Genomic DNA, 241,439 nt, shown 5'->3' on the forward strand with positions numbered 1-241,439 from the left:
TGTGGAAGAGCTGCTTCCCTTGTTCTTCAGCTGATTCTGCATTTTCTTCAGGGCATGCCCACTCCCCGCCCAATTCCCCTCCCACTCTCACACAATTGGAGGCTATCTGGGACTAGCCTGGCCCTTATTAGTGCCTAGCCCCGCCCATCATATAGCTAACCCCACCTCTCATGTGGCTAGCCCTACCCACATACATGGTTGCCCACTTGCACAGCTGCTACCTCAGGTAGAGGTAGAGCATCGGGTAGCTTGACCTGGCAAGTTCCAAGCATGGTCATAGTCATCATGTAGCAATATTTTGTAATAAAGGTAATTTACAAGGAGAACTATTAATTTTTTTTAATCATTTAGCGAGAACATTCATTTTAAAAAAACAAACTGATCATTATTCAACTCAAAATCACTATAAAATAATATTTTATTACTCAAAAGATGCAATTTTGACGGAAAGGTCTCACTATTACAAAATAGCTTTTATTGAATATAACTTTAAAATCTAACTTTTATTGAATGTATTAAAAAAATGGGTAATAAAAGTTGAAAATATTAATCAAGCATGCCCTGTGCGAAAACTCATGAGTGTAATTACCTTGCACACAGAGCATGCTTGATTAATATTTTCAATTTTTATTACCCATTTTTTACATATATTCAATAAAAGTTAGATTTTAAAGTTATATTTAATAAGTTAGTTTTTTTTTTATTTTGCAATAACGAGACCTTTCCTGCCAGTTACAGGATGGGATCCTCCATGACCCGCAGAGCAAATCAATTAAAGACGAACTCATATATAATGTCATTTATCATAATTAAAAGTAAACATTAATAAAGTAAACATATTTTTTTATATAAAATAACAGATTATGTGGGTTTTTATGGTGAGAAAACTGTTGATTTGTCATCTACTGTTTGATTTACTTCATTTTTTGCTTACGATGCACATTAGATGCATATATGTGTATATTAACATATGTAGCACTGTCTGGGCTACAAAAACCCCCTAAAAGTAATAAACCCTAACGGTAAAAAAGCCTTTCTCGGTGAACTAAATTACATTAGAGTGCAAGCTTCATTGGCAAATTGGATTATTAATTGGCAAGCTATGGGTGGATGTGGTTTTGGTGGGGTGGAGGGGACATTATTTCATCCTTGGACCCAGGCGGCACAAAGTCTTGGGCTGGCCCAGAGCGGGCTGACAACTGGTATTACGAACATTCTTAGACCACAGGCACATCTAGTTTGGGGACGACTTACAAGATGTCCCATGATGTCATGCAAGGTCTCGTGATCATGCGCAATATGCAGTCCAGCCCCAAATTCAGTCTATAGGAGCCAAAGTGAGTCGAAAGTTTTTTGTTTGCTTTTGTTTTTTTTTTGGTTTTTTTTTTAACTTGTTTGCAAAGTCATTTAATCTTTACAAATTTGCTTAACACATGATATGTTTTAGTTGAACATTTCAAGCATCCTGTAGCATCGAGTTATGAAATTCAGGATATGTGCAACACGCTGTAAAGTTATCAAACATCTGAAATGTAAAATACAGGGGGAGGGAGATTACTGAGAAAATATTGCACAAATATTATTTCTCTGCAGCTACTTGTAAGGCATAGAGATATAACGTGCCAGGCGTCTCTGAATGATTTCAATCCTTATTGGATTTGCCCCAGAGGCTCTGTATTTCGTAGTTGCTTCCTGGGCATATAGAAGACGACCACCATCAAAAACTTTTAGGTCCTTCTAGAGACATAGAATTTGACAGCAGTTAAGAAGCATTTGGCCCATCTACCCTGCCCATAGGGCCCATATTGTATATATGAGTTATGACCCCTGTGCCTCTAATTCCAACTTGCCTTCATGGCATAACTGGGAACTCTCGGGGTCAGGTTCTTCTTACTCTGAGCAGGACAGCGGCGTTTGTCCATGTCCACCTTTCACCTACGCCCAACCCTCTTCCCACCCCATCCCTACATGCAGCTATCCCTGCCCTTTCACAAAGCTACTTGCCCACAAGAGGGTAGTTCCCAGATATGCTTTACAGACTCCCCATGCTCAATCTCACGGTTCGAGCTGCGGCAAAGGGTGGAAGCCCCAGGAGATGATGTCATTCAACATATCCAAAAAACCTGTGCAGGCATTGATGTTATTGTCAAAGTGTGAGATGTGTTTAATGCTGTAGATTTTTTCTATGCATAAATACACAAATAGAAACAAACATTTTTCCACCCGGAAAGCGGAAAAGGGCGAAAGTATCCCTTTCTGGTTTTCACAGGAAATTCCTCCAAAAAACTGGCACTTTCTTCTCTATCTTTCCTCTGTGGACACATGCCAGATATGCATGCAAGTTACCACAACACTAGTGAGTTATTATACTTTTCTTTTTAGCACAAAAAAAATAAATAGACAACAAATAATAAACAACAAATAATGTACTGAAATTCACGACTAGTTATAGTAAGCCTACCCAACCTCTTATGCGGCAGAGAGCAGAATATTAGAGTATTACATCACAGCAGAGAGGACAATGGCTGCCGAGGTTGTTTGGAGTGCTGGGGGTACTGCTCTTGGTCAGACCTAGGCCAATGCCCAGACAAATTACACCACTGGTGGGGGTACAATGCAGTAATCTTAACCCCAGTATGTGACGAGAGAGATAAAGGAAACACACGGATCCTGTGACGTTGGACCCTCTTCTCACATTCCAACTTTGTACCAGCCTTCCGTTCTTTCTTAACCTCGCATCTGTTAGATTACACCACCCAATGCCCCCAGAACTCCACAAATGGATCTATTGTGTCAATAAAATGGGCAATAAGGTCATGCATCTGTATATAATGAATTTTAGTAATGATCTAGCAGGGGTCGGCAAGGTGTCTGTACATGGACAAAGCTCTCCTACATCGCCATTTGTGGTGTCCACCACCCTCCTGACTCCAGAGGTTGACTGAACTCTGGTGAGAATAATCTTCTTTTAATTGGCCCAAAATGACAGGAGCGCGTGGACGGGACCTCAGTTTCCATGCTCCCTTTCACTGAGCATCGACTATATGGGAGAGAGACACAAAGGGAAGTGAGAGAATGTGTTCTGACATTGTGTGAAGGAATGTTTGTATGTGTAAGGGTACGTAAGCGTGTGTCTGTAAGGGCTAGTGTATGTTAGGATGTTTGTGTGTTTGTTCTGGGAGGTGGCATGGCTTACATTATTCCCTGAACTTTCACCTCCGTGCAGAATGTTTGGTTCTGTCCTACGCTGATAATGCTTTTCATGGCCGCAAGTGATTATTTCTGAGGTGTAATCCTTACTAAGGGAGTTTCCTCCTTATTGAAGGGAGGGGAACCTGGCTTGGCTCGAAGCCAAGTAAAAGAAAACAGTTTTAAAGGGACATTATAATTACTCTACTTACCTTTAAGCTTTTATGTTTTTTTAAAATACTTTGTGCGTAAAATTTCTTGCCTAAGGATTCCATACAGCCGAAGCGATGCCTAGAGCTATTCATTCTTTAACGCTAAGAAAATTGTAACTTACTAGATTTCTATTCCTTTATGAACTCATCCTTAATGAGCTGATGGATATTCTCCAACAACCATCTGTTGGCTGAAGCTTTACTTATCCAGCAACCAAGCGAGGATTCATGGATTCGGCAGACCAGAAGAAGACTTTAATTTAATGCTTATCGGAAATAGTACTTTTTTCACAAGCATCCTGGTAACCATGTTGTCGCCATAACATTAGTATCTGATTGATATACTGATTGATATCAGATTCGGCCATCCATACATTTTCTACATTGGTAACAGTTGCTAAAGTAAAAAGATTACAGGACATAGATTATCATCATGAGCCAAAATCAAAGATTAGTTATTTCTGATTAACTAAGGAACTGGGGTTGTTTTAAGCCATCTTCTTATATGCGTACATTACTGGGAACTTTTTAAAATACCCTCCATGGTCTCCAGGGCGGCGCTATTTTCTCCAAGCTAGCGGAAAGAGGTGAGATGATTCACCAGCTCTCCATGCTTATCCGCCGAGTCTCTGCATGTATGGTGGTCGTAAAAAATAGACAATCTAAATACTTCATTAAGTAGCTGACTTGCAGAAGCCACTGGTTATTTATTCATTATTATTATCATTATTACAATGAAATAATCAATAATTCATTATGTTCACTAGGTATTTATTCCCTGGTGACCACATTCCATTTCTTAGATTCCATCTCAATGCTGTTTCAGATTCCACAGATTACAGCAATGTTCCGGAACATGTAAATACAAAACACAGCTCAATTCTATCACCTTTGGCACAAAATACCAGTTCCCAGTAGAACAGCTGCTTACCCAGCTGCGCCCCATCACTCTTATCTATAAGAAGGGCAAAAACGTTAAAAAACCCCAATAGCCGTAACAGTTGAACTTCACACAGTATCTCTGCTTAAAAAGAACATTGACTAGAATAGATCTAGCGCACACAAGATCAAAGCCGTCCTATAAATTGTCTACACTAAACTAAATGTAAAAAAGTTAAAAACAATTTACTGAGAAATAACGCGCAGGTGGATATAGAAACAAATAACATTTCGCTCTTATCTCCTCTTTTCAAAGGCTGTCTTTCTGTTTGCATCATCGCTGATAGTAGATTATCTCTCATCGACAATTAAACTCGGCTTCCAGTAAACCCAGGGTTTTTGCGGGTCAGTCCTTAAGGGTCCCTAATTCTGCCAGACTTCTACAATTTGGTTTAATGGAAAAAAAATAATAAATGAATATTAATACAATTGGGCAACGAGCTATGTGTTAATCTGAAATCCCTAAATATTCACAGTCGGATTGGACTGGAGCTTGAGAAAATCAATGATTATCTAATTTTTTTTGCAGGGCCACATTGTATAGTTCAAACACACCAATAATGACTTAAATTTAGTAGAAAATCTTAACTTTCTAAGTTTCCACCCTACTCCAATTGTATTTTCCATTTTATGCTGTTTTATCAGACATAAGGGGGCTTATTTACTAAACGAAGCTTCTTCTGCAGGAAAAAGCTTGTCTGGCCCTGTATAATGTATAGTTACAACGTATAGGATTTTTTCCCCAGTTTCCTCACACATTAAAATATACGCTATACAGGGCCAGCTCAGCCCTTCTTGCAAGAAGAAGCTTGCTAGTGTTGGCCCTTCATAATGTATAATGAACTGATGGAGGTTGAATCCATAACCACCATGGATAGAACATTTATAAATTGGTACAAACAGGAAAAGTATATACTGAGTATATATTTAATTTTTAAAAATCCATTTATATTTGTTTAATGAGATATAATTTAATTTACATTTAATTATAATCTTAGGTAATATGAACACTATTTTCTTTTTATTCATCAGTAGCATTGATTGAATAAATATTAATTTTATACACAGTTTCACACATCTTAAATTAATCTACATTTTAAACGCAAGCTACACTTCAAACTATTATATATATATATATATATATATAATATATATTGATATATATATATATATATATTATATATTATATATATATTTTATATATAACATATATAATATATAATATATATATATATCAATATATCTTATATATATATTATATATAATATATATTGATATATTGATTATATATATATATATATATATATATATATATTTATATATATATATATATATATTTATATATATATATATAAATAGACTGATATATATTGGACCAAAGATGGAAGCCAAATTAATGAGAACATGAGAATTTATTTTTCACAAGGTTTAACTCTTTCAGGGAATGGCGAACTGGCGTATTGAGTTTCAGCTTCTTGACAACCCCCCCTTTTGGCTGAAAAAAAGTGTAAAACAGCAGACAATACTGAATTGGTTTGGCAGCTGGAAATGGTAGACATACTTAAAAGGCTGGGATTTTGCGTGCAAAAAACACAGAGATTACTTAAACATCAGCCATGGTCACTAAACAAAAAGATTGATTGTATGAAAGGGTTGAATGCCATTTTTTCAAGATTCCTTACCAATAAGACAATTCCACCTCCACCTAATGAGGTGTCACTCAGAGATCTTCTTAAGCATTCTTTGAATAACCCCTAAATCATCGAAGAGCAGTAGTGGTCTTCCCCTTGAGAGCAGGACGCTGCATTTAAAACTACATATAGGTTGAGAAAGATTAAGTGTGGTCATTCCCATGAATGGTTTAATGAATGTGTGTGGGGGGTATTTCCACCGTCAGATGTATTTGTGCTGAAACAAAGGTCCAGTCTCTTGGCAGAAAACTTTTCAGATGGGACCTAATCACTGGGATTCTATATATTTAAAAGCGAATGATAATAGTGTTAGTAACAAAGCCGGCCAATTTCTTCTATAGCTCCATGAACATTGTTATTCGTTTTTTTTTGCCTTTTTTTCTACAGTATAACATATCACAGATCTTAGAGATTCTTTTAAACATTGTTTTATTGTTTTTAAATTTACTTCGAACTGGCACGTTTGTACACATCTATCACACTAGTAGCAAATCTTTTACTGCAATGTAATGTTCCCCTAATAACTAACATATACGCACTAGCACACATATTTACACACACTCTCACACAAACTTACACTCTCACACACACATTCACATACTCACACTAACAGCTATACACATACGGACTCCTGCTAACACATACTTACATACACACACTTCCTTACCTACCTACTCTTACTGCCTCCCCCCCTCCCTCTTTTACCCCTTTACTCCTCTACCTTGACCAGAGCCCTCTTTCTTGCTACATGCACACTCTGCGAGCAGCCCCACTTTCGGACAGACTACCATTTCCCCCTAATTTGGTTTAGATTAAATGGTCATGTGCATACCTGGGATCTCTCTAGGTTTGAGCCAGAGACTCTAAGGTTTCCAGGTAACTTCTGTCTTTCTCCAGGATATGCAACGCTGTTGAGGACTAGCATTGCCCCAAGGGGCAGAGGGAGAGCGCCAGTTATCCTGCCCTGATACCAGATACGGGTATGCGTTTCGAGCGTCACTTAGGGACTCGATGGAGGCGAAAGGGTCGGGCTAACAGTAACGTCATCCACACCTGATTCTTCATCACGCAACTCTTTTAGTACATGCGGGGTGGCCTCTAAATCTGGCCCTGTCGATCCGTTGTGTTTCACTTTAGATTATTTCTTGGAAATGGGCTGTATAAAAGCCCAGCGCCATTCTTTTTTATTTTGCCCTTTTTAGCGCACACATTAAAAAACAAGAAATAAAACCCCCCCAAAAAGGTTAGATATTTGCATTAAATATAATCTAACTTTTCTTGCGTGTAGTTATGCCATATGAATTATAGTAAATAGGTTTATACAGGAAAGAAGATTAATCAGTTTGCATTGCAAACCAAATATTTAGCCTAAATATACAGTGGGTATGATTTTTTTGACTCCGCACCTGCTAGATGCACTTGGTTGCATTTGTTTACAGCAAGAAATTTAACCCTTCAAAGTGAGATATACAGATCATACCTCTACACAGCTAAGTGTTTAAAGTAAGGCGAGAGTGTACATGCCATCTCTGACCCGATAGATATAGATATATAAATAGATTGTATTTTCCTTGTGAATATAATCTTAGTTTTACATGCCTTTAGATGTATTGTTTCCCTGGGAACGGGAATGGGAACCCTAAAGGATACGTATATTGTCTCCCTGGGGGAAGATATTTCTTGTAGTACCTGTTTTGTTTTTTTACGGTTTTGATGCCAAATAGTAAAAACTAAACTTGAAAAAATATTTTTAAAAAACTTTTATGAATTCTTTAAAAATAACAAGACACACTTATGGGCATTTATAATATACAAAAATATTAACTAATATGCATAAATATAAATATATTATTCATTTATAATATATAAGATATATATAATGTATTTATATTATATATTATAAATATATATAAATATATATTTATAATATATTTATTTTTATGCATATTAGTTAATATTTTTATATATTATAAATGCCCATAAGTGTGTCTTGTTATTTTTAAGAATTCCTAAAACTTTTTCTAAGGACATAGAGGCTATCTGTAGGCAAGACAAAGTCAGCAGAAACCCTAGAATAATGTTCAACTATCCATCCATTTGTTCAGCAAAAAAAAAAATAGCAAAACGGAAATAGGTTTATGTCTTTCCGATAGGATTTCCTCCTTAACTGCAAGTCAAAATTCTTTTCTAAAGTCATCTGTAAATTCATGTCTGTGGATATTGTGTGAAACTGCATGGAAAGATAGGTAAAATTGTGTGTGTCTGCTTCTTGTACAGATAAAGAACAAATGTATTTAAGTTTGCACAGTTAAGTCTTGCGGGTCACATATGTTAAATTCAGTAGTGTTTGCCAGAGAATTCTTGCATTCTCTTCTGTAGAAGTCATATGCAGGCTGTATCGGAAACCCGTAAGTGCCTGACAAGCTCTTAACAGACATCCCATTCAAGTCTCCGCTGATAAAGAACGTGAAGGCCTACAAAGAATTTGTTCACAAATTTTGCTTTGCTTCCATGCAGACATACATGATCTGTACGAACCGTCTCTTCTGCATCTCTGCTGTGAAACAAGCTACAGAATATAGATAAGAAGGAATTCTGTAAGATGTCCATATACTCTGAAATTGCCCCACTATCCTACTGGACCATCGGCCAGTCAAGGAGATCCTAATCTCCCCTGAATGGCACTGAAATGTCGGTCTGTGCCACATAGACAGGCAGTGCAGCTCCCATGTGGCTCTTGAGGTAAGGTGGAGGGTTGGAGGTTTTTTAGTCTCTCCCACTCCCTTCTTTAGCAACAACTCCATCGCTGATGTCCCGATTTTGGATGCCTAAAATGTTAGGGGTTTAATATTACCATGTGTAGCAGTTTGGGCAGTGTCTTTGCCTCTGATGCTCCTCTGAAGATGCTCTTATTTTAGGGACTTTTTTTTGCTAGTAAAAGTTGGTGTTCTTTTTAATTTAACTTTAATAATTTTAAAAACTAGATGTTCCGTTTTATAGGGTATCTGTGTTTGCACTTCACATCTGGCTCTGCCCACGCTACATGGTTGAGGTATCACATCTTCAGTTACATAAGTAGTTATCACAAAGTCATAAAAAGTCTTAGTAAAGCTCTTTCCCCTAGAAAAAAATATCACTTTTGCCATCAGAACCTTTAACTTCCCATCTTACGGTGCGTCCTGTACTGTACGTAGACATCAGACCCATCATTTTCGGTTGTGTTGCTTGGTTCCATGCATTTCTGGATTTATACTTTAGACTTAAACTCCTAATCTCCATTGACTGAGATAATATCCATGTTACCTTTGGTCCCTTCACCTTGGCCTACTACTTGGGCTTTGGACACCCTTAAACTATTGGTCTGTTCTGCATAGTCCAACATAGTATAGTCCAGTATAGTACAACTTTTGGTATTCAATACACACCCTCACATACTTTTTTATTACCCCGTTCCAGTTTTAACCAATCGTTTCTTCTGCCAGATTAAGGCAATGATTGTATAGATGTTCAACTTGTGATGTTGTATACGTGATGTCAACATGATATCAAATGAAAGAATGAATAATAAAAAAGGTTTCCTACCTCTTCAATATTATATATAAAATGAAAAATATAGTAAATCAGCAATCAAGATGTTGTTAGGTGTAATATAGGCATATATACCTGTGGGCTTTAGCTACCTGGCGTCTACCCTTGCTGGACACGGCCAGGACTGCCCACTGACGTTGCCGGGCGGTCCAACGGATGTCAATGGGCCTTCCCACTGGTGTCAGTGGGCATTCCCACTGACATCATGGGAAACGGCCCCATTTAAAGGGGAAATGGGCAGGTGGTGGGGCTCCCGCGACCCGGAGGATTCAGGTACTGACCTAGAGAACTGGAGCAGTCAAACTGGGAGAGTTCCCAGGTATGGACATACCTAGGAGATTTTCAGAGTATGATAACAAAAAACAAAAACTGTCTGCGCTTCTTACCCTAATAAAGTTGGCAACAAATACATAAACATAATATAAATGAGAGGTTTTGGTTATATGAATTGGCCAAAGCATAATTAAGCTCACCCGCCACGTCAAGGCACACTCTCAATAGGGTGAGATCCTACTCTCACCTCCTACATAGTGGGCACACAAAGCAGTTTATACTGCTACCAAAACCTTATTAATGTGTTGGGGGAGGTGCAATTAAACCTCCTCCCTATTAACCCCTGGACAGCAAGCTGCAACCAGACTGATGAGGAGCCAACAACCTCAAATATGTGCAAACAGGGAAAAGAAGAAATGTCGGTGCGCTAAGCTAGTCACAGGCTCAAATAATACAAATGTATAATACGAGGCCTACCAAACAGGTAGGCCTCGTATTATACATTTGTATTATTTGAGCCTGTGACTAGCTTAGCGCAGCAACATTTCTTCTTTTCAGAGTATGATACCCGAAGCTCTCCCTCTTTTGATGGAGTGAGTCTGTGGGACTAGCCACAAGGAGCCTTCAGTGGGAGGGAAGTAGGCAGGGGAAAAGTGGGTGCAGAGTGGGCATGGCATTCAGGGAACGTGGGATTGGGATGAAGTGCTTCGTCCAGAAACTCCAGGTCAAACTAGGAGAGATCTCAGGTATGGATATAAAATCAACCATATCTTATTCTTCTGAATAACCGGAGAACACTTTGCTGTGGTCTACAATTCAAACATATGTTCTTCATTACACTTTATGTCACAATCACAGAAATCAGGATATGTATGTTATGTTTTTTATAGAATTATAAGTACAGTGCCAAATCTGAATTGTGTAACAACATATTGTGGAGCATAGGGAAAACGGTTGAACAGCGTTAAAGGAATACTATCATAAAAACATTCATTAACTTGCTTTCACGTTTTGTTAAGTATTTTTATATCGACAGAAATGTCACTTTGCATATATTTTACAATTTCACAATTAATCGAATTTTACTTCCTGTTGTCGTATGTCTTAAAGCTCAGAACAGTTTACTTTGTCTGGTCATCCCTTGAACATCTTGCTTAATTGGCCTTGAGTAAAAGACAATTTTTAATTAATAAATATGTATTTACAACTGTTATACTGTTACAATTGTATTGGGGTCTTAAGGACACATCATGGCAACCCACCTAGAATTATTATTATTTTTTTTTAATTAATTTGCATGACTTGGTAAGCCGATCAAAGTCAGCGCTGATGGCTTAAAGCAACTAGAAATATGCAGATTCCACCTATAATAAAAAATAATAATATCATATTAAAATTATTGGATGATCTGAAATATAAGAAAAATAGAGGAAATCAAGAATGGGCAAATGCTTGTTTCACAGCACTGTATCATAAATAATGATTTCATGATTTTCTATTTTTCATTTATTTCCATTGTTTACTTATATTGCTTCAGGTTAGTTGGTCATTTTCAGCCAATTAGGCAAATATGACAAAATGATCTAGTAATATATCGAGCAATATTTGGCTCCCACAGACCACAGCGAGCTCAGTCCATTGGGGGGTCCCAGCACCCCATCGCACCCTAAAACCAAAGGGTAATGGTCGAGATTCTGCCAGGTCACCGATGCTGCCACCTGCTGGTCGTGGTTCAAATTCTTATAACTTGAGGTACACAGAAGGCAGCTGTCCACTTGTCCTCCTTGACACCCCGCATTTCTCTTGTATTTGTATTTTAGCATCCATACCATTTCCTCTGATTTTTATTCCTTATGCTAGTCTGGAAACAACGACTCTCAGGGCCAACCAGAACAATTATAACAAGGAACTTTAAGTTATATCCAAGAACCATGAAGTGCGTTGGTACATCCCAGAAGCTTACGGAGGCTTTCAACAAAAAGAGAGAGGTTGTCCACACATTGAGTGGACATTTGGCCTCCAAAAGGTACCAGGAACAGGATGCATCAAAAAAGGCATAGCCGATATACAACAACAAGAAGAATGTTCAGAAAGGCAAATGTACGCTACAACGTAGCAGATACAAATAAAAACATCACTTTAAACCAATAATACAGAGCAAACCCACTTTTCATCTATTTTATGATTTGTTTTATATATATATATATATATATATATATACGTAAAAAATCAGCAACTTAAACATAAAGCATGAAGCATTTTTTAGCATAAAAATAGAACAATTCAACAAAGTTCCATTCTAATAACCAACTGGGCTTCATCATGTTAACATAAATAGACATGTTCTTAATATAAACAGGCAGTTAAACACACATGACTACGGTATTTTTTTAAAGCATTTAAAATGCAAGATAACATAAAATAAATGCGTGGCTGCAAATAGCCGGAAAAAAATGTAAAGAAAAGTAAATTCTAAAGGTCAAAAATGGCCCCAGTAACCGAAATAGTTTCACATGCAGTCCACAAATCACACATTGCATTGACAAGGCATTATATATCGAGCCTGGAAGCCAGAAAAAAAAATTGCTGTAACAAATCAACCTTAAATATTAAAAGAATCCAAAGTGGTGATGTAATGTTATATACACAAAATTTACTGAAACTCCAAGAATGCCGTACAAAATGGAATCTTTCAACAAAGCCAACATCCATAGAAAGGGAATATCCTTATGTGTGTAGCCTAGGGTGCCTACTTGGAGGGGGCGCCGGCAGCCGCGCAGCCTGCAGCCGCGAACCGCCGGCCGTGGTCATTCATTAGAAGCGCGGCGACGGCCATTCACGGCTCACGGACACTATGGGGAGGAGTGGGAGTGAGTCAGCCAGTTGGGAGTGGATGGGTGTGGCAAAAGGGGAGATGCTTGTGGGGGTGGAGCCGGGGGCGGCAAAATTATGTTTTGCCTAGGGTGGCAAAAATCCTTGCACCAGCCCTGAGTGTAGCTTGGCTCATGCATGGAACTTAGACTGAGGTCCATCTACCCCACCACCAGTGGGAAAGTTCTCAGTTTTGCCAATGTTGTGTATAACACATAAAACACCACATCTTTGACAGCTAAATCAATACAGTTCCAGTAGTGTTAATATTCCGGACCAGCGTAAAAGGTTCACAATTAATTTTCACTTACCTTTGACAAGATTTTAGCACCAAGCAGATTTTTTTGTGGAATATGGGTCTCAACAAGTTTTCTTCTCAACAGAAAAATCAAATAATAGGAATAACTTCACGTAAATCGTCACAGCCCTATTATCACGCCTCTTTCTCTTCTTTATCTGTGGGATTAGACAAGGAGAATAGATTCAATACAAAATGATGGCTTGTGAGCAGGGCTTGTCCCCAACCAAACAAGCCTCTCTTAAATGCCACCATTGGCATAGACTTCTTGCGTGCGTTCCCTCTGCAGAGTATTTTGGTGCACCTCTGATAGATGCCAGACCGGCTTCAACAAATCATGGACATTTTATGCCTGAATCATCTGGTGCTAAGACAGGTTCCTTTACAAGAACCTAACAACAAGATGGATGATAATTTAACCTTTCACTGCACATATTTTCTATACACAAGAACCATTAGGGCCTATCAATGTGTCTACGGGTTTTAACTAAAATCTCCAGGTGCCCAAGAGAATGTGCAGGTTCCAGAATCATAGACCTTCAGCTAACGTGCATATTCTTCTACTTCTTTAAACAGACACGTGAATGATATCTTAACATTCTGATAAGTTAAGGTCTCTATAATGATTCTACATCAGACCTATAGGAACTTCACAATGGACTATTACAAAAGTATTTTCACTATAGAATTATGTGTTCCGTTACCAACAAATGTTGATTATATGCTATTATATTTTTATAGTAAATACAAACCATTACATACACATCTATGTGTTGTACAGAGCTGCAGTATCTGTGAGAGCTTCACAATCGTACAATAGTTCTCTCAAATCCTGGAGAGCCATAATGACTATCATCCTATTTTTAAAATCCAGATGGAGCTAAGGAAGGATATCTATTTTCAGCATATTTTATCATTATGGGAAAAGCGTAAGCTCAGAAATATTCTGGATTTCCTGTGAAGTAATTAAGAAACGGACTAGATCACTTTCTGGGTGCATGTTATAGGAATGCCAACACTGGCCTGTTCTATGGCTCGATGTTAGCTTCGTCTAAGACTGGGTGCTGCGGCGTGTGGTCAGAGGCTGGATGTGCTTGGGTTCATGCTACATAAGCATAAAAAGTCTACTCGATATCATTTTCTATGTTGTCCCAATAAAAGTTATAACTTGAGACTAAAGACTTCATCCCTCCTAAGGAGAGGCACTATAGAGGACCATAGCAGGCATCTATAGGAGTTCTCACGATCTCTGTGATGGACCTTCAGTGTCCTCTGGATTTTCATACATAGTCTTTGTCATGGACACCGTTGTCCATGTGTGACCACACTGCCCGTTTTTTTATGTTCCATCCAGCTTTGGATCCTAGATACTAGACTAGCCAGTCATAGAATAACTTTATTTTTTAATGAAGAGAGTTCGTAATATCTTGCTTATTATAAACTCCATGCAGTGACAGCTGTAACAGCAGCTGGAAGTCACCGGCACATGTCTTCATATTTTACTGAATGGAAGCATACTCAAAGGCTACATCATCTTAACTACGCAAAACCAGGCGCTTCAAGTTGCGATCTTACTTAAGTAAGCCTGCTTTCTTCAGTAGAAGCAGAAAGAGAAGTGGTTAAATTAAACTTAAGTCTCATTTTCTAACCCCCCCCCCCCAAAAAAAAGAAAGCATTTCTGTATTTAAATGCTAGAAAAGTGTTCCTTTGCATGATTAGATGAGGCATATACACTGTGCTGCCTTTCGCTCGGACACATTGGTAGTCCTATTTGAAAGCAGACATATCAATTGTACGTCACCAAAAATATAAAGTATAAAATAAAAAGTCTTGCTTATTTTATTCCCAGAAATTTATAACACAAACCATAATAAAAAGAAATGAGTGCTACTCAGTGTTATAGTATTTCGGTAAGTACCACACCACAAGTATACTTTTTTCCCCTTTCGTCTACAAATAGTCTCTTGCCAAGCCCAAGATATTATTTATTTAGTTTGGTGCAGTCGGTAAAGTCTTAGGAATCTTTTATAAGCCTCAGACTAAGAGTGAGTTGTTCTTCCCTACGAATCCATGTGTCATAGAACTGATAAATACTTAGCTAGTACACCGGACCACGAATTACCTTATTATATCGCCTTAATATATTTTGGTCTGCTTTGTGGTTATGTATCAGAGGAATTGTTAAAAAAAATTGGTAAGGTCAGAAAATATGTTTGGGAATTACAAAATGGAATACGTTTACAAAAGGGTGAATTGTTGGACAGTGAGGTTTACGTTGCTCATACCTACTCATTTTTTGCAGAAAAAAAGAGGTTTTCACTCCCATGGAAGTTTCTTTTTAAAGCAGGCTACATACTAGCTTAGAGACCCACCATGTTGGAAGGGCAAATGGGCGGGGCCTAAATATAGCCACTCCCACCCATAATCCTCAAGCAGATTTTAGACATGCTCCGTCCATCCCTTCTCATCTACCGCCAAGTGCTGACAGAATGGTAAAACCACTTTACCACCAATTAGACCAAAAGGAAAAATAGAGAGAGTGGACACCTGACTTAACTGATATGTTAACTCAACTTCTAATTTGAGTTGGCAGAGATCCCAGAACTATGCTGAAAGTCCAATTATTAAGGGATCTCTGGGATCTCTCAATAATTGGACCCTCCTAAGTGCTCTATAATCGCTAGTATTCTGGGATTTCAGCCAATTTAATAATTGGGCTCATCTCCATATTCTGGGATCTTAGCCAACTCAATAATTGTGCTGTCTTCAGTATTCTAGTATCTCAACCAACTCAATAATTGGGCTCACCTCCATATTTTGGCATCTTAGCCACCTCAAATTAGAAACCGGTCGCTTATCATTAACATTGATTGAAGTCTACTATTCAGAGAACTTTAAACAGTTACTGTGTCAGCATTTAGAGGGTTCAATGTCCTTGGTAGGCTTTATTTTTGCTTGACTGCCCTTGTGCTGTTGGATTATTTGGTTCTTGTACGGTGTCTACGTTTAGTTTAGTTAGGTCTGGTGGATGTTAGACGAAAGATTTTATGGTCTGCGCATAAAAATTGAATCTCGATTGAATGCGCATCTCATTGAATAGCTTTCAGGGAAGGGTTTTCAATGGTTTCAGTCAGGCCATTGAATCGCATACTGTGTTATTTTTTACACCATTGCGGCCAATTAAGGTTTAATCGGGTCATTGAATCGGTTTTCTTTGCCCAAAGACAACTGCGACTCCTTATGTCTTCATGAATGTTTTTGAATATTTACCATACAGTGTATCAGGGACAACAGACGGACTGCTGTTACATGGTAATGCTTATTAAACTGAAAATAAAGTCTACAGAACCTAATATCAAAGAAGGTTCATGAAACTATTCGACGACTACCAAGACGATGCATCTGAAGAACAAATAGTTTGCGTTGTCTATATTACACGTTGTATGTGGAATTAAAATTCCTGTCCAATGCTGTAATCTTTCTGTGCATTGTAGATAACAGAGTGACCTAGTGTGTCAGTAGACCTCTTGGGTGATAAATTAACGCTAAGTATGGTGAGCTTAATGTTTTAAATTTATACAATAATTATGATGCCTCCCCCCCCCAAAAAAGACTGCACCAGCTATTTAAAGCAAAAAGTGATACTTTTATAAACAACGTGTATGGTGGAATGGCAATGGATCATAGATAATCATACATTTATCTTCCAACGGAATCTTTGCTTGTACTTATAAAGGAGACATTAACAGTTGATGACAGTGGGCTGGTAGCATTCATGCAAGATGGTTGTAATCTCTCTTTCCAGGTCAACTTAAAAACAACTAATCATTATGATGGACTCCCACTGAGACGAGTCCTTCCAGTACAAAGAATGTTCGCTTTTACCTTTTATCTATGCATGTGGCTTTTAACTATTTTGCCAGCTTTACAACCCATGGAGCCAAGAACAAGATAACGGCCACTTGCCCCCTATTCTTCTGCAATTCCACTGTTTGAAGCAAAACACCAGGCATCTGATGTCTTTATTACGGAAGGTGCTGGCGCTCTGAAAATAAAATGTAATATATTGTTAGATATTCATTGGCTGGGTGTCTGAGTTTGCTCCTTGGTTGCATTAGCCTTGGCTGAATATCCCTGGTTATGTGTACCCGTACTTTTAAATTTGAGACATATTTCATCCAGTTTAATCAATTTTTATAATTTTAGATACTGGGTCGCCAGTCCAGCTGCATTTTAATATCAGGTACCCCTATGAAAGGCACCCATTCTTCACTGGGGGAGATAACTTGACGATGAGGAAACATTATGCAGATCCTAATGCTCATACCTGGGAACTCTCTGGGTTTTCTTTATAGTCTCCGGGTGAATCTTCGCTTCCCTGTTTCTCTGGCTCAGTTTGCTCTGTTTATAGGTTGTGGGAATGTCATTTGGACACGCCCACTCCCCAGCCTGTCCCCCTCCTATTTCCCTAGCCACACCCTTATTGATGGCGAGCCCCACCCCTCGCTTAGTGACCCTCATTAAAAGGGAGGGCTCACAGTGGCCTGAGACGAGAAGTTCCCAGGTATGCTAATGTTATATGCTCTGATTATATCGCTGTCTGATGTGAAATGTTTGTTTGTATTAAGGCACACTCAATGGAGTGATCCAAATTCTTCAAGGACAGCTAAAGCCAGAAGTATGACCGTTGGCTATGCCACCCATGGCATTGGGAACCAGAGGGGAACTTGCCTGTACTTGCCCCCACTCGGGCCAAAAGTTGCAAGCCCTCTCCTCTGGTGGAGTATTGGAAAGCAGATGTTGTATACTGCATTCTGAGCTTAAATTGTGGCCTTTATGGTATAAACTTTGGGGATTCCGTCACTCTACGTGGCCATATATTGCTTAGCCGCCACTATATGTCATTTGGTTTCTTGACTGTTGGTCTTACCGTGCCATACCTTGTGAATGTGGACTATACACTTTTAGCTGGGGCCCCACGTGTTTTTCATGAAGGACATTAATTACAGTTAAGGGTTATACTTTTTTTTTTCTTTGTTATTATTTGATTATATGTAGTTAAACGATTTAATTCCTCCTTTCCCTTCAACACTAGCATAGAAAATCAATAGCTTTAATAGAATCCTCTGCATCATCCACCACCTCTTACTTACATATAATGCAACACTAGTACTGGAAAACCAAATGGACTGTAATTTGTCATTGTGTAACATCATCTTGTTCCTATAGAAAGCGGAACTTCAGATGTAATGTATTTTTAACCCTTTGAACGCCAAAAGGAAGTAACATGTGGCTGTGTTGTGCTCATTAGCAAATAAATGTAGAAGTTATTTAAGAAAATTGTATTTACATATATATTCTTATATTTTCTGTATGGAATATATATGGTTATTTAACTACAATTGCTTCGAGTGTACATTTGCTCTTGTATAAAAACATTGCGACCTAATTTTAGTATACAGAGAAAATTCTGTATCTCTCTCCAGAAAAGGGAAGGGAGATTTAAACACATAAATAAAAAAGCAAATAAAAATGGATGTTAAAAATATTTATAGCATAAATTATGAATGAATGGGAGCAGAATCTTTTTTTTTTTTACAAATAAATGGCAGCGATGTGTGGAATGTCGGCACAAGGACACGTCTGTGATAACCCTTATGGTGATGACCCTGACTACAGCCATAACATTACACTTTGTTGTATATACACAGCTACACACAACCCCTTTAATCGTGAAAACAAAAAGTGTATTGTAGCACATTTATTTGATAGCACTGATTATCACAAGGCTCGAAGCTGTCTAATTCCCAACGTTGTGTAAAAATAATTTTTAAATGGGTCCAAGAAATAGCCATAATATGAACACTGCAGGAATGTAAACACACAAGTTATTAGAAGTCAATGGAAATGGACGTATTACGGAATCTTAAGGACATACAGAGCAAAGCAATTACAAGACAGGCATAAGCGACTCCATTGTCCATAACTGGGTTTGTGTTAAAGGGACAGTTAAATCTCATAATATAACCTACAATGTGTTATAATCAGGGCCGTACAGGCACTACATTTAGCCAATGTATTTAAAAATACATCACCCCTGGGTAGCTTTTGGATCCCAGAATGTAGTCCATAAGTTGATTCGAGAAGGTCCTGAGTTGGTGGAAGCATAGGACCTTGTTTTCCTCATTCAGAGATACCACCTCTTAAGGAGCCCTCAAGGGTCTTTTAGTTTCGCACATAAACAGGCAAACCAACAGTGTGTTTTAACAAATTCACTAAACTCCAAAAGTGGAATCTCAAAGACACTTGTGACTATTGAGAGGGGAAATAGTCTTCTGGGCCAAACTATGGCCGAATGAGTGGCCCTGGCATTTTAAGACCGCATTATCCCACCCCGCCACCCCCAAATTTCAGGTGTCCACTCACTGTCCACCCGAATAACTTTCCCTTCTGCCTTAAAGACAGCCCTGCTTGGGAAGTATTCACAAAGACATGTGGCTTGGTACAGTGAATCTCTTGTTCCCCCTACTTTGCCCTGAATTCTACCCGCTCCCCCCCAGATGCCCCACTGCTTTAAGGCTTATCTCATTCATAAGCAAGACAGTATGCAGTCCACGTGCTGACCATGAGTGGTTAGCGTGGGGAGGACAACGTCTCTTGTTTACTAAAAAAAAAAGGATGCGGAGATGAACTTTTTAGATTTTGAGCAAAAGAGGAAGGATTGTAGCATTTAGGAGAATGTATACCTAAAAAAACGCAGATGAAACAAAAGAAGGATATGGTGGCTTTCCAGTGACAAAACAGAATATGTTCAACAGCTGCTAACCAAAAATAGGAGGTTAGTGATGAGAAATCGGTTCAAGTGAAAAAATAACATGGAACTAATGTAGAAATAACAGATATATCAAAACTTTAGTGTTGTAGATATAAAGACAACAACATCCCATCGCCGTATTCAATTATTTCGGTAAATTCTCGTTACGCAGGTGGCAACAGCCTATGAAACATCTTCTTTCATTAACTCAGACTACACTAAATCATCTCGGTAGGTTTTAAACAGATTTCTACAATGCATCATTCCACATTCTAAATTGCTAACCTGACATAAGTATTTATGTGGTTTGTGAATCAGGACAACGATTTATTCATCAATTACAGCTCCGGTACATCAAATATACATGTAATTAGAAATGAAAGAAAAAAAAATCCCCCCTGCTGCTGCTGTTTCATTGTCAGAATCTATTTTGAGTGTTTTTTGGGCAGATTTTAATATATATATATTTTTTATACATGCAAAACCCAACTTCCAGTAAGACCCAAAACCAAGTAGCTCTGTTTTCTGCAAATAAAATAGCGTAATCTTTAATTCAGTAATTCTTTCCTCATGTTCCTCTTCTGACCCCATCTTCCTGGTTTCCTATCGCTGTTCCTGTTTCCTCCCTCTGCATTTTTAAAAGAAATCTGTCGGTGGGGAAACGAGAAGCTTGTGATTTAAGTAGGAGTGATCTGAAGCCGTACAGTTTACATATTATATTAGGATGTAAGAAAACTGAACTTTGTTTCCTAAAGCACTGATCAAGCCTGACAACAGAGACACGCTGTGTTTAATAGTTTTGGCCCCGGAATAATGTATTGTTTTTGTACATCTGGAAAACTTAAATATAGTTGACTTGTAGACACCACCCAGTAGACTATCTTTGGTAAACTAATCTCCCAACCGTTCCTGGCCATACCTTGTCACATTATATAACATGCGTTATATCGATCATCTCTTTGGATGATGTAAGATTACAAGTATAGCACGTTTGGTGATGCAACATGTCAAGATCACCTAAAAGAATAAATAAATATGGTTCAGAACCTCCAGACGTTCTTATCATCTATGGGGAACTTCTTTATGGGTAATAGGGTAGTCAAGATTTAAAAAGTGAAAACAGGTAGGCCACATTTTGGAACAAAATATTGGTTCTTCTTCCGTCTTCTGGAAAAGACGGCGTTTAAGAGATGGAGGGTAACATTTTTGGGGGTTGTGTGAAGGCTACAGCTTTTAGTCCAACACAAACTCTAAGGTCACCGGCTCCTTTTGCTATTATATACATGGAATATTTGTAATTATTAAGAATGTCTTTAATAATTAAAAAAATATATATTTTAGAATACTGCATTCCTAATGTGAAAATAAAATATGGGGAAAAAAATTCTAAAATAAAACTTTTACATAATACAATAAAGGCCATTTTGATATTAATAAATTAATAAAATATAGATATTTTGTTAGTATTCATTATTTACTTATAATAATTTTATAATGTTTTAAATATAGCATTTGTAAAAATTATTAAACCTCCAGTGCTTCAAAGAAAAGAATGTGTAACAGTAACAAGTATTTGTGTTTGGGAAATGCCCCTAGAATCTATTGAGTCTGGAATCAATCACTCAACCTTTAAGAGTGGTGCTTTTGAGAAATAACGAAAACATGGCTTACTTAACTGTGCAGCAAAAAATACCACATTATATTAATTAGTAAGGAGTGCTGAAAAGGGGGCAGTGACCATCACTGGGATAAAATAATCCCGAATACCGAAAATTAGGGTATCAATGGTTCAGGTTTATTGGTCTCCATTGTGCTTCTGGATTAAAATATGTGTATTTACGTATTTCTGTGTACGACATTTACTTTTTTGCGGTCTTTGAACTTGTGCTCTCTGACCTCGCTTTGCCCACTATTCTAGAGTCTTTGTGTACTGTCTCCCAAAGTCGATCTAACAAATATTCCTAGTTCTGCTTGTGTGGTTGGTAAGACGAAACATCAAAAGGTCCACTGCAAGAACTTGTAATTTGAAATACATAAGAAAATAGGTTTTGTTGGATTGAAAGATTATGCGTTTATGACACAGCAAACCCATATCTTCATCTCCCGTGTGTGTGTGTGTGTGTGTGTGTGTGTGTGTGTGTCAAAAGTGCTTACTGGAGAAAAGCTAAAGATAAAGGCAACATAAGACAGACAAAATGGAGCTGAAGTATATATTATCTATTGTATGGCGCTACGGAATATGATGGCACTATACAAAACAATAAATAACAATATAACACAGGTAGAATGTTAGCATTATGGAAGAGCAGGTAAACCTAAAGAGGGATCCAAGAAACATAAATAAAAATCAGGAAGGGGGCAATATGTAGATGAGAGGAAGGAAAGTAGGCGCAGCATGTAAAGAGAGTGAAGGGAAAAGAAAAAAAGTGAGGGAGAGAGGAAGAGAAAATTGCTGAAAAAAGAGAGAAAGGTACGTGGAAGGATTAGCAGGAACGACGCACAGGATACCATATTCTTTTCTCCTATAAGGCAAAAGGAAGAAGTAGATAAAGACTGGTAATAAGGTCAGGTGGCAACAGATTGAGGTAACTAAGTTCTGAGTAAATTGTTGGCAGAATATAAATAAAAGATGAGAATAATAACAAAAACGATATGGAGTATGGGAATGGAGGAGTGGAATGAAGGAGGAATACCTAAGATGTAACTGTGTCCCGACAGGACCAGTTCCAACCCGTAGCTAAGGACAGTACTTCAACACCTGTCTACTCTTTTTACCGGACACCCCGGACCAGAGAGGCGAGAGGTTCTGAAAAGGATGGATAATCCCAATCAAAAAAGTGGCCAATATATTTAGTAATTACACCACATTTACTAGAAATTGAAGGTCAATTAACATTTCTTTACTCGTGTTAAATTGTGTGTTAGAAGGAAATGGCTTCTACTCGAGGGAGCTCAGAACTTCTGCATCATTTCTTCTTTGTGGAAGGAGCGGATTTTTCCTTCTGAATCTATCCTTTACGATTGTATCGGTCTGTCTAGCGAGCTCTGTAAGGCATATGTATTTATGTGACACGGTGACTTCACAATCAAACATTCCCATATTTTAAAATGAAGTCTAGCCAGTTTCATTTCCTATACCGTCTGGGAGTCTTTTCATAGAAAACTTTTCTTTTTTTTTTTTCTAGTTCTTTAAAGACAATATATATATTTCATTTCTGTGCTTTACCCTCTACGAACAAGAGGGCATAAAAGGAGAAACCTGGCTTAAGTCATGAGCAGGGCACTCCGAAGGTCAGATTCTTTCTAAATGAGATCATATCCTTTCGCTATGAGGAACTCCTTTTCATCAGACACTGAACTACATAAATATATACAAGCATATTAAAGCTTAGACTTCATTATGAAGACATACTGTAATTATACTACAAAGGGCTGAGTGACAGGGTATCATCTGCCAGCTACCAAGGGTCTGGCTGTATCAGAGGGTTTCCCACATCGACTGCCTTCTTTTTCTGGATGAAAGCTGTCTCCAGAGAGAGTGAAAAAAAAAGTCTTTACCCCGACTCGCCTTTCTCGCTGAATGTGGTCGGAATACTACACTCTGCGTCAGTCTGAAGTTATGACAAGTCAAGCTGGGAGATGACTGTCGGAGAGAGACAGGGCGAACGGCAAGTATGAATACGAGTCGCTGGCATTCACCTTGGCTCAATAGATGTTTTTTTTCATTTAATAAGGTTTTTTATTTAATCATAATGGGGATTCTTGAACAGAAGAGAGAATCCGAGAGCAGTAGGCTTTTAAGAACATTATTTTGAGAAGTTTTAAGGGAAATTCATGCCTATTTATGCTTCTTAATATCAGTAAATCGGTAAACCGAGCAGAGATTCAGTGACAGAAAAGGGAGGCATCAACATCTGGCTCAGCTCATCAGGACAATAGAGATGCGAGCCAAGTCAGCTTTAATGTCACGTCCCCTTCAGCCACGTGTGGCTTGGTGAGTGGGGCTTCGACTCGGCTGGCTCACCCGTGTTTAGTGTCAAGCTTTGTTGAGTTAGCATTGACAGGTTCGGGAAATTAGCCCAGTCCATCAGGAGTATCTACTCATGGATGTATGCAATCACTTGGAGTACACTTAAATGTGCTTCTAAGTCTTTTCTCCCATGGGTCTGGTATCTGAGATGGAGCCAGTGGCACTGCTGGGTCAAAAAGACTTGGGAGTCATTGTAACTCAGGTACCATATGGAAGCATGATAGGTGCGCAGGGAAAGTAGGTAGAACTTGTCTAAGCTAAGAGGAGCACCTGCTCTGGTTGTATTCATTATATTACTATGTTTATTTTTGTTTTACCAGTATTGGATTAAAAATACATACAAAACCCACATTGTGTTGAGTTTGTTTTTTAAACAGTTCTAGTTGTTGCATAATATGTTTTCAGACACTTGGACATTAGTTGTGTATTCAGTACTACTGGACAATCCCTGATTCGTAATCATACTGCCTCTTAGTACAGAATATAATGGTTCTGCCTTAATCACACAGCCAGACCCTTTAATGAAAGTCTAAGGAGAAGCAGACTTTTTTAGGGTTACCATAAAGAATCAGCTCAGTGTGGGGTTTGAGGAGGGAATGTCTCGCAAAATATCACATGACCGACAACAATGGCCGCCTCCAGCTCTGCAGACTAGCAGAGCAATATAAGCTAAAACCAGTTTTTCCTCAATGTTATCCTCAATTGCTGTATACGGTACTGGATATTATGCTCAAGCAGAACATATTTTTTTCCCCTTTTAATATAATAAGCTATTAAAATGTAAATTATGGTTGAATAAATTGGTTTAAACTAGCACTGTGACCACAATTTAAACAAGCTATCAACTGCGGATTTCCATATACACTTCCCATCTAACCTAAATAACGTAAATTACAGCTGTGAGTTGCTTTGGAACAGGGAGATAAGCGTCTCCCCCAGTAGCGATCTCTTTTACTCTGTCTTTTACTCAAGTCCCCAAGTTTTATACAGGTAATAAAAAGAATAATTACTTACACACTGACAAACTCAATCTTTATGACCACAAATGTAATTTTTTGCAAAAACAATAAATTACAGTAGGAATATTTTAAGGAATCTTTTAGCTTTCTATAAGTATCTTCCAATTAACCTGTAATGGACTTCTTTGACCAATGGTGGCCATAAGTAGCTGCTTAATCTGGTATGGTAGTACCACATTTGTGGATGCATAGTGAAACAGGGAGCTGCAGGTCATGATGTCATAACCCAGTGCTTCATCATTTTCTATTAACATGCTGACTATCTGGAACAAGTAAAAAACAAGATGTGCCTCCAAATAAAATCTAGAAACCAAACTTGTAAGGATTTACTAATGCAATTAATCATGTTCATATGAGTCACCGCTATCTAAACATGGATTTTAGGTCAGAAGGACTGAAGTTGAAAGACTCAGACCAGATATGTATGGAATAAAAGGTTCAGCTCCAGATTGTGTGACCTTGAGAACACAGATTCCCCAAAATTGCTGTAAAACCCCTAAAACTCTACAGTGTTTTCTGGATGTTTCCCAATATATTGAATAGCCAATGATATACTATATATTTACCAAAAATGGATCACAAGGAGTGTTAAAAAAATATTTATGATTAATTTATATAGTCCTGAAGTCTCATTAAACACTCTTTAAGGATTCTAAAACAAATATGTTTTATTCTGTAAGATTCAACAGCCCAACTGGATGTCTCATTTAAGATGATTTACGTCCTCTCTAAAAAGTCCCTGAAGAAGGTCACGCAAATGTTTCCTATCAAGAAAAATAAGAAGGAGCCAATCCACAGACTTTCACAACACATGATACGGTACACATTTTGTTGTGTCTTTAATCACATAAAGTTATTTCAAAAGAATACTGGCTGTGAATACCACGGGTTCTCTGTATACGCCAAGAAAAAAAGGCTTTATAAGCTTTTCCAATATGATAAATCATTTTGTAATTTGTGTAATACATTCACAAGTATTTCCAGGTATGGGAATATATATAGAATTATATTTTGCATATTTCCAGCTGCCTGGGGGAAGCAATTTCCCATCGCAATCTTGACTTCCTGTATGCCCTACAATGGCCTGCTACTGTTAGCTATTGTTGAGCTAAAACAGCCATCAGAGTATTTGGCCCAAGTGGAAACACATTTCCCATTATAAATTATGCATTTGAATGAAGTGTAACTATAAAGTAACCCTTCTCAAGTTGCATATATATTGAAGAAAGCGGCTGCTATGATGGTCAATTGCTCAGGAGGTCCATGCACTCCTCAGCTGGTAGGCCCTATCTTCCTCATTCCATAAGGCTTTTGACTTCTTGAAGGCCCTTTCCAACTGTGTGAACCCTAGTTCAATGTGTCGTGAGATGAGTGGCCTTCCAACGCAAGCTTCATGTTTAAGGTTTCATTGGCTTTGAGCTTCCTCAGGATGGTGTCTCACATTAAGCCAACCATCTTGTCATGATTTTTGGACGCAGGGAAAGCATATAGCTCAGACCATTATATATCAGCTCATCAAAAGAAAATGTCCTACATCAATGGGAAGTGCTACATATTATTTTCAACATATTTCAACACGGTTGGCTTCATTTAAAAGTGTAATTACATAATAACCACATGGCTTGTGAAATCCTTTGGTAGTTATTGTGAACACGTTTTGCATAATTCTTTTAAAGAATTGCTTGTTACTAAACGCAACATTTCACTATGCCAAAGGTTAACTTTGCACATTGTAAAACAAGCTCTTGTACTTTCTTGTTCTTGCATATAGGAACCACTGCTCTAGAACACAGAACTGTGGCCAATGATATAATGGACACTCTTCTATCAAGGAATTCACTCATATAAGGCAAAATATGTGACAGTTATTACTCTGCCTCTGCTTGTCTAACTCCTACGGTGGCTTTTATTTGAACTGTATGGCTTATTCTTGTTAAATATTTTATTTAAAGAAACATGGAGAGCCAGTTAAAAAACAAAACATATTAAAACATTTTTACATGTTGCCAACCAGCCCAGATAAAGTACTGCCCTGCAGTATGAGGGGTATATAGACTTATGGAAGGGAACCAATTAGTTAGCTATACATTCCCCATACTGCAGGGCAGCTCTTTATCTGGGCTGGTCGGCAACATGTAAAAATTATGTGTATCCTGGAAAACATGGCCAAGGTGGTCACCCTACCCTGGAAGAGTCCCCTGGACACATATTAAACACTTATAGGTCTATTTCCCCAAAATCCACGTTAAAGTTCAGTATAATAAATACATGAATGTAATGGAATAAAATAATCAATATACATGTATTAGAAATCCACCTTATATCCAAAACATTTTTTTTTTCATGATCAGTATGATTATTCATCCTCCTTTCTGTCCTCTGTCGTTAGGTTTCTGATTAATGTTGATTGGCTTAAGCCAACGTCAGGGTGCCAAATTGATAAGAAGATGCTAGTTGTGCTACCAGCTTCCCTAAGGTAAAATAACCAATTCATTTTATACTAATACATTCAAAGCAATGAAACTGACAAATGTGTCAATCTCCCTTCAAACCTAAAGGTAAAGAGCTTTACTTGATGATCTGCAGTATACACCTACTATTTGCTGCAAGAAAAATAAATGTATGGCAAAAGACGTAGAGATCCCTGATAAAGAAGAAGTAGAGATTCACGATAAAGAAGAAGTAAAGAACCTCGATAAAGAAGAAGAAGAAGTAGAGATCTCAAATAAAGAAGAAGTAGAGAACCCCAATAAAGAAGAAGTAGAGATCCCCGATTAAGAAGAAGAAAGAGTAGAGATCCCTGTTAAAGAAGAAGTAGAGATCCCTAATAGAGAAGAAGTAGAGATCTCCAATAAAGAAGTAGAGATCTCCGATAAAGAAGTACAGATCCCTGATAAAGAAGAAGTAGAGATTCACGATAAAGAAGAAGTAAAGAACCTCAATAAAGAAGAAGAAGTAGAGATCTCAAATAAAGAAGAAGTAGAGAACCCCAATAAAGAAGAAGTAGAGATCTCCGATAAAGAAGAAGAAAGAGTAGAGATCTCCGATTAAGAAGAAGTAGAGATCTCCGATAAAGAAGACAAAGAAGTAGTAGAGATCCCTGGTAAAGAAGAAGAAGTAGAGATCTCCGATAAAACTGGAGCATGGAGCCAATCAGTGGTCAAGGGCTCATAGTGAACTGTGATACTGGGACAACCCCACCTCATCATCCTTAAAATCATTTCACATGAACGATGCTTAATTAAATGCCGACTACATCTTAGCACCCAAGATAGCTCCATAGTTTATCTGTTGTGTTTACCTGGACAGAAAAAACCTAGGAAGAGCACAAAAAAACTTTTTATCTGCATAACCATAGCAGCAAGATCAGAAAAGGTAAGTGTGCATCAATCGTGTAGCCATTCTAGTTCTGAAATATGTTTTTCTTAGTTACAGTTGGTATATATATGTAGACTTTACAGCAATGTACGTCTATTTATTTTACAGTCTTTCCCTAACCCTCTCTTGTACCTGCTTTCTATTATTTCAACCCACCTTAATAAATCCTAGTCTATCCTTAATGAAGAAAATATCCTTAAACTCTAGCCTCCTACAGAGTATCCCCAGAGCGAACACTCTCAAATGATTTACGGTTAGTTTCCAGTTAAACAGGTGAGCAGGAGCTTAAACACAAATTCTCATATATAAAACGGGCAAGTGAAGATATTTCCCACACACAAACTGTAGTAATATGTTTTTCTTTGCTTTTTTATTTGAATCTCGCCATAAAGAGCTCACATCAATTTTACTAGCCCGAAAAATGGAACACTTAATGCAAGGAAAGTCAAAACAGCATATGGTCTTTAAAATGGGCCCTGTCTGAAATGTTCTCGAAAAATGTAAGCAGTAAAGCAAAACAAAGCAAAAAAAAAAAGAGTAAAAGTGAGCCCCATTATATACACCTGCTAAGGCCTAACACCTCTACGTCTGCGTTTGCAAAAGACATTAAAATTGTAGCCAACCTTTTAAATTTATTGTATTTGAAAAACCGAAGGGTAGAACCCTCACTTAAACCTAACATCTGAAGAGAAAATATTTATACTGTAGCTCACAATTACCATGTTGCCATTAAAAACATATTTTTATGGACAAGTAAAATGTTTTAGGTTGATTTTGTGCCAGTGTACATTAAGAAAAGGTTGATTCGATCTTAGGAGGCTTAGGCTTGGTGTAAAAACAAAGATGGCGCCCTCCAGCACCGGTCTCGGTTTCTACGTAATAAGAGGCCTGTTATCTTCATGTATCCTCTGAAATGTATGGCACCAAATTGTATCTTTTAAACAATGGACGCACCAGACTTCCGGGGTTCCTGCTAACCTTCAGCTGTGAGGAATAGTTCTAATCATTTCTTCCATGGCATCACCCACACTCAATTATTTCCACAGCATTCCCTGTCCAGAAGCAGCTAGCCACGTGGTGGCCTTTAGGGCTAGCCATGCCTTCCTGGTAGAGCGCTATGCCTGGATATCTGAAAGCATTGCTAGCAATAAAGCTAGGCTTCACATTTCAGAAGATAAAAGGAGCGCTGTCTAGTTTCCTTTCCATTAAACAGGCAGACGTTCCGTTCTTTTCTAAGGTCACTTTGTCTGTGACGTGGAATGAATAAGGTAGGCTTATGGCTCACTGGGTTATTCACTTCTGTACATTAAAGGAATCTCCCTTAAAATGTTGTGGTGACATCACCAGTTGTCCCCCATAGAAACCTAATTTTTAAGTTTTTTGTTCTTTTTTATATATATATATACATTTTTTGACAAACCTTTTTTGTTGAGGTCTTACATGGTGAGTGCAGCGATCCACATATTATTAGACAACGAGTCAAGGTTTTATATTGCGTATATACCCAAATTAGACCCGCTATTTTTAATCATCAAAGACCTGCCATGGTAGCCCGTCTTGTGGAATCAGTAACATTGAACTGTTTGTAGGTAATAGCAAATGAAAGAACAAATAATAAAACCTATATTTTGAAAATGGAGTAACCCCATCTCTTCTCGCTCTGATCCTCCTGCCTACAGATCAAATAACTAAAAAGTCTCCCCACATGATACAATCTTATAATGAATAAAGACCCCCACCCAAACCATTATATATATGAAAGGATTCAACCCACCACACACACACACACATACGAGTGCCTCCTGCCTTTGTGATCACTGGTAGAAGGACCATCTAGGACTCTAGTGGTGTCTGTACAGACCCCGTAAGACTTCTCGTAGATCGAGGGGTCCATTCGGCAGTCTCACTGATAATACGACAGGAAATGAATGCCCCAACTTCTAAATCCTTTGAAATTGAACAGGAAGAGCTATTACCCTTATTATGATTATAAGTTGCTTTAGCGCTATGGGACCGGGTACAATGCCCTGTTAGAACCTGTTAATGGCCAGAGCTCTCCTCATCTAACATACTGTATGTTCACACTGCTTTATTCAAGGTACTGAGATTATAAACAAAGCCTGTGATGCTGTGAAATATAAACACTTCCAAACCTTTACGGAACTTAAGAACTTATAAAGGGGTGAGTATAGAACTATCAGGAAAGTTTTAGATGGACATAAAACCTGACTTCTTCCTGTCTCTTTCATATATGTTGCCAGGATGTACTGTTTCCTGTTAAAATGATCTTTCCATAATGTGATATATCTCACTAAGTAAATGGAAGTGGTCATTAATGTCCAGGAAATTACACGGCATTGTTGCACGTCTCCTACTCCTTTTCCTTCGGGAAAAATATCTTTCAGTAGAGTCTTGTCTGCAAGGAGTCTATGATTTGCAGCGATGATTGCTCTTTTCCTGATGCAACAGTTACAAACACATTGACATTACACATACAAGAACACAACATTTATAATTGGTTTACAACTTTTTGTGCCATGATCATTACCCCTCAGTTCACATACCATGGTAAACATGGACATGAACAACGGTCCATCAGAGGGTTTCTACTTGATAACAATTTAATAGAAGGTGATTCCTCTCTTCTGCGTCTTCATCTACTTGCATGTGGTCTTGCTTGACATCGAATCTAAGAATTGTTCCAGTTACCCACCGACATTATGTACCTGTTATAGGTTGGAGACCCTTAGAATCTTTTTGGCACAAAGTCCTGCCAAAGGTTATTTCTCTTTCAGAACTGTCCTGTTACAGCCAGGTGGTGTTCAGGAAGATTAAAGAAATATGGCGTTAACCAAATAGGTAGACACAGGCACATGTATCAAATTTGTTATCATATATGTTTTTTATTATACGTAAAAGTACAGATTAGGTAGGTGGGATCTCAGGACTTCTACCCATATGTTAAAGACCACAGAAAGTGCATTCAAATACGTAACATACTTAAGTGAGACACATAAGTGAGACATACTTAGAATATTAAGTGTCCTTCAAAAATATGTGCATAGAGTTTATATACTATTTAAATTCCCCTTACATTCCTTACATTATGTGTAGATATTTTGTTAAGTAAACCTGTGTGGCATTTTATAGCTTAATGTCAAACTTTTTCATTTCTCGTGGTTTAATGAGTTCCCAACCTAAATATGAGAGTACAGACAGGCCACATTCAGCATCCACCAACGTGCCATGATTGTTTAGTGAAATAAACCTGTTTGGAGAGTGATGAACAGAGAGGGTGGTCTTTTTATTTAGGATTAAAGGTCAGTGGTGGGGCAACGTGGCTGCTGACACCATGTTTGACACCAGAATAAATAGTCTTCTTCATTTGAGGCCACATAGCCCTTTAATCTTCGTGAATGAACATTACAACTAAGATTAAGCGGCAAGTCGATTTGTCATGAACGGAGATTTTCGGGTTTTCTTAAGAAACTGTGCCGAAGCGCATATTCAGGTTAATGTGTGTTCAGGAGAAAAAGAGAGTGCATTGGCTAAAAATAAACCGTGGCCCTACATCCCTGCATCTGTTTCCTGAAAGCTATTATCTGTTTCAACGTTTAAAGTCCAGATGGGGAATATTTAAGCTTCAGTTCACCTTCAACAAAAACACCCCCTTCCCCAATTAGGAGTTTCGCTACTCCAGTGGTGGATCTCTTAATGAATATTATCAGGTGGGTATTCCCCACAGAATGTTTTTCTATCGACAAATTACCGCGTCCTTTGTGTTGCACATTGCTAAGCGTTAACAATGGAAAAACCTGTAGATGGTTATGTCTTACGCTGAAGCCTACTCAATGAGTCAACTCTATCTTTTCATATTGCATGCCGTCCCACACTTGAATTTTTACCATACTATGCCTATTCAGTAAATTGGTTCTTTGGTATGGGAGGAAACAGTACTTTTATACATTTGGAAAAAAAAAAATCATTTGGTGTAATTAAAAGGTATTTACCAAGGAGTGTCTACTGGACTCCACTAACATAGCTTGGTTCAATTTGTAATTATAGCAAACAGAAAAAATGGCAGATTGTTACACTACAATGATTTACTTGTGTAAAGAGTTGTGATCCACAAATTATAATTAAATCTAGTGTTAAAAACATCTATAGCTGGGCAAGCCACCACTGCTTCAAGCCCAATGTCTAGATGGCCCAGTTCACAAGCTGTCTCAAACCATCCAAGTTTCCTTCTGTTGCCAACAAGTTCAGCTTGACTCCCTTGCAGCTCTATAACCACTTTGCAGTTGCTACTTTTTATACAAAGATGTAACTGGGAGGGCATTTGCATATTTTCCATAAGGCACTTATCCGAAGCACCACAATTTTGAAGGTGCTACAAGAAGACAACCAGATATGACCTAGTCCTCGCACTTTTACCCACCCACTTTCCCACCAATAAGTCTATTGGGTTTATGTATAAACAGAACCATCCCATTACTTGGATAAATGCTCCTTTCTGTACATTACTTGTATAATATAGATATTGTGGTAAACAATAGAATGTCTCAGTCTTAATCGCCCATACTAATGAAAGTCTCTGAGGGATGAAACACCATACACAACAGTTTTGACAGTAACTCAATGAGGATAGACAGCTGCTTAATCGCCTGTCCAATGGTGCTTCCCTGCCCAGGAGCATCTCAAGTTTTAGTTCTCTTGAGCCATTACAGAGAAAAATCTCAATCCACATCTCAGTTGGATCTTGCCACAAGGGCAATCCCTCACGTGGGAACTAACAACCCCATACGTATGCCTAGTCAGTGGGGTCCAGTTGGTATCCCTATAGTTAAACTTATAACTATTTTGTATGATATTTCATCCTTTGGGGGAACTCTTGGATCACCCCAAGTGAAAAGGTGAGTGCAAACATGGACCACCTTGATCTCTTGTACCTATGGGGATATCAACCAGTCCCCGGTGATGAGATCTATGAAGGCTGAAATGTATGTCTGGGGTTGTTGGTTCCCTCATGTAAGTAAATGTGCCTTGCCTTGAGTTTCAGCTGTGGACTGTCCTTGTGGCAGGATGAGACTGGTATGTCACTGGAGAGTTTTCCTCTATAGTGGCACAAGAGAGCTATAATTCGAAAAGCTCCCGAGGACGTTCTATTACGCGGCTGTTTGTCTTCATTGAAATAATCTCAGATATGTTTGGTATGGCATTTCACCTTCAGGGATCACTTGGGACCCATCAAGTGAAAAGGTGAGTCAAGATGTCTATCTCCTAGTGGGATCTGGGGTTGTTGGTTATCTCTGGAGGAAAGGATTTATCGGATAAGCAGCCAAGTGTGGCATTTGAAAAAGAAAAGTCACCAAAATCTTGTAAAACCCTAACTTGTCAATATTACGTATATTTTTCTCACTCTTACTAATACAAAAGAGAAAAACACATTTTCTGGAAAGCTAAATTGTAATCTGCATTAGAAAATTGCTATAAATGACACCGTGCAACATTATTTCTTTTCTCCTTCTTATCCAAAACCTTTACAATTATTCTCAAACTGAAATTGATACTAACTAAAAAGTTTTCAAAAGTAAATATTTTACAACATTTTAAATAATAGTAATAATAATAATAATAAGTCATCACGTAGCGTTGGGCAACCAAGGCGTATGTTAAAAAACAATGGTAAAAATCACAAATGCTGTTAAAATAATGAGTCATTTTTCCAGAAAAGACACCTGTTATTCTGGTAGAAATATGACATAATGTTCAGCATTTCTTAGGCCCGCGCTAAATACCAGTTGGTCTAAGTACTACTTCAGAAAAAAAAAGATTTTATTCATAGCTTTGCAGAAATTTGAAATGTTTGGCACGTGTTCCGTATTGGCCCCATGTGGCATTTATAACAGGGAGCTTTTGGAATAATCTTGAAACAAATGCTATGTAAACTTATATAACCATTTGTAATAGAGCTTAAATGGAAACTATTATGAATTTACTTTTTTTTTTTACATTTAAGTGTGTACTTCATTGTTTTGTATCAAAGCCCTCATATTTTTTCCACTGCGATAGGAAATATGTTATCTAGTCCTGTCCAACATGCAATCATCATAAAGAAACTGCAAATAAAGCTTATATTGAACACAGAAAAGGATCCAGTAAGGTTGAAATGTTAGCTAGACGGAGCTCTCCTTCTTCTGGGGAATGGGTTCCATTCAGTTAGCGTGAAGTGAGTGAGAAGTGGTTGGCAATGGGAGAGGGGTAAGCAGAACCTGAGCAGGTGACCAAACAGCACTCCTTTACTCTGAGGGACCGATGACCCAAGTAATGGAGCCCATTATTAAGACACCCAAACTGTACAAAATACTTCCAATCAGTGGCAGGTGAGGTCCAGCCTATGACTGTTGAGGAGTCCCACTATGCCCAGGCTTAGGGTGCCGGGTCCAGTAGGGTGTCTGTCCCCTTGGTACAAACTTGGGGGGGGTGTCACATTGCTTTCTTGGGCATTCAAGCCCCTGGTGTCCTACAGCACAACGGGGCAGTTACAAGGGAAATCTCAGGACAGCCTTGATAGGCTTTATTCAAAAGTGCTGCATGGGATATGATCATACCTGGGAACTCTCCGGGTTTTACCCGAGGATCTCTGGGTGAATCCTCCGGGTCGCGGAAGCAGGGTCTTGACACGCCCCACTCCCTCATTACATGGGAGTGTTTCCTGCTGACATCAGCGGGATCACCGATGTCACGGGACCGACCGCTGAGCAGTCCTGGTCACGTCCCGCAAGGGAAGGCTCCAGGTAGCCGGAGTGAAGAAGTTCCCAGGTATGGATATGATGTCATATCCTGGCGCTCTGACGACAGAAGAGATGTTGGGGGTGCTGCTCTAGGTCAGGCCTAGGGTGACCCCAAAAGGTAAATACACTTATGCCGCTGAGCCATTGCTGGGACTGACTGGCAGATGATGTGTGTGGCCAAATTATCTCCTGCATGGGGGTGCATCTCCATACCAAGGGGTGGGGAAAATGGAGGGACACCAAGTAAATTTAAAGGGACCGCTCAGCTATCATAAGCATTAAAGTTCATATGATGGCTGGAATGCTCCTTTAAGTTCTCAGTCTGGATCCATTCTGGGTCTAGTTTCTATCTATAGGTTAAAGAGCAAATGTATTCATTAAAGTATGGACTTTAGTGCCACCAAGAGTAATATCCGGGCCCTATCAGCTGATTCCAGGAGCTTTAACAATATGATATTTTGAAAGGATTTCCCACCACAACCCAAAGCCGCATTGGAAGGCAGGAACGGTTCTAACTTTAATCCTAATATAACTGAAACGTTACAAAAGAAACAATTATCTAACAATGCATCATTATCAACTTTTCCGGGAAATATGAGCGTATAAATAGCTTGCATTCCCTAAGTCCCTTTCATCATGCCACGTCATAGCAGAGGTTAAAAATCCTGAGTAATTTTCGGTATTTCCCAGCATAATGTAAACTGATAAAGAACATGTTATCAACCGCATTCACTGAATTCAACCGTGGATGGGAAAACTCTGTTATATGTTAAAGTAACATACCAGAAATAGCACCTTCTGAAGGGCACAGAAATTATAACCGAATCGTAACATTAATTCAAAACAGATTATGATAAATGACCCCTATTATGGCAGGAGATACGGTAACGTCTGTTAAGTAAATGTTATTTATTTAAATGTATTTATACGTTAATAATATAATATTTTCAGATTCTATTTTTTCAGTTGACATACAGTTAACAAATTTGTGAAATAAATATTCTTGCCACCATTCATTTTTTATTTTAGGGGGGTGCCCTACACAGGGTCCCCCAGGTGCCAAATACTCTAGTCTAGGTACGCCTCTGGTGGGGGTCGGATCCATACACACTGCTTATTTTAATATGCAAACAACAATACAATGAGTTAGATTACATGATAGTAGACGTTAAGATCTGGAAAAAAGATACAAATTCACTTTAAATCATTTATTAAACTAAAAAGGACACTTTTACTGTTGTGCCTTATCTCCAAGCCCCGTGTACCTTTCGGTTTCATTTCTTCAAAACTTCTGGAAAACTGGCTATTATCCATTAAAAAATAAATCAGCCATGCCTTTTTGCATAACACTTTCACTTTTACTTAAGATGAATCAATCTATTTTTGCACATTGACCTCATGTACAATTAAACTTTGCCCTGTTTTAAAAAATGTTGATATCCTGCATTCTTCAGACTATTCCTGTACTTATAATAGGTTAATATAACAACGAAAGAAAACAAGGAACATATATACACACACACACATATCTATATCTATATATATATATACTGTATATAAATCATTTTGTGTTCAAATTCTGCATTTTGTTTTGCCATAAGGTATTATATGCAAAGGGTTAAAGGTTAGAAATCTTTAACTACACCAAGGATTTCTCAATCTATCGTTCAAAATATTGCTGTTTTTTGGTAGATTGATCCATTGCTAAATGCCGCTTGGTGAAATCAGTCCAGAGTGCGGGCCGCAATTGGCCCTCGGGCCGGACTTCAGACATGCCTGATATACAATATTTCAGAGGGTGAAAACTATCCATAAATCGTCTGGTGTTCAATGTAAGTACTTGTTACTTTATTCATGGTGGGGTCATGGCCGTGCCCGCTACCCGCTAACTTCCTTCGCACTCCCCTCTCTACGGGGTAGACCTTTACTCTCGCAAAAAAAAAAAAGCCTCTCCCCCAGAAGAAGAAGAACTTCTTTAGTGGTATCGACAATACTATATGTAAAATAACTTCATTGCATTGCTTCATTCGCGTATCGGGGGGCCAGGAAACCGGTAGTTTTGGACAAGAACTGGTGGATCTCTGCAAGAGGTCTATGAGTCTATGAGAAGAGTAACACAAGTAATGAAGAGTGGTGGGGCTGTGACTCGTAGGCATTTAGAAGAAGAAACTTTATTTCATTCACACAATTTAATTTATTAACCCATGTCTTGCTGTTTCTATACACATTATTGTGGCTTTTATGGCTGTAGAACTCTCATACCCAGCAAACGTTCTGTGCTTCGAAAAAAAGAGCGACATCGGGGGTATAAAAGGAGGACAGGGGGGATTTGGGTCACAAAGAGGGGCTGTCCCCTCTTAAAGTGGGGCATTTGGGAGGTAGACACGACATTGAATGACTCGCTAACCATTTGCTGGTTAGTTATTTTTCTGGGGTGGATAAATGTCAGGTCTCTAACTATTGGCAGGATGCAGACATTTACAATTTCATCAAACAGAAACTAAGAAGGGCTGGAATGAGTCTAGTTGTGTATGCACATGTAGTGTCGTTTACACAGAAATAGTCACCAGTATTTTGTGGGTCATTACCTCTTTCAAAATTCCCCGTGCCCTCATTCATTTCCTTTTTCATTAAAAATGCAGGCTCTCAGACCTTCCTGCTAGATTTTCGTTGGGAGGCCCCGGACCCCTTATTTTGCAAATCCGAAAGTGAACTTGATGGATGTTAATGCATGTGCTATTCATATCAGTTTACCAGTGAAACCTTTGATCTGTCAGCAGCCTTTATATCAATGCTTAATACATAAAAAAAAGAAAAAAAAAGAATATAACGAAAGCAACACCAGAAGTGCCCTGTAATGAATAGAACTCTTGATTATCCGGATTTTATTGTTATTGTCGGTGCTATCGGTTTGCTATGCAGTAAAAGTAATACAAGGAAGGAAGAACTTAAGAATCTATAAAAAGGAACTTTGAATGCAAGAAATAGCGTTATGATTCAGAAAAGGCAAAGGACAGCTGGAAAGAGCTGATTGGCCGGAGACCAACGAATCTTAGGCTTCCTGTGACCAGCTGCTGGGCTAAGGAATAAATGACAAGTGTAATAATTGATTACCAACTGTCAGCTCAATAGGAAGAAAGAATAAAATACAAAAAAAAGATGAGGTCGTTTACATCTTGCTGACAACGATACCAAAGAAATAAATAAATATATTTCTTTATTAAATAATACTTTTTATTTAAGGAATTTATTATGCAATAAGAATAAAATCCTCAATTAAAAAATAATTAGACCGTTTCTCTGGAGCGGGCATGTAGCCACTCAATAACCGTTTGTTTACATGAGCGTTACAGTAGAGAAAGCAGGACCCCTATCATTATGCTTTACATTTCTAAGACCTTGAAAAATCAATTAAAATTATTTCACCATAGCAACAATTTGCGTAGCATTTCAATTCATTTAAAAAAAAAAAAAAGAAAAAAAAAGAAAAAAAAAAACACAACTATATTCTAAGTTGATTAGCGCTTGGTGGAAATGTGTAGCAAATTACTTGGCTGATTGAGATAATTCACACTTTGACTGTCTAGGAACCAAAGTATTGTGCGGGGCTCTTTATGGGTGTTTATGAGAACAGTGGATCTAATGCATTGTTGGGAAAACCAATGAAACCTTTTATTTAGGGGTGTGTGGGCGGAGCTTTGGCCAAATTAAGCCTGAACCTTAACGAAAGATGGATTCATTTACATTGTAACTAATCTGGGTTAATTAGTATTTAATTAAAGGTTCGTAGTGCCGTTCGTTCGCATATCTCCTTGGGAAGAAAAATCAGTCTTTGATATGGAATGTGATAATGTTAATACGTTACCTATAAACAATGATCGGTATAAATTTAATTAATTGGTAGGTACATATTTTGCATTCCTTCAACTCCCATGCATTTTTTTATACTCCTTGTACAAGACATCCATGAGAATTGGAAGCATACTCTGCTTTCAAAATAAAATGAATTATCATAAAATATCACCAATTTAACAAAAATGTTGGACCTGTCATAGGAATTGGATTTAGTAACACATTATATACGTTTTATAAAAATTACACGTTGTAATCTGTCTTACATGGACTCTAATGCAACTTGCAGTAACAAATCGGGGTAAGAACATCAGATATAAGTCTCATTTAAGACCTCATATGGTTGCCTCTACTGAAACCATGATTCACCAGTATGTAGCACTCCCACTGAAGTCACTGGAGCAGCAGCCAATCACACGTACCCTAGCAAAACATCCCATAGTTCTACTGAACACACGCAGGAAGCATACGACAGTATGCTGCTCCGTCCAGTAGGGCTGGTTGGGGAGGAGTCAAATGAGACAGAAGTCTCTTTCTTCTATATTAAATAAATAAAGAATAAACTACATTAAAGGTACTCCAGTATGAATTTAACATGAATATATAGCTGGGATGCTTTTTTTAAATAGAGAGAGCCATAGTTATTATAGTTATTTAGTATCACAGAATTTTCATAGGTGAAATGTGGTAATTTTACCAATGAGCAAGTCTGGTTCTTCTAGTGTTCCAGGAGAAGCAAAAGTCTGGTGGCTTTTCCAACTTTTGAATGACCAAAAAACACATCTTTGTGACTTGGAGAGGGCTTTACCAATAATTTATTAAATGGGATTTTGGCACCTAATGATAGTTTTTGTGCTAGTCAGAGGTTTCATGCTTCCAGTCTTCATAAGGCCCAGTGGATCACCCCTAATTCTCCTAATCAGTGGCTGCACCCCACCATATGCATTTGCCATCCCTTCTTTCCCTTCAAATTCTGATGGCTGAAAGGAGGATGGCAAACCACTTAAGTATTAAATGATAGGTGGTGTCCAAAAGGCCAGCATCATGCCTCGTCTTCTGTTTCAAACACTTCCGATCCTTGTGCCGCCTTCTTTCTTTGCTTCCACACGTTCCACTTTTCTTCGATTAATTTGGGGTCCCCCCCGCACCACGCATTAAATTCAATAAGCTGATCCTTCCTAAATCTAGGGGTGACCTTGCTCTGCCTTGCCCGCGGATGTATTACAGGGCTTGTCACCTGTTGCATGTCGTGGAATGGTTTCAAGCCTCTCAACACAAGCAATGGGTTGGAGTGGAAGGTGATGTCGTTGATATCCCGATTTGTTTCCTTCCCATGGCTTGTGGTAGACACGGCGAGGCGTATGGCTTCTCCTCATCCTTTTATACGAGCTACATTGCGAGTTTGGCACTCCTGGACTCGTAGCACCCAGATCTCTTCCATTCCGTCTCCGCTCACCCCAATCAGGGACAATCCTGATTTCCCTCCCGGGATGATTTATTCCCTGTCGCTTCGTCAGGGGAGGGCTTGAGGATCCGCTGCTGGCTGCAGCTTACTCTGAGCTCTGTTTGAAGGAATTATCTCCTGATTAGTTGAGACTTCCTTCATTCCCATTCCAGTCTAATGCATTGTCCGGGATTGAGGCCCATTGTAGGAGGGTCCGGGACATGTGGTCACCCTAATAGCGTGTGTATGTGAAAGGTTTAGGAGTGAATAAGCAGATGACTCAATTAAGTGTATCTTTGGAGCAGCGCATATTTTTGCATCGGTGATATGACCCCATTTCAAAATTCGCATTACTATCACTTTTTATATGTAAACATCAAAGGCATATTATTATGTGATATGTAAAATTTTGCTAGTTATTTTGAGGCACTTTAAGCAAAACTGATTCTATTGTGTTTCTACGAACACTGCTCTGGAAATAAAAAACAGCACTTTACTAAATAGTTTAGAAATGTGCTTGACTAATTCAAACCTTGTGCTGATTCTTGTTTTTTTTATTATTGTTTTAGCATTAAAAAAAAAAAGAAACAATCACCCAATATGGTAGCATTCCTTTTTGCTTGTAGACAGAAAAAATGAGTTAATCAAATTCTCTCTCTCAGAATTACTGAAAGGGACCACCCCTAGAATTTAAGATAATTTACAGTAAATTCAGTAACCCCATAAAACTTCCAAATAGTCAAACATGTAACTCACATTGCTGCCCACTCACCTATTGTGAGAACATGAATAGAAACATACTGACCATAGTGAAATTTAAAGGGACGCTCCAGCCATGGTATGCACTTCAATGAATATGATAGCTGAGTGGTCACTTCAAATTGTCATGCATATCCCCCTTGCAAATGCAAAGAGGCTGTTCCGGTGGTCCGGTAATCAGCTGTCGCAGAGCTCCCAGGTATGGCAATAACTGTGCTGTGATATTTAGCTGCAACCGGACCCCAGGTTCCAAAGGTTGTTCTACAGGAGCATTCTTTTTGAGGGTCTTGTGGGTTTACAATGAGATCTGTTCCTCTGACCACACAGACGTCTCATCTACTGTGTTCTTCCTTGCCGGTGTATGGAGATACCCAAGAGGTCAGGATATGACTTCAATAGCAGCTCTTTTGCTGCTGTGATTTCACCGGTCAACAGGAGATGCTGGCAGATGTTCTGTGTAAGGGTGCAGGCAACGTTCTCCTGGATGAGGAACCTGACTGGTTTTCAGCATTAGTGGTCCATAGGAGAACCTAAACCTACACAGCTAGTTTGGTTTTGGCAGCTCAACCATGGAGAGACGGGATTATGGACCCTTTCTTCTCCAACTGATGTGATGACTGGTTTTGTCATCACATCAGTTGTCCTATAATTTGGACCATTCCATTGCTTTATACCTTCACCATTTCAAATGTCAAAAGAGGAACACTTTTATTTTAAGCGGTATAGTTAGAGGCTTTACCCAGAAATATTATGGGGCACTAGTGATACCTATTTACAAAATATGTATGGAATATAGAAGAACAATGATTTAACACTAATTCACTTATAAACACACCTCTTGCTTTCTATACACATTTGTTTCCATTCACTAGAAAATAAAGTCAGAATTAATTCTGAGGTCAGGCACAGATCTCTCAGCTCTAAAGCTTTACATATTTTGCAAGTGGTCTAGAAATATTTTCTGTATCTGATACTGTAAAGGTTTGGAACAGGGAACAGTTTATTTGATGTTTATCTTGGATCAGGTAATATAAATAAAAGCATTTGGTGAGCTGTGAAGGTAGCCATATGTCCGCAAGTAACAGACATAATAGCTAAATCAAACCTACTTTTTCTGGGACTATGTGAGAACTGAGTATATTTTTCAGAGCCTGGAATTTTTCCTTTTCCCTGCATTTTTATCAACATTCTGGATACTTGCAGGAGGCCATCCAACAGTGCATGATGTCACTCAGTGATGTAATTTGGCCCAGTCAAGTCCCCACGCCACAAAACCAGGGGGCAGTTCTCCTTCTTGGGTGACGGGGCCACCAGGTGGCGATCTGCTCAATGGGCTGGTTACAAGGAAGAGCTTTTATCTCCCCAAATGACCCACTGTATTGGCAAGGCACAGCTTTAAAACAAGCTTTGTGACTTTAAGTCATGGAGCGCCAGGATATGACATCATATCCCAGCTAGCTACTGAGAAGACAATGGCCATGCAGGGAGTGACCACCGGCGCTGCCCTGGGTCAGACCTAGGGCAGTGTCCAAGGTAAATATGTCACTTATTATGCATGGATAGAAATGGCTGTGATGTCATAGTATGGATGGCCTATATTAAATAGGCTGTGGTTTGATGTCTTAATATATTTCACACCACATCCCTCGGAACTTCGGAGCCTTCCTTTGCGGGACACATCCAGGACTGCCCACTGACGTTGGTGGGTGGTCTTGTTGATGTCGGGGGGATTCCTGCTGATGTTAGAGGGAAACACCCCCATTTAAAGGAAAAATGGGCGGGGAGCGGGGCGTGTCAAGACCCCACTCCCACGACCCAGAGAACCAGAAAAGCAATGCTTCACCTGGAGATCTCCAGGTCAAACCTGGAGAGTTCGTAGGTATGTATATAACTCTTATCCCAGTAGGAGGTCCCTGACATGCAGATTCATATTCATCCAGTGGTCTCCTACCACTAAAACCATATAAATGAATAATAAAAATGAATTAAAACATGATAAAATAAAAGTTTTGGCAGATACCGTGTAACTCTTATGGGGCACGGAATCAAAATACTATTTTTTTTGTGATATCCCTATATTTTTATTAATAGGAATAATCGTGTTGGGATGAACATTGTACACAAAGCTCAAGAGAAATTCCCTGGCAAAGGACATTTAAGACCAAGCTGTCTGTGAAGTGTAATGTGGTTTGCGGTTGCAATGATGCACACTAGCCCGTGTTTATTAGATATTTAGAAAAGAAAGTCACACATGGAGCTGTTGCAGGAATGAAATTGGCACCGTGCTACTGTATACCACATCGCAGATTAAAGAAACAAGCCGTGCGCAATTTATCCAAAATGCTAATGGCCCATGTTTATGAGAGTGGGGGATGGGCAAAAAAGGCAAAGGTAGATAAACCACATTCCATTGGAGGTGGTCGCAACGAGACGGTAAAACAGGGGAAATAAATGGGGAGCGGTGTGATATTTTTATTTAATCACTGCCATTTTATCTCTATCAGCAAGATACAACTAATAAGTCGTTTATATATTCCATGAGCGAAACAACAGATCCAAGTCAGACTCTCACGTACCCCAGCTGCACACGTTTTCAGTTCTCATACAGCTTTGCTTCAAATACTTTTTTTGCTTGAAAAGCCAAAAAGTTGTTTTGCATCCAACCAGGATGTGTTTTGCTCATGTTCCCTGTAACCAAACCTGGGAACTCTCTGGGGCCACCTCCCCGCCTTACACTAATAGCCACATTTTGACATTATTGTCCCGAGGAGGCAAAGTGTGCACTGCAATGGAAGCCTCTGCTGCTCTCCCTCGGGCGGTCAAGGGAGATCAGGGGATCTCCCCAAACGACCAATGCTCCCCACTGCTTGGAAAAGCAGGACACTGGGGAAACTACCTGGCCTTAAACTTTCAGGGCCACCTCGCCACCCTCATTACAGCCCATCCAGAGCATATTTGGCAACTGTCCAGTTTTTTTTCCACATGTCCCAGGAAATTGGCAGTTGCCATGTGTCAACAGGGCCTCACTACAGTAGGTGCAAGGTGTACACTGCCCCCAGGCACCACAAAGGCAGGTCTCAGTACCCGGAGACCCAGGCACTGGAGTGCCCTAACTAGGAGGGTGCCTGCTGTCCGAAGAGCATGGATCTCTGAAAGCCTCACCCAACTTCACATATAGCTTTTGCTGTTCTATGTGCCAGCCACATACTATGTTGAGTGTCCATTTATAATCTACTTAGAATATAGTTTATGTTATAATCTCGAAAGCATGCATAATGAAATGCGTGCTTCCAATTTCAGCCCGGCTCTGTGTAGTTGAAGTCAGGCCCAGAGTGGTAATTTAGTTCCCCGGGCTGGTTGCCTGTAGGGCTGTACACTTACCTACACTAGTAAGTCCTGCAGTGTGTGGCTGCTGGCCTGATACTTGCGGCCGCATGCTGCATGAGTATAAAAGTGTAATGCATGGCCGCAGTTATACAGTCAGCAACCACACATACATCATTTGGCAGCATCTAGACCTAAAGTGCCTGGGCCAGCGGAGGACGGAGATGAGAAGAAGGGGATAGAGATGGCACTGCTGTAAGGAGCTAATATTTCTGTCCTCTGTCCTGCTAAATAGTGTAGTGAAAGGAATGGTTCCGCCTGCGACATCAAAGTGTGATGTCATATCCCAGCAATGGTCGTTTGACATGCAATTTAAATTTGATATGCAATAAGGCTGTAACTTTGGCGACTGTCTTAGGGGCAACATTGTGTTTCCACATCCTCTTACGACTGCAGTATTCAAGACAGTAAAACAGGTGCTTCCTTTATGCGGGTGCTGATCATAAGGGAAATCAAATTTACTTAACCTGAGAAAAACATTAAAAAATGAATGCCGTAATCAGAGCCGGCCTTAGGTGTTCCGGCGCCCTGTGCGAACTACTCCTCTGGCGCCCCCCCTCACTACCCCCCCTCTGCCCCATCAAACTACCCCCCCTGTGCCTTCAAACTACCCCCCCTGCCCCTTCAAACTACCCCCCCCTCTGCCCCTTCAAACTACCCCCCCCTCTGCCCCTTCAAACTACCCCCCCCTCTGCCCCTTCAAACTACCCCCCCCTCTGCCCCTTCAAACTACCCCCCCCCTCTGCCCCTTCAAACTACCCCCCCTCTGCCCCTTCAAACTACCCCCCCTGCCCCTTCAAACTACCCCCCCTCTGCCCCTTCAAACTACCCCCCCTCTGCCCCTTCAAACTACCCCCCCCCTCTGCCCCTTCAAACTACCCCCCCCCTCTGCCCCTTCAAACTACCCCCCCCTCTGCCCCTTCAAACTACCCCCCCCCTCTGCCCCTTCAAACTACCCCCCCTGCCCCTTCAAACTACCCCCCCTCTGCCCCTTCAAACTACCCCCCCCTCTGCCCCTTCAAACTACCCCCCCTCTGCCCCTTCAAACCGCACAGGGCGCCACACTCCAGGGGGCGCCGCCGCCGGGTCCTCCACCGCCGCCGCTGCTGCCGCCGCCGCCGCCACGGGGTCCTCCGCCGCCGTGGGGTCCTCCGCTGCCACCGCCGCCGCGGGGTCCTCCTCCGCTGCCGCCGCCGCGGGGTCCTCCTCCTCCGCCGCCCCCGCTGCACCTAAATGAAAACGTTGGTTTTTTTGTTGTTGGTTTTTTTAACTTTATTTAACATCCTCCATGTTAAATAAAGTTAAAAAAAACTTTATTTAACATGGAGGTTATTAAATAAAGTTAAAAAAACCAACAACAAAAAAAACAACGTTTTCATTTAGGTGCAGAGGGGGCGGCAGCGGAGGAGGACCCCGCGGCGGCGGCAGCGGCAGCGGAGGAGGACCCCGCGGCGGCGGCGGAGGACCCCGTGGCGGCGGCGGAGGACCCCGTGGCGGCGGCGGAGGACCCCGTGGCGGCGGCGGAGGACCCCGCGGCGGCGGCGGGGGAGGACCCGGCGGCGGCGGCGGCGCCCCCTGGAGTGTGGCGCCCTGTGCGGTCGCACAGGTCGCACACCCCAAAGGCCGGCCCTGGCCGTAATGAGCCCAAACTAAAGATATCTCTCTATGTTTAGAAACAAGAACTATTGGGGCTAAGTAATAATTAGTATAATATACTAATAAATGGCTGTAGATGCTCTCCCTGGACGTGAGTTTCCGTAAGATGACCGACATCAGCACATTTGGCACTTTTTTAGAATCCACCTATAAAATTCCCGGTTTTAGTCTAACAGGATACTTACTTATCCACTTTAAAGCAGAGTGGGGCAATATCATGTGGGCTCTAACTATACTCAGTCCCCAATAATTGGCACAACCTGGCTGACAAGGATGGCAGGAGTGAGTCAAGCCAGCGAACACGCTTCCTCCCCTTCTCTTGTGTGTATTTAGGGAAGCGCATGAGAAGTTTCCAAATCTGGAGGGTGATTATGGCTCCACTCAACAGGCCCTGACTCACCTCCTGCTCACTCACCTCTGCTTATTAATCTAGCTTTTACAAGTATGACATTCTGTCTATCTATCTATCTATCTATCTATCTATCTATCTATCTATCTATCTATCTAATTACAGTATCTATCTATCTATCTATCTATCTATCTATCTATCTATCTATCTATCTATTCATCCATTACCTATCTATTCATTATCTATCTATCCATCCATTCATCCATTATCTATCTATTCACCTATCTATCCACCCATTATCTATCTATTCATCCATCTATCCACCCATCTAGCGATCCACCATTATCTATCTATCTATCCACCCATTATCTGTCTATCTATCCATCTATATATCTATCCACCCATTATCTATCTATCTATCTATCTATCTATCTATCTATCCATCTATATATCTATCCACCCATTATCTATCTATCTATCTATCTATCTATCTATCCATCTATCCATCTATTTATCTATCCACCCATTATCTATCTATTTATCTATCCATCCATAATCTATCTATTCATCCATCTATCCACCCATTATCTTTGTATCTATCTATGGTTCTTTAATCACCATGGATCCATTTCATTATGAAATGGGGTTATAAGTGGACACCAAATTCAATAGCTACATTCAAGCAGCAAGTTATTGGTAAGGATTTCAGCATACCTTATCTATTGAACTCATGTACACTAAATTGACCCGTGTAACCGGATCTCATCCCCCCCCCCCCTTGTTTGAACTTTTTCACAACAGACTTCTATTTTTTGGCTTGGCAGGAACAGAGGGCTGGCTTTGGAGTCTGAGCAGAAAAGACCTCTGGCAATGTCTTGTTTTTCATGAATGGAGAAAGCTGCTTAACCGACTTGCGTGTTTTCCTTCCTTCTTATTCATTAACTCAAGTCCCACCTTCGTGCCTTAAAAGGCAGCCGGTATCCTGGCAGCCAGACAAGTATCTGTTTGATGTTAGCACCCTTTTATTTGTTAAAAAGCAGCTCATTTTTGTGAATGCTTTACCCGGCAAGTGGCTCGGAACACAGCCTGGATCTCTTTTATTGACAATGTAGAACAAAAAACCTTTTTTCACTGATAATAACTAATCAATGATGCTTCGCTATATAGTGCAGAATGGATGCAAACGTCATCTGCTTACAACTAGCATTAGATTTGAAATCAGAATTATTATTTTTTTTAGTGTTTAGTTGGAAAGTATATTTTTTTCTACAAAAAAAGCCCATAAAACAACAATAATGGAATGGATGTATTTCTTGCTTTCGAGACTTAAAGAGACAGTCCAGCTATCATATGCACTTTAATACACAAATGTTCTAGTCTGTTTTGCAAATGCCATCTTGTAGAAACCCCCCCAAAAAAGCATTTACCCCCTTCCTCACCCCGAGCGAAATGCCCTGCAGCGATGTACTCGTGTACAGTCTTCCCTTAGATTTCAATGGTAGCACTTTCCTGCCACTGATTGGCTGCTGAAGCTGTCAATCAGTGATAGGACACACTTGCATTCATCTAATTGGAAGCACTGCCACTGATTGACAGCTTCAATAGTAGATGTAGAACTTGAATAGCAAATGCTTATAATTAATGTGGAAATTACAAAGGCTTCAAGAACCAATCAATGATAATCAGCAACTTTACACCAGGGGAGAGAGAACTTGATGGGGAGGAATACAGCAAATGAAGATGGCTACTACCATGGTATACACATACTGTGACTTTCTAATAAATGTATACTGTACACACTTTTCTATAGGTTTCAAGTGCTAAAGTGTAAGAATCGGTAAAGACAACACATCATTTTGCCTTCCGATGCTGCAAATTCCTGCTATGGCAGTAGTCATGAGTTAGGAGCGTCCAAAATGTTTCATGTCACAATTTTCGCATTCTTCACGAAACATTAAAAAGCAGCTGATGTCCACATGCGCGGCACTTCTGGTTACTGAATGACAAAGAAATACTTAAAAACCCCGAACACACGTGCTGTAAGGCAGCGACTCCCGCCTCGGCGTCCTCGCTAGACATAGCCACATAGAAGGGCTTTTTTATGACAGATAGCATGATTTTTTTAAAGTAGGCTGCTGGATTCTAATCTGATTTGAGCTTTTTTTAAATAATGGAGTCTTAAGAGCTTGATATGTCTGGATACAATATGAGAGGACATGGCATACCATTTCATATATCCCAAATGTCCCTGTTTAGAAGGAACAGTCCCTGTCTGGGCACCCTCCTTCCCAGGGTATAATCAAAGGCCACTCTTTGGCCATTTCAAATGTTGGGTGGTACCAATTGGCGCCATTGTTCCTCAAAATGTTTCCGGTGGCACCAAATGACTTAGAAGCCAATGAAGAAAAAGCTTTCATGTCATCTGGCTCCTATATGCCACACAAATTTGCCAATGTCTGAACATTATCGTCTCTAAACCCTAAAAGCTGTTTCTTTTGTCCACTCAAGAAAAGAAAATCAGTCGTAGTACTTGGTATTGGAGATCCCGACCTTGTATTTTACTGAATGAAGCTGAATTATGGTAATTATGGTGATCTGGTATAATTTCTGGTAGATTACAGATAGAAGGAAGCTTTAGTCTAATGGCCAGTACAAGACTGATCTCATAAGAGTCTGGTGTTCCTTTGATCATACTACCCCCCCCCCTACCCCAGCCACATGCTGATTACATTTTCATTGTATATTTAAAACATCTAAAGAAATACAGGCTAATAGTAGGGTTGTTGGTCAAACCCAAATTAGAAACAGTACATATTGATTTGAAAAACTTGAGAAGCTTACTATGCAATGAGGCAGAAGATCTTTTTTTTCCATTCAAAATGAATCAAATTGCCATTCAATATGAATCAATATTGCCAGGGCACTATATGGTGTCCGGTGTTTGCATATGTGGCTGCAATCAGGTAGATAGAGGTCCCAAAGGGGGGAAGAGGGCTTGTGCCAGCTTTGTGTTCCACCTAGGATCTTGGTCTTGATAACCTCTCCTGAAATGAACTGCCACATATTGCCATAGATAACATCCGTAGGCTAAATTAATGTATGTTGGTCAGTTCTGATAAATTCCACATTTTTATGCAAAAACGCATCACACATGAACTACAGTGACCACATGAAACATTTCTATATCCAATTGTTTATTTATGTTTTTTATGAGATGTCTCTCATTAACCACCTGTTCACTCACTGCTTGATATCTCCTGAGAGATTTACAGAATCATTGCATGCGAATTGACGTGTGAAAAAAGTTGCAAGTTAAATTATGAGTTTAGTATAATTCATTCTCTGTGTCACCACCTGTCTGCTAACATCTTGTATCATTTTTTTTCTCCTCCCTCTCCATTTCAAAATTCAAGCCTTGGGTTCTTTTTTTTTCTCTTTGTGTTTACTGAGCTAAACTGAATTCTTAACAACCATGAGAAACGCTGAACAAATGGCACAGAAGAATCCTACAATTGTGAAGATTCTCATGATATAATAGTAAATACATGGGAAGTATTAGGTCATTACTAAAAAGAACAAAGACACAATTTCACACTTTTAAACACATTTAATGGGACACTGTAGCACTTTAGGTATGTGACATCATTCATGGTTCCACCAGTACATAAGCGACATGCCCGGATGTTGAAACTTTCTAGGAAAATAATGGACAGTATATATATATATATATATATATATATATATATATATATATATATATATATATATATATATAACACATATACAATTTGTCAGGATCTCTACTTGCGTATGGGCTTCCATTGCTAACCTTTATATCTTTAATAGGAAATAATAATGAGGTCATAGCTTAAATGTTGGGAATGTCATATTTGTGAGAGTTAGACGGGGTAAAGGCAGCAGATAGGGAGAAGGGAGTGAGAAGGTGTAGCTAGGGAGAAGGGAGTGAGAAGGAGTAGATAGGGAGTGAGAAGGGGTAGATAGAGAGTGAGAAGGGGTAGATAGGGAGTGAGAAGGGGTAGATAGGGAGTGAGAAGGGGTAGATAGGGAGAAGGGAGGGAGAAGGGGTAGATAGGGTCAAAGAGAGGGAAAAGGGGTAGATAGGGCAGAAGGGAAGGGGTAGATAGGGCGGAAGGGAGGGAGAAGGGGTATATATAACACATACACAATATGTCAGGATCTCTACTTGCGTATGAGCATCTATTTCTAATCATTATATCTTTAATGGGAAATAATAATGAGGTAATAGGTTAAATGTTGGGAATGTCATTTTTGGCTGGAACTATTACAGTCTCATAGGGTGTAGCTGAAACGGTGCTTGGGTGATGCTTATGGCGAGGTCGGGGAACAATCAACCAAACTAGGTGGGACAAATGATTCTTATGTGCTGTCGATGACCAGTCAAGAGGCAAAAGTCTGGACGAATATAGGAGAACTGTCACCTTCAAGGCTTTTAGCATAATTCAATAGATTTCCTCAAACTACCTACAGCTTGCAGCAACAGACAGGCTGGAATCTATTGTTAACATTAAAATTGCTAATGTTGTTAACACAACATTTATGTAGTTATTTTTTTTCACATGACCCCTTTATAAATTTCAATAGCCTAAATGCAGACAAAGCAGTGGGTCTGGCCGTATATTTATTATTATGACTTTGTGGAACACACTTTCTTCATAGGTTGCATGCTAAAAATGGTAATTTGTGACATTATCATTCTCAAGCCACTTGGATGGAAACACCATATGGTCTCTTCATGTCTTTGTATTGTCTTTAGGGGTCACATTCTTAAGTCCAACCCTGACAAGACGTCTTATGACTTGTGATTAGTCAAGGGTATAGATAGTGCTCTCTCATAATACAGAAACATCATTATATTAAGTGTGACAATGAAGGCTGGAACACAATACTGTGGGTGCACATGCAACCACTGTAGCACATCCTTTAAGGAGTAGTTGTGTTTTTTAGGAGATTCCTCTTTCTGAAATTTCCTTAGAATGCAGAATGCTCTCTCATGAATCATCAAAGAACCATGACATTTGATACTGAACTAGGACTTATTGCCAACATGCTTATTACAAGAACGGTGTTATACAAAATGATCAGCCATAACATTATGACCACCTGCCTAATATTGTGTAGGTCCCCCTTTTGCGCCAAAACAGCCCTGACCCGTCGAGGCATGGACTCCACCAGACCTCTGAAGCTGTGCTGTGGCATTTGGCACCAAGACGTCAGCAGCAGATCCTTTAAGTTCTGTAAGTTGCGAGGTGGGACCTCCATTGATGCATCCTGGTGCCATGTGTTCTCCAAGTAAGCGACGCACCCGGCCATCCACGTGATGTAAAAGAAAACGTGATTCATCAGACCAACAAACTGCGATGTGCTGTGTGTTCTGACACCTTTCTATCAGAACCAGCATTAACTTTTTCAGCTACAGTAACTCATCTGTTGGATTTGACCACACAGGCCAGCCTTCGCCCCCATGTGCATCAATGAGCCTTGGCCGCCCATGACCCTGTTGCCGGGTTTCCTTCCTTGGAGCACTTTTGATGGGTACCGACCACTGCAGACCGGGAGCACCCCACAAGAACTGCAGTTTTGGGGATGCTCTGACCCAGTCGTCTCGCCATCGCAAATTGGCCCTTTTCAAAGTTGCTCGGATTCTTACACTAGTCCATTTTTCCAGCTTCTAACACCAACTTTGAGGACAAAATGTTCACTTGCTTCCTAATATGTCCCACCCACTGACAGGCACCATGATAACAAGTGTTCTTCACTTCACCTGTCAGTCATCATAATGCTATGGCTGATCGGAAATCCAAAATTGTAGAAGTTATTCACAATGCACAATTGCCATTATAACTTATACAATTTAACATAACATGTGCAACAGACGGATGCCCAATGAGCCGTCACGGGGCAAACCTATAAGGATGCAGTTACCATGGAAACCTTTGGAGTGTACTTGTCACCTGCTACACCCTAAGCACTTTGCCCCAGAATTGCTCATTATGAATATGGCTTAACGTGGCACGTCAGAAAAATAACAGAACAGTCCAAAAATTCTACAATCCATTTTACCGACTCACCTCCTGAATATAACTCAAACACTGTAACGTGAGTCATGTTTGTTAACATTTTTTTAATTCCTTTCGTGTTACTGGAATTCCCCTAAATATTCATCCTGCCACATTAAGTATGATATACAAGTTCATACTAGGGAACCACTGTGCATTAACTGGTTCCCATAATAAACAGCTTTATTTCATTATTATTATCTCGTTATACTTCAACTGATATAACAATTATATTTAAGAAGTACAAGATGATTTCGATTTGCTATAAAACAGGGCATATGCTTATTTATGCAAAGCTGTCAATACTTTTTTTTATCACTAGGTAAACACCGCTGTTCCTCTAGACAGCATGTTAAAGCAGATCTGTCACTTATCCCAAATCCTTTGTTATACATGTTTACACACTAAGTAAACTTTTGTAACTGTGTTTACAGATTGAAATAAGCACTATATATATTAGAAACCTACCTTATGTGTATAGCATGGGAGCAGCCTTCTTAACGTCCTTTTCTCAGGATCGACATGATTATCCCTCTCCATTGTTATCTCTCCGTTGTTGTTAAGTTACTGATTGCTGTTGATTGGTCCAGCAGCCTTTTTAAACTTTTGAGGGGAAGGAGAACGAAGAGAAGATCAGGATTTAAACTTTTCAATGAAATATCTCCATTATAATACACAAAATAGGACTTTTAAGGCTGTAGAACACTGTGATAAACTCATACTTAGCATTTTATGAGAACAGGGGCATGGAGATTATAGTCTAAAAGACAGAAAATCTCAGTAGGTTAAAGTCTTAATTATGCACACCCAAGATGCTCCTGAGGACGTGACATCCTTAGCAATTAGCAAATTCTTTGGAGGATAACAGCCAGTTGTATTTGGCCAAATTGGAATGGACCCATTAGTTTACCTGCAATGCCATAGGTCTATAAATGGAAATGTTATCAGTATTCATATCTACCCACAATCTCAAATTCGTTTTGATAGTACCAACATCCGTCTTATATCTCAGATGTTGGCTACACCACATACATCCTGTTTATTGGGACTGACATGCACGGTACCTCAATCGGCATTAGGTGATCAGAATGGAACCGTGGCTTGTTTTGTGGTCCAACCATTTGAATTCAGCACCGAGGTTGTTTTATTTATCCACTCCCTACTAGTGTACTAGTGGCTCACCATCATACCTCCAAAATCTACTGGTTTGTCTTTGATTCTTAGACTTTTCACATCCATCTCAGGACCATAAAAGCTGAATCCTTCATACGTTACTCTATGTTGATGATATCTGAGCACCCCCAACTGGTGCTTTTCTAACAGTTGGAATCCCTGCTTGAATACAGGTGACTAAATTGAGAATATCTTTATGTCCTGCCAAGTTATGGCTTCCGTAAGGATCGCTGTGTGTTGTTACAAAAGGAGAGTCCCAGGCTGGGTTCGTGTAGAACGTTCTCAGGTGCGCTGCTGAGCTGAGCTTTGTCTTCTGTATAAGACCACACAGTGAATGCACAGTTGGGTCGTAGAATTTGTAAATTTACATAAATTATATCTATGTATTTAGATAAGGACGTCAATGCAGATCATTGGGAATTTCTAATACTACGGCCAGAAAATAAACAATTGTCGACTGTATAATACCAAGTGTATATAGAAATGTAAACACACAATCAGAAAACAGAGGTGCTTTTTCAAGGGAAATGATTTGCAATTAGTAGGAGTCGTGAGAAGCTGAAACATCCGATGTCAGCATCTGCGAAACATCAGAATATTGGTATTTCCCTTCTCTTACTTAAAAATGAAATCAAAGATCCTCTTTCTGTGTCTATCAGAACGCTAGCTTTATTCTAATTTTACAAATCAATTTGGTTAAGAAAAAAAAAATGAAAGAACACAATGAGTAACTAAAAGGACAATTGGAGTTTTTCCAAATTCTAAAGGTACAGAACACGTTAAAGAACATGAGCTGCTATTTCAAGGAGGATTGTTACTGGGTTCATGCTGGGGAATCGTATGCTTTAAGCACATAAGCCCAAGACTCCAGTGAATATTGCTGCAAATCTTGTGAAAATGTACATTCCTCTTAATAATTTAATCATAATTAAATTCATTCACTTAAACATACCCATACCCAAGGAATTATCAAGCTTTCACCCTGAGTCTCATAGTTTTCGATCTAATTTTAGGGTGAAGGGGCAGATTCTCAGGGTCAAACAGTCTGGAGTTGCCTTCTTTCTATTCTACCCTGTTATGATAAGACATTTGGTGCTTTTTCTACCATTATGTTATGGTGCATATGCCTGCTTGAATGCAGGTGACTTAATTTAGTGTATCTTTAAATAATGGCAAGGTTTCCATGACGACTGGTACTAGAGCCATTTGGGTAACACATTTGGTGACACACCACATACAATCTTCATGATTAAAGGGTTAATATTTAAAGAGTCTCAGGATCGGCTCATTTAGAAAGTTCCCAGGTATGCATTTAGCAGGTATTGGTTGTATAATCAGTGTAAATGGTTCGCAGATTTGGTTTAACCTTTTCAGTGCCAGGGGTTCTGGCACATTTGCCCTCAAAGGAAGCCAGGCCAGTTTTTGTGGTTCTGCGATATTTGTATAAAGGTGAGATAAACTGGTTAAAAACCCTAAAAACATGATTGTTGACCATTATGTCTCCATTAATTGCACAGCAAATAGGAAAAGTCATGGAAACGGTATTTTACGAATGCCACATCCCTTAGTGAATGTATCTAATAGAAGTGGTATAATATATTCATATTATGACAGATTAAGGGTTTATTATGTATACCAATTATGTAAGTCACATGCTGATTGGACAATTCCTGCATGGATAATTACTATGGTAACAAGACCACCAGAAACACCTTTTAGATATAACCTTCAATTACACAAAAAAAGTAAAATAAAATACTCTATATGATAATACTATTGTTATTAAGCTCTCTTAAAAAAAAACATTAATTTTCAGTTATGTTATTGCACTTTTTCTTAAATTGATGAAAATAGCCATAGAATTACTTTCCCTGGTTTAAATCTGAGCTTGATTTATTACTTTTATTAGAAGAAAAAGTAGAATGTTGGCAGACACATGTTACACAATCCCCATATTATGACAATAAAAAATGTATATCAGTTGCAAGTGCTGTTTTGGGGGAAGCTATTTTTCTTTACACGCATCACTTCCTGACATATCTCTAACAGCTTTCTGCACAGGATGTGCTCAGGAAGTGAGGCGTGCAAAAGAAAACATCTTCCCCCTGCCAACTGAAAGTCAGCACATGCAATATCACATATATTAATGTAGCCTGAAGTCTCAGAATGTTTCCTTGGATATCTGTTAATGTTGCAGAATGCCCTTTTGTTACTGGAACAAAAATCTGTATTTTGGTAATTTTCTATAAATTTAGATAAAACTCATCAATCATTTTAACTGAAAACTCTATTTCCATGTGAGTAACCCAATACTCTGATCTCATTTACTATTACTTCATTATATGTCTTTAAAAAGACTAGATCTGAAAGACAAAAACATACTTTATTCTGAACTCATGCAAAAGCTCCAAGATCAAATTTGTTTCTAAAGAGGATCTCCCGAAGGCATCATTCACTGCAACATTATGACAAAAAAAAAACTTCAGAAACTGACCTTCCCCTAACCTCTACATTCCTTACTAATTCAAGCCAACTCCTTGTGTGTATTGTACAGACCACACTCATTTCAAGGAAAAGGGTTCTAACTACAAATTCTAATTTCTGATCAAAGGGATGTTGAAAATCGCATATGAATGCTATAGGTGATCATATTCTCCTTTATTTATGCAGACTTGGCATGCGATGCTCAATCAGTAATGTTTTCATTGTTTGTGTTTAAAAAAAAAGAAATACACTGATCATATTGTTTAGAGAAAGTACATTGTAATGTAATTACATCTTAAGACTGCATCATGCACGTACACACAAACGCCTATGAATGCCTATGAATCATTGTTTTAAGCCAAAAAATATGGCATGGTCCCCCCAAAAAAATTATCATTTTTTTAAAAACAAAATATAAAAATTGATGTTTTTTCCTAATATTTTTTTTAATTGTTTATTTAATCATTTTAAGAAAAACTAGAAACACTTTACTTTTACTCTCTACTGTTATTGCTGTTGTATTTATAAATATTTTTACATGTAGTTTTGAAAAAAAAAATAAAAAAAAATGCCTAAAAGGACACAAAAAATCTATGAAAATGATGCAAAATTTTGACAAACTACTTTAAAAAATAAAACTTTTAAAAATAGAACTTCATTGACAACCCTTCTTATCACAGCATTGGCTATTAATACATGTGTTATTGCTAATCAATATAAACATTTACTGGAAAGTTGTATTTCTACCAAAAAAAAGGCAACATTTATCATCTGAAGAGAAGATGTAGCTACTCGGCACTACAAACTTATTAATATAGAAAATAAATGGGATATTTTTAATTCCTTTCAATTAAGTAAACTTTGGCCATTTTCTTGTAAGTTATTATCAATTTAATACATAAAAATGTAGTTAAAAAGCTTAACGCAATGAACAATTTTAAAGAAAACCTCATATAAACCAAACAATAATTCTACAGGGGTATTAAGCAGACATTGGGCTACTAAAACTGTTAAAGCATATGCTTATCAAGTTATAAGTTTATATCAAGTTCTAACAAGTTATATCCTAACTATTGATTTTTTTATAATTTTTTTATATTGTTTATAATTATTTTGAATGATGTGCCAGTGGCAGAGTGTGTTAATAATAGTCAATGGGATTACTTTGGGTAAGTACAAGAACTAGAAATGTAAGCTGCCACAAAAGTAATTTAAGGAAATAGAAATAAATACATTTTAATATTTAATATTCCTATAGTTCTGTATAAAAACAAATTATTATTTTTTATTTTATTATTATTTATAATTATTTATAATTATAAATAATTATTTTATTATTATTTATAATTATTTATAATTATTATTTTTTATTTTATTATTTCGTATTGAAGAAAAATACCGGAGATCAAGAACATAAGAACAGAATTATTTCTATGCGAAAATCAGATACAAATTTATGAAAGGTGTTTAACAAACTTACAAACTGATTTGATTCAAATGCTTAAAATAACTTAATCCTGTCACTAAAAAAGCTAGTAGAAAGATGACAAAAATGAGTAATTTCCCAGGAATCTTAAAGAGCAATTAGGATTATCAGTGGCTCGATTTGAGAATCGAATTACAATCCTCAACATCTGCCCCAAAACGTCTCAGCAAAGCTAGAAGTGAACAAATGGTACAACTACAAAATTAATAAATATTAATAATAATAAAGGACTCTTTTTGGAAGGCTTCTTGGAAAAAAAAAAAAAAGATATATTTTTTTCTTTTCCTGTTTTAGCACAAAGGGAACAAAGTAACAAAAAGTGATCTCTTATGAATCTGTGTGACAGCTTTTGTAATGACTAAGGAGGCACGGCAAAAAAATGTATACGAGTAAACGGATTGTCAGACCTTTGATCTCTTTAAAGCTATTCAACCCTCAATGCCTCTGAGCATCTCGCGTTGAACAATGTCAAGCTAGAACGTACATAAACAAAAAAAACCCCCAGAAGTATGATATTCCTTTAAAGGCTCTCAATAACATTTAAATACACAATACAAGCAGGTGGACGAGAGGGTAAAATATAGTAAACGCTTTGATGTTGGATACACCAGTAGTGAGGTGACATACTATTAATCTCATTAAAGTTCTTGATTTCTGAAGCAGACTCTATGTGAAAGGTGAGAACGTTGTATATCGTGTATGAAGTTAAGGTTTATTTTTCCTTCAATACTTTTGTTTCCTTGTACAATACAATAATTTGCTAATGTAATTGCGTGGGCATAAACCTTAACTGAAGCAGGGAAGGAACGGGCTGAAACTGTGGTTTCTTTATGGGGTAAAAGGATAGGGAGAGACAATGAACGTGATATCCGAAGTGCTGGGGGTTTTGAAGGTGTGGTCTGCTGTTTCATGTCATTGATTTCATTTTACTTTATGAAGTGTCCACACCAGTGAGCTTCTGTTCCAAGAAAATCTTGGATGGCCCTGTATGCAGTATATTTAAATCAGTTAAATTTGTTGAAAGTCACCTTACTGATTGATACATACATTAGGCAGGGCCAGCTTAGCCATTCTCAGAGATAAATTTGCCCGGAATTACCATTTATAATGTATGGTGAATTCAGGAAGTTGAAGCTTCAACTCTGCAGCTAAATCTATCTTTAGTGAATACACAGATCAGCCAAAACATTATGACCACCTCCCTAACATTGTGTGGGTCCCCTTTTGCCACCAAAGCAGCCCTGACCCGTTGAGGCATGGACTCCACTAGACCTCTGAAGGTGTGCTGTGGTATCTGACACCAAGACATTAGCAGGAGATCCTTTAAGTCCTGCGAGGTGCGTCCTCCATGGACCAGACTTGTTTGTCCAGCACATCCCACAGATGCTAAATTAGATTGAGATCTGCGGAATGTGGAACTTGTTGTTCCTCAAACCATTCCTGAACCATTTTTGCTTTGTGGCGGGGCGCATTATCATGCTGAAATGGGTCAATGGTATCAGCGAATTCTGTGTCCATGAAAGGGTGTACAAGGTCTGCCACAATGCTTAGGTAGGTGGTTCAAGTCAAAGTAACCTTGAATGGCAGGACCCAAGGTTTCCCGGCAGAACATTGCCCAAAGCATCACACTGCCTCTGCCGGTTGGGCTTCTTCCCATGGATACATCATGGTGCCATGTGTTCTCCAGGTAAGTGACGCACCCGGCCATCCGCATGATTTATCAGACCAGGCAGCCTTCTTTCATTGCTCCGTGGTCTCGTTCTTATGCTCACGTGCCCATTGTAGGAGCTTTCGGCAGTGGACAGGAGTCAGCATGGGCACCCTGACTGGTTTGCGGCTACGCAGTCTGTTGAATTTGACATATAGGGCCGGCCTTCGCCAACAATGTGCATCAATGAGCCTTGGCAGTCCATGAACCTGTCGCTGTGTTCACCGCTTTTCCTTCCTTGGACCACTTGTGATAGGTACTGACCACTGCAGACCGGGAACACCCCTCAAGAGCTACAGTTTTGGAGATGCTCTGACCCAGTCGTCTTGCCATCACAACTCTTGTTAAAGTCGCTCAGATCCTTATGCTTGCTCATTTTTCCTGCTTCTATCGCATTAACTTTGAGGACGAAATGTTGAATTGCTGCCTAATATTTCCCACCCACTGACAAGATTATCAGCGTCTTTCACTTCACCTGTCAGTGGTCATAATGTTACGGCTGATTGGTGTAAACTCTATTGTTTCAAGGCCCAACGTGCTACATCTTCGCAGCTCTACATCATGGGTATCTAAACTTATCCTCAACGGCCCAAACAAGTTTCTCAGATAATACACAGCAAATTTTTAACATTCTACAAGACATGTTTCTTCTGAGGACACATTTGAATTTCTTTGTTATTCACTAACAAGATGGAACCTGAACCCTATCTCTTTTGGTGCTTTTGCAACTAGAACTACTAGAATGTAGATGATTCTGCAATGAAACTTTCTGAATTTAGTTACTGATGGCACTCATTATTAAGCCACCATTGATGATTTTAGCCACATCTTGTTTAGGAGTCATATTTTCTATTAGGCATTTTAGTTTTCGGTCCTCGTTATCATATTGCTAAAAATGAGTTGTTTGTCCATCAAATAGAAGTGATACTGTCACATTAATGCAAAATAGAGGACAACATTTCTTTTCTGCTTAATTTAAAGTTCATATCCATCATTAGACCTTCAAGACCTCAGAGATCTCTTCTTTAGATGAAAGAAATTCACAAAGGTGGGGAATTAATGATATTTTGCATACAAAATTACATTAAAAAAGTGAGTTTTATTATTGTTAGGGAAATAAGAAATATGTCACAACTATAAATTCTTCAGGTGATTATGTCAGAATCAAATAGCATTCTATTTTGTAAAAGGTCTGTACAATCCTTTGTAATTGTTACATAATTGTACTGCCTTTAGTGACACGTCTCAGCTTGTATCCTGGTATTTTAATACTTTAATTGAATATCAGATTTTATTAAACGCAGCATTTTACTTTTCTAACTACAAAAATCACAATAATGAATTATGCGCTTTCAGTCTTTTTTTACGTTTTTATGTATATAGCGTTTTTGTAATATCTATATAGTGTATTTTAAATAGTGTTTTTCCTTTCAGATAAGCGGCTTTAAGATACAATAGGAAAATGAGGGTAACATTTCCCTGCTTTCACCATATGGGTGAAGAATAAGAATTATATGGATCTGGAAGAACATAGAAACAATTAAGAGAAAAATATAGAAGGCATAAGAGGGTAGACATCCCAGGAACCCTATGGTCAAAATGTTTTGGCGCTTATCATCAAAATTTAAGCACTGGAAGAAAAGAGGATAGCAAGGAGTGGCTGTTCCTGGTTGTCTAAAGCTGGATCTAGATATACCTGTGCTAGAGTACCGGGGAATGATTCCTGTCTTCAGACTGGCAGGAGAAGACCAGATAACGGTCATTAGAGGAAGAGGCTGCTGAGCCCCATCATTGGACAAACAGAAAATGGAGTCCCTGGGCTGGACTCACAGCTGCTTTGTAAGTGAAGTCTGGTTGCCATTGAATTCTACTTATGTTTAGGTTACTTAGGCGGAATATAGAAACACAACCTTATAGAAAGATCCAATCTATTGACGGCCACAGATTTTAAAAAAAACGATACTAGTCTAATGTGGCCATCACGTTAGGGCTCGTTCTCCCATTAAGGTGAACAGGCTCAGTGAAAAACACATTTGGCCTAAAACAAGATAAACCCTGGAAGAAACCGACCCTTACGCCATTGTCCACTTCACTTGTTGCGCATGGCAACACATGCTTCTAATCTAGCTACACAACTGTCATTCAACATGTTCTACTAGGTTTTTTATAGCATTTAGGAGATAGATCATTCCAAGTTTGCCCTTGGTCTTGATTGCTTCTAAAAGCCATCAGAAGGCTTGAGTTCCTACTGGCTGCGTTTGGCATCCCAATAGCCAATAGGAGACCGAGCCCACCAGCTGTACAATTCTATACATAAAATAAATAGGGGGAAAAATACTTGGGTTCTAAAACATGTTTTTTTTTAAGTTATAAGTGATTAAAAACATCAATTCTGTTAGGCATGCTAAGGTTAAAATATAATTTGCCTGTCTTCAGTCGTCACGTCTGTAGGCTGCAGAATTGGTCTTTTCTTTGACATTTTGTGGGAATGTAGGTTCTGAACTCTGTACTATGAAGACACCTCTGGGATTTTGTGGGAATGTAAATTCTGGCCATGTTTTTATGGAAGGCTCATTGCTGAGCGATGTGCAGTGGATGGCTTTCAGTTATTTTTTCTGCCCACCACAAATTATTTGTGCAGTGGCCTGAATCCACCTCATCGCGATAAAATCCAGTAATGTTGAAATAAGTAACACTGAGTAGGTCCGCAATCTCTGGTACACTTAATAGAGCAATGTCCAAATCAATGCTTAGTCTATGATTATCCTTGGCCCCGTGTGCACTTTCATACTCCTCTGGCTCCCGAGACATAAGAGCTCTGGCCCCGGGCTGAGCCTGACCCTAAGCATATCTCAAAAAGCCATACACAAGCCAATAACAAAATACTGAAGAAGGGAGATGTTTGAGCCAACTCTGTTCTGAGTCGTCTAACAAAACCATTAGCCGGATCTATTAATTATGTGTGTTGCCTTTGTGTGCTGTCTATTGTGTACTGTTTCTTGTACAGTTCAATCCTGACATCTAACCTACCACCTGTTGGTGGGTAATTCCTACATATTATCAAAGTCTTCGTAACAAAATGTAACATACTTTCCCCAGGCATTTAATAGACCATGGTCACCATCTTTAACCATGTCTATCCATCCCAGTAGGAGGCAGGTAATGTCTGGGTAGATGTATGAATAGATGGTACTATATTGAGATGAGTAAAAAAAAAGCCAAACAAAAACCCCAATATTATTTAACAAATGAAATGGATGTGAATCAAAAAGGTTAGTCTAGACACGGAGGTATGACTATGGATTCACAAACTAAAATATCTGGGCTGAAGATGGAATCTATCATCATTCATTCTGGACCTTAATCCATTTTTTTTTTATTTTTATTGATAAAACTGAAAAAAAAAAATATTATTTCTCAACACAATACCAAGAGCTTACTGTGAATTTCCAATGGTTATCCAATTACTTAGACACCTGAGCAAATAACAAATAAAACACCCTAAAACAAGCATGTGCGCATACCTATCTTTCAAAATACCTCTCAAGGGAACAGCGCGACCAGGATATAATCCTTGTCAAGTTCTGTTTTAACTCTTCAGTATCAGATGGGTGTGATGGGGGTGTGTGTGGTTGAATCTCCAGCAATAAAAGGGTTAAAGAGTTTGACGTTCCTTAAAGGGATGAAGGAATGTTCTATTAATTTCACTTTGATGACATCATCTCGGGCTCTACATGATTATTCCTCCTCTACTTTTTCCTTAGCTGAAAAAGAAAATCGTATGCCACGGAATCCACCTTCCCTAAAATAAGGTAGTTGCTACTTTTAAAGCGACATTAAACATTATTATTAACCATTAAGAAAACGATTCAGCAAACCTTATTTATATGAAAAGTAAGGTTCGTGCAATTGTTACCTTAAGTGTTTGAATAAGAAAAATGGCTTAGCTCACTAGCTAGCATGTCGGTATTTTGTGTAATTTGTGTGCCATCTTGGAATGGCTTACAAACATAACGAGCCTAAAGCCCAACGAGTCAAACATTTTAAACCACTTGGTAGAATTCCTAGTACTGCTGATTGTCCAAGCCCTTCCCATGAATGATTCTTTGATCATTTAATTTTTTTCAGGGAATTTCTTACTGTCATGTGATACAAAAGCAGCCGCTGACATGTTATTGCCATAGAAACCAAAAAGGCCCTTCAGAGAATAGACGATAAGTGACGGTAGATCTGTTTAACACACAACAGAGCTCAGTTAAAGTTTTATCAAGTTAAAAGCATCTTTAAGTATCTTTCCACTGGCCATTCTTTTAGGGTTTTTGTGTGTCAACTGCTGAAAGGGCAGAACCAATACCTAAAGACATATTGTTCTGTTGTCACTCTCTCAAACTACACCAACTCTGTATTTTTATTATCTATATGTCCATATTTTTTCACCAATACCAAACCCTTAGTGTGCTGAAAGTCACATTGTAGGGGTCCCATAGCTACATTTATTTCTCCCCTATGGTATTTGTGCCTGGGGTCAACTGGGATGTAAGCCCATACCTCCAAACATTGCCAGCAGCCAAGTAGCTCCAGCATTTTAAACCACCTCTAGATGCGTCGTATGTTGGCATTCCCCTTCCATAGGTTGCTGAGTAGCATCATGGAAGCTTTGGTTTAGGTCTGTGGGGTAAAAAGGAGATACCTGAATCATTTCTACAGCTCAGTGAGGGGAAAATGTCTGACGTCTTCCTATCAGCACCAGTGTCTGCAAAAGTGGCGAGCTTTAGCGAGACAGTGAACTTTCCTATGAAAAGTGGATGGTCAGGAGAAATGCCATCCATGTCCTTCTCCAGGTGGCAAGGAGGTCTGAGAGTTCCATCGCTTTCCTCCAAGTTTAGGCTCTGAAAACCTTGCAGATAATTCAGGGGACATCATTCTGCAAATTCCCAAAATCAAGAATGACAGGTACAGTATGTGATTCATTCACACACATATACAAACAATACCTGGGAACTCTACGGGTGAAGCTCGGCTTCCCCGGGTCTCCGAGCCGCTCTGTCTCTGGGTCCTGGCAGCCGTGTTTAACCACTGCCCTCCCATGAAAATGTATTATATCTAATCTCGCCCATGTATGCATGGCCCCAGAAGGTCCCAGTTTTGAGGATTTCTCTTCATTGATGCCATTTTGATAATCATTCTGATAACCATTTGCAAAAATTTAAGAAAGTGATGCTCCACTGAACTGCTGAATTTCCCTATTGGTGTTTTTAATACTGACAAATGCCCAAAACTCATCTCAGAAACAGTTGTTTTTATCATCTAGACTTTTGCCTTATTCATATTTTTTTTCAAGGAATGACTGTCATGTTTTTTTCCACAGAGACTGAAAGAAGGTTCTTAAAGGTTTCTGTGTTGTTTTTATAAGATTAAACCTTTAGCGGAAACAATTAAATGACAGAACTGCTATGGGTCATTAGCTTAACATACCAGGCAGCTCAATAACCATGTGTCTAAAAAAGTGAAATTATTCCTATTATGGTCCCTCTACAATTCAAACTATATAACATATATATATATATATATATATATATATATATATATATATATATATTTATATATATAATCTCCCACCTTTACCTCCTTATCCCGGCGCTGTCTACAAAAAAACGATACCATTCTGATCTAATTTCAAACATTATATTCATGCCTTTTAAGTGCAAATTAAACAAATTTATTGGGGAGGATGATTGGGAAGTCATGATTGAAGTTTCAGGCAAAATGAACTTAAAAACACGCCAACACATTGAAAAATAATACAAACACCAAAGGGAATCAGGGATGTTTTAGATCTGGCGCTGAGGCTGAGTGGCACCCCTTGCAATAGTCTCTTGTATGTAGACGGATAAACTGATGTGGACAGTCAATTCTAAAATAACAAAAAAATAAAAAATTAAATAAAAGATTATAAGAAATAGGGCAGAAAAAAGCAGACTTAATGCAAAAATCCTATTTTTCTTGTAAATATATTAAAAAAGATAAAACCATACTAAACTAAAAAATAAAATATATATATATGTATATATACCCGAGGTAAGTTAACCATTTTCTTTTTGTTTTCTTTGTTTTTTTACCTACTTATTTCAGCTTTCTCTGTAGCAGCCTGAATGTATTCGCCGACACACTAGTGCAGTGTATATTACACTAATTTCTAGCCTTTCTTCTCTCCCCTTTTTATCCTTCAAAGTTCCCTTAATTTGCTTTTTTTCCCCCCGTTTCTTCCACTACTTGTGTATCCTTCACGCTTTAACGTTGTCTCCTTTTCACTTTCTTCATTTTTGTTTTTTTAATTGGAGCCCTTTTATTCTACTTCTGATAAAAAAAAAAGCCTCACTTTTTTTGTATTCTTTTCAACTGCTTTCTTGTATTACCACCGCACCAAGGCTGCTTCCCCTAAGTTTCGTTAAATCCTGACTGCAGAGTCACAGCAGCTGGGATACAGAAATGCAGATGAATGGGAAATGCTAATAAGTCCTCCCCCTTTCTTTTTTTTGTTGTAGAAAGTGGTAAAAAAAAAAAAAAAAAAAAGCTCTGATTAAAAAAAATGTCCCCATTACCCAAAATCCCAACAATGGCCCAAGAATCTGTGTGTCCTTGAGAATTTTCTATTCACTTATATAGTCCTCTGAGCAGAATCTTGAAGTTCATGCGCAGGCATAAAAATTCAGGTAATGCCAGATATACAGCTGGTAAAATAATGAGTTTCGTCTGCTTTTATGGTGCCCACCCAAAGGGGGAAAGGGGATGGAGGTCATTTGATCGAGAGGCCTTGCGTTTCGTACCAACATAAATTCCGTCTAGGAGGATAAAGTACTGTGGTTTTTAAGTAGCGTCGGGCTTTTATTGTCTACTTCATAGCGCCGCTAGCGTCTGTAAAGTGTCTCTCGGAAATTGTCACTGTTGTAATACACGAAGATTTCTATGGAAAGAGAGTCTATTCATTAAAGTTTTTAAATTGTGCAAGATACTCCTACACATACCTGGGAACTCTCAGGGTTCGGCTCTGAGTCTCAGGGTTTTTGCCACAATCTCAGGGTCTCGGGGTGAAGGGGCAGATTCTCGGGGTCGCACAGTCTGGAGCCGATTCCTTCCTATTCTACGCTGATGTGATCATATCTAAGACTCCAAATTGGTGTTGTTGCTACCAGTATGTTAAAGTTGATTTCCCTGCTTGAATTAGGGTGACCACATTTTATTTCTGCCATTCAGGGACACATTATGAAGCGGATAAGATATACATACCCGATACACACTGGTTCACATATACACACGGTCACATACATTTACATTTTAGATTTGATAATATATTCATATTATAATGTACATGCAATTATTACCAGACATGAACAGTTTCAGATAATTAACCCCTCTATTACCAGACATGGGCAGATTCAGAGAATGAACCCCTCTATTACAAGACATTACACACACAGTCACACAAACAAAGTCACACAAACAGACAAACACAGTCACACAAACAGACAAACACAGTCACGTACCTGGTGCTGGCTGCAGCTTGCACTGAGCTCGGTGTGAAGGAGGGACTCAGCCTATCAGAAGAGGCTTCTGAACTCTCAGTCAATCAGGAGAGTTGAGAGATCTCTCCTGATTGGCTGAGACCTCCTTCACTCATAGGATGTGATGTCTGAATATCATTAAATCAGTTAAATATGAAAGAGTTGGTCCAGAAATATGTGACCCTGGGAATCTGCCCATTCATCCTGAGCCTGGTATTAGTTTCAGGGGCAAACCCCCGAGAGCTCCTAGATACCCCCTATGAAAAAAACATGTTTCACTGTGCATGCAAAAAGCTTTTGATAGTAGCGGACACCGCCATATCTTCTGTGGCCACCGGACCTTGTCCTGTTTGGAATGTAGATACGAAAGACTCAAGGCGCATCTCCAATCATTTGTAATGGCCAAAAGTGGGCACTTTTGTGTGGTTAGAAAAATGGGTAATGAGAGGGACAAGTTTTTTTATTGGACATATGATAGCTGTGACATATACTAGACCCAGGGGCAGTAGTCGCTCTGCTGAAAAATTGAGGGCACACTACCCTACTGGGTGAAGGGGCTTCCCAGTGCACCACTTTTCATTGGGACCAGTTGGGAACATATGATATCTCTTTTAACTGACCCACTTACACTACTGAGGTATGTGCCTCCATAATACCTCGTACCCAGCACCGTGTGTCCTTCTGAAGTGAAGTCCTAAGGGTCAGCTGGCGACACTGACCCCGGGTCAGACCTTGAGTAACACCCAACCCAAATATATCAGTAATCTGATGTTTTTATACTTTGTGACTTCGAGGTGTCATTAACTCATACCCAGCAAACATCCTGAGTGCCTAGAAAAGAGGGCAAATATTCCCAAGCCATCGCAAATCAAGATATATTTTCCATGAAGTAACGGAGGCATACAGAGGGTATAGCCCATCTGCTGTCCACTACATTGCACATATATATTGTTTATATTATATTCCGTTTAACGTTAAATATGACTATTTTAGGAAACATCATGAAAACAACATCATTAGCCCGCGTAAAATAAGTATCACCTGCCATCTGTTCTGACCTGAATGCTCCATACAGTTAACACATGATCACTCAGAGGCACCAGTAACTGTAATTGTCAGTCATATTTAATGCTGTGGTTTATAGATGTTTGCAGACACCTGGGTGATGCAGCAGTCGTAGCCCAGAGGAAGAAAGCCGTTTGGTTATTAAGTAAAAAAAAAATATGACATTTGCTATTTTAGGGACGTGACCCAGTATGTCAGGTTGCAGAAAACAACCAGCAGAGTTTAGACGAGAGAAGCATTTTGACAAATATCTTACATTTCTGTTTAACATATGGATCAGCAAACTGTATGCAAAGTGCACCTGTCAGGAGAAAAAAAAATGTACATTGATGACCAACGTGCAAGCAAGGCTTATGTACAATCTTGGTCTGGGTCCCAAGGTTGAATTAAAGCGGTAGTCTGATAAATAAGTACTCATTTTAATAACTAATAAATTGATTTTAAAGTTGTTTGTAAACACGTAAATACTTTTTTTTAATGGCAGTGTGTGTTACTGTGTGGCATTAGTGTGGGTGTCAGCATATGGTGTTAAAGTGTGTGGGTTGGTGTAAGCATGTGTGTGTGTCTGGTGCTGTTGGAGTCAGAGTGTGTGTTGGTGTATGGTGTAAGAGCATGTATGATAGTATTGGATGTTAGCATGTGTGTGGGGGTGGGTGTCAGCCTATAGTGTTGGTGTATGTGTCAGCTTATTGTGTTGCAGTGTCAGAAGTGAGCCTAAGAGTAGTGGCTCCTGGGAGAGGAAAAGAAGGAGCAGGAGAAACAATGTGTGTGTGTGTGTGTGTGTGTGTGAGGGAGTTAGAGAGAGTTCGCATGTTGGTATGTGTCCGTGTTAGTTACAGGGTGAGGGCACCGATACTACACCCAGGTGCCACTAACCTGCTGCCTTTCCTGGGGTGATTGCATATTATAATGGTCTGCGTACTGACAGCAAAAGTCTTATAAAGTGGTATGTTAGTTACAGGGGGGGGGCACCAATACTGCACCCAGGTGCCACTAACTGGCCCCTGTTTTCACGGCTGTCTTTCCTGGTGTTTGTTTTTTAAAGCGTGTATAATCTGCAACTATTTGCATACCTTTGTTATAATGAGTTTTTTTAGATATATATACATTGTTACACAATGTCACTGATTTTTAAACCAATGGTCTACAGTATGAAAGACATTACAGATTCAAAAATAATGAAAAATAGTGCATTTGGATAAACTGACCAAGTTTTCAGAACCCAGCGACCATTTGGTCACTCCAGCACATGAGATGAAACGTGTCGGTGCACCTAAAATATCCACAGTGACTGGTACGTCCAAAGCTACTGGAACTCCCCAAAAATGGGGCACTAGCTGGGTCACCATTGGTTGGTGGGATTGATTAGGCAAATTCGGTATTGTTGGCAGCTATGTCTGGGTTTGTGCTCACAGCCACTTACTAGAAGTGAGAAGAAAAAACTAAACTACATACATTTATTACCATTTTGTCTAAAACATAGATCAAAACTAAGTTTATAGAGACATATCCAATGATTGTTACTTAGCTTCATCAAAGGGTTCAAAAAGAATTACGCAGGGTTTAATAATCTGAAAACCATTAATATTTTCGCCCATAGGTCTCTTCTACAGAGGAAATTATCTACATTAACAACGAAACCCAGTGTGAGTCAGAACATTTTATGTACGTTAAAGGTGCTGTTCCACTTGCACACTTAATAAAAAGGAGTGTGTGTTAATTGCATTGTGGACAACATTCTCAAAGCGTATTTAAATGGCTCTACAGAATCATATCTGGAAAACTATCTAAATGTGCTGTATATTAACTCTTTAATCACCCATCATGATTACCTGGCATATAGCCAACTGTGGCCAGGCAGAATCATTCTAATAATCTGCATTCAAGACTGTATGTCGCCTGGAATATTATATCACGTTTCACCCACCCAAGAAGTTACCATCATCAGCCATCCAGCACATGCCACTATAGAACAATAATATTCTAGTCCCACTGGATCCAGGACACTTGGTATGAATTTATGTTTAAAGAAACAGAAGGTACAGGAAGGCACAAAATTAAACAATTCCCTAACAAGAAAATGGACATAGGCATATTGATGCAAGAGCAGTCTTTACCCCATGGTGATAGTACAGCGCTACGGAATCTGATGGCGCTATATAAAACAATAAATAATAATAATAATAATAGAAAAAGTTGAAGAGTCAGATTAGCTTTCAGGACCTCAGAGGTCTCTACCTTTTTCTTCATCCACCCAATAAAATGTATAAAAAAACATTAAAATAATAAAATAAGTACATATATATATATATATATATATATATATATATATATATGTATTATCGTAAACTATTATACTGTTAATAAAATAATACAAATAACTGAAGTTAAATTATATTAGACAAAAATCCCCTTTAGATATTAGAAAATGGAAATCTCCCGTCTTGCTTGTAATTTTTGGCAGTGGTTTCTTTAAGTTGGACTGCATTATTTGTGAACTATTAAAAAAAGAAAGCACACATTCTACATACAGTAAATACACAAGTTATTTCTGTTCGTTGTGCTTCAGAACTAGATGGGAAAATTGTGATACACTTGGCATCGTTCATGAGAGATCCCTGTACAATATAGCATTTTATCATTACTTAAATATTTTTCTTCTGGAGTGCGACTAGCCTAGAAAAAACAAAATAATAGTAAAAAAATGATTTAATGACGCTAAACCTCAAATTGCATGAAATTAGCGTGAGCTTTTAACAATAAGAATCATATGTTACACACATGCGGCTTTTAAAAACAATATATTTCTTTTTGTGATAAGCCTTCACCGAATCTTATAATTTTAGTAACATTTTTTCCTGTATTATCTATCAGATTCTAAAATTACTTAAAGTCTTTCAGTTTTCCCATGGCAAATTATAGCATAATCCCACTGGAAATCCAATATTAGATTCGCCATTACTTAATTCTCACAATTTGTATTGAACGTGGAAGAAACTTCTACTTGTCCTTTTCTCAGGACACCCACATCAATGTCGCGAAAAGATTCTGGCGGTCAAGTGCTAAATAACCACTGTGGGAAAATAAATTACAAAAATCTCAAATATATATATATATATATATATATATATACACAACTATACATCCCTGTTTCAAGGGATGAGGTTAGAGGTTTGACCTATAGATATGTATTTAATTTATACAGTTTATAATAACTTTTCCCCGGTTTTTACACACATATATTTGTATATATATATATATATATATATATATATATATTAGACATGTGCAAATGGGCCAAAAATGATTTGGACACATTTTTCAGTTTGTTTTTGGCCTATCTCTTTTCAGATTTTCGTTTCGGACCAAAATTTTGGGGTATTTTTAATTTGGGAACGAAATGAGTTGCCCGGTGCCCACATTCACCCTCACTCTCTCACATTCTCACTTAGTCCCTCACACTCTCGTTCTCTCTCTAATGATCTCTTCTCTGCCGACCACTTCCACTGATGGTAATATGGTAACTGATGGTAATATAGCGGTGCTTGTCGTGCCGACATCTCGCCGATCATCCAAACAGGGGGGAGGACGTCACCACAAGCGCTGTCATTTTGCCCTCGCGTGAACTGAGGAAAATAGATGCGGTCAGAGAAAAGAGAAGAGAAGATAGAATACAGAAGATGAAGAAGAAGATGTGGAAGAAGATGCAGAAGCGGAAGTGGTCAGCAGAGAAGGTAGGTAAACGTTTAGAGAGCGTGAGAGAGTGAATGAGATAGTGAACGAGAGTGTGAGTGAGAGTATGTGAGTGAATGTTGACCCACAAACTTCGGACAAAAAAAATCTGTGCTTTTTGTTTTGTTTGGGGAATGGGGAGAGCTTCGGGTAGTGTGCCCTGGTATGTTCCCAACTAAATTCCCTCCCCAGTCTGGACAGTATGCAGTTATACCCAGAAAAAAGTCTAAATCTTATAAAATACACCAAGGGAGAAAAAAATAGGCATATCGGTTGAAAAGAAAGACTGGCCATTCTAAAGAGGGATACTTGAATGTTTTTAGAAGCACACTGGCCATATAATGATTTTTTTTATTCCAAATGAATAGCTGAATTTTTTGTATTGAGTAGAATGTTTAATTACATATTAGTTATTTTGCATGGCTACAGTGTGAGTCAGCTATATAGAGATATAATAAGCATATCTCTATATGAATATTTTATCAATGCTTTTTTCCCTCCTCATGGGAGACATTTTTAATGAAATCATCTTTGCCCATTGGAGTGAAAGTGTCTATACAGAACCGCTTTCTTATGCTGCTAATAGAACAGATGGCATGGAATGGTGTGATCTTAACTCTGCCTCTTGCTAAAATAATTGAGCCACTGAACAGAAAATAATTGTGAACACCTTATGGTTGCTATTTAGTATACTGCATAAATACAAAAACATTTACTACTGTATACGCCACAATCCCACAGTGGTGCTCCAAGCCATAATTTAGTGTGAAACAGGATTTTTAAAAGTTTTGCTTCTTAATTTTGATTGTGTTCATAGTTGGGTTACTTGTAACGGAATTGCAAGCCCCAATTTCCTTCAAAATCATAGATATTCGCTCTCGTAACTATCTATAACACTAAGCTATGTCAGAATTAGCAGGTTGGTCACACATGCACAAGCCTGCTAAACCTGTTGGATTTTTGTATCTGTAACCACGGCGCGGATTAATTCTTAAAACAATATTGGACAGCTTCAACTTTTTTGGATACAACATACAACACCAAGTCTCACTCGGAGATATTGCAACTCAGGCCCAAATGTATAAAGTTGCCTCCCTCAATATGATCCCAAATTTCTTATCACTATGGATTACAGTACCCTGTGACATATTAACCATAGAGAGGGGACTCTAGATCTTATCCAGAAGATCTTGATATCACAACTCATAACAGATAATTTGGGGAACCTTTTGATGTGTGACAATAAGCTCCTTCCACACTTTCCCCGGTTTTATTTTTTGCGACTTCCGCTCCCAATGGTGGACAGCTCAGTCCAGCCAGTCCTGCCCTCTCCAGACTAGGTGAAGCTTCTCTTACCCATCATATTGCAGCTCAGACCATGCACAGCACAACAGTGTATTTACCCTGGGTGCTGCCCTAGGTCTGACCAAGCACAGCACCTCAATTCGCCCCTCCATTCCTGCAGTCCTGCGTAATGTTGGGGTGTGACATCATCCTCCATAGTGCAAATGGGCCAGTTGGGGAAGCCAGAGATCTCTCTTGTATCTGGCCCATTAAGCAGTGGCACATCTGTCTCCTTGTTTTGCAGCAGGTGGACTTGCTGCCCCAGGTCTAAGTCTAGTTGGCCTAGGATAGAATACATCACTGGCACAGTGACCCAAAGGTTCTAACAACTCTACCCACTAACCCTCTTTTCATAGGAAGCGTGGAGATCACTACACCTAACACCAAAGCCCCACTGCTCCAGTTCATTGACCTATCTGTTTTAGTACAGACTATGGGTACCAAGACATGACATAACATCCGGGTGCTCTTAGCATCTTACTAGTGTGCAAACCTGACACTGGATCAGGCAAAGAAAGAGTCGTGCCATGAGAACCCCAGATCTCTCTGCTATTCTGTTAGAGCACCAGGAATTCCAGAACAGGAATACCCCAGCCCTTCTGCATCATGAACAGGAGACCAAACTGGTATGCCTGTGTGCTTTTAAAAATGATGTCCTTAATTCTGACAAATATTAACTATATTCAAAAAGACAGTTGTTTGAGTATGTCCATGTGAAAAAAAATGCAGATATTCTTCATACACTTTCACCTACAGTGACTGCCCGTACAGAGAGAACATTTGGCCAAAACCTTTATCCCACATAGGCCTCCTTAAATTGTTGGCTTTTTTTTCTGGGTCTTCTTCCTCCAAATTGACTGTATTTTAGATAGTTTGAGTTGTGTAATATAATTCATCCCAGCCTTTGACGTTTACATGTACTGTGCAGTGACCAGATGGGCTCTTTAACTAAGGGTTCTTGTAAACGAAATGCATTGTGCAGCAGGGATTTTAAAGCAGCCCCGCAGAATATAATTTCAGGCTAAGGGGGTCATCTGGTCATTCCAATACAGGACCTTTATCACTTAAAAGAATTGGAAAGAACAACGCAATCATAAAGGCACGTCCTTTAATATTTTTTTTAGGTATCGCTATAAACTCACTGAAATTGTGTACATCGGTCCAATCTGGGCAAAATGCTGTATATTTTCATGTATATTTTTTTCCAGATGTTGTTTTTTTTTTTTGGCTTGAAAAAAACATTTATTTCTTACTGCGTTATACCAAACTATTGAATTCAGGAGTAGTAAAGCCATAGAACCAGGTTAAGCAGCTGTTTAGGGCCCAGTTTGGTCAAAGCCCTATATCAGTGGGCTTGGGTTAGTATCCCTCTAGACAAAGGAGAGAAAGGAGGTCCATGTCTGAACAGACCATTCCAATTGTAGTAGGTCCCAGAAGGGCACAATCCCATACAGGAAAAACTCCCCATACTAACTGGACCCCACTGACGAGGTCCATAAAAGGGGTTGTTGGTTCCCTACTGCCCTTGTGATGTGTCGATGGAGATATTTCCTTTCTAATGACACAAGAGAGCTATTTGAGATGCTCCCAAGCTAGTATGCACCATAGGACAGGCTATAGGACATGGCTATTCACCATCCACGAGTTAATCTTGTATTGTATTTTGCCCTACGGGGATCTCTTGGATCACTCCAAGTGAAAAGGTCCAGACATGAACCTCCTTGCTCGCTATGCCTAGTGTGATACCAACCTGACAAGACCACTGAGGTCCATGAAGGCTGAAATGTCTGTCTGAGGTTGTTGGTTCCCTTGTGCAGAGGCAATTTGCCTCACATTTCAGTTCTGGACTGCCCTTGTGGCAGAATAAGACTGAAGGACACAAGAGCTAAACTTGAGCTGCTCCCAAGTGGTGATGCATCATAGGACAGGATGACTGCCCTCAGTGAGTTAATCTCAAACATGTTTTGTATTATTATTGATAAATAGCCTTAGGTCTAAATATCTCAGGATGTTCATCTGTATATAGACCAATGGCGGTATAGCCTCTGTTGATCCGTACTTAGCAGACTTATTAAGCCTTTGTGAAAACAAGCAGTATTGATTTGGGGAGAGGGAACGTCACACAAAAGTCACATGATAGGACATCTGGAATCCTGGACATGTAGATAGGCTGGAAACGTGTCTGTAGTTGCGCATAAAGACCAAGAAAACCATCATTAGGGCAGTGAATAGACGTGTGGCAAAAGTGACTTTCCCCACCCTGAGACCACAGGCTGCCCAGAAGCCCATTAATCAGCTGTGCTGTTTGGAAATTTCTGGGCAAATCTCCAGGTTCCAAGGTGTGATGATAGGCTCAATGTTAGCAGATAAAAATTAAGTATAATATAACTATTTGCTATCATTATGCTATAATGCTTTATTGAGGGCTGAGGCGTATTTACCTTTGGTGCTGCCCCAGGTCTGACCCCAGCCATCAAGTACATTATAAAGCATATAATGGCTTGAGTGTCCCTTTAATCTTTCCTACCAACTGGTGCAATTTAACGTGAAATGCTTTAGAAATGATCACTTGTGCTACCAATAAGTATTTTTTGTCTCAAAAACAAATTGCTTGTTACTTGTGATACACCTTTCTTATCGGCTGTCTGGATCCGACGCTCAGAATGTTTTATCCAGCAATGGTGACCGGCCAAGTGTTAAAGCAATATTGATCTGTATTTTTTGATTTGGACATTATATTTTTTTTATTTCATATGACAAAGTAGTTTTTTCAAGCCTTCACAAATCTTCAGGAGACATCTGGTAAATGATTTCCAATCTGGAGCGTAAGCCTTTTAATTATAGACAGAAACAGATCCCTTTTTCCTGTCCAGCCCTTGTTGTCTGGGGGACATCAGCTGGTCGCAGACCATTGTGATCTTCAAAATGACTGAAGAAAAGAAAGTTTGAAAAAGAAGATGTATCTCATTACTTAAATTTAATTTCGGCTATTACAAGCCTGTTTATTTTTTCTTTATGGCTACTAGGTGTGAGAGGGGTTCGTTGGGATCAGACATTTTTTTTCGCTTGAGACAAGGCTTGAGTTCTCCTGAAGCTATGCAAGATATCATAACACTCAGTTCCATCACAATTAATTAGCATTCTAACTCGGCTTCTCTGTCCCGGGTGCCCTGTTTAGCACTACAATGGCCTCTAGAGAAGGCTTAATTATGTACAGGAGCTGTCAAATAAATTCCAGACTCCACAACGAAGCAAGGGCCCATGACGAGACATAACATCACTGGTGGTAGGTAGGAAGTATTAGCTCCCTCTTTCTGAAACAAAAAGCAACATGCTTGTAAAAAACATTTTACAGGCAAAGGTTTCCTTAGTAATAAGTGGCTTGTGTAATAGAATACGCAGACTTATTTTGTTTTAACTATATTGTTAGATTATATTTGGTTTTACATCCTATACTTTAAAGGAACCTAATGGCATCTAGACGTCTATCATGTGTCAAATCAGAACCAAATGGCTGGCTGCATGTTTTAGTGGAATTCACTAGAACAGCTTTAACATTTTTTATTGGCTACAATAATATCAACAATGTTTCACGTAGACTATACTCGCGGCATTTTGTTTTTCTGTTTGCTGGTTGTGCGGATAAATCCCTTTCTGTAGAATTTGTCTAACTTGCTTCATTTTTCACCCAGACATACAGCACAATATTATAATACATAGCCCCTATGTGGTACCCCCAACTACACAAAGAACATTTGTTACATTGGCTACATAACGGACCATATCATACGGAAGTCTCCAGTCTTATTGTCTCAAAGCTGAATTAAAAGTTAGCTCCTAATAGAATGAATTGTAATCCTAATGTGTTTCCAGACACCTTATAAGTGAACGCTCACCAAATGTTTTGTTTCTGGTATTCTATTCTGGTATTGTATTCTTTTATTTCATAGTTGTCATTTTTGCATCATATAATGTTTTCAAGCAGCTGCATATTAGTCATTTTAATTTTAATAACAAAATTTTCCTATTTTGTCAATTTGTCAGAATGTCCAAAAAAGAGGAGCGACCCCAACGAAACACCCTCTCTCATGAGTGTGTGGGCGCAGAGGTTTTGCCCCTTTGCGGAAGTCCCCCGGGAGGCCTAAAGACAAAGAAAGATGACAGGGGGAGATTCAAATAAAGAAAGAAGACAGAAGAACAAGAAGAGACCAGAGAAGAAACGGAGCAGCAGGGCCAGGAGACAGGGATGTAGTCGGTGGAAAAGTTATGAAGACACTGAGAGAGAGCGTGAATGAGAGTGTGAGAGAGCATGAGAAAGTAAATAAGGGAGAGTGATGTATGCAACATGTTCTCTGAATTTTGTCCGAACCGAAAGGGCAGGAAACAAAAATTCAAAACAAATAGACCGAAAACGAAACGTTTGTCTGGATAATTTTGTGGTCCTTATGATACTGCCTGTGGGAAACAATAAAATAGTTCAGTCTTTATAACCCAGCCAAGTCAATAATGGAATGGACTTCATTAAAACTTCCACAAAGAATCAGCCCAGTAAGCAGGATCACCCAAAATATCACATGACTGCCAACAATGGCCACCTCCAAGTCCCCAGGTAAAGGAAATTTATTGGAACAAATTAAATTAATACCAGTTGTTGTCAAAGCTACCTCATTGATATTAAACATCCTAAATAAAATCATGGAAATTATAAGTGAAGAAGCAAGGTAATAGAAGATCATATACCTGAATGCAATGTGGCTATAAGTGCGGGCCTTAACTGGCCATTGGGCAAACGACCGGTTGGCTGGTGCCCTATGGACCCTCCCACGTACCAAATGCAGCAGATCACATCTTTCACTCTGTGCCCTCCAGCTGGATACATGTAGCAACACGGTGTGCGGCCACGAGTATCCAGCAGGCGGCCGCATGAACCTCATTTATCGGCCACTGGCTTTAAAGTTCCCGGGCTGTTTTCAATCCCCAGTCTGTCTTTAGTCTAGTGAAAATGAATAGAGATATATTTGCCTTTAACATCCTGGCTCCAGGGTTGAGGGCACAGGATATTATGTCTGGCACCAGTGTCCTTTGCCAGTATGATTTCAAACCAGCAAGAAAGCAGAAGAGAAGACCTGGACCACAACCAAATGGGGTGTGGAGCGACATAACCCTTTTATTATTAGGGCTTGGTTGCAACTCCACCCTATGTAACTTCAATAGTAACCCAAGCTGTACTTTGCATAGTTCCAATAATTCTACCCAGCAACTATACTATATACTATATTACATATATACTATATTACATATAACTATATATATACTATATTACATATATACTATATTACATATAACTATATATATACTATATTACATATATACTATATTACATATAACTATATATATACTATATTACATATATACTATATTACATATAACTATATATACTATATTACATATATACTATATTACACATAACTATATTATATACTATATTACATATATACTATATTGCATATAACTATCTATTTATACTATATTACATTTATGCTATATTACATATAACTATATATATATATATACTATATTACATATAACTATATATATATATATATACTATATTACATATATGCTATATTACATATAACTATACTATAAACTATATTACATATATACTATATTACATCTAACTATATATATATACACTATATTACATATATACTATAGTACATATATACTATATTACATATAACTATACTATATACTACATTACATATATACTATATTACATATAACTATATATATATACTATTTTACATATAACTATATATATAAATATATATATATATACTACATTAGATATATACTATATTACATATAACTATATACATATATATATACATATATAAATACATATACTATATTACATATGTTGTACGTGTGTAACAAAACTTTACGTGATAAACCTCAAATACCATCAAGTGTGGAAAAAGTACACAGTTCAAGTAATTCAAGGTCTAAATTGCATTTTTTTTATTACAATTCTTTATAAAAATATTTCTAGTAGGTCATTGTTTTATCAGCATGGAACTGCATGTGCGCTGTCTTACAAGAATTCTGAATGAGTCTTTTATATCATGCCATATGGGAGAGATATCCAGCTTTCTTATCTGGCAAAGATAACAGAATGTGTTTGAACCTGTACCTGTGCTGTTATCTCAGAAAATAATTAGGTTCACTTCCGTTGACACCCCTTGCTTACTTTTATAAGGGCTGTAGAGATTGTTTGTGGTTAAGGGCTGGTCTGCCATATTTATCTAGCTCTAGGAAGTTATTACGGACATAAAACAAACTTCTACATATACTTTCACTTTGACATGTTAACACAATGCCATTTTATGTCAAACACAATTTCATTCGGATTTCGCCTTCTTCTCGATGGGGACTGCAGTTGGTGTAATAAACGCTAATTCTTTGGAACGGAGGGCTTGAAAAACACAGCTGAATAGTACATATTGTTAAATATTTGCACTATAAAATTGCACTGACTATTAAACAGCAGGGTGCACTTTAATTTGAGATTTACCTTTTATGGGGATTTGGTTAAGCGTTACTTTTCCTTTTGATTAAGAGTAATATGACCAGATGTCCCTGATTTACCATCAAAAATTCTGAAAGGAAAAGTAACAGTCACCCAACGGGTCAAATTAGATCCAGACCTTTCCAGTTTCCCTCTGTTAACAGGCTATGGCACCCAGCCATATCGGATAAATGTTCTGTGTGTTCATATTTACAAAGCCTTACCTTGAATAACTTTAGAATATAGCACTAAACATGTACACGCAAGTCATATTAATGTTTACTAACTTATCTTACGCTTTTTTGGCTTCCTCCTACAAAAAAATCCAGATTTGTTTATTTTCAGTACTAAAATTCAATTTTTTTTTTTAACTTCAATTAAGTAGCTTACATCCCCCTATTCTCAGACTGTCCGAGTAGAATATGTAGGAGTGAGAGCTTGGACTTTATGACCCCCAGTATCTGGCCATTTGCACTGAGCTTGGGCACGGCTGGACTGGCGATGGCCCTGGCACTTTTAAGTCTGGCAGCCGCTTGGTGGCGGCTCGAGATGATGTCGGCCAGCAGGCCACTGGACATTTGCCTCATGTGTCAGATGGCCAGTCTGGGCCTGAGATCGGTATAGAAACCCTGAAAGTCCAGGGTCAGACTTAAAAGCGCTCCCAGGTATGATCGCTACTGCTTAAAATGAGAGAAAGGATCGAGACTTGTGGCGGTTCTTCTGTAATTACTAATATACTTAAATGTATCATTGTGAAATACTTGTTTTACATTATAATTCTTTTATTTCCTTTCTAAACACTTTGTACTCCCACGTAGGAAAATTTCATTCTCAAAGCAAAAAGCTTCACCGTATAGTCGTACAATCATATCTTTTAAGCATAAAAGATAAATATGAAAGGGATCTGTCGCCATTGCAGTGTTCAGACCAATTAAATACCTTCATTAAAACTATTTATTGTTCATTCTTTTTGTTTGACAATCAATGTGATTGTTTATTCTAAACCTTCACCTCTTGGAACCTGAGATCGATGTCTCAATGCAGCAAAACTAGTATTATCTGATAAATGTCCTGCCCTGGAGATCTCTTGCTTCCCTTTCCTCATCTTTACAAAAGGACACATGAACCAAACACCAAACAACAATAATCAGCTACTTAACAACAGGGGGGAGATAACGGTGTGACATAATAATGCAGATCCTGAGAACATTGCGATAAGATACCTTTTCCCACCAAGAGTTAGCTTAACAGTCAGGTACATGGACTTGTTAAGACAGGTCTACATCACACTCCTTTTGGGGACTTCTTCTTAGGTTTTTTTGTCCTGAATTGTAGTGTTTTTCTTGGATTTCCACCTACCTTCCAGCTACTTACCTGTATGACATCAATGACCACTACACTTCAGATCTGATTTACTTCAAGTTAGGCTGGTCTAAAACTTCTTGGCCATTTAAACAAAAGTTGTCCAGCCTGACTGTTCCTCCTCCCAGCACCCAGGGATTCCAATACAGATATCATCCATGCTTTAGTTAAGGTGTTCTTAGCGTCATCATTACAGAAACTAGACTTTGTGGGTGATGACACACTTGGACTCCAGAAACCCATCATTAGATAAAAAAAAATGGAAAAAAAGGAGATTCTGTTTTCAGTTTTTAAAAAATCAAGAAAAAAAAACAACATAAACAAGTTCTAAATATTTAGCATACTTGACATAGAAATGTGGATCTACAAAAAGCTAATGCATTTTTATTTAGCAAACTAAGATACTGGTGGCATGCCACCTTCCATCTGAATTTTATTGATAGCTCATACAGGGAATATGATTTCAAAATACATTTAACTTGTTTTTATTTGCAAGGGGGAAATGTCCCTTTAAATGTCCCTTGAAAAACCGAATAAACTAGTAAAACATCTTTGGCTTAGTGGAACGTGTTTATTTTTTGCTAATTCTCCATTGCAAATGATAACTGGGCAGATTACCAAATGGAAACAGCAAAGATTTCTTTTTGGGAGAACATGGTGGGCTTCACATCAAACAAACAGAAACATTATTAGGTCTTTTTTTTATATCATCTAGTCACTCAAAGGCTCTTTGTTCAACGCATCCCCCTGGCAGCAACTCTGTTACTTATACAGGGTCTTTCCCAAATGAGGTATCTCGAGCCAGACAGCAACAACATTCTATGCCAGACACCACAGCATATGAAAGTCTACAAAAAAAAAAACAAGATGTATGCAACCTACTGTACTTGGAGATTCTGCTTCAAGAAACCCCAGAAAGTCTAGAGCTCAGAACATTCCATGGAATTCCAAATAAGTATATAGGACAATGTGATTGGTAGGTAAATATTTATCGGTGTTCCATGTTCTGTATTTTTGCAAAAGGTCTTACTCTTTAGGATAGTATTTGTACATCTTTTATGTATAGGGGCCACCTTAGAAACACATTCGATTTCAAGGACCACATTCATTCACATTCATTCACATTCATTCAGAAAATAAGCATACACACAGGGGCGTTGCCATACTCGTTGGGGCCGCAAGCTTCCAAAAATTTAAACGACTTAACCGAAATGTACCATACTTGTAGCCATAATGTGTCCTGATTTGAGACCTGAGCACTAACATTCCATTTCATCTACCAGGATTCCTAAGTATTTAGAATTCTGCAGAAAAGAGAGTAAAAGACTGGCACAGCATATGTTTGAGAAATAATACACAGCTAGCTAACACCCCAGGAGAGCAGGCCACATAACACTGAACAAGCCAGTGTGGACAAGATCCCCATGCCTTGCTTGGCTTGGGTTGGCATGAGACATATTGAGAACTTGGATTTTGCCATGGTAGGCCCCCAGGAGCTCTCCCTCTTGGGATGGGAGGGGAAGTGGGGGAGGGTGTGATTAAAGCTACTTCTCTGCCTAGAAAAAAAAGAAAAAGACCTGGAGACCCAGGGAAGCAAACGGTTCACCTGAAGACTCTAGGTCAAACTGGAGAGATCTCAGGTATGTATATACCTCCAAAAGGTGAGCCAACTTGGGTCGTTCCCAGCTTAGAAGGCACTATATTGCATTGTATGGACATGCCCTAAAAATTCCCATAAACAACAGTTTTTTCCTATTTGAACGCTTAACACGTTCTAAGATGTGATCTACTAGAAGATAGGTTTAAAATCCTTGTATCCCTTCCAATGCCCCTTTTTCCAATTACAAATTGTTCTAATTCTGGTTCTTCTTGCTCCTCCTTTCTGTCCTTTATGCATTCACATGTTGTATAAAGACGTGTGTTGAACCACCTGAGAACCATTACTGAAGGTCCTGCTGAACGCCAACGGTCTTGAGGGCTTGTTTGGAAGCCACTTACATAATGCATCCATGTTTGGACTGACCTGCACCTTTGCTTCATTTCCTCTCCCGAATTATACTTCTTTCAGCTAATATACGTAGACGGAGTAATTATAGCCTGTTGTGAAAGAGCATACAGTCTGTCTGTAGGTATGTAAATAGGGCTTATGTTACGTGTGCAAACCTTAAAGTACTGGTATTTTTTCCACTTTCCACTACCTAGTAAAAGAGAAACTCTTTACAGGTTAAGTGAAGCTTGGTGGGAATATACAAGACGGCCAAAATTTCGGTTTCACAATTCAGAATCTTTATATTGTAATGACAGCTTGACAGCATGCATGGCAATAATTGATAGGTTCCAAATGCACTTCCAATATACTCTGGTTAATATACGCTTTGTATTGAAGTGTTTTCTGCCAACACTGCTAATATGATTTAGTTTTATAAAGAACAGGCCTGGAATTATGTACTAATAACATAAGGGCAGCATGGTGGTGCATGGAAAGTTCATTAAATATATATATTATATGGTTAGTATAAAGAATAGCCTAATGAGTATGCTGTAAAAAGTCGGTATCAGTGTACATTAGGATATATCGGATGCTGGGTTCAGGTTACAGAGGCTGGGCTGATGAACTTAGAACAGACCAATAATTAGGGTGGCCCTAATTGATATTAATTAATTTCATGCTAACCTTAATCTGTCAGGGTAGTCTTCTTGACTGTAAGAGAATTCATTAAAATACAGCATAATGGGTTTGGGGTAGGGATGTTTGACCTTTAGATTTTAGATAGTAACCCATGATAGCAATGAAAGGGCTGATTGACTGAGTAAGAAATATCATTACAATACACAAGGCCCAGGGTATAGGGGTATAGGTTAGTGCGGACTGGGCAGGATACTTTAGTGATATAGAAATGGGAGAAGGATGCGAGAAGGGATCATAGGAGGGTATAATAGGAGGGTTTTAATGACTTCAGACCTGTTTGGATGAATCTCCCTCTCTTTTTTTCTTTTGTCTCAAGTCAAGATGATCAGTATTGATGGGGCCCTTGAGGCCTGGCATCATTGCCGAAGGTGTATGAGGTATGCCTAACCCAGGTAGCACTAGCACTAATTAATAATCACATTGATATTGCACCTGTCATAGATATTTCTCATTAACAGTGACATAACTTTGGTTTGATATCTTGGGGGTGCTCCTCCACACCATTTACCTTTATGTATGGGGTGGTGGAAGTGGTCAGTAGCGTGCAATTAATGGTGACCTAGCAGGGGAGCAAAGAATTATCTGGATCCGAAAGCACAGATCTGCTTTCTCCTGTTCCTTGTGCATGGAGACCCAAGACATTGCACTCATACAGGTCTCTAACTAAAATAATTATTACAGAATAGTGGAACATAGGTTGACTTTGGCCAACACATGGCTATAGGGGCTTTCGGGATGTCATTCCACCCACTCTGCTAAATACATACAATGCATTTTTTGTCTAAGTAGACCATCCCATGGTGCAGATACGTGGGTGCAATGGGCGCACCGCAATCAGGGTTCCTGGTAACAAAGACAACAGTCAGGTCATGTGACACATGCAGTAGTGGGAGCTCGCAGAGTGCAAGCTGCTGTGAAGAGTGGGCTGTACGGGAAGGGAGAGCAATGGAGCTGCACTGTGGATTGGAAAGGGGGAAAGGAAGAGACGGGAAAATGGGAAGAGAAGGATAGGGTGAGGACAGAGGGACAAAGAGAGTGAGTGTATATGTATATGCATGTAGAAGTTTATGGTGTTAGGGTGCATGTGTTAGAGGGAGTGTGTGCAATCTTATGGTGTAAGCATGTGAGCGTGTATGGTGTTAACATGTATAAGCACATGGTGTTAGTGTGTGTGAGCATATTGTGTGTCAGGGGTGAAACTAGGGCTAGTGGCCCCTGGGAGAGGCAGTGTGTGTGTATGCACGCGTAAAGGATGTGTTTCAGTTTGCGTGTTAGTGTGTGTTATTTAAGGGGGGGGGTGTCCTAAAAAAATACTGTACCTAGGAAACACTAAGGCTCACCCCTGGACCCGCACTTTTGGGAACTGAATTGTTTTATCTTTCGCCTTGGAATTCCACCGCTGACATCATGCAATGTTCCATAAATTATAAACAACAGATTTCAGAAAGAAACATAATAAAGCCCTTCTTGTTTTGTTTACAACTCATATGGCCTTGTAGAATTTTTGGTCATCGTCCAGACTTATTTTCGTGAGTGTCACTTAATGTATAGACTGTAAGCCCTCGCCACTTTATGTTCCATGGTACCTTAAGTTTTTTTTTGTTTTGTTTTTAACTAGCCCTGTATGAAAATGAAATATAATTACAGTCAGTACACATCAGCTGCATTACAAATCATGACAAGTTAGGCATTCTGTATAAAAGGGAATAGTCAAGAACACATGGAAAAAAGTCACAACACCAAGGCCGTTATGTGCGGTATGACTGCTGACCTAAGTGTCGTGTATTTGGAACAAGTGATGTCATTTAGACCATGAAACCCAAAGCCACAAGGTGTGTGTGTGTGTGTTACATGCCAGCTATTAATGTTATACAAAAATGCATACATGTATGCATACTTTTATAGGCATGTATATAGAGTTACATGACGTCTTTTAATCCAATTACATATGGATGATTAAGGAAGGTTTAAACCTCCCAAGTGTACCTCTTTAAGATTGGACAGTACCTCTTTGGGAGCCAAATACTTCTGTCCCTCTTTCCTCACCTGATGTTCTCCTTTTGTAGAAGCTTAGCATGGTTGCTGGTCACAATAATATGTATAGAACAGCAGAAAAATTGGTTTATAAATAAGATTGTACAAATAAAAAAAATACATTGTTCTTCTATCTGCCTTACTCAGATAGCTATCAACATGGATGCTCTTCAAAGCCCATCCATGGCCACAACACCTAAAACAAAAGTGTCCTCTTTGACCATTTCGGTTGTTTGAGGGAATGTAAACATATCATTTATCAGGCTCTACATCAGAAGACAACTTATGACTTTATTACTGATCAACTATAACAAGAAATACATTTAATAACTACTCTGTGGTAAAGAAAAGGAAGGTTTTATGGTCTGTGGGCACGTGATTTAGACTCAGCACCCCATGAAGCTAAGGGTTATTCTTCTTAACACCCAACAGTCCTCGTTGTAGCACTAAGCCTTTTTCTTTATATGTAATGATATGTGATGGCAGCAGGCAAACATTTTACCCATAATGTATTACGGGTAAATATTTTACCAATAATAATAATAATGTTCTCCAAAAACGATGATATTTTGTGTCCGGTACAGCAGGTTACACTAATATCTACTAAGAGTGAGTCTTGATGTATATCGTTATTTTTATAATAATAATATAACGTAGTATTAAAATTCACACAATGGCAATTTATATGTATAAAGTATAAATATATATATATATACATCTCGGATTTACTCAGCAGTGCGAGTACACTAAGAGCACCTGCTAGAAATTCAGTCTGGCCCTCCACAGCACCAAATGGACACAAAAGACAGAGAGCCTTAGTTACTGTCGCCACGGCAACATTGTGCATTGGAATTCATATGCCTCTAAAAAAGGGCTTATGTATCAAGATGCTTGAATGGAACTAAATGCTTTGTTGAGGAGGCCTGACGACCAATAGCCTTACTGTAAGTTTAAAATTCTGACTGCATATTTTATCTTATGATGTTAGTGTCCAATCATAACACATTGTAGGGGATTTTTAGAAAAAAAAAAAAACATGACATTTGTTGTCATTAACATTAACCCCTTCAGGATCGGCGTTATCGCACTGCGTCTTCCCTTGAATATTTAAATATTCTAATTCTGTGCTCGTGATTCGCTTCAAAGCGATCACATGCACGGAATTGAGGGGGAGTGGCTGCTACGGATCGCTGGGGACACCCAGCAGTCAGCAGCAGCCACCCCTCGGACCCCAGCGTCCATAGCGACGCTGGATCGCGCATCATCGATGACACCCAACCAGGAAGTACCAGGTACATCAACGGTACGGAAGGAGTTAAGCACCTTTGTTGCCCTCATGACAAGGCTGCCTTTAATACGAGGCAAAAGAAGCCTCTCGCGAGGATCCAGGGAACCTTGAACATAACAGGCTATGACTCTCTTTCCTCCACCAATGTCCCCCTTTTCAAGGAGCTCAGAATTTTGACATATCTGGAAACTTCCAGGCTACGGCTACCAGGAGCCATCCATCTTTGGAGCGAGTAGCTCCAAATGATGATGTACGAAGAGGGGATAGCCACGTATGTAGGCAGGCTAGCTGCATATGTGGGTGGGGCTAGGCCCAAACATCTTATATATGTATGGGGGGTGGGACTAAGGCAGGGAGTGGGTGTGGCTAAACATTGTTCCCGCGACCCGGAGATTGAGTGTCATGACCTGAAGAAGCTGAGAAGCGTTGATTCATCCAGAGTCTCCCGGGAAGGCATGGAGAGTTGCCAGGTATGGGTATCGGTGCGTCACACTAATGCTGTCAATCGACATAGACAGGAAGCGAAATTTGTGAAATTCTCTTTTTTATTCCCCAAATTTGAACAGGATCTGGTTAAAATCCTCTCATTTAGTAAGGGGTAAAGTTGAGATAAGACAGGAGCAGCGAGTAACTGCCTGAGATTGGAGCACAGTTGGCAAGCAAACTTAGAAACATAGACTTTGATGGCCCATCTAGTCAGCCATTTTTTCCTGATGTAGAAACTCAGACCCTCAGTTGTTGGTCTTGTCTTAGATTCAGGGTGACTTTATGCCCGTCCCCGTTTCCTCATTGTATTAGCCTCTACTACTTCTGATAGGAGGGTGTTCCACTTATCTCTCAATAAAAAAAAAATTTCCTTACATTACATTTAAACCTCTTACCCTCCAGTTTTAGACTATAGTCCTAAGTGGTGCCTCGAGTTAAAGAGCTGGTAACTTCTAACAAACAAGCTGCTTTCTCTAGATTTCTGGGCATTATAAACGTAACTCTCATTGAAAAGTATAATTAGATGTAAGATTGAAAAAAAAATCCAGCCACCCGGCCATCTAGTCTACTTCAAAAGAAGTTGTTTTTTTTTAGAATTCTTATACTATCTCTATAAAAGGGTGATAAAATCTTCATTTTGCAGGGAACTTTAATTGTTCCTGGGAAAAAAATGATGTTGCATAAGATTTTTTTTATTGTCACAAACTTTTATGTTTACCTGTCTGTCCATAAAATAACATACAGGTGATAAACCTACTTGTGTCACTCACATAAAAGTGAAGATGAGGAGCGGCTGACCAGAGCTTGAATGAAGATAATGGATTTATCACTGTACTAAATGTACTTCGATTACACTACTCCTTGCCCACCCCTTTTACAATATGCCAAGCATCTTTTGTGTCTTCAAACGTTCCCTGGGTTCATATTTTCCAGCTATGGAATTAATTATTATTATTGTTTACTGATTTATATAGCGCCATCGTATTCTGCAGCGAAATCCATCCAATCCCATGCATCAGTTGCATTCCCTACTTATGTCCGTACCTGGGAACTTCCCATGGAAGGCTACCTGGAGTTCTGCCTCTTCTAGCTCTGTGAGGGCTGGAACTAGCCATGCAAGGGGTGTGGTTAGCCATGTGATGGGTGGCACTAGCCCATATAATATTGAATTGTCTAGAAGGAGAATTGGGCATGGCTAAACTCCACTTCCCCTGCTCCAGGGACTACAGATGAAACCCAGAGAGTCCACAAGTATGCTTGTCTCTTGTGTAGCTAAGCCTCGTTGCTCTATTTAGTCTATTGCTTTTGGAAAAGGGATCATTGAGGTCTTCAAAGCATATCTAATGGTACAGCTTACTCTGTGAACAGTGGTCCACTAAAAGGTATCAAAAACAGCACACCTAATTGACTTATGTCATTAGGTGGCCACCTTGTCGCCCCCGGTTTGGTCCTGAAGATGTTTACCGTCAGGTCACCATGGACCATACCAACCAACATTCGTGGATCCAGACGGCCACACACTACAGGGGTATAAGTATATAGCGTGTGCACGAGTCTATCCAGCAGACGTCCACACAAGGCCTTTTTTCGGCCTTAAGGTGCCAGGCCACGTTTTCTCCCCCAGTCCCATCCTGGTTTCCATTAAGTTAAAATAACAAAAATAAAAGCTGTCAGTCTGGTCTGTAGTTACCGCTAGACTCCACATCTCGCATGTAAACATCTGTTTGGGTAACTATTTTAAAATGTAGCAGAACTAAACCCTATTAACTACTTAAGTTCTCCAATGGAATGCCACCTGTCCCTAAGAAGAAGAAAAAAAAAGCCAAATAATTCTCTCCCATTTTCCCTTAACTACACCCGGGGACATGCTTTTAAAAACCATACACAAAACGAGCAAGACATTAACTTTTCCCTGCCTTGCCTTCGGAACAAATTAAGTTTTTGTTTGAGGCTTTAAACTTAATTACCACTCTGTGCCCTTAAGCTGTAGAAATATGAAACTTTTTTTTTTTTTTTAAATGTGATAATAAAATGGAATTCCTATGACATAGCCTTTTATCAAAAAAACTAAATTATTTCCAGTTCATTTTAGGAATTCTGGTTGCCAGTAAAATTTTATTTAGGCAAATTCAAACAAGCTGTTCGAGCCACTCACTCAATGTACCCTTTCCTTGGGTTTTTTTTTTCTTTTGCCCCCACCACACACAGTATAACAGGTAACATCTGTATTAAAGCTCGTATTGTAAAACATGGCATTTCAGATTTTCTTTGTAAAACCTACTTCTGGCGCACCTATTGAAATCTCAAGTTTACCACATGTTCTACCCCCAATCGGATATGACACAGTACATAACCTTGTTTTCCCCCCTCTGATTTTCGCCATAAAACCTGACTATGTTATACACACATAGTTGATACTGGATTATTTGTTCCACCTAATGAATGCAAATAACTTACAGAATCCGTCATAAAAATGACAAAGAGCATATACTGAAAACATTAACGAATTACGCGCCATCCGAACTTCGTATGCATAAAATATTTTGGATAAATAGCAAAGTGAAAAAAATTAACAATTACCCTTTTGTAAAGACGTTGATGGAGGCAAATTCGTATGTATAGCATCGTGTGATTAATATATGTAAATTGTTTCTGGCCTTAAAGTGGAGATATCAAATTTACAGCTTTTGGCTTAAAACTAGCTTTTAGATTGTGCTTCTAGTTGGCCTTTTGTTTTGGGGGGTATTCAGGTGAAAAAGGGGGGGGGAGTGACTTTTGTCATTTGAATTGTAATTTTAAATTATATTTTGTTAAACTATATATGTTTTGGCTTTAAAAAGCTTATTAACACATTTACCACCAGTCTACAGCATGTTATTGAATACCACCATTTTATCATTCTGGATCGGTAACGTAAGTTAATAGTAATGAGGAATTTGACATTCACTTGACTTGAGTTATGACATCATATTTCCATACACTTAAACAAAATCGGACTGTCTTACTTAAAACAGGTCAGAGAGACTCTTTAGCCACTGCTCCTGATGAATGGAAGGAGTTGACAGAAGACCAGTGCCACCATAGGTACAAATCTGTGCAAATGATGTCATCATAAAGTGACAGCCAGGGAGTGTACACTTACCCTCAAAGCCTGTAAAACAGTCATGGGACTAGGAAGACAGAAAAGAGGCACGGGTTCCTAAATGCATCTTTGTATGGGTCAAATGTTTGTCTCCCCAACAATTCAGGCGTCCATATTGAAATACTTAGGGTGTTAGGGTGTGTGATCAGAGGACAACCATACGGTTTAGAAATGGTCACTATTCTTTACTGAGGTTCACAATCTCGTGGGTTTTGGCCAGAATACATTCCTGTGTGCATTATATAAATTTTCCTATTTTAACCAGAAAACATTACACTGTCAAAATGTAATAAAATCACAGAAAAATATTGCCCAATATCAGCCTTCTAGGCTGGCTTTTTCCCTTCTACTTTCTTTGCGATGTGGAGATGCCTGCTAGGAAATCCCATGTATTATAATAATAGAATTTATTGATAGAAACAATTTAATATTTCTGTAATGTAAATGTTTGTATGATAAGAAATCATGCATATTAGGCATGTATTTCTATGTTTTCAGGACAGTCCTAGCACAGAATGCAGCATTTTGCTCGTAGCCATGCCGCATGTATAGGGCATTACATGCATTGATAGGCAAAGGACATTTGCGCCAAGGCTTCTGGAACTGACTGGTGCCTATGAGGAATTTGACGAAAGGTTAGACGGATGCTGACGATGTCCACATGGACAATGCTTGAAGTAACATGTGCATTGAAACATTTTTCATTTCATTTTTTTTATTATTGAATGCATGAGAGCAGGAATTCTCTGAGAACTAATTTATCACTGCCTTAAAGCAAACTCTTGGGTTTCCAAATGCATTTTTCTCTCATAACTAACTTGCGCTAGGTATGTTTGTTAAATGCTTTCTCAGAACGTTGTCCTGAATGAACTTGTCTGCTGAACTTGCTACTATCCCAGGCGAGATCTATTTGGCCACGCAATGCTTTCCAGTACATTTGAACCGCCTTATGGTTTTTGCCCCAGTCTCAGGTTCTCAGGGTGCATGGCGGCACCTTCTTCATATCACACTGGTATATCACACCTTGGATCCCTGCTTGAATAGGGTCAACTTTCAGCACTTCCGAATATCCACAATTAGAGAGTCACTACAATAAACTCTTTGCGGTTAAAGAAAGTTAAATTGTCCAAGGCAGTGAAGATGGTGAAGGTGTCTGTGCTGTTGTAAGACCAAAGAGGACACACTGGGTCTCTAAACTTCTTCTTATGGGAAGCACTGAAGTCTTTATGGGGATGTTGGAGCCTAAAGGTTGACCCTGCGGTTGTCCATGGGGTCCTCTGCAATATATATCTTCATTCATGTCAAACCAAAAATGTGCCACAGGTCCACAAAAACAAAACGTTGCAGTGTACCGGAAAAAATTGCCATTATAATACCAGCCCATGGTTGGTATTTTATAAATGTAATTATCACCAACCAGCCATAGTCTGGGCCAGGGTTGAAAAATGCAAAAAGTGCAGATGAAGGGTCTGAGTGGAACACTTACAGTATGTGTGTTAGATTGTACCGCTCATCCAAAAACAACACAATGATGAGTGCCCAGGTGGACATAACCCGGGGACTCCATGAGAAAAACCTTGGGATTCCATGTGTCCTCATCATTAAGGCGAGAGGACCAAGCGTTCCCCCTCTCACAATAACTCTGTGGATCTTAACCAAAATCTTTAGATGATAGTATAATTAGGAATTATATAGATTATCAGAGAAAAAAAGGAATCTTTTGGGATGGTTGACTAAGATATAGCTACTAGCCTTCAATTTTTCTTAAATGGTCTTCTCCAAAACACCCTGTCACCTAAATAGGGTTCACTTTATACTGTGAATGTAGAGCATGGAAAACATATTTCAGGAAACATTGCTTGCGTTATGATGTCGGAGGAAGGGAACTGGCTCTTTGCTCTTGTGGGAGTTATAGCAAAAAGGGACAAAACCTTGAGATTTCCGTGGTACGGATTTTCATTTTTCTTGGTGAAAGCGCCAGAGTCCCATTAACAGTAGTGCTTACCAAAAAATGCCTGCACAGGAACCCCAGAGAAGAAGCCTAGAAAGGATCGAAGACCTGAGCCACGCAGACGCACTCCTTCAGCTTTCTCTTATTACTTTCCAGAGTGTTTTATAAAAGCGATGTATGTTGCTGTGCACACACCTGAGTCATTCACGTGGTTAATGCCCCATTGTTCCTTAGAATGTCCCACCCTTTGACCCATAACCAATACAACCAGCTAACGCTCTCACATTCTGCCATTCTCTTTGTTTTCGTCTTTATGGGACAATTATAATAAATATGTTTATATTTATTTATTTTTTATTTTTCTTCTGAAAATGCTAGCAAACGCTGCTTGACAACACAAAGGAATTTTCCCATGGATCAGCTAAACGCTGACTCACATGAAAGACTTGCCGAAAGTGGTCATGCCCTCTGAGCAAACAAGACAGGCATGAGGAGCTCTGCTTTTGGCCTAACGGCACTTTAAGAATTCCACAGACCCAGCCTAAAATGTAGAACCTTATTGGACGTCACAACCTATTGCCGGACCCATCGGCTTCCATATTTACATAGGTTGCAGACCAAAAGAATAGAATGAGTTGTCATGGCTTGTTAGAAAGATATTTCCTTTTCTTTTCGACAACGTTTTCTCTTTTTTTTTATTTCTATGCAATAAATAAACATAATTTGTCTTTTGCTGCCTTGCAGGTAACTTCATCGCCGTGAAAGTCTTTTAGAGATCCTGAGGATCATGGGAGTTTGAATGCTTCCTCAGGTGTACCGACACCTACTGGTTACCGGTAACAAACGTCACACTGTTTTCTCAGTGCCAGAAATCTTTAAGCAAAAAAATAAAAGAAACGTAGGTCCTGAAATGGTCTAATTGCGGCCATCGACGTTCAAAATCAACTTTCTTCATTATGGGGAATTTAAAGAATATTTTCCGTGACTTAAGCATTAAGCGCGAGGACTCATCTGCTGTGAAAATGAAAAGTATTCGTTCCAAGCGAAGACACTCTGATTAAGCAATATAAAAAAAATATCACATTACTTTTCCGGACAATGTTCAGCCCCCATAAACCCCCCCCCCCCAAAAAAAAACATAATAAAAGAAGGAAAAGAAGGTGTGTAGGAGGTATTATATTCTGGCTTTGCAGTGATGAGATTTTAGAGGGACCCCTACTGGTCAGCAAAATATTCAAAGTGATCCCAAATACTGCCTGTTAAGCGTTAACCCCACGAGTGCCAGGGGACTGGGAAAAAAGTTTTTGGAAAGTAAACCAAAGTCAATCTAACCTGATTATATATATATATGTATGTATAACATTTTATATAATTCAATTATTATTAATAATAATAATAATAAATTAATTAAGATGAAACTATATTCCTGCTTCTTAAGGGTTTATAAGGGTTAACGCTTGGCTGGACAAATAAGCATGAATATTAATATTTATATATTAAATACATTTATATGTTATTTTTTATTGATAGAGCGCCGGCAGAAGTATGGAAGGATAAGGGAGTCCTTGCTTTGAGCATAATGAGAGTTGTAGTTCCACGACAGCTATGGTCTAAGTGGAACAGTACCTTTAACAACCAATAATGAAACCTAAAAAGAAGCATTTTTTCCCCAAACGGTTGAGATCATGAAGATGAATCGGCTGAATTTTAAATTGGTGCCATGTTATCGTCCATCACATGTGGGTCACATATCGCTGGCATGTGATGTCACATGTCAGTTTTACACAGTGCCTTTGTAATGCAGACAGCAGTGATGTATATATTCAAATAAGTCTAAAAATGAGCTAAACTGGTATTTTAAAGAAGAATTAACACTTAGAATAGAGACTCTGGGCATGCATTTCACTAGTGTGACAATTTGATTAATTATGATGTCATCACACCTGTTGCAATATATCAGGCTATTAAATGGCAAGTGTGAAGTGTCCAATGGGTTAAACCCAAGTTGAGTACAGACTAAACTTGGAGTATAATCAGTCTAATTCAAACAACAGATCCTTCAGCAGTACATCCCATATATACAATGCATTCAATGTGTCTGATGGTATGAGCTTTATTTCTGGTAAGTAGTAGGAATGGTATTTCTAATGCTGTGCTGAGTTTTAATAGTGTTAAAGTCAGCAGCGTCAGTGGGACGGCACCTTTAATAGTAGCATATAGCATGCAGCAAACTAAGTGTAGCACATATCCCAACGGCTTAGATGGAATTGGGTTCTCTATCTTTCCAGAGCGGATGGGGTTTTCCGTCCATGCGCTGGGGATGAATTTCTTAGTTTGTACAGAGTGGATGGGGTTTTCCGTCCATGCACTGGGGATGAATTTCTTAGTTTGTACAGAGTGGATGGGGTTTTTGGTCAATCCAGAGAGGACCGTGTCCTCTGTTTATGCAGAGGGTGGATGGGGTTCTCAGTCATTGCAGAGGGCGTGATGTCCTCGGTTTATCCCGACAGCGGATGGGGTTCTTAGTCAATGCAGAGGGAGTGATGTCCTTGGTTTATCCTGAGGGTGGATGGGGTTCTTAGTCCATGCAGAGGGAGTGATGTCCTCGGTTTATCCTGAGGGTGGATGGGGTTCTCAGGCCATGCAGAGGGGGGTGATGTCCTCGGTTTATCCTCAGGGTGGATGGGGCTCTCAGTTCTTCCAGAAGGATGGAGTCCACCAAGAGCACATGAGGTTCTTGGTCCATCTAGAGGCTATGAGTGGAGCAGGGTGAAAAGTTGAAATTATGATGAAGGACATTCCACTGGTTGCTATGGTGATTGCATCACTTTTACCACTTTCATACCTCTCAAACTGAGCTCAAGAAGCATGAGCTACTGTGCATGTGCGATGGGTGGGGGGAGCGTACTGCGCATTGGGCAGTATGCATTCTCCAGTGTCCCAGACACCGGAGAATGCTATCAGGACTGCGGGATTGTGGCCTTGAATCCCGCTGTCCTGCCGAGCCCTACCTCTGTCCTGAAAAGCAGGACAGAAGTAGAGCTCGGTGGGATAGAGAGGAGAAAATCAGGGCTGTCCCGCGCAAAGCAGGACAGTTGGGAGGTATGCACTTTGCACCAGAATAGCACTAAATACACTTTTGTCGCTGTGCATGAATCATCTCCCAGTTCAAAGGCCTCGTTCTAAAGCATCTGAAGAAGAGATCAAGCCATAGTAGTTTGTAGCAGGCAGGAAACTAACCGAGGCCACATGATTAACTGACAAAAAAAACTGCAGAAAATACATATCCCGCAAAACAAAAGAGCCTTTTATAACGCTGCTTTATTCTACACTAAATACATAAAACACCTTCTTCATGTAGAATTCTGCACTGCGTGTGCATGCACGGGATATGAATAACCGGCACTCTGAGATTTTCTGTTTCATTTGTTTTGAACAGGTTGCCACGGTAACTGCCTGTGTAGGCACATTATGATGTAACAAAACATGCCAAGGGAAAGTTATTTGGCTCGATAAACTAGGAATGGCAAAAAAAAAAAAGAATTTACAGTGAAAAGTTCTGACTCACATTTCTCCCACATTTAAAAAAAAATAAAAAAAAATCTCCCAGATTTGGCCCCTAGAGCGACTGTTACAAAAATATACTTTCCAACTACAGCGCGCAGGGAAATTTTAGAGGGGGGGGCGGTTGGTGTCTATACTAAAAAAAAAAGTAAAGGTTAGACAGAACGTCCCCACTTTATTTGTACAGAATTCGGTAATTAAGAGCGGCATTGTTTACCAACGGCAATGGCGTCACCGTCAAAAAAAAAAAACGCTTGAATTATGATGGCACGCTGTATATTATGAATACATTGTTAGTTCTGAGTGTTGTGAACAATGTGTGTGTACAGTAGTTAATAACAGAAGCGAGTTACTAGAGAAACTTTTTTGGACATACTTAAAACATTTTCCAAACGAGCTTATAAGGTCTGCTGTTCAGGCTCTCGTTTGTAGAGCGGCTGAGGTCCTACTGACCCGAGCGAGGCAGTGTTAAAATGTTTTAAGTAGATCCAATAAAAATGGGGTCACCTGCTCTTTGATAGCCAGAAGCCTTTTCATTGTTTTTTTTTGTTTTTGTTTCTTGAAGAATGAAGCAGGGTTTGATGATGACAGATATTAGAGCGGAATGAAACTATTCGAATTTCTACCGTGTTAACCCCTGACATGATGTTAGGACTTGATGTTCACGTTCATTTTTTTGGTGCACGAGGCAAGGGGTGCTGGGGTTAAAGTGATATATGTGGCCTCCTGTTATATGATCATCCCGACGTCATTGGCCAGGGCAAAATATTCTCTTATCTAATCAAAAAATATATATTATTGTGTAGTTTGTGTAAGATTTGGGCTCCTGATGGTGGGTCACGCAACCAAGCAATGGTGGAGTTGTGACAAGTCAACCATGGGACTTTAGGACTTGTTCCACCTATGGAACACCCTGTCTCCGTCCCTTCTGCTAATCTCCAGAATCTGACTTGCCCGTGCACAGCTTGTTGAGAGTAGATACAAATGACCAGAGCAGAAGTCAGGTTGTCAGGACTGTCCCAGCCTTCTGGAGACATTTGCTTGCTATGTTGTGGTCAGATCTGAGTAGAATGCCCACACCAAAATGATATTACTGATGTGGAGCTGGGTAGGGGCACGGGCAAAACACTGGGTGACCAGCATGTAAACATGTGCCGCCATTGCATTTTGGATAACTTTGACTAGCCACAAATTCGTAACATGAGACCTTGAGGGCCACACGTCACATGGAACCAGCCTATCTCCAAGCCGACCTACTGCTGTCGGGCCTTCTTCTGCACTGATATTCAGTTCACTACGGTATTAAGATGGATGGCAGTGGGTTAAGGCATAACATAGAACATTGAAGAAACATTCTTGATGTCTCACTTCTTTGCTTGGACTTTTGGATCTCAGAAGAAGTAAAGGTCAGAGTGCTTTTTTTTTCTTTTTTTTTACCTGTTCGAGAAAAACAGGTGCGTTCAGCATATGCGACGCTGATCTTCTGATCAACAAGACAGTCGGACTCAGCAAAGTTACCTATTACTCATTAGCCAATCAGCTGTGCGGCCAGGCGCTGTCCTTGTCCTGCATATCAACTTCAGACCGTGCCGCTGTCCCTGCTTTCGAGACTTAAAAGTACAGTAGCTATCTTAACTACCATGGCTTATCTCTACCAGCTGCAATGACCAAACTACACAAAGAAACAAGGACGGGATAGGAATAGGAGTGTAGATAGCGCGGCTATGGACATATCGGAATAACTTAACAGGGGCATTTGGAGGAGACAAGAGAACAAACCATCTAAAGAGTGGATATATTTGTAGCATTAGTCATTCTCTTATCACTCTCGGGCACCACAAAGTGTTGTTTCTTGCAATTAGTGATGGGAAAGGTTGTCTATTAACCGGGAGAAAAATAGGTTCCAGTTAGTGAGTCGTACCAACTTTCCATTTTTCTGATAATTGATTACTGTTCCAGGTTACCGATTGCCGTCCTTTGGAGAGATCGTTAAAGAAACAATGAAGGCTATGAAATAGTTAAACTACCTTTTATTGATTATCTTTGTTTTTGTATGTTATATAGTGTATATGCCAAACTGTGATCAGAAAGCTTCTACCCTTCGAAAAATTGACCAATAAAATGGCCAATTTATTTTATTTACAGGGATTTCATTTTGGGCTTTGTCATTAAGGGGTTAAAGAAGCCATTACATGGATATTAACCGATGGAAATTTTTATTCGGCGAAAAATAATGTGACATTTTTGACGTAGCTTTGTAGAAAAATTCTTGGAATATTTACATACATGAAAAAAAGTCAGGTGCATTTGTGCTGAAGGTGAACTGCATGTAGTGGCACATATAAGCTTTAACATGTCTCGTGTGGCCTATTAGCGTGTAATGCATGTATGTTATGTGGTCTGGGGGAGGATTAACTATACTTATAGCTTTAACTGTCTGAAAATTAAAAAACGTACTGTCCCAAAACTCCCAAGAGTCTCTCTGGGTTAACTCTTTCATGTAGAGTCATCTTCAATGGTAATTTAGGCCAGTATGCCCAGTAACCCCTTCCATCCCGCAGCAGGGCAGTATGTGCAGTAACCCCTTCCATGTTGCAGCAGGGCAGTACGTGCAGTAACCCCTTCCATGCTGCAGCACAGCAGTAACCCCTTCCATGCTGCAGCACGGCAGTACGTGCAGTAACCCCTTCCATGTTGCAGCAGGGCAGTACGTGCAGTAACCCCTTCAATGCTGCAGCAGGGCAGTATGTGCAGTAACCCCTTCAATGCTGCAGCAGGGCAGTATGTGCAGTAACCCCTTCAATGCTGCAGTAACCCCTCCAATGCTGCAGCAGGGCAGCATGTGCAGTAACCCCTTCCATGCTGCAGTAACCCCTTTCCTGCTGCAGTAGAGCAGCATATACAGTAATGTTTGACTTGCTTAATCAGGCTAGTTCATGAGTGTTTAACCCATTCCATACCCAGAGACTTGCCCTTCGACAGAGTCGAAGTGCATGCTGAGTATGAGGCATTTAGTCAAATGTGGTATGTGAGCAGTAACCCTTACCATGCTGATTAAGGGCACTATGAAGGGTAACCCTTTCAAGACCATGCTGCAACATGACAATGCACAGAATAACTGCTTCAATCACACAGGGATGATGTGAGTGTATGTGCAGGACCCCACTAATGACACATCAAGTGACACATTCTACAATGCAGCAGGCACAGTATATTCTTGATGTTGGTGACTTTATTTATTTCCAGCCATTTCCACCATATATGATAGAAATTCTTAATCTATTTACGCTAAAGACTGCGGTAATTAGTGTTTTCCTATTTATTACCATGGGTTGCATTTTCATTTTCACACATTTTGTGAAGTACCGCATTTTATTTTTTTCCTGCTGATAATTATTACACACATGCAAATAAAGCAGTGGATTTCTGCTGATCTGCAGCATCCAAAATACACACAGCTTCACAATTAATGAGATTTATATGAAGAATTACAAGCCTTTTTCAGATAAGAAAAATAATATTGTGTGGACGGAGAGGGAGTGGTGGAGATGGGGAGAGAGAGAGATATGCATTTTAAATGGACAAAGAGAGACATGTGCCCGCGGGGCTTTACTCTTCATGCGACTTATATAGTTCTGTAAATAGTGTAAAAAGTGGGGGGGGTTACACTTTTTTTTGTTGTTTGTATAGATATTATTGTGACTTTTAGGGCTGTGGAACACTCTGAAACACTTTTACTATACCTATAGTTTATTTACACACCTGGAAATTCATGGGCTCCGGCTACCTGGAGTCTATCCTTAAGGGACGTGGCCAGGACTAACCACCGGCGTTACTGAGCTTTCCCGATGATGTCAGTGGGTGGTCCCGCTAACCATGGGCAGTCCCCCTGACGTCAGTGGGCGTTCCTGCTGACGTTGCGGGAAACACCTCTACTTAAAGGGGAAATGGCCGGGATGTTGTGTGTGTCAGGACCCTGCAACGCAGAGTTTTAGACATCATGTGCACTTTAGTACATATGATAGCTGAGTGGTCCCTAGATTTTTGTGTTGCCCCTTTCTGCAAAATCCTGCCATATGCCTTTGCCTCTTTCCCCACACCGAGCTAAACACATCTCCCAACACATGAAATACCTTCAGTGAGCTCCAGCTTGGGCTCGATGAACACTGGATGGAGTATCTGGATGGAGAGTGCTTTCATTAATTTTAATAGGAGCACTTTCCTGCCACTGACTGATGCTTCAATAGTCAGACAATGGAGGAGCTTATTTTGTAAGAATGCAAAACATTTTGTAAGAATACTTTAAAAGTACTTTAATACGCCTTCTTCCATAGTGGGGGGTGTCAGGGACATTAAACTGTCCCTTTAAATATAAATAACATGTAAAGATCACGCCTTCTGGGACAGCATTCAGTTCTTCGAAAGATATATGATTATCTTAGGTCACACCGAGGGTGTGATTCTATGTGCTGGCGGAATGTATGGAGTATTTATGATCACCAGTAATCTAACCTTTATTTTTCTTTTATCCTACGTTCTCGTAAAAGCTTCTCAGCAAAATGAAGATAACTGTGAAGATCCATTAGCATAACTGAGATTCAAATGTTACTTGAAACATTTATGATGGAATCAGTAAATGGCACGGACTGTATCAATGCTATTCTAAAATATGTACTGCTTCACTCTATAACTATGTAGCTAGAAGGGATCTAACTCTGTGGTTGGGGGGGGATGTTCTAAGTATTTTGGTGGCCCCCGCTACCACTTATCCCCCTTCTCTTTTCATCTTTCCACACGGAAAAGAGTGTTTCAGGGGCCACCATTGTTGAGAATCTTGGGGACATCTGTAGAGATGGAGGCCTTGTTTATCACTAAACATGTCCCCTCTTCTTGTACTATTCTGGCATGCAAACCATTTCATGGGAAGTAAAATCTTAATATGGGACTCATTCATTAAATGAAAAAGTCAGAGACTCTAATGCCAAAGTGAAGCTAAGTAGCTGTGTTTAGTGAAAATTGGTGGCAAAAGTTGTAAAATTAACCTATTCTTGAACTCTACTCTGGCCCTTCCTTCATGGAATTCCTGAGAACAAGAAGTGAAGAACTCTTGATTAATAAGTAAACACCATATGCTGGTTTATTAAGTAAGTTCAGATGTATGTCAGATGTATCATTAAAGAATCATGTTATAAAACCAATTCCCATCTTCAGATGGCCCTTTAGAGATCTGATCACCAATGCTATACAAAAGGCCTCAGGATTTTGACATAGGTTTCTTCGCTATAATTACAATGTGTGGTCTTTTTTAAGGCAATTTCCCCTGGAGGTATGGATATTCCAAGGGACGCTCACTGATGGTCTATTAGAAAGTGTCAGGGAATTTCTACCTTAAAGAATCAAGACATGATATGTACAAAGAGGTATGAGACTAGCTCAACCAGACCTATGCCCTACGCCCTATGGTGCCCTCTTTCTTTACATGTGATTGGTGGGCTACTGACCACTGTTTGTTGAAGAGCATCTTGACGGCCGGATCCTTGCTGCATTAACTAATATGAGAAGCCAACCTGGCCACTTTGAGATGAGAAACTTGTGATTGAGGGAGTTTCGCCTTTAATGATAAAATTGTGGGAGTCCACAATGGAGGTTCATGAAGATGTTCGCATAGGAAAATGTGCTTTTCCTTATCTATTACACATTGTTAATTTTGCATTTTTCATGGAATGCAGGTTGGTACATTGGTCTTTAAAAATAAAATAATGAAACATGATGGTCACCAAGGTAAGAGATGCAGTTTAGTAAATTCGGTTCTACATTATCATTTGAGATAAAAGAACAAAAAAGACATTCTGTAAGAGAAGTGTACCTTTGGAGGACGCTAAGGAAACGGAATTCACTTGTAAGGGAGGTTCTGTTTTTACAGCTTCATTAGATATCTTTAAAACAGGAACACAACACCTTCTTAACAAATAACAGTATAGAGATATACTGCCAATCCACTGAAATCTAATCCACTTGGTGACTAATAGCATTGCTACGTGTTTTTTTTTCCTTAAATCAGAATACATCTAGCCAATGTAGTGGATGTAGATGATATTAACCACCCACATCCATGGAAATACTTGGATGTCCGGGTTTGGCCTGGAGAACTCAGAGTGAAGCGCTGGTTCTCTGGGTCAAACCATCCTTTAAATGGGGGTGTTTTCCACTGGTGGCATCGGGAACGTCTACTGACGTCAAAGGGAACTCCTCCACTGGTGCGCCAGATGGCCAGTCAGGGCCTGTAATGAACATTTTTGCAATTTTACCTACCTTGGGAAGCTCCTATGTATGATGATCAGTTATGTTCAATATTATGGCACAAGTAAACATAACATTTCTAGTTTTGCACAAAATTATCTAAGGATATGATAACAAAAACCTTATTAGATGTCATTGGTGTCGTCAAAGGGTCAACTTTTGCAACAAGAAAGGTTAGAGGAGCCCATTATGCTCTAGCAGGAGCCTTACTTCCACCCCCAGGGTGCAGCCCTGACACACAGCCACACAAAAACACACACAATACAGCTAAACGGCTTCGAGCTGCTATTCAAAAAACATTGCCGCATGGAAAATTTCATAGCACAGGTAGTAGAACTGAGCCTTAAGGCTGATATCAGCATATGCATTGCAAGATGAATATTTACGACTGAGGTCTGGTGAATGTCTAAGTCGCAAAAGCAAAAGCAGAGAGTATGTATAAATAAAGTAAAAGTGAAACAGATGGAAGAAAAACACCTTCAAGTTCTGAGATAAAAATACCACTATTACCACAATAGAAACTCATTATTATTACTACAGCACCAGGGTGGTCTGGGGCCGGGGGTGGGCAATTGCCCCCCAGGACGGTCCAAAATTCTTCAAAAAGAGCTGGTCTGACTTAGATCCACCCACCCGTGGAGGTGGGAATAAAGTAACACAATGTTACGTGACCCCCCCGCCCAGTAATAGCATGGCTACTCCCATAGCTCCCATAGAACAACATGGCTGAACTGCAATGTGTATCGGCTTTATGAAATATTGGGTTGTCTAGTCTTCAAAGATTCAAAGTGTGTGTCTTAGCATTAGTGTGTAATTGCCCCTGTGTGAAAGTGTGTGTTATAGGGAGAGTAAATTGTGTGTTTGTTAGTGTGTGTGAATGTATGTGTGGGTTAGCGAGGGACCAGGAGGCTACTTGGTTTTAACTACCTGCCGGGTAAGAAGGTACCAGCCCTCACCTTTACATCACCATTGCCTTTGATATAGCACCAGCTGATATTCATTCGAAGCTTATTATCACACAAGCAACCTATATTTGGAATTACACGCTTACTACTCATTTTAAATAAAGGTTCAGCTGCACTGGCAAGATCTTATTACATGACTGCTGGCATCATAATTATGCTAGAAGAGAAAATGGTCTTCCCCAAACTATTTCCACAAAGATGGAAGCAGAGCATTGTCCAAAATGTCTTGGTATGCTGAAGGGGACACGCCAAGACACTTTGGACAATGCCATGTTATGGTTTAATTAATATCTCTTTTGTACTGCAGCTGAGAAATGCCTAAATTCTAGACTCGGTGGTCATAACCCTAGTTGCATGTGTCAATGGAGAAATGAGAACTCAGCTTTAGTATATGTTTGCTCATGTAATTTCGCAGGAGTGGTCCCCTGGAGCTTCCCTTCTTGCTCTCTTTGTGAAGAAGGACGATGGCAACTTTGGGGAGGCACCATACGCGGGCAGATCCATTCACCACCGCCTCACCTGGAGTAAAGTTCCCAGGGGTGGTTCCCATCAAATGCAAAAACTGGTATTTCATGCTTTCAAATAGGTACAAAGGTTAATGTCAACAATTACATACATGTTCATTATCTTTTCATGCGTGCCTTGATGATCTTGGAATGAGGAAACTCCAATTAATACTTGTTTCATTCTTGAAACTGGCCAGAGCTTGAATTTAAATGTGAGAAAGTCGGCTCAATATAGCTTAACTTAACAAAGTTATGGTTTTAGATAATGCACTCCTCTACACCAGCGTTTACCACACCCTTAAAGCTTCTTTATAGACGATATATAACAACGATTTACCAAATTAGAATATCATTGGTGTGAGCTAGTGCTGAATAATATTTACTATTAAATAAACCACGTTTTCTACTAAAACAATAAATTTGGACTAGATTGATGGATACATTTTGTATATCCCTCAAAAGCAACATATACACTTGGGTATTAGCTAAAAGTCCCAATTCTGGATATTCTAACCCATATGCATACTTAATTTTACTGGTTCCATTCCTTAACACAGGAGGATATGATGACATCACACTTGCCTCTAGTCTCAATACTTGGGTAGTCCTGTGAAGTCATGGCGCCCATATTGAGTGTGTGGTGCCCTGCCGTCATAATGTGTTCGTAGCAAGTGCTACCAGCTAGTCTGGGATAATAAAGTTGAACATTTCAACTAAAAGAACCCTGAAACTGTCGAAGTGTTGTATGGTTAGTGAGAGGACAAGGAGTCAAGAAGGTACAAGTAGATAAAACAGTCCACAAATGGGTTGTAGGACAGGGCGGCACTCTTGGCACTGGATTTTGTAATGGTTACGCTACGTCCCATGTAGCATTTTTACTGCTAATTTGAGGACCTAACCACCTATTTAAGGATCAGTGTGGCAGTTCTACCTCTCAGTACGGCTCAAAAAAAGACGAGACAGCTGAAACAAAAAAAAAAATAGGCTGTAGGATATTTGTTTCTAGTAAGTATGATGTTTGGAAGTTTAGAGTGATGATAGTATGGAGATTCGATTGACATAAGCATATACTTTCGGATGACTTCAAACAATTCCCATCTGGATCAGCTGTCTGCAGCTGCTCTTCTGGCGAATGTGCGGAATAGAACGATAAATGTCACTTCCTCTTGTCCTGACCTAACCTTGTTAAGCATCTCCAAGGCACTGGTGTTCATTTCGTTAACCCTATGAGCATTGTGTCTCTACCACACCTTTCTAGTCCCTCAACCTTGAAGTGGAGATTGGCAATTTTAGACCCTGCTACGTGTGACATTTCGGAGGAAGAGGACTTTATTGACATTGCATTTCTGCTCTACAAGAAATGTGCATTTCACTTGTCAAATATGATCATAATGATTGTCGTGGGGGAAAAAAAGGTAAGAATTTTTTTTTCTACTTTCTACCTTTCACAACCTTCAAATGAAACAATGTCTTCTTTTGAGGATCAGGTTTAAGTCGGAAGTGACACGAGATTCTAAAACGACTTAAGTCCAAATCATGTTCTAAAAATGTCAACGCTCGGGGCAGCTAACACTGGAAATCTCCCATGTATACAACCTTGTCTTTTTCACCTTTGAGGGTATTTGTAAAATAGTGACAAACCCTATGAACTGAAACATTTTGCTCCGCAACTCTTGTTGTCACCAAAGTATCATGCTATATTGTTGTCCACATCATCTCCAGCCTACTTTTAAAAAGCAAAACATAGAGAAAAGGTCACCGCTACTGCATCACTGGAACCCGCTATAGCTCATATAGGTGTAGATGATCCATTTCTCCATCTTGGACACTAATGTAGATGTACCCTTGCTTTAAGCATCCAGACCATTCCAGTCATCTCTGCCCCTTGAGGGGAAACAACTAAGAGGCAACAGAGAGTCCATGTGATAGTGACCAGGAACGCGCTTGAGATTAAAATCTGCCCTGACACCAGAGGGCGATAAGTGAGGCCGACTACTGCATAAGTGTGACTATGTGCTACTCTTATGCTTTTGCAGTATCCAGCAGGTAGCCACACACAAAAGAACACTTTCAGCCACACAAGCTGCAATAAGGGCACATGGGAGGTGCCTTCAGTTACCGGCCCATCGGCCAAATGCCCGGGTTTGCCCAATGGGCACAGAAGAATAGATTGTAAGCCTGTAGGGCTAGGTCTTAAAGTCTTATTGTTATGTTCAATGTTGTGTGTTGTTAATTTTGATATTGGTAAATTGGTCTTCTCGCCTTTTAAATACAATATACTAAAGCCATTATAACTTGTATGTATGATCAAGTACTGAAGTCCAGGTTCATATTACAGGTGTGGAACTTCTGGCTCCGAGGAGAGCAAAGCCGGCTCCTACTTTCTACTTGTTTTTGCCCACTCTGGCTGTTAAAGTAGAATAACAAGACTCAAAAAGACAAAGACAGAGCAGCAGAGCTAGCTAGCCCTAAGGCCGTGTCAGAAATCATTTTAAAAACACTGATAATAGCTAACAATTTGCTTCATCACAGAAACTGTTTGTGTGGGTGACTTGCGGGTGTGGTGCCACTAAACAAGTTGGAAATCTAAGAGTTGCTGAAGGGCAGAAACAGCGACTGTGAGACACACAGGCTCTGATTGTTCACATGAAGATGGCTCAGGAGCTTGCCTCTTCCTGATTGCATTAAGCATGTTGCTATCACGGATGCATTCTGCAACCCCGATGAAGGTCAATTCTGTCTGTGCAAAAGTTGCTCAAGGAAGCTGACATCATTCTTCTTTTTTTTTTCTCTAAACAAGGGAGATTCAATTATATATATATTTTTTGCAAATATGGGAAAAGGAAGATGTTCCACTTTCGAATGATTTGTTATGCGGTGATGTCATGTACTCCCTCTAGTGGAGACGATGGTGAAGTGCAAGTTTATAAATGTGTAAGTGAATGTATCACAATGGGATTCACTTACTGACTAGTAAACCTTTCATGACTGTCTATTATGACACATCGCTCCTGGAAACTTTCCCTTGCAAGGAGGGCCAGATTGGCCCTGCATAACTCTGTTTTATTAATCGTCGCTCCTTCAGTGCCCAGGCAATTTATTTTGCTAAGTGGGAGTCTCCAAGATTCGTTTTGCGCTTCTTCCACACCATGACCCTCATCTGGTGATAAACATACTGCAGTGTGACCTAGTCCTTTAACTGTTATTTGTTATATATACTGTAATTATTATGTGATGCTATGGCCCATCTCAGTCATTCTAGATTATGCATAGCTGCTAAGAATCTTGGATTTCCAGTGACAATCCCATGCAGGTCCACATGCCAGATGGGCAAATCACTTCTCTGGTGTTGGTAAATTATAATATTTTTTAAAGGGGAACTCCCACCATTTAAAAAAATAAATACTAATAGGAATTTAAAAATATAGGGCCATTTTTTTTTTCAAGAAAAGTTTTTTCAAAATTATAATGTTTAACCAGCTGTATATCGGCTTTATGTAGGTGATTACAGCCTAATTTACTACACGAAAACATTGAGTTCTATTATACTGCCTTTTTGCCTACACAAATGTGTATATAATATAGACAGTATATATATATATATATATATATATTTTATTATTATTATTATTTTTTTTTTTATTTTTTTTTATTATTTTTTTTTTTTAAATTGTAAAAAAAAACTGCTGGTTATAAAGAAAAAATATTTCTTTAAATGAAACCATTTTTTCAGATCATTTTGCCCGATACCTTGATCATAACATAAAAGGTAGATTTATCCAGGACAGATGGCATCTTGTTAGTACAAAATGGAAGCATATGAGAAGCAGGACATCATAATTAACCAAAGAGAGTGCTTCTTGCACAAAAGGGCCTTTAGTCAAAAGCTATATGATGGAATTTGCTTCCAAAAATAGATAATTACTTTTGAAAACCTAGTTACTCAAATTATACGCTGACACAAATCAGATGTGTTTACATCAAATTAAACAGTCTGCTAAAAAATAAACACATAGCACAACATAAAAACATACATATTTTTTACATCTTACTCTAAGACTCAACACTTGTTTATTGCCCATGAATAATTTTGATATAAAATATATTTTTTTTAAATAAAAATAAAGAATGCTCAGAATTTTAACAGGAAATCAGTCTAACAAGATAAAACAGGGTGCAATAGCCCAGAGAATAAAACCTAAAAGCTAACAGAACTCAAGGGTAGGATATTCTTAGTAATCGACTCGAAAAAGTAACAAAAAAAAGTTTAAATCCTAATTTATTTATTTTTTACTTTACTTTGCTGAGGGATATTGGTGTTATCCCAGTGATGTGATAGTTTTCAAGTAACCGATTTGAAGTTTCAATACTGTCTTAGTGTCCCCTTTGCTTAATTCTGTCTTTCGATGGCAACAACCAATCAGTGCTTACCTTGTGGTCACATGACAATTAAGCATTCCCTGGAAAATGATTAATGCGTCAAAATTTTACATGATTAATGGGCTGTTAATGGACATCCAACAGGACTTGTAGTTGATGTTTCTAAAGCTCCATTTAGTTAGGATAGTGGATAGGACAGCACCTTCATCTCCTGTTCTGATTAATGTTCCTGAAGAAGGTTCATTGTTATGCTGTAAGGCAGCTAAATCCACAATAACATTCAGAAGCACTTTAAGTGAGAAGGTGGAATAGCATTTTTATGATGTTAGACTGGTTTAACCTCTGCTAGATAAGGACATCAGACAGAGAGATGCCAAAAACATGAACCTGATGATTCCCGAGTCCTGTATTATTAATGTTTTTTTATTTTTTTTTATAGACTAATGCACCGTATACGATTACAACAGAGGCTTGGCAATGTTATTGTAGAATTTCTGATATTTTTTTTTTCCCGTCGTGATGATTGTTTGGTATTCTGAAATACATGGGACGTTGTTACAACAGGTAGATACCTGGCACATTGTAGAGGGTGGATGCAAATAATATGTTTTACAAAGAATTTATTTTTAAAAAAAAAACGATTTAGTATTAGGCAGTCATTAAATATGACAACATGGGTCGTTTATTAGAGAGAAGCTAAACGGAAAGTTATTTTTACGTACGTTTTAATGAGATTTTTAAAGAATTTTGGCAAACGAGTCATGGTAATTTTTGGACATCAGCTGGCTTTGCCTAAAACAAGGAATAAATATATATATATATATATATATATATATAATGAAAATACTTTATGTCTATACCACCTTTGAGTCTATGGCGGTCACACAATACGAGGCTGTCCCATACCATAAATAAATATATTCACAAGTTACAAGTAAAGTCACTTATTTCTTTGTTATTTTACAATTTCGGTAATTTCTGTTTAGGAATTAACCCCTTCATGACAAAGCCCGTACAGGCTTACAATGCATTGTCCTTAACGGATTTAAGGAGAACCTGTTGTCCTTAAGGGGTTAATGTTGCATAATTGCAATTTAGACACCTGTTGGGGGGGTTGTTCGCAGGGGATGAAACATGCTGCTCATCATACGCACTCCTATAGCTGAGATGCACTCATACGCAGGAGATGTTTTCTGCTGCAATCGGCCAATCAGTGGCGAGAATCCTCAGAGCGCAGAGAATGAGGGAAGCTGCAGCTCTGTAGATGCGGCTTCTCCTCAAGGTAAGTACCTTATTTTTTAAAGTTTGCATATTAAAGTACTCATAAAGTACATTTGTATGCATTCTTTTTGTTGAAGTTTCTATGGACATTATACCGTCCCTTTAATTATACGCCATCATCTGCATTACCGTGCAGAAGGAATATTTGGCAGACTAATTGAAAGTGGCACATATAAACCTAGACATAACTCTGTTATATAGCAAGTTTGGCTTGTTTTCAGCATCCTGGCTACACAGCAATCATATTATATATATATATATATATATATATATATATATATTAAAAAAACTGATACTAATATGATAACTGATACTAAAGTTCTAGAGAGGGACCCTTGTATGCTTGTTTTGGACGCTAGGTATTTGGAATAAAATACATATATATTTTTTTGTTGGTATAGCTTGAATACAAGGCGCTTCATTGTCCAGGAAGAGAAGGAGGACAGTTTAATATACAATATGTGGGATTTTACCCAGGCTATATCAACAATAACATCGCAAGCCCCGTCATTGGACGTTGTTTGGCATCTTGGTTGTTCGAGCCAATCAGAAGACAGATTAGAAATCATGGGCACTGACCTGAAAAAAATACAGATGAGAATAAGCTAATGCTGGCGTAATAATAAAATGAAACATAAGCCCTATAACATGTATATTAATATATATATATATATATATATATATATATATACATAAATAATATTTCCTAAAAGATAAATTTGGAAGTATTACCATCTGTAGTAATAAAACATCACATTGTATATATTACATATATATAATATATACAATGTGATGTATATATTATATATTTTTTCTAAAGTGAAAAGCCAAAGATAAAAAATATTCAAATAAAAGTTTTTTTTTGTATATTCTGCATATTTCCTTTGATAACGAAACCCAAAAAAAAATATCAAACACAGTTAACGTGTGATATAAAATTTTCTTTTTAACGTTATTTTTTATCAGTAACTTATTTTACCTGTAAAAGAACATTTCAAGCAACAGTTCGTGGCCGCAACATATTCCATGGAAACAAAAAAATAAATCTTTTGTTAAATATTCCAACAAGAAATTTACATGACACGTCCAATGCGAATTCTTGGCTACACGGGGAGCGTGAAATCGAATTAGTTTGCTTTTTAATTCTAAAATATGGTTGGATTCCCAGATGAAAGGCAACATTATTTGCAGATCTGTTTTAAAACGGCGAGCTTAAAAACATTCATTTGGCTCACATATCATCTCATGACAATAACCAGCGCCCTCCCTTGACAAGAAGAAAATTGTGTCAGAAAATTATATTTTGAACATACCATCAAAGTTCATCTTAACAAAAAAAAGCTAAATATATATATATATTTATTTATTATATATTTATATAATATAGTTATATTTTTTGGACTATCACTTAGTTGGAGTCACTTTATGCTTGGATCTCCTGGATCTGAAATGTCCACAGCCAATTGTACCCTCCTGTCACGCGAACAGATGGAAACAAAGGATCTCAGCTTTCACTCGGGACGGGTTAAAGGTCTAATGCCTAAATAGGTGGGCTGCGCAGGACCCAAACAGCGGGGGCTTTCTATACTCTGACAGCGAGAAATCTAGAAGGCCTGAATGAGGGTACGAGCACCATGGCAGGTTCACAGCAGCCCGGCACCAGCTAACGATGGGACTTGTATAGATGCTTCTCATCTAAAAGCGTGTCTAATCCAATCACAACCAGATTGGAAACTATCTGTATACCTCCCATATAGCATATTCTTGAAGGCTTAAAACGAGATGCTTTCCCGAGCCAGTTTGCGCTGTTGCTTCTATCTCAAACTGTACACCCAACGAGTCCCCCTTTGGCGCTCGGAGCTAATCCTATTTACCCGGTCCATCAATGTAACCGCTTTAAATATCCATGTCTTCACGTGGACGCAACTGGGAGAAAAAAAAACAAAAATTACCCACCTTCGATGATCGAGAGCGAAACCGCCTTAAAAAATAAATGATTTTGGCCTACCCATGCTGGCAACGCTCTTAAAAGACATCTTGATGTTACAAAAAAGAAAATGAACGCGTCGCTGTATGCCTAATGCCGACGTCTGTAAAGGAAACCACATAATAAAAGGAAACTGCATGTAATATATCTTCTTTATACACGCAGAAGATAAAATATACTAAAATATATTTTATTATAGATTATTCTGTATTTTACATACGGTGTAATCAAGAAGATACGTATCAAATATCAAATTGTATTACAGTATGACAAACGATACGTATTTTCCTCGCACCTATTGTGTTTAAAGCTTAAACCAGGCTTCTCGAAGATGGAAATAATTATTTTTTTTTGAAGGAAACGCAAAAAAATTCATATTTATTTTAAATATATTATAGTTTTTTGTAAATATTTAATTTTTTCTCTGGGACGGTCTTAATTGTTTAATGAACTTGCGGGTGGCACGTCTAACATATACCAAGCGATTGTATTAGTTGAGGTTAGGCACCTTGTAGACCACACAATAACTCAACAGGAAGTTAGGACCTTCAAGATTCTTTTCTAATCTGTATTCAACTGGGTTATCTGTCCTTTGTTATGGATGCTTGATATTTTAAAAAGGAAGGGTCACCGGGTCACATGTCTCATTCTTTGGCTTCTATTTATCAAGGGGAGAGATGTTTTCTATTTCGCTGAGAGAGAAAAAGAATGGCCTCCTAGCTCCTACGTAACCAATATTTCCACCGATTTGATTTATGCATCGGGCAAGCGGGCTAAATTAGAATGACATCATATATGCAGATTTGTTTTTAACAAAAGTTATACAAACTCCTAGCGTTAGGTAACAGAAATCATAGATGGTCGGCTACAGAAAAAAAAAAAATACCCAAAAACCCAACCGCCTCGCAATATCCACTGGCTGCGGAAGAAGCTACGTCTTATACACAAATAGAGACAGATTCCAAGAAGATGTAGTCATCAATAGTTATGAGGGAAGTGGTTAGGACTGTTTTCTGTGTAGGAGAAATTCTAGACAAAGAAAAGTATGAAATTTAAGCAAACATGCATGTTCAGTGTGTGCTCTGCTTTCACTACCTTATGCCATGAAAAGGAGTAGCATTCTACTGATTGTTTGACCTGAAACTTTTAGGGGACAGTGATGGAGTTTTCTATATATCTGGAGTCCGCAAGGCTTCATACATCCATGCTGCTGTATTCTATAAGCTTGTTACTTACCAAATAAAAAAAAAGGCTATGGTTTGAGAAGGGTTAAATCTAAACCATAGCTGTCAACAATCTCGGGACAGTCCAAATAACCAGGCTAATGTCCTGGCTAACTGCGGTTAAACAATCGTCCAGTTTACTGGGACAGCCATAAGCTTGAAAAAGGGCAAAGCAGACATTATGTTGTGTATACTGAATGCCAGTGATGTCATGACATGGTATGAGATCACAAGGCTGCCCTTGTACAGTACGTATGATGGAGTGATGTCACGCACGTAATGAAGTCCAGAAATTACGTCAGTGTTGGCAATTTTTCTATTCAATGTGCAAACAAAGACTTACGTGAAACATTATAGAGAGGTACACTGTGTGGGAATCTAAACACGTATGGGATTAGGATATGGATCCTGAATCTAAGATAAGACCAACGACTGGAAAACGGGCAGACTAGGTGGGCCAAAAGGGTCTTTTCTGCCCTTAAACCCGACTTTTCTAAATGCCCATGATATGCCTCTACAGAAACATGGCGGCAGGCTAGCTGTATGTATGTCCATGTGTGCTAAGAATGTTGTCAGCGGTAGCACACGATGAAACCCATCAATCCTAAAAAAAATGTTTCTCTATAAATTCCACCATAATCATTGCTGTCAAAGAAACTAAAATATGAATGTAAAGGTTTGAACAGACAGTATGCTATCCATGGTGTATAATAATTCCAAATGGACTTCCAGATGGTTTTACATAAAAAAATCACTTGCCATAGTGGCATTTTTTTAAATTAAGAGCCCTAAAGACTATTTTTTTGATTATTCTATATTCTGGCAATAAATAGTCTGGAGTTTCCAGAAATTTAAACCTGTAACAGCTGTCAACGGCTGTTAGTGCTAAAAACTAATTAAAACGTATTTAGCCTCCAGTAACAATAATGCGTTCATGAAACAGCATTACCTGGCCTTAAATGCCCTGCTGTGTTATGTGCTAAAGTGCGTGAATTACAGGTTCACATGCTCATTCATTACTTTGGTTAAAAAAATAAATAAACAGTTAAAGTGGATCTGATGAAAACTTTGCAGTTCTGTACAATGAATATACACATCTAATAACATAAACAATGTTTGTGTATAGCATAGGAGCAGCTATCTTAACTAATTGTTCTCAGAATATGCATGATTATTCCCATACCTGAGAACATTCAGGCTCTAGCTACCCCGGACCCTCCTTTTTTTTCCGGGAAGTGGGAGAGCTACTGATGTCGGTGGGTGGTCCCGTTTAAGCTGGTAGGTGGCCCGCTGATGCCAGTATGCGGTCTTGCTTGTTAAGTTATTTCTCCCCATTAAGTTGTCAATTGTATCAGGCAGCCTGAATATGACTATAGATGCATTGGGGACCCTCTGGGTTTGACCTGGAGTTTCTGGTTGAACCTCTGGTTTCTTCACTCTCAGCAGACTTCCCCAACCAGCCTATGCGCTATTCCTCAAAAAACAAGGGCCGTGTGGCAGCTACCTTGAAGAGCTTGAAAATTGGAATTATGATGCCAAAACTGGGACCTTTAGAAGGTACCTAATACATCTTCATAAATCATTATAGCTTGTGTTGCGGCTACAAAAATGCCCTCATAAATGGGAGATCCCCCCCTTCTGCAACTCTTACTTGCTTAAAAGAATAAACTAGGGAACAATTTATTGTTTAATTATAATAAAATGGGAAACATTTATATACATATATATATATATATATATATATATATATATATATATATATATATATATATACACATACATACATACACACACGTATTTTTCACTGTTGAACCACTTAAGTTTAAGTAGAAGTTGCTCTGTGTTTGACAATACAGAATGAAATAGTTTGCATTTTGTGGTCAAATATATCTTCCTCTTTCTAGGCACATTGCCGGATGCTTTTACGTAATGCACACGTTTCCAGTTACATAATATAAAAACATCACGTGCATTTTGCTGGAAAATAAACTTTTTTGAGACAAAATAAAGAAATGCTTTGAAACAGTGAGGACGGACTCAAATACTGTGAATATTCCATGACCACAATCTGTCTTGCTGTCTATCTATCTATCTATCTATCTATCTATCTATCTATCTATCTGTACACCCTGCCATTGTAGCTTTTGGAATCATCTGCATTGGTGGATTGTTCTAGGAAGCTTCCCTGAGAGGTTTCTTAAAGAGACCGTTTCATTGGCAGCCACTGAAAAGGCTAAAAACGTTATAAGTACTCCAATATGCAATCTTTAAAAGAAGAACTGGAAAAAAACATGTATGTGAGATAGAAGCTGTAACTACAGAGAGGCAGCTGCTCTACTTCTTCATGGTCTGATGATTCTTGGTGATGGCCTCTTGGCCATTGCTTTATTCTTTCCTCAACAGCCAAAGTGTTACCTGTCTACCAGTGCGGCCAATCATCTCGGATGAAAACCCATCAAAAAAGCCAGCAGCACAATGGTCACAAAAGGGTTAAAACACTCATCTTTTAGCGATAAGATGAGATGGGACACATTGACTCAAGTGTCCGTAGGTGATGGCTCCAATATGATAACTGATATCCATGAAAACGCAGACTGCAAATTCCTCTCCCGCTTACAAGCACAGCACCGTGACTTTACATTAAAATGCTATAGAATTGAAAAGCTTATTTTTTTTATATTAGGGAAAACGGAATATTCTGATATAGATAACTTAATCCATCATTACAAACGCTCCTAATCCTATTACATGACCAAATCACAATGGAATGCGTGACGAATGTAGGCTTAACACTACGAGTCAGTTAGTTATTTGTCACTCGTACAGTATGTCATCTATGTATCTTAGTGGTTACCGTGAATATTTGGGCATGGCGTAACTTATTATTCGGCCTCGGGGTTATTTAATGCAGTCCTTAGGGACCGGGGCTTTTTAATGCTGAAGGACTAGAGCAATTTCTGGTCTTTCTTCAACTCTTATTTCCCACTTTCTCATTTATTGTACCTACACAAATTATATATACTTTTATATACTTACTATACTTACTGCATTGCTTTTTAAAAACACTATTCATATATGTAAGACATTATTTTTAAATGGGTAAAATTTCAAAAAGTTAGATTTAAAAGAAAACACATTTATTCAAAGTTTTACAGGTATAAAAATATACATATCTAGAATAAATGGGGAAAAAATAATAATATTAAGTTAATGTGCCCTGATTTGGAAAACACTCCATATTGCTATATAATTTCATTTATTTTAAGTAGACTTGTGCACATGGACCCAAAACCATTCAGATACATTTTTGGTTTAACTTTTGGTCCACTTCTTTTCGGACAATGGATTTCAGAAATGAAATTCATTGACTCTCATCTGTCACTCAATGTCTCCCTACCTTTTTTTCGCAGCTCAGCTTTTTGTCTTGCCTCCTCTTGTTCTTCTGTATTCTTTCCCCACTATCCACTCCATTATCTGGCCTCCCGGAGCACTTCGGCAAAAGGGCGGAGCTTCCCTGCGCACCCTCTCACCCAATTGGAGGAATGGGGAAGAGGCTGTCCAGCCCTTATGCAGCCCTTATGCAGAAGCACTCCAACGGTCCAGACTAATGCAAAAATGTTTTATAATCCAAAGGAAACAGCCGCCAAGTAAATCCAAGCTGGAGAACAGGTGTTGATATATCAAAAGTTTCTAAGTGTATTCCTCATGACAACATGTAGACAGAGTCATACCCCCTGTGGAAAAACAGCGATTAAAAAACAGGAATACGTTTTAAAACTTCTGATATGTCAACACCTGTTCTCCGGCTTGGATTTACTTTGTGGTTGTTACTTTTGGATTATAAAACATTTTTGCAGTAGTCTGGAGAGTGAAAAAACAACACAATGGAAACGAAAAATTGGAGCTCTCTACTTTGTTTTCATTCGTTTCGTTGGGGGTCGTTCATCGGTTTCAGACATTTGTACGAATTATTGGCAAGTCTAATTGTAAGTCTTATTAAGATGAAAACATTTGGTGTGTATGGGAAATATCCTTTTGTAAAAGGCCACAACAATCTAAAAATAAATAAAATCAGACACTCGTTAGAATTATTGGCAAATTTCATCAAAATTTAAACTAGTTTGAATCCAAATGCTAAAGTAATTTTACATCTTATTTTTTTACATATTTTTAAACATTTTTACCTCTACCTTTGGGTCATGTGATTGGCTGTAGCAGTGGGGCTATAGACTGACCCCTTGGGTCACGGAGTGATCAGTAGCAGCGACGTGGGAGGGTCTTTTACTAATGACGTACCAGTCCTATTTTATTGTAACATGCATATTGGAGTCCAATTTACTGCACATAGGGGCTGGATTTCGGTAGTTATCGTAGTAAGAAAATAAAATTGAAAATACTTAATTTATTACTAAATATTATTAAAAACTTATTCCCAGAAATAACCCATGACATTTTCTTTTTAATGACATAATATTTTTCTAGCCACATGACACAAGTAGGGAGCTCTTATAGGAAGACACGCTTTGTTGCTGTAGCAGCGAAACATCTTTTTTCAAATATATTAACCCTAAAAAGCTTTTTTTTTGTTAATTCAAGTGTCAGCTGCTGAAAATATTTAATTATAAGAGACTATGCGGACACATTTATAGCCAAAAAAAAACATTTTCTATCTAAGTAACCAAATAATTATAATTAAAGGAACAAATTATGGTTCACAATATCAATGAGTTTTAGTTAAAGACATAACAAATTATATAAAGTTTGTCTGATAAGAATATTATTGAGCCGGGGAATGGTGGAAGCATGTTAAATCTTAACTTGATCCTTGTACACAAAAATAACGTGCAAAAAGAATTTAAGTAGATGTGTCACCATAATTATTTCAAATAAAGATCTGATTGTTGTATTGAAATTAACACATCACAAAAAAATAAAAAAATCCCAAATCCCACATTTCAGTTGATTCTGCTAAAGAGACCTATGCAATAGTTTTATAGAATACAAGGAGAAACACATTGTTTCTTCTTCTTCTTTGCATGATTGTTGTTGATTGGTTCAAACAGCCTTGATAATCTCATCAACACTATGAAGGGCAAGGCCCAGTTGCCCCAGTCTCCATAGCTTACCTACTCCCAGTGCTGCGCATCATTAAAAGATGGAGAACAAGAACATGACATCATATAATGGCTCTCAGAAGAAGGATGGCAGCACAGAGGGGCTGGTGGCCATACCTTGGAACTCTCTGGGTTTTTCCAGGAGACTCCGGGTGAAACGCCTCTTTTCTGGGTTTTGCCCACTTTCCCATCAAAAATAGCGTGCGTCACGCAATGTCGGTGGGACTGCTTGCAACGTCAGCTGGACCTCCTACCCGCAAAATGTAATTATAACATAACAAAGCATTGCTTTTAAACAAGGCTGGGGTGCAAGTTTGAGATCAAAATAAAGAAGCAGAGGCTCAGCACTCAAATGATAAGGTGAGTTTATTTCACGCGTGAAATAAACTCACCTTATCATTTGAGTGCTGAGCCTCTGCTTCTTTATTTTGGATTTATTGAGGGACTTGGTGGTACCCTGGCTCGTGCACCATTTCACTGCTGAGTGCTGCACTCCAACTTTTCTTTTTGTGCAAGTTTGAGATCAAGCACATGTTTTGTAAATTGCCCAAACTATTGGTCACCGGCAGGGGCCTTCTCTGGCATCAGCCAGATGCTACCTAGACAAGGTAGGCTAGAGGCAGTGACTTGTATAGGGGAAAGGGACCAGGGAGATTAGGTAGAAGACATTAACAAAGACAAAGAATCTTCATGTTGTGCTTCTTCATCTTCGTGTACGCAATCTTAGTTTATTCGGTTTGAACCGAAAAGTGCCTACCTGCAGAGTATCTCTTTACCTCGCCTAGTAATTCCAAGCCTTGCATTTTCTTTACCAGCAGAAAGCCATGCAGCTTCCGCCATTATTTGACTGCAACATGTGACCACAAATGGAGCTTCTCACTGGCTGATCACATGACAGGAAGCAGGAAGCTAAGATGGAGTCTGTCTCTCTGCAAATACCCATGCTGCAGCAGAGGAGTCCCATGAAACTCTCATCCTCGGTGGGCAATTTCTCCCTATAACTCCTTGTTAATCCACCCCTGTAGCTAGGTCTCAAAGAGAACGGTGGGACACAGGACAGACGCATAAAACCGAAATATCCTATACTATTGCTTTTGTTCTCGATAGCCTAATAATTTGGAGAATTCTAAGTATTATACAGCTTTACTACACGCTCGGTGCAGGCTGACACAGCGTTAAGTATTGTGTTTAAGGAGATTAGCTTAATTTTCTTCCCATAAGAATTTACGGCGACAGAAGTTCCTACCACACCCAAGAAACTGTCATTAAAAATGAATTACTACCAATGCTATGGTATTTAAAGCACACTGCCAACTATAATCAGAGGGCAAATTCCATTCAAGCGCTGTTCCCGGCGAATACCTCGGTCTTCCTGATAATATGTAATATAAACAGCCTTCGCAAAATAACACTTATCAATTGAAGAATGCACCCAGAAAGGCCACATTGCCCTTGTAAGAATTTATTCAAATTATTTGAATGGTAAAATCCAAATGACATCACTTGATGCATCAATCCGAAAAGCTATTTAGCTTTAGCAAGCTTTTACCACATTGGTGGGTATATTTCCTTAAAAGAGGGTCTGTCACGTTCCAAAATACTATATTTTACAATTCATTGCACTAAAGAAAACCACATATTACGTTTATAGTAATATAAAGTAATATTAAGTATAATTTAAAGTAATTTAAAGTAATATTTATGTTTTAGAACAGCGACTTGTTTTTAGACAGTCATCTTAACTTCTCTATCTTCTCCTGCTCTCAGCATTTACATTATTATTTCTCCCCATCACGTTACTTCTGCCCTTTGGTGGAAACTGATGCTGGTTTACCGATGTAGAATAGTTCCTTATTTTAAGTATTTTATGTATTAAAAACTAAAACAAAAGCCAATGGTTGATGGATTTGGGGATGCCAAGGGCTGTATGTAGGGTTTCCACATTGATGATTCGACGTGGAGAAATATAGTATTTGACAAGTTTGTTGATGTCATATGCTGGCCTAAATCCACCCTTTCGTGCTTATACATATCCAGTTTGAAATGGCGACCATGACATGAAAGATGTAGTGGTGGACTTTTGGACCACAAGCGGCTGATTCAGGTAGATAGGAAAATGTATTGCAGCTACCTGTTGGATACCCCAGACCTCAGAACCTTCTAAATAAGCTGACCTTGAGATTCTTGAAATATTAACTCTTTAGTAGCTAGTCATGAAAATTCTATGTTGTGACCCAAATGTCTCTAATACCGGTCATTATGGAAATCTTGACTTTTCATTATTTAAAGATGCAATTTATTAAGTCACCTGCATTTAAGCAGGTATATCAACCATAACATACTGGTGGCAAAAGCACCAGTTGGGAATCTTTATGTTGGATCACAGCCGTGCAGAATAGGAAGGAGTCAGTCCCAGACTGTGTGACCCTGAGAATATGCCCCTGAAACTACGAGACTGGGGCAAAAACCCAGGTATGTGTATAACCAATCATCCACATTCCATGCTATTTATGACACCAACTCCATATATTTTTAAAGGCAAGTACAGGCTCTCTTTTTAAAATGTAAAAACTGATTTTCTAAATGACTTTAAATTATTATTTTAATGACGTTCAGGTCTCCAGAAAAGGTTACTTATTTATCTATTAGCTGAGTTTTAGTTGTGCTGCTAAAATTCCAAAATCTGAACTATAACCCATTGATGACGTCCCAAACCAGCTCACTTAGTCATTTTATAAATGCTTTTTTTTTTAAACATGTATGTCCAAATATAGGTTATTGTACAGCAGTGATATTACTATCGCTACAGATTCATAGCATTAACACAATTGTGATCACTGTTTCAACCGGGGTGAGATATGCAGCAAAGGGACTTATTTTGAGTCAAAATGAAAATGTTGTTTCTGGTAGATCTAGACAGAGGGGAACTACATGAGAGTGAATTTGCTGTTGCCACTGTTGTTATTAGGTGGTATCAGTTAGCCTTTTGTACAATATATGAACAGTCAGAAGCTCCATAATTAAAAGGCAACGTCTAGGGTACCATCTTGGTTGCTAGGTTTGGTGGGTGATCAAAGAACACGCACACATCAAGAACCAAGAACTAAAACTGACCAAACGGGGTCAGTAAAAATAGTCATTTTGTGTTGCCGATTGGTTGATTACCGAAGCAAGTTTAATTCCCTGATCCACGAAAGTTAAATTTCGGCACGGTAATTCTTAATATTAAGTACTATGTGTATATAGGAGTGCGGACGGCCACAGAACTTGTATCTGTTGAATCTATTACATTATTGGTCTTTCACATCAGAAATCCACCAGCATTAAGTCTATAGGGGGTCAAAGGACGTTTTACCTAAAGAGCTTTACTCTTCCGAGGCACGGGTGCCCAACTGTACTTGTTGGGCACCCGTGCCAAGACCATTTGTTAAAAAGTGCTTTTTTTTTCTCTTGGAAACAGTACATCATGAAAAAAGGGAAAGGATCTGGCACAACGTCTTGACCGGTCTATGCTGAGATATGAGGTAAAAAGACTGAAATAACCCTGACTCAAAGGACCAAATTTTATACATTTTAGGACATTCGTGGATACTGATTTTCACAAATCTGGAAGCCCATCCAAATGTGTCTGCCTGTGAAGGGTTTTCTACACACAGATTTTTGCTCAGTGAGAAATTTATCAGATTAGAACCATATAAAAGATTTATTATGTGGAGTATGAGGCAGTTCTCCCGAACACAGAATGGGTTGTTGTGCATCAAATATAAAAGTAAGGAGCTATAAGCAGTTGCTTAAATACAGGGTTTGAGAATCGTCTGCAGCTATGACCAGTTGCCTGTTGCAAGGCGGTTAAATGTGCGGGCATGTATATGCGATCACCATTTTAGCAAAGAGGCCCGGACTGGCCATTTGGCACACTGGGGCAATGCCTGGTGGGCTGCTGGCCTTTGGTGCCAGATTCTCAGCCAGTCTGTCGCTCCAGGGTCAGATGGGGTGCTGCGGCATGTACATACCTGGGAACCCTCCGGGTTTGACCCGGAGATTGCCGGGTGACCGCTGCTCCTCCGGTTCTCCGGGTCAAGACCCGAATCCGTCCGCCCACCGACGTCAGCGGGACCGTACGTGTGCAGTCCTGGCCGCGTCCCGCAAGGGAAGGCTCCGGGTAGCCGGAGCCAAGAAGTTCCCAGGTATGGGCATGTGGCTGGATATGCCCAGAGAATAAAAATTTTGTGTATCCAACCACCGGCTGCATTTACGTCATCAGGCCACCTCGACATTGCCAGTCTAGCCCTGTTCCCAACCAGCACAAGCAGTCTGACGAGAGTATATGCAGAACATGCATAGCTTTATAACACGATTCATAGCAGACTTGTTGTATCCCGAAACATTGGTCATATCTTAGATTGAGGAGCCATATGCCTATCCCATGCATGTTTAAATCCCCCCACTGTATTATCCTCTACCACCTCTGATGGAGACTGTTCCATTTACCTACCACCCTCTCGGTAAAGTAAAACTTCCTTACATTACATCTACAGTAGGAACACAACACCATGGGACCTACTTTGTAATAGCTCAGGTCCCCAATGAGATGTAACAATGAAAGTCTCCAATAGATGCCAAAACCCCGGCTTCATATAGGTCCCACAGACTACTTGTATTAATCCTAAAATGTCCCTTTCCGCCAGCAATGCTTAATACAAAATACTATAAAATAGTAAAATACGGTTAGGTTGCTTCATGAAATTACTTTTTAATGTTCTGATACTGGAAAAAAAGGATACAAAGTTTCAAGCGCTTAAACGTAGTGGCAAATTGTCTGAGAACGATTAAATAATTCTTAGTTTTATTTCTTGTATGTACTTAGATTAATGGAAACATATTTATGACTCTTTTTCCGAGAAGCGGCAGACATGAGGTAACCAACCAGCAAGTGAATAAGTGCTGGAAATCACACAATACCAGACTTAGGTGGACCTTCCATTCCCCACCCCAACTCTACCTTGACAAGTCCAGAAGAAGTATATTTAAAGAAATCCTTAGAACATCAGAAATAAGTAATGAAGGGCCCTGTCTCTGAATAAGCCGGACTTGCCTTCTTGTCTGTTTTGTTCCATACCTGTCTCATTTACGTCGATCTACGTCTTTAACTGTTTTATTTTTTTTATGCAATATCTACTTTTTAAGGACATGTTGCTGTGTTGGATTTTTTTCTCTCTCTCTTTTTATTTAATAGAATGCTTCTACTTACACTTTTTTACACTTCTCCCAACTTCAATGATTAATAAATTATCAACATTAATAAAGTCACAGTATTACATATTGTCATTGATTGCAAAAAAGGGTGTTTTTTTGGAGGACAAATAAAATTAGAATAAGGAATATTAACAAGAAATCAGATCTTAATTTCAAATTTTCTTTCTCTCCTAAAAACACGGAGCTGTTTCCAAATACGTGTCCTCGTCCCTGAGCTCACGGACATTACTGTTTATCATTCCTTAGATCCCATAACTTTGGAGACTTGCCTCTGTCATGCCGAATGACCTCTTTACTTTGAAAAAGCTTTGGTCACATAACTGTTTTCTGTGTGCGGTTAAATGTGCAATGTATCTTTTTTAAGGGATGGCGTTTGCTCCAGGGCCCCTGCTGGCAAGGTGTCCACTTGCTGCTTACCTGTGCAAATATAAATCAAGTATTTTGTATTATTAAGAACCACAAAGTTGTGCTAATGAAACATATACTTATCCTTCGACATCTGAAATAAAAGCACCTTCCCAGCTTTTAGGATACCCAACTTCATTGGGGAGAAATAACAATGCAGACAGTAAGAATGTGCCGTTAAGATGGCCTTATGGTAAACATATAAGGTGAGTTATAATAAATAAATATTGTTTTTTTATCTGTAAAATGTAGAATTTGGAAAACGTAAGAAACCCAATATAACCAGAGGGTAGCAGTACATGCCACAAAATTAGGGCAGCTCAATGGCTCAGTTACAAGAGGGATCTCTGTTCTTCCCAACCTACATGGCCTCCATAGTTTGAAGTATCTACCCGTATTACCTTATGAGGCGGTTGGAATATGACATCACATGCCGGCACTCACCAGTAAAGACGACGGTCGCAGAGGGGGCAGCATCCACCCCACCAAGGTAAATAGGTCACTGCACCTGATTTTTCACAGCAGGTATTTAGATCACGTTGATACTGCTGCTTCTGGGCAGGATTGTAACAGTGAAAAGGGTTCTATAATTCTCCAATATTATGGAAAAATGGGTTCTTATACATTCCATTCATAGCTAGATAATAAAGTAGAGTGAAAATCCTTAATTTGCAACCCTTCCAAGAACCCATATCTGTTAATCCAGAAGAAGGCAATACTGACCAGAAAATGGTCCCCTCACAGGGTCGGTCCTAGTGAGTCAGGCGCCTGTCTGGCATGCCAGGACAGGGGTAGGGGGCACAAACATCTCGATGTGTAGAAGTCAGTCTGGTACCTGACAGGTTTAATGAAAACCTATCCAATGTGTTTGGGACATGCACAAGAGATCTATGCTTACATTGGCATTCTAGATGTATAAAAAAGGATAAGGATTGCACTGGTGTGGAATGACAAGGGGGCTCCTTGTCTGGGGTGCTATCTGGCCTAGGGTCGGCCCTGTACCAGCATCAAAAAGTGTTTTCTTCCAAACAACTATTCTGTTAATCTACACGAATATTAAAAAAAATGTATGCGGTTGACTTCATACAATCACCATAGCAGATGTCAATCTAAAGAGGATCCCCCTGTATTCTTTGGATCCCTTAATGAGAAAAGAATATTTCTTTGGATGCTAAACATATCTGGAACTTAATGAACTGACTGGAGTTCACATTACAAACCTAAGAAGAAGAACAAATTGTATATTCTAATCATGTAATGTAATAATAATGTAATATAATAACACAAAGCACAGAAAAGTCTTGATAAAGGCGTACTGGACCGTACGATACTGGACCGCTAATACTTTGTGATCATCACAGGGATATCCTTACAGTCCCGGAGACTTATAGAACTACTTGTACAGGACACATCATTATGTATCGTCGGACATGTCATTTTTCTTTCCAGTAATGTACTTATCAGTCTAATGGTTTCTTCATTAAAATGTATTGTCAATAAAAAGAAAAATGCCACATGTAAATGCCACATGTAAAAACATTTATGAATTGAAACTAAAAGATATTTTCAGAAATGTCTCCTATAAGAACTTAACTTTCATTGCTGGAGCATTGCCAGGACAGTCTATGTCACTGTGGCATTAAAGGTACACTCTATCCCTTATGGATTTTAATGCATACGATGGCTGAATTACACCTTGAAATTAACCTTTTTGGCATCGAATTGCAAAGGTGGATTAATCAGAACCCTGGCTATACATGTTGGGTATCCGTCCAGCTCCCTTGCCTTGAAGGAGATGCGTTTGGCTGAACAGCAGTGTATTTGAGATCTCCATTAGGTTACCACTCAAAAAGCTGCTGGTTGTTGTTGATTGGTTGATTGGTCCCATCCTGGTCATAGCTTCCATGACAGAACAATGGTTCTTTACCATAGAACAGTTTGAAGCCCCCCCCCCCCAGTACACTCAAGTTAACACAACAGCCCATTTGCTCTACACCAGCAACTAAAATTCTCATGGATGATAGTTCGGCTTTCACAAGGATCAAAGGATCAGTTATGGCTGCGAGGGAATTAAAACTAAGTTTTCATTGTGTAGAGTCCATGAGCGTCACATTTTCCTTCAGCAAGTACAGTAAAACTTACATTAAACCCACAACTTAACACCGTAGGAGCGGATGTGTGCTCTACACACCTACAAACTTTTTAATCTAAATTATACTTTTTTTTTTATCTATATACTACATTAAACATTATAAAACAACAGCTTATACTCATATAGCAGGTGTATGTTTAAAAAATAAATACATTATAATAAAGTTTAATTCAGTTTTATAAATTTATGTTAATAATGCAGACGACTCGATGGATGGAAAACATTTATGTTAGATGGTATTTTAAATTAGTTTGCTTACATAAACTTAACGTTCACTCCAAGTACCACTAAACTATAGAATGAGGTGTCGTTCTAAAACGATTATCATTGAGGTCTAATGCTCTCGAAAACAGCTATTTGAGACCTTGTCCACATGTCAGTAGACAGATGGACAGCTTGACTTTTACTCCCCTTTAGACCCGCTGACTTTCATCGGCAACATCAATGAGGAAATGCAGAAAACAAGAAGATGACCACATGTAAAATCGGAATATAAAGTTTCCATCGTCACAGGTTGCAGACGATGTTTTTTCGTTTAAATGTCCGGTAAGTACACGCATAGTCAACAGGGATTCTGCAAAGTGAGTAATTACTTTGAAAATAGGAACAAAGTATTTACCATCAGTAGACCTCAGCATGCATATTTTTGAAAGAAAATTTAATTATTTGACTTAAATTGTCTGACATGCTACTGGATGTTCATAATCCTTTAATTGTGTGACTGCCATATAGAATGGAATTAATGCAATCAACTTATTCTACCTGAGTTGCCCTGGGTTTCAGGGTTTTTGTGCCAACTTCAGGATCTCAGGATGAGCGGGCAGATCCCTGGAGTCACGCCGTCTTTACCTGACTTCTCACTCTGAGTTTTTTAATGTAATGTTTCAAATGGACTATTATAGGATTAAGATGTTATGATTCACAAGTTGTGTTAATTAACCCCTTAATGACAAAGCCCGTACATGTACGGGTTTAAAATGCATTGTTTTCAATGGGTTTAGGGACCCTCCATTGTTCTTAAGGGGTTAAAAAGGTGCCCAGGTACGTTAGTCACACAGTTATTAAAGTCCATTTCATTCACTTCAATATATCGGTACATTTATAGTCACTGTAGCTCAATATATTGTGAAATGAGTAAAAAGATGCAAGTAAAGTGGACCTTACGCTTGTATCCTGTTGAAGGTCCAATGGAATATGAATCTTGCTTCAACCATACTTTGAAGACTAAATTCACAAAAATATATATTTTTTCCATTTTTAATAGGTCCACTAGCTAATTTGCCCACAGACAAAGCTTATCAAAAATGATAAGTGAAACTGGTTTCTTCAGGCAGACCACAATCCAACTGAATAATAATATAATAATAAGTAGTCAAAACAATGTTACATATTCCAATGTAGGCTGCCCTATTGCATTCAATGACAGCGTCTTAAAAAGGAAAATAAATTTATGAAGGTATTCACTCTGCAAAGGTAGATTTACTAACAAGTTGACAACTCAAAATCTCACTTTAATTTGATCTACATATTCTTATTAGGCTTGTTGATTTTTGAGCATACCAAGGAACTCACTGGCAGAACCTGGTCACTAGCCTTTGATGTCTGGGTTGGGTGAGTTTCTGCCAAAGGTCCTCCATACATCCAGCCACTTTATTCCTCAGGTCCTATCTGATGGTCGTGTCGCCCCTATTTAGGCCTGTGTTGCTCCCTAAAGGAGTAGGGGAGGTCTTGGTAAAATCATTCTCAGGTATGATTCTTTGGGATTGTCAGAGGGTTCAAATGAGTGGACTTTGGTTGGGACTCTGATCATCGTGCGTAATTTTTAGTAGGTTTAGATCAGACATTCCCTGACATTAAAAACCTAAGTATCATTGAAAAGGAGGAAAAACTACTTGGAGATCTTACTGTATGTGGCTGGCTATCTGTTTCTACATCCAACTACTCATCTTTTATTTGCAGCTCACACAGTAGCCTGTCCTTAGGTCACTCTGCCGTATCGTGAGGACTCCGCAAGTCCCAACATGGGCTCTGACCATAACAAATACTTTGTTACAGTGTATTGCGTAAGGAACCTGAGGCCAAAGAGTTACTAGAGACAAAATTAATGTTAGACTTCAGAGCTGAGTGGCTCTGAAAGACCTAAATCACAAAATAAATAATGGATTTTGTCTAACACCTCAGTATCTTGATTTATTTACCCTAACAAGGATTTTATGTGCATTTTATGCACAAAACATTGATGTTGCTATAAATAATTCATTGTTATCTATAGAAAATTGTGTAGAAAATGACGTAGATGTAGTCTAATAAGAATAAGAATTTTGTAAACTAAGAAAAAATCCACATTGTATGAATAAGTCAATAATTTATTTTGTTTTAGTAAATATAATGAATGAAATTTTAGCATCAAAGTGATAAAAAAAAAAGTAGCACTAACTGAAAGTATCACATGAAAGGAATCCTGCTGTCAATGTTTCTGTTGGGCAGGAAATAACGTGAAGGTCAAGACTTGGAAATCTGAGGTCAGATGTTACAGCTCACTAGTCAAAGAAAGTGACAATGGCCAAGGGTCTTTCAAAGAGAAAATACCAGATGGTACTTAATCTTAGTCTCATACATGGTCACATTTCAAAAGACTCTTAGCACTACCATATAAATTACCAGGGGATCAGTCAAATTAAGACCACCCAGCAGGGCAATCTAAACATCTCATAAACTAAATACACCATGAAAGAAATCATATCTATTCAATGTTCCGAGAAGGGCATATTACAATAGAACTAGTTATAGCAAATAGTTTGGATATAGCAGAAGTGATTAGCAATGAATGGGAAGTTAGCCTTCCAAAAATGTTGCCGTATTCAACCGTATGGCTATTATTATGATGAAATGTGTAATTAAAGAAGAATGAATGCCATATTTTTGTATATGACTCTCATACATGGAGTCTCTCATTGAATTTGATATGTTTTATGGGGCTCTAACTTTATGTTGAATGGACAGATAATGGTCGCCCAGTCTTGAGCTGAAGCCTTCATGTCTGTATTTTCAAATACATTTTATTGATGGAGCACCACCAGATTCTGTAGCTATGTTCCAAAATTGACAATATACTAGACTTGTACAAATATACCAAAAATGATTCAGATAAATATTCTTCCTTACGTTTTTGGACAGCGAATTCAGTTTCCTACCCGTTGCTTTTGGAAATAAAATTAGTTGTCACTCACCCTTATTCTCTCACGATCTCTCTCTCTCAAAGTCTCCCTACCTTCTCGGCCAACCACTTCCATGTCCCTGTTTTCTTGTCCCACCGCTCTGCTTTTTCTCTCGTCTTCTTTCTTCTCCCCATGTCTTCATTCTTTGCCTGCTTCTTCGTGAACCAGGGTTCCCAGGGCAAAAAGGGGAGAACCTCGGGGCACACCCTGTCTGTGTGGCTCCACCCTTTTCAGAAGTACCTCAATAGAAAGATTCTCGAGGGATAGGGTGTGCTCCGGAGGCCCTGCCCTTTTGTGGAAGTTCACAGAGAGAAGAAAGAAGAAATGGGGAGAAGCAGATGAAGAAAGAAGACAAAAGAAAGAGGAAAATTCACAGCTCTCTGCTTCATTTTTGTTTTTTGGACCATCTTACAAATTGATGAAATTTTAAATTAAAAGTCGAATTTGAAAGTCTACAATATAAAAAGTGGATACGCATGTTAACGCATACTGGCACATATGGAGAGGTTTATGGAGATTATTTTTCTCTGATTTGAAGATCCCATTACTTTTCTCAATCAGAGGTATCTGTGTACATAGCATCTTTGACAGACAATCACAGTAGCTCAGGTTCATCTGGGATGTAGCCAAAACTACTACAGACTGATGACGGAGTTTTTTTAAACCATAAAGTAGTTGACGTTTGCATCTTATGTTGTTTATAGCAGATGTTAGGCTGGGAATGTACAGAAAGTACAACTATTTACCAATCTTTTTTGTCCTTAACTTTGACTGTCCCTTTAACCTCTATGAACAATAATGTATGTATTTCAGCGTAACACACTGAGAGCATTAGGAGCATACAATAATCTGTTATTGCTTCTCAAATAAAGTAAATATATTAATAGGTGATGCTTGATTTAACACGGAACACAAATACTTCAAAAGACATGAAGCATCAGTAGCTTAGTTTAATGTAAAAAATACGTTCAAACAGTTACTGACAATGTAGAAAAGACATCATACAATTAAGCGATATGGTTGTGTGTGATCTTTGTTATTTAGAACAAACCAAACATGATTCATCCGTCAGGAAGTTTGTGAAAGAAAAACATTTGCCTGTTGTGATTATGTGATTCTTTGATACAACCTGGTATTTATCTGGGACCTGCCATACAACCGGGTGGGTCCTGAGGGTAAAGCCAAAACTTGAGTTGGATTGGAATGACTGGTAGCCAATGTGGTGGTGTATGGTTGAAATATTGGCATCGACCCAAAATCTTATATTGGTGATCAGCAAAGGTTTTGGAAGTAGAGAGCAGGGGTCAATGTATGAAGACATGGAGGGGTTTAATTAAGTTTTTTGAGATGTTTCACTTTGTGTATGATTAAGCACGGCAGGGACGTGTGTAATAAGATAACATGTACATGTGTGTCTCATCACCACTGATCACCCTATGACATGGTCTCCTTCAGAGCTTTCCAACCTCTTTGTAGTAGCTCACCTTAGAACATCAGGTGCCTCGATACGCTACATTACAGGGGAGCTCAGGTGTGCCTGCTTCTGTATATTATCCTATATTATCCTTCTGTAACACTGTTTTAACATAGGCCAAACAACAGACAATAAGCAACAATAAGAAGAAAAGTCTTATCTACCTGTGCTTATCTATTCGTCAGAAAGTCCAGCTATATGGCCTAAGTACAAACATAACCCTCATATCCTCTGCATACACGTTTGACAGAATCCATTACTCATATAGTTAACGGAACATGGACAAAATATGATAAAATGATGCACTACTAATAATTTTGCAGCCAAAGTATCCATTTAGTTAAGCTTTTAGAGACAATGTAACAAAGCGTTTCCTTCTCTGAAAGTATGGTTTAATAAGTAGGCTCTTCTAGTAGACGTGGTAGAAATGTCGCTATGTTAATTTAGGCATCGATGGGATAGACACAACGATATGCTGAATGTAAAACAAGACCAAGGACCAAGGACCAAGTAAGGTGTAAGGTCCTACAGCAGGGAGAAAACATTGGGCAGACTAAATGGGCCAAAAGCAATGAGGTTCAGAAGCAATGAGGAGTGCGGTGGTGATGCCTGGAAGGATGGTCCAGCAAAAGTCCTTGATATAGTGAATAAGGGATGTTTCAGACTGGAACACACTTTCTTTCAGTAAAGAATACAATTCTGTATATACAGGTTCGGAGGGAATTTATCTAGATCTCCTTGCTAGGTTTTGGATATTAAGGGTGGAGAGACACTCTGGACCATTCTCTGGACATCTTTTCTGCAAAACTGTGGGATTAGATTTTACTTTGTTTAAATGGTTAATTGTCCACAGATTTTAGCAAAATTCTATATCTATTCACCTCCATTATTGTCTTCAGTCTTCTTCGATTCTCGTGGAATGCAGGAAGACTCTCCAAAATTCTGAGGTCATAAACCTTAATAAACTCAACGTTATTAAAGTCCTCCTTTGAAAGCGTTAATGTTGTCAGGCACTGACAGGTATTTGGTCGGCGATGAGAGCAATTTAAGAGAACGTCTGTGTAAGATTGAATATTACGCCGTATTTTGAGGGAAAAAACAAATATGTTTGCATTTCATTCTTTCAAAAGATAGTAGTGGGAAAAGATCAAGATGACAATTTTCTGGCACAACTACATTCACAAATCACTAACTAAAAGAGGGGGGGGGAATGAAAAAGCCTGTGGCCTATTTCAAAGGAATTCTCTTATCAGCCAACTATTGCTCCATAAATGCAGCATAAAACGTAAATGTGTGTATTTTAGAACAAAAAAAAAAACGTGATTTTCCAACCCAAATAAAAATACATCTCCCTTCTAGAGAAGACAAACGCGATAGAACCCTTACAGAGCCCTTTGACAGATCACATTAGTTAGGACCATTATCCACATTATCAGAATGTACAACCATGAGTCCATCGCGTTTCCAGTTTCCATACATTTCACGGTACACGCAATGCAAAGCTTAGCGGGGAGGCGAAATGTTTGGCAGGTAAGTCCTGGGAAAGAAAAATAAAAAGGAAAAAAAAAAGTTCGGTATGGAAAACATTTCACACACACCGTGAAGCCGTATTTCCTCGATTTCAGCACATACGTGATCCTAAAGTCTAGCACTTTATGGAGAATCACGGGAAGAATATGGTTTTTATTTATCTGGCAGGCGTCCTAAAAGGTTTTAAGGCTGCTCGCAGACGAGTAGCGAAGGAGGCTGTGTGGCATAGATTGTTAAGGTGGTTTTTCAGAGCCTCTGTCACAGAATGACAAATTGAGTTTACAGAACCATTCTGGCATTTCAAGTGGAAATTTAGCAGCCTAACAATGCCGCAGTGTCATCTACTCGTCTGCTAATAGGTTCTTTGTTGAAAGGACGCGATTACTTAAAGGGGGTCTTTTGCCTGCACGGAATTCATTTATTAAAACTACTTTTGGCTGTTTTGGCAAATTGACAGAGTAATCGTTCCAGTTTCCTGCCCCCTTGAACCAATAAATATACCTGGGAACTCTCACGGTTCGGCTCGGAGTCTCAGGGTTTTTGCTGGGACCTCAGGGTCTCAGGGTGAAGGGGCAGCTTCTCAGGATCACACAGTCTGGAGCTGACTCCTTTTTATTCTGAACGGCTTTAATCTTATCTTAGGCTGCTATTTGTTGCATTTGATACCTTTGTTACGGTTGATATCCCTGCTTGAATGCAGGTGACTGAATTAAGTGTATCTTTAATTAATGACAACGAGGGGGGGAATAATCATGCAGAATATGTATACATAGGCTCTGAAATGGAAGTTAAGATGACCGTTCTCATGACACATGGATAAGGTAGGTTTCTAAAACATATATTGCTTATTTTATACACCATTAAATGGGTTTACTTTACTTCCAACTCTGCAAGTTGGTTCGAGTTCAAGCGTGTCCGCCTACGTTAGACCTTAATGCGCATGGGGCATCAGTAGGAAGGCCTATGTAAAGCTGCATGATGTCAATACCTGGGAACTTTGCAGGGGGCTGCCTGTCTGGAGGTCCCCTTTCTTGGGGGTACGGGTGTGATCAGGAAGCGGGGCTGGTCACGCATAAGATTGTAGGCAAAAATGGGCACCATCTGGTCGGGGAGTGGATGTGACTAAATTCCGCTGTCTTGTCTGGAGATTAAGGAATCTAACCCAGAGCCTCAGGGAAGCAACACTGGGAAACTTGGCATGTCCCGCGTATGATGATGGTTCACCAGCCTTTCATTTTCGAATGGCGCTTTGCTTTCCTTTGAACATTCCATTGCCTTGTCTATTAAAAATGAAGCTAAACTTTTATGTTTACACACGTTTGTGCAGGTACTCGGCACTTCATTCAAGACTTTTGCAGAGAACAATTCATTGGCACGTGACCCAAAAGCAGGCACTCATAGGCGGTTGCCATAGAAACTGGACGACTTTCTGTGTTAATAACTCTTCAGGGGAAAAACATAACATACAGAAAAAGGTTTGCGATTAACCCAACTGAGAACAGACAGCCACTCAATAGCCTGTCCTATGGTGCATCCCCGCTCGGGAGCTCCTCAAGTTTCAGCGCTCTTGCGCTATTACAGAGAAAATATTTCCACCGACATATCTGATCCTAACCACAAGCACAGTCCAGAACCAAACAAGCAAATGTCCTCTGTATGAGGGAACCAACAACTCCATACGTTTTAGCTTTCATGAGCCTCATCAGAGGGGCCCGGTTGGCAGGGGTGAGCAAGAAGGTCCATGTCTGAACTCTCCTTTACAACTGGGGTGGACACAAAGTCATCCCTGAAGGGTAAAACTTTCATCCATTGAGGTCCACCCTAAATGTAAAGGTGAGTCCAGACCTGAACCTCCTTGCTCCCTCTGTAATGGCACAAGAATTGGCGATGCCCATGACCAGGGACACGCTAAAAAGCAAATTATTAGGCGACTGTCCCTTCTTGGTTGAGTTGTTCTCAAACCTGTATGTGTATGTTGTTCAGAAGAGACGAAAGAAGCCAAACCTGCTAAGGCTTATGTGCTTGGCAACCTCGAGAGCACAACGAATGTTCTGCTTACATGGACCATGGATATGGTGTCTTCATGGAATGCTATCCAGAGTTTGCATGATCCCTAATGTTTTGCTTTTTTGGAAGAGCAATCAGATCTTTACATATAATCTCATCATACATGACAACGTCTCTTTAAACATCAGACATGGCCTTAGTAACATTCATCTGTCGCTTAGTGAAGAAAATGTAAAAATTGTGTGCTTTCTTGTAAACAATTTTAATTCTTGGAATCACGTCAGATCAATTTTAAACTTCCTGTCAAAGATTCAGATTATTTTCAGAGATGGTTTCCTGCGAAGATCACAGTTTTTTTTTTTCTTCATTTCTGTCTTTTTGTCAGTGTTGCAAAAATAATGAAATAAAGAGAGACATCTCGATTAATGCGCACCATTTCTCTTTAGTTTCTCGTCCACTGGATATGGTTCCCGCATTTATCACGAAATAATGAAATTATCATGGCATGCCTCCCAACTATCCCGATCTGGGTGGAACAGTCTTTATTTTGCCTCTCTATCCCGCTGTCTTGCCGAGGTCTACGTAGAGAACTTCGGGAACTATAAAAGCTTATCGGTTAAACATATTACTGAGTACAGATGACTGAAATGAAGCAGCCTGTACATTTTAAAGTGCGAGCTGCTTTCTGAAAATTCCAAGAATATTGTAAAAATAAATGATTAAAAAACAATGTTTATTGGCACTTTAGCCCTTCCCAAAGTTGGTCTATGAGTACGCTAAAAAAACATGCCTTATATTCCCATTTCATCATGTTTTTCTGATGGATTTTTTTTTATTTATTCTGATATAAATGTTAATTATATACAGTAGTTTAGTTAACTGTACTCAGCTCGTTAAATCCATTAAAATACCACCAACAATTCTAAAACCCGACTTCTTTTAAAGCTTTCTAATCTATCTAGATTTTACATCCAAACTTCAAAGGGGTATTACCCGCATTTTATAAATAGCTAACATTCCCTTCTCATTCTCATAATCTCTCTTAAAGTTAACAGTAATTAAAACGAGCAAAAGATCTAAATTACAAGGTGGGCTTTTAGCATAATAATTGTAGTTCACAGATGGTTTGATGCTAGGTCTGAAAGAGAGAGCCTCCTGTGATGACCCCAGGCATTTTAAAAGTCACAGACTGTTTACATTTGGAACTTTCCTGTTTTCCCTGGAAGGAAGATCCGACAGAATGGTTAGCGATCGCCAAGGGTCAAGATATATGGCAGAGAATCTTAATCATTTTGACAGGCAATATAGGGCAAGGCAGGTGGAAGCTTAAAACACAACATCACAATTTAGATCGGATAACATAAAAAGTATAATGACTAAAAACTGCAGCCCGACGATAGTCAAACCTATCTCAGGAACAAGCAATGAACACAACGAACCCAAGATGATTGGGAGATAAGTAAACACTGTTTGGATTATTAACGAACTAAGAGACACTGACCCCCAAAAATGTACACATGCGGACATCTATCTAACAAGATCGTCCATGACCAGCCCAGTTAATATTTTCAGAGGCCACATTGGTATTGACCCAAGATGTGTTGCCTCCGTATAGAAGTAGTCCTCAAAAAGAAAATCAAGGGAAAATAATACTTTACAAAAAAACAGAAGTAGACCTGAAATTGCAATTCAAGAAAAACAGTAGCAGGCAAAGCATTAAGAAATGTTAAAAATGTTAGTGACATGCATAATGTCATCACGCAAAATAAACAAGTACAAGGGTTTAGGAAAAATGACAGACGAGGTGGACCAGATGTCTCCGAGCTGTCATCGTAACCTTTTGAGTTGAGTTATGAGTGGTTTCCTGATTTCCGACCCTACATCTAAAAAGGGTGAGACAATCCAGTGACCCGACTCTATGAACCGGTTCCAGTAACTTAAATTACCGTGTTTATGAAATGTTGTCTTTTCTGGCAGACATCGTGGGAATGTACCTTAAAGGGTAATTCGATCTCTCGAAGGATGCTGATTACACCAAAATGTTTAAGAACATGTATTTTCTGCCCCATTAACTAATACATGACATATGACAGCAAGGTGAATAAGGCATGTTTTGGGATTGGTGAAAAAACACATTGAAATTCACTTTCAGGCTTTCTATTTACGTTTTAGAGGTGGGAGGTCCGTGACCATTTCTGTTTCTTTTTACCTGGTGTAACCTTTTCTGTTTGTCATCTACGTTCTAGAGGAAGACTTCCAGGAAGTCTCTGTATCTGCAAATCTCCCTCTTGAAATCGGAGATATCGGATATTATGCAGCTTTTTACTTGCTTCTTCTCACCTCAGTGACCTCTGTTTGTGTCAAATTAGGTGACTAGAAAACTCAACACAGCATTTCATTTACAAAGAGAGAAAACAGCTTTCTGGAATGATGTTTTTCCCACAAAACTCCACAGCCTTAAAGAAAGGGTAATGGATTACATACAAATGACATTTCGAAAAATTACATTTTTAGAATGTTGTATACTTCATACCCTTATTATTATTTTGAGGCTGTTAGGCTTTCAAGGAGAAGATTCTAGGAGGAAATATTTTGGAAATGTCAAAACCTAGGCAGACATCTAGGACTCTCTAGGTTTGATCTGTAATCTCTGGGTGAAGCCCAGCTTTCTTGGGCATTCGGATCAGTTTGCTCCTTCTTGTGGTGGGGGAGCAGTCCCTACCTAGTCCTCACTCATATGCCTCCCACTCCCCACCTACTAAAGGCTGTCTTGGGGCTAGACTTCCCCATACGTGGCTATGGAGTGCTTGGGTAACCTACCCGGGACGTACCCAGGTATAAAAGTAAAGCAGTCCACAACTGCCTTCATTGAGCTTATTCAAAGACAGAACATACATATCATATACAGGGCATGGTGCGGTACGGCACAAAACACAAACATTGACAGCTTCATCAAGTATATACAGGCATTACACGTGTGTACAATTAAGAATAAAAAAGTAGTTAACCTTAGACATCAAAATTCTCATTCATTTGTATGTGTCATAGCACCAACAATTATTCATACATTAATGATTAACATAGTACAAAGAAGCAACAGTATCCATGACCAAAAACAGTAAACAGTTCCAGGGGCACAAAAATGGTATTATAGTAGGAATGACACCTGGGGATGTATTGGAGGAAATGTGAAATGGGATGGTATATGAAAGTGAGTATGTACGTATGAAAGTTACTTTACTTTACTTGCACCTGGTCATCACCCATAACAGTGTAGACGCATAATTAATAGTGTACCTTAAGGGGGGGGGTGGCCTGCCCCAGGTGCCACTCATCAGGGGGGTGCCTGATGGCCACCTAACAGTAAGCTGCCGTCCCGCATTAGGCGGGTAGCGGGCAGCTAAGACGTCTGTGTGGCCCAAGTGAAGCTTGGCCAGTCCCCGGACCAGTGAAATCTGCAAGAGCGGTATGGGGGTGGGGGCGAATGAATGGATGGATGAATTGATGAAGGAGTGAGTGTTTAGCGGCAGAAAAGAGACAGGCAGGCTGTTTAGGAAGGGGCAGAGGTGGCACAGGCAGGCTGTTTTAGGTGCAGAGGTGGCACAGACATGTTGCCAAAGGGGCAGCGGTAGCACAGGCAGGCTGTTTTAGGGGCAGAGGTGGCACAGACATGTTGCTAAAGGGGCAGAGGTGGCACAGGCAGGCTGTTCCAGGGGCAGCGGTAGCACAGGCAGGCTGTTTTAGGAGCAGAGGCCCATCACATCAATGTCTGGCTCATTATATAGTGATAGGAGTTATGCTGTACCATATCTGTTCAGTAAATGTTATTTATTTAAATGTATGTAATAAATACATGCATATAGTTTACAAATTTGTGAAATAAATATTCTTGCCAACATTCATTTTTGTGTGTGTGGGGGGGGTGCCACATACAGGATCATCCCCAGGTGCCAAATACTCTAGGCGCGCCCCTGCAGATAATACGCACATCAGATAATATTTATTTGTGACCTTACCTGAAAATGAAGGTCCTTCAACTATTCTTCAGTATCCATTGTTTACAGAAGTGGGATAATTAAAGGCAGCTGTACAGGGTACGCCTGGATAACATCCCAAATTCAGAAGCCTCCTTTCACATATCAGTAGTCACCTTATCTCATGGGCCTTTACCTTAGTTAGCAATGTTTTTATCATGTTAATAACATGCTATTTGGGGCCAAGATATGAATTTTTTTCAGTAAAAAATGTTACTCTGGTTGGTTCAGGGTTGGTTGGGTTTTCATCTTGTCTTCTCCTGGGTCAAACGTAGGCCTAAAATCCATTTAGGACAAGATTGACGTACCATGAAGATTGTTGGTAATTCATCCTTTCTATATTGAGAGAGTTCTAAGTCTTCTCCACCCATAGGGAACACCCTATGTGCAAGTGTTTTAGATGATCCTACATTTTTTTGATAGGCCTTTTTATTTTCTTGCTTGGAGTCTGGAACAGTTTTGTCTCATACTTAACAATTCCGCGAAGTGAACGCTTCCTAATCTCTTCTTCATTTACTATGTCATAGCTGAAATCCCTTCTTGAAAACAGGCGTTTTCCTTGAGATTTCCATTAAAACAAAACTGGGGATTGACATTGCCAATGTGTAACCAAGTTGAACCTTCATGGTTTGCCATTGTCTGGAAATAATAAAAAAAAAAACATACATTATCCCTTAGTTTTACACAGAATTTTACTTATCAGTAAAATTAAACCTAATTCTCCAGGTATACCTCCAACAAAGCCAAACTTACTTTATAGAATTCTCTATAGAATTACCATTGGAAGCTAGAGGTATCAGAATAGAGCCCCTGGGTTAGGTCCACATGGGCACTCGCTGCAGCTGGGTTGGTAAGCACTTGTTATTTTTCCACACTGGCCTAACCTGTGATTGGTCAGTGGTGGTGCCATTTTTATAATTTCATCTGTTGGCTAGGGCCTTATGGGCTTTTTTCTTTTGTACAGGTGTGTTACTTTTTGAAACTACCCCCACTGGGTGACACAAACCCTAGACACTATAACACTACACCACTGCCTCCCTTCCCACAATGCCACCATACAATATTCTACCCGTATATTGTGTGATGTTGGTAGTCGGCGTCTTCAGGCGAAAGAAACCTGATTAGGTTCTTGAGAATGCTTCTGCCCTGGGATATTTGTAGAAATATAACTTTGACTGTATTATCTGAAGCTGTAACATGGGTTTGATGGGTTAACAGGTAGAAACAGGTAGAATGTAGGTGGAACTTGGCATAGAACACGCAGGGCTAAATGCCATTCCCCTGCACAAAAGAATGGCCTTAACTATATAACAAGTCTGGAAACTCTGGGTGCTAAGAGAGATTACTACAAGAAATCCAGTCAAGTTTAGTCTATCTGAGATTAACGAGATGATTATAACGACAAAATATATTTCACGGTTACATTTTTTTTCCTTTTTGTTAAATAACTGATCTAAACACTTTTTCTATACACACACACACACACACACATATATATATATATATATATATATATATATATATATATATATATATATATATATATATATATATATATATGGGGGTTTTATATATGTTCCGAAATCTTTTCTGATTTCTAGGATATTTTAGAGGATATTCTCACGCAATAGCTAATACAGTTTCGTACAATATAAAGATTGTATAATTTAACAAATATGAGCTTTTGCTGGCTTTATGGGTTTGAGCACAAGATCCACAAATCAAACTAAATATAATAATTCTTTCATTTTAACAACAGCCATAATATGAGAAATTCTGTCGGTTTTCATAAGTGCTGTTTCAGCAGAAATCTCTCCCAGATGGACTTAAAAAATGAACCCTTTTTACTCTATAACTTTTTAAAAGTTAAAACATAATTACTATATATATTGTTTTCTTTTTTTTTTTCCTACCAGCAAAAAGACATATGGTGAATGTGGCTGCTTCGAAAAAGTGTTAAATGAACCCAAGTTCACGTTACAAAAGCACCTCCTTCTGGCAGATTAACATATGTCCTATACAAGGAAATTCTATGTTGATTGTAAGTGCAAGGCATTATATATAAAATACATCGGTAAAAAACACCCCAAAAAACCCAAAATAGTACTCTCTTACGAAACCTATGGTCTGGGCTGTCACCAAACACACATATAATACATGCCAGTATAAACAAAACTGAAATAATAGCATGCCCTAAGTTTCACGTTTTAGTTGACCTATTCTAGGACAGAGGAAACATTTTCATTGATATCTTAGTTTGATTCTGCCCACAAGGCAGTCCAGAACCAAAATATGAGACTTTCTGTGTACAAAGGAACCAGACAACCCCAGACATGTATTTTGCTTTTTATTTTTCCATGAAGCCCCAAGGACTTGTGCTTCCCACATGTCGTATGAAGAACTGTGAATAGGTGAACCAAAGAGGCATGGCTGCGGTGGCAACCAGGTCCCAAGTCTTCTTTTTATTGGGGCTGCGGGTGTGAGGGGTGTAGTTTGTCCCTCAGAAGCTTCATCAGCAGAGTACAGTTGGTATCCCTCTAGGCACAAGTGAACAAGAAGGTCCACATCTGGACTCAAATTCACACTTGGGTTGAATCCCAAGAGATCACTGAAGGGAAAAATTCCATACAAAGAGGTATGGGAACAACTCAACCAAGAACAAGCAACATAGCTTGCTCTACGAGGAGAGAGCATCTCCAGCTGTAGCTCACTTGTGCCATTACCTAGGAAAATTCTCGTATCAGTCTGATGCTGCCACATGGGGAATCCAGAACCAACATGTGACACACAGTTGTTCTCATACTTTTTTGTAAGCAATGTATGCATCACACTTCCCCAAGTATAAAGATAAGTCCAGATGTGGACTATCTCCCTTTTGCATAGAGGGATACCAACCTCACCTGACTGCTGAGGACCATGATGACCAAAAATGTACGACTGGGGTTGTTGGTTCTTTTGTGCAGTGGAAGATGGGGACTTGGTTTCCACTACAGCCCTTCATTAATTGGAGCACATTGTTGGTTAGGTGGGATTTTGGCTCGTATCTACCATTGATTCCTTCAGTTTGAATGTTTTTTATAGCCGTATTGTGCCATTAAATAAAGGTCCTATGCCTTAGGACTGAACTACTGATTTAAATAAAGTACAGTACAGTACAGTACACGACAGAAAGGTTTCTTTTAGAAGAGGACTCTATCTTATACCAATTACTTCATAGCATTTACTACTTAGCACTTTGGGGAAAAGCCAGTAACGCCAGAGAACCTTAAAATAAAACTCTTATGATCCAATTGTTTATAACCCCCGTACCATCCCACAAACATTTCAGCTACTGACTAAAGTTGTCATGAAAGATTTGCAACAATTACTGCTATATTCCAGATACCCTCAAAGTATTGCCTACAGCTACTTTTTGGCAGTAGGATTGCTGGATCTCTTAATTTAGCACAATATTTAGAACACGTTGCCTCAAAATTAGATCCTACAGAATTGTTAGAACAACCAGCATGGCAAAGAGGCTGGATTTTTTTTCTATAGTGTAGGAAAAATAAAAATGAAACCTGTATTAACGTTTTATAAATGTTTTTTAGTTGTACCACTGAAATATTTCATAAATATAGCCATATAATGTAATTATATTATATATATAGTGTTATTTGAGATACAGAAGATTATAATATATTTATATGTTTATCTCAAATAACTGAAGTGTTCACAGTACACGTTAAATTTTGAATTATTGGAATTATGTACATGAAGTTTAGTTAAGAATTTACTAGAATGGAAAACACTAACAAACACGTTTCGGTTTCCAAACGTCTCGACTGTGATTTTCCAAACACATTTAATTTTATAACTGTAAGCCCTGAATAGCGTAAGTACAAAAGTTATTTTAGTCACGTCTTCTTACACTAAATCAAAACAGTAAATTGTTACGTACCTGTATATATTTTTGAATTTCTTTATTTTCTAACCGTCATGAATATTTGGGTGTCCTATATTTCTTTTCCCTATAAACTTGAATAGTGACAGGGAGCCCCACTGTTAGTCTACAGATCTGTAAGTAGCGATCCAATAACCTATATAACATAGTAGATCATTTGAACCAAACATTTGTTAGCGTATCAAGTACTGTCTTCATGATTGTTTGTTTTTTTTCTACAGTCTTGAAGAACAAATTCATGGATGTACTCGCAATTTAACAAAATTAATAGATCAAAATAAATTAAAAGAATAAAAAAATATCTCGGAAATTAGCAAGGATGATGGCTGACGATCGTTTTACATTTTTCAAGCTAGTATTGACAACTGGGTACTCTGATAAGATAATGGAGAGTCAAGAAATAATCCTATAAGACTTTACTGATAGGTCTAGGCGTTTCCGGAGGTCTCTCTATGAAGCTCCTATGTTATGTTCACCTGGTTTTACCAGGGAGAGAAAGAAGGGGCTACGTATCTGTTTGGCTCTTTAGAAGAGTGTGGTCCTTGGTGTCCATTTGTTAAACAGAGGCACTGGAACATTTTTCCCAGATGTAGTTAAAGCAAGTAAAAAGCTCTTAACCTAAATTACATATGCCTGGGCTTTTTAGATTTTTTTTACTAAGATCAAGTATACAATATGTCTTATGAGAGAGGGAACGGCTTGATCCTCTGGCCTCTGGAAGCTTGAGGTGCTGCAGAGACCTTAGTCTTAATCCTGGAAGTAAATCACAAATGGTATACAGGTTTGGGTTATGGTGTGTACTTTTGTTTTAATCCATTGGTAAACATGGATGGATATCTTTCACTACCAGCGTGCCACGAACTTTGTCTGAATGGCTACATAGAGAAGTGATCAGCCCTTCATACCATGAAACTTTAATGAATTTCTACAATAATTGAACTTGTACCTTTTGAAACATTAAACGTATATGGCCATATATTTGACACTTGACAATCCCAGCGGAGTCACCATGATGGAGATCCAGTGAGTGTTTTAGAAAAGTGGGAAACCCACCAGTTCATATTATACGAAACATACAAAGTCCAAATACATTAAAGCAACACCCAGGCATGATCAATGCTCAGCAAAATTATTTGTTGGATTATTACAGTTGGAGCTCTTGGAACCTATGACAAATTTTTGGGTCTGGGCTGTCTTCCAAAATCATTTTCATTTGTCCTGGCAGAAGAACAGAAGTCTGCATTCTGTACTAATTAAGGCTTTCACAAGAAGACCACCAAATGATTTACTGACACACTGGACACTGTTTTAAAATATGATTCCATTACACCAAACACAAAATTCATGCACCTTTCAAAAATTCTTAAAATAGATTACAGTAGGTCTGATCCATCTAGAACTTAAAATTTGATCTATACGTTTTGCTATCCATTGTACAAGCAAACTTATGGGTCAAACAAGATTTCCATCTATTATATTCTTTTTACAACTGGACGCTACTGGCATGCACTCTCCTGGCTGCCAAAAAGAATTAAAGCAATCCATTAATCGTCACAGATGGCATTTTTTCCTTTTACATAATAAATGTTTGATCTGTATATTTGCTACGTAACATAAGTTAGCCACCACTCATTTTCTATCACATACACAAGATCCACTGGATTCCAAATGCATTGTGTTCTAATACAAAATGTGCCATAAAAATGCAACTCTGTGCCATAAAAACGCAACAAGAATTTTTTTCATCTTGAAATATGACTGAATTAGGGTGTATGGATCAAATGATTTGCTCTGCTGAAACATCTATTGCAAAACCAACATTATTGTTACCGTAATTAGATTTTATAAACTGTACAAAAGATTAGGAAAATGAAAACGTGGATATTGCTTTTTTACTTTTATAATACCTGCAGATTTTTTTCACCATTTTGTAAAAATATTTAATACACAATGAATGAAAAATACATATTTTCTTTTTTTTTAAATTAAAAACACATATTTTCTGAGGTTTTCCCCCGATCATCTGCAGACACATAGTTTTGGAACAAAAGATCGTTGCACTGAAACTGCTTCATATTATAAGAAAGTTTTATTGAGAAACAAAACTGCTGAGTGTCACCAGAGATTGCAATCAAATACAATCAAATTCCAAATACTTGAAGGATTATATCATAGGATGTGCAAGTCTCAGCATGACCATTAAAATGTCTAAATTGAAATAAAAAAAAATAAAATAAAAAACACCAAAAAATTAAACCTTTGTTCATGCATGATGCTGAATATTATTCAAATGTCTAAATACGCAGCCATAAAATATATTAAATTGAAAAATCAATAAAATAAAAATATACACAATATATTTTAAAGACTTACCTTTGATATGAGTTGATGTGTCGTTTCTATCATTATGATGTACCTATTTTTGTGTAGAAAACTAGGATATGTCAAGGGTGATGTATAAAACGTGTTTCAAGTGGTCTTACAATCATAGCACCCAATTGAATATTCATGCTTATTGGAATGTTACATTGGTTGCTATGGTGATAAGACCAAACTTTCACACTTTGCACCAGAATAGCTTTCTGTACATAACACACCGTGATATAATATGTTATGGACTTATGGACCATTTTTAATTTAACAAACTGATGTGAATTGTTTAAAAATATCTCTGGATAGTAATAATCACATCTCGTAGGGATTTAAGAAAGTAGAGGCACACAAATGGGTTTATCTGCTAACCTTCTGAAGCTTCAGAAAATGTGAAAATGTGTTTGTTTATTAAAGATGTAAAAATATCATTATTAGTTTTTTAAATTAACAATGGACCAATATACTAAATTCCAACTAAGAACTGACATCAATTTTACACCTAATGATGATCAGGGGGAATCAACTAGACTGGGTTGGGGATTATATGATATATAATATGTACAAAGAGCTACTGGATATAAGGAGGAGACTAGGGGAGGCGTATATTCCGTCAACATAACTTTCATTCCTTTTGAATTGCTGGGTATAACCATATCCTTACTGGATATGACTAAAGATAAATTGAGTTTGGTTTAATAGTTGTCTACATGAGTCAAAGCAAGTAAAATAACCTTTGACAGCTCCCTAAATATATTATTTACATGCATTATGAGTTCACTAAAAGGTGGCGTGGGTTAAACCCAACTCATACTTGGCCGTAAGGAATAGTTGCCCTAACACAAAGGAGTGCTAGCCACCTGGTCGCACAAGCGGATATTCGAGCAGCATTTCAGAGGGCAGCTCCACCTAGTGGCATGGATGACCAAATTACAGGTGTAAAAAAGTCCTTTCATACTCGCGTTGCCCTGGCAGCTCCTTAAAGCAAATTAATTGTGATATATAATATATATATTTTCAGAAGGTAACATATGCCCATATGTAGCCACCCCCCATGTGTTGAATTGTCTGTAGCTGTGAAAACCACAGCAGCCAAAAATAATAAACAATTCTATGGTGTCAGAACATGAAATGTCTCTACTGTGTGATGGGTTTTGTTCTTCTCTTAAGAAAGAGTAAATGCCACCCAATTGTTGGTAAATGGAAACTTTATCTTAATATAAGAAACCTTCTTTAGAACCTCTCACTGGAAAATATAACATAAAAATGAGTGATCGTCTTATTATAACCTTCTATGTAAACTTTTCTAAGTCAGCTAATGAGAGTGGACATCACAGGGAAATACCCAGACATGCACATTTATAGTAATGAAATCAAGACAGATATGAAAACGCCACGGAATATTATGGAAATGAAACAGTTTTTACGTTTTTTCTCATTAATTGTAAGAAAACAAGCCACCACGAGCTTCAGTCTGTTGTGTTACGGCATTTTATTAAAACAGATCTTCAAAATTGCTACCACTTCTTAAAAATGTGAATTATTTTTTTTGTTAGAAGCGACTGTTTAAGTCTCAAATCCATTTTTTATTAATTAATGCTTTTCCCTAATCGGGAAACGTAGCTAAACAAGTCCATATAGTGTCTATAACTAAAGAGCCGCTCCAGTGCCTCCATGTAGTCCCACCAATGAAGAATGGATGTTAAAGCACTTTATAAAGACTTAAACATACAGTACATAGAAGCTGCAGCTAGGGTGCTACAGCGCACCGCACTACCCTCTCTACGTAGTCAATCAGTGGCCCTCAGACACGTGGTGGGCTCGTTAGGCCAAGCACATCTCCTGTAAGCCAAGAAGTTGAGGGCAAATGCATGGTGAGGGGTTTGCTGGATCCATCCATGTATTTGCAAATGTGAAAAGGGTATTAATGTAAAGGGGATGAATCAGGTATCGTAGTCAAAGTGCATATGAAGTCTACAGTGTCCTGTTATGGACGGCAAGACTTCTAGTCTACACTAACCTACCTACCCTTGATTGGTATTATCAGTTATGTTCTTCTAACATATCTAACTACATGCTTTAAAAAGCCCACGTAAAAATCCTTTTTGGACTTTTCAGTGTTACCATAGTTACCATAGAGATGTGTGCAACACACTCAGCTAGATCCTTACTGACAAAAGAGTTACAAGAAGATTCTGTAGGACCGATGACAAGATTGTACCCACCACATGACCAAAAAAAAGAGGAGCAGGAAAAAAGTTAAAACATTTATAATAGAATGTTGAAATCAGAGTGATAATAGGTACAGGCACATTTTATGGACCGTTAGGTGTGTTTTTCTGGATTTTAGAAAGTCCGTAGAGGTGAGAGGGTTTTAGCTGCCTTGACATGAAAGTTTCCATTCTGTCAGCAGAACTTTCACAAGCTCATTCCATAATTCAAGCCCAAATGCAGTACCACTTCATAAAATGGCTTAAAACTCCTGGCAAGGCTATAGGGAATGACTGCATTAAAAGTGTGTGAGATTTGCCCAAAAGGACAAGGAGACCTTTTGTTCATTTCGGTATCCAAGTATATCAAACCTATACCGAGGTAAAATGGAGAATAAGAAACCGTACATTATTTGACTTTAATTCAGTGTAGGTTGCTTTCCTACTATTAACGAGCCGTTTCTGTTGTTATTTTAATAATGGAGCAATTACAAATGTCCCAAATCTTTGGACATGAATGTTAACTCCTCCAGTGGCCACACGTTATCTACAAAGGAACAACAACCCTTTTGAAGGGCCCTATTAAGAGAAATCTCTGGACTCTTTGCTTCTAGATATAGCTACAGAAAAAAATAGTTATAGACGGACAAGGGCGCTTAAAGGATAAATGATAGGAGACAGGTAATAAAAAATGATTTTATAATTCTATACACTATATATCCACTATATAAACCTGGAGTAAAGCCACCAAAATAATACATTACTTCTATGCCATATGAGCAGCCATCTTCATTTTCTGTCTCCACGATCAGTATGATAATCATACCTGGGAACTATCCGGGTGTGACCCGGAGATTGCCAGGTGAAGCAATGCTTCTCCGGTTCAAGACCCGAATCATCTGGGTCGCGGGAGTGGGTCTTGACACGCCCCGCTACCCGCCCATTTTCCCTTTAAATGGGGGTGTTTCCCGCTACCATCAGCGGGAACTCCCATTAACGTCAGCGGGACCGCCCACTGATGTCAGCCGACTGCCCACCGACATCATTGGGACCGCCCATCGACATCAGCGGGACCACCACCATGACGTCATTGGGCAGTCCTGGCCGCGTCCCGCAAGGGAAGGCTCCGGGTAGCCGGAGCCCAGAAGTTCCCAGGTATGATGATAATTCCTCGCCGTTACATTATCTCTCCCCTACTGTTAAGTCGCTGATGGTTGATGATTGGTCCAGGCAGCCTTCGTAAGGGTGAGTGAGGAGAAGGAAGAGAACTTCAGGACAGGAAACCATTTTAGGAACAATAATCCCTAACCTTTAAACAAAATTACACAGGATGAAACACAAAAAGCACAGGCTGTAGGTTAGTTTGGGTAAATGAATTTAAGGTCTGGATGACACATTCGCTTTAACTCCGGGAGCAAATAGATCTGTCTTTAGTTAAGATCGGGAGATGTTAACAAGGCCACTTATACAGTACGTCTTTTATAAATATTTTATATAAAGCAGTGTTAAGTATTTGCCAAGAATATAAATGCTACGGGTGCATTTTCACAGTTTCCATAAAGGTACACGATGTGTAAAATGCGTACTGATCATACAGTTACATTTGCATGAAATGTAAGGTGAAAAATGTATTTGTATTTTGGGATGAGTCAGCAGCTACATCTTCTTAAGGACATAAAATCGGATTGCGATTAAGGTTTTAGTGGCTAAACACCAATCTTGCTCATAATTATTATTAGAAGTGCTTTTCCACTTCAACATTAATTGCACTCCCTAGTATGTTAAGCAAATAAATGTTTTTTGTTTTTTTAAGCAGATTTGATATTTTATTTCTTCCTCTTAATGTGTAATCATATAAAATGACAACAAAAAGCTTTTTCAGTTTATATGGCAATAGCCTATCAGGACCAGTGTTTGTGTCATAAAAATTAAGTGAAAAAAAACATGAATGTAGCAAAATTTGACATTATTAAAGAATCATTTCTTGCGAGGTTTGGAACGTTCAACGGTACTTGAAATTGTTTCTAGTGGTGATTTTTAGTTGGGAAGGTGTTATATCCAGCAGGATATCCTGGAACTGTGCCCATAAATTACTGTAAATTTGCCTAGAAATGTAAGAAGCCAAACCAGAGGTGTGATTTGCCCCATTCGTAAACCTAGGAACGCTGCCATACATTTCCCAGAGTCTTCTCCTTTTTTCCTCCAGTGAGGGCAGGAATGAGAATGATTTGGATCTGAAAGGACGTAGCCTACGTTAGGTCCATTGGTTCAGACTTGACTTGGGTATGGAGTGTACCAGGGAGTGAGCAGACGATGGATGGCACTAAAAAGACTGGTATAGAGGATTTTGAGTCAATTTCCATACCCAACCAGAGTCGTTTGGACAAGTGCAGTTTGACCTTTTTATTAAAATTAAGTACATAACCTGTGAAAGGGGAAAGGTTCAGGTGAAAGATTATCTAGCCTTAAGGCTTTGAATGCAAAAAAGGCCAAGGTGTCTCTTCTGAACCCGCCTGGGTGCTCATCACTGTGGTTCCTGGAGGAATGTTGGACTCATCCTTGCACCTTTTTGTTTTTTCCTCACTGGTTGGCAATTCTGGATACAGTATTATACCATTCATGGGCAGAGGCCATAAAGGAGTTTCATTCATGGATTGCATACACTGGAAGTGCCACAGTGAAGACTCTGCGTTTTAGTGGGGTACATGGGGTGAGCTCTTGGCTCTTAAGTGCCCAGACGTTTGTGGTTGCCCTCTTCAGAAGATCAAGAAGATCCGGTCCTCCCTTGGTTCCATTTTCCAGGGAGGAAAGAGCGAGCGATATATCCTTTTAGGGACTGCGGCCACAGAAGAAGAAGATTGGGAACCTGGTGGTCCTCTGTGGCGTTACGATGTCACCAGCACCTTTTCTTCACTAGACAATGTAAACCACAACATCTCGGTCAAATAAATAAACTTCCAGTAGAGCAGTTAGCTGGGGGGGGGGGTATGATTGAGCTGGCTGGGGTCCTGAAGATTGGAAACAAAATCATTTTGAGCCTTTTGGATGCAAAATAGTAAAAGTAAACTTTATTTTAAAGCTCTGTTTATTTAGTTTTTTTAGCAACTGTATAAAAAAATTGGCCCCTTGGCGATTATATCGTTAGCGTTGACACGCTCTTTGTCATGTTCTCATAATTAATGAGGCGCACAATCCTTTTCAGTCCAATTAACATCAATCAAAACAATTAGACAAGCGGCCACATTGTAGAATCCAGCCGTGTGATAATCTTGGGTAGAAGACCACACATCTACTGTGCTGTCCAGTAATTGCGTTTTTTTTTTATAAAGTAGGGCACGGTTTTCCGGACAGGACCCGCGCATGAAAAATGACTCGTTGGATTAATCGCAGCATGCCCATGAGTGCTAAGCCACCATAGAATTATTGTTCCTAGAATTCTCCTTCGCGTTGGCTGAACGTGCACAGAAGACATTTTGGAAAGCTTGGAGAGGCATGATTACATTTTCACAGACATCGGGTACATGTGCTTTTGGAGTCATTTAAAACAGTACGGCAGTGTACTTCCTAACTCCCAACTATTTTTTTTTTAAGTTCACAGTCCTGTTTACACAGGCCGGTTAAGGTATCCTTTTGAACGCTTTCGCTCAGTGTAAGCACTTTGCAGCGGCTCCAGCTTTATTTACGTAGACATCATTGACTAATTTCAACCCATAGGCGCGTAACATCACGAATGCCCATGGAACCCACATACACAGCGGCAGATACAAACACAGACAAAAAGTATATGATCAATATATCCGGTATATATTTTTTATTATTATTATTATTATTTTTTGTTTGTTTTTTGTTTACATTTTTTCCTTGTAAATACATGTTTATTTATGTCTGTTCTGTTATGTTATTTGCAGCAAGTTTCCTAACATCCTGTGCAAGGTATGATGGGAATTCGAGTACTACAATGCTTTTTCAGGCTATGTCAGGAAGTGTTAACCCTTTGACTACAGATATTTACTTATTTATCTATCTATTCCTTCTGTTGTAGCTGTATGACGCCATTTCGAGAAGAAGACCTTTGATAGATTGAAGCTCCCATATTTGAGATCTTGAAACACAGAACCCGACAGCAGATAAGAATCGTTTGGCCCGTCTAGTCCGTCCATATCTAATGTCTTCTGTTATTTCTGGACCCCCATATGCCCACCCAATGCTTTAAGTGCTTCTTTGCCTTCCGTTTTCGTTACTTTTTGTTTCAGTTCACATTATTGTGTTAATGTAAAGGTGTGATTTATTATGTCAACCACAACAAACGTTTTCCGCTCCTCCATACCAAACAGAAGCTGATGTGTTTGTAGGTGCTGAGGTTCGGCAGATGGAAGGAAGTAGACAGAGCAACAAAAAAAAAAAAAACAGCATACTTCATGGTAAAAACCAAAACGCACAAAAAGAAAGTCAAAATGTGCAAATGTATTTTTTTACAATTATAGCTCCTTAACCCCTGGTGTATCAGAGGCAACTATTTGGCACTCATAGGGTTATCTTTTGAACATTTTATTTAGTTCTATATTTTCTTACTATGTCGAGTTGTAATTTAAGTACAGATACAGCACACCCCTAGAACTGAGAATTCTGGGTATGGTCATGCGCAACGGTCTACTCATTTGTAGGTTATAGCTTTATGTCTGAAGCACATTGGTGCACAGACACGCCATAAGTTCTAGAGCGCCTCTGTATAACTATTTCCATTGTTCTTGCACCAAATTAAAATTATTTTCTATACCCACCAAGTGTCTCTCTTGGTCAGTCCCTCTGAGACCCAATGCTTCTAGCCACACTTCTAACCACATCCCCAATTAGAAATGTATCCATATTAAATGTTGGACGGTATGAGAATGTTGGTGTTGGTGCCAATAATAATAGGTAGAATTATGGCATGACATTCTTTTTGTCAGTTCAAGGACAATCCTACCATGGTGGACGCTTCCAGTAATGGACTTTCCCACCCAAAGATCTACCTCTTCTGGGGGAGGGGCGTTAGAAAGGGGGTAGGGCTAATCAGCAGTGTGGGTGGGGCTAGGCCTGGATAGGGCAGAGCTAGCTGCACAAAGGGGTGAGGCTAGTCTCAGACAGTCTTTTGTAGGAGTGTAATTGGGCAGAGAAAGTGACCCAAAGCCCTGTGGAAGCAGCGCTTCACCCCGAGACTCCAGGTCAAACCATAAGAGATCCCACTTACGCCTAAAAGTCATAAAACCTTACATATAAACAAGACAGAATGTGTTTAGAAACTATAAACACTGAAATTAGTTAAAATGCATTATTTTTCTTGTAAATGCTTCACTTAGTGATATAAATAACTATAATTAGGTTGTAAAACAACATAAAAACATATCAAGAACATGTACAGTAATCTACAATGTAGAATGTGAACCCAACTGCTGACTCCAGCACGAATGTTATTTCAATATGATTTCAGGACAAAAACACAGTTACTGTTTGCTTATCAGTGATTTCCAGGTATGTGGCTGTTTTCACGGCAATTTAATATTTGTTTAGACAAACCTCACAAAAGCACATTTTTTCCTGTCTCGTATAAAAAAAAATAAAAAAATCTGTGTTGTTCAAATGAACAATATTGTACGAGCTGACCAAAGGAAAGATACAGTCTCGGCAAAGCACAAGAGTAATCAGACCTAAAATTCTACTACTGGTACCTAACTTTATAGAGGAATTTCCTGCAGACCACAAAAGAATTGCAGTTAATAAAGGCATCTCATATCTACCATGTTTTTGTAGGACCGTCTTGTTATTTGAGTGCTGCTAAGGTGTCCCACGTTTGAAGACAGTAGGGATCAAGGGCCAGTTGAGGAGATCTTGTTGCAGCTCCCATGTGGTCACCTCATGGTGCTCTGAAGTAGAGGACTGCATTGGGAGGCGGGTCCCGTGGGACGCGCCAAAAATCTTGCGGGCGCGGGCGGCCTTTCTGGGGCTGCGGGCGGGAGCGGGCGGTCAGGCACTGTACCTGCGGGTCCCGGTAATCCCGCACAGTCCTGCAAGGATGCCTTCTCACTGCTCCATTACAGTGTCTCCTATCTTGCTCCGCCCATGAACAAGGCGGAGTCACGTGATGTGACATCACTTCCCATGACTCCGCCTTGTTCCTAGGCGGAGCAAGAGGAGAGACGCTGTGAGGGAACAACTCGAGGGCAGCCTTGCGGGACTGCGTGGGAAATCAGGTAAGGAGGCGGGCGGGATTGGCCACAAATGTGGCGGGTGCAGGCGGGAGCGGAACACCCACATTGCGGGAGCAGGATTCAAAACAGCGGGATTAAAAAAAGCAGTCCCGCGCAGGGCTCTACTCTGAAGCCGAGCTGCACAAGGTGGCTGTTCAGATATGGTGGGCAGGTGGTCCTGCCCCAGTCCACATTCTCTCCAAGGTCTTACCTGCCCTGCTAGGTAAAGTTACATCACTTCTCTAAATACAACTAGTGCTCATAAATACAGCATTTCTCAGATGATGTATCATTACCATTTTTATTATTAAAGTTAAATATGGTCTTCTATTCTAACTGTCTTGAGCTGCTCCGGTTTGAAGCATATTTCTTCAAAGAAATTTGTTATTATTTCACAATTAATAAAATCTAAATATCCTTTGAGAACCTAGACTTTGGTCTTTAAACATGATATAGAAACAGATATTCATAAAAAAAACACAAAACTGTATTAAATTTTCATGATTATAACAAAGAAACGTCCAGTGTAAATACACAATCCACCCCACAGACTAAACAAAATCAGCGATAGTTTCCAAAAAATAATAAATAAATATATAAAAACTATTACTGAAGTAGCTACCGAAGCGCTGAAGATGAATAAGAAAAAAAAAAAAGAAGAATGCAGTCTATATTTAAAAAAAAGGCATCTAAAAATGAAGGAGCCAGGTTTTTCTTCCAATCATATTTTTATTGTCAAAATGCTCCTATCTTGGACTGCGTTTAACCCCTTGATATATTTGAAGTTTTGGTCAAATTCCCCATCTCTGTTCTCAGATGATGCTCCATCATCATATGTCCCCTTTATTTAATATAGTATATTATAATATTGTGTATCCTTCAAAAGATATTTAATAAAGTTATGTCACAACATATATGTAATAATTCATAGAAATGGGTTTTTAATAAAGCATTTACCAATACACTGAATATTTGGCAAATATATATATTAACAATAACCCATTTAATAAACAATTGCTAAATCAGTGAAAACATTAGTCCATTTGATTAATGAATACATTAAATTATTGGTAAATTATCAAGTTAATAATTGATAAATATTAAATTGGTAAATACACTGGGAAAAAAAACATTATTGGTGAAAAAACTATTTAATATTCATTGAATTAAGTCGATAAATGCATACAAAAACACATAAAGCAACCTGAAGCCTCAGAGTAACATACCCAGACACTCACACTAATGCTCACATCCAGACACTAGTACTAACATGCACACACGCACACAGACACTCATACTAACACTCATATACACACATAATATACCTACACACATGCATACACAACACACATGCTACTCACTTAATAATTCATTACTAACATACATGCCACTATTATCATGAGAGATTACAAAGAAGTACATATTTCTATGTTTTTGCAATATACACACGCAAACAGTTATATACAAATAGGCGTGAATCTTTTTTTTCCTAATGGGAAAGTTTAGTTTTTATATTAAAGGAAAATCAATAAAAAAGGAAAGGTAGTTTAAAAGACTAGTTTCTATACAACTAATCTAATCTCAACCTTTGCTCTATGTACCAAAAAAGTAATTATTTCATTACTTGTTAAAATTAAGTATAGTAACTGCAAAGAAATAGAGAAAACAATAATGAATAAATATGTAATCTTCTGGCGATAGCAGAATAGGTCTGCGGGATTTGTACATATGCCTGACTCTAGCCAATCAATAAAATAATATGAGCATTTAAATGTAAAAAATATAAGGAAACAGCAGCATACTGTATTTACTGTAGATACATTATATAGTTTTAGCTGCTCCAGTTTAGCTATACTTTGGTGCCATCTAGTGGTCAAAAGCTGATAGTGCTCAGATCTGTGTGATTATGTTTAGATACTGTTCCATCATTTATTTTACGTTTATAGAGAGTTGTAAGTGGAGTTTCTCGGGGTTCTGTCCTAGGTCCACTGCTCTTTAATAATGATCTTGCAGTGGGCATTGAAAGCCACTGCATGTGAGCTTACAATCTATGTATTTTGAAAATTCAGCTTGCTGTCCTTGAGAATTGACAAAATTGTACTTACCTTAGGAAAAACGACACACTTAATAACATCAGAATGAACAAGATGAAATGGAAAAACAAATATATATTATATATACACACACACACAAATGCGTACAGGGCTTGAAAAACCGCAGGCACCATGTCACCCTGGCAATAAGAAATCTGTTTCTGGCACCTAGGGTTTGGCAGGGAAGCCCCCAACGCCAGCACCTGTTACTGAGTGAGTGTATGTATTGTACTGTGTATATGTGTTAGTATGTGTATTAATGTAGGTAGGTTACTGTGTGTGTGTGTGTGTGTGTTAGTATGTGTGTATGTGGATATGTTACTGAGTGAGTGTATGTATTGTACTGTGTATATGTGTTAGTATGTGTATTAATGTAGGTAGGTTACTGTGTGTGTGTGTGTGTTAGTATGTGTGTATGTTGATATGTTACAGAGTGAGTGTGTGAAAGTATGTCACTGGGTGTGTTAGTTTGTCTGTATATATGTTACTGAGTGTGTGTAAGTAAGAATGTGTCACTGTGTGTTGGTAAGTGTGTATATGTTAGTATGTTAATGTGTGTGTAAGTGTGTTTGTATGTTAGCATGTTAGTATATTAATGTGTGTGGGGGTGTCAGTATGTGTGTTAATTATTATCTTCGGAAAAACAAACTGGCTGCTACATTTTTTGGCCGGCTCCTAAATCCAAACCAAACTTATTGACTTCTATGTATGAAGTAGCTGGATTTTTATCTCCATATGCGTAACGAGGCCCTTTATCACTCCCATCACTCCTATGTTCCAATGGCACGTTGTGTTCACTAATCCAAGTTTAAGTTAAAAAGGTTAATTAACACCCTTTTGCTATTGTTACAGCTAATATTTTCATTGTCTTTTATGAAAACAGCTAAGTGTATATATATATATATATATATATATATATATATATATATATATATACATACACACACACACACACACACACACACACACACACACACACCGATCAGCCATAACATTATGACCACTGACAGGTGAAGTAAATAGCGCTGATAATCTTGTTATCATGGCGTCTGTCAGCGGGTGAGATAAATTAGGCAGCAAGTGAACATTTCATCCTCAAAGTTGATGTGTCAGAAGCAGGAAACATAAAAAAGGGGAAGGATCTGAGACAAGGATCTTAGACAAGGGACACATTGTGACGGCGAGAGGACTGGGTCAGAACATTTCCAAAACTGCAGCTCTTGTGGCGTGTTCCTGGTCTGCAGTGGTTGGTACCTATCACAAGTGCTCCAAAGAAGGAAACGCAGTGACAGGGTCATGGGTGGCCAAGGCTTATTGATCCACGTGTGTGCGGGGGGCGAAGGCCGGCCCGTGTGGTCAATTCCAACAGACGAGTTACTGGAGCTCAAACGGCTGGAGAGTTTAATGCTGGTTCTGATAGAAAGATGTCAGAACACACAGTGCGATGCAGTTTGTTGCGAATGGGGCTGTGTAGCCGCAGACCAGTCAGGGAGCCCATGCTGACCCCTGTCCACAGCCGAAAGAGCCTACAATGGGCACATGAGCAAGAGAACTGGACCACAAAGCAATGGAAGAGGTGGGCTGGTCTGATGAATAATGCTTTCTCTTACATCGCGTGGGGGACCGCGTGCGTCACTTATCCGAAGGACACATGGCAAGAAGGCAACCTGCGGAGACAGTGTGATGCTTTGGGCAATGTTCTGCTGGGAAACCTTGGGTCGTGCCATGCATGTGAATGTTACTTTGGTACGAACCACCTACCCTAGCATTGTTGCAGACCATGTACACCCTTTCATGGACACAGTATTCCCTGTTGGCTTCAGCAGGATAACGCCACAAAGCAAAAACAGCTCAGGAATTGTTGGAGGAACCCAACAACGAGTTCAAGGTGTTGACTTGGCCTCCAAATTTCCCAGATCTCAATCCAATCGAGCATCTGTGGGATGTGCTGGACAAACAAGTCCGATGCATGTTAAGGAATAACATACAAGTGTTAAATAAACACTGAAATCTTTATCACACAAGGAATATGAATAAGGTGTATGCCACCCACTCATTAACCATTAACATCTGCTGAAGTCATTTAGCTGGCCTCGGAAACAATGTGGATTGTAAAAACTCACAAACCCCATCTGTGTTTCCGGGGGTTGCTTGAAATGATCTGTTGTTTATTTGTTCCTGAAAACAGCAAGTTACTAATCTATATAACCGGGAACTTCCTTAATGAGCTCACCTTGAGAACCTTCCAAATCTTAACCCTTTAAGGGTAGTCCAACAAAGGGACTACTTTAGTTACGACCAAGTGCTTCATAGGAAATAAATGACTTTGAACTAAGTCACCTGTATCCAAGCAAGGATTTTAGCAGGGCTACAACAGCAAGAAAAGCTGTTTAGATATTGTTAAATCAGAATATGATATGAAGGAGTCAGACCTGGACTGTGTGACGCCAAGAATCTGCCAATCCATCCATGCGAAACCTGTGTTGGGGAGAAGAGCCACAGAGGAGCTGCAATGGCACAGATCTCCACTGAGCCACAGGAGATCAAAGTATCCCCCCAGCTGGCCCAAGACACCCACTGCCTGCAAACGTGGGATAGGTACCCAGGACAGTTCCCAAAAAAAGATCGGGACTGTTATCAACTTCGCCCTCAATACTGCACAGAGAAGTCAGAAAGTTGATACTGAAGCTCTCAGACTCCCTCTTTATTGAATAAACCCAGATTCCATGTATGCTGTTCGCACATATTCCCTATTCAGGGCTTCAACGTCTGTTCTGCTAAATGTAATGATGTAATTACACACCCCACCAACACGTCAGGTGTCCAAACTGGGCTGAACGCATGCAGGGCTATAGGCAGGCTCAGGGACACCTACCTTATTGCTCACAAAGTAGTGGGATGTGACATCATGTCCTGGCGCGTGACTTCACTACATTATGAGGAGGCCACATGGGAGCTGTGATTGGTCAATTTCACTGCTCAGATCAGAGGATCTCCTCAAACTGCCAGCCAAAGAGGGAAAGCAGGGATGCTCTATGGGACAGCACCTGAAAATGGGACTGCCCTGCAGAAAACAGGACACTTGAGAGGTATCTAATAAGGTTTACGACAGATCGGAATACGCCCATTATCCGTTACCGATATGACACGATGTACCGTTGCCTGATCCATAAAAACATATAAAAATAACAAAGACGATACAAATAACTAGTAACGCTATGAAACTAGTCTAGATATTGAAGACAACAGGTGTCCTCCACGGGCAATGTGAAGGTCACAAGCACTCACTGTGGAGAATTCATGGTATTTGCAGCTGGTTATAAAGAGAACAAAAAAAGTAAGATTATAAAAAAAAAATCTGTCAACTGCAAATCACTTAAAGGGACAGTTTAATCTCTGACATCCCTACTAAAGAGACCTTTAAAGGGCAAAAAACCCCAAACATTTACCTAACTTAGAAGTTGCAGCCCTTTTGCTGCAGCTGCCTGTGTATGTGTGTATGTGTGTGGATCTGTATATGTGTGGATGTGTATGTGTGGATGTGTATGTGTGGATGTGTATATGCGTATGTATGTATATGTGTAGATGTGTGGATGTGTGTGTGTGTGTGTGTGTATGTATATGTGTATGTGTATGTGTGGATGTGTATGTGTATATGTGTGTGTGTGTGTGGATGTGGATGTGTATGTGGATGTGTATGTGGATGTGTATATGTGTATGTGTGGATGTGGATGTGTATGTGTGGATGTGGATGTGTATATGTGTATGTGTATGTGTATATGTGTATGTGTATATGTGTATATGTGTATGTGTGGATGTGGATGTGTATATGTGTATGTGTATGTGTATATGTGTATGTGTGGATGTGTATATGTGTATGTGTATGTGTATATGTGTATATGTGTATGTGTGGATGTGGATGTGTATATGTGTATGTGTGGATGTGGATGTGGATGTGTATATGTGTATGTGTATGTGTATATGTGTATGTGTGGATGTGGATGTGTATATGTGTATGTGTGGATGTGGATGTGGATGTGTATATGTGTATGTGTATATGTGTATGTGTGGATGTGTATGTGGATGTGTATATGTGTATGTGTATATGTGTATGTGTATGTGTATATGTGTATATGTGTATGTGTGGATGTGGATGTGTATATGTGTATATGTGTATGTGTGGATGTGGATGTGGATGTGTATATGTGTATGTGTATGTGTATATGTGTATGTGTATGTGTATATGTGTATGTGTGGATGTGGATGTGTATATGTGTATGTGTGGATGTGGATGTGGATGTGTATATGTGTATGTGTATGTGTATATGTGTATGTGTGGATGTGTATGTGGATGTGTATATGTGTATGTGTATGTGTATATGTGTATGTGTGGATGTGGATGTGTATATGTGTATGTGTGGATGTGGATGTGTATATGTGTATGTGTATGTGTATATGTGTATGTGTGGATGTGGATGTGTATATGTGTATGTGTGGATGTGGATGTGGATGTGTATATGTGTATGTGTATGTGTATATGTGTATGTGTGGATGTGTATGTGGATGTGTATATGTGTATGTGTATGTGTATATGTGTATGTGTGGATGTGGATGTGTATATGTGTATGTGTGGATGTGTATGTGGATGTGTATATGTGTATGTGTATGTGTATATGTGTATGTGTGGATGTGGATGTGTATATGTGTATGTGTGGATGTGGATGTGGATGTGTATATGTGTATGTGTATGTGTATATGTGTATGTGTGGATGTGGATGTGGATGTGTATATGTGTATGTGTATGTGTATATGTGTATGTGTGGATGTGGATGTGTATATGTGTATGTGTGGATGTGGATGTGTATATGTGTATGTGTATGTGTATATGTGTATGTGTGGATGTGTATGTGGATGTGTATATGTGTATGTGTATGTGTATATGTGTATGTGTGGATGTGGATGTGTATATGTGTATGTGTGGATGTGGATGTGTATATGTGTATGTGTATGTGTATATGTGTATGTGTGGATGTGGATGTGTATATGTGTATGTGTGGATGTGGATGTGTATATGTGTATGTGTATGTGTATATGTGTATGTGTGGATGTGTATGTGGATGTGTATATGTGTATGTGTGGATGTGTTACAGTGAGGCGTGAAAAGCACTTCCTGATGACAAGGTGCTAGGGCTAATCTACAAAATGCCATTATTCCAAAGGAAGTTGGAACCAGTTTAAGGTTCTGTGCCAAGTCTTTGTCAAACTGCTGGCAGGTCATCTTTTTTTTTTTGCCTTTTTCACACCAACTTACATTAAAATATAGTCTCTAAGTGGCTTTTTTTGTTTGGTCAACAGACCCTTGAGTCATAAAACAAAAAACATACTAATGTTAAAACAGACATCCCGGTCATCTCCTGTAAAAGTCAGAATGATTTAAACAGCTCCGGGTGAGTAATGTTTTTTGGCTAGAAACAGACTTCCGACATTTCCCACAAACCCCATCTTATCGTGTTCATCTGAAAACATGCTGTTCTTTTCCACGTGTCATTTTCGGTTACGGCTCTGACACGCTAACAATGCAGAGATGTTTGGTTTATGTCTACCACCGCTAGAAATGCACGCTGTATACTCACTAAATAACTATAAAACGTGGAATAAAAATATACACTACTGTTCACAGGTTTGGGGTAGAGGACTGCATCGGGATGCGGGTTCCGTCAAAAAACTTGCGGGTGCGGGCGGTTTTTCGGGTGTTGCGGGTGGTCAGACAATGTACCTGTGGGTCCCAGTAATCCCGCGCACTCCCGCAAAGCTGCATTCGCGTTGCTCGCACACAGCGTCTCTTGTCTTGTTCTGCCCAGGAACCCAGCGGAGTCACGTGAATTTACATCACGTCACATGACTCTGCTCCTTTCAGGACAAGAGAAGAGACGCTGTGCGAGCAACGCGAAGGCAGCCTTGCGGGAGTGCGCGGGAAATCTGCAGTTCAGGTAAGGGGGTGGGGGAGTTTGTATGAACGAGTATGCGTGATCGAGGGAATGAATGAGTATCCGTGAATGATTAGTATCTGTGATTGAGGGAATTAATTAGTATATGAATGAGTGAATGAATGTTTGTGAATGATGTTCGCGGGAGCGGGCAGGAGTGGTCAGAAATTCAGCGGGAGCAGGATTAAGAAAACAGTCCTGCGCAGGGCTCTAGTTTGGGGTCACTTCACTTTTTCCATGGAAAACAAGGACATTTCTCGTTGTAACATAATTGCAAACGGGTTTTCTAACAATCAAATAACCTTTTAAACTTAAACTTGGATCAGCGAACACAACGTGCCATTGGAACACAGGAGTGATGGGAGTGATAAAGGGCCATTGGAACACAGGAGTGATGGGAGTGATAAAGGGCCTCTGTACGCCTATGAAGAGAAGAGACTCTGTGCGTGCAACGGGAAGGCAGCCTTGCAGGAGTGGGCGGGAAATCTGCAGTTCAGGTAAGGCGGTGGGGGAGTTTGTATGAACGAGTATGTGTGATTGAGGGAATGAATGAGTATCCGTGAATGATTAGTATCTGTGATTGAGGGAATTAATTAGTATATGAATGAGTGAATGAATGTTTGTGAATGATGTTTGCGGGAGCAGGCGGGATTGGACACATATGTTGCAGGAGCGGGCAGGAGTGGTCAGAAATTCAGCCGGAGCGGGATTAAGAAAACAGTCCTGCGCAGGGCACTAGTTTGGGGTCACTAGACATTTCTCGTTGTAACATAATTGCAAACGGGTTTTCTAACACTCAAATAACCTTTTAGACTTAAACTTGGATCAGCGAACACAACGTGCCATTGGAACACAGGAGTGATGGGAGTGATAAAGGGCCTCTGTACGCCTGTGAAGAGATTCCATTAAAAATCAGCCTTTTCCAGCTACAATAGTCATTTACAACATTAACCCCGTCTGCGCTGGATTTCTGATCCATTTTTATGTTATTTTCATGGACAAAATGTGTTTTTCTTTCAAAAATAAGGAAATAGACCCCAAACTTTTAAACAACGGTATAGCTGCTAACATCCTTTAGCTTGGATGCAGTACAAAGGTCTAGCAGCTGAAACATTACATTAGTTACAATACTGTAGCAAGCAATAGCTGCGTGGTCCCTTTAACTTTTCATGGCATCCCTCTTACAAATGCATGGGTTCTCCACAAACCCCCCCCCCATATGCATTTACCCCTTTCCCCATTCCCCAGCTTTTTTCGATGCAGAAGATGTGTTCGGCCACACATATCTCCATGCTTATTATATATATTTACCTCCACTCAGCTTCAGCGCTGACTCATGGAAGGCCATGGATGGAGGTCCTGGCAGACCCCCGTGTGCATGCGTGGAAACCACGTCCATTTATTTCAATAGGGTCACATTCCAGCCACTGATTGGCTGGCGCTTATAACTCAGGTAAGTGTAGGGTTTCTTTCGGTTTCTGAAGCATGCGTATTTAAGAACTCAAAATACTTGCATCAAATGCAACCCAAGAGAACCTTTGTAAGACAATATCCCTCGCCTTTCCATCCCGAGCTATAAAGCCTCTACATGCAGGCTGTCCAAACTGGTCGGCCAACTTTCCCCTCAAAAGGAGTCCTCATGAACAAACTTGTGATCTGTCTTTATCACTAATACCCTTCAGTAATTTCCCCCATGTGATTTTTCCACATTATGCAGAGTAAATAATTTATCGAAATGAAGAATCCAGCTACAGTTCTAAAAAGAAGCTTCGGGACATCCATATCACATATCAGATGTAGATTAATTCTGGAAATAAAACGTTCTGCTATATTAATATAAGGCACGGAACAGACATCGGCTTAATTAGAGTTGGTCCAAAAAACGTACATTTTGTAAAGAGTAACGTTCCTGTTTTGGAAATGAAATCTTTGGGGAGAAATGTGTTTTTCCTCTAGAAGTAAATGCCGTAAATTGTCCCGCTATATATCTTTGATTGTTCCGTTTTGCTCAAATCTGGGCAATGTTGGACCATATATGGTATGTGAGGGACCAATCTCGACCAGTGTCCAGAACACTTACATGTTACATGTCAATCATCCATTACGATGATGTGTTGATTGTTGAGCTTTTCTATGTATCTAAAAATTAGATATACCCTAAAGATTATATAACCTCGAATGCCTTTAACAAAGATGTATTCTTGCCAGAAGGTTGGTTAGTCCAATGTATAAGAGGTTTTAGGATATTTCAGGCAAAAGTTTACTTTGTATTACTCCTCTGTCTTCTACTTTTGGAAAGCATGTCTATCTGGTTTTCCATGTAGGTTTAATGGGCGTTGAGGAGTATTGGTAGGTTCTTGGCTTGAAAAGGGTCTCAAGAATTAAAACTGATGGCAAAGGGTTGCTTCAGAAGTATGTAAAGAATTCAGAAAGTAACATTAAAAGAGCAGCCCTAATTTCACGTATTGCAGTTTGCATTTTACTGAATGCAAATAAGGGGATTTAGTAACTGGAGTTCTTCAGTAAGTGATTTAACTCCTCCTCCAGCTGAGTTTATTGACAACAGAGAGCATACTCAGGTATGCTTTTTGCTCGTGCTCAGTAGAACTCCTATTCTAGTCAATGGGAGCTAAGATACCATTGAAATCAACTGGAGTAGCAGCAGCCAATCACACGTTAGCTTTCTGAACACTGCTTTCTCGTTTCAGTAAAGGCGGCCGGAGAAGAATATAAATGATAAATAATTAATCTTCTAACTTTAACGTCATTAAAACTTAACTCCAGGGAAACCAGGTATAAAGAAGCCTCCTGGTCCAGGCCCTGGGGTAAGCCTTCCAAATAACATCTTTGGATCAGGGTCACAGGGTCTTTGCTGGGCAGACCAACTGGTAGAGCCGCTTTAGGATAGCCTTAAAATCCAGGGATATAGTACTAAGCTTATCAGTGACCAAGAGAGAAGAGGGGATATGTCCTTCACAAGGGATGTCACAGTGTCTGGCACAAAATCACACAACACAGGTCACAAAAGAGACTTAAATCAGGCACCTTTAGCATCCTGATTAGGCAATGGCATACTTACGTAGGTTAACACTCTCCTCTCAGACACCCGACTTAATCCCTACCTAAAGCTCATAGAGTCCATGTCGTGACATCCAATACCTAAAGACTGCATGCTCCAATTTGTGTGCAGTAAACACCCCACATGCAATAAAACATACAAGTGCAGTTTTTTGGGACTAGACTGTTTCTTTAAGACAATGATTGGTTCCAGACAATATGACATCATATATCTACAGACTTCCATTGCACAACCATGACATTATCCAACAACCAACGAGCATTTCGTATAAGACTGACCAGCGTAGACCTCTGACTCATACATGGAAACACACACCCAATCTGGAGTATGTTTACTATAACACTGGGGAAAAACACGTACTCCATCTCTTCTTCTATGGCTGCATACTGCATATATATTGCATATATTCGTGTTCAATTACATAAATCTGTATAAAAGGTATGTCACCATAGCAATTGATGGTTAGGCTTTGAGAGGTTTATGGTCTGGGTCCAATCACTTGGTGTCCATTTGAGTTCTCACACAAAAATACATTTGGTCCTTCAGCTCTTACACACTCGCTACAGCCTGAGGTTCTGGCTCAACTTCACGAAGAGGTTGCGTGATATGTCGTCTCTCTTCGTATAGAGCGTAGCAGGTGACCAGGGTGTTAATGTGCTACAGGATGGGTTTATATGGGGTAGGTATGCACTGGCTAAAAATCTCATAGCTCATATAACGTGGGCTGTGGATAGAAAACTTCCAACGGTTGGGTTTATTAGTAGTGACATCACGTTGTAATGTGTAGGGCTATAGGGCAGGAGATTCTGTGTGCTAGAGAGAGTGGGGCAATATGAAGTGGGTGGGGGGCAATATGAAGTGGGTGGGGGGCAATATGAAGTGGGGGGCATTGGAGAATATGTATGACAATTTGTAATGTTCAGATTTGCTGAGATATTTTATGGGGGAGAGGAAATACATTTTGGAAAGATAGACACAGATGGATCTATTCACTAAGAAGTCTAGTGGTCAGTTGAGTTAAGGCCTAAGACAACTAATGACTCCAAATGAATGCCCACGCATGTTAACATTTGCAAAACAACGTACCAATTCACTAATGTGCGATGTTTGCTAGGGCTTGTGGATGCCTGCGGCTTTACATTTTGTGAGTTTCACACAAGGGAATGCAAGTTCAGTGTGGACTCACAAGTCTTGAACTGTAACTCGAAGCATTCCAAACAACGGCCAATTTTTTTTTTCTCTAAATGAATAAGCAAATGTAACCCGGGGGGGGCAGACATTTGCCCCAAATCTTCTCCCACCCCATTTGGCGGGGTGTGCAATTAATAAACATGTGAGTATAAGCCCTTTATACTGGAGATGAGGGAACAAGTTATCTAAAAATCCTTTTGGAGGCAAAGACCCCCAGTCATGCTTACAGAATCCATTATAATAAACTTACAGTGTCATAAAACACAAATACAGTATTTGGCCAAACATAGGCCGCACTTTTCCCCCCACTTTTTTTTTTTTTCATTTAGCCCCGCTGCAGGGTACCTGGATCCTACTCCCCGGCACCTGGTGGACGCGCATAGATAACCTCCGCTGCCGGCACTTCCGCCAAGGCTTCTATGGTGGAGCACTGGTGTGACATAACCTTCCAGTGCTCCACCATAGAAGCGCCGGCAGCGGAGGTTGTCTACGCGTCTCGAGCAGATGTTCACCAGCTGCGGTGGGGTGGCCAGACCACGGCTGAGCCACTCTAAGAGGGTTCACATTCCTGATTTAGCTCTAGCTGACTTCAATTAGATTATTGACCACTAACAGCGAGATAATGTGATGTCAGGTTTATCTAACAGACTCGGAATGGATACAATTTTGTTACATCTGCCTCTGATTTCAATAGACATCTATGCAACAAGTTTAAATTAGCAGTAAGATGGCAAAAATTATTGTGTTTGCTCTTTTTTTACACAGTTGTGTAATTTGAGTCGCATCTTGAGGCGGCTGCGGTTCTTATTCCCGCAACTGTCCTCGATAAACCTCTTTGTTTGTTTCAATAAAACTAATTGACATTTTTTTTTCTTACAGCGCCGTAGCCTCCTGATCCATAACAGCACAACATATACACGCGATAGCAAAAAACAGCAATAAACACCAAAACCTGGCTTTTACACTGAAAAAAGGCAGAAAAAAAACAACACAAGGAATTTGTGTACTGTTTTCAACCATAAGCTTCCAACTTCACAGACACAAAAACAGACTTTTTTTTCCATTGTAATATTTCCTTTGTGGGTAAAGATATCGTAACGCAACCACCCACAGCTTTATTTATCTGCAAAACACACACAACGCTATCAAAATAACTGGACCATTCATGACAAGTACTGCCACAGCTGCCACTGACTACAAGGCCCATCATGCCCTGTAAATCAAATGAGTCAAAGTAAGTTAACAGGACAAGGGAATAACAGCACTGCAAAATACAGATAATCCCTACAGCACCAGCTGCCGAGGAATACAATTCCCATCATCCTCAGAATGCCAGATTGATGACTGGGCATGATAGGAGTGGCACTGATCAGCAATTGGGTCACAAAGACAGCTTACCCTTAGTCACTACAATACAGTAAAGTTGATTTAATGTCTTTATAAACACAACTTGAGTGGGTACTCACGTTTAGATCACTTTACCCCACTCCAGTGAGGTAACCCGGGGCTTCTGACCTCACACAATGAGTTATCCCAGAGCCACCAGACAGCTGCATGTCAACTTACTCACTGGACTTGTTTACAAACTGTTACACTGTATCCGATTGGCAAATCACTACAAGCCACGCCCTTTCTCACGTAGTAGTCTTCCGCTAGCAACCGCCCCTCGTTGACGTACTTTCTGTTTGACACGCCCACTCCATGGCTTTGGAAACCTCATGACTCCGCCCTTCTTTGGTTTCGGTTCCATTTCGGTGTATTGACAGCCGGGCGCTGGACCAGAATGCATTGCGGCATAGTACGGCGGGGGGGTGGGGGCGATTATTGTGTGTCTTCGTTACAGACTTCCGCTGTCCAAATGAGTTACCACAGCAGAAAGTTCACGGTCTCTGAGAAAATTGACATAATTTTAACGTAAAATACAGAATGTCATGTGACTTCACAGTTGTTCTGAAGGACTAAATCAAAACCATTCAATTATAAGGGTGCTAGTGCAAGGTACAATAACCAAATTTGGCATATGGACCTCCCCCCGCTCCCATGTCATATAGTTTAGCCCAGTTTTAGCTTTCGGGATTAAACTGTACTCTCTGCAGTTAACTACTTAATGGGCATGTAATTTGCTCTGTTATAAAAAGACGAATGCCATAGGCTGGCAGTTATTTTAATCTCATTTAATATTGAGGTGTATGAAGTACCCGTGGTGAATGGTATGGTCCATCATCGCATTCATCTTGCCAAGAAGAGTGAAGAACAACCACATTAAAATGTTCACCTCATATTTTAGACAGCTGTGTGTTCTGTCTCGGTTACCTTAGCCCAATCTCCTAGATAAACACCTTGACTCCTTATACTACCTTGTGGCAAATAGTAGAATGGCTTAGTCTTAAACATCCAGAGGGACTCTCTGACGCACGAACGTCTGTGGAGGAAAGGATTTCATTGTATAAGCGGAACACCATTAGAATTACCATAAAGAATCATTTAGTGTTCAAGAAGGGAAACGTCCCAGGGCTAAATGACAGCAATGACCCCCCAGGTCTACATATAAAGGAAGCTGACTGGAACAAAAGGGAATAAAACCCGTTATTTATCAGTGCTACATTATACGTTCCCTCTTTAAAGTGAATTCATGGAGGCTCTTGAGCAAACACCCAAACATTGATTCTCCTGTATTTTGGCCTCTTGCCCTCCGCATCCCCAAAGCCAACATATACACTCTAACACACATTCACACTCCTACACAAACATAAACACACACTAACACTCACCCATGTAAAGACACACTCATGCTCACACACACATTAACAAACACATGTGTATGTGTGCACACAATCCCTCAAACACCCGCACATACACACTCATGCTAACACACAGATACTCTAACATACATACACACTCACCCAGTTACCTTTTTTTATACGTGCTTGCACGCTGTGCTTGCAACCGCACTTTTATCACGGGGTCACTTAACAATGTGTTATGTGACCCTGCCACAAACCCCCCTTGATCGAGAACCGGTCCAGGTCGGACCAGCCTTGTTTCAAGAATTTTGGACCAGTCTGGTGGTTGGTCCAGATCCGCATGTATTGTATTTTGATCCTTGTCAACACATATAAATTTATATATCAGCACTTACCATATATGTGAAACATATATATTTTTGTTTTTACATATTGCATTCTTTTTCCAAAAATCCAGCATGTATTTTTGTGAATTTTTTTTGAAGGGAGTATTTGTCAGCGTATCCTGTACAATGAACACAATCACAATCGATGAAGCGGAAGATATGGATATATTAGATACACAATGGGGATGGTACTACATGGCAGCGTGCGGCAAGTGGCATATGTTTGAGGTAACAAAGCTATTTATTATTATTCAATTATTAGTAGTAATTAAAACACGTTATTATCAAAAGTCTGGAGTCAACAGTGCGGAACGGTCTGGAGTCAACGGGCGGCCCCAGTGCTTTAATGTATAATCCAACTGATACACCAGTTATGCACATCTGTCCCCCCAGAAATGCCTTATACCCCCTATGTGCCACTCTGCCTCCCTAATAAGCCACTCTGCAACCCAGATATGCCTTATACAGCCATATATGCCACTCTGCCTCTCTGACATGCATTTTAACCCCCTATTTGCCACTCCCCCCAGATATGCCTTATACACCCCTAAATGCCACTGTGCCTCCAGAAAACCATTGTACCCCCCATGCCACTCAAACCTCCCCCATTTACTAGTGCATCACTGTAGTTGTGACCTGTGTTCAGACTACCTGGTGTCTAGTGGGGGGGTGGTAGTCTGCGCGATGCAGACCTCCGCTGCTGCTGGCCCGTACTTCCTTCGGGGCTTCTATGACTGACCGCCGGCATTATATGACCTTCCGGTGCTCCACCATAGAAGCCCCGGTGGAAGTGCCAGCAGCAGCGCACAGACACCCACCAGCTGCCAGAGAGAAAGATCCGAGTCTCCTGCAGCGCTGAGGGGGATCTGGATCTTAGTCTTGTAGTCAGACCTCTATTTGAGGTCTGCTTAGAAGATGACCTTGAATTTAGGACAAGGGATATTTTTCAGAGCATTTGCTCTTAAAAAAAACCTTGTCTTTTAATCGAGCAAATACAGTATATATTGTATAACGTAATACATTTGTATGTATTATCTTAATCCAATCTAATAGACAAGCACCCTCACACATTATCATACTGCTTATGGTAAACAACAAATGTCTCAGTCTAATCTTCCAGCCAGAACGGACTTTACTAGCATTCATCTCAGTGTGGTACTTGAGCAGGGAGAGTCAGACAGAACATCACACTAGAGACAACAATGGTGGCCTCCAGGCCTGCTGATAAAAGGAGTTTATTGAAATAAAAGTAAATATACTGGGTTTTTCTCAATACTAACCTACATTAGTGAATACAGCACTGGGTTTTACACTCTAGGAGAAGAATATTTTTACCATGTGTCTTTTTTTTTTTTCCCAGGTAACCCCATCAGAGAACTGTTCTATCACCACCCAGGACATTGAGCTGAGTTACAAAACCAACCCAAAAGGAACTGTTCCGTTTCGGACTAACAAGTTTAACTACATACTTGATTTTAACGGTGAGATTTTAAAGGATATTCGGTTTCTTAAATGCCAAACGGAAGTGATGAAGGTGTGAAGATGTAAAGGTTTGTCTGTGTGTGTTGCCTCTGTCTTAATCGCTACTGGTTTTTACTTCTAGGGTAAGTGAATTTGTACTCTTGTAGTATTTTAAATCATCGAAATTTAATTACAGTCGTGTTAGAATCAAGTGAAATCACTGGATTTGTCCTATATCTCTTTTTTTTTAAATAGAAATGAAGGTAACCAACTTATCCACAGGGGAAAAACAGCCAATAAAAAGAGATTCCTATTCGATCAACACTTTCAGGTACAAGAAGGTTTAGCATTTTAGAACTTTCAGTAGATCTTCTAAAAATGAACATGTCTGGAGTGATGTTTGAAGAAATCTTGAACTGTTTCCAGTCTGCATTTGGCCACCAGCGTAATGATTGGGATAATGGATTCCATGGTCGTTATTATTTTTAACGGAAGTTTATCAGCAAAAATAAATTCATTTGTATGCTTAGTTTGGTTTTGTAATATTTGGGTACTTTATATATTCACTTGATTTACTAACAAACGTAGTGAATATGTCTCAGTGTCGTCATATCGAGCTATGCAGGGGCATTGGTTACGCAAGGCATTTTAGCTATTTTAAGGACGTCATAGAGAACCAGCAACCTCCCCACACGGAAAATAACAAGATAACGAGACTTAAACCTGTTATTAGCCATGCACATATTGCAGCGCTATGGGGAATAACTCATGATACAGCTGCAGATCATAAACATCTAACCTTTGTATTTTATTTATCCATACTACTTTTGAAAAAAGCTAAGACAGGGCCATATTAACTGGTATATTATATATTACATATTTAAAGCTCACAGTCGATTAAATCAGAGTAGATTGCTGTTACATGAGATAACAGTTACCGATGGGAATGATCTCTGTACTGCCCCCTTATATATTTATACATAGTTATTAAGTCCCCCCTAAGCTGTCTTTTTTCCAAACTAAATAACCCTAATTCTGATAATCTTTCTGGGTACTGCAGTCCTTCCATTCCCCTTATTACTCTGGTTGCCCGTCTTTGAACCCTCTCCAGCTCCACTATATCTTTCTTGTACACTGGTGCCCAGTACTGTACACAGTATTCCATGTGTGGTCTGACTAGTGACTTGTACAATGGTAGAATTATTTCCTTGTCGTGGGCATCTATGCCCCTTTTGATGCACCCCATGATTTTATTTGCCTTAGCAGCAGCTGCCCGACACTGGTCGCTACAGGTAAATTTACTGTTAACCAAGACTCCTAAGTCCTTTTCCATGTCAGTCGTCCCCAGTGTTTTCCCATTTAATACATATTCCCAGCCTGGATTTTTCTTCCCCATGTGCATAACCTTACATTTATCTGTGTTGAACCTCATCTGCCACATCCCAGCCCAAGCCTCCAACCTATGCAGATCCATTTGTAATCGTGCACTGTCCTGTTGTGTTAACCACGTTACAGAGCTTAGTATCGCCTGCAAAGATTGATACTTTACTATACAATCCCTCTACAAGGTCATTAATAAATATATTAAAAAGAATAGGACCCAAAACTGACCTCTGTGGTACCCCACTAGTAACAGTCACCCACTCAGAGTATGTACCATTAATAACCACCCTCTGTTTCCTATCACTGAGCCAGTTACTTACCCACATACACACATTCTCCCCCAGCCCAAGCATTCTCATTTTATGTACCAGCCTTTTATGTGGCACCGTATCAAATGCTTTGGAAAAATCAAGATATATGACATCCAGCGATTCACCCTTGTGAATGGTATGGTGTTGTGAGTCTACGACTTGTGTTCTGGGCTTAAAACAGAATTTTTGGATTTTTCCCTAATAGTTATATCGGTGAGATCGGTTCAATTTCAGTTCCTTCCCACTGGGAGTATGTCACCAATACAGAACCTTTTCAGGTAAGCCTTCTTTCCTTTTGGTTTTCTTTCATTCCCTTCTTTTTCTCATATTCTTTTTTTTCTGTTCAGCTGCTTCCATTGGCCAAATCCTCCAATGAGTTTAAAGAAGTTGCCGATCGCGTTGGAAGATCGATGGATAGTAAGCGCATCGAAAACATCCAAAGAATACAAAATATTTACTTGTGGGAGTGTTACTGCAGGTGAGATGTCGGGTTGGTGAGATGACGAAAGTAAAAAAAATGTGGCTTTTTTAAATGCAAGAGCGGAATAATAAGAAATAATGTAGCCAACTGGCTGGTTGAGTGGTCGCTGAGTGTCATCATACTTGCTGATATCTCCATGAGCCACCTTCTGCTTATAGGAGGCAAGAGGGACATGTTTTGTGTGGGAAATGAGGGTAGCAGCATTATTATTTGATAATAATAATAATATATATAATTGATTTATATAGCACCATCATATGCAGGGGTGGGACTAGACTGTAAGCTCTGTTGGGCAGGGATTTACTGTTTTAATGTATGGGTACTTATTGTACGCTGATCAAAGTGTTTGTACACTACTGTTTAAAGGACCGTGCATTATAATTTAGGGGGCTAAAACATTTACAAATGGGCTCATATGGACACTAATGGATGGATCTAGTCTTCCACTGACAACGTGCTTAATGCTCTTCAATGTAATGGTGTCTTCTTTTTTTGTAAACATGCAAAATAAATAATAAAGCGTATGTTAAAAAAATAATAATTTTATGTCATTTATATTCATGCATTTATATTCATTTTTGGTTTCTGCTTAGTATCTATCATATACAAATGTATATTTAGAAACTCTTAATAGTATTACTTTGTATTATTAAACAATCAAATTGCTGGTTTTGAGATTTTTTTTCCTTGTTTGTTTTCGGATTGCCTTACGTATTGTTAGAAAAAAAGCATACCTGAAAAAAATAAAAAATGCGTCCAGTATTAAGGAGGAAATGCTGTTTCACGGCACGGGCGGCGAGTTTGTTGAAGCCATATGCAGTCGCAATTTTGACTGGAGATTAAGTGGGATGCACCGTGCCCTGTTTGGCAAAGGTGAGGACCACGTATTCAATGTACCTCCCTTTTTCCTCTAGAATCTGCGTCCTTAATGTATCCTTACGTCGAACAAAACCAAGACAGCTCCTACCTTGCTTTGGATTCCAAAGTCCCCCTCTTGGACGTAGTCACCTGTGGGCACCTAGAAGCTTGTGCAAAAAAGTGCATTTATTTTCGGTATGTACAGGTGCCCTTGTGCTATTGGAAGGAAACGTTTCATGCCCTCAGGTGTAAATGCACTTATTTGCACAAGCTTCTAGTTGCCCGGCGTTTCATTTATCGTCGGCGTGGAGTCCTATCTCTTATTTATTCTCCTTCTACAACTATCTGGTCAGCATCAGTGTTTTTCTGTGATTGTCTTCTGTAAGCCCCATGCTTCTTGTGGTGGCTGCACAACTCCAGTCCGCGAGGGAGAGAAACAACCCAGGGATTACTTTCATCCTTGCCATAAAACAAGTAGTTGAATGAATTTGTAATCAAGATGACTGTACTAAGGCTTGGGTATCCAAAACGTGTGGCCTGTTTGCGATCTTCGAGGATCGGAGTTGTGCAGACCTCTTGTAAACCTTGTCCCTTTGGAAAGCTCCAGACTTGGACTTCCTTGCTCGACGTGGGTAGAAGGATAACAAGTGCAACATTCTAATGAAAGCCAAAATATACAGTATGCTCTTTTCATTTTTCGTTGTTTTTCTTTTTCAAGGGACATATTTTGCCCAGCAAGCATCACATGCAAGTCAGCACTCCCAAAATAACTCAAGACATGGAAGCACGTTGCAAGCACATGGAATTATTCTTCAACAGGTTTCATCTTGGGCCAAAAAACCTATGTTCCTCGCACGGGTACTTGTTGGAGAAAGTGTCTGTGGGAATGCCAGCTATATGCACCCTCCTTCAAAAGATGGTAGCTTGGTCAACTTTTACGACAGCTGTGTGGACAACATATTCAATCCTCTCATTTATGTGATATTTGACAGTACTCAAATCTACCCAGAATATTTAATTCACTTTACATGACATGCACTAGAATATTCTGTGTACCAAAGACTGGCAATAAGAACAGGATCCATGAAATCAACTTTTTGTGGCCCCTTATTTTTTTTTTTGTTATTCCTGGAATGGAATGTGGAATTTTCATGTTTTCAATGAAGCTACTAAACCAGAGGAACGCTGAGGTGAATGTGGTGAGTGCACTCCCGCAAGGTAACGGAGGTGCCCTGTGCGGTCACTTAACTCATGTTACGTAACCAAGCAGGGCAGCTTGCACTGCGATTATGTGTGTTAGTTTTTGGTGTTAGCATGAGTGTGGGCAGGGCCGGCTGAAGACTTAACGCCGCCTGGGACGAAGTTTAAAACGCCTTTTACGGCATTTTAAACTTCGCCGACGCCATAATCTACGATCCCCCCCGGTACTTACCTTTAAACAGTCCTGCGGCGAGTCTCCCTGCTCTGCCACGGTGCCGGCTTGTAATGCTGAGCGCCGGAAATTGACGTCACGTCCGGCGCTCTGCATTACAAGCCGGCACCGGGACCGAACAGGGAGACTCGCCGCAGAGGACAGAGAGACAAAAAACAAAAAAAAGCGCTTGGGGCGGCAAAGTGCCGCCCCTTCTAAAGTGCCGCCTGGGGCAAGTGCCGGCCCTGAGTGTGGGTGTAATTGCTAGGAGCTAGCATGAGTGTGTGTTAGCATATGGTGTTAGAATGGCCGGAGTGAGCATACTTGCATTGTAAGTATGGTGTTTGAGTGGGTGTTAAAGTGAGTTTGCGTGTAAGTATGTGCATTTGTTTTAGTTACAGGCTAGGGTGTCGGGGAACTAAAAAGAAATAATCATACCTGGGAACTTCTGGACTCCGGCTACCCGGAGCCTTCCCTTGCGGGACGCGGCTAGGACTGCACACTGATGTTGGTGGGCGGGGAGCCGGGCGTGTCAAGACCCCGCGACCCGGAGAAGCCGTGCTTACCCGGCAATCTCCGGGTCAAACCCTGAGAGTTCCTAGGTATGGAAATAATCCACCCAGATGCCACTAGCCTTAGGCCCACTCCTATATTAAACCTATTGGACCTTTATGTTTGTGGCTCCCCAATATGCCAATTCTATTTAAATGTCATCATTAGTTCAAATATTAGAGTCTAGTTTAACCCCTTAATGACAAAGTCCGTACATGTACGGGCTCAAAATGCATTGTTTTCAATGGGTTTAGGGACCGCCCATTGTCCTTAAGGGGTTAAAAATCTTTCAAGCGCATTTTGATTCAACGTGCTTTGGTTATTCAATGATTTCAATTAACTTAACAAACTCTTCTTTACAGATACATCCAGAAACAGGTAAGCTTTCACCGTTTGTATGCCATTTCATTCTGGCACAGCTTTTAGAGATTGTGAAGAATTTAAATCCCTCATTCACAGATACTCATTCGCTCCCTCATTCACAGATACTAATCATTCACGCATACTCTTTCATACAAACTCCCCCACCCCCTTACCTGAACTGCAGATTTCCCGCGCAGAGTCATGTGATGTAACGTAAATTCACGTGACTCCGCTGGGTTCCTGGGTGGAACAAGAGAGGAGACGCTGTGTTGGAGCAACGCGAAGGCAGCATTGCGGGAGTGCGCGGGATTACTGGGACCCACAGGTACATTGTCTGACCAACCGCAACACCCGAAAAACCACCCGCAAGTTTTTTGACGGGACCCGCATCCCGATGCAGTCCTCTACCGTCCACTTACCACATCCTCCTTAGATCTCCTCTGTTTTAATGACTTTGTGAAAAAGTAATTGCCAATATTGTAGTGCATGTAACACACTTTTGGTCATATAATATACAACAAAGCAAGGAATAAACAAATATACTGTCCTAGAGGAGGACTAACAGCTCTTACCCTGCGATCCAATGACAAGATCGCTTCATAGATCACCAGGAAGATGGATGACACCACAACCCATGCCGACTTGGAAAGGTAACTTTAACAGAACAAGGGACAAACCCTGCAGAATGCAGATAATCCCTACAGCACCAGCTGCTGTGGAATACTATTCCCATCATCCTCAGAATCCCTGACTGCTGAGTGTGCATGATAGGATGTAATGCTCAGCAAAGATTGCTTACGTTTCCTCACCGCAATACAGAAGGGAAGTTCTTTTAAAATCCTCTCTGTAAAGTGAGTGTTCCCCTTTAGATCTTTCTACCCCACGGTGGGGTAACCTAGGGGCTCTGACCTGCGTTACCCCACAGCATGTCACTTACTCCTGGATTTGTTTATAAACTGATTCGCTGCATCCGATTGGCAGATCACTAGAAACCACGCCCTGTCTCTTGTAGTGGGTTTGAGAGTGTATCCGCCCCTCTTTGACGCTTCTGCTGTTTGACACGCCCACTCCGTTATGCCGGAAATCTGATGACTCCGCCCCCCTCTTCTTTCCTTTCGTTTCCTGTGAGTTATGACAGCTGAGTACGGGAGCGGAAGTGGGTGCGGGGTACGGGGACAGTACGGAGCTGCAGGTGAGTGTAACACTTTTTATAGACCCCCGCTGTCAAAATGAGCTCTATGACACCGGAGTAACGTTATGCTCAAGGACGTTTCTTTTTATGTAGATTTTTGACGTAATTTTACCGTAACATACAAAATTACAGGTGACAATTATTAAAGGCTATATTCAAACCATTTATGAGGTAACCAAGGCAATGTGTATTCACCTCATTTGGTTTTTATTTATTTTAAAGCATAATACGTCCCTTATGCCATATAAATTAACCCATTGTCTAATCTCTTCATCCTTCAGGATGAAATAAACTGTACTCTGTGCAGGTGAAGAAATGGTTAACTACTTAATGGTCATGTCATCTGCTTATTCATGTTCTATTATAAAAATACTATCATGTTCTATTATAAAAAGACTAAAGCCATAGGCCAGCCTAATTTAATATGAAGACGTATGAGGAACCCCTGGTGAATGGTATGGTCCAACTTCATAGAAGATGACATGCCTGTGGTGGCTAAAATTTGGTTTCCATGCTGAATTCATGCGCCAGTAGCGTATTAATCAGACTAATCTTGCCAAAAAAGGGACTCAGACCCCCCATCCTGGTTCTAAACCGATACATTTTGTTCTTCTGTAATTGCGTATTTTTTGGGCTATAATTTGAGAATCTCCATAACAGGTGCTCACAGTAGGGCAGCCTTTAAAAGTTGCCCCTTCTTGTCTGAGCTAGTCGCTTGGCTTATTGTGAATTACAACCTGTATGGTTTGACAGGTAATGAAGTAACTGGCAGCCGGAGGCATCAGGTTCAGACAAGTCACGCCTTTAATATACGACATATGGGGCGCCTGCGGTTGAAAAATGCCAAGAGTGTCTGTTCACTAAATGGAAAGGAGATGGCAGGAAACGTGTGTTCTAGCTCGTTGACCTCAATATACATTATGAAAGCCCATCGCTAATAAGCCCCTGCTTCAGCAACAGCTTTGCTGGTTCTGTAGAATGTATAGTTAAATCAGTGAGATTTCTCCAAAAGACTCCCCACCATTGAATTATGAATTATGCATTATGCAGGGCCAGCTCAGCCATGGAGTTACCTGCTGGAGTTGGCCCTTTATAATAATGGCTCTCCTGGAAACTCTCCTGCCAACTCTCCCTTAAGCAGATAGATCTGAAGGTGTCACGTTGTGCAGGTTTTTACCTATATATTGTCCCGGTCCAGGCATTGAAGATAATATCATTAAATGCGTCTATTCCTTTGGAGCATTCCAAGGGTAAGGTGAATCAGGGACCGCGTGCCAAGTTCATAACTTGGTATTTATTTTGGACGGAGATACATTTTACCGGGCAAGCATTTCAACAGCAATCGTTTTTGTATGTTCGCTTTTAAAGCACGATGCGGGTGCCTACAACTCCCAAATGCGTCATCCATGTTATCCACATGTGTTCCTACCTGAAATTAAGTTTATATTTTCTTTTTAAAGGGAGTTCGTGGAGGTCGTTGAGTGGGCATCCACAGAGGTGTGGCGTTTCCCCGCGGTTCACGGAATAAAAGACTGGTATACTCATGGAGGCGACCGCAGACTCTGATCCTGCGTGAACACCTTGGAAGTCTGCGCTACAAGTCCTGCTTCCCCCTGACTCCTGTCCATAGACTACAGAGACCTCCATAACGCCCAAGTATCATGTAGGTAAGTCAAAACCCGTTACCTGCCGCTTTAATACAAACATACAGAAATAAGTACATACACAGTGTCAAAAGAAAAAGAATGTGTCGATTATCACTACTCTTTGTGTTTAAAATCAAGACGCATAGTCAGATATAAGGGCATACTGAGGTGTAGCCCAAGTTGATTATAAGTCTTCTCCTCCTACAGGAACCTCCAGATGTTGGTGAGGAGGATATTGCCATTTTACCTTATAATAAATGGACAGTTAATATTGAGAGTGCTCACAGTGTTTTTTTGTGGTGTCATTTGGGGGCGTTATACTATCCTACGCACCACCTGGTAAAGACATCCATGAGAAGAAGTCATATGGTCTTATTAAATCACTTTAGGATTGAGTTGATGTCTATTCTAGAATTCTGAAATAGATCCTGGCACCTGAGTATTCCATTCCAAATAAGAAGGTACCGGGAAGGGATAGGAAAAAATACCGGAGAATGCTTTGACTTTTGACATCATTCTGTCTATAGAACATAAATAGCATTGTCATAAGTAAATGTGTTTTTGGTTACATCATCTCCTTACTCTTGAATGTCCAAGTATATGGAGCAAAATTAATTTCTTTATCATTTATTATCTTTTATTGTTTTCTGTGTTGGAATAATCATCATCTTTATTTATGTGGTATGCAGAGACAGCCCTTAAACACTCACAGGCTAATTTCATGTTTAACTTAGTGTCTAAAATGTTTGCTTTAGTTTGAATGGAATGGAATGGCAGTCTTTTTTTATAGAAGAAAGCTTTTTTATTGCTTAATATGCATGATATAGTTAAAGAATACAGAAAACTACTTGTACTTTCCTTCACTTTGTGTATGTATTTTTTGTTTATATTATTAGATTCCGACGGTTCTGGTATTTGATCTTCTTCCAATCTTCGGTCCCGCTATAATGTAAGGAAACCAAGCCAAGGATCCTGGAGTTGGTGAATAATGTAGAAGATTTTAAAAAGCGTGGCAAGAATACATCCATGGAAAATGACTGAGGTTGTAAGGTTTGATTATTTTTATGTTGTCTGCATATTTGTAGTACATTGGGTGTTCAGCTATCGTGGATCTTTAACCTCTATAATATTAATATGGGATGATAATATAATAAGATAACCCTTGTGGGGCATGTAATTGAGTAAAAGGTGGTCCATAGTATATCAATTTCATGCAGTCTGTCTGCATATATATGGTTCATACGATATAGCAAAAACACACTAAAGTCATGTGTAAGTATTGCTGGATTCCCCCCCCCTACATGTGTGTTTGGACGTGATTTTATGTTCACTTCCATTTATATCGGCTCTTACCGTTTGTGAAAAGCCATTTATTATAATGAAAATCAGATTAAAATAGTACGGTCGAAAGATTTGCATTTGTTTCCCGAAATACCAGCCTGGCTTTTTTTTTTTTTTTTTTTACCTTACAGGAAGTATTTGAAAGCATGTCGTGTGAGACGGAGACTCACACAAACCATGACAAGGAGGAAGATATGGATACGTTAGATACCCAGTGGGGGTGGTTCTACCTGGCAGAGTGCGGCAAGTGGCATATGTTTGAGGTAAAAAAAAAAAAATTATTATTTTATTATTATTAACTAAAATATGTTATTATGAAAAGTCTGAAGTTGGCAGTGCTGAAAAATCCATAAACGCACTAGGCAGGTGCCTTAGGGCAGCACAAGTGCTTTAGTGTATAATCAACGAGAGGTTCATAAAATGGGTAATAGGTTAACCATAACTGACCTGTTTTTGAAAGCCGCAATCGTTTCTATTGACCTGAATATATGGTAAACCCTTTCCCAAATGTATACAAAAAACAAAAACTGTCTGCGCTTCTTACCCTAATAAAGTTGGCAACAAATATATAAACATAATATAAATGAGAGGTTTTGGTTATATGAATTGGCCAAGGCATAATTAAGCTCACCCGCCACGTCAAGGCACACTCTCAATAGGGTGAGACCTACTCTCACCTCCTACATAGTGGGCACACAAAGCAGTTTACACTGCTACCAAAACCTTAATTGCACCTCCCCCAACACATTAATAAGGTTTTGGTAGCAGTATAAACTGCTTTGTGTGCCCACTATGTAGGAGCCTACCTGTTTGGTAGGCCTCGTATTATACATTTGTATTATTTGAGCCTGTGACTAGCTTAGCGCACCGACATTTTTTTCCTTTCCCAAATGTATTGATTAACTAATGTTCTATGATTGAAACTTTACCAAATACTATAAATATACTATAAATTAACTTTTTCTTTTTCTATGCAGCTCCCAAAAATGACTTATATTATCCATTCGTATGTGTCTTTGCTGTTATTTTAGCCCAGTCTACTGGTAAACCACCCTGACTCCTTATCATACTGCCTACTATGAACAGTAGAATGGCTCCATCTAATCCACCAGCTGGACTATAGAGGAGGCTTCATTTTTTTTCCTCAATTCTAACCCACATTACTGTACACTTATTTTATGAGAAGAATGTTTTTCTATATGACTTAACCCTTTAAGAGTGTAACCTGTTATCGAGGTCACAGTTCTATTGGCCAGCAGTTGCCCTGCATTGTGTTCTGTTACTTTCCCTCCTCCAGACAACTCCATCAGCAACCTGTTCGATCAGCAGCCAGGACATCGAACTGAGCTTCAAAATGAACCCGAAGGGAACGGTTCCATTCACAACTAACAAGTTTAACTACATACTCGATTTTAACGGTGAGCATTTAAAAAGATCTTTTTGCTCCTTCAATAAAGAACTGAAACAATAGAGCTGTGAAAATGTAAATTGTCCTATTTCTCTTTTATAGAGATGAACCAAACCAACTTATTCACAGGGAAAAAACGACCAATAAAAAGAGCTCCCTTTTCTATCACTGCTTTCAGGTACAGAGAAAAAAAGTAGCAATTTAGATCTTCCAAAAAAAATAAATAAAAGGAAAATGTTCAAATTATTTGGCCAAGTAATTTAATTTAATAAATCTAAAGTTTAAATGTCCGCAGCCTTCATTTTGCAGTTAAAAAAATTGGAATTTAGCTTCTTTTTCAAGACTTTCCTTTTCCGTTACGACATTTAACAGGAGAGTATCAGCAAAAATAACGTGTTATTATTCATTTGTATGTTTAGTTTGGTTTTATTATATGTCGATACTTAATATATTCACTTGATTTACTAAAGCGTTTTAAGCACGGTCACACGGGGGGATTTTCCTATTTTAAAGAAGCCCTAAAAAACCGGCAAACCCACCTACGTGATAAGGAGGTTTAGACCGGTTTATATTGCAGCAGTAGGGGGAATGGCTCATGACGCGGTTGTAGTAATAAATACCCAACCTTTTACATTGCATTTCTTTTGTACTGCTTTGAAAACAAAAAGCAAACCCAGAAGCCTATCATTTCAAGCTGTGATTTAAAATTCACAGTATTTTTAATCAGTGTGTAAAATGCGGGCGGTATACCTTTTAAATGAATGAAGAGATACTAATGCACAGCCGATGCAGTCCCGAGAATCAATCAGGAAGTACGTCTGCGTTAGTCTCGGCAAGATCATGACTGCTGGCATCTATATCGTTCCTGCTGTTCAGATGCTCATCGGATTGCCTGTCAATGCATTTCCATGAAAGCAGTCCGTTTCCCTCCCAGTACCTCCTTAACGTGATATTTCCTCCCTCCTACTTCCCATGCAAAACTATTGACCACATACTCATAGAAGGCTATATGGTCTGGTAGGGCATGAACGTGGTGGCTGTAGCGTTATGAACCTACTACTTGTGTTATGTGCTTAGAACTGAATTGTGGATTTTTTTTCTTTCTGTGATAGTTATATCTGTAGTAACGGCTCAATTCCACTTCCCTCCCACTGGGAGCACGTGAACAACGCAGAGCCTTACCAGGCAAGAATACTTTATTTCTTTTTTTATTCTTTTTCTTTTCTTTCCTAATAAAACGCAATGAGAACATACACTTTTTTCTCGTTTCCAGCTCATTCCTCTGGTCACGTTCTCCAATGAATACAAGGATGTTGCTGATCTGGTCGGAAAGTCGATGGATAGGGACCGCATTTATAACATTCAAAGAATACAAAATATAGACTTGTGGGAATTTTACTGCAGGTGAGAAATCGGGTTATTGGCATAACTGAACTCGGAAACATGGCTTTTTTAAGTACAAGATAAGAGGAAAAATTAATAAGACTTCAAAACATTAGCAAAACCAAACCGGCTGTCCGGAGGATCGCTGATAATCATCATACTTGGCGAGACAAGGCCCAAGAATGGAAAATGAGGATAGCAACATGGGTTTAAACTGTAAGCTCTTTGGCCCGGTGTCCTACTTTCCTAACACGTGCATATTTATTGTACCCCGATCCAATTACTTATACATTACTGTTAATAGGACTACACTTATTGCACTTCTATTATCCTGTAAACCATAAGGCTCTAAGTAAAGGTAGAGGAGGATCCAGGTCCCCTGCAGCGCTGCGGGGAATCTGGATCCTAAACCGCCTGCTGCTTGCAGGGCTAAAAAAAATGTTTTTCTTTTTTTTATATATATATATATATATATACTATAAAACAATCATATTGTTGGTTTGGGTTTTCCTTGTTTGTTTTTAGGTGCTGCTAATTCTGTTTTACGTATTATTAGGAAAAAAGCACAGCTGAAAAAAAAGAAAGGGGTGTCCAGTATTAAGGAGGAAATGCTGTTTCACGGCACTGGTAGCGAGTTTGTTGATGCCATATGCATTCACAACTTTGACTGGAGAGTGAATGGGATGCACGGTACCGTGCATGGCAAAGGTGAGGAAAACGTATTCAGTGCATCTCCGTTTTTGAGACCATCCTCTCCACTCCCATCTTGCTTGCTATTTTTTATAGTCCCTGGCCCTTGTTTTATTTTCCCCTTTTTGGCTTGTTTTTTGCCTCACTTGTTTTCCTCCAGAAATGATCTCTTATTTATGTTCCTTGTTTTTCTTTTAATTTATTCACCCAGCTTTTAGGTGCTTGTTTGTCCCGTCTCGTTTGTCTCTTGCGTAGGGCTGCACATCTCTAGTCTTTGAGTGACGGAAACAGGCCAGGAATTCTATTTATCCTTGCCGTAAAACTTTTTTTTTTTTAAATTTAAGCTGCCTGTACTCAAATTGGGATATACAAACATGGTGGCCTGTCTGTGGCCCTTAAGGGTTGCAGTTGTGTAGATCTGTTGTATAGTTTCTCCAGGAGAATAAGCGCAACGCTCTAATGAGGTCCTTAAAAGCCAAAATATGTTTGTTTTTAGTTTTTTCCACGCACTGTTCTGTTGCTTGCATTTCTTTCCCAATCAGTTCTAGAATTCCTTTCGTTTTTTTTCTTTTCCAAGGGACATATTTTGCCCAGCAAGCGTTATATGCGAGTCAGTACTCCCGAAATAGTTCCAAACATGGAAGCACGTTACAAGCGCACGGAATTAACCTTCAACAGGTTTCATCTTGGGCAAAGAAGTCTATGTTTCTCGCAAGGGTACTTGTTGGAGAATATGCCCTTGGGGACCCTAAATATATTCGACCTCCTTCCAAAGATGGTAGCCTGATCAACCTTTACGACAGCTGCGTGGACAACATATTCAATCCTCTTATTTATGTGATTTTCGACAGTAACCAAATCTACCCAGAATATTTAATTCAGTTTACTTGAAGTGCACTCAAATATTCTGGCAGTAAATACAGGATCGGCGAAGTCAACCTTCTTCTGGTTCTTACCACACCCCTATTTTTGGGGTTATTCCTCGAATGGGAAATCCTTTTTCTTTCTTTCTTTCTTTCTTTCTTTTTCTGTGGAAGTTCATGTTTTCAATGAAGCCATTAAACCTAAGGCAACTTTGAGTTTGTGGTTCCACAACGTGACAATTCTACTGAAACGTTTTCATATGTTAGCACTTACTTTAAAAAAAATGTTCCTGAACGTTTTGATTGAGTGTGTGTTTTTTTTTTTTGTTGTTTTATCAATGATTTCAGTGAGTTTAACAGACTTTACAGATATAGCCAGACATTCTTTCTCTGTTCTTTGGGTCTGATACAAATGTCATTTCAAGAGGGATTGGGGTCACTGTCTGGATCAGGATTTTTATTGACAACATCGGCCATTCACAGTTACCCCTTGGTCTCAATGGTTAACATGATTTATCAGGACATGCCATGCATGTAGCGGATGTTGGATGTTAACACCAGGTATTTCTCCATTTTTGTCTTAGGAATGGGGCAGAGAATATAGGTTACACAGTGCCGGCCTGTCCTAATGATGTTTTTCATGTGCCGGTAATTCTTTTTTTTTTTTTTTAAAGAGTGCCAGATAATTGAATAGGTAACTTGCTGCAAATCGACACAACGGTCTGTGCATGTAAGAAAAGCAGGCCGATCAACGGTAAGTAAGTGAAGTTATTTAAGTCAAGGATACCAGGGCAGCCTCAGTAGGTCTCAAAGAGTTTGGGCCTTCTGCTCGTATTCCCCTCTGCCTATATTTACTTTAATGTGGGTTAAGAAACCGCAGGCACACGTAGAACATCTCTATGGGATAGAGTGACCCAGTGACCCCGGATCAGTGCTCCTCAACCCTCTCCTCAAGGCACACCTAACAGGATTTAGGTGTTACTCAGGTGTGTCCAAGGTGTTGCAAAATTAAAAAAAAAGAAAAAACACCTTGGACACACCTGAGTAACACCTAAATCCTGTTAGGTGTGCCTTGAGGAGAGGGTTGAGGAGCACTGATCTAGATGGTCCGTCTATCAAGTGTCCGTGTTGACGTCATCAGGAATCTTTATAGGCCCAAAAGGTAACATCTGTACTGCAAAGAGCACAGGAGCTTGTGTTACGGACCTTGAATAGTAAAGAATGTTACTGTTTCTCTCTATAGGTATAAAAGCCATAAAGGAGCTGTGTAAAAATGTATATTTGTGTAGCAGCCATTGTATAGTAGACATTCAAATAGGTGACATGTGATCAGGCCACCTATCTATGTTTACAGCAGAATCACTTTATCCATAATCCTGTTCCAAGCGCTTTGCAGGGTGCTGAGACCCAAACAGGGCATTGGAATATTACTACAGCGTACATAGTTCAGAAAAGAAGCCAAAGGTTTTTAATTGTTGAGCAACAACCCCGTGAACCTCCGCTACCAAGGAAGCAAGATTGTATAAAATTCAGCTGGAGACCTAAATTTTGGCCCCGTGCTTGAAAGAAACATGCTCTATGCAGCTGTAACGGGCTTTGTTTAAACTGTATAGATAGATTTCATATTCATCAAAGGGGGTTATGCATAATAGACATCACAGAATGTATGAAAACATTTAACACTTGGCAGAAAATCCAAATGTTAACGGCGAGGGTCTTTAAGCGTGTCAGTGACTGGCATAAGGGTTTGCTAAACATAAGACAAGGTAAAGGACGGAAGTCTTACAACAGAAAGAATGGCCTGATTAGATGGAACACATGGACATATCTATTGGAATCCACAGAAATCCAGAGCTGGAATCAAAAGCTGATATACAAAAACTACTAATAAAAAAAACAATATAAAACATAAAAAGGTAGCATTTTGATGCTGTTTTAGTCTGCGTCGCAGTATAATGCAAAAAAAAGAAGAAGCTTGACACATGGATAGAGCTCTAGGAGCGTCCCTTACCAGCAATATAGCAGAACGCGATTAATACAACATTTCTGCAACCAAATCGAAATATACCAGAAATCCATGAGTGGCTGAGAGGAGATGTTTGCAACCCAGGTTACAAAACACACAGTGAGAGGAGGTTCCAAAAGATTGCAGAAAAGAAATGCTACAGTTACAATTTTTTACTTAGTTCTGAAGAAGCCCGCAATAGGGCGAAACGCGCTAGGTCACTGGCATCTCTTATTTCATTGCATTTTTATTGTTGATGTTATTTTACTTATCTTTCATATGTTAAATCAAATGTTTTTAAATATTGATCATATGAATATTTATTAAAGACATTGTGTATTGTAATTGTGTAGCCGCATTATTCTTAGCGCATTTTTTCACATAAAAAGGTAACATGCTGCATAGCGTGGGAATTTGTGCCTGCTGGCTTGCAGCGAGTTATTAAGATACAAAACAAGGACGATCTAACACTTCTACTGACCATGACATGTATAAAATGGGACCGGAAGAATTTTTCATACATTAGAAATGAATAGCTACGGCTCTTGCGCATGACTTCCTGGGGATGATTACTCTATTTTCTACCTCTGTTGATTCCCTTAATTATTTTTTAAGGACATTTTATGACATTTATTTAAGTTTTATTCTAAGTGAAGATTTTTTTAATAAAATGTCTCTAAAACTAGGTTTTTTTTTCTATATTTCTTTATGTCTTTATGTAACTTTGGTAGAACATATGATAATGAAGATAATGATATTTGCATTGAGTAGTGTAATGGGTTAAATACATTAAGGAATAGTGTTGTTATCCGCACTCCTTGCAGTTATCCTGTTGTCCCATTAGGGGGCAGCACAAATCTATAGTTCACCGGTGACTGACATCTGTGTGTGTGGGTTGTCCATGTCTGGTCTTCTCTCCTGAGCCACACAGTTGCAGGAGTATTTTGACACCTATGTCTATAATGTCCACTAACTGCGAATCCTTTCATGTGTGAGTAACATGGTTTTCTAACTGGGGCATGTATGTCAAAAAAGATGAGAAAAAAAATAATAATGGAAGAAGTATTTCAAATAAAATAAAATTATTTAAGACGTTTTATTTATTTGATTACAGTGCGTGTTTTGGGCTAGGGATGAAAACATTCAGAATGCAATTCTAATAACAAAAATACAATTTAAAAAAAAAATTAAAAAGGGCAAAAAGAAAAAAAAGGGGGATGAAAGGGGCACTAATCGCCCTATTTATTATCAAAACCTTTAGTGTTTTTATCTGTCAGCTAGGATAACACAGCTAGAACATTCATATATATGAAACAAATATACTTATATGTGCAAAAAGCATATTATATGTAGACTATTGTTCTTTTGAAACGGAAAATGACATCATATTGATACTAATGATATAACGTAAGCAGTCAGTTTGGTTATTCCCCTGTATGCTGACGTGACTTTCTCTAACATGGTGCGAGGTGTGAAATTTGTCTTAGTTTCACCTAAACTAGAAGAAAGGGAAAGAAAATATCTATATTTTTTACTTTTCAAATTCCTTGGGTAACATCATTTGTGCTTTTCACGGAGTGTTTTGGATCCCACGGAAAAGAAATTCCAAAACATGTACAAAAAATAATAATAATTCCAAAAACGTAATTTAAGGAAGTGTTTTACAAACCAAGGAAACAATTAAAATAAGATGTACTTTAACGCATGTACTACAGCTGTAAAGCTGGCTGGTTTGACTTCTTGCATCAGCATTCTGGGAAAGTGTTTTTTAATGGGTGCGGGCGAGTGCGGATACCAACTGGATGAACTTTGTTTTCCTGTTTGTATTGAACTTCACCTTCTTTTTGAACCCCTTAAGGATAATGGGTGGTCCCTAAACCCGTTGAAAACAATGCATTTTGAGCATGTACATGTACGGGCTTTGTCATTAAGGGGTTAAAATCATGCAAAGTTTATGATGTAAACTCCTTGACTCCTCTGCAAAAATGTATGTATAATTGTGTTATTTGTTCTATAACATGGTATGTAGAACATATAATCATCTGGTTTAAGTTCACTGAGAGACATCAATTTGTGTTTTCTAAAAAAAACAAAAACAAATAAAAAGTTGCATAATAATTTACTTTTGCATGCTGCTGCTTTTTTTTTTTTTTTTTTTTGCCAGATGTTCCTGTAAAGCCATGGACAGACACTTGGACAGAAACATTTTCTCGCTTTGAACTGAAGTTTGGAAAATTGAAGTTGGTCAGGGAAGTAAACGTTTCCTGTAATTCATGTTTGCTATAAAAAAAAGAAATCTAATTATTACTTTCAGAATAAAATCATCAGATGTGTCTAAAACATTTTCTTCATGTAAGTTCTGTAGCTGTGATGATCGGACCTGGGAACTTTCTAAATGAGCTGACACTGAGACTTTTAATATATTAACCCTTTAACAGCCCATCATGGGCTATTGTTTATGTTCAGCTCTGTTAAGGTCCCGCCACAGCATTTCAATCAGGTTGAGGTCTGGACTTAGACTGGGCCATTGGAACACCTTGATTCTTTTCTTTTTCAGCCCTTCCATTGTAGATTTGCTGGTGTGCTTGGGATCGTTGTTATGTTGCATGACCCAGTTTCAGCCAAGCTGTCAGACAGATGGCCTCACATTTGACTCAGAATATTTTGGTATACAGAGGAGATCATGGTCGACTCAATTACTGCAAGGTTCCCAGGTCACAGTATGACCTTGGGTTGAATTTGTTGGGATGTCCAATCCTGGAAAGATTGGCAACTGTCTTGAATGTTTTACACTTTTGAATAATCTTTCTAACTGTATAATGTTGGACTTTAAATTGTTTGGCCTTATAACCCTTCACAGATTGATGGGAAGCAACAATTGCTTCCCTTCACAGATTGATGGGAAGCAACAATTGCTTCTCTAAGACCATTGCTGATGTCTTTCCTCCTTGGTATTGTGTTAACACACACCTGAGTGCTCCAGACCAGCAAAACTTCAGCTTTTATAGAGGTGATCACACTTGCTGATGACCAATTGATTAAGGGCATTTGATTAGCAGCACCTTCTGCTACCTAGCATCTTAATTCCTATGTCAGCAATAAGGGTGTACTTGTTTTCTAACACATGGCTTCTCCATGTTGGCTTTATTTTTGTTGAATAAATCATGACACGGTGTAATATGTCATGTGTTGTTGTTCATCTGAGGCTGTATTTAGCTAATATTTAGACCTGCTTAGGAAGAGATGATTGTTATTATGTCCTGATGTGTAAACTAAGAGGGTGTACTTTCTTTTTCACACAACTGTATAACATGTCTAAAGAAAGATCTTGATAATCTTGAACACGTCAGTTAGCCAATAAAGGTCTTGTCTTTACCAAACTTGTTGTATAAAAATAACTCATTCCATCCTTCAGTTATGGTTAAACTGGAGGGTTACACTTGAAAAAAGAATTCTAAGTGGAGTGTATATAATTTGTGGACACAACAATAACAATCACTAATGGCAAACTCCACTCATCCATTAACAGAACACACACAGACAGGGGCGGCTGCATTCACAGCTCCGGTTTCCACCCAGCCCCAATTAAACAAGGCATTATCTACAGCCAGGCAATCAGAGACCAGGTACCACAAACCACAAAAAGCATCTAAGATTGTTGGAAGCATTTAAACAAAAAGAACTCAAAAACAACATTATTACAATGAAAATAGCATCATCACTGAGTACACCCTGTGAACATCTACAATACAGAATACAACAAAGCTATACACAGTCAACGGGTGAACACATACAATGCATGACCCTCAATGACTTACAGCCACTGCTATCAGGCGATCTTTGTTAATAGACATTCCCTAAAACACCTGTCTTCGCATTTAGACATCCACCCAACCTCAAACCAAAACATTTCAATAGAAAACCACTGAAACGATCAATATCAAATCATGCGACACGCATCACGATAAGCAATGCAAACACATCTGCAGTAACAATACTAACAATAAACAGCATATGTCAAAGTATCTCACTCAACCTTAATAGTGTGTGTATGAAACCGGATGTTCCATTTAGGTAAAACCATCCCCCAAAAAAACAACAAGGTTACCAAAAGCAATAAAAATGTACTCTACTCCTGTCTGTGATCGCTTAAGGCAGACACATCATTTAATTAAAAATCTGAGACACAAAGGGAACCACAAAGAGGGAAGGACATCGGAAGTCAAGCAGATTATCGTTTACAGTACAGTATCATAAACATTGACGTGCTGGGTTCTTGGCACATTACTTAAATTTTATATATATTTTTTTTTTTTGCTTCGCATTAATTTATCTCTCCCCTGTTGATGAGTTGCTGATTGCTCCCTTCAACTTTTTTTGGGGGCACAGAAATATTTTCCATATGTTCTTTGTGCCACATCACACAAATCTCAGCTTCTATAAAGTAAATTGGTGCTTTACTTAAGATCAAATAATTATGATAACTGACAAACAGAACTCTTGTAATGTGTAGTTTTAATGAATTAACCCCTTAATGACAATGGGCGGCCCCTAAACCCATAGAAAACAATGCATTTTGAGCCCGACAGATTCTTTGTAAAGCATGTGTATATAATGTTCGCTTCCTCTGTCTGACACAAGGGGGTGCCATATACAATATGAAAGTGAATAGGTTTTACCACATTCTTATTTACATTGTGCCAAAGAATTTTTATTGACTCGGAATTATGTAAGCTAAAATATATATTAACTGGATTGCAGATAAGGGCAAGAAATAACTGTGTAAGGTTATGTTATGTCAGATGTCATATAGATTAATTGTAAAGGTGAACTATACAAAGATTATACAAAGATTGATTATATATAATATATAATCAAGTAACGTGAGACTTACTGGTCTTCTGTGTATGCTTATGTTCAATGCTGAACATCCAAACACAGTATGGGCAGTGGGGTAAGAACTCACACTCCCTTAATGCATGTACCTCTCCTAGTGGCAGGGTTTGGCATTGCGCCCTGTTGTGATCCACCAGGAAGTCTAATGTGCCATCAAAAAGTGGCAGAATTATGTGGCTTTGCAGAGTGTTTCCGTATGAGTATGTGGAGGTTAGGGGGGCTTCATTATTTCTTTTGATGGAACAGTCACGATTAAAATTATTTAATATTCCTTTTGATTTTATATATCATTGAACTGCATGTGAGTGCCACGCATTAGGTACCATCCCGTTGAGTTGGTGATATCGCATTGACGGGGGTGGCGTATGTTCCTGGATTGAGTTGCACATTGAAAAGTGCTTTTTGTTTTTTAAACATGGTTTTTGGGCCATTCATCTGCTTCAAGACAGTGAGTTCTTTGTACTATTTAAAAACGCTAATGAATACCAACAACCAATGCAGATGTTATGGAGAGAACACCGTCCGCAGTTCTGGAGCATCCCCTCCCTTTCCATATTTCCATAGAGTCGATGTAATTTCCTTGGAACTGTCTAATATTTTATTCTTGCAAATACATGTAATGTAAATGACTGAATGTATAAAGAACCAGCATAGCTTATTTTATACGAGGCATGACAAAGTCTTTCTCTACCGATACCAGTGGGAATGCAGGCAGATCTTATATTGTTACGTAGGTCATAATGTCACGTAGTGTCGCGTAAATCCGGCCCCACCAGTCACTTGTTTAGTCCCACTAAACCAAAATATAAAAACAAAATCTGGAATCTTTAACAGGTATCCATTATGTCCAGCAGCTGCGAATTATAAAGTATGTCATTTTTCAGCAGCCGTAAAGCTTTCTCGCGCTCTTATAATCTTATTTAAAAGAAACACAAATCTATTATCTCAGTACATTAAAGTAAAATAGAATTAGATTTTTCATGTTCTAAGACAAGGCCTGGGGTAGCCTCGACTGATTACAATGTCAACCTGTTCCCTTCAAATAGTAAATTGAATCCGTGAGCTCGGTTAAAGAATAAGCATGTACCGTATTGGCTCGAATATAGGCCGCACTTTTTTCCCCCACTTTAAGTTTTTAAAGTGGGGGTGCGGCCTATATTCGGGCTCTAGCGCCCGACGCCCGGGACATGCAGTCCCGGGCGCCGGGCAGGCAGCGGGGTTAAGATACAGATCCCCCGCAGCGGTGCAGGGGACCTGCATCCTTCTCCCCGATACGCTCAGACAGCCTCCCCTGCCAGCACTTCCCACGGGGGGGGGGGGGTGCCGGCACGGGAGGTTATCTAAGCGTTTTACCTCTGCCCACCCCCGACTTACCGGAGCAGACTCCCGGGTGTCTTGCGGGGCCGGCGGGAGACATTTACGCAATACGCGCATGCAACTTCCGGTACCGGAAGTTGCATACGCGTATTGCGTAGATGTCCCTCGCCGGCCCCGCAAGACACCCGGGAGTCTGCTCCGGTAAGTCGAGGAGGGGGGGGCAGAGGAGGACAGCGGCAGCGTATCGCGGGGAGGGAGGACAGCGGCAGCGTATCGCGGGGAGGGAGGACAGCGGCAGCGTATCGCGGGGAGGGAGGACAGCGGCAGCGGATCGCGGGGAGGGAGGACAGCGGCAGCGGATCTCGGGGAGGGAGGACAGCGGCAGCGGATCTCGGGGAGGGAGGACAGCGGCAGCGTATCTCGGGGAGGGAGGACAGTGGCAGCATATCTCGGGGGGGGGGGACAGAGTGGCAGCATGTTTTTTTTTGGTGCTTTTTTAAAGAAAAAAAACTTTTTCTTTAAAAAAGCACCAAACTTTTAGGGTGCGGCCTATATACGGGGGCGGCCTATATCCGAGCCAATACGGTATTTTGAAACTAGAGACATCACTTGGAGTCAGCTCAAAAAATGTAATTCCATTTGGGTCGGCTGGACTTGATCGCACTCCAACGCCCCACGCAGAAAGCAGATACGGACTGTCCTGCTGCCAACGTAAAGTAAATAAATTGGAGGATTAAAAGACAACATTCTCAGGAACGCCACAGTCCTGATGCTCTATGGCCAGCTACACTATGGGAATCCACTTGTCCATGGGCGTCCGGATAGAGAGCAAGAGGGGGGCCAAATGGAGCAGCAGCAGGGGGAGGGGCAGTAGGCTTTAGACATAAAGGCAGAAAAAACACTTGGTATTTGGATAAAAAGCTTTTATTTAATTCTGTACACCCCTTTGCTGTCAGAGTGGTTTGGCCTCCTCCCCTTCACTCTGGTAGCTGCTTCTTCACAGGCACAGAGTCCCACCTGGGCAGAGACACAGTTTGCCGGCTGCAGACAGAAGGTGGTTTAATTTCAAACATGTATTGCAGCTAGGGTTAGTTAACAATTCGGCTCCCATTACTCTCAGCCAGAGTGACACATGTTAACCACGATTGATGGAAAACTACCAAGTGTGCTATTTTGGTTCCAAGCCTTTATTTACCCTCTTTTTTGAAATACCTAAGAATGCTACACAACACAACATTCACTTTCCTTAACTGCAACTTCCATGACATTGATCCAGCAATAGCAGGAATAGCAGCCGGGAACTGCACTTACAATAATATTCAGCTGCCATATTGCTGGCTGAACTTTATATTAAGTTATAGACCGGGGTTGTGGTGGCCTACACTGCATACTAATTGGAGCTCTCATCATATACAGTCAACCATGACATTTATTTATATAGCGTCAGCAGATTCCATAGCGCTTTTACAACAGAATCAGTAAAATAAGTTAAAATCACACACAATAACACACATACAAAAGGAGAAGAGGCGTGATCCTGGGAGCTTACAATCTAGATAGGGGTAGTTGTGGCTAATCTTTACCTCCCTTGCTATTGTAAACTAAACTTCTCATGCTGCGCAGGTACATGCTGGTCTGTAGCTACTTCTACCGGTCATATCATTCTTCCTATTAATGGGTAACTAACGTTTGCCTCCCACCAGGAAACCCCTTATCTGATCCAACAGAGGTAGGTAATGGGGAGGAGGAAAGGAGGATTAGTGTGGGAGAGAGCAATGGTGGGGAGGATATTTAGCCCTCCTGTATGCCGGATCCCGGATGCCCCTGCACTTGTCACCAAAGTATAAGCCATATGAGGAGTATTCTATAGAACCTGGACATCCATTTACTTAGAGTCGCGTAGTCCCTATATAATCCCCAAAATGCATAACTGTGAATGTTTCTAAAATTAGTAATTTCTCAACGTCTGCTTTTGAAATACTTTGAAAAAAAGTAGAAGAAAGTATTATGTCTGTAGGGAAAAAGGAATAAACTGAAACACCCCCCTTGCCCAATTTATGGAGAAATTGAAACGGTTTTGTCGTCCCACAAAGTTTTGCTTGGAATGGAGGAAAGGATGAATCAGCTGGTAGCCTGAAGAGGTCTTGAGAGTCTTTAGTGAAGCATCAGCAATGAAGATAAGAAAATAAAGGACTATTGTACGGGTAAGTATATTACTTTTCCTGGACTTCCTCTCCTCCCTCCCTCTTCTTCTTCTTCCAGCAACATGATCCCTGCCTGCTTCCCATATTCTACTTTATATCGCTGTAATTTATAACACATGTTCTTTTCTGTAATTCTGCTACACTGTGTATTGCGCAATTACTGCATTCCCATTATTGGGTTAATGCCATGTGGAATACACATCCTCTTATATTTTTCTTTGAGTTTGTTGGGCCTGTTTGATCCTTCACGGCCCAACATCAAAGGGAGCTGCAAGTTTACCCTCTTGCACTTTAAACTTAGGGGCCCCTGGGATTTCAATCTGCCTGTGATGACCCATCCAGTCCCTACAATTCAGAGATGAAGCCCCTCCCCCACACCTGGCACTCAAACAGTTAAACCCCATTCTGCGCAGGCACGGAATTTGAAATGCTTTGCGTTTGTTTGTCCTATGTCTTCGATTATCAACAGTCAGTCTGGCACACCCTGCTAACGCTCTGACTGCCAAGAAACGCAGAGCCTTTGGAAATCCGCATTAGCCTCAAATGAGTTGTTTGCTCTCACCCCCCCCCATACTTTGTAGTTTCTTTCAGCGTAGGCCCTGAGGTCTGTTTGCGGCGGCTGGGCTATATGTCCGCCATGTTTTATTAATAAGTATTAACGATTAAGAGATGATTAATATTGATTCGTTCAGTTTTATCTTTTTTCCCCATCGACAAAACAGACGCTTCTATGATCTTCGCTCTTCCTTTTTGTTGGAACCCAAGGGAGGAAGAACCCGAAGAGTGGAACTGGACAAAATAAAAACATTCTGTAGGTAGTATTAACCCCTTAAGGACAATGGGCGGTCCATAAACCCATTGAAAACAATGCATTTTGAGGCTTTGTCATTAAGGGGTTAATAAATTAATCCGTTGTGCAGCAACAGCGGAATACGATGGATCCGTATAATTCAATAATTTTTGAAGGTGGAAGCCCTCCTTAAAACCACAGTCCCTTTAACGTTTAAGTTTCTAGCGCTTAACCCCTTAAGGTCCAGGGCTATTTCACGATACTGGGCCAGTGTTTTTTGACATGTGTTTCTTCAACTGGGTATTTTCCTCTTTCTCATTTAGTGAACTCGCACAAATTATATATTTTTTTAATTTGTAAGACATTATTTTTATAAATATCCAAAAAATTATTTATTTTACAGGTATATACCTTATACACATCTACTATAAATGGGAAAAATAGCATGCCTTGATATGGAAACCACCCCATACACGCATATCATTTTTATTTGTTTTAGGTTTTCCTGTTTAACCAATTACACACTAAATAACCTCCACCACACTAACTACAAAATATAAACTTAAAACTATATTTAAAAAGTAACCTCTAGGGTATTCTGTCTCTTTCCTGCTCACAATCATTGCGAGAAGAACACAGACAAAAGCAGTGTTTACTGGCCAGGTCCGTCAGTGGTCCTCTATGGACATCTTTTCGTGATGTAATTGTTACATTATTGGTCGTGAAAGGGTTAGTAAACGTATTTTGTATTTATTATGTCCTTTTGTCTGTTTATTTCATACAATGTCTAGGGACAGCGTGAAATGTTTCATTTTCACAGGTTGGCTGGAACAAAACTGGCAAAGGAAATCCCAAATAAAATTCAAATTAAGATTCTGTATTTTTCTTGAATTGTATCAATAATTCTGGTGTTGTAAGAAAATGTAGATATTGCCAGTGAGGTACAAATAATATATCAAGTGGTAAAATAATTAGGCTGATCGCCGCCCAAGGGCAAAAAAATGTTATTTTATCATCTGCACATCCAACCATGCATGCCCTGAGCAAGTTGCATGTAAATGAAGCGGTATGTTCATAAGCGTGAAGTCATGTGTGCTGGCAACGCGACAAGATTTTCTATTTACTGCTAATATGCACGTGTCAACACTAACGTTTTCTCTATTTTGGTACCAACCTCACAAACACCACAATGGCACCTGTGTTTGGTAACGATGGAAGATTTTTTAGACACTTTATGTATAAGTATCACACAAGTTGGACCTCATCCTCGTTAGCTTATGACTTTATGTATATATGTGGACAATAATATTAATTTGTATGATATCTTGCAGTAGTTCAATTAAAATCTGATTAAAATTACAAGGTCACAAGAGCAGGGCTGCCTTCTTTTGTATCAGTATGTCTTTTTGCCTAATCGTATATTGTCTGTTTTAATCTTGTTATAAATTATCACCACTGAATCTGATGGCGCGCTATAAATAAAAATGTAATGACTTTATTTTTAACTGGGGGTATCCCAGATAGATGCCTGGGGCTGTTAAATCGGGCCACCATGGAGTGATGTAATCATCCTAGGGGGATGGGTCAGAGATGGTGACAGCCCCTGAGTCACTATACCCGGGAAAGGTTTTCCTATTTAGCTTCAAAACCCTGTGCCTTTCTTTCCTCCTCTGATGTCCTTCTTTCCCAGAGCTCAGAATGTTGAGAAAAATCCAAAATGGAGGCCGCCAAAGAGTCTTGCCTATAGTGAGCCATTTGGTCGAGGACTGGCTCTGCCGAAGTCTCAAACGTTATAGACAGCCATTTTAAGGTTCAAGAAACCGGCCACACGTTAAGGTTTTACAATAACTGCTGTTCAAAAATGCCGGTGTTATAACAGAGTTCCTGGATTCCCTCTGGAAAAGGGTTGCTATATCTGCTTGTCTTGTGTATCCGTCTTATTAGATTTCCTTGCAAATGAAAAAATAGAATTATCCCACATGCTAATCATTTTATGACTAACATTTTAAAATAAGCTAAGGGGAAAAATAAATATACGACAGGAAGACTGCATTCCCAGGTGGAGGAGGTAGGGCTGGTCATGTACCGGAGTGGGGTGTGGGCTCCGTTAGCCTTGATAAGGACAGGAAGTGGGCAGAACCAATCACAACCCACCCAGGGATTACTCACGGATTCCGAGGCCGGTAATTGGCTCTGATCTGGATAATCATGAACATTCCAAGGACCGAGACAAATCATCCCATTTCTTTATAGCCCAGTCTATAAACCGGTGGGTTTTTTTTCCAGCTAGGGTTTCATGGCGGAAATTGCCGCCAGTATACACATGACACAGTTAAATCTTTAACTATTTATTACCATGTGCTTACCACAACTGGAACTTATTCATACAGAATTTCCTACAAAGGGTTAATTTTTGGAATACTCAGTTTTGCATTTGAGTTTGACAGTTATTATTATATACGAAACCCCCCACGGTGCAACGCAATAAAAAAAAAAACCTTTGTGTGGTTTACAATTCCATTCAATAAAAGATTAAAAAGTTTACGGTAGTCAAGGCGACAAATAAAATAGTATATATAATTATATATATATATATACTAATATTCTTTTTGACTGTCTTAAGGCCCAAAATCAAACTCTGTATCCTGTTGTTCTTTTTCTCTCCTTTTCTTTTTAAGTACATGTGTTAGTAATAACTTTCATGGGCTCTTCCTAGGACTACGTCATATTTTCCACACAGATGTTTCAATGAAAAGAAAAGAGAAAAAAAAACCAAAAAAAAAAAACCACTAAAAACAAGGAAAACCCAAGGATGTCTCCAGACGGCTCAGAAAAATTCCTCCCCTACTCTGTACCCATCCCCCACACTTCTCATAATCCATAAATAATTGACCTTTGGGAATGAAAGTAAAACATTTCACTCTTTGAAGAAGCATTTTCCAACATTAACATACATGCAATAAAAGCACATATAAAACACCAGCATGGCTTAACATACTGTAAAGAAATGTGATAATTAAAGATACATGATTTAACCCCTTAAACCCTCTGAGGAGGGCTGGATTTACATTGTGGGTAGAGTGTAGGCCAGAACAAGGGCTAACCTTGTAGCCACGCTGACTTGGCTATGGCGCCCAATTGATAGGGAACAGCAGGTACCAACTGCCCCGTGTCTAATGGGAACTTTACTGGTGTGCATAGGGGGCTCGAAGCCCCAATAATTCTGAGCAGAGGGTGATGCCACTGCAGCTGTCGGTAGAGTACGTTCTTAATTGCGGTCATTCTGCCTTTGTTATAATGTGTTGGATAGATTTACCGCCTCTAACACCTCGTTCCTTTATCCGTGGGGATCTATCACACTACCGAACAACGATTTGGTTCCCATTTGGTGCCAAAATTCTCAGTACATTTTCTTACTTTACCTAAACCTGAGCCGTTTGTGAAATAACCACTGCATATATCCGAGAGCTACGTTGTGGTTGATCAGAAGCTTCAGTGTCCCTGGCAGCCTCCTAAACGATGAATGCACATACACATTGATATTTTCATGTGCATTCATTTAACGTGACTGATAAAATACCCTAGGGAGAAGCTGCAGCAGGATGCACCTTCCACCGTTAGACATTTAATTTTAGAAATTAATGGCAGCACTTTCTGTCTATGCGCACGGGGATCTCCTTAGACCCCCATCCCCCAAAGTGTTTGCAGGAGTTGACTGGTGCTTAGAATATGAACACGGCAAACACATCTCCCGAACAGCAAACAGGAGGCAAAAGGGGCAGAATCGCCCAACCGGTGCATTTGGAGAAGACACACCATGAAAATTGGAAGGATAACTCACCTAGCCTTTTTATTAAGGTGGATATAATGGCTGGAGTTTGTTTTTGTTCGATTATGTGTGTGTGCATGTCTGGATATGTTGTTAGTTTGTGTCTGCATGTTAGTGTGTGCGACTGTGTGCATGTCTGGTTATGTTAATGTGTGTTTGAGTATGCTAGTGTGTGTGTGTGTGTGTGTGTGTGTGACTGTGTCTGGGTATATTTTGTGTGTGCATGTTAGTGTGAATGTCTGGCTGTGTGTGTGTTTTATTGTTGAGTGCCTGGATGTCTGTCTGGATATATTAATGTGTGTGTGCATGTGTGTTGGTGTTGAGTGGCTGGTTGTGTTAGTGTGAGTGTCCGGTTGTAATATTGTGTGTTAGGGAGAGTGCCTGCAAGTATGTACGGCTAGTTATTACCCCTGTTTTGTCAATACACTGCTCACTGTGTTAGTTTTGTTTCATAAACATTTCTGCTCATAATCTATAAAAAAAACAGAAGACGTGGTTATTATCTGCTTAGAATTATAACCACAGCGAAGCGACTTATATCACCAACATAAAACGCAAGATAAGCAGATGAAAAAAAGCGAGCATATCTTGGCTTCTATTTTAATAAAATAAAGGGGGGGTTGCTGTAATTTCTACATTTTATTTTGGCAAACAAATGGAAAGAAGACTTTAGGTGGATGCTATAGACGGAGGGCCACAAATTGCTGGATTACCCCTTATTTCTTAAGATAATCAGACTTTAAATATTCATATGAGAAAAAGCAAAAAGTAAAATTCATAACACTTCACAAAACAATTAAAAAAAACTAAATCCAGTTATTACGACCGGGAACAGAATGTTTATACGACGTATTTGTCACAGATGTATCATAGTAAAAGCATCTACAACGATGATTAAGGTCTATAAAACAAGGTGTGAGAAAAACTGCTAATACGACAAACAACACATTTTCAGAAAAGAATGAAATACCCAGGCTAATGATCTGTATTATTTTTTTTCCATGACTCTTTAAATGGTGAAATAAACAGACTGGTTGGTTTAAGCCATTAATGAAAAAGTTGTTTTAATTAGACCAGCATTTTAACAAAGGCCTGGCAAAAAAAAAAAAAAAAAATAATAATAATAATAAAAAAAAGCCTAAAGTATGTCACGCTTACATGTTATATAGTTAATGTATCCATAAAAGAACTTGAAAATACACAGAAAAACCTCCTTTTTTGTTTTTAATGGGAGTTATTTCCCGACACTGATTGGCTGCTTCAAGAGGAACAGATCTGCAGCTTCTCCATAAGAGAAGTCATTTATCCCCCCCCCCATCGTTTAATGAATGCATATTAAAATAGTCCACATTTTTAATATGCATTCTTCTTTACTGTGGCCGTTGTGGACATTAAACTGTCCCTTTAGTAATCCCGTCAGGGTTCTTGCGGTTTTTTTTTTAGGGTACGTAACAGGAGAATCCAAAATTTGGGAAAAGCAACAGATTTGCTTTAAAAAGAAATACCCAATATACAAAAACATTAAACAGGTTTATTGTGCATTGCAAACGTGTAAATCGGAAGGGTTGTCAAGAAGTGAAAATTCCACATGGTATATATTTTTTTTCCTACGGTACATTTGTGTAGTTTAAACACAAAATCACAAACCATGTTTAATATGTATATAACTATTTTTTTTATTAAGTATCAAATGATATTCAACATAAGTTACTGTTTGATTATCATTTTAAGAAAGCAAAGACAGGCCTAAAATTGATTACATGGAATAAACTTTTTATACAATATATATGTGTTTAACCTATCAACAAAATCATATACCTTGTATCATTGGTTTACAACGGTTCAGACATTTAGACAAAACAAAAGCAAAAATGCTGCATTAAAAACAAAAAATATAACAACTTTTTTTTTGGTTGGAAAACGCCGCTTTGAACATTATATTTACGAGACCCCCAAATGGGTCTTCCTACTAACACACTGTATTATACCATTTCCCTGTTGTTCCGGATTGCACAACAAAGCACCATGCTGAAAATCATGCCGAAGATCTGTGAAAAGAAAATTGTATTCCAATAAATGTTTCAAACAAATAGGATATTTATCCAGATGTTATATTTCAGAGGGTTTATAGGTACATTAAATCAACCTAAAGATTAGGGGACATCCCGCCTTTTCACATATTATTATTATTATTATTATTATTATTATCTTTTATTTATATATGGCCAACAATCTACGCAGCGCTTTATACAATACATATATTCTAGGGGTATGACAAGACTAGAATTGTCAGACTAAGACAAACCGATACATTAGGTGGAGAGTGCCCGGCTTACATATGAGAGAGTGAGCGAAAGAGAGCAAAGGGGCGAGCGAGCGAAAGAGAGCAAAGGGGCGGGCGAGCGAAAGAGAGCAAAGGGGCGGGCGAAAGAGAGCAAAGGGGCGGGCGAAAGAGCAAAGGAGCGAGCGAGCGAAAGAGAGCAAAGGAGCGAGCGAGAGCAAAAGAACGAGCGAGCGAAAGAGAGCAAAAGAACGAGCGAGCGAAAGAGAGCAAAGGAGCGAGCGAGCGAAAGAGATGTCAATTTCCCCCAAAAACAACATCTGCAGTAATGACGCATTTAGAATTAAAAATGGTTACTCACCAAGATCACAGCAATTCCAATCCCAACAGCTCCAATAATATGTAACTTATTATTGAAAACCTTTTCAATGGCTGCGGGGCAGCTCTGAAGAAAAAAAAAACACAAGAAAAAGTTAAATATTTATAACTGTATGTTAATATGTATAATATATATTTAGTTATACTATAATATACTCCTGCACTTAGCTGACAAATGCAACAGTAGCGAGGGACATAATAGTATGTCTTTAGGCTTAATAGCTGGTTTTGATGGGACATAATATTATGTCGTCTGTCCTTAAGGGGTTAAAAAGGTGACACTCCGCTATAATACACATTAAATTGCAACATTGGTGAAAACCGTGAAACGGTGGTTGATAAGTGAATATATAGTCTAAAAAAAAAAAAAAGCCTTACCTCGGAAGAAAGTATGTTAGTCAATCCGCTTTTGGCTGGACATATGTCTGTCAGGGCAGCTTCAAGCACGCCAGTCATTCCACAGCAGTCAAACTGAAAATGAATAAAGTTTTTTTTTAACCAATTCTCCTTTTTCTAAAGTGAAACATTATATATATAAATCACACACACTTCTTTACTCTTCCTTATTTTTTTTTCTAAACCTCACAGTTGATCCAGAAGAAGGTAAAATCCAAACAAACATCAAAGCGATTTCAAATTCAAAGGGAAAAAAACCCTTTGACTCCAAAATGAGCTGTAAACTGTAAAAAAAAATAAAAAATAAAAAAATAGATGTCTGCAGCTGGATAATTGGGTCTACAAGCAGGTCAGTCCTGCAAAACATGTAAGACTTAACATTATAACTTGGCTGCTGTATTACACACTTATTTCCATCACAATCATGGTTCATAAAACCATGACGTTCCAACGGTTTCTGCTATAATTCCACCCTGGGATGATCTAGAGAAAATAAGTCAGTTTGTCCCTAAAGGATCAGTTATTTAAGAACGTGCATTACGTGACCCCATGGCAGTAGGACAGCAGCAGCGTGGAAGCTTGCAAGCTAAAGAGTGGGAAAAGGTAAGAGAAAGTATGCGTGTGTATATGTATGAATAACCGTATGGTGTTAAAAGTGTGTGTGTATATATGTATGTAACCCTAGGCTTGCCCCTGCTGATCCTTCACACATAATCATGTTTTTTTTAAACGTTTTTTTCCCCCAAGTTAAACATGTGTGCGATGTCATTCCTACCAAGTACTAACGGAGACGCATCGATCCTTACTGAAGCAAAGCGTTTTGCTCTATGTTTTGCTATGCGGTTCTCTGTGGGGAATTTAGCTTTGCTCACTTGGGTAAGAAATACCTCCAAAGCTCCTTATTACCCAAGGAAGCAGAAGAACAGGCAGCTGTTGTGTTTTCTCTATCCTTTCCTTAAGGAGAACCAATTATGAATAAGAAAACTGTAAAAATCTACAATAAACACGTGAAGACACAATTATTTCATGCTTGCTTTTTGATTCATCTCATTTCCTTTCGAGAATCTTATTTCTTAAAGACAGACAGAGAGAGAGAGAAATGTAGTAAAGCCGAGGAAGACCCTCCTCTGTTAGTCAGTTGTTTACACGCGATGAGTGTTTCCCGGCAGGGCAGATGTTGGAAGGCCAGTTGGCAAAGCCGTTTGCTGGTAACTCACGCTCCCTACCAATCCCTTCCCAGCCGACGCACATTCCTCACTAATGACTAAGGGAGCTCGGGCAGCCCTGTACCGGAAAACAGAGATTGTGCAGCCCGCATAGCGACTAGACAAACATTCGAGGGTTAAATATAAAACGAATGAGGATTTGGTTGATTTCCATTCAGTAAAAAATATTAACAAATAAGCCAATCATCAAAATGGCAAAGTGCATATATGTGATGGTACAACCTGTAGTTTCGTTAAGCAGGTATAACACCTGGCTTATATATCTATCTCTCTAGCCATACACATACTTATACACACGCTATCTCCAAGGTTCAAATGTTTGGGGTCACTTAGCAAATTTGTCCATTAAAAAGACATGAAATGGATCAGAAATCCAGCGCAGACGGGGTTAATGTTGTAAATGACTACTGTAGCTGGAAACGGCTGGTTTTTAATGGAATCTCTCATAAGCGTACAGAGGACCTGTATCACTCCTGTGTTCCAGTGGCATGTTGGGTTGCTCTTGGTTTTGTCTTATTATTATTATTATTATTTTTTTTCTTTCTTTCTTTACAGGCAAACCATGGCTCAGCATACCAAGCACAATCTTCAGTTATCCACATTAACCCATAATGCCCATGCAATTCTTAAAAACATTGAACTTACGGCAAAATGGATTCCTTTGAGCGTTTCCTTTACAGATGCTTCTTTTGTTTCCATGTACTTTGCATAAGTATCCTTGTAAAATGTCTTCAGTTCATCAACAACCTACAATTAAAGAAAAAAAAAATAATAATTTACTAACTCTGTTCCCATTCAATATGGCCAGAAGGGGGTCTGTTTGCTTTAATCCGCGACTGCCCAGCAAGGGGGGAGCTCCAGGTAGTCGGAGCCAGAAAGTCCCCAGGTATGGCAATTATATGTTTTTAAGAAGCAAGACAGATATTGTGGGTCCTTTAACAGTAAACGGGGTAAAGGACACAATTCAGAAAGTCCGAAGGATTACAACATCCACATTTCTTCCTTAAGGCCACGACATTGCAGCCTTGCCCTTTGTAATGGTTTTTAACAGAAAAAAAAATGTAAAAAAAAAAAACCCGAACGCGATTACAAAACGTACCTTGTCTTTATTTGAAAATCCCCAGATACCAGCAGCTATTTCAATCGCAAAAATCACAAGGAGGAATGCAAAGAACTGGAAGAAAAATAGAGATAAACATTCACTATTTTAGTTCAATTCTTATTGCGGATGTGCCATTTATACCAAGTAAAACCACTGACGGAATAAACTTAAAAGAAGAAGTCAAACTCCGGGCCTCGGGGGCCACAGCCCAGCCAGGATTTTTAGGATATCCCAGCTTGAGCACCGACAGCTCATTCAAAGTAAACGAAACAGATTAAATCAAAGATTTACGGAACTCGCGGGCCTGTTTGCAGACCGCGTGGACTAGAGGTCAACATACCCTGTAGATTTCTACCACTTTAACTATTCTTGCGCCATGCTTGTTTGGAAACTGGAAGCAATAACTAGGGCCATTACTCTAATTAACCTTTGCGATTATATTCTAATGTCACTGAAGTTCAAAAAAGGTTGAAGAGGCAAATTATATTATATTTAGGGGTGAATAGAAATTGGCAATAATTGCCCTTCAGCTATTACTATGACTCAACCTAAAAGACGAAGGCCCCAAGGTCACCCACCAATCCATTTCTTCTTGCAATCAGCAAATCCATCATTATGTTTAGAGTGTTGACCAGAAAGTACTCAAAATGTATAGGAATAAAATGGCTTGATTTCCCAGAAAATCACGGATCATTACCAGTCCAAGCATGCACTCCGACTCCTGAATTGCTCCACAGCAGCCGAGGAACCCAACCAACATCATGAGTGCTCCGGCGCCAATGAGGATGTAAACTCCTGCAAAGAAAAAGCCATCTTGTATAAAGGACCAGAATAATTAAGCATCGGCTGAAAAATTATCAAAGGGGCAACATTTCACATGACTAAAGAATTATATCTGGAAAGGGGCATTTAATAGAGCCGAGAAACAATGTTTCCAGGGCTGCATTCCGCTCACAGCATTGATCCAGGTAATGATCTTCTCTTACACCACACTTTAGGGGACAGATGGAGTCAAATGTTTTATTGGACCAATATAGAAAAAGATGTAACATTACATAAGATTTCTAGACCTTGGGGGGTACTCTTCTTTAGGGACCACCCACCCAGCATACCCACCTTGAGGTTGTGGCAAGTTGCCCACAAAGGAGGTTGGTGCTTCAATGGCATAGACCGCCATTTATTTCACAGCTGCTCCCCAACCAGCCCATGATCCCCACTGCCGGTAAAGCTGGAGCAGCTGAACAGGTGAGCATCTGACTATTGGGACTATCCTGCATAAACGGCGGTATACGCAAGGTATGGACCACTGTAAAACATTTGAAAATGATCCCGGACGCCGACTATCTTCTTCTGACTGCAATTCTGTAAGTAGCTACTCAACGGTAGAAAGGCCAAGGAATGCATGAAAGATGTATTACTGTTCTTTCTCCAGCCATACTTTTCTTATAAAGCTTTCAAAAGTTAGGACATGGAGTATCCATCGAGCCATTAAATTGCTGAAGTAATTACAAGGCCGGGCGCGCAATATGTGATCACAATACATCCGACATTCTGAACAAACACGAATATTTTATAGATTAAACTTACCTGTATAGAATGAACTGGGGTTTGAATCAGACTCAAACATACTTTTGGTTTGACTATCGAACCGGAGCCATAATCCTATCGCGAGGACGGCTGTTCCAGCAAGCTAGAGGGAAAAAAATTTTTTTTATATCAGATTCATATGGAATGATATATAAATGCCCTGCAGTTTTTTTTTGCCATGATCACGTGACACAAAAGCAAGAATATTTTGTTGCCAAAGAAACTGAAAATGCTACTTTTTATGTGAATATGATATTCAGAGAAAAGAGTTACAGATGTGCGAAGGTTTATTAAACATACTAGAAAGCGTCATTCGTTTTTGTCCAAGTGGCACCGCATCTTTAAGCTAGAAGCCACGCTCTACTCAGATTTTCCATTAAGGTGACTCACGCTTCCTCTGTTTAACAAACAGAGCCGTGTTAGATTCTGGAATCCGTTCTACGCGAGGCTGGCTGATCGCAGGCAAGGCACTGCCCTAACTGGTTTCAACAGAGCTCAATTATCTCCCAATCTGGGCTTTTAATGGGTTTCACAATTGTAACGCTTTTTCTCTCCCAAAACAGAGGGTTAACCCAAGGAATACCAAAAGAACAACATGGAGTTCCTCACTCCTATCAAATTGCAACACAACTGAGAACAGGGTTTTTTCCCCATTCCCACATGATAGAGACTGGAGCATTTTACTATATTACACACTTTATACTAAAAAAAAGTTTCTCAATTTTGGTATAGAGGGGCCACTTACATTTTATCCTACATAATAAAAAGGAGAACAATGCCTTTATCACAGACAAAATCCGACCCAAATTACTGTTTTTACACAGAAACTGTAGGCTATTACCAAAAGGGCCATGATTTCTGTGTTTATACACAACAATATTGTGACTGTTAGGGCCGTAGAATACTGGGATACACTCAAACATTCTGAGCCCCTACAAAAGAGGGACAGCAGGGGAGGAAAGAGGGCCCAACGAGGGACCGGCCATTCTAAAGACAGGCGCTATCATCATGAGGTGTCTATTCAGGTAGGGTGGGTGGCCACACATCCCACCACTTCCCCAGGTGGTCCTGCCTTTCTCTGTCACTTGACAAGCACCACCCAGCACAGGTGTCCCGATCAGGACTCCTTAAATTGAGATATGAGATAGCCCAATTACATACTTGTGGTGAGGGGTCATGAGGGGAGTACCACACTGGCACTTAAGAGGTCCCAAGTCTCCCGGAAATTCACTCTCTCTCTCAATATCTTGCCTACTTTTTCCAAAATAATGCATATTTGCGGAAAGTCTTCTCTGGGTGTTCCCAGAGGATCCATCCTTTTGCAGACGTACTCCATGAAAAAGTGGGAGAAGAAGACATGAGGAGAAGTGAAGTGGAGGAAAAAAGAAAAAAGCAACAAGAGAAGAAGTGGAGCTGCAGGAAAAACTGCGGGACTTTGTGAGTGAGCGAGAGTGTGTGACAGCGTAGTAAGAGTAAGAGAGTGGCTGAAGTTTGGAACAGCCATGGGCGCCAAATACTCTGAAGTAGCCTCTTGCTATGCAGCCCTTCAATGCGCCAGAACTACATGGTCCTGCCAGACTCTAACCATGCAACCAACAAACATTTTGGGCACCTGAAATGTTGAGGGGGGGGGGGGGTGTAATCAGCCATCTTAACTTCCTGGCTTCTGGATCTCCATGATTCTTCATTCCCTCAATTATATCTCATCTGTTTTTCCACACTGTCCCCACATCAAAATATCTATTTGGGTGTTCCTAGACAATAAAGTCCAGATGCCTTCAAGATGGTGATCTAGAACGTTTTAGGAACAGCAACGTCCAGCTTTTATCCAAACACAGACAATTATGTGCACGCTCAACCCAAAAACACGTTTATTTGTGAAGCATGGAAATAAATACAAACGGTTGGGGCCCTGTTGGGAAATGCGTATGGCTGACTAATCAATCTTCCAAGTTTGCACATAGCTGTCTATGCTGGTTAAGAGACTGCGTTGTTAACCCCCCCACACTCCAATTATTTGGTGTGGATATTAAAGCATGCATGATGCAGGGTTCCCCCCCAGGCATTAGCGAGGCATTCGACTAAATGAGTAAGGTGCTTGTGGCAAGATGGCGGCTCGCGGAAGTCTCAAGGTGTTATAGCAAGGCGTTTCCATCTTGTAAGAAGCTTGTGGTGAGGTGGTTTTATTTAAAATAAAAATAAAGTAAAAAACACAACGTCAAAGCAAAAAGATTAGAATTTCTATAAAAAACAAAAAATTAAAAGTGACATGCCTGCATGGTTGCTATTTTGATTAGTGTGGGAAACCTTGTTTACCCGTTGTCCTAATGTAAGCCCACCTCAAATCTTTATATTAATCATCGTAGAACACAAAAGGTCACGTAACATACTGTGTTCCACTCGTATACAACGGTAATGAGAAAGATTAAATACCACTGATGTTTTTCCTGTTGCCATGGCAACAAACATACCAGCGCTAGAACAATCACGAAGGCACCTTGGGGAAAAACGCCTACCCAGAGAGATAGGGAAACGGCAAATAGTTTACAAACTAAAAACAAAAAAAAAAAAAAAACAGAAGTGAGATATGATCATATAAGGGTTAAACAGGGTACATGAGGAAGGAAATGCTCGGTCAAAATGAAAGGTATAGTAAGGGTAGTGGATGAGTGGAACTATCTTCCAGCAGAAGGGGTAGAGGTTACCAAGGTAAAGGAATTTATGGTGGCAATGGGATGCGAACTAAATCAGGTGTGAGATTTTGCAACGAGAAGAAAACCAGATGGAGTGAAAAAAATTCCGTTTCCATCTGGAAGACGTAACTGCAAACGGGGTCACTTACAACATAATCCTTTATTATCCTGCTAATGCAGAAAGAATGGAAACTTCCCCAAAATGAGCTCAGGGTACCGTGGAAGCAGAAGCAGAGAGAATGTCCCGAATCAACCAGAAAAAAACCCCTCACGGTCTAAATGACTCACAGGGCCCATTTTACCAATAAAAGTCTATGGGGAAAGGGACTTCATAAGCATAAGTAGGACTTCATTAGCATTGCTGTAAAGAATCATCTCAGTGTGGTGTTTGGAATTTACCCAAAAATTACTGCTTACTGACTGCTTACAACATCCGGGTCTGCAGACAAAAAGTATATTGAAACAAAGCAAAACAAAAGCAAGTTCTCCCCAGTGCTACACAACACACTGTATACAACAACACCACTGTATACAACACCACCACCTTATACAATATTATCTTTATAACCCAAAATGTCCTAAAACTTCTCCTTTTTAAAGTTCAATAATCATACTGTCCTTACAAGGCACATTTTGCCCATTACAATGTTTTTTTATAATAAGCTGACCCTGTGATTCTAGAAATATTAACCCTTAACAGGCCATTACAAACATTCTATTGAACTGATTTTGTAATAACGGCACCGATAATCATGAAAATCATGACTTGGTGGCAAAGACTATATGAATGAAATCACCTGTATCCAAGCAGGGATTTTAGAAGTGAACAGTAGCAGGGGGGGGGCACTGGCTGGAATGCTCGGGTACCATTAAATCAAAGTATAATATCAAGGAGTCGTCTTCATCCTGCGTGACCATACCCGGGAAGTCCCGAGGGTAGGCTATCCTGAGCTCTCTTTTTCTGCATGGGTTGGTGTTAGCCACAATAGGGGTGTGGATAGTCGCTGAAAGTGTTAACCAGGGCTGGGAGTGAGCACAGCTAAACACGGATCCTCCGACCCGGTGAAAGAGAAAAGTAACCCTGAAATCTGGGGAAGCAGAGCTTCACCCGGAGACTCCAGGTCCAACCTGGAGAGTTTCCAAGTACTTGTGTCAACCTGAGAATTCAGAGAAGAATTTACTACTTTTTATGAATAACTTTTCCCCATTCATGTATTTTAAGTGGGATTAAATGTATTATTTAGTGTATCGTTACGTGGCTAATGATACAAACATATAGAAAGAGCTTTCATCTTGAAAAGTTCTCACGCAGTGTTTTAGGCCATTACGAAGAAGAAGCTTGGATTTTCATAGAATTAGGTTTTTTTTTTATTAATATTCCCCTTGTATTTTTACACCCACTGATTTATTTTGCATTATTTTTAGGATGACATTTTACATTTGGAAAGAATTCTGCTTTCACGGCCACACGGCATAGGGTCTCAGATTTAGAAATTCTTAAAAGGAACGTCACCAAAAACAAAGATGGAAGTGAATAGGTCAGTGTGGAACCTTTTATAAAGAATTCTGATGTATCTAATGCTCCACGGCAAGCATGACAAATGGTAGAAGAGAGTCCTACAGACTACACACATAACAGCCCACCCATCGACAATTTATGCTGGTAATTTAGCCACAAACGGATTTTATGAAAACAAGTCCAAGTAGGGTTTCAGGAGAATGGATCCACTAATGAGTTTACTCTACAGCCTCCCAGTAATGTTAATAGAGTGAGAGAATCTAAACATGCATGGGCTAAACATATTAACTCCTGAAGATGAGACCAACGACTGAATAAGGTCTGAGTCTTTACATTATTAGATTAGATGGGCCGAATGGTTCTTATCTGCTGTCCAATTCTACATATAGAATATAGAAAATATGGCTCTTGCGCAAGAGTAGGAGGTCAACACAAGAGAAGGGGTAGAGGTCAACACAAGAGAAGGGGTAGAGGTCAACACAAGAGAAGGGGTAGCAGTCAACACAAGAGAAGGGGTAGAAGGTCAACACAAGAGAAGGGGTAGCAGGTCAACACAAGAGAAGGGGTAGGAGGTCAACACAAGAGAAGGGGTAGGAGGTCAACACAAGAGAAGGGGTAGAGGTTAACACAGGGAGGTAATTTAACCATGCATGGGATCGGCATATTGCATATGAATCTAAGACGAGACCAACGACTGATTAAGGTTTGAATCGTTAGTGTGATTAGATGTGCCAAATGGTTCTTATCTGCAATTAATTACTAAGTTTACCAAACGGACAGTCGCTATTGAGTCGTTTATTCGAATTAGAGCAGGCCTACCGGTGAGGATGGGAATTGATTGGAGTAATTGAGAATTGAGTGATTCCGCAGCTTTGGGGTACAGAGTTGAGTGTATATAATATTAGTAACAGCTGCATAACTAATCGCAAACTCTTTATGACGAAACTCTGGACTAAATGTCAGATCTATTTACATTACAGTATTTATTTGTAGAAGAAAAGCTTGCATTAAAGATACCGGGGCGGTAGGAATATTAACCGCATCATTGCCAAAATCATGTAACACAGCCATGATTTTGTACTATTTTTAAAAGTATATTAACATACTCTTTCATGATAATAATTCAGTAACAATTATAGTTACTGTAACTTTTCAGACAGTGTAACCCTTTGTTGGCCTTAAAAGGACACTCCAGCCATCATATGCATTTTAACGTGTGATAAGTATGGGGTCCCTTTAAATTTTCGTTATGCATCCCCCTGAGATTAAATTGCCCCCCCACCCCCAGCTAAATGCCCTGCACGTGATATACTCACTGAGCATGTGTAAAGTCTTCCCAAAGAGTGCAATGGGAGCCATTTCCTGCCACTGATTGACAGCTTCAATCAGCCAATCAGTGGCAAGAAATATTGGATTCTGCATCAGGTAAGTATTTTTTTATTTATTTATTTATTTATTTTTTGTGTTTTTGAAGCATGCTCATTAAAGAGCTCTTAAAATGCTGTCATCGACCCTGAAAATTTCAAGCCGACAAGAAAAAAAAAAAAAAAATAGCCCACATGTGGCCTCGCAGCTCTCGTTTCACTTCCAACTCCCATGAATTTTTTTAAGCCAATATACTGGCCAAGGATCATGGGAGCTGCCGACTGACCACTACAACTGAAGAGCGACTAATGTCTAGCTCTATTTTAATTTTTCCCAAAAGACCATAAAATGCAAAGTAAACATAAAAAAGGAAAGCTAAAATGGGTCAAATGGCCCTTATCGGCACTTTTCCGCTAGCGGGTCACAGATGGTTAAATATAATACATTCGACAGACTTCTCGTCTCACTTGTAGATATGCAAAAATCAGACAGTAAGCTTCAGCAGTTCACATGAGGCTAAAGAAACAATCTGTCCTATTAGGCTGCTAAATGGGGGGAAAAAAAGAAGTTAGAATCTTATTCTGCGGATATAGAATTTTAAAAACGGAACCAAAAACAAAAAATGCTGAGCGTGCACCAATCCTCAGAAGCCTATGGCTAGCGGATGGATAAAGAATTTCTCTGGGGCCAGTGACAGCACCTTCACCCGTTTGGCTGGCATGGTTTCGGTTTGTTTTTGAGCGGGTGTGATGATGTCATTGTTAGTACACACACTCAGTTATTTGGGAGGGTGAGCGCTTTGTGCTCACCCCCCCCTTGAAGACCTCAGTCCCCCCTCCCCCCCCTGAGATGATGATTTTGGACTTAGTAGCCACCGTGGACCTATTACTTTGAAGCACCGTTCCACTTTTTTTTTTTTTTTTTCACTCGACGAAGGGAGGCACAAGTCGCCTCGGCCAAAAGAAAACCAATGGCTGATTTTATTTCTCAGCCGACAGCGTTCTGCCGGAGCAGGAATGATACAACTGAACGAAAAACAAATCCATGTAAGGGAATCAAATCAAACCGGGTCTCGCAAAAGAGTTTTTAACAGCACGATATATGATCCTGTTAATATGTCTGTACGACTCACTGTCCCGACAATAAGTCACTTATTTTAATTTTTTTTAAATACAGAACTAATGTGCGTTTTCGCCAGACTGAGGGTGTGTGTGCGAGCGTGTGTGTGCGAGCGTGTGTGTGTGTTCACAGCAGCCACACCTATTAGTGTTAATAAAAAACCGCTGTGTCCAAGGATACCATGTAAACAGAATCTCAGAACACACCACACCTTCTTATACACGGATCAACACGGATTCACAGGGGCTTGGTCATGTCAAAACTCCCATAAAAACATGAAAAATGTATATGTATTTAGACAACTTGGCCCTCGTGCTACACGTTCTTCCTTTCTCCGCATGCACACGGTGAGTAAGAGTAACACAGTAAATAAAAATTAGATTTATTTTTTTTAAGATATTTTTAAACCGTTACACAGTAGCCAATTAATCCAATTAATATTATTTTTGTTAAGAATTTTCACATGAGATATGTCATGTTTACTATATATATAATAGAAATAATTGTAGTTTTTAATCCATATTACACAATTATGAGACTTTGTAACAATTCTGAAGTTGAGGCGTTCAAAGAATTTAAGCATAAAAGAAGACGTCTTGATCTCATTACAGAATTTGAAGGCCAGTCCTGTTCATTTGTTGATTTGTGGACGATTCATTTTAAACGAAAAATGGAGTCCAGCCCCAGTCTCCACATTCTGTGCAAAGAAAGAAAAAAAAAACCAAACCCCCACACAGAAACATAGAAGGCGACAGCGGAGAGGAACCATTTGGCCCGTCTAGTCTGACCGTTTTTCCTGATGTAAAGACTCAGACCTTAATCAGTCCTTGGTCTCAGATTCAGGAGCCGTATGCCTATCCCATGCATATTTAGATTCCCTCACTCTATTAACCGCTACCACTTCCGTTGAGAGGCTGTTCCACTTATCTACCACCCTCTCTGTAAAGTAAACGTTCCTTACGCTACACCTATACCTCCCACTCGTTTTATGCCACTTATTCTAACCTTTCGCCTCCTTTATAATAAACGCTATCATGCTATCTTTCAGTGTTGGCCTTTCCCTGAATTATAAGAAAGACAGACGCTGAAAACTGGGCAGATCGGAAATCCCCACCAGTCCAAACTGGGAAACACCTCGGAATGTAATCACAGAACACACAGCTCTCCGGATCTAATGTTTGACAATCTGGTGGAATTTTCTGGCGCGGCATTGCCCAACTTTCAAAACAGAAAGAACTCTACATAATGATATAAGTTATATATGATAAGCTCAGATACACAACTAAGATTAAAGGCATGCACGCTTTGTGTATTTAGCAATCCACGCAGGGTTTTGATGGCTTGGGTTCATTCATACACCGGTAGAGTATCCCAGCCGACCCCTGAGACTCTTTCAATATTAACCCATCATGCAGATTCCATGGAACCTTTGTATTTAAAGATACACGTAATTGAGTCACCTGCATTCAAGCAGGGATATCAACCATAACATATAGGTAGCAAACACATTCATTAGGAGTCCTAGATATCGTTAGACCAATGTAGACTATGAATGAGCCAGCTCTAGACTATGTGACCCTGACATTCTGCCCCTTCACCCCGAGACCTCTCAGATATGTGCACCGGCAGCTCCTGATATAGGGGAAAAAAAAAGGGGGCCTTATTGCAATATTCTCACAATTATGACCCTTATATAGTAGCAGCACCGAAAAGAATCGGGTTCTGCTTATCCTCAAGTCTGGAGGACGGCCATCATGATGTTTTGGTTATATTCCTGACTCAAACTCCACACCGAGCTGATTTGGCTATGCTAAAATATAAAAGTCAGTGACCCCAAAGGCTTTCATTACTCAGAGGGTCCCAGGTTACAGTATGGTTGGAACTTAGTGTGTTTACCTCGCAGATTGGGCCAAGATACACATACAACATAAAAAGCTACCCTGCATTTTGTGAGAACTCCTTGGAGATGCATTTAAAAATCATTCGCAATATCAAACAAATAACGCCGTTTCGAGCATTTTATAAAGAATTCCTTTTCGAGTGCTAAACAACAAGGAAAATCAAGCTGGTTTTGAGACGTGTGACGCAATAGCTGACCTTCAGACGGATTTCTGGATATACCGATGCACTCCATTATTTACTAATTAAAAGATAACACCATTATATAAATAATTAAAAAAAAATACAAATTAAGAAAAAGAACCAAAAAACAAATTTTGTACCTGACTAGGGTAACCTAATTGTTGGTCAAAAATAACCCCAAACAAGAAATTAGATGGCTGCTTTTTTTCAGAAATGGTGAGAAAATAACTAAAATGGAAATTTGACCCAAGTGATAGGCGCGGTACGCGTAACTAACGCGTCCCCCGGTAGTCTGTCGCGCACCTTTGAAGTCCTTCCCCTCCTGTATCTGAGCATCCAGCTTCAAAGTGGAAAGCGACACATCTGGGATCATAGCTCAAGAGCAGGCGTTAGTAGGCCAATTACTTGGTGTCCTTAAGAGGATCCTCGCTGTCAGACGAGTGGAGACCGCCGGAGAGGGAAGCGATCGGCAGCAGATAAACAAAGTAGCATTTTCCTCTATCATTCTTAAGTGGAAACATTTATTATTATTATTTTTATTTATTTATTTTACAGGCTCTTTAACACTTTTATGTTTATTAGAAACATATTCTATGCTGAATATCCAAACCCTTCCCACAAAAAAAATAAATAATATATATATATATATATATATATATATATATATATCTTTTTTTTACTCATTCACAATTTTTCAGGTAAAGCTTAAAAGCACCTTAAAGAATAAAAACGACAGATTTGATTAAGTTACTATTTTTGTAGCACGCTTGAGTGCACTAATAAAACAAAAGCAAAGTTCAACAGGGTTCACCAAAAGTGCACATCAGCATAAATAAAGAAAGAATATGTACAACAAATAAAAAAAGGAAGAGAAAGTCTACAAATTAAACCGCCGACGTCAACATCTGAGCATTCCAAAAGGCCCACGGGCCTTAACAATTAGTCCCAGAGACTGAACGCTCTAAGGTAGTAGGGTCGGCTCCTCAGGCAGTAAAGTGCTACATACATGTTAAGAAACACGCAATTTAGATCAATGGCCTCTCACGCTGCTGTGAAAAAAAAATTCCAGGAGTGCCTCGCCGACCAGAAGTCAGGAGACTCCTTATTTCACAAAGACGTTCAGGGCCAAGTACAAGACCCGGATCGTTAGAATGGATTTTTCCGAAAAAAAAATAAAATAAAAAACAAGTAAAAACACAAAACAAAAAAAAAAAAAACAGTATACATCCCAAGCATCCCTGATTAGGTGGGACAGTCCCTTTTATGGCCCTCAGGGATATGAGTCTATCACAGTGTTCTACAGCTCTTAAAACACTTTCCCAAGGTTGCGGTGAGAGACGATAACCCAAAGCCCGCACTTAACGTCCGGTAGGAAAGACCAGGAGGTACTTGGGGAGAATAAAATGCTTATGTAAGAGGTCTTACGCGCATGACCAAAATTGTACGAGTCACTGTTTGCCGTAACATTGGACTGTCTTACCTGCAAACACGCAAATATTAAAAAATGTCGAACAGTAAATGCCACACCCAATGACATCATTACGCCACAAGGGCAAATAAAATAAGCATTCTGGCGACCCAGATCAGTACATCCCATGTCTCCTAGAAAGCCGATGTAAGCCTAGATTTCTGGCCCACGTGCCCTGCACATTGTGGAGGCTTCCAATGCTCCCCGATCAGGTACCAGAGCCCCTTCGACACATTGGTGGCACTTTATGGGGTGGCCGTCGAGGCTACTCCGAATTCAGGCCCCCTGGGGACAGACCTGGCTTGCTTGGCGGCAAGAACGACCCTGCGTCTTCTTACAGCATTATCCGTGATATCATTAAAGACATTTCCCCTTTAAGGACGGGCTACGCTGGGGGACAGATAACATCTTGTAAAACGAGATTTGGCGTGGCAGTTTCATGACATCACAGCACCTACACAAAAGGCCCTTTCAACTCGGAGCACGAAGAAAGTATTTAGAACGAAACCTTATAAATCTTAACAGCTCCAGGCTACTGCACTTTTACCCTCCGGAACCAACTTTTCTCCTTAACCTGTGATTCAGTCACGCTTCATGGCTCCTTTAATAAATTCATACATTTACACGCATACAAATGTAACGCTGCTCACACAGAGCGCTATTTCTGGGCACATGTTCCTACAGTGTTAACGGTACCCAAAACTGTACTTTTTTATTATTATTATTGATAGACCTCAGAGTATTCCGAGCAGTGGTATTCCACTGTGATGAGGAATGTGTGAAAGACCCCCCAAGACCCCCATAAAATTGGGATTGAGACAGAGTGCTGCGCCCAATGCGGATATTCACAAAAAGAGAAGCGGGGAAAAAAAAAAAGGAAGACTGTTCAATGTAACAATTCATTCTCTGTGTTACCGTCTCCATGCCAATGTCTCCAGAACAATGAACAGACATGTAGGAGGATCGGAAAGCTGCTACGCCCTGGCATCTCGCTGCCAATTTTCCTATTATCTCAACCGGCCAAAAATAGATGTAGCTTTGGTGGTATCCTCTCAAAGCCACAGCTAAGAAGGAAACAGACGACAGTAGGAACATTAAAACTCGTAAAAAGGGGCTAAAAGGAACAGTTACAAAACCGCCTTTTTTACTTAGAGAGTGGTAGTTAAGTGGAACAGCTTCCCAGCAGGAGTGGTAGAGGCTAAAAAAGTAAGGGAGGTTAATCATGCACGGGGTAGGCGTAAAGCGGGGCCGATTAAAGCTTGAGTCGCTGCAGCAGGAAAAATAGCAAGCTAGATGGGCCGAATGGTTCTTATCTGCAGGAAAATTGTGGTTCTAATTTTAAGAGCAAGCCCTGACAACGACAAATGACAGATTACATCCTGGCTGTCCGATGCTCCATTTAACCGGCTCGCGAACAGCATAGAAAACGGACGGTACCTAGATCCGACACTAGGCATGCGCAGAAAGGGTTGGAAAGAGTGACATCACAACAGCCATTTAACACGGATGTCACAGGTGCCCCACAGTCCCAACATGGGACATCTGGATGCTCCTAATGCAACTGAAAGTCTCCAGATGTGGACTATAATTACCATCATCCTCAACCATTCCGTCATCTAAATTAACGATGCTGCGTGCTGCCCTTAAATCAGATCATTTTAGCGTTTTGGGCGGGTGTGTGTATGTACGAGTGCATGATTGTAATGTGTATATGTTTATGAATGCATGTTGATGGAAGTTGCTAGACGGGTGGGGAGGTAACAGACATGTATGTATTATGTCTTGGGTCACGTGACAGGGAATACCCACAGTGCAGTTTTTTTTCTTCGTTCAGAGTTTGGATCAGTTTCAAGTTACATCCGCCCATTAAAGAACGCCGAGAAAAAGGTTTACATGGAACAAGCCTGTGCAGCAGCCAAGAGCTAATATGTTATATTCCACACCCAAAAAGCACATGGTCGGGTGCGTATCCGACCCAACCAACGGTCTGATGTAGAAATACGTTACAGCCGGTATGGAAGAACCCAATATGTAGAAGCTGGGTTTCAGCTCCATCCGCCTAGACGTTATTTCTACAGAAACACAGAATTTGAAAGGCGATAAGAACCTTCGGCATACCTAAATCAGTTTGTCGTTCTTCTCTTAGATTCAGGAGCCGTATGTCTATCCCATGCGTGTTTAAATTCCCTCAATGTATTAACCTCTACAACTTCTGCTGGGAGGCTGTTCCACTTATCCACCACCCTCCAGTTTTTTTTTTATTTATTTATTTTATTTATTATAAGTTATTTGCTAGGCCGTTACAGAATCCATACCAAAACTTTATCCAATAATAAAAACATATCTAACAAACACATTATTATTATGGGTTTTGTTTATTCCTCCCATATTCTTGATCTGCGCGACTTGCAGCCACCCATACTCGGGGCTTTTTCCCCATAACTACCCCCTTGGCAATAAAAAAATATTTCAAAATCTTCCAATGTTTACCTTGCTGAGAGAATCCACTTAAGACCTTATCTGACCACATAGCTCAAATAGCTTAAGTCCGGCTTAAATCAGCAGTATTTCTAGTTTTGACAGACTAAGACGAACCGATACAATGTCTATGGCCGTGCTTCAGGACAACTTTTACATGTATGTCAATAATTTAACCCCTTAAGGACAAGGTCCCTAAACCCATTGAAAACAATGCATTTTGCGCGCGTACATGTACGGGCTCTGTCATCAAGGGGTTAAGTTTTCTTATAATGACCCTTTGAACGTAGGGACTGTAAGAAGCGCTGCGGCAACTGTTGGCGCTATAGAAAAGATATTATATGACACAGGTACCAGGTAATAAACATCATAATTCCTACAGATTAATAGATAAATAATTAATACTAATAAGTATACGAATACCAGCTAAATACTTAAACGAACCCCCTCCCTGTTCTCTTTAACCAAAGCAGGGCATCAGGATAAAGATCTCCGCTGCTTTTTTGCACCTTGTTGACAACTGCTCAGGGGTGGCGAGGGAGTCTGCGCCGAGGGAGCCTAAAAGTTATACTCTTAACCCTTTCAGAGCCAAAGTACATATCCTATTCTATTCGCTGTCCTTTCCTAGCTACATCAGCAAAAATATTACAAAAAAATAAAATAAAAAAATTCTCTCTTTTATGGGTTAAATCCATGACACATTGGTAACTTTACAACGTGAAGCAATCCCAGAAGCTCGTGAGATGTTATGGGTGTAACCGGGGTATTGCAAAACTTTTGCAAATTTAAAACATTTTAACCTCTTAATGTACTGAGCATTGAAAAAAAAATAGTAAAATCAACAAAAAAATAGTACTGAAGCTAAAAAAACAAACAAACAACAATATAACATTGTAAGAAAAATAAACATTCTTTAAACACAAATAATAATCTAGAATTTCACATAATTCCAGACAGGCATATGGCCCCTGCACATAGGGTATGTGTGGATCAAAACATAAAGTGCCCCCCCCCTCAAGTGCCTGGACTTTGAATCCCCACCAATACAGGCAAGAAAAGGCAGCCACTCACCCAGAATATAAAATTAAAGGCAAAAAGCAAGTATTTGACGCATTTGGTTCCTCCTTTGACCGGCATGGTGAGTGTTTTTAGACGGAGAAGTCCGGAGAAGTTACTGGCTCAGCCCGACGCTCTGCAGGGTGTGGGGTTCGTGAGATTTACTTTTCCATTCACTGCCTGGCGTACCCACCCTCCTATCTGATGCACTAGAACAGCGCCACCTGCAGGCGCTCCCGCTAACTGCACCCACTGGTGATCTTTGCCCACACCTCCCCGAGCTCTTTATATACACTGTGTTTACAGGTCGGGCTTGGAACTGTTCTGTATTCTCTCGTTCCAGCTGACCAGATCTGAATAGAAGCTCCAGTCACAAAGGGATATTTTTACAGGTTGTGGAGGGGAGGGGGTTAAACATTATTCACAGGCGACTAAAACCGCACGTCCCTTATACCCCAACTTGGGATGTTGCTTGGAAGGAAAGATGGATGGATTTTATAGGTTGCTATAGTAATAAGACCCGGCGGTGTATTTTAGAATTTAGGTGTGACCACCCCGCATCCGCCATCCTCATTGTGAAGCACCCAGGTATGATGTCATATCCCAGCACCCTGTGTCATACCTGGGAACATTCAGGGTTTGCCTCTGAATATAGGGTTTTTGCCCCAATCTCAGGGTGAAAGGGTAGATTCTCATGGTCACGCAGTCTGGGGCTGACTTCTTCCCACTCTACAGTGCCGCGATCATATATAAAGACTCCCAGTTGGTACCTTTGCTATCAGTATGTTATGGTTAATAGCCCTGCTTGAACGCAGGTGACTCAGGTGTGTCTTTAAATAATGGGATTCCACAAGGACCGGTATTAGAGACATTTGATTAACATGTTTGGTGAGTGACTGCATAGAATCATCATGTTGGGCTATTAAAGGGTTAAAGGTCTCAGGGCCACTTCTCTTCCCCAGTCTGGCTCTGTTTGCATGCGTGGGAAAAAGCCTAAACTTCCGTTAACTTACACACGTTTGACTTTTCTCCACATGAAATACAAAACTTCATAAACCTCAATCAGGAAGATTGGTACACAAGGCAAATTCATTTGGATAAAGTACACATCTGATGGATACTCCCTCCTGTTTGCTTGTCCATAATAACCAGCACTGATCCGCTTCCATTAACTGATTGTAATCTATGGCACAAACATCAGAAAAGAAGCTGCGGTCAGATTGCTTTCTGCCACTTTGTTCTGAGTAATGCAATCGTAATGTAATAAAAGATAAAACAATATTCAACCTGGATGCTTTCCCAGGCCTGTTACTCTTCAATTGGTACGTACATGTACCTGTTCTAAGAGACTGCCAACAGGTTGCTTTTCACCGGTAGTGGTTCTACAACTCTCAGGACGCCCAGTGAGCCACAGACATGGTGCCTTTCTTCTTTGGTGGCTGGCTGGGGAATATGGGAGTTACAACAACTGACGGGCCATCTGTTGGCTGCTCCTGCTAGGTAAAGATAGCCAGCAGGTAGCGTAAATCTCTGATGTGGACATGGCTTTGGGTGAGAGTTTTATGGATCTGCCTGATATTAGTCGGCCCTGATCTACTACTCATGCTGAGAAGACCTCACCGTGTTCTGTCCTTCCCAGCAGTAAAGCACGCCCATCGTCCAACAAACATTTACTGGGCAGAACTGCATAGAACAACCCATGAAAGGAGCAGAGAACGGATCCAAGGAGTAAATTCTACCTAAAGTCCTCATTACTCGAGGCATTCTGGTGCCTATATGTCCAATTGCCTGTAGCTCCGAACCATTGCACATTGCCAACACCTGGGACAGAAACCTGGTTGCCTGGACTGGTCCGACAATTCGGGACTGTTGACAGCTATGAAATCGGAGGTATGCACATTGTTCTATGCAATGCTAGAGAAAAAAAAATCATGCTGAATCACTGTTATGGCGCGCACACCAACCTACAAGCACACTTCTATCTACTCAACACAGCTGGGTGTTTTGTTGCTGTTGTGTAGTGTTTTTGGGACCCCTGTAAAATCACACGTGACAAACCTATGGACCAAATGCCAGATGATAATGGGTACAGCTGGTACCCACCACCGATGTCCAAACCCAAACGCCGTGTCCAAACCCCACTACAATTTCACTCCTCTTTTAACGTATCCCTGTAGATATTAGACTTGTGCATTCGTCTTCGGGCGAACATGGAAACGAACACGAAGAGTGCGTTTTCGTGTTCGTTCCGAAGACACGCCGAAGAGAAGACGGCGGCGGTAAAACGTAGGCGAAGACGAAGACACACACCACGAAGATCTTCGTGATTGTCTTCGTCTTCGTCTACCATTCCCCCCCCTTCATCTTACCTTGTCTTGGCTTCGCGGCTTCGCGGCAGTTCCCGGAAGTGGAAATCCGCAGGTTCGCCGTCACGGGTTACAGGGCAGTGCGAATGAGCCTATTGGTCGCCTACAGGGACCTCCTCTGGCATCAACCAATTGGTTGATGCCAGAGAAAGACCCTGCAGGTGACCAATAGGCTCACTCGCACGGTCTTTGTAGCCCCTGACAGCGAACCTATGGATTTCCGCTCCCGTTAACCCCTTCGATGCTGCGTTATCTAACGCAGCATCGAAGGGGTTAACGGGAGCGGAAATCCATAGGTTAAAGGGCCGTGCAAGCGACCAATAGGCTCACTTGCACGGCCCCTTAACCCTTTAAAAAAGTTAACCCCTAACTAATTGAACAGGGATGGAGACCAGTGGCATCGGCAGTGCCGATGCCACTGGTCTCCCTCCCTGTTCAATTAGTTAAATGTCCGTACGAGCGACTTTATTGGTCGCTCGTACGGACATTTAACCCCGCACGGACTAACTAATTGAACAGGGAGGGAGACCAGTGACATCGGTCTCCCTCCCTGTTCAATTAGTTAAAGACCAGTGGCATCGGCAGGGCAAGTTGCAGCTGCAACTTACCCTGCCGATGCCACTGGTCTCCCTCCCTGTACAGAGTTAAATGTCCGTACGAGCGACTTTATTGGTCGCTCGTACGGACATTTAACCCGGCACAGACTAACTAATTGAACAGGGAGGGAGACCAGTGACATCGGTCTCCCTCCCTGTTCAATTAGTTAAAGACCAGTGGCATCGGCAGGGTAAGTTGCAGCTTCAACTTACCCTGCGGATGCCACTGGTCTCCCTCCCTTTACAGAGTTAAATGTCCGTACGAGCGACTTTATTGGTCGCTCGTACGGACATTTAACCCCGCACGGACTAACTAATTGAACAGGGAGGGAGACCAGTGACATCGGTCTCCCTCCCTGTTCAATTAGTTAAAGACCAGTGGCATCGGCAGGGCAAGTTGCAGCTGCAACTTACCCTGCCGATGCCACTGGTCTCCCTCCCTGTACAGAGTTAAATGTCCGTACGAGCGACTTTATTGGTCGCTCGTACGGACATTTAACCCCGCACGGACTAACTAATTGAACAGGGAGGGAGACCAGTGGCATCGGTCTCCCTCCCTGTTCAATTAGTTAAAGACCAGTGGCATCGGCAGGGCAAGTTGCAGCATTGGGGTTTTAAAACCTCAATGCTGCAACTTACCCTGCCGATGCCACTGGTCTCCCTCCCTGTTCAGATAGTTAAATGTCCGTACGAGCGACTTTATTGGTCGCTCGTACGGACATTTAATTAATTGAACAGGGAGGGAGACCAGTGGGATGTGCCGGGTAAATTGTAGCATTGGGGTTTTAAAAGTCTGCACGAGCGACCAACAGAGTCGCTCGTGCAGACTTTTAAAATCCCAATGCTGCAACTTACCCAGCAGATCCCGCTGGTCTCCCTGTTCTATCAGTTAATAAATGATAGAACAGGGAGACCAGCGGGACCTGCCGAACAATTACGGCACCAGGAGTATAACAGTCTGTACGAGCGACCCTATTGGTCGCCAGCAGGGGGCTCGTCTGCCATCAACCAATGGCAGACGAGCCCCCTGCTGACGACCAATAGAGTTGCTCATACGGACATTTAAACTCCTGGCGCCAGAGCGGCTTTAACTCCGTTTTAACCCCTTAACCGGGGAAAACGAAGAAAACCCGAGCACGAAGAATGTCCGCGAATATTCGCCCGAAGAGAAGACAGGACCAGGCGAATATTCGCGGAATACGAAGTTTTTTTTTTTGCCGAAGACGAGCACGAAGACGAACACGAAGAGCCCCCTGGTGCCCAAGTCTAGTAGATATCTCCCAAAGCCCCCCTCCCTACCCACACGTAAATATATACCGTGCGTGGAACATGATATGTGTGGCAGACAATGGTGTGTGTGGCTGAATGTGATCTCTGCGGTTGGTAGTGGTGTCTGTGGCGTAGTATTGGCTGTTGGTGATGTTTGTGGCCAGGGGCGTAACTAGACGCCTCAGGGCCTGGGTGCGAGAATCTGTTAAGGGCCCCCCCCCCCCAAAAAAAACATGATTTTTACCCAACAATTTTTTTTCAACAAATTCAATTTACATATTGAATCATATCTGTAAAAAAATCAAAGAAAAAGGGGCGCATGTACAAAGGGCATAATCCAGGGGTGTCCAAGTTTTTTCTGCAGTGGGCCACTTCATCAGAATTGTATACGTGCGCGGGCCGCACTAATTTTTCACTGTGACAAAAAATATGGCCTTTAATAAAATATGCAGATTAAAATAAAGTAAAATGACACAAAACCTTTACTCTTCCTCTCACTGATTTCTGGGCCTAGAAAGTTTTGCGACTACAAATTCAGGATTCCCTAGATTTATTCTAGGGATGAACTAAAATGAAAATTCTGGACCAAAACATTCAGGGTTCACTTAGCCAAAACCGAAAATGACCCCCACCTTTAAAAATAATAATAAAAACTCACATTTTTAATAAAAGTAGGTAACACACAATTGGACAAAATTAGCAATATGACTTGGCATGATAGGAGTGTGATTGCTAACAGCAATCACACTCCTATCATACCCAGGCAACCAGTAAATGCTGGTACCTAGGCATGATGGGACTGTGCTCGCTGTGATTGCTGTTAGCAATCACACTCCTATCATGCCAAGTCAGCCAGAACATGCTGGTACAGGGTGGCTGTAAGTGATGTGCAGACCCCATACTGCTGGCAGCATCACTACACAAGGGGGGCAGCTAGCTAGGTTTCAGCATGTACTGGCTGACTTGGCATGATAGGAGTGTGATTGCTAACAGTAGTCACAGTCCCATCATGCCTAGGTTCCAGCACTTACACATCCATCCAGTAAATGCTGGAACCTAGGCATGATGGGACTGTGATTGCTGTTAGCAATCACACTCCTATCATGCCAAGTCAGCCAGTACATGCTGGTACAGGGTGGCTGTAAGTGCAGACCCCATACTGCTGGCAGCATCACTACACAAGGGGGGCAGCTGGCCAGGTTTCAGCATGTACTGGCTGACTTGGCATGATAGGAGTGTGATTGCTAACAGCAATCACAGTCCCATCATGCCTAGGGTCCAGCACTTACACATCCATGCTATCACACACACTCATTTATTCATATAATCATTCATTCACAGATTCATTCCCTCAATCACACACACTCATTCAAACACCCTCCCCACCCCCTTACCTGCACTGCAGCTCCTCGATGCCGCTTACAGACTTCAGCAGGGGGCGCGGCCTCCCTCTGCCTTCTCTGCTAAAGCACAGAGGAAGTAGGATGTCACGTGAACTCCGCTTCCTCTGTGCAGTCCAGAAGACCCTCCCACAAGTAAGTAGCAGGGCTTGAGGTGCGGCTCGCTTAAGATCGGTTGCCCTGGCTGCCGATCTTACGCGGGCCGCACCTCGAGGTCTCGCGGGCCGCATTTGACCCGCGGGCCGCATGTTGGACGCCCCTGCCCGATTTCGGGCGGCCCCTTGGCTTGGGCCCCCCTGCCGCCGGGGCCCGGTCGCAGTCGCGACCCCTGCGACCCCGGTAGTTCCGCCACTGTTTGTGGCAGTATGTTCTGTGGCTGAGAGTTGTGTCTGTGTCGTTGAGAGTGATATGTAGTGCTGAGAGTGGTATGTGGTAGATTGTGATGTGTGTGGCTGAGAGATGTATACACACCATACACACACATAGCCCATATGGCCAAAAGTATGTGGACACCCGATCAGCACACCTCCATGACCTTGTTGGACATCTCATTCCAAAAACATGGACATTCATATGGAGTTGGTTCCCTCTCTGCAGCCACCGCTCTACTGGGAAGGTTATCCACATCAATTAAGTGTATCTTTAAATAATAACTATGATAGTATATCCCCCAAAATGTCCAAATTCAGGTGAGGTGTTCAGCAGCGAGGAGGAGTCCCAGAGCTAAGTGGGGCAGAAGGCAAGGATGGGGGACCACTAGTTGCCCTTCCACCCTGCCATCATTACTACCCTGACATGGTCATGCCAACTACAAGAATTATCTGATTATCCAGAAGGGCAATTGGTTCCTTGTTATGTGGCACACAGGCTCCCGCCGGCGATATTAACCCTTTAATAGGTCATCATGAAGATTCTATGTAGGGAATCATCAAATTACTCTAGTATGCGTCTTCGCAGAGACCTTTTTCTTACACTTCTGCTTGTTGAAGGGTTAATATTTTGAAATTCTTCAGCATTACATCCAAGATGTGCTTAATTTACATCATTTCTTTCCACCGGGATGTTGGGTTATGGCTGTTAGACAAGTAACTGAACTGGTCTAAGCCCCATGTAACTGGTTTTAATCATGATTAACCAGTAACGCTGTTAGCTCGCACAGCATCTTACTGCAACGTCCCAGCTTCCGGTTTGACAGGTTATATAATCTAGAATATGGCGGCCGGTTATATTTTGGAGAGAAAAAGACCAATTTTCTGCTGTGTTCTGAGGGACATCCGGGGAGGGAAAGAGGGACAGGGGGGTTTGGGTCCCATTGAGGGACTGGCCGCCCTGAAGAAGGGACACTTGGTGGGTATGGAGGACACTCTTCCTGAAAAGCTGCCAGTGTTATTGACTCTAAGAGCCGAGGGACAGGATATCGGACACAGGACAGTCCCGTCTAAAGATGGGATGAATCGTAATTCTCATTTTGTCCTTATTTTATAAATATTAAAGGATTGTAAAGAGCTTAAATGATTTTAATCGATATACCTTCCAATATCTAAGACAAATGGCAATGGGTAAGAAAGCTTATGAACAAGAGGTCATAATCTAAAACTAAAGGGTCAGAGGCTGAGATGGAACAAAAGGAAGTTTTAGTTTACTGAGATGGCGGTAGATAAAGGGAACTGCCTCCCAGTAGAGGTGGTAGATGCTAATACAATGAGGTATGAGATAGGCATAAAGCTATCTTTAATCAGACCAAAGACGTGGCAGCAGCATGAATTATGGGCAGACTAGACGGGCGGAATGGTTCCATGTTTGGATTGCTGTCCTACTGAGTATACTGTCCTCATTATTTTCTAGGCTTTGGCCAGTTTAAGATGTTTCCCGTTCCTACCCGGCAGATACATTTGGATACGTTTGTTTTTCACCTTCCTAAACTTAGTTTGGTGGTTTATTTATTTATCTGCGAACACAAAGCCGCGGGATATTATGCAAATCACCGAGCACATAATGCAAATAACGGCATCATGACCCTTTAGATCAGGGGTGTCCAAACTGCGGCCCTCCAGCTGCTGCAGGACTACATCTCCCATACTCCTCAGCTAGCCCCTTAGCTGAAAGAGCATTATGGGAGATGTAGTCCTGCAGCAGCTGGAGGGCCGCAGTTTGGACACCCCTGCTTTAGATGATTTCCGGTTCTACCGGTGATGAGTTTCTGAGCTTTTTATCATGTAAGAAACAGTACACGTCATGAACAAAGAATAAAATAAGAGATTTGTTAAGTTTTATTGTCACCGCAGTGTATTTTGACCTGAGTCAACTTGGCCTGGGGCAGCAGGTCAAGGGGCAATCAGGCTGTCTGGTTTTCTATGATTTCTCCATTCAGTCCGTGTATATCAGTGCCAAGCCGGTACGGACACCATAGTTGTGTGGTTCCCAGGTGTCGCGCATCCTCAATAGGCCAAGTGCCATCATATGCAGGAGGTGCTATCATGGATGAAGCTTGGTGTACCACCGGAGATAAACAAGTCACTGGTAACATCCTATAGAGCGCAAATATTCCTAGTGGAACTCCACCTTTAGTTTGCGTTTGAGATAACCCTTTAGGAAACGCTCAGAAGCACTTGTTTCCATGTACATCTGAGACCGGAGAGGTTTCCGACACCAGGGAGACTCCTCTCCCCTTAGTGCATCTGAGTCTGCGGAATCGCATTATCTTCAGCCAGCACCTGAAGTGGAGAACCCAATGTTTTCCCCGGCTGCTTCGATTGGTCAATGAAGAATAAAGTAGCTTTGGCAACGGGCAGGTAACGTGAAACCGAGCGGCGATATCAGATTGCGTCTCTAAAAGAACACGACGAGCCAACGCTGAAGGAGCTGAACCAGAAAGCCGTCACACCTTAAAGAAGAAGAACACTCGTTCTCATTGAATATATTAAGTCACAGGAATCAGGGGTTAACCTGATATATAAGAATATTCTATTTTATTTATGTTATAAATACACATTATTGTGACATTTACGGCTTTCATACACTCAACCTCGGCAAACGTTCTGAGCTTTTGGGGAAGAGGAACATCAGGGGAGGAGGAGGGTGGGAAAAAGGGATTTGGGTCCCAAAGTGGACTGTCCCTCCTAAAGGGGGACATCTGTGACATCTACACCTATTTATTTGCATATTACAGATGCAAAGCTGCCAGTGACCCAGAGAACCTGGACAGGGTGCAGTTAACCCTTTAGAGCTGAAGTGAGGATCCAGTTGATGATTCCATTTTCTTCCACCATCTTTCGGTTTTTCCGCACTCCCGGTTTTCCATGGCGGACTTTTTGGGCGACCGATTTTGATAGCCAGCATCGTTTTGTACTCCTGGCGTGGACATGCAAATTGTATTTGCTATTAATGGATGAGCCCCATTTTACATGTGATTGTGAGTGCACCTCGTAGTATAGTATTATTATACAGCAGATCAAACTATGAATAGAACATTTTTTTATGGAAAAAATGATATCAGGCCTCAGGAATATAACTACATTTATGTACAAAAGAGACTCATGTTACATCATCTCAAGTTACATCATCTTTCCTGGAACCTAACCTGATGCAAGGTTGATGACTGCCAGTAGGATTTCCCAGCGCAGCCCCCTAGTGGCTGTGTGTGGTCATGACGGTGTTTCCTAATAAATCCTTTTTTATGCAAACATCTGGGTTTTATGTAGCCAAAGCACAGATATGAAAAACCACAGCATTTTTTTTTCATGGTGTCACCTGAAAACCAGGAACTATTCAGCCAATCAGGGTGCGGCCACCAATGGACGTCCATGTGGCCTCGCGTACCAAGGTGTCCAATGTCTTCTGCCGACACAGACCTCAATCAGTCCTTGGTCTCATCTTAGATTCAGGGGCCATGCTTACAAGACTACGAGACCCCGTGTTCGCATCATATCTCAGAAACTTTCTTCCCACTTGTCACAATGTCCTCAGCTAAAACCGTCATATCTTATCTATCTCACCACTAATACAATTTCTACATCCCTCTGTGGCACTATCTGCCCCTCTTTCTCTATACCTTGCGTCTTTCTACACCCCACCCCCTCTAGATTGTAAGCTTGCGAGCAGGGCGCTCTCTATCTAATGTATCGGTTCATTGAAAAAAGCTCTAAGTAAATTGTTGACGCTATATAAATAAAAGTTTATAATAATAATATTAATAATAATAATAATAATAATATGCCTATCACGTGCATGTTTAGGCTCAATCACTTTAATTGATGTTCACTCTTGTGACACTTCTATATGTCATGTCCTCAGACCCCCAAGTTTTAGGGGGATACGCTGTATTTTACCCATATCCAAACCATACAGAAGCTACAATTACTCATTTTGAATCATTTCACTGTTGATGGGAAAACAAGAGGTTTGTTATGTGTTTAGGAAAGACTGAAATACTTATTTAGTGTTTACGCCCCGGTTTCTTACCTACACACAGTGATGTTTAGGTACAAACGGATTCTTATACATTACAGCTCATTATAGACAAATAATATTACGCAATGACAGGGTTTTCGTGGTGTAGATGTGTCCAAAATTGCAGCACATCAGTGAAGGATCAGCGATAGATGGCCTCGTGCAGTGATGGCTGCGGAGCCTTGGGCTGCTGTACAGGTGTATCCAGGGCCCTGGGCTGTACAGAGCATACAGATAGCAGGGGTGAGGTGGGGTCACTGGGAGAGCCCAAGCCGAGGAAGCACAAACCTGCCATCTGCCACCCATCACTGAACCGATCAACGCTCTGTGTCTATGATGCTGTGATATTATCGCTACAGGCATATAGGGCAACACGACTTTTATATATATATATATATATATATATATATGTAAATTAAGTAATCTCATAGATCTCTGATCCTTGGTCCAATCTTAGACCTGGCCAGGGGCACTTAGGATGCATAAAATCTATCTATTTATCTATCTATCTATCTATCTATCTATCTATCTATCTATCTATCTATCTATCTATCTTCTTCCCATTTTCTTTTCTTCTTTTATCTCATCTGCTTAGCTCACAGTTAGCGGTAAATCTGGTAAACCTGTTTCTTATGCAACTTACAGAACTTATGGACAAGCAAAACAGGACAGGCTTCATTCTACAGTCTAAAAATGATTACCCCTGCACAGTAACTAGCATTTACTGAATTAACCATGTCCAATGACCCCTGTCTGCAGACCTGTGAAGTGCGATCACGTGGAGGTCGAGTCAGACCAAAGATGACTTGGCTGTAGGTCACTCGCCTCCTATATTGACAAGCCAGACAGAGTTTGTTATTAGGCTTGAGCCTGGGCACCTACAGGTTAAAATTGGAGCACAAAACGCATTGTCTGAACACGTGTACAGTGGTGCGCGTGAGAAGATGCACAATGGTTGTACCAGACAGGTAGTATCCAGAAACCACCTCCTTTTGTTGACAGTTGCTTGCTTCATTACGCCATGGAAAAATGGGCATGGCTTCTCCTTTAATCTGTGGCTCTAAAAGAAGCTACAAACATGTAAAAAATATACGCGACTGGTACCAGGTCCACCGGGCATTTGCCCCGTGTGCCAGAAGGCCAGTCTGATACAGGATGTAGGTAGCAAACCATCACACATTTTAGAAAAGCACATGAGGAGAAGGACCAATGGTCCGTTCAACCCACCTACCACCTCAGAGACTAAGCAGGGGTTTGACTGGTTACTTATATCTGGCTACTATGTATTTTTAGACCCAGAGATGACGCATGCTTAACGATTAACCGTTCCTTACAGTTATCTCAGGTACCATGAGCGCTTCTCATATGTATGATTTTGTTTTCCGTATTCATTTAATGAGGCTCTCCTTTGCATCCTGCCTTTGACATATTATCCATCCATTCGTAGGAATGGAAACTTTGAGGGTCTGACCTTTGAGCTTTTTTAAGATCCCATCTCAGTCTCACAGTGAATTCCCAGGGTCGCACCACTTGGAGTCGGTTGCTGGATTTTCAGATTTTCCAAACAGGTCTTTATATAACATTTATGTGTTACAAGTTGAAATCACCCAGTCAAGGTCCAGACCTCAAACCGGCTGAAATGCTGTGGCAGGACCTTAAGAGAGCTGTGCCTAAAAAAATACCCGCAAATTTCAATGAATTGAAGCAAAGTTGTAAAGAAGAGTGGGCCAAAATTCCTCCACAATGATGTGAGAGACTGACTCTAGCACCATACATTGTCACACACACTAGGACCATATGCACACACACACCAACACCATACACTCGCCCTAACACCACACACTCTAACGCATGGACTAATGTGCACACTCTCATTCTAACACCTTATGCTAACACACACTCTAACACTATACACTAATACACAGACTCATGTCGTACCTAATGTAACACCCTATGTGCAGAGCAGCTCACAATAGCCTGCCCCTGATTGGTTCATTCTCAGATTAGGATAACTAAATTAATTTATGTAAACAGCTGTTGGGTGAATAAAATCTGTGGAAAAACCAGCGTATCCAATACATTTATTGTTCAGCTTCATTCTAAAGGCTGCATGAACCAATCAAAAATAGTTAGCAATTTAAAATTATTTTAAAAAAAACCCAAACTTTGGCTTTTCAGGAAAAGAAATATCTTATTTTGATCGTCGGAATTTTTAGAAAACATCGTGTGTGTATAGAAGTTTCCTCATGATTCTGCCTTTTTTGATAGAAACAGAAAGAAGAAAAGAAGCTATTGAGTTCAATAAATGTTTTGTTCAGGTGGAACTGCCAGTGACATATTTACCTCGGATGCTGCCCTAGACCTGACCCCGCCGCGCCTTCCATGACTTCGTCACCTTTGCAGCGGAGTCAGAGTAGCAGGATATGATGTCATATCTCGGCACTCTGTGACCTAAAGGCGTAAGGCACCTTTTGAAGCAGCCGTATGGGATGGTTGGGGAGATCATAGATCTCCCTTGTTGCTGGCCCATTGAGCAGCGGGACACTGGGGGCTTGACTGCCCAACAGGAACAGCACCTATGAGTTAATTAACTGTACCCTATAGACTTGTTTGTGTACATGCGTACAATACATCTCCTAAAGCATCGACTTAGTATACAATTAAGTTTATGTTACTCAATGGGAAAGTATTTTTATTACTCTGATCCCATGTATTGCTTTCTATGTTGAATGGATGAATGTCATTCTTGTTTAGTCTGTATACCAGATAAGCACATTTTAGACATTTTGTCTGTTCGCCTGGATTGTTAACATTTCAGTCCCCACTTCCTATTTATATTTTCTATTGTTCAGACTGTTACTACACTTTTGTCTAAAGTGTTCTGTTACATTACAAGAATTTTTATTTGTGCCTTAACGTCATCTTTCATTTAATGGTTTCCCAATCTTAAAGGACGAGGGTCTGAAAGATACAAAATACTGTATATATAAAAATTGTCAAATTCATTTTGTACTCAGGGGGTGGGGATATTACATGAAACATCCGCTAACCACCCAGGACCTGCCTACTTCCCACCTACTTACCGCCTACACCCTGCCCGCTAAAATCTGAGGCTAGCTCCACCCCTATGTATGACTCCACCCATTTATTGAAAATGATGCGAAACAATGGGTAGTCTTGCCTGGAATGTTCCATGGTATGATAATTACCCCCACTGAATGACTCACTTTGTTGATTTGTTGCTCCCCTTTGATGACTTCAGCTGGGCCAAGATGCTATTGCGTGGGACAACAGAAGATTGGAATGTTTGTTTTTATATCGAAATAAAAAGTTTCATTTTTTTTTTCAAAATGAAAAGACCCTAATTGTAATTAAAGTTCAGAAGCCAAGTTTTGTGTTTCAATATATGTGAATTATTATAGTTCAATTGTTTTATCCAAGATTTCAGGGCCTTTCCGTAAAGGATCATCTGGGTGTGGACCCCTTGCTATCATTGCCCAGAGAAACATCAAAATAAGATGAGCTAATCACATACTAATTTGCATTATTTTGGAAACCGAAGGGGCTAAGAGTAGATACGGACGCTTTGCTCACTGTGGCCACAGCATAGTACTGATGAGGTTCAGGACCGGCCGACATGTGTCTTTCGAGGGAAGGTCCCTTCTGTTTCTGATTGGGACTTCCTTTATGGGTGGTGTAGGAGGATGCGATACTGAACACAGTACACAAGGCTGTAGGTCAATCACCTCTGTTTTACTTCTCTAGGACTATAACATAAAAGACAAATGCTTTCCGTCTGCAATTAAACAAATGAGGGAGCGTCACTTTACGGGTCATCAAAATTCCTGTCGAAGGTTATGAATGAGGCCTTCTCATAAGGAAGTAAAGTCCAAGTAAAACAAACAATGTCTCCTAGCTACTTGAGTTAAATAGGCTCAGTCTACTTGCTTTTTGTAGCAGAAGAACAATCTCTAAGGTCCACAGTTCTAGACCCTCAGTACATGGCGTGACGTAAATATACACACACATACAGCCTGAGGTGAGAGATCTCCTTGTGAAGGGACTAAGAAGCGTACAGCATACTTCTTCCTAACCTTTCCTCCCTATGTCTCGCAAGCTGAGCTTTATGAGCGGCAAGTGAATCCATAGAAGCTGGCAGGAATCTCCCTGTCACAGGTGGGATTGTGCCTGGATCAGCCAATGACTGGCGGGCTGCCATCTTAAATTCCTTTTTTGAGGATCTGCATGATTATTCCTCTCCATTGTGTTACTTATCCCTTGTTATTAAATTGCTACTGATTTGTTCAGGGAACATTTATAAGAGTAGGAAGAAGGCCACACCTGGAGACTCTCTGGGTTTGACATAGAGTCTTCGGGTCAGTTTCCTCTTTCTCCGGGCTGGGGAGTGGCACGTGGCCAATCCCACTACCACCTATAATCTGCCTTCTCCCCATCCGCTTCCACTAATCCCTGCCCGCACAACGTTCAACAAAGCACACTCTGGGGCTAGCCCTCTCACAGCTAGCCCCATCCCAAAAATAAGCCACTAACCCACACTAAACCGCTTATGCAAAGAAACATCCCTAGATTTGCTTACAAAATGCACAGCTATGTGTTATACCAGGGTTGTCGCCTTACAACTTAGAAATATTATATATCCATTTTTGATTTAATTTTGTTTCTGGCATTTTTAAACACATTCAGGAGATGATGTCATAGGTCTCCTTGTATCATTAGATGCATGAAACATAACTTCCTTCTCAGTAAAGTAACTTTCACACTCACTAATGAAAGGAACATTTTTAGATTCCATCATAATTAAGATATTCCTAAGTAAATTGCTTGTATAAGTGCATCTCGTCCCATAATAATGCAATTTGCTTCCCAACGGATACCGCTAAAAGCCCATTATAACCTCATCAGTTATGTACAACGCCATAGGGTGATAATTGTGCTGCATTAGTTATTTGAAGACTCCTGGCCATATCGATATTTCATCTGTTGTGAAACTGTATTGGAAGAAATAAAGAAAACAAAACAAGAATAAGGAGACACTAATGCTAAAAAATTAACTTTAATTATGCAAAGGAAAACCCTTTGCTGACCAAAGCTTCAGTGCTAAGTACAAAAAAAAACCCCTTTATGATGACATCATTCAATTATGTTTATTGGAAGACTGAAGCAGTTTTCAGTGACGTTTCTAAAAAGTATTCCCCAACAAATTTGCAGCTAGTGTTTCAGAGGATAAGCGCAGTCCCCAATGTCACCATGGAGGACAATAGTCAGCCTGACCCACCTTAATGGTGGACTTTCCACTGACCAGGGACTTTCATAAGCCTTGCCACAGACACATTTTTGGGATCTTATAGGCCTCCATTCTTTACTTGTGAAACATATATCTGTGTGATTCAGCGAATGAGCCAAGGGTACCAAATTCACAAATATCAAAGGGTTACTTGGTCATCAAACTCTTTCACTGTAAGAAAATCTAAACTTAATCCATCCTAGGTACAATCAATGGCAACACCACCATGAGGTTCCTACACGAGTAAGGAAGAGAATGTGGGGGAAGAAACAACAATGTGTCTATTGTCAATTCCGCCCTAGGCCTGACCACCTTCCAAGACTTATCTACATGGCCGCCATCCTTATTGCTAACGCCACAAGATGAAGGTGACTAAGACAGCCAAAACAAGAGGGAAAAGTCTCCGGAAGCATATTAAACTAATCTTGCTCTTGGTAAAGAGTAAACCCCCGTCTGCTCCACATAGAATCGACGGGGACAGGGCTGCACCAGAAGAGGCATTGCTAGTTGTCCCGAGGAGGAGTAGTAACCTTCATCTGATGTGCTGCTTGAAGGCAAGGTTTCATATACCAGAAATTATATTTTCCAGCACAGCAAACAATAATATATACATGTATATCTATATGTGAACGTATATGTTTATGAAAGATCATGTTTTTCAATCTCCATACCCATAAGCCCACCAATGGACAAGGAGTTAAGTTGGACTGCTATGGGCATGAGTCACTGAAGGGAACTTGCATTTATATTTCCTAAGTAAAATGTTTGTGAGTCACTGGGCTTCCTCGAAAAAAAAAGTTAAGGATTTCCCCAAAGATATCTTCAAAGTGAAGATTGAAACAGAGATGGAGGATTTCAGATAATGGCCACATCTTTCATCTTCTTGAGTTTCTCAGACAACATAAAACAAGCAATTCTCGAGGAAGGACGTGTTTTCGTTGGGAGGAGCAAGACACGAAGCGATTACTGGAAATATGTTCTTTCATTTACTTTTTTTTATGTTTTTTTTTTTTAAATAATTGGATCAAAAAACTACTTTAAAGGGAAGCCAAATAAATTCATAAATATTAAAGAGGCATAATCCACCACTCTCAGGGTAAATGCAGATAGCTCACATCCTTATTGTTCTGTTTTTTAACTTTAAAATCCATTCGGTCTCGACAACTGGGATTACGCACAGCAGTTGGCTGCTCCCATTTAGTTGGACTTCCAATGGCTTCTGTACACACAGTGCTAAAGAAAATGGCTGGAGCTGTAGAAGTTCTGATGGTGGACCATACCATTAAGTCAGAACACTACTAATTCCTAGGAGCTTCCCATGGTAGTCCAATTGCATAAGCAGCAACAAACACACCAAATCCACCAAAATATTAACCCTTTAATAATGCATCATCACAATGTAAGATAATAATTCAGTGGAGTCTCCCTTCTGGTGGATTTATTCCTTTATATATCCGTGCAACGTATTCACATTAAAACATCATGTTCTTTCATGATAGAGTTTTGGTTTTTAATATATTCTGTTTCCTGGAATTGGAGAGTTAAAGATACTAAGCCTTTAAAACACTATTGATATTAAGAAATTTTGTAGTTCTGGTTTACTTTTTTCACAGTCTTTGATATATACGATACAAATATTTAGAATATGTTGCCTACCCTTTAAGTGTCCCCATTTAGGAGAGACCCCAGATCCCTATTTTGCTCCCTCTCTGTTCCTCCTTTCTAGAAGCTCAGAACGTTTGATGGGTATGGGCGTCTCACGGTGTTCTATAGCCCTCAAAGTTACAATAACATAAATGCAGTGTCTTTATCCTTCTAATTGCCTTTCTGAATTACAAAAAATTAATAAAGATTTAGTGGCAAAAGTGTCACTCTCTGGCCATTTAAAATGTAGGGCAATAAGTCATAATTCTTATCTGGAGAACAACCTTTCTAGACTAATCTGCAAAACTTTATCTGCTCTTTGAATCTGTCTGTAAAAGTCTTATCTAATTCAGTCGTCTGGAGTAAGGTTGAGAAATGCCAAGAAAACACTTCTTCCAGAGTAATTGTGTTAGCTCAATATTTCCCTGGAACGACTTCTTGCAAAAAAAAATCAATTAAGTCTATTAGGCTCAAGAAAGCGTTCCTTATGTTTCAGTAAGAAATGGATATGGTAAATCGGTACACAATTTGTATCTGGGGTTTGTGTGAGACAGTCTTTGGATATTAAAATATTTATGCAGAATTTTTGTCGGGAAAGGAAGTATCTTTGTGTGTCTGGTGCCAGCATCTACACTCTACCAATGCAGCACTGTGTTTCTAATTAAAAAATAAAGGCAAATCATTATTTGTTCAGAAGGTGTATTTCCTGGGAATGTTTTATAGAACACTAGGTTCTGCTTTTAACCCTTTAGTGTCAGAGTGCAAGCATAAAGGTAAAATCTAAATTCAAATGACATGTCAGCAGTCACCCATGGGCCAGGGAGGGTAGGTGGTCCAGAAAAAGTAGTAGACTGTAAGTCAATTTGTTATGATACATACTACTTGTTATGTCCTGTCTACCCATTGTACAGCGCTATGGAATTTGATGGCGCTATATAAAACAAATAATAATATTTGCGTTTAATAAAAAAATTATTTCTTACCTGCAGTTCCACATGTTGCCACCAGATGGATTCTGTTTAGAATTTGCATAAAAATGAAGGCTTCACATCAAAATTATCCTTAAAAAGGGTCAATCAAATACCGGTGAATAATTCTAAAAAAGATCGCCAGCTGCTTAGAGGCAGGTAAATGTTTCCACATCCAAACCACTGCACATCCAACCAGATAGAAGGAAATATTCATTGATGCTCATGCACGTTTCTGCCACAGCAAAAGCTCATTACAATTTATATCACCACTTACACAGCTGTGGTTATACCCTTCTTTGGGGTGTAGCGCAGGGCTAAAGGTGAGAAGGGCAGATACATTAGAGAGACGCAGAGGAGAGGGGTATTTACTAGAGGTTTAAATCTACACATAGTATCCTTTTACACAAACACTGCATCTACCATAATATTTGTTGACAGTGTGATTGGTGAGTCTTTGGGAGTGACTGTGGGAGTTTTGGAAGTGAGTGTGTGAGAGAATTACTTGGTTTGAGTGGAGTTTATGAATAGAGGAGGGAGATGGCAACGAGCTGGAAATCGTGTTCAATGTAGCTTTTAGTAGCGCTTAGCCATTTACAGTCTAGAATCCACAATTGGTCTTTTTATTTTTAGTTAGGGAGCTGAATCAAAAATCAAACCATACGTTTTTAACCACCTAACCAATTAACGTTTACACCGGTCACTGAGTTGAGGTCATCATGGCTACTTACATTGAGCTAATTTGATGCAAAGTAGTCTTATCACCAAAGCAACCAATGGAATGGTCTTTAAATACGTAGTTGTACCATATCTCTATTTTTTTGTATCATGTATGTATCAACGACTACCAACTGTCTCTCTTTTGGATAGTCCCAATGTTGTTGTAAAATCCCTTTAACTCCTTCTCCCCAATGCCCCTCTTTTCTAGAAGCTAGGATGGTTTATGCAAAGAAGTCTATCAAATTCACAGAATAAGAGAAGCGAATCTGCACCTCTCTTTCTCTATGAATCTGTCTGCATTATTCTGGTCTCTTGGAGTACTTCCTCAAAAGCATGGAGCCACAGGGACTGCCTCCCCCCCATTCTTCCAATCGGGGAGAGGGTGTGCTCGTACAGTTTGCCCTTTTCGTGGAAGGAGGCCTGCTTTACTGATGAAGAAAGAAGACACAGGAAGAAGCTGAAGAAAACTGACGAAATAAGACAGAAGAAAAAAAAAGGGCAAGGAAAGAAGTGGTCCTGTGAGAAAGGAGATAGGGACATGAAAGTGGTTGGCAGAGAAGGCAGGGAGATATTGTAGGCCACTGTATGGTTTGACAAGTTTGGTGTTTAAGAACTGGAGTGGTCTGAACAGAGCCCTGACCTTACGCCCATTTAACACTTTTGAGATGATTTGAAACAGGGGCGTAACTAGAAACCTCAGGGCCCGGTGCGAGAATCTGTTAAGGCCCCCCCAACCCATCTACCCCCTTCTCCCTATCTACCCTCTCCCTACACACACTTCTCACTATCTAACCTCTCCCTACCCCCTTCTCCCTATCTACCCTCTCCCTACCCCCTTCTCACTATCTACCCTCTCCCTCCCTACCCCCTTCTCACAATCTACCCTCTCCCTTCCTAACCCCCTTCTCACGATCTACCCTCTCCCTCCCTATCCCCCTTCTCACAATCTACCCTCTTCCTCCCCTTCTCACGATCTACCCTCTCCCTCCCTACCCCCCTTCTCACGACCTACCCTCTCCCTACCCCCTTTGTAGGTCACTTACCGTGCAGTCCTGTGGTGGGGGCGCGAGGCCTCTGTCTCGCTGTGCACGGCTTCACTGCTGAGCGCCGGCACCCGAGACAGACGCCTCACGCTCCCACCACTGAAGTCTGGGCAGCGCTGAGGCAGGCAGCGGCAGCAGCGGCGGGGAGCAGAGGAGTCCTGGAGTTCTGTCAGTCAGGGGGGCCCAAGAGGTGCCGAGCGGTCGTTTTCAGCAACTGCTCGGCACCCCTTGGGCCCCCCTGAGTGGCAGAACTCCAGGGCCCCCCTGCGACCCCGGTAGTTCTGCCACTGATTTGAAACATCAATTACAAGCCAGGCTTTCTCGTCCAACGTCAGTACCTGACCTCACAAATGGTCTTGTGGCCAGAAGGGTACTAATTCCCCGCAGAAACACTACAACATTTGGTGGAAAACCGCCCCAAAAGAGTGGAAGCTGCTAAAGCCACAAAGCCATGGTTTTTAATGAGGTGTCCGACAAGCTCATATAGGTGTGATGGTCAGCTGTCCACATGCTTTCGTCATATGGTGCACCCTTGCTTTAGACCCAATATATCATACTGATATTGCTCCTAGCTTTACTGTAATGAATGCACGTCTCGATTAAATCTCCCACCAACACTTTCAGAGTTAAAACATAGAAAACGATACAAATATTAAATGCCGAACATTTTACAACTGGGAAACAGGAAATTCTGCTAAAGGAATGGGTTTATTTTATATGTTTCCTGTTATGTAGAAACTTGGTGAAATGGGAGATGTCCCAGAATTCTCACATAAAAGGGTAAATGTATTATTGTCCTACCTAGCAAGCTGCAGCGGGTTGCAAATCCCATTACTCTTGGCAATCAGCATCAATAGGGTGTACAGCGGGATATGCAGATCAGCCATTGATAAACTCCAACTCCTAGAATGCATAGCCACTTTTCAAAGGTTATAGTTTAAAAGAATCAGGACCAACCTGGTTCTAAACCCGACTTTGGATTCAGGGACACACATATAGGCCTTCAGCTTATACCATCCACACAAAAATTGGTTTGAAGCTACTCACAAGGTAGCTGGTGTGTTCAGAAGTGATGTAAGGAAATTGTATTTCATTTGGAGCGTGGTAGATAAATGGAACAGACTCCTAGCAGAGGTGGTAGAGGCTATTATACAGTGAGGCATAGACTACCCTAAATTAAACGTGACCAAGGACCGATTAAAGCTTGAGCCCTCACATTAGGAAATGTAATTCTTATCTTCCAGATTCTAAGCTTGTTTGCTTGTTATGTTTGTGTATACTGCTTGCTCTTTTGTATTTTGGAACCATATAAAAAAAAAAAATTCAAAATTTAAATTTTGGATTTTTCTTTAGAGAATGCTGTAAGGAATTAAGACTAGTTAGCGTTTCAGCTTTGTTAGGTAGACTTTGACTTGGGCTACAGAAAGGTAGAGGAGCTCTCCAACTGTTTGAGTCATCTTTTGCAGAATTCATTGCCCATTAACTTGAGGAATTCTTGAATATCTTCAATAGAAGGATCTGGTTTATTGTGGTGCCTTGTGGTCTGAAACGATGTACTTCCAAAGGGTCATCGCAAAGGGGAAGATAAGCATAGTAGTGATTTGGGCAAAATTCAAAGTAAGACGCAGGTCCACTCACTAATTATACCTTTTTTTTAACCAGACTACCCAACCAATGCCAAGTCTCTCATCATGGTTGACATTTTGAGGTCCATCTAGTTTTAACTGACGTGGAGACTCAGACCTTAATCACTCGTTGGTCTCGTCTAAGATTCAGGAGCCGTATGGCTATCACATACATGTCTAAATTGTTCTACTGCAGGGGCGTCCAACCTGCGGCCCTCTAGCTGTTGCAGGCCTACATCTCCCATCCTCCTCAGCCTTAGCTGAAAGAGCATTATGGGAGATGTAGTCCTGCAGCAGCTGGAGGGCCGCAGGTTGGACGCCCCTGTTCTACTGTAATAAATTCTACCACTTCTGCTGACAGACTTCTACTTATCTTCCACCATCTCATTAGAGATTATATCGCCAAATGTCTTTTATTTGCCATTAAACTCTATATTTCAATGTTTCTTTAGGTCTACATTGCTTTGAACTTACTGATTTTTTTTAAGGTTTTAACACAGTTTTTTTTAAAAAAAAATTACCTTCATTGGTAGGATGGAGAGTCAATACGTAAAATGAACAGTTGTCAAAACACATTTT

General features: G+C 39.8%; 3 protein-coding genes and 1 long non-coding RNA gene across 4 annotated transcripts; 2 read left to right on the top strand and 2 right to left on the bottom strand.

Annotated features, from left to right (window-relative positions):
- Nucleotides 1-13,103: 13,103 nt before the first annotated feature.
- LOC128490124 (uncharacterized) lies at nucleotides 13,104-138,336 on the bottom strand. Its single transcript, XR_008353918.1, has 3 exons — nucleotides 138,094-138,336; nucleotides 53,107-53,241; nucleotides 13,104-13,219 (listed from the first exon to the last, which is right to left on the bottom strand). It is a non-coding gene; the product is annotated as an uncharacterized LOC128490124 (long non-coding RNA).
- A 28,590-nt stretch (nucleotides 138,337-166,926) lies between these two features.
- LOC128492039 (protein mono-ADP-ribosyltransferase PARP11-like) lies at nucleotides 166,927-173,897 on the top strand. Its single transcript, XM_053464454.1, has 8 exons — nucleotides 166,927-167,009; nucleotides 168,441-168,569; nucleotides 169,702-169,822; nucleotides 170,058-170,133; nucleotides 171,702-171,774; nucleotides 171,844-171,974; nucleotides 172,699-172,850; nucleotides 173,554-173,897. The coding sequence occupies exons 1-8, from the start codon at nucleotides 166,995-166,997 to the stop codon at nucleotides 173,865-173,867; spliced, it is 1,011 nt and encodes a 336-aa protein (XP_053320429.1). The 5' UTR covers nucleotides 166,927-166,994; the 3' UTR covers nucleotides 173,868-173,897.
- Nucleotides 173,898-176,283: 2,386 nt separating this feature from the next.
- Nucleotides 176,284-184,103, top strand: LOC128491281 (protein mono-ADP-ribosyltransferase PARP11-like). The gene is made up of 10 exons (XM_053463575.1): nucleotides 176,284-176,353; nucleotides 177,849-178,020; nucleotides 178,896-179,044; nucleotides 179,472-179,603; nucleotides 180,638-180,758; nucleotides 180,851-180,926; nucleotides 181,861-181,933; nucleotides 182,022-182,152; nucleotides 182,688-182,839; nucleotides 183,399-184,103. Exons 3-10 carry the CDS (start codon nucleotides 179,033-179,035, stop codon nucleotides 183,710-183,712), a joined length of 1,011 nt encoding a protein of 336 aa, XP_053319550.1. The 5' UTR covers nucleotides 176,284-176,353; nucleotides 177,849-178,020; nucleotides 178,896-179,032; the 3' UTR covers nucleotides 183,713-184,103.
- A 15,751-nt stretch (nucleotides 184,104-199,854) lies between these two features.
- Nucleotides 199,855-219,649, bottom strand: CD9 (CD9 molecule). The gene is made up of 8 exons (XM_053463572.1): nucleotides 219,491-219,649; nucleotides 205,696-205,798; nucleotides 204,806-204,903; nucleotides 204,106-204,180; nucleotides 203,652-203,753; nucleotides 201,763-201,855; nucleotides 201,368-201,451; nucleotides 199,855-200,773 (listed from the first exon to the last, which is right to left on the bottom strand). Exons 1-8 carry the CDS (start codon nucleotides 219,554-219,556, stop codon nucleotides 200,708-200,710), a joined length of 687 nt encoding a protein of 228 aa, XP_053319547.1. The 5' UTR covers nucleotides 219,557-219,649; the 3' UTR covers nucleotides 199,855-200,707.
- Between the last annotated feature and the right edge of the window lie 21,790 nt (nucleotides 219,650-241,439).

Source organism: Spea bombifrons, chromosome 4 (assembly GCF_027358695.1).
Source record: "Spea bombifrons isolate aSpeBom1 chromosome 4, aSpeBom1.2.pri, whole genome shotgun sequence".
NCBI lineage: Eukaryota > Metazoa > Chordata > Amphibia > Anura > Pelobatidae > Spea > Spea bombifrons.

Bases quoted from the DNA above. Each gene is read 5' to 3' on its own strand.
- LOC128492039 (XM_053464454.1), top strand. The intron at 170,134-171,701 runs GTACAAGAAGGT...TTTCCCTAATAG, and splicing joins TATTCGATCAACACTTTCAG to TTATATCGGTGAGATCGGTT. The intron at 171,775-171,843 runs GTAAGCCTTCTT...TTTTCTGTTCAG, and splicing joins CCAATACAGAACCTTTTCAG to CTGCTTCCATTGGCCAAATC.
- LOC128491281 (XM_053463575.1), top strand. The intron at 180,759-180,850 runs GTGAGCATTTAA...TCTCTTTTATAG, and splicing joins CTACATACTCGATTTTAACG to AGATGAACCAAACCAACTTA. The intron at 182,840-183,398 runs GTGAGGAAAACG...TTCTTTTCCAAG, and splicing joins CGGTACCGTGCATGGCAAAG to GGACATATTTTGCCCAGCAA.
- CD9 (XM_053463572.1), bottom strand. From the start codon at position 219,556: ATGCCGGTCAAAGGAGGAACCAAATGCGTCAAATACTTGCTTTTTGCC. The intron at 204,904-205,695 runs GTAAGTTTAATC...TTTTCTTTGCAG, and splicing joins CCCCAGTTCATTCTATACAG to GAGTTTACATCCTCATTGGC. The intron at 201,856-203,651 runs GTAAGTTCAATG...ATTCATTTTCAG, and splicing joins TCAAAGGAATCCATTTTGCC to TTTGACTGCTGTGGAATGAC.